This window comes from Pocillopora damicornis, chromosome 6 (assembly GCF_964200805.1).
Source record: "Pocillopora damicornis chromosome 6, jaPocDami1.2, whole genome shotgun sequence".
Taxonomy (NCBI): domain Eukaryota; kingdom Metazoa; phylum Cnidaria; class Anthozoa; order Scleractinia; family Pocilloporidae; genus Pocillopora; species Pocillopora damicornis.
The window spans coordinates 3,920,100-4,205,130 of NC_142675.1; the positions used below are offsets into that span (position 1 = coordinate 3,920,100).

General features: G+C 38.5%; 18 protein-coding genes, 3 long non-coding RNA genes, 1 other non-coding gene and 4 pseudogenes across 35 annotated transcripts in view; 9 read left to right on the forward strand and 17 right to left on the reverse strand.

Annotated features, from left to right (window-relative positions):
- Window positions 1-4,658: 4,658 nt before the first annotated feature.
- On the reverse strand, window positions 4,659-17,686 carry LOC149043502 (uncharacterized). Of its 3 annotated transcripts, XM_089210258.1 has the most exons (7): window positions 17,576-17,669; window positions 16,216-16,292; window positions 12,935-13,650; window positions 11,729-12,385; window positions 10,465-10,653; window positions 8,844-8,954; window positions 4,659-7,402 (listed from the first exon to the last, which is right to left on the reverse strand). In XM_089210258.1, the coding sequence occupies exons 3-7, from the start codon at window positions 13,635-13,637 to the stop codon at window positions 4,884-4,886; spliced, it is 4,179 nt and encodes a 1,392-aa protein (XP_089066384.1). In that variant the 5' UTR covers window positions 13,638-13,650; window positions 16,216-16,292; window positions 17,576-17,669; the 3' UTR covers window positions 4,659-4,883. The 3 variants fall into 3 exon arrangements, with proteins under 3 accessions (XP_089066384.1, XP_089066383.1, XP_089066385.1); XM_089210257.1 differs by lacking the exon at window positions 16,216-16,292 and having other exon boundaries at window positions 17,576-17,686; XM_089210259.1 differs by lacking the exons at window positions 8,844-8,954; window positions 16,216-16,292 and having other exon boundaries at window positions 17,576-17,686.
- Window positions 17,687-24,989: 7,303 nt separating this feature from the next.
- Window positions 24,990-36,455, reverse strand: LOC149043503 (uncharacterized; annotated as a pseudogene). The gene is made up of 6 exons (XR_016187885.1): window positions 36,333-36,455; window positions 31,609-32,327; window positions 30,671-31,327; window positions 29,602-29,790; window positions 28,281-28,304; window positions 24,990-27,581 (listed from the first exon to the last, which is right to left on the reverse strand). The product of XR_016187885.1 is annotated as an uncharacterized LOC149043503 (transcript).
- A 24,704-nt stretch (window positions 36,456-61,159) lies between these two features.
- LOC149043504 (uncharacterized) lies at window positions 61,160-72,683 on the reverse strand. Its single transcript, XM_089210263.1, has 5 exons — window positions 72,556-72,683; window positions 67,599-68,314; window positions 66,393-67,049; window positions 65,125-65,313; window positions 61,160-64,286 (listed from the first exon to the last, which is right to left on the reverse strand). The coding sequence occupies exons 2-5, from the start codon at window positions 68,299-68,301 to the stop codon at window positions 61,759-61,761; spliced, it is 4,077 nt and encodes a 1,358-aa protein (XP_089066389.1). The 5' UTR covers window positions 68,302-68,314; window positions 72,556-72,683; the 3' UTR covers window positions 61,160-61,758.
- Window positions 72,684-82,457: 9,774 nt separating this feature from the next.
- On the reverse strand, window positions 82,458-94,667 carry LOC149043505 (uncharacterized; annotated as a pseudogene). The gene is made up of 6 exons (XR_016187891.1): window positions 94,535-94,667; window positions 88,847-89,572; window positions 87,905-88,561; window positions 86,877-87,065; window positions 86,018-86,041; window positions 82,458-85,315 (listed from the first exon to the last, which is right to left on the reverse strand). The product of XR_016187891.1 is annotated as an uncharacterized LOC149043505 (transcript).
- LOC149043506 (uncharacterized) lies at window positions 89,569-93,233 on the forward strand. Its single transcript, XR_016187894.1, has 2 exons — window positions 89,569-92,720; window positions 92,798-93,233. It is a non-coding gene; the product is annotated as an uncharacterized LOC149043506 (long non-coding RNA).
- Window positions 94,668-102,449: 7,782 nt separating the features above from the next.
- On the reverse strand, window positions 102,450-108,283 carry LOC149043507 (angiotensin-converting enzyme-like). Its single transcript, XM_089210295.1, has 5 exons — window positions 107,189-108,283; window positions 105,823-106,046; window positions 104,905-105,148; window positions 103,627-103,749; window positions 102,450-102,897 (listed from the first exon to the last, which is right to left on the reverse strand). The coding sequence occupies exons 1-5, from the start codon at window positions 108,229-108,231 to the stop codon at window positions 102,645-102,647; spliced, it is 1,887 nt and encodes a 628-aa protein (XP_089066421.1). The 5' UTR covers window positions 108,232-108,283; the 3' UTR covers window positions 102,450-102,644.
- Window positions 108,230-110,201, reverse strand: LOC149043508 (uncharacterized). The gene is made up of 3 exons (XR_016187895.1): window positions 110,042-110,201; window positions 109,395-109,526; window positions 108,230-108,365 (listed from the first exon to the last, which is right to left on the reverse strand). It is a non-coding gene; the product is annotated as an uncharacterized LOC149043508 (long non-coding RNA).
- Window positions 110,202-112,227: 2,026 nt separating this feature from the next.
- On the reverse strand, window positions 112,228-120,688 carry LOC113671633 (angiotensin-converting enzyme). Its single transcript, XM_027187878.2, has 5 exons — window positions 117,876-120,688; window positions 114,964-115,187; window positions 113,624-113,867; window positions 112,771-112,893; window positions 112,228-112,697 (listed from the first exon to the last, which is right to left on the reverse strand). The coding sequence occupies exons 1-5, from the start codon at window positions 118,913-118,915 to the stop codon at window positions 112,352-112,354; spliced, it is 1,977 nt and encodes a 658-aa protein (XP_027043679.2). The 5' UTR covers window positions 118,916-120,688; the 3' UTR covers window positions 112,228-112,351.
- Window positions 120,689-121,339: 651 nt separating this feature from the next.
- LOC113671632 (cullin-4A) lies at window positions 121,340-139,058 on the reverse strand. Its single transcript, XM_089210294.1, has 23 exons — window positions 137,936-139,058; window positions 135,747-135,966; window positions 134,674-134,743; window positions 133,974-134,047; window positions 133,399-133,497; window positions 132,618-132,681; window positions 132,163-132,252; window positions 131,726-131,808; window positions 131,374-131,441; window positions 130,704-130,822; window positions 130,040-130,177; window positions 129,416-129,470; window positions 129,044-129,081; window positions 128,667-128,733; window positions 128,341-128,537; window positions 127,587-127,694; window positions 126,435-126,557; window positions 126,020-126,125; window positions 125,318-125,391; window positions 124,614-124,712; window positions 123,932-123,985; window positions 123,583-123,681; window positions 121,340-122,321 (listed from the first exon to the last, which is right to left on the reverse strand). Exons 1-23 carry the CDS (start codon window positions 138,294-138,296, stop codon window positions 122,226-122,228), a joined length of 2,502 nt encoding a protein of 833 aa, XP_089066420.1. The 5' UTR covers window positions 138,297-139,058; the 3' UTR covers window positions 121,340-122,225.
- A 566-nt stretch (window positions 139,059-139,624) lies between these two features.
- On the forward strand, window positions 139,625-144,034 carry LOC113671621 (uncharacterized). The gene is made up of 4 exons (XM_027187866.2): window positions 139,625-140,111; window positions 141,729-141,878; window positions 142,350-142,470; window positions 143,321-144,034. The coding sequence occupies exons 1-4, from the start codon at window positions 140,042-140,044 to the stop codon at window positions 143,685-143,687; spliced, it is 708 nt and encodes a 235-aa protein (XP_027043667.2). The 5' UTR covers window positions 139,625-140,041; the 3' UTR covers window positions 143,688-144,034.
- Window positions 144,035-144,690: 656 nt separating this feature from the next.
- On the forward strand, window positions 144,691-149,718 carry LOC113671635 (uncharacterized). Its single transcript, XM_027187882.2, has 4 exons — window positions 144,691-145,290; window positions 146,691-146,807; window positions 147,282-147,411; window positions 147,827-149,718. The coding sequence occupies exons 1-4, from the start codon at window positions 145,221-145,223 to the stop codon at window positions 148,017-148,019; spliced, it is 510 nt and encodes a 169-aa protein (XP_027043683.2). The 5' UTR covers window positions 144,691-145,220; the 3' UTR covers window positions 148,020-149,718.
- Window positions 148,210-155,047, reverse strand: LOC113671634 (1,25-dihydroxyvitamin D(3) 24-hydroxylase, mitochondrial). Of its 2 annotated transcripts, XM_089210297.1 has the most exons (9): window positions 154,385-155,047; window positions 152,208-152,398; window positions 151,575-151,868; window positions 151,103-151,200; window positions 150,820-150,986; window positions 150,595-150,673; window positions 149,919-150,075; window positions 149,478-149,521; window positions 148,210-149,264 (listed from the first exon to the last, which is right to left on the reverse strand). In XM_089210297.1, the coding sequence occupies exons 1-9, from the start codon at window positions 154,903-154,905 to the stop codon at window positions 149,154-149,156; spliced, it is 1,662 nt and encodes a 553-aa protein (XP_089066423.1). In that variant the 5' UTR covers window positions 154,906-155,047; the 3' UTR covers window positions 148,210-149,153. The 2 variants fall into 2 exon arrangements, with proteins under 2 accessions (XP_089066423.1, XP_089066422.1); XM_089210296.1 differs by having other exon boundaries at window positions 148,210-149,521.
- On the reverse strand, window positions 154,961-169,276 carry LOC149043509 (1,25-dihydroxyvitamin D(3) 24-hydroxylase, mitochondrial-like). 3 transcript variants are annotated; one of them, XM_089210301.1, is made up of 10 exons: window positions 169,096-169,276; window positions 168,453-168,655; window positions 159,773-159,963; window positions 158,807-159,100; window positions 158,335-158,432; window positions 158,039-158,205; window positions 157,806-157,884; window positions 157,166-157,322; window positions 156,755-156,798; window positions 155,596-156,539 (listed from the first exon to the last, which is right to left on the reverse strand). In XM_089210301.1, the coding sequence occupies exons 2-10, from the start codon at window positions 168,602-168,604 to the stop codon at window positions 156,429-156,431; spliced, it is 1,293 nt and encodes a 430-aa protein (XP_089066427.1). In that variant the 5' UTR covers window positions 168,605-168,655; window positions 169,096-169,276; the 3' UTR covers window positions 155,596-156,428. The 3 variants fall into 3 exon arrangements, with proteins under 3 accessions (XP_089066425.1, XP_089066427.1, XP_089066424.1); XM_089210299.1 differs by lacking the exons at window positions 155,596-156,539; window positions 169,096-169,276 and adding an exon at window positions 154,961-155,141 and having other exon boundaries at window positions 168,453-169,027; XM_089210298.1 differs by lacking the exon at window positions 169,096-169,276 and having other exon boundaries at window positions 168,453-169,027.
- Window positions 165,224-166,071, reverse strand: LOC149043510 (uncharacterized; annotated as a pseudogene).
- Window positions 166,199-168,323, reverse strand: LOC149043511 (uncharacterized; annotated as a pseudogene).
- Window positions 169,277-170,660: 1,384 nt separating the features above from the next.
- Window positions 170,661-181,449, reverse strand: LOC113671623 (1,25-dihydroxyvitamin D(3) 24-hydroxylase, mitochondrial). The gene is made up of 9 exons (XM_027187868.2): window positions 180,938-181,449; window positions 177,648-177,838; window positions 176,517-176,801; window positions 176,236-176,333; window positions 175,093-175,259; window positions 174,555-174,633; window positions 173,490-173,646; window positions 172,412-172,455; window positions 170,661-171,050 (listed from the first exon to the last, which is right to left on the reverse strand). The coding sequence occupies exons 1-9, from the start codon at window positions 181,384-181,386 to the stop codon at window positions 170,940-170,942; spliced, it is 1,581 nt and encodes a 526-aa protein (XP_027043669.2). The 5' UTR covers window positions 181,387-181,449; the 3' UTR covers window positions 170,661-170,939.
- Window positions 181,450-182,869: 1,420 nt separating this feature from the next.
- Window positions 182,870-197,086, reverse strand: LOC113671636 (scavenger receptor cysteine-rich domain-containing protein DMBT1). 2 transcript variants are annotated; one of them, XM_089210303.1, is made up of 12 exons: window positions 196,948-197,086; window positions 196,836-196,871; window positions 195,733-196,038; window positions 194,644-194,952; window positions 193,880-194,188; window positions 192,348-192,527; window positions 191,108-191,416; window positions 188,243-188,551; window positions 186,591-186,899; window positions 185,996-186,307; window positions 185,407-185,445; window positions 182,870-184,153 (listed from the first exon to the last, which is right to left on the reverse strand). In XM_089210303.1, the coding sequence occupies exons 1-12, from the start codon at window positions 196,979-196,981 to the stop codon at window positions 183,840-183,842; spliced, it is 2,766 nt and encodes a 921-aa protein (XP_089066429.1). In that variant the 5' UTR covers window positions 196,982-197,086; the 3' UTR covers window positions 182,870-183,839. The 2 variants fall into 2 exon arrangements, with proteins under 2 accessions (XP_089066429.1, XP_089066428.1); XM_089210302.1 differs by having other exon boundaries at window positions 192,222-192,527.
- Window positions 197,087-199,596: 2,510 nt separating this feature from the next.
- Window positions 199,597-210,656, reverse strand: LOC113671625 (uncharacterized). Of its 2 annotated transcripts, XM_089208727.1 has the most exons (3): window positions 209,661-210,656; window positions 200,490-201,611; window positions 199,597-199,990 (listed from the first exon to the last, which is right to left on the reverse strand). In XM_089208727.1, the coding sequence occupies exons 2-3, from the start codon at window positions 201,255-201,257 to the stop codon at window positions 199,733-199,735; spliced, it is 1,026 nt and encodes a 341-aa protein (XP_089064853.1). In that variant the 5' UTR covers window positions 201,258-201,611; window positions 209,661-210,656; the 3' UTR covers window positions 199,597-199,732. The 2 variants fall into 2 exon arrangements, with proteins under 2 accessions (XP_089064853.1, XP_089064852.1); XM_089208726.1 differs by lacking the exon at window positions 199,597-199,990 and having other exon boundaries at window positions 201,264-201,611; window positions 209,661-210,571.
- Window positions 205,129-206,734, forward strand: LOC149043512 (uncharacterized). 2 transcript variants are annotated; one of them, XR_016187594.1, is made up of 3 exons: window positions 205,158-205,440; window positions 205,736-205,808; window positions 206,482-206,734. It is a non-coding gene; the product is annotated as an uncharacterized LOC149043512 (long non-coding RNA). The 2 variants fall into 2 exon arrangements; XR_016187595.1 differs by lacking the exon at window positions 205,736-205,808 and having other exon boundaries at window positions 205,129-205,440.
- A 1,213-nt stretch (window positions 210,657-211,869) lies between the features above and the next one.
- Window positions 211,870-220,249, forward strand: LOC113671627 (uncharacterized). Its single transcript, XR_016187896.1, has 5 exons — window positions 211,870-211,950; window positions 212,719-212,826; window positions 215,859-216,700; window positions 217,339-218,439; window positions 219,847-220,249. It is a non-coding gene; the product is annotated as an uncharacterized LOC113671627 (transcript).
- A 945-nt stretch (window positions 220,250-221,194) lies between these two features.
- LOC113671624 (serine/threonine-protein kinase SIK3) lies at window positions 221,195-238,140 on the reverse strand. The gene is made up of 9 exons (XM_027187869.2): window positions 237,970-238,140; window positions 237,629-237,745; window positions 230,082-230,145; window positions 229,360-229,475; window positions 228,460-228,505; window positions 228,207-228,331; window positions 227,209-227,332; window positions 225,607-225,818; window positions 221,195-225,025 (listed from the first exon to the last, which is right to left on the reverse strand). The coding sequence occupies exons 1-9, from the start codon at window positions 238,102-238,104 to the stop codon at window positions 222,437-222,439; spliced, it is 3,528 nt and encodes a 1,175-aa protein (XP_027043670.2). The 5' UTR covers window positions 238,105-238,140; the 3' UTR covers window positions 221,195-222,436.
- Window positions 238,141-242,207: 4,067 nt separating this feature from the next.
- On the reverse strand, window positions 242,208-247,283 carry LOC113671637 (uncharacterized). Its single transcript, XM_027187884.2, has 5 exons — window positions 247,074-247,283; window positions 245,006-245,317; window positions 244,389-244,580; window positions 243,895-243,983; window positions 242,208-243,101 (listed from the first exon to the last, which is right to left on the reverse strand). The coding sequence occupies exons 1-5, from the start codon at window positions 247,194-247,196 to the stop codon at window positions 243,059-243,061; spliced, it is 759 nt and encodes a 252-aa protein (XP_027043685.2). The 5' UTR covers window positions 247,197-247,283; the 3' UTR covers window positions 242,208-243,058.
- Window positions 247,284-247,311: 28 nt separating this feature from the next.
- Window positions 247,312-251,253, forward strand: LOC113671628 (large ribosomal subunit protein mL41B-like). The gene is made up of 4 exons (XM_089210304.1): window positions 247,312-247,488; window positions 248,389-248,427; window positions 249,639-249,703; window positions 250,740-251,253. Exons 1-4 carry the CDS (start codon window positions 247,401-247,403, stop codon window positions 250,857-250,859), a joined length of 312 nt encoding a protein of 103 aa, XP_089066430.1. The 5' UTR covers window positions 247,312-247,400; the 3' UTR covers window positions 250,860-251,253.
- A 12,017-nt stretch (window positions 251,254-263,270) lies between these two features.
- LOC113671631 (serine/threonine-protein kinase SIK1) lies at window positions 263,271-277,554 on the forward strand. Of its 4 annotated transcripts, none has more exons than XM_027187875.2 (10): window positions 263,271-263,431; window positions 269,494-269,641; window positions 269,798-269,914; window positions 270,100-270,163; window positions 271,835-271,947; window positions 272,858-272,903; window positions 273,722-273,846; window positions 274,151-274,274; window positions 274,684-274,910; window positions 275,343-277,554. In XM_027187875.2, exons 1-10 carry the CDS (start codon window positions 263,379-263,381, stop codon window positions 276,669-276,671), a joined length of 2,346 nt encoding a protein of 781 aa, XP_027043676.2. In that variant the 5' UTR covers window positions 263,271-263,378; the 3' UTR covers window positions 276,672-277,554. The 4 variants fall into 4 exon arrangements, with proteins under 4 accessions (XP_027043676.2, XP_089066432.1, XP_027043677.2 ...); XM_089210306.1 differs by lacking the exon at window positions 263,271-263,431 and adding an exon at window positions 265,907-266,253; XM_027187876.2 differs by lacking the exon at window positions 263,271-263,431 and adding an exon at window positions 268,174-268,407.
- Window positions 277,555-281,122: 3,568 nt separating this feature from the next.
- LOC113671629 (uncharacterized) lies at window positions 281,123-283,281 on the forward strand. Its single transcript, XM_027187873.2, has one exon. The coding sequence runs from the start codon at window positions 281,519-281,521 to the stop codon at window positions 282,803-282,805; it is 1,287 nt and encodes a 428-aa protein (XP_027043674.2). The 5' UTR covers window positions 281,123-281,518; the 3' UTR covers window positions 282,806-283,281.
- A 1,520-nt stretch (window positions 283,282-284,801) lies between these two features.
- Window positions 284,802-285,031, forward strand: part of LOC149043513 (uncharacterized) — a 2,309-nt gene continuing 2,079 nt past the window's right edge. The window contains exon 1 of the mRNA XM_089208410.1: window positions 284,802-285,031. This exon is cut by the window's right edge and continues 2,079 nt beyond it. The gene's annotated coding sequence lies outside the window, so the exon portion shown is untranslated.

A 285,031-nucleotide genomic window follows, 5' to 3' on the forward strand; every position in this document is an offset into this window, starting at 1 on the left:
ACACAAACATGCTATTTTCATTACAGTGACATTAGTAGAAATCTATAAAAGAAACCGAGCAAAACACCGAATGCATACACGAGGTTCAGGCACAAGCAAGTATTTTCTTGCGACAGCTACATGTTTCGAACATTTTATGTGTGCGAAGATTTTATTTAGCTCACACTCACGTATTTACAACAACATTTATAGTTACCTGTAATTTGCTCTAAAATTATGCCAGTGGGATAGATTATAAATTAAAGAACAATATAAGCGACGGGCCAATTTCAGCCAAAAACACGTCGACAGAGTTGGTTTCTTTATAAACAGCGATTTGTTTACTTAGCACTCGAGAAAAATAAACCAAAAAACTTTACCTAAGACGGTGGTTTGTTCCCTTAACAATAAAGGTAGGGTAATTTTTAAGTTAAAATTGATAGATTTAAATAAATCAAAACAGAAGTAGAGACCAAACACTTCGAGTTTTGTCCCAATAGCGTGTGATTTGCAATAGGAATACAGCAAAGAAAATAGCCGAACTCCATGAAAATGCACGCTGTATATTTTGGTCTGGCGCGCTCGCTTTTCACGGGCGAAAAATAATGTTTTTACATGATAAACATGAAGAATTGCTCGTTGAAAAGAGCTCTTTTATTTTATGTACATTCGTATACCCCCGATATTATGGTCGTCTGAAATATGGCAAAATTCGGCGTACAAAAGGAATACAAAATATAATGTACTTTACGCGGGTGGTTACAAACGAAAGAAAGTTTAGTTGGAGAGGAAATATAGTTGGAGAGCTATTCCAAGGGATGAAAAAAATGAATCCAAGATAATTTTTCGTTGTCTAGTACGAGCGTTGTGAAAATGCACTGTAAGCCCGATATAAATTATGCAAATTAGGTACGTTTTGGCCGGTTTCGAATTTTCGTATTTTTTGCCAAAATAAAAACTCGCTGGGACTTTTGAATATCATTTTTGAAAACAATTCACCAAAAGGGTCTTTTGGAGCAAATAAAAAAAGTTGAATTTTTGCTTGTGTCGCCGGATTCTTGAAAATTACTGACTTCTCTTATTAAGTTCTAGGCTTCTTCATGTACTATAGTGTATACGTGCGCACAAACTGGTCTATTTCGCTGATTGAGATTGGTACACTGAAAGATGTCGGTCCTGAACAAATCACACAGAAATAAATCATGTTTAACTGTACACCAAACTGCTCATCGAGAGGGTCAAAATGCATTTACAATTGTTCTGTTCTATTTTAGAATCGATCAATTTTTTATGAGCTTTATATGAGTTCGGAGATGTCGGTTTACGTTATATTCGATGAAACACCCTCGAGTAACTGCCGTATTTTAAAGCAAAAATATTGATAAACGCCGCCCCCGAATAAATGCCAAATCATTACGCGACTCTTATTCGAATAATAGACTCAAAAAAGCAGACCGATGACTACTGAGGGCCTGCTTTCAAGGAGATGGGGAGCCCCAGATAGGTGAAGTAACCCGCCTAGCTGGGTAACCCGCCTGTCCATACAATCTATTATTTCATCTTGATCACGTTTACATGATAGGTGGGGCGACACGTCTAGGCGGGTTGCCCAGTCTACTGGGTAGGGTAACCCTGTCAGCAAGGGGGCAACATTGCCATGTAAACGTCTCAAGGTCGGTTAACCCGCCCACGCGGGGCGCCGTTCATGTTACAAAAGGACCAAATAAGGAAAACAACAGCGAAACACGAGTATGTTAAGACTTTGTACATTTCTTGGTCTTCCCATGCAGAACTAAAACGTTAAAACATCAATTTTTACATCCACTTAGCAATAAAACCTCGACAGCGATTTAGTCACGTTTTTACTTTTAACTCAACACTACATTCACACCTTATGCCAAAGTGAAGACGTTGTACTGTCAGAAACGGTTAGCGCATCGAGCTATTGGCCAAAATCTTAGAGGAAAATTAATTACGTTTTTTCTGCAACGTTTTTACGACACGTCCTAGTGACATCGTAAACTCCTTAATTGCAAGTGTGATAACAACCTCGAGAAACTTCATCCTGGCATCCCGGGGTTGTAAGATTGAATGTAATCGCTGGCTATTTTTAGCCCACGGTTAGGCGGGTCACCTCACCTACCTGGGGTCCCCACATTCATGTAAACAGGCCCAAGGGCAATGAAATACAGGTTGGTGGTTGATTACTATTAGCCTGGAACTTCTTTGACTGCGAAACTAAAGATAATATTGCTTACGTATTGCAGTCGGAAAAAAAATCGATCAAGTAATAGTGCCAGAAGGGTCCACCAAGTATATCCAGGCACCGGACGTTTCTTGGAACAAGCCGTTCAAGGCCACTTGCACTTAAAAGGAATGATTGGCTGGGTACCGTGGGAATTCACGAAGAAACAGCTGCTGAAATTTGAAATTATCCCCGAAAAGTACCATTTTGGAGTGAATTCTTGATTCTTGAGCAGAGCTACCCACAGAGGTAATAAAATAAACTCTCTCGAGCTGCATGTTGAACCTTCCCGTGGACGACATGATTCACTGCCCCAAGGAACGACAGCCTTGTGGCAGTGCACGATTATTGCCTCTATCGCGGTTGCAAGTTCTGAGTAAGCAAGGCACAAATCCCTTTGAATGTACCGGTTCTGATTTTGAGAGAGCACATTCGTCATTATATCTCTTGGATTCGGATCATGAAGAGGACAGAGACATTGAAATTGGGTGAACTATGTTCACTTTATTTCACATTAAGTATTGCAGTAGTATTAACACGCAGATTGTGAAATTGAGGACAAGCACTAGAACGTGTTTTTGTTTTTTACAATTAAAATGGTCAGTTACCATACTATTGTTTGCAAAAAGTAAATTGAATTTTAAATAAACGCCGCCCTCGAATAAACATCGCACTTGAATCACGAAAATTTTAATAAACGCCGGCGGCGGCTAATCGAATAAACATGATAAGTGAAAACAATTTATTAGCTCTATATTTAAGAGGGCTCCTTTGTAAGAAATTTTTATAAGAGTTGTTTACAGTCTGTTGGACCAAGTTCTATCCACCAATCTTTCGATGAAAGAATTTATAATTGGTGCCAATCCTGATCTTCCTGCAGCCAGCTAATTTCCCCAAGGTCTTGAAACAGGTAGGAAATCGACAATCATCCCTTCATATCTGAGGCTCTTCTGACTCGTCATTAAGTACTAGGCCTTTGCGGAAGTAGGCATCCGCCGGCACACATTACCATTTTAGAGTTATCCACAACAACTTTGTTTACCTCGCCCCTATTGTGTCCCCACCTCCCCCCTATTGTCAATTCCCCACCCCACAAACCTCCCGTTCAGGAAGCTTTCAGTGATCAAATTTCATTGAATGGCTCTGCAGCTCGCAACAGAAATAAAAAAACAATGCCTATGAATGTTTTTTGTCTCGGTTTTTAATGAAAGAGAGACGCTCGAAACTTTGAAGTAATGAAAATCAAAGGGCTCTTGGAGCCAGCTCATTCATGTTATGGCTTAGCTTTGAATTGATTTCTTGGACTTGCTGAATATAGGTGCAGATGAATTCGGTTTATGTGAACTTTCAAGACTTTTGGAATAAATTTTCTTTTATTTTTGGGCAGTTGTGTGATAAGAAAACTTGTGCATTCGTAGTGATGGGGATCGGAAAAAAGGTTTGTGTGGGCTGGAGGTGGGATGGGCAGAGGTCATTAGGCAGACTACGCCCTCAGTTGGCTGCAATATATCTCATAACGCTGACTGCCGCAATAATTATCTATTAAATATTCCTTGCCCGTTTCTTGATGTCTTTTGTTTTAAACGAAGCGGCCATTGCATTTGATTTTTAACAAAGCGGCCACAATCGTTCCTAATAGAATTTCAAGTCTTCATCTAATCTGATTTTCACATATTTATATTTGCGTAGTTGACAAATGGCCAGTCACGAGGGCAACGCTTGGCTTTTCCCTATAAAAATTCTCCGGTTTCTCGTGAAAACCAATGACAATATAAGACACTAAGGGGAAATCAGTATGTGTACACTTCTGAACGTTGAAAATATATCAAGTCGAAAGAAAAGTTCTGGTCTTGGTTCGCATTTTTGTCAGCAAAATGAACACATATCGGTTAAAAAGATGAATTTCTCGAATATTGCGCAGGTTAAATATTCAATAGTGGCATCCATTTACATCCACATCTACTTTTAGTAAGTTGGTAAATTCTGTAAAGACATCACGCCAACCAGCCATGATCGAAGAGATCCAAGCGTGACACTAAGAAAATTTTCACCAGACACTACCGGACACGGTCTTTAAATAACTAGACATCCGGCAGTCTGATATTTTTCCATATTTCTCTTTGGAAAATACCAGTTTCTATTGGAAGTATTTTGTCTTCATTTAGAATCCTCAAGCGCTTCTAAAAAGTGAAAAGATTTGAATATTATCCTTTTCGCCGACTCTTCATAGAGTACGAAGAGCTCCAAGCGTGTTCAGGGTGGCTCTTGAGAAAGACGATTTTAGAAGGTTTTTAGTGATCTTGGAATTCCGTGTTACAGGAAATTGGGTCGCGTCAAGGTTGAAAGGCGTTGCATCAAGGTTGAAAATGGGCCTTTAACTTGTAACTGCAGGATAAAAAGAGGCTCCGAAAACAACAGTGAAATAAACAAATTCTCCCAGAGTACCATTTTTTTTTTATTATGATAGATTAAGTATGCATCATTGCAAGAAGATTTCTTTTCCAGATTGCAGGAAAATGCGTTTCTGGGAGACTTATCTTTTAAAAAATTTCCCGGGGGAGCATGCCCCCGGACTCCCCTAGAGGTTCGGGCCTTCGGCCCTCAATTTTCAAGGGAACCTGCCTACTTTAAAGGCAGTGCCCTTTTACTTCAAAGTTGTTTAAGTTAGCGTCTTGTTCACTTTGATTGCCTCAGCAATACATGTAGCACCCGCAGCACTAATAACATTGAAAGACAAATCAAAATTGGTTAGCGTCTTGTTCACTTTGATTGCCTCAGCAATACATGTAGCACTTGCAGCACTAATACCATTACCTCGCAAATCCAAATTGGTTAGCGTCTTGTTCACTTTCATTGCCTCAGCAATACATGTAGCACCCGCATCACTAATAACATTGTTTTGCAAATCCAAATTGGTTAACGTCTTGTTCACTTTCATTGCCTCAGCAATACATGTAGCACCCGCATCCCTAATAACATTGTTTTGCAAATCCAAATTGGTTAGCGTCTTGTTCACTTTCATTGCCTCAGCAATACATGTAGCACCCGCATCCCTAATAACATTGTTTTGCAAATCCAAATTGGTTAGCGTCTTGTTCACTTTCATTGCCTCAGCAATACATGTAGCACCCGCATCCCTAATAACATTGTTCTGCAAATCCAAATTGGTTAGCGTCTTGTTCACTTTCATTGCCTCAGCAATACATGTAGCACCCGCATCACTAATAGCATTGTTTTGCAAATCCAAATTGGTTAGCGTCTTGTTCACTTTGATTGCCTCAGCAATACGTGTAGCACCCTCATCACTAATACCATTACCTCGCAAATCCAAATTGGTTAGCGTCTTGTTCACTTTGATTGCCTCAGCAATATATGTAGCACCCGCAGCACTAATATGACTCCTGCACAAATCCAAATTGGTTAGCGTCTTGTTCACTTTGATTGCCTCAGCAATACATGTAGCACCCGCAGCACGAATAAAATTGGAAGACAAATCCAAATTGGTTAGCGTCTTGTTCACTTTGATTGCCTCAGCAATACATGTAGCACCCGCATTACTAATAACATTGTTTTGCAAATTTAAATTGGTTAGCGTCTTGTTCACTTTGATTGCCTCAGCAATACATGTAGCACCCGCATCCCTAATAAGATTGTAAGACAAATCCAAATTGGTTAGCGTCTTGTTCACTTTGATTGCCTCAGCAATACATGTAGCACCCGCAGCACTAATACCATTACCTTTCAAATACAAATTGGTCAGATTCAAACCAGTTCCAAACGACTTCGATAAATGCGAGTGAAAATCACTTTTTTCTCTTTTGCATTCGTTGATGGCCTCCAATACAATTTTTGCACCACGGCCTTCATTTTTGTTGACTTCATTTGTTAAACTCTTTACAAGAGCCACAACCTGTTCATCGCATTTCATGGTCAAAATTCCACACGAAAACAAAAGTATTTGTTTAAGTTCAATGAAATACCTTGCGGAAACTAGTTCTTCAGGTTTCATTTCCTTGCTTTGAATCTGAGAACAAATGAAGAATGCTGCAAAGAATTCTTGAAAACTTTTATGTAAGAAGGCATAATGTAGTGTTTGTCTCAGTTTGCTGCCACCAGGCTGCACTGACAGAAATCCAAATTCAGTCAGGTCTTTTGCATGGTTTCTCAATTCACTTTCATTAAAATCCAGCTTATCGTCAAGTAAACCATTCAACGCTACCTTTCCAAGGTGATTCAATTGCGGTTTGTAATGGTTTGCCAATTCTTCGATCTTTTCTAGTGGTCCCTTCCTTTTTCTATATCTTCTCAAAACACATTCAACCATATCCAAGTACAGTTGAGCTCTGCTTTCGGGGAGTGTGCCCTCGAACTCTTCGCATAGAAGGCAAAGAAGTGCTGTGTTTAGAGGATTGGCCGCTATTTCTCTCAGGTTTTTATCTCGCGACATCCGTTGCGATAGCTTGGTGGCTAAATCCGTCCTTTCTTTAAAGTACTTGGTGACAAATCCTTTCACATGCTCTTCAGTAAATCCTTCGATCTGAAGCAGCACGTCACAACATTTTCTCACCTCTTTTCCAGCTTCGTGTCTTGCTGTTGCAACTATGTGGCATTTGGGGAGCACTCTTCCTTCAATTAATTCGGAAAACATCGACAATTTACTGGACGGTAACTCATCCAATCCATCCAATATCAATAAACTGCTGGACTGATTTTCACGAATAAAACGAAAGAATTGTTGTTTGACTTCTTCATCGATGTCTCGGGGCAGAAGCTGATCATCAATAGCTTCCCAAACGTTAGAATGGATATCTCGACATTTCAGAAACAATACCACTTTAAATGCTGTTGAGCCGCAGCCCTGAGGTTCTTGCTGTTTTGTGGCCCAGTCGTAGGCGTACTTTTTACAATAGGTGGTTTTTCCCATACCAGGTTCTCCTTCAATCAACACTGTTCTCGGCGCTGAACACTCTTCATACGGGTCTAGTATTGACGACATGTCAACAAATACGTTACTGATTTCTCCTCTCGTTTTCTTTCTTCTGACCACTTTGAGCCTTGTAAAAATCTTTCCAAGAAAAAACTGAAACTCTTCACACCATGGAAATGGTGAGAGCCATCCCTCGCGCGTCTTGTACAGCTGGCGAATTCCATTGATAAGCTCAGTCGGATCAAAAATACCTAGCAGTAGCAAAATAAGTAAGAAATCTAATGAATGCAGCATTAAAAATTGTGGTGCCTCTCTGGTATTCGGCACTGGATTTAAATAAGTGAATGAGTACGATACCGTAGCCAAAGAAATTACTTGGACGATGCAAAAAGCTTTTAGTGTATGATTCATGCTTACTGATTAAAAGCCATTTAGATTATGAATTCAGGTAAACCTACTCTGTTTGTTCGGCTTTAAGGGTGTCTGACAGTGAAACTCTGTCGTAAAATAAATTACTCGGGAGATAAATATTCATATCATTGGAGCCGTAGTCTGAGAAAGGCTTTTTCGGGATATACCGAGACTACGAACAAATAAATGGAAACCAAACAACGCCCTTGTGCCTTCTTTGTCACGCGGTTTCATCAAAAGTGCTGCAGAAAAGTGGGGGCTCGCCTGCGATGAAGTGGGAGGTTTTTCCTATAGTCTTTTCCTTAGGAACCTATTTTACTCAAGACGATCCTCATTCAACTATTTTCCCATGTAGAATTGAATACTCCACAATATGAGCGCAGGAAGGGTTTAGTTATTTTATTCAGAAATATGCGGATTACATCTAATGCTACTAGGTATTCGGCACTGAATTTAAATTAGCGAACGAGTACGACAACACCGCCAAAGAAATTACTTGGACGATGAAAAAGGTATCAATGTATGATTCATGTCAATTTACTGACCAAAAGCTTTTTGGCTTGTAAATGCAGTGGAACCTACTCTGTTAATTTCTAACATCGAGCCAAAGTTAATGCCAATGTTTTCGTTAAAACTGTACTTCGTTTTATTTCGTTCTCCACTCTAATCAAAATATAAAGTTATACAAAAAAAAAAAACAACAAAGAAAGCTCTTCCGCCCTCGTTTTCACGTCGTTTAATCATAGAAAAAGGAAAACGCTGGAACAAACCAGAGGTCCGGCTGCAATGCATTGTGAAGTTTCGTTCACAGTTTTTCGCTCGGGAAAATTAAAATAACCACATACGCCTTCTCCTGCCCCTTTTTACTAACACAGCCCTCATTCAGAAATTTTTTCCATGTAAAATAAATACTCTACAAAAAATTTGAGTGGAGGAAGGATTGCATTAGTCTGTTGAAGAATATGCAGGTAAAATCTAACGAATTAGGAAGTTAGATTCATTATGTCCATAACAAAAGTAAAACTAAAATCAAGCAATAACCCTTCTCGGCCAAATGTGTAAGAGTGCTGTCAGAAAGCTATCCAATCTGAGAGGTAACCTGAGATTCCGTGCCATTTCATTCATCCCACACATTACCTAGTATCTTCATTTAGGTTTAACCTTGTAGCCAAGGCGTGCTCTTACAACAATTCATTACCTGAAAAGTGTACTCAAGTTAACGGAACGGAATCTCTATTGATAGTTCAGTTTATCTGTGAGTAGCTATTTCTAGCAACCAACCTTCATCTGTGCTTTTCTCCACTGTGGTCGTCAGGCTACAAAGCGTCTCTTTAACCTCCTTCATTTCAATCTCTATCTTCTCAGTTGTGTCTCTGAGGTCACTTAGCGAATCTGCATTAGTAAGAAAGATAAGCGCAATTTCATAAGCACATTTACATCACAAATTCACATAAACGTGCAGATAAGCAATGATACCTATGTCAATATCTACTCGATTCTGAACAGATCAAACTCAATAAGACGCTTAGAAATCACAAAAGTGCACTCCAGCAGTTGTACACGAGTACCCACGAACAGACAAAGATACTGCCGATGAAAACACACTGTGGACATTTGGATTTAATTCTTAGTTTTTCACATGAGGTGAGCGACCTCATTTTTCGACCTTATGTGACCTCATGTAATGAATATACTAGACCTACGGTATTTCTGTGAACATAAGCCTTTGTTTTATCATCTAGACTTAATCCCCTATCGTTATTGAAGCTGCCAAAGAAATATTTATTTTTTGGTGAATATTTTTGTCCGACATACTTTTCCTATGTCGAAAAGTAGCATCAAAACAAAGACAGTTTTAACAATGACTGATATGACACAATCTACTGAGCTTCAAGCTTTTAAAAGACCAAAGGATGGTTATAAAGTTACTGTAAAAATTTCCTTGTGTATTTGTGTTGTTCTATCTTGAGACGAACTCAAAGTCCGGCAAAATTTACTTGATAGCGACTATGAAATGTACACGGTGCGCCTACTTGTCGCCACCGTTAATTGGCGTAAATCACTACAATTTGTAAAAAGTCTAACATAACACTCTTACCTTGTTTATTTATGATTTTATTAGCTGTTTCGATGATCACGTTAATCATGCTCTACCACGTTGCAGCCAGATTTGAGTTTCAGTTTATTTATCTTCTCTAACTTATTATATCAGTGCGTGACAAGCGTGACAGAGAAATTCAAAGGAAGAAAGGAGGGGAAACAAATTTGGGTGACTTGCCGCTGTTTGTTTGATGCATGCTGACATTAGCTCTTAAGAAATTTACCTACAATCTGATTTATTTGTCTCAATCTACTAACATGCCAGGTTCCATAAAGGGTTAAAAAAAAAACAACAACAACAACAAAAAACAGAACCATAAACATATGTGCTGGTATTTATCACCTCCCTTTCCATTCCAATAGTTTCACCATCAAAATACAGTCACACATGTAGTACTGGATTAATCAATTTTTTTAGTTTAAAACAATTATTGGCCCAGGAACATATATCAAATCACTTCAAATCACTTTGGCAGATGTCATTAGCCTCTGAATTTTCCATATTTTGGTGGTGTTACATAAACCAAGCTAACTATAGAAAACAGGCCAGTTCACGTGGCTCATGGAGTGAATTGTCATTCATCATTACATCACTCAATTTAACCACAAGTTTTTTCTCCCATCACCTTTAGCCACTTACTGGTATGTAAACTCAAAATAAGGGTAACTTAATTTCCTCTTTGTCAACTATTACTGATTAAATCATGTTGATTTATAATTCATACAAAAATATGCTGAGGGAACTTAGATCTAAGTCAGACCTATCCTTGTAAAAAGAGAAGATTGAGACAGGAAGCAATACCTGCATTAAAATGAGGCCAATCTTGGAATATGACTGGATCATTCAAAATGTTGGCCACAACAGAAGCTGCCATCACACAGGCAATTTCATTCCATTTCTTACTTGAAGAGTGTGTTTCATCTTCAAAGTCTTTGATGCCCTTGACTACCACCCATTCTGTCTTAAAATCACGGGCTGCTGCATACACTCCTAAAAAATGAAACAAACAAACAGTAATGTCTGTTAACTACATATTAAGCTTATTTTCTTCGCATCTTTAAAATACATGTAATTGTTCAATCAAAGCTCACAAAGAGTCACACTCTAGCTGCACTCTTGCTGTTATAAACATGCACATTGCAGAAAGACATTAGTTGGAACAGAAACCTAATTTTTTTCAACCAGTAATCAAAAAAAATTGTACACTGAGACTGTAAAACTATTCTTCAGGCTTCATCTTGTTTCACATAAAGTAACTTTCAATATTTTTCAAAAGACAAAGTTTTGTCAGTTAGAGTTAACCCTTTCACTCCTAAGATCTCTTTAATGATCCTCTTTAACACTTTAACTCCCAAGATCTGATTGTTAATTCTCCCTTCTAGCTGCTACACATTTCCTTGTAAATTGGTTACAAAAAAATTGGATGTTTTATAAAGGTAATTTTATCTTTTACCTGATGAGTTTCAGTATTCTCACTACCTGTTTGCTGGATAACGTATGGATATTATAGGGAGAAGTTACATGTTAATCACTTCTAAGAGTTAAAGGGTTAATGTATGTCATAAAATTCCTATGATGTTAGTTAGGAGAATTTAGTTTTGGATCAACCAATAATTCCCTAATTCACACTTTTTTCTTTTCCCATTACTTGTCTGCTTAATATCATATTGAAACTGTAAGGAGAAATTCTATCTTGGTCACTCATGGGAGTTTCAGGGTTAACAGGGACTGTGATACTATTCCTCAACTCTCAAACTATTGAACAACATACTTTCTACATTTTCCATGTGACAAATTTAAAATAATTCATGACACCCTAATGGAGCAAATTCAATCTAGTTATCCAGAAGAAGTCTCAGTCACCTTCAGCTGTGAAATAATCTTCTCACCCAGCCAAACATCAAATCACTTTAAATACAAGATACACAATTCCTGCAAATTTGGCATGTTATATGGTGTATGCTTGGACCAGCAGAGAAAATACCAAAGCAGTGTTTTTCAAAACATTTGCTACATGTGCAAAAGTGCTTGGCTCATCAATTATTTGTATTATTATGATTCTCACCTCCACCTTCCATTTCAACTGCAATTGCTTCAGGATGTTTCCTAATCATATCTCTGTTTGCCTCTGAGATACTCAGCACCACTCCATCACAGTGCACTTTGGCATTATATTCATCAGCATTTTGTAAAGGTGCCTTCCACCCATCAGCCACATGTTTGATCAGGTTACCAATATCTCTGCTGGGGGGAGTTTTGTATACAGCTGTTATCAGCTTTGCTGAAACAACCACATCTCCTAACTTGACCTTTTTGCTATTCAAACCACTGCAGGCACCAAAAGAAAAGATAGCCTTGGGTCTCAGTGCTGAGATGGCATCTTTTGAAACTGACAAAGAACCCTGAGGAACATCAGGACCTTTGGAGCACCTCATCAACGCAATTTTCATTTTCTTTCCTTGATCATCACCCATGCACCCAAAGTACACAGGGCCAGTACTGATGTGGTAACTCTTGAAGGGTTCCTTCAGGTAGGCAAAGCAGCTTAAGAACTCACAGTCCTCCACTGCTAATAAAAGAATATCAACAGGAAGTTCAACATTGCTCCAGGCAAAAGAAGTTTTTGGTAGATCACTCATCAATGGAAGTGTAACATTAAGCTCTGGTGGGCTTGCATTGCTATTCTGTGCTGATGTAGTTTCCCCTGACATCTTTACTGTCTCTGAAAAAGAAGAACGTAGTATTTCATTTTTTTTCCATTCATTTATTAGAAGTTATTAGCAGATCCAAAAGAAAATCAACAGACAATGAAGAAAAAGAAAAGAAAATTGGTAATGAATAATAATTAAGTCAATGCACCTGTGACCCTGCATAAAACATTTTAAGCCCACACTAACTGATTTCACAGTAGAAAATTACACAGGCATACTTGAAGGAAAAAAAAAACACCTCCAAGTGCTCCCCTTTTTTCTCTGAGTTTGCATGGTTGTGTCATTCACTGAGTTTCATCATCTTTTACTCAAATAACCAGGCTTTAAATCTATCATCTTCAGTACAGAATTATATCTCGACGATGAATTTTTTCGTAGACTTCATTCATAACATCAAGAAAAAAACACAAAACTTTACTTACTTATACAGTGTACCTATGAATTTCCACACAGAAATTTTGGAGGTAATTTCTTTTATTTCATGATCCACTATATCTAACATTAATCACACAAAAGAGACAAGTTAAAACTTAAAATCAACAAAAGTATATCACACAAACCTTCATTCCCTGAATTTTGTTCGTATATCTCAATGGAACTCTCCAGGTCATCTTCCCTCCTGGCCTTTTTTACCATTTCATCTTCATGTGATTTGTCTGTGATGCAGTCTTCATCCTTCAACCACTCTTTAAAAAGCTCCTGGTAGTCCTTCTCACTATCAGCATCCATACAATCAATTTCAAGATCATTGATAACATCACGATAGCGGGCCCCACCAATACACTCAAAGGTGTCTCTGATGTCATTCCAGTAGGAACTGAAAGTTGGATCATCAACTGAACCACTAGTAACATGGCTGTAAACTCTGTCTCTGAGGATCTTGATGCGAGTGATATCAGCTGCTGGAGAGGTGTCTGTTGCCAGAAGGTCATCCTGGCCAGAGGCAGGGAGAGTCAGACCCCAAATATTCCTTAGAAGAAATACCAGTAGGAAGGTGTCAAAGTCCCTTGAGCAAACTGAAGATTTGAAAGCAGGATACAGTTTGCGCCACTGGGAAGTACTCAGGACTCTCTTCTTTCGCAGCGTTTGCAATTTTGCATGATTTTTGGGATCACTCAGAACTGTGTGAAGATTTCCTGGTGGACATATTCTGTCAAAGATCTCCCCCAGCACACATGATCCAACATCAACAAGAAGGTGACAGAGCCGTGCATAATTGGAGGTCTCTTTGGTAGAAGGATGCAATGGGGTGGCAGAAGCCATGAAATCAAGTCCTCTGTAAAGAAATGCTTGTAATTAATACATGGAAGGCAAAATAACAGAGCACACACAAAAATCATTGCTTTGTTCTAACTTTGCAACACCATAATATTACAGCACTCCAAAAATAAGTTAAATATCCCACAACAGATTAATAAAATAAGTTTGACGCATCTTCCATTTTAACCCTTTAACCTCTAAGAGCTGTGATTGGCTTCTAATTTCTCCTTACAGTATCAACCTTGAATCAAATGTATGGGTCACAAGAATAAAGGAGATCATCAAAAATTTAAAAAGTTCCTGATTCTCATGTCACACTTTATCTATTTTCTCATATTCAATATACAAAATATTCCTTTGACTTGCAAATAGTAGATGCTAATCCAGGCAGGGTAATTTTTTTACCTGGGGTTACCATCAACAAAATAGGGTGCCTTCCACAAAAATCATCCTAATCATACTACTACTAGAGAAACTGAAAAAATACACTAAAGCTTATAGAGAAAAGATTATGGAAATAGAAATTTTTTTTACAGTTTTTGTTTTGGTAGGCACATGTAATCATTTAAACACAACATTGATGGCATTTGTTTTACTGAATTACCAGCCTCCACATTACCCCAGACCTCACAACAAACTTGACAGTATCACTCAGAAGATAACAGGCTGTGATTGGCTTCTAATTTCTCCTTACAGTATCACCCTTGAATCAAATGTATGGGTCACAAGAATAAAGGAGATCATCAAAAAGTTAAAAGTTTCTGAATTTCCCATGTCACACTTTATCTATTTTCTCATATTCAATATACAAAATATTACTTTAACTTACAGATGGCAGATGCTAATCCAGGTGGGCCAATTTTTTACTTAAGATTGCTGTTAACAAAATAGGGTGCCTTCCAGGCTAACAAGGTGTCTGAGACAATTTTGATATTCTTATTAGTTCCTGAGAAACCTATTGTGAAGTTGGACAATGGGAAATATTGCATGTGTCAATGTGGTCATGCTGCTGACCAATGAAACACAACATGAAAGCCCCTGGCAGGCCTCCTGACAAAGAGCTCCTTTAAAATTTTCAAGAAAGGTCATTTCATGAAAAGGAAACGTAAATTAAACATAATTCAAACATCACCAAGCAAGCTGAGGAAAATGAATTAACTTCAATTTCTTTGGCTTGAGCTCTCTCTACCAACTTTTAGTTGACTGTTCTAGGCTGTTTGATGAAGCCTCTTATTACTTAACATTTTGTGAAAGGTGCTAGAGATTCCTAGTGAATATGCAGTGCAAGATGTGATGTAAACAGTAATTGCAAATTAAGATCCTGGATGAAAGCCTGCAGAAAACATCAACACTCTGCTGGAGGCCTTTCCATTTATGACACCTTTTGTTCTACAGGACAGGTTTCCTAAAACATTCTTTCAGCCATATCTTGCCTCCTTTCTAAGATTTTTGTTTGGCAAATTAAGCTTTTAAGTGGTTAAAACTAGTTTCCCTAACTTAGGAGAAAAAATGAAATTTTGAACATTTTTAGCAGATTTTGTTGACAGTAAATAAGAAAATATTACATAAAAAAGATTAAAAGATACACAAGAAAAGAAAAAGGAAAATGAAAGACATTCATTGTAAAAGATAAAAAGTTGTTGAGTATCTAAGTGCACTAAAGATATTGTACAACGGCAAGTTTAATTTGTTTCAATTTTGCAGTTTTTGAATTTAACCATTATCTCATCAGGCTTGAAAGAAGAATTTTCAGTCCCTAGAATATTGAGACCAGCTCTTTTGTTTCTTTTTAGAAGGATTTCTTTGAAAAATTTTTCTATTCGTTAAGCATCTCATTCCAGATTTTGACACCTGGAGTATTTAATTCTAAAGAGTAGTGATGTTGATGAGTAAGTATAGATGTAATGATATTGTTTAATGTTCTCACAAAAATTTTCATGATGATAGATGGTGCTCTGTTGTTATCATTTGAACATCAAGCTTTAATTTACATACAGCTAGCTTCCCAATAGAGGAAGGCAATAGGTAGAATTTTTGCATTTATAAATAAGGAGAGAGCATGTTCTTTTCTATCAGGAAAGTAGATTAAACACAATACTTGCTCTTGAAGACAAATTTTGTTTACAGTATATTTTTTGGATGCATTGCCCAAAGCAGTGAGTTAATAGTTATATTAGGTAAAATTAAGGATTTATAGATATTTAGGAGGACAGATGATGGAACAAAGTATCCCAGCTTAGCAATCATTTGTATGGTATTTCTTATTTTTGCAATAACACAGTCAATGTAGTTTTTCCAAGAAAGATTTTCATCAATTATACACTTATAAAATAATAAATGTAGCTCTTATGCTCTAAACTGACTCTTCTATTTGTTTCACTATCAAATATACTTCTTTGATAAATTCTCCTTGTCTGTTCCATAGGAAATGTAAAGAGAACAGTGTGGAGAATAATGATGAATACTAATGTCTTAGGGTGCTAAAGGTTAAAAGTCAAATGGAGCAGGGGGAACCCACACAATTCCACAACACTCATACTACACATCCTCCCTTTGCTTCCTTCAAGACTGAGATTATCACCTGCATATTAGCCTTCAAATGGGATGCAGCAGGCATCACCATCCTTAGAGGAAATGGGAGCATACTTCCCCCGAAAACTATGAAAAAGAATATGAAGTTGCTATGGAATACATTAGTCTAAGCAAGCATTTCCACTGCTGGAAAGACTTTGAAGCAAGTCAGAGGGAACAAGGAGTAAATTATATTTAAAAGGATAATTAATTTCAAGTTATTTAACGAAAGCCGTGATTTGCTGTAAGAAACAATAGTTTCAGCTTGAGAACATAAAATTAAATTTGTTTTCATGAGACTCACACTCAATGTGAGACTTGAGAGCTTTGACTAGCGCTTTTAAGTGGGGCAGCTTATAAGCAGCAGTTTTCAATGTTTTTGGAGTAGAGGTACATGCATCAGTTGTTCCTTTTGCTCAAAATTAAGGAATGTATCATGTTAATCACAGCAAGCCAGCAGTAAACTAGAAAATTGATTTTCAACAACTACTTTGAAAACATATTTCTAGTTTGGAAGCACAAATGAATTCGGCCACAACGGTATTTTGATCGGTTTTCATCCCACGGGAACTGAAAAACTGTTCAATGTTTTGCTAGTATTAATTGAAGTAAAATAAAATTTTTACGGCATCAGGCATCCACGATCTGATGGGCCACCAGGCAAAGCTGATGCCCTTCAAAAAGTTGACTGTAATTTTCAGGATTTCAGTCAGAATATGTTTTTCATGACTTACGAGAGACGGAGGAGATACAGTATTATATATAACAATGAATGTAAAAACATTATGTGTTGGTCTCACCAAAAATAAGCGAATGGTTGGCGAATACGAAGATGTCTCGAAAAAACATGCAGAAGGTGCTAATCCACGAGTTAAAACCATTTGTCTTTTAAAACACATATTTTTCAGCTGGAAGTCGAGCGAATTCAGCCAGATTCGACAAAATGATAACAAATAAGTGAATTAACATCACAAACTACCGAATAAAGCGATGTCAATAATAACTATGAGCTCTAATTCGAAAAATACGGCCATCTATTTCACTAACAAGCAGAAGGTGCTGACAGGAGCACCTAAATCCACGAGTCAAAGCCATTCGTCTTTTAAAATACATATTTAATAGCTACCAGCCGAGCGAATCAAGCCAAATTCGACAAAATGATAACAAATAAGTGAATCATCATCAAAAACTACTGAATACAGTGACTTCAAGAGTAACTATGAGCTCCAATTCGAAAAATACGAGCATCTCTTCAACAAACAGGAAGTGCTGACCGAAGCACCAAGCTACGAGGGTTAAGACAAGACCCTCTATAGCAATAACATGAATCAAGTTGAAAAGTGTGTATATTGGTAAACAAATGACTTTACCTTGGCGAAAATCGTCCGCTAAGAAACGTCAAACAAGTCTTTCAAAATAGAGATCAACCGCATCCTACCCGCACCTAAACCATGTTAGAAACTCGGGCTTTTGCCTAATGCGAGAAGGATAACCGAGGAAGACTAGAAACGAGTTTCCGGGAGATTCAATTCTCTATATGGCGGACTATTCAATTTTCTAATAAACAGTCAAGCGACGTTGCCGAACAAGACACGTACCTTACTCCGATAATTACTGATTAAAAGCCGTAATTGTGACCAACTCGAAAGCTTATTAGCTACTTTGGTCACTGTACACGATTAAATATTCTTTCTTCTGGTTAATTTCTGTTTGAGGTTTTTCTATATCATTGTAAATCATGTTATGTTAAGTTATTTTTTCTGTAAACAGTGTGAAATAATAAACTTGAACGTAATTTGGAGTAAATTCTTTGGCGATACCATACCATGATAACTTGTGCTGATGTAGTGTGGAAAAAGCCACTCAGGTGTGGAATCTCGCCCAATTTCCGCCTCAGTTGATAACTGAACACTTCCGAAGTTATCAGCCGTTTTCATCAAATTTCCCTTGCTTTGACTCGAGGGCTCTTTTGTGAGGCTTCACAGGATGTCCCCAGAGCTATACCTGGAAGAAATTTTGGAAATTTGAATGAAACGAAGTTTGTTCTCCGCATGATTACCTGATTAGAACTCAAAACATTTATTCACCTCACTGATGAGCTGAACAAAGAATGACGAAAAAACGTAACATTTTCGGTTTGACGTAAACTTCGTGCCTAATCTATCTGTTTACTAAACACACCTCAAGGTTAACGATAGTGTCAGTAGTTAGTCCCTTCTGTTGATTTGAACCAAAATTTCTCTGTTTCTACAGATTGCCTGTTATCGCATCGAAATTGTTCTGATCCTTATGCTTATGTAGCATTTGACATTTTTGAGAATGGAAACCCTTCAGAAATAACCAGCGCAACATTGGACCTCTCATGAACTGTTGCTGGGTTGTATGGTGGACCTTACAGAGCAGCAATAGTAGCATTGTACAGTGTGATTGGGACGATTGCCTCAGCAAACAAACCAGATGAAAAGAGTATTATAGAAACACTAGATGATTCAGGCCTCTGAAATGATTGCACGCAGCTGTTTCTAGGCAAACTCTCACAACGATTTTAGAAACCGCTGCCATTCAAGTACGAGGAAAACCTTTCAAAATATTCTGATGTGGAAGACTTTGTGAGAGCTTTGTTGTTGTTCTGCCAGGTACATACTTGCTACTTGACGTTCTTAATGGCAGTAAACGGAAGATTCGAAGACCTTAGCGACAGAATCCTTGAGAAAAGAAAGGGTGCAGCGAAATATTGAAGATCAAATGCAACATGCTAAAGACGAGTTGGCTTTTCTGTCAGATAAGAAGTATCTAACATTCTGTGCACGGCTTCCATCATCCGGTGGCAAGTCAACAAAGATCTTGATCCAGAAACCCGAAAGCGATAGAGGTGAGGAGGACAGGCGCAGCTTAAACCTGTCTTCAATGTCTTCTAACAATGTCGTTAAGAATACAGCTATGACACTTTCAAAGCGGCGTGTCCGTCTTAATTTTGAGAAATACGATCGTCCTTCATATGGTGTGCAGTTTATCAAACGCACAAACTTGCCTTTGAAAAATCGTGTCATCAGAAGCAGGCAGTAACGAGGACAGTTTTTAATTGGAAAAAGATCTTTTAGCTTCTGAATCTCTCGAACAAAGTATCCCATTTTTTTCGTTCTCCACCTGCGGATTCACAATCCTTTACAATGACAGTTAGTTACGTTCAGATTAAGAACCAGGAGTCATGTGAGACTGATCGAAATCGCCGTGTCTAATCCTTGGTTTGGAGTTAACAAAATGTTTTCATATATATCCATTTCACTCCCACGATCTCAATATTAATTCTCCTCACTCTCTGTCATGCATTACCTATAGCGTAATTTTTGAGAATTTGGTGTTAAATCAAACAATATCCCCCAGTTGATTTTTCCTGATTCTCATCACCTGTCTGCTGAACAATGTAATGATATTGCAAGGAGAAATTACTTATTGGTCACTCCTGGGAGTGAAAGGGATATTCACAATTATTTATTCATCACTTTTCGGGTTTATTTGGAACCAACATAATAACCAGCTCCCTGTTGGCTTGTTAGCTCAGTTGGTAGAGCACTGCACCGGTATCGCAAAGGTCATGGGTTCAAATCCCGTACACGTCTGAATTTTTTTCAAGCCTTCTTTTCACTACTGCTCAAAACATTAGTGGAGGTGCACGTGAAATGATCAGTAATCTTAATGGATCGTTTGGCTCCCGAGATAATTTTTATGTCTGCCTACATTTATTAGTATACTGCTGCCAGTGTTTTTAGGTTATGAAATTAAATAATAAAAAAAACGGGGCCAGCAATCACTTCAGTTCATGATCAAAAGCGATATTGCATTTGGCTGATTTATAATTCTCTTTTCATAAGGTAGTGACGAGAGGTGGGTGGTCGGAGAGGGAAAGGGGGTGGGTGTGTCGCGTTCCCGATGTCGCAGACACGTGGTGTTGTGCACCGGAGTTCGCCAGTATAACCACAGTGTTGAACTTTAGATAAGCAGCAGCATCAAACTCTTTATTCACTTAAGCTGGCAGTCTTTGTACAGCACAGGTGGTAAAAACTATAGAACGGATACATGAAAGTTCGAGATAAGGAAAACCGAAAGACTACAAAACTAAAAATGATAAAAATGAGGAATATTACGAGCGTAACTTACATCGGATCTTGACTCCGGGGTAGAGAACTCCTAAACTTCGTTCAGCTCCGAAATGCTTTCGCTACAGTGACTCCTCGCAACTGAGTTACTTGCTTATAGAAGGCGAGTTTAGTTCTTACACTTTGACGTACCGGAAATAGAAATGAACAGGGCTTTATGTAGCTAGCTTTGAGCGGATATTCGCTAGTCACGGAACGGAAATCAAACAAAGCGCGCTAACAAATTAAATAGAATGTCATTGAAAGTTTCTTAGTGTCTTTGTGCTAAAAACGGAAGAGTTACATAAGTAAAAAAGATTAGAGTTCGTATCCGTAAACGTGACAGGGTGGGAGGAGAATAAAATGACAATGCTATTTCTTTTCATATAAGAAGTATGAATGGCACATCTAACAGAAGAACTTGACAGGTGGGAGGGGAGGCATGAAAGTAGTGGGGAGGGGGTTGGGGAGAGGAGAATCAAACAGAGAATGCTATTTCTTTTCATATAAGAAGTATGAATGGCACCTCTAACAGAAGAACTTGTCAGGTGGGAGGGGAGGCACAGTGTGCCATACTTTTGTTTGAATGATAAAACATTATCATTTCCTGGTATCTAGAAGCCAAACCTTATTTAGAAAATTGCCATCAAACTTACCCTCGTTTGATTTTCGTTCGGCCACCTTAACCTCGGACGTCATCAGTATAACTGCGGTGCACTGCAAATACCTTGCATTTGACGACTTGTTTTAGGTTTGCATAGAAACGAACGTGGTTTAGCCATAACTAAATCTGAGGTGTAATTCAAATCATCCAACTGTAAACCTTATAACAATTCCCTTTGGTTCGGATTTTGCGTTGATAGAATGAACTACTTGAGATCGAGGGTCGTCGACATGACATGATTTGCGCGCTCAATTGGACGCGCATATCATCTGTAGACAGTCTAGACATGCTGTGATACTTTATACGCTTCAAACAGACGCCCCTTTTTGTTTATTTTACTCAATAATTTACCTTTACACCTTAATATCAGTATGCCTATTCTCCATGCTGCTCTCTATACATTTTTCAAGGTGCTGATAAGGAGAATTTGTTAAACAATCAAGAGTTTCTAAAATGATGATCATTTCCTTTACTCTCATGACCTTAATGTTTGATTCAGAGGTGATATTGTAAGGAGAAATTTGATGCTAATCACTCCAAGGGGTAAAAGGGTTAAGGCTTCTTTTAGTTTTTGCGCGCTTTGAATAAATCTATTATTAATTTCTGTTTAATGTATTCTGCCATATTTTCATCTTGAATTTGGTTCCGACTGAAATAACGCATTCGGTTGAGATAGTTTTGTAGAACAGAAAACGAGGACAGTACGAGCTTCAGTAGAAAACTAAAAGTACTACACTGCATACAAGGATATAAAAAAGGAATCCACAAAAGCTTTAGATACCGCAACAAATGGTGTGCTGGTGATCGAAAGGAGTATTTCTGAGACGAAAACGGGGAGCAATACATCGGAGTTGTAGATTTCAGGTTTCATTTTTGATCAGTAACCGTGCGACTTAGAATCCCTTTAGGTTCCTTTGGTCACAAACTAATTCTCCAATTTATGATATAGGGGTTTGCTGTTAAGCTCTGTATCATATAATAGCCGTTTTTAGCACCTTTGACAGACCAAAAATCCCCACCCCCCACCTCAAGGGATCGAACTCTCATCTTAGAAGAGCAGTGTTACTCGTATACATTATCGTGTTGCATAGGAGCGCAGAATCCGAGGAAGGAGTTATCCGGAGGAAGTAGGATTTATTAGAATGGGTGGAGGAAATTATTGCCTTGTCTTGTAGTATTTCCATTAATTAAACCCTTATCGTGTCTAACTTCTAAAATGCTGTTGTGTAATTAAAGTGAAGGAAGTTGTGCTCTAACAAGAGAATATTTGAAAGACCTTCCGACAAGCAACAACTGGGGGCTTAGGATACATTTGCGCCAGGTTATTTTTGCCTGAAATAAGGTGCCAGTGTTTCATAAGAATCTTTTTGACATTCTGGTTAGCAGGGTTGAAAGTCCTAACGAACGGAAAAATCTTTTTAGATGATTTCGGTTTGTTTCTCAGAGCCGTGTTGCGTGATGAGAACTGGGCATCGGCAAACACCTTTTGGACGAGGTGCTGAGGGTAGCCTCGTTCTATAAGGCGAGATAAAAATTCTTTTTTCATTTGCTCGAACGATTCTCTGACCGAGTTTATTCTCAGTAAGCGTAGCGCCTCTCATTTTACAAAACCCTTCTTAACCGTTTAGCCCCTAAGAGTGACTAGTATCTAATTTCTCATTACAATATTACCCTTTAGTCACGTACTAAGGTCATGAGAATTATGGAAATGCTCAACAACCACAGAAGCTCTGGATCATTAAGCTAATTCTGGATCATTAAGCTAATTCTCCTTTGTCAGCACCTTAGGAAATGTATAGAGAACAGTGTGGAGAGTATGTATACTGATGTTAGGGTGTAAAGAGAACAGTGTGGAGAGTTTGTATACTGATGTTAGGGTGTAAAGGGAACAGTGTGGAGAGTTTGCATACTGATGTTAGGGTGTATAGAGAACAGTGTGGAGAGTATGCATACTGATGTTAGGGTGTAAAGAGAACAGTGTGGAGAGTTTGTATACTGATGTTAGGGTGTAAAGAGAACAGTGTGAAGAGTTTGCATACTGATGTTAGAGTGTAAAGAGAACAGTGTGGAGAGTTTGCATACTGATGTTAGAGTGTAAAGAGAACAGTGTGGAGAGTTTGCATACTGATGTTAGGGTGTATAGAGAACAGTGTGGAGAGTATGCATACTGATGTTGGGGTGTATAGAGAACAGCGTGGAGAGTATGCATACTGATGTTAGAGTGTAAAGAGAACAGTGTGGAGAGTTTGCATACTGATGTTAGAGTGTAAAGAGAACAGTGTGGAGAGTTTGCATACTGATGTTAGGGTGTATAGAGAACAGTGTGGAGAGTATGCATACTGATGTTAGGGTGTAAAGGGTTAACACTGAGAAGGTGGCGTGAAGATAACTGTGTGTATCTTGGAACGTTTCTGTCCGCATGTAATATGTTTAAACATCAACGATTTTGCTATCGGAAAATCTCGGTCCTTTAAACACTTCAGTATCGAGAAAAATAATTTTTTTTTGATGACTGTTCACTCATGAATCTAAAGGTGGCGCAGAAAGAGTTAGCAAAATCAATGAAGTTGTTGATTCGGTTTCGGGAATGGTCCGCGCATAAAAAATGTCATCAATGTATCTTTTCCAAAGAAATGGTTTCTGTGGGCTTGTAGCTAGTTTGTAGCTGTTTCTCAACAACAGCCATGAATATGACTGGAAAAGCTACCGTCATTTTTTTTCAGAAACCTATTGCGAGTGTTTGAAAATAGTTTTTGTGGTTGAATTTGAAAGAGTTTTCTTTATGAATCAGTCTTATAAGGTGTCTCAAAACTGTTGTTGGGATCGGAGGTTTTGACTGATAATGCTCTTCGTACAGTTTTGACCGACGACTTTAATTCCCTTTTCCTTCCTTTAAACCCTCCATACAAGAACAAAAAAGAATTTCTTTGTTTTTGCGCGCCGTGTCTCCATGTAGGCAATTGTGTTCCGCAGGTTGTTGAAACTCGCTTCCGTCTTAAGACGCTTAGGGGTTGGTTTTTAGAAAGGCATGTCGTGGTCGTTTGGTAACTCTTAGTACTTTTTGGAAGCTAGTTTTGACGAAAGCAAGACGTCGTTTAATTCTGCACTGGCTCGTTTAGTGCGTGCCTTCACAATGGAACGTTTGGAGGCTGACTGTTTTTCTGGGGAGATTTAATTGGCGAGATCAGCAGCGTTTGGCTGTCCCTTATTTTAGCGAATATGGCACTGACTTTTCTGTCTCCAATAGTGGCCATGAGGTTCTCAGAAGAACTGTTATTGCAAACTTACTCAGTATTAAGTTCACCGTTTTTGTAAAACGCCAAACATACCACCTCAATTAAAAAAAAAAGCATAAATTTTTCCGTTTAATCTGTTCCCATCACCATTTTGCGTCTTTATCGAGCGGCACTAACAGAGCGGACTCGAGATATTATTTTTTGAAACCAGAGATTAAATGTCCAATCTGGGAACTAATCTGAGCTTGGATACACCACGGCAACTTACTCCAAAAAGGTTAAAACATACATAAGCTGGGTTCTCAAGTGGGAAATTTAACCTCCTAATCTATCTCTCGATCCAGGTCTCTACATGTAATTCGTCTGGAACTTTACTTAACAAAGCTGAACAACTTAAACGAGGATGAAAAATTTTTTGCAATGATTGGTACAGTGTAATGGCGGACAGTTAAAACGAAAAATTGTTGCTTATTGAAAAAAAAAAAAAAAACAAGAAAACCATCTCTTTTTTGGCAGTACTTAGAAGGGTGTAATTTCACCAAAAATTATATCAGAATCGGGTGAACGGGAAGACATTTCCCTCTTTTTTCTTACCTCGAGAAACTTTAACTAAATGTTCTTGTCCGAAAGCTTCCTTAGATGCCCAGCAGCCTCTCGGAAGATTACCCTCCCACCCTCCCCCGACCCCAAGTCTTACTTGTCACCACTCGAGTGGTCTACACACACAAACCAAGTACAATAAACAATGTCGCTAGTAAAAAAAAAAAACCTTTATTACAAAATATTTGCGGTTCTATTTACATTAAGCGTTGTTTTTCACTCTGGTGATTAAAAATACTTCGTCTACCTGGTAAGTCTCTCTGACCCAAAATTAAGATTTGACTTGCAACTATTTATTTTGTTTAAATATAAAAATCTACTAAAAATTGATGAAACTATAAAAGATTTAGAGATCCTCAAAAGACAGGTTTAAAGCTGGTCGGTGACTCTGAGTTATAGCTTTAAGAATTGCACGACATTCGGAACTAAGAAACGAAGGCAGATTTAGTGTGGTTAACTTAAAGCTTGAATGCTTTAAAGTTCTACATAGACTGGCAACACTGGTATCAGTGAAAAAATTATTTCCCAGATTTAGTGTGGTTAGCTTACAGCTAGGATGCTGTAAAGCTTCAAATAGAATGGCAATACCGGTATCAGTAATGCGATTCTGCGTTATAGTTAGTGTGTTTAGCTTACAGCTTGGATGCTGTAAAGCTTCACATAGACGGACAACACCGATATCAGTCATAGCACTAATCCCCAGATTTAGTGAGGTTAGCTTACAGCTTGGATGCTGTAAAATTTCACATAGACTAGCAACACTGGTATCAGTGATAGAACCACCCCGCAGATTTAGTGTGGTTAGCTTACAGTTTGGATGCTCTAAAGCTTCACACGGACTGGCCACACTGGTATCAGTGATCCCAGTGGTCACTAGCCTTAATGTGGTTAACTTCCTTACTACTAATCTATTAATAACATCAACACATTCATCAGTCAAGTAAATGTAGACTAAGTTCAGTTCACACACAAGACAGTGTTCATTGTTCAGTGAATTACAGACTCGTTGTATTCCAGACAGTTAGCTGTGATTCGCTAAGTTCTAACTCCTCAACTGTGACGAACTTATCAGAACATTTGTGTTGTGCCTCTCCAGCTTCCTCTTTATTTAGTTCACTGATAATGTCCAACACAAATGATACTCCAATGCAGTTCACATCAGAAAAATTCTTAAAAGCCACGACGTCGTCTGAATTACAAAAGGCTTGCGGATTATTCCTGATGAATTTTTTGGCAAATTCTTTGTTTTGATACTCATTCAGACACGTCATTTTAAAATTGCGATGTATAAAGGGTGAATCTAATAATTTTTCCATCAGTTCCTCGTTTCCTTCATTTGACAACACACCAGCCATGAATTGGAAAACCATTTCAGAGCATTCTTCGTCTGGAACACAATTTTCCTTAACAAACCAACGAGCAGCCAAGAATTCTTGGACGGTTAGATGTGTGAAGCTAAAGTGCTTCGTGGTTGTAATCAGTGCAGTCCTAAAAGGCTGACCACAGTAAAGAAGACCGCTACCTTTAAGTTTGCTGACTTCTTCCGCTTCAAAATCGCCTTCCATCTCGCTTTCATCAAAAGTTGGCTTTCCTTCAACCAACAGTTTAGCCGCTAGCTCTGATAATTTCTCTAATGTGTTCTTGATGACAGGAGGGGGCTTGAAGTGCTCAGGAATTTCTTTCTGTCTGTATTCTAAATCGGCGCAGTGTTTAAGTTCAAAGATATCAACAAGTTTGGTGTAAATGTCGGTTGTTGAGACAGGAAGGTCATCAGGATTTTCTGATTCAGAAAGGGTATACTCCATCTCAAAGCACAACAGATAACAGAGCATAGGAATATGAGCAAAACTGACAAGGTTCTCATTGTTCGTGACATGTTTAAGTACAGCGTTCTTCATATTTTCGTTTTTCTTGAAGTATTTCTCAATGTACTCTTTCACTTGTTCTGACGAAAATCCCGCAATTTCCACGTATTTTTTAAAACGGATTCCTCCCATCTTGTTTGATTCATCAGGTCGCGAGGTAATCATGACGATAGCCTCTTTCAAGATTTTTCCTTTGATGAGTTTTGAACATAATGCGGCCACCGGCATTTCACGTCTAGCGTCATTGGGATGCTGTTTTTCTACGTTTCCAGTGATGTAGTCTTGCTTTGAATACTCATCATAGCCGTCGAGGATGATCATAACTTCCTTGGGATGCTGTACAATGAACTCAAATGTAGAGTAATCAATGTTACATTTGTCATCCAGTACCGAACAACAATTTAAGATTTCTCTTAAAGTCACACAGTTATTTTCAAGCAAATTCAATTAACGGAAAGTAAGCAAATACACAAATTTTAAATTGGGGATTTCAGTGTCTTCTCGTGCTTGAAATAATTTGTTGTTGGCCCAATCGCGAATCACTTTTTGGCAAAACAGGGATTTCCCAATCCCTGCTTTTCCAACGACAAGAATAGAATTAGCACACTCCTGATCATCAATCGTGCCAAGAAATATTTCACTGCAGTGCTTGACTGGAGTACTGCTGACTTTCCCGTAGTACTCAAGCACTTTTCTCCTTGAATTATATGTCTCGTCATTCTTGATCAGGGCTTTTCTTCCATGTTGTATGAGAAGATTCGTGAATATTTCGTCTGTTTCCGCGTTGGAAATCGTGCGAGATGCAAGCAGTTTGGGTTGGAACTCCGTTTGGTCTATGATGGAAGTCTTTAAAGCTGAAGTGTAGGCACTTACGGCTAAAATATAAAAAAGAAACATATTTAATTAATAATATGAACACGAGAATAGCAGTTTAAGTACTTTCACTCATACTCCACAGAGCTTAACTGTTTTGAGGGCAGGTCAATCAACACACAAGCGTTGAAGAAAAAGATTTTAGGCTATATTGGTATTACTCTTATTGATGAAAAAAGTATAACAAACTAAAGGCACATAAGTACCACACATAGTTCTAAACCTTAGAGGCTTAGTCTTGAATGTAAATTTCAAAGTTTAATGTCTGACAGAGAAACAATTCCAGGATTGGATATCAGAGCCCCAACTCATGGACCCTATAATGGTTAAAAATCGGTGGTGGTTTGGGGAGGAAGGCCCCCTTCTTCAAGAGGTCCTGGCCCCACCCCCATCGGATCCACTTGTCTGACACTCAAATTCATGAAACAACACGATTACATATTACCATTTAATACGAAGCATTTAACAATTGCTTTTCTAGATATAAGTCTCAGCCTATTGTGGTTTCAGAAAAAAAAAAACCAAAATTTCTGTGTTTTCTAAACAAAAATCGTGACCCTCTTCTCTCAAAAAATCCTGGATCCACATTTGATTACAATATCTGATTATGAGAGTTAAAATAGTGGCATATAAGTTCACTGTTTATCATTATCATTCACATGTCCACAATTATTACACTCATCAAAACATGTTGGACTTACCTTGAGAGGATAATTCATTGGCACCTAAATGAAATAATAAACAAAAAAATGAATGTTGTCTCTTTAAACAATTTACTAAAGAAATTTACTAACCATATGATTCATTCACTTCGAACTAATCATATGTCAGGTTCCATAAAGGGTTAAAAAGGAAAAAAAACAAAACCATAAACATGTTTGCTGGCATTTATCACTTCCCTATCCCTTCCAATAGTTTCACCATCAAAATAAAGTCACACATGTAGTACTGGATAAATATATTTTTTTCAGTTTAAAACAATTTGATTTGTTGCTTATTGGGACATAAATCAAATCACTTCAAATCACTTTGGCAGACGGCAGGGCATGAAATTGCGCCTAAATTTTTCACTTTGGCGACCAAATCCTGAAAGTTAGTCGCCAAATTGGCGACTAGAACGTTTCATCATAACCTTGCCAAGAGATATAGTGAATTAAAAAGATTTGCAAAGATAAATCCGTGGCAAACTTCCTCGTTAACTTTGTTTCCAAAGCGTAGCACATGCATCTCGATCGATAACTAGACGCCATCTTGGATTTAGATGAGCCTGAACGTTGTATATCATCCATCCTAGTGTCCACTTTGTAGCACATTAAAGATCTTTTCGCTAACTTAATTTTGGAGGTTCTTAATCTAGAACACTGACAGCGTAAAGAAAGATTTTGTTTGTCTTTGAAAATGGCGACCAACTTTTTTTGAATTAGCTACCACTTTGAAGAGTTTAGGAGCCAAGTGGCTATCAGAAAAAAAGGTTAATTTCACGCCCTGCAGACGTCATTAGCCTCTGAATTCTCCATATTTTGGTGGTGTTACATAAACCAAGCTAACTATAGAATACAGGCCAGTTCACCAGGCTTATGGAGTGAATTGTTATTCATCATTATATCACTCAATTAAACTACAAGTTTTTTTCTCCCACCACTCCCATGAGTGACCAAGACAGAATTTCTCCTTACTATATCTATACAATATCATGCAGACAAGTGATGAGAATAAAGAAAAATAATAATTATGGGATTACTAGTTGATCTGATACCACATTCTCCAAACTAACATAATGAGAATCATTTGGCAGACAGTAAGGAGAATTGTCAACAAGATCTTGGGAGTTAAAGGGTTAAGAGGCCTTGTTTAAGCTACTGGAATGTTAACTAAAAAAATGGGTGACTTAATTTCCTATTTGTGAACAATCACTAAATAAATCATGTTGATTTATTATCCATAAAAGAATATGCTGTGGGAACTTAGATCTAAGTCAGACCTATCCTTGTAAAAAGACAAGATTGAGACAGGAAGCAATACCTGCATTAAAGTGAGGCCAATCTTGGAATATGACTGGATCATTCAAAATGTTGGCCACGACAGATGCTGCCATCACACAGGAAATTTCTTTCCATTTCTTACTTGAAGACTGCGTTTCATCTGCAAAGTCTTTGATGCCCTTGACTACCACCCATTCTGTCTTAAAATCATGGGCTGCTGCATACACTCCTAAAAAACACAACAAAACAAAAAAACAGTCATGTCTGTTAACTATATATTAAGCTTATTTCCTTACCATCCTTAAAATATTTGTTCAATCAAAGCTCACAAAGATTCACATTCTAACTGTTTGTAAACATGAACATTGCAAAAAGACTTTAGTTAGTATAACTGAAAACTTTAACCCTTTAACTCCCTCTGATCTGATTGTTAATTCTCCCTTCTAGCTACTACACATTTCCTTGTAAATTGGTAATGAGATTTGATGTTTGATCAAGTTAATATCTTGTACCTGATGAGTTTGAGTATTCTCACCACCTGTTTGCTGGATAATGTATGGATATTATAGGGAGAAGTTACATGTTAATCACTTCTAGGAATTAATGGGTTGATGTGTGTCATACAATTCTTTTGTCTGCTGTTAGTTAGGAGAATTTGGTTTTGGATCAACCAATAATCCCCTTATTGACATTTTTTTCTTTACCCATTACTTGTCTGCTTGATAAAATATTGAGGAGAAATTCTGTCTTGGTCACTCATGGGAGTTTCAGGTTTAACAGAGACTGTGATACTATTCCTCAACTCTCAAACTATTTAACAAAATACTTTCTACAATTTTCATGCAACAAATTTTAAAAAAATTCATGACATCCTGATGGAGCACATTCAATTTAGTTATCCAGAAGAAGTCTTAGTCACCTTCACCTGCCAAACATCAAATCACTTTAAATACACAATATATAATTCCTGCAAACTGGGCATGTTATATGGTATAAGCTATTTCTTGTACCAGCAGAGACAATACCAAAGCAGTTTTTTTTAAATACTTAATTGCTACATGTGCAAAAATTCTTGGCTTATCAATTATTTGAATTATTATGATTCTCACCTCCACCTTCCATTTCAACTGCAATTGCTTCAGGATGTTGACCAATTATATCTTTCTTTCCTTCTGAGATACTCAGAACCACTCCATCACAGTGCACTTTGGCATCATATTCATCAGCATTTTGTAAAGGTGCCTTCCACCCATCAGCCACATGTTTGATCAGGTTACCAATATCTCTGCTGGGGGGAGTTTTGTGTGCAGCTGTTATCAGCTTTGCTGAAACAACCACATCTCCTAACTTGAACTTTTTGCTGTTCAAACCACTGCAGGCACCGACAGAAAAAATAGCCTTGGGTCTCAGTAGTAAGATGGCATCTTTTGAAACAGACAAGGAACCCCCAGGAACATCAGGACCTTTGGAGCACCTCATCAATGCAATTTTTGTCTTCTTTTCTTGATCATCACCCATGCACCCAAAGTACACATACCCAGTGCTGTAGTGATAACTCTTAAAGGGTTCCTTCAGGTAGGCAAAGCAGCTTAAGAACTCACAGTCCTCCACTGTTAATAAAAGAATATCAACAGGCAGTTCAACAGTTTTCCAAGGATTAATGATAGTTGGGAGATCACTTAACTTTAGAAGTTTGATACTGAGCTCTGGTGGGTTGCTATTGCCAGTCTGTGCTGATCCATTTTTCACTACCTTTATTATTGTCTCTGAAAAAGAAGATAGTAGTTTTTTTTAAACTATTTGCGTGTGACAATTAATCAGCTTACCTAAATGAAATCAGAAGATTATACAGATAAAGAAAAAAGAGCAAATTATGGTTACAGATGACATATCAAGGGAATATAGATTTACAACTTCATTTTGCATAATTGTTACTTTTAAAACAAAATCTGTGGGAAATTCATTTCATTAATGATCTAGTATGACTTACATTATTGACTCTAAAAAGTTAGTTTAAAACTCAGGTTAAACAAAAAATTACACACACCCCTCTCCCATGAATTTTGTTCAGAAATGTCAAAGGAATCCTCCATGTTCCCTCCTTTCCTGGCCTTTTTCACAATTTTGTCTTCATGCGATTTGACAGTGACGCAGTCATCATCTTTCAACCACTCTCTCAGAAGCTCTTGGTAGTATTCTTCAAGATCAGCATCCATACAATGGAGTGTAGGATCATCTATTACTTCCTCATAGCTGGTCCCTCCAATACGCAGAAAGATGTCTTTAATGCTGTTCCAGTACAAACTAAAAGTTGGATCATCAACTGAAGCATTAGCAGCATGACTGAAAACTCTGTCCCTGAAAAACTTGATGCGAGTGATGTCAGCTGCTGTAGAGGTGTCTGATCCTGGAGGAAGGTTATTCCAGCTGGAGGCAGGGAGAGTCAGACCCCAGATATTCCTCAGAAGAAATACCAGTAGGGAGGTGTCAAAGTCCCTTGAGCAAACTGAAGATTTGTAAGCAGGATACAGTTTGTGCCACTGGGAGTTACTCAGGACTCTTTTCTTTCGCAGTGTTTGCAATTTTGCATGATTTTTTGGATCAGTCAGAACTGTGTGAAGATTTCCTGGTGGAAATATCCTGTCAAAGATCTCCCTCAGCACACATGATCCAACATCAACAAGAAGACGACAGAGCCGTGCATAATTAGAGGTCTCTTTGGTAGAAGGATGCAATGGGGTGGCAGAAGCCATGAAATCAAGTCCTCTGTAAAGAAATGCTTGTTATTAATACATGGAAGGCAACATTACAGAGCACACACAAAAATCATTGCTTTGTTCTAACTTTACAACACCAGAATATTACAGCACTCCAAAATGAGTTAAATATCACGCAACAGATCAATAGAATAAGTTTGAGGCATCTTCCATTTTAACCCTTTAACCTCTAAGAGCTGTGATTGGCTTCTAATTTCTCCTTACAGTATCAACCTTGAATCAAATGTATGAGTCATAAGAATTAAGGAGATCATCAAAAATTTAAAAAGTTTCTGATTTTCACATCACACTTTATCTATTTTCTCATATTCAATATATATAGTACAAGATATTCCTTTGACTTGTAGATAGCAGATGCTAATCCAGGCAGGGCAATTGTTTTATTTACAAAATAATAGGGTTACTGTCAACGAAATCAGGTGCCTTCCAGAAAAATCATCCTAATCGTACTACTATTAAAGATCATGGCTAGTTTAATCAAAGATGAAGTCAAACGGTACACAGGAAACTTTCATGCGCTATATTACACATGTGATTAGATTGCACCAGAAACCTCAGAAAAAATACATCACAGTAAAGCTTATTAAGTAAAGATTATAGAAATAGCAAACCTTTTCACATTTTTTGTTTTGGTAGGCACATGTAAGCACTTAAACACAACATTGATGGTGCTTGCTTTACTGAATTCCCGGCCTCCACTTTACCCCAGACCTCAAAACAAACTGGACAGTATTACTCAGCAGATTACAGGCTGTGATTGGCTTCTAATTTCTCCTTACAGTATCACTCTTGAATCAAAAGTAATGGGTCACAAGAATTAAGGAGATCATCAAAATTTAAAAAGTTTCTGAATTTCTCATGTCACACTTTTATCTATTTTCTCATATTTATGACTCCTTTGACTTGCAGATAGCAGGTGCTGATCCAGGCAGGGCAATTTTTTAGTTAAGATTGCTGTTAACAAAATAGGGTGCCTTCCAGGCTAACAAGGTCCTAAGAGAATCTATTGTGAAGTTGGACAATAGTAAATATTACATGCGTCAATGCAGTCATGCTACTGACCAATGAAACACAACATGAAAGCCCCTGGCAGGCCTCCTGACAAAGAGCTCCTTTAAAATTTCCAAGAAAGGTCATTTCATGAAAAGGAAACGTAAATTAAACATAATTCAAACATCATCAAGCAAGCCGGGGCCATGGAAAATGAACAACTTAAATTTCTTTGGCTTGAGCTCTCTTTACCAACTTCTAGTTGACTGTTTTAGGCTGTTTGATGGAGCCTCTTATTACTCAACATTTTGTGAAATGTGCTAGAGATTCCCAGTGAATATGCAGTGCAAGATGTGATGTAAACAGTATATGCAAATTGAGATACTGGATGAAAGCCTGCAGAAAACATCAACACTCTGCTGGAGGCCTTTTTGTTTATGACACCTTTTGTTCTACAGGACAGGTTTCCTAAAAACATTCTTTCAGCCGTGTCTTGCCTCCTTTCTAAGATTTTTGTTTGGCAAATTAAGCTTATAAGTGGTTAAAACTAGTTTCTCTAACTAACTTAATAGAAAAATGAGATTTTGAACATTTCAAGCAGATTTTATTGACAGTAAATAAGAAAATATTTCATAAAAAAGATTAAAAGATACACAAGAAAAAAAAAAGGAAAATGAAAGACATTCATTGTAAAAGATACAAAGTTGTTGAGTATCTAAGTGCACTAAAGATATTGTACAACTGCAAGTTTAATTTATTTCAATCTTACAGTGTTTGAATTTAACCATTATCTCATCAGGCTCAATAGAAGAATTTTCAGTCCCTAGAAATTATTGAGACCACCATTTTTGTTTCCTTTTTGAAGGATTTCTTTGACAAATTTTTCTATTCATTTGGCATCTCATTCCAGATTTTGACACCTGGAGTATCTAATCCTAAAGAGTTGTGATGTTGATGAGTAAGTATAGGTGTAATTGTTTAATGTTCTCGTAAAAATTTTCATGATGTTAGATGGTGCTCTATTGTTATGAACATCAAGCTTTAATTTACATACAGCTTCCCAATAGAGGAAGGCAATAGGTAGAATTTTTGCATTTATAAATAAGGAGAGAGCATGTTCTTTTCTGTCAGGAAAGTAGATTAAACACAATACTTGCTCTTGGAGACAAATTTTGTTTACAGTATATTTTTTGGATGCATTGCCTCAAGCAGTGAGTTAATAGTTATATTAGGTAAAATTAAGGATTTAGAGATATTTAGGAGGACAGATGATGGAACAAAGTATCCCAGCTTAGCAATCATTTATATGGTCTTTCTTATTTAAGCAATAACACAGTCAATGTAGTTTTTCCAAGAAAGATTTTCATCGATTAAACACTTATAAAATAATAAATGTAGCTCATATTCTAAACTGACTTTTCTATTTGTTTCACTATCAAATATACTTCTTTGATAAATTCTCCTTGTCTGTTCCATAGGAAATGTAAAGAGAACAGTGTGGAGAATATGAATACCAATGTCTTAGGGTGTCAAGGGTTAAAAGTCAAATGGAGTAGGGGGACCCACACAATATCACAACACTCATACTACACATCCTCACTTTGCTACCTTCAAGACTGAGATTATCACCTGCATATTAGCCTTCAAATGGGATGCAGCAGGCATCACCATCCTTAGAGGAAATGGGGGCATACTACCCCCGAAAACTATGAAAAAGAATATGAAGTTGCTATGGAATACATTAGTCTAAGTGAGCATTTCCACTGCTGGAAAGACTTTGAAGCAAGTCAGAGGGAACAAGGAGTAAATTATATTTAAAAGGATAATTAATTTCAAGTTATTTAACGAAAGCCGTGATTTGCTGTAAGAAACAATAGTTTCAGCTTGAGAACATAAAATTAAATTTGTTTTCATGAGACTCACACTCAATGTGAAAGACTTGAGAGCTTTGACTAGCGCTTTTAAGTGGGGCAGTTTATAAGCAGCAGTTTTCAATGTTTTTGGAGTAGAGGTACATGCATCAGTTGTTCCTTTCGCTCAAAATTAAGGAATGTATCATGTTAATCACAGCAAGCCAGCAGTAAACTAGAAAATTGATTTTCAACAACTACTTTGAAAATATATTTCTAGTTTGGAAGCACAAATGAATTCGGCCACAACGGTATTTTGATCGATTTTCATCCCACGGGAACTGAAAAACTGTTCAATGTTTTTCTAGTATTAATTGAAGTAAAATAAAATTTTTACGGCATCAGGCATCCGCGATCTGATGGGCCACCAGGCAAAGCTGATGCCCTTCAAAAAGTTGACTGTAATTTTCAGGATTTCAGTCAGAATATGTTTTTCATGAGTTACGAGAGACGGAGGAGATACAGTATTATATATAATAATGAATGTAAAAACATTATGTGTTGGTCTCACCAAAAATAAGCGAATGGTTGGCGAATACGAAGATGTCTCAAAAAACATGCAGAAGGTGCTGATCGAAGCACTAATCCACGAGTTAAAACCATTTGTCTTTTAAAACACATATTTTTCAGCTGGAAGTCGAGCGAATTCAGCCAGATTCGACAAAATGATAACAAATAAGTGAATTAACATCACAAACTACCGAATAAAGCGATGTCAATAATAACTATGAGCTCTAATTCGAAAAATACGGCCATCTATTTCACTAACAAGCAGAAGGTGCTGACAGGAGCACCTAAATCCACGAGTCAAAGCCATTCGTCTTTTAAAATACATATTTAGTAGTTACCAGCCGAGCGAATCAAGCCAAATTCGACAAAATGATAACAAATAAGTGAATCATCATCAAAAACTACTGAATACAGTGACCTCAAGGGTAACTATGAGCTCCAATTCGAAAAAAAAACGAGCATCTCTTCAACAAACAGGAAGTGCTGACGGAAGCACTAAGCTACGAGGGTTAAGACAAGACCCTCTATAGCAATAACATGAATCAAGTTGAAAAGTATGTATATTGGTAAACAAATGACTTTACCTTGGCGAAAATCGTCCGCTAAGAAACGTCAAACAAGTCTTTCAAAATAGAGATCAACCACATCCTACCCGCACCTAAACTATGTTAGAAACTCCTGTACGAATAGTCTACGGGCTTTTGCCTAATGCGAGAAGGATAACCGAGGAAGACTAGAAACGAGTTTCCGGGAGATTCAATTTTCTGTATGGCGGACTATTCAATTTTCTAATAAACAGTCAAGCGACGTTGCCGAACAAGACACGTACCTTACTCCGATAATTACTGATTAAAAGCCGTAATTGTGACCAACTCGAAAGCTAATTAGCTACTTTGGTCACTGTACACGATTAAATATTCTTTCTTCTGGTTAATTTCTGTTTGAAGTTTTTCTATATCATTGTAAATCATGTTATGTTAAGTTATTTTTTCTGTAAACAGTGTGAAATAATAAACTTGAACGTAATTTGGAGTAAATCCTTTGGCGATACCATACCATGATAACTTGTGCTGATGTAGTGTGGAAAAAGCCACTCAGGTGTGGAATCTCGCCCAATTTCCGCCTCAGTTGATAACTGAACACTTCCGAAGTTATTAGCCGTTTTCATCAAATTTCCCTTGCTTTGACTCGAGGGCTCTTTTGTGAGGCTTCACAGGATGTCCCCAGAGCTATACCTGGAAGAAATTTTGGAAATTTGAATGAAACGAAGTTTGTTCTCCGCATGATTACCTGATTAGAACTCAAAACATTTATTCACCTCACTGATGAGCTGAACAAAGAATGGCGAAAAAACGTAACATTTTCGGTTTGACGTAAACTTCGTGCCTAATCTATCTGTTTACTAAACACACCTCAAGGTTAACGATAGTGTAAGTAGTTAGTCCCTTCTGTTGATTTGAACCAAAATTTCTCTGTTTCTACAGATTGCCTGTTATCGTATCGAAATTGTTCTGATCCTTATGTATTATAGTATTATAGAAACACTAGATGATTCAGACCTCTGAAATGATTGCACGCAGCTGTTTCTAGGCAAACTCTCACAACGATTTTATAAACCGCTGCCATTCAAGTACGAGGAAAACCTTTCAAAAGATTCTGATGTGGAAGACTTTGTGAGAGCTTTGTTGTTGTTCTGCCAGGCACATACTTGCTACTTGACGTTCTTAATGGCAGTAAACGGAAGATTCGAAGACCTTAGCGACAGAGTCCTTGAGAAAAGAAAGGGCACAGCGAAATATTGAAGATCAAATGCAACATGCTAAAGACGAGTTGGCTTTTCTGTCAGATAAGAAGTATCTAACATTCTGTGCACGGCTTCCATCATCCGGTGGCAAGTCAACAAATATCTTGATCCAGAAACCCGAAAGCGATAGAGGTGAGGAGGACAGGCGCAGCTTAAAACTGTTTCCAATGTCTTCTAACAATGTCGTTCAGAATACAGCTATGACACTTTCAAAGCGGCGTGTCCGTCTTAATTTTGAGAAATACGATTGTCCTTCATATGGTGTGCAGTTTATCAAGCGCACAAACTTGCCTTTGAAAATCGTGTCATCAGAAGCAGGCAGTAACGAGGACAGTTTTTAATTGGAAAAAGATATTTTAGCTTCTGAATCTCTCGAACAAAGTATCCCATTTTTTTCGTTCTCCACCTGCGGATTCACAATCCTTTACAATGACAGAGAGTTAAGTTCAGATTAAGAACCAGGAGTCATGTGAGACTGATCGAAATCGCCGTGTCTAATCCTTGCTTTGGAGTTAACAAAATGTTTTCGTATATATCCATTTCACTCCCACGATCTCAATATTAATTCTCCTCCCTCTCCGTCATACATTACCTATAGCGTTAGTTTTGAGAATTTGGTGTTAAATCAAACAATATCCCCTAGTTGATTTTTCCTGATTCTCATTACCTGTCTGCTTGACAATGTAATGATATTGCAAGGAGAAATTACTTATTGGTCACTCCTGGGAGTGAAAGGGATATTCACAATTATTTATTCATCACTTCTCGGGTTTATTTGGAACCAACATAACAACCAGCTCCCAGTTGGCTTGTCAGCTCAGTTGGTAGAACACTGCACCGGTATCGCAGAGGTCATGGGTTCAAATCCTGTACAGGCCTGAGTTTTTTTAAGCCTTATTTTCACTACTGCTCAAGTATTGTTCATTACTGCAAAGATCGCTTTCATATTCACTTCTTTATCCGCTGTTCACATGGATGATTTTCGTACATATTCACAGATATTCAAAAATTAACATTGAAGACAAAATGATTAACAATTCGCAAAGGGTTTAGATACCTACAACACAATGTGTGATGATGATCGAAAGGAAATCTTACGGGAGGAAAACGTGGAGCAATACACCGGAGCTGTAGATCTCTGACTTACTCGGATAGAAGTGCCGAGTCCTCCATCAAGATCTAATCACATTCCTACCTGGCGCTTTTTGATCCGGGAACTCAAATCTGATACAGATGTTGAAACGGACATGATCAACTCATGCGACTGATTTTAGAAATGAAGATAAAGTTTTCTCTTTTCAGTGATCAAAATGGCAGTTCGTTAAGCCTCAATAATGTTTTGATTTAAGAAATTTTTCCATCGGTGAAGGATTACTCCAGGCTAGAAATTAAGGGATGGCCATCTCACAATCTACAATGAATATCCATTATCATATCGACAGTTTACGAAGAACAATTACGAAAAATAACTCGCTAATTCATATGAACAATGAGGTTCTAAAGAAACTGTGGTGCTGCGTTAGTGGGGGAGTATAACAAAATAATTTTGGTTTAACAAACCGAGTTGATAACGTATATTGGCCACCTTAGAGTTTCGAAACAGACGTTCCAAGCGTTAGCCCTTTGTGAGGGCGAACGGAAGAATTGTGGGTTGTGTGTGTGTGTTTATATGCTGAAAAATGGAGCTACGCTATTGGTGGGAAAGTAGTGACGAGAAAACAAGAATAAATATGTTGAATGAAGAGCGTTCGTTGATACCGTTCGGATTAAGAGTGCCGATTTGAAAGCGAAATTTTTGTTCAAGAGTTTTGCAGCTTTCCGAACTGCATGGATGTAAGGAAACACTGCAGAGTGCCATGTGCTGCAAAGAATTACAAGAGAGATTAAAGTGTATGGAAACTGGTTTGCATGCGTCCTTGTCATTACTTTCTAAGTCGTGAAGTTGTTCTCGGATTAAATCACCTAGTCATCTTTCTGTTTCACCAATTTATCTCTTTTTGCAATGAGTGCACGTTCTACAATAGATAACATTAGTGGGGGTGCACGTGAAGTGACCAGTAATCTTAATGGATCGTTTGTCTCCCGAGCTAATTTTTGTGTCTGCCCACATTTATTAGTATACTGCTGCCAGTGTTTTTAGGTTTTCAAAGTAAATCATGAGAAACAGGGCCAGCAATCACTCCAGTTCACGATCAAAAGCGATATTGCATTTGGCCGATTTATAATTCTCTTTTCATAAGGTAGTGACGAGAGGTGGGTGGTCGGAGAGGGAAAGTGGGGAGGGGGTTGGCGGGACGGGAATCAAAAAGAGGATGCCTTTTTTTTGTATATAAGAAGTATGAACGGCACCTCTAACAGAAGAACTTGTCAGGTGGGAGGGGAGGCATGAAAGTAGTGGAGAGGGGGTTGGGGAGAGGAGAATCAAACAGAGAATGCTTTTTCTTTTTGCATAAGAAGTATGAATGGCACCTCTAACAGAAGAACTTATCAGGTGGGAGGGGAGGCACAGTGTGCTATACTTTTGTTTAAATGATAAAACATTATCATTTCCTGGTATCTAGAAGCCAAACCTTATTTAGAAAATTGCCATCAAACTTACCCTCGTTTGATTTTCGTTCGGCTACCTTAACCTCGGACGTCATCAGTATAACTGCGGTGCACTGCAAATACCTTGCATTTGACGACTTGTTTTAGGTTTGCATAGAAACGAACGTGGTTTAGCCATAACTAAATCTGAGGTGTAATTCAAATCATCCAACTGCAAACCTTATAACAATTCCCTTTAGTTCGGATTTTGCGTTGATAGAATGAACTACTTGAGATCGAGGTTCGTCGACATGACATGATTTACGCGCCCAGTTGCACACGCATATCATCTGTAGACAGTCTAGACATGCTGTGATACGCTTCAAACAGACGCCTATTTTTGTTTATTTTACTCAATAATTTAACCTTAACACCCTAATATCAGTATGCATATTCTCCCTGCTGCTCTCTATACATTTTTCAAGGTGCTGATAAGGAGAATTTGTTTAACAATCAAGAGTTTTTTAAATGATGATCACTTCCTTTATTCTCATGACCTTAGTGTTTGATTCATAGGTGATATTGTAAGGAGAAATTTGATGCTAATCACTCCAAGGTGTTAAAGGGTTAAGGTTTCTTTTCCAAAATCCCTACCCCCCACCCCAAGGGATCGAACTCTCATCTTAGAAGAGCAGTGTTACTCGTATACATTATCGTGTTGCATAGGAGCGCAGAATCCGAGGGAGGAGTTATCCGGAGGAAGTAGGATTTATTAGAATGGAAGGGATGAAATTATTGCCTCGTCTTGTAGTATTTTCACTAAACCCTTACCGTGTACAACTTCCAAAATGCTGTTGTGTAATTAAAGTGAAGGAAGTTGTGCTCTAACAACAGAATACTTTAAAGACCTTCAGACAAGCAACAATTGGGGGATCAGGATATATTTGCACCAGGTTATTGTAGCCTGAAATAAGGTGCCAGTGTTTCATAAGAATTTTTTTGACATTCTGGTTAGCAGGGTTGAAAGTCCTAACGAACGGGAAAATCTTTTTAGATGATTTCGGTTTGTTTCTCATAGCCGTGTTGCGTGATGAGAACTGGGCATCGGCAAACACCTTTTGGACGAGGTCCTGAGGGTAGCCTCGTTCTATAAGGCGAGATAAAAATTCTTTCTTCCTTAGCTCAAAAGATTCTTTAACCGAGTTTGTTCTCATTAAGCGTATTGCCTCTCATTTTACAAAACCCTTCTTAACCGTTTAACCCCTAAGAGTGACCAGCATCTAATTTCTCATTGCAATATTACCCCTTAATCACGCACTAAGGTCATGAGAATTACGGAAATGATCAACAACCACAGAAGCTCTGGATCATTAAACTAATTCTCCTTTGTCAGCACCTTAGGAAATGTATAGAGAACAGTGTGGAGAGTATGCATATTGATGTTAGGGTGTAAAGAGAACAGTGTGGAGAGTATGCATACTGATGTTAGGGTGTAAAGAGAACAGTGTGGAGAGTATGCATACTGATGTTAGGGTGTATAGAGAACAGTGTGGAGAGTATGCATACTGATGTTAGGGTGTATAGAGAACAGTGTGGAGAGTATGCATACTGATGTTAGGGTGTATAGAGAACAGTGTGGAGAGTATGTATACTGATGTTAGGGTGTATAGAGAACAGTGTGGAGAGTATACATACTGATGTTAGGGTGTATAGAGAACAGTGTGGAGAGTGTGCATACTGATGTTAGGGTGTATAGAGAACAGTGTGGAGAGTATGCATACTGATGTTAGGGTGTATAGAGAACAGTGTGGAGAGTTTGCATACTGATGTTAGGGTGTAAAGGGAACAGTGTGGAGAGTATGCATACTGATGTTAGGGTGTAGAGAGAACAGTGTGGAGAGTTTGCATACTGATGTTAGGGTGTAAAGGGAACAGTGTGGAGAGTATGCATACTGATGTTAGGGTTTAAAAGAGAACAGTGTGGAGAGTATGCATACTGATGTTAGGGTGTATAGAGAACAGTGTGGAGAGTATGCATACTGATGTTAGGGTGTATAGAGAACAGTGTGGAGAGTATGTATACTGATGTTAGGGTGTATAGAGAACAGTGTGGAGAGTATACATACTGATGTTAGGGTGTATAGAGAACAGTGTGGAGAGTGTGCATACTGATGTTAGGGTGTATAGAGAACAGTGTGGAGAGTATGCATACTGATGTTAGGGTGTATAGAGAACAGTGTGGAGAGTTTGCATACTGATGTTAGGGTGTAAAGGGAACAGTGGGGAGAGTATGCATACTGATGTTAGGGTGTAGAGAGAACAGTGTGGACAGTATGCATACTGATGTTAGGGTGTAAAGGGTTAACACTGAGAAGGTGGCGTGAAGATAACTGTGTGTATCTTGGAACGTTTCTGTCGGCTTGTATTATGTTTAAACATCAACGATTTTGCTATCGGTAAATCTCGGTCCTTTAAACACTTCAGTATCGAGAAAAACAATTTTTTTTTGAAGACTGTTCATTCGTGAATTTAAAGGTGGCGCGGAATGAGTAACCAAAATCAATAAAGTTGTTGATTTCGGTTTCGGGAATGGTCCGCGCATAAAAAATGTCATCAATGTATCTTTTCCAAAGAAATGGTTTCTGTGAGCTTGTAGCTAGTTTGCAGCTGTTTCTCAATAAGAACCATGATTATGACTGCAAAAGCTACCGTTATTTTTTTTCCCAAAGCTATTGCGAGTGTTTGAAAATAGTTTTTGTGGTTGAATGTGAAAGAGTTTTCTTTATGAATCAGTCATATAAGGTCTCTCAAAACTGCTGTTGGGATCGAAGGTTTGACTGATAATGCTCTTCGTACAGTTTTGACAGACGACTTTAATTCCTTCTTCCTTCCTTCAAACCCTCCATACAAGAACAAAAAAGAATTTCTTTGTTTTTGCGCGCTGTCTCCATGTAGGCAATTGTGTTCCGTAGGTTGTTAAAACTCGCTTCCGTCTTAGGACGCTTAGGAGTTGGTTTTTACAAAGGCATGTTGTGGTCGTTTGGTAACTCTTAGTACTTTTTGGAAGCTAGTTTTGACGAAGGAAAGTCGTCGTTTGATTCTGCACTGGCTCGTTTAGTGCGTGCTTTCGCAATGGGACGTTTGGATGCTGACTGTTTTTGTGGGGAGATTTAATTGGCGAGATCAGCAGCGTTTGGCTGTCTCTTATTTTAGCGAGTATAGCACTGACTTTTCTGTCTCCAATAGAGGCCATGAGGTTCTTAGAAGAACTGTTAAAGATAGCAAAACCGGTTTCGAAAAACGGACAGTGGCTTCCTCTGTCTGTTGCTTTGTAGGTGCTCGTGTGAATGTGAGCAAGCCAGTGAAGGGGGAGAGGGAGCCTTTTAACGGAGGCAAGTCTCGTAAAGGAATAGTATCAAAAGCTTTCTTACGTTATTGCAAACTTACTCAGTATTAAGTTCACCGTTTTTGTAAAACGCCAAACATACCACCTCAATTTAAAAAAAAAAACATAAATTTTTCCTTTTAATCTGTTCCAATCACCATTTTGCGTCTTTGTCGAGCGGCACTAACAGAGCTGACTCGAGATATTAATTTGTGAAACCAAAGATTAAATGTCCAATCTGTTAACTAATCTGAGTTCGGATACACCACGGCAACTTACTCCAAAAAGGTTAAAACCGGTGGTGCATGCTACATAAGCTGGGTTCTCAAGTGGGAAATTTAATCTCCTACTCTATCTCTCGATCCAGCTTTCTACATGTAATTCGTCTGGAACTTAACGTAACAAAGCTGAACAACTTAAACGAGGATGAAAATTTTTTGAAATGATCGGTACAGTGTAATGGCGGACAGTTAAAACGAAAAATTGTTGCTTATTGAAAAAAAAAACAACAAGAAAACCATCTCTTTTTTGGCAGTACTTAGAAGGGTGTAATTTCATCAAAAATTAAATCAGAATCGGGTGAACAGGAAGACATTTTCCTCTTTTTTTTTACCTCGAGAAACTTTAACTAAACGTTCTTGTCCGAAAGCTTCCTTAGACCCACAGTAGCCTCTCGGAAGATTACCCTCCCACCCTCCCCCGACCCCAAGTCTTACTTGTCACCACTCGAGTGATCTACAAACAGAAACCAAGTACAGTAAACAATGTCGCTAATAAAAAAAAACCTTTATTACAAAATATTTGCGGTTCTATTTACATTAAGCGTTGTTTTTCACTCTGGTGATTAAAAATACTTCGTCTACCTGGTAAGTCTCTTTGACCCAAAATCACAAGTCCAAGGTTAGCATATAGAATGAACGCAGACCTTTGGGGGACGGACTATTAGAAAAGTGTACCGCCCACAGATTTTAGAGCAAAAGAGGGACTGTGGGTAGTCTAGCGACGTTTATGTTCCTTATTGTAATCCAAAACGGTCAGTACAATAATGGAGAACAAATCACCTAAAACCCGACAACAAGACGCTCGAAAACAATTGTGTCCACATTTCCATGCTCACCAAAAGATACGCTTCGATATCTCGTATGCGTTTGTTTTAAATTGTTTTAGGTATTTTTTTTCTTAGCCAGGTCATTCTTCGGTATCAAACATTTTGACATAACGTAACATCTGTTAGATGTCTTAGATCATTTCTCCTTCTATTAATGGCCTACATCTGCTCAAACGGTTTTGCTTAGTTTTCCTCTGTTCCACGTAGACTACACTTTTTAATGAAAATTGTGCGCACTTCTGTCTCAATAGTACCAAAGGGGACGTCGATCTCGAGGAGAGAGATGGATTCTTGGGCTTTTCGATACATCGTTAGACCATATTTGCAGCATGTCAAAGGGCGAAATGCTGCTACACTATTGCTGATTATTCAAAGAAACGTGCGACCAGACTCTTTGGTTTATATAGATGAATGGGCGGCTTACAAACAAAACCAAAGGGCTTTGGGTTTCAATCAACAAACGGTGAATCAATCGCTCAACTTCGTAGATTGTCCATACCCAACACCTAACTTCTTTTAAATTGTGTTTATCAAACTTCAATGTACTTGGCCAAAATTCTGTAATAACAGCTATTAGTCACTATGTAGCCCTTTTTTCTTTTTTATGTAAACGCGGTGCTTGTGTTTTTTTTTTAGTTAAATTTTGAAGTAATTTTTGAGTAATTTTTGGTTTTTTTTTTAGAGGGAAGACGTGTCCCGCTACGCTTAGCCGGCTAATATCAAATCATAATGGATGGAATAAAGTTGTCACAACTGAAGTAATTTTTCTGTGTGTGGTCTTAAACCATACGTAACAACTTATTGGGGTGTTACTGTTTATCTATGCACTAAAAAAAAGACTTGAACACACAAGCTAAAAGAAAACCCTTTTGTAGAGAAGAAACACCGCGGGGATAGGGGTAGTAAGAAACGAGGTCTGGGACCAAACAACGATGCTCTCACGACTTGCAAAGCGATCGATTTCGCGTCTCACCCAGAGGTTATTCGACTGTTCGACAGTAGGTCAACTTTTCCCGCAAAATTTGACAGCGAACTCTAATAGTGTTTCAAGAACTGAATATTAGGGAGCTTATAAATAAGCAACCACGATGGCGATGCCGAGGATAAAGTCGATTAAAAATTGATTGATATTCTTCTAAAGAATCTCACTGGCTAGATGGATTCTGTATTTCTAAAGCTTAAGGGGTCCTTCCTTCCAGCTTATCATAATCTTTTACCATAAACCATTAATACCGCCTTAAAGAGCTATCCTTCTATGTTATTTCAATTAACGGTTAACTATTTAGCTTGAATGTAGGGCTCTTATAGCAGGTTTGACAAGAGAAGTAAAAGTATGGGCAACTTATCGGCACGAGAGAAAAAAAATAAAACAAATTGCTTGGGTTTGACCTTTGTGCGACTATTAACCGCTTTTTGCACGAACAGTAGCAGAGGCAAACATTTTAAGTTATCGACAATAATCGTGGAAATGCTATAGCATGTTTTGCTTCTAAAGAACCATTTACTGACTTTACTACTTTAATTGTACTTGCAATATCGTTCGAATGATTTACCGAAGAGGATCTGCTCTGACTAATTTAAATAAACAAACCATCGAAATACAGGGAACCGCGCTCCTTTAAGAATACGTTACGCGCAATACGCCACCTTGCTAATACTGGGTCAGAATGAGCCCTGGGATTGGCCGAGCCTATACCAGGTCGCTAAAGGGGCATGTTGTTTCGCGCGGCCTCGATCTTTGTAGTTGTTTTAGGAGATGCAGAGCCAAGAAAACTTCACAAATTCATTTAAATTTGTTCGTTTGAAAACCTTTTTTCTTTCCATGATGGGTCGAGGTGATCGTTAATATCAGTGTGGGAATGTGAAAATAACCGTAGATATCCCGAAGATTTCCAATTCGTGGGTTCGTGCAGAAGTCCGGGTTCCATTCCGTTTCACGCCGCCTGGATCCTTTTCGTTTTAAAGTCTCGGAAACTTTAACAAATGTTTAAAAAGGAATATATTTGCAACCTTCTTTCGCTGTATGATGCTACAATAACCGAAGATATCCTGTAAGTTACGTAAATTGAAGAAAATCTTTTATACATATTTCGCGGTAAGACATTTTGTTCATAACATCAGTTTTCATGACAGTTTTGATATTCAATCTCGCCTGTTTTTCTCTTCTTTGCCCGATTTTCATTGGAAATCAATTGATAGCTTTACTCCGATCGTTTTTTCCACAAATTAACATTTAAGATGTCAATACGCAGATTTGTCGGGATTATCAGATAATGGCGTGCTACCAAAGCAAGAGAATATAAACTCGTGAGAACACAAACTGTATAATATATTCTCTTAACCAAAAGCTATTTATAAAATGCAAGGAAAAATGACTATATTGACTATAAATGGCAAACTACGAAATTGAAATCATATCTAGAGAACAAAACTAAGAAAATATAGCCCAACAACAAGAGTCGTAAGAGAAACAGACGTTGTTTTGCAATAAACTGATTGAAATTATGACCAACTGTGATAAAATTGTGCATACAAAAACGAATGAAGCGAGCACGTTTTGGAACAAACGCGTGTCTCCAATTACAATTACAACAGATGAAAATAAAATGAGAAATGACAGTAAACAAAAGAGCGAATGTCCCTGATCCCTAACTACGGAAAAGCAAATTCAAAAGTAGGCTAAAAACAAAATAGAATGAAATTATTTGAAAGAGTGAAACATAATAATAACTAAGCGAATTTGCGGGATTTACGCGTTAGAAAACAAGCTTAGCGACTAAAAGCAATTCGGTAATCAACAAGGTCAAGCACATGTACTTAATGCAGCAAACAGAGTAAACAATCCTACCTTGCCAGGAGAAAGTTCTCTACCTCTTTAGCCTTCTCTCAAGCGAACAGTTCAGCACGGCAGCACAAATCCAACCAAACTACAACCGAACAGTGGACATTCGGGGGCTCCGGTTGTTACAGCGGATTTGGACCCCCCTGGTTCAAATCCGCTTGAGGATATGGACCTTTCCGAACTTTCCTTATTGGCATCGTTTGTACCATATCTGGTAACTAATTCCATCTGAAAGCTTTGTGTCGATGTTTTCTCCAATCACAACACAACATTCCCTAATAAAAGGTAAAGAAAAACAGTCATTTCGTTCCAATTCTGCCGCATTCATTATAGCGAGTCGCACAGTATACGCAAGAACTAAATTCAAACAAACTACTGCATTCGAACTATCGAAATTGTTACAATAATTCTTTGCTTCTTCTGATGCGAATCAACATTGATACGAAACGTCATAAAAATAGTGGAGACTATTGCGTCAAGTCACAAAAATAACTCAGTCTGATTTTCTAATTAAATAACATTAAACAGTTTCTGAACAAGAACGAAGTAACTACTCCTACTAGAAGTCGTTCGTAAAGCCTATGATAAGTAAAAACGTTTCTATTCTGAACTATTGGAACTCTCAGCTTATTTTCAAATGCAAATCAACATGAATATCTAGGTCTTAACAAAAGTGGAGACTATTACATTGAACTCAATCTCATTTTCTAATTTTAACGATTATTAACTGTTCAGGGATCCGAAATAATAACTTAACAATTACGAAGACATCTAGAGTCTGGCGGTCTTCAGACAATGCAGAGCCACCCGCCCTCCCGGGCAGTAAATCCCTCGCGCTTCATTTGCAACCATTCCTCGCACAACTCCGACTGTACCATATCGTCCGGGCATGGAACAATAGCAAAATAAATTGATGTTACAATTTTGTCTCTTATTAGAGTGGTCTAGTAAGAGGACGGGAACGTCAGTTGATAATTTCGCGCGCATCAAAAATACCGCAAAGAAACTGGTCGAGAACGTCGCCCCGTTGTGTCTCAGAAGTGAATTAGCAGTCGTTACAACGGACCGTCAAAGTTATATTTGTTCTTGAATATCCTAACCTCGGCTCTTTCAAGATCAACATCACCTTTGAATTTTCGGTTTCATTGACCACTTGAAGGACAACAAAATTATCCTCTTTGAGAGTTATGTAACAAGTGCAAACAGAGGATAGTTATAGATACTGCAAGTCAGTTGTTAATATGAATCCACATGGGCGATTAAGCTTTGAAATTATTCCATTCCAGTTAATTCTCGAGTCTACTAATTTACCTATCAAATTTTGAAGCCCACTGAATATTTTTTTCCATGATTTGTGTCGCCGTCATTTTGTTTCGTGCTATTAGATTTCAGCACTTCTCGTTTTTCTTCATAATTTTGAAAAGTATAATTTGGAATTGAAATTGTCGTCGTTTTTCCCCTTGTTTATTGAATATTCTTCTCCATCATGACAGTACATCTCTTTTGAGCACCACCTTCTTAGAGTTGCGATGCATTTTGAACGGAGTTGTCAGCAGTTAAGGCGAAACCATATAGAAACCAAACGATCCAACGATGGATTTGTTTACGATGAGTTCCTGTTTAACCATTAAAGAGTGAAATGAAGTCAAACTAGTCACCAACGAAACGGTTAGACTGACGAATAAGACTTCGTTCCTGTTTTTGTTGTTGTTGTTGTTTAATTTTATTATTATTATTATTATTTTATATATATATATATATTTTTTAAGGAATAAAGTCGTTTAAGACTGAATTAAATTAATACTGAGATTTAAAAGGCCGTGCCGAAATCAAACTGATTGTCATTTTCTTTTGCAGCGAGAGCATGATTTTCTTACCTCAGTTTTCACCAACGCTGATCAAGAATTTAAGACATAAAAAAGTGCAAACCCAAGCTATTCCCAAATTTTTATTTCTGGATTCAATTCGTCGAACATTATTTCATCACTATAAGGATGACAGTGACAACAAATAACACCGAATAATACAGAAAGTAAGCTTCGTGATATTTAATTTTGATAAACTTTATCACGAAACAAGTTTATTGATGAATTAATTCACGGTAAAATTAAGAGCATCCCATTCTTGGAGTTTTTATACAAGAAATGTATCAAAGAAAAGCTTAAAAGTGAACTGAGCCCTGAAATCTTGGATCCGGTGCTTGCTATCGATTGTGTTTATGCTGGATTTGGGAATCCAGCATAAACACAATCGATTGGGGAGAAAGGCAACGCCAACACTGGAAGTCGAAATATAGTCATGTGCAGATTATCCGCGCGCTTTCCCGTTCTGAAATGACGTTCCCGTCCTCTTGCTAAATCAGTCTATTGAATGTAGCGGTTTTCGACTGTCGCGGAAAAGGCTCGAAACGATCTTTCTCCAAACATTAAACTAAATGCTTGCGCATTTTCCCTTGGTCAAAAGAAACATCCTACATGTCATTTCCAGCAGCCAGTTTGCATGCATTGACGATACGCACGTTTTGAATTTAACAACATACTGTAGTACGAACTGGAACGTAAAGTTGTAGCTATTTCTACTAGAACGTTAAGGATGATGTTTTCACTCAGTTTTGTTTGGGGGTCCAAATTCGCAGAGGGGGTCCATATTCGTTAGCGGTTTAGGGCCGGGGAGGCCGTATCCGCTACCGGATCTGGACCGGGGGTCCAAATCTAAGAGGGGGTCCAAATACGCTAGGACACCGTGAAATCACATTCGAGCTTACACTTGCAGCTGTAAAGGCATTCCTAAGTGATATCATAAGCTTGATGAATCATATAAAAAAAATTCCTAAGAACAAAATGAAATAGTAAAAACTACGCGCCACTATACATGTAGTTACTCGGAGAAATTACATGTCTAGTGACTGTCACACGATCTTAACTAAAGCATTTCCCTGTCCCTTTAATGTAGATCAGAAACGACTGCTGAAAGTAAAACGGTTGGTCTGAATGCAGACCCTTGCCAAAGTATGAAATTCAAATAAAGTAACCTTTTAGTGCGCAACAATTCATACTTCATGGATCGACTTACCCTTCACACGATCTTCTCGACAACAGTGCTTCAAACGAAATAATTACGCCCAGGGCACGTAATGAGGCTAAGCAACCGTCTTGAAAAGAGAAAAAGGTAGCTAATGCATCAAATATATGTTCAACATACGCTTACCTCCAAAGGCTCGTGTTAAAATTTTCATATTTATACACATTTACGCGTGTGAAATACCGTACGTCAACAACCGATTACTGAAGTTTAAGTTAAAGATTGAATAACTTTACTTTTCTGTATGTACCTGCGCTTTCTTCGGGTCAAATCTTCACATGGAGAGTGATGTTAGTTTAAACTAATTCGTTTCCCTGTTTCCTGATCTTCCGACAAGAATGATGCGTTCGTCTTCTTATATTTTCAAAATTTTGAAGGGCCGGATATATTGTATATCTCAAGTCGTTCCCTTGCGTGGTTGTTAAAAAGACATTTCAAGTCACATGCGGGGTTACAAGTTTTCAGACCCAGAAAATAAAGTTGACCTTATTTTGTCGCGTGCCGATATCTTCGAGACGCCAAAAGATATCGATGATTTTACAAATTGCCCCAGTCATAGATCAAACCTCGGTGTTGGGTGGAGTCGTGGTTCCAGTAGCAGATGTAGGGTGCCAAAAGAAGTGTCCGGCCATGGTAAAGGTAGGGTTAAGTCGATTCCAAAAGCTGATAGGGGAATTGGCAAACTTGTACCACAGACAGAACTTATGAGGTTCTTTTACGGACAAAATATCGAACATGGATACATTAATGTTTTGTTCAATTACATTACTGTTATGCGTTATAATACAAGTCTTAAAATAAAATAACTCAATTTCATCCGGAATACATCGATTTTGGATGTCATACATCGATGTTGTGCAACATACATCGCTTTCCTCACTCATTCACACGTGACCTTATATAATTAAAAGATGTTCAATAAAACTAAAAGATGAGGAAGTGGAAATAGAAATGACCGGAAGTCAGATTAAACAAGAGGCCCCGGGAACTAACACTTTCAAAATGGCGGAAATAGAGACAAATGATCAGTGAAGTTTGAGAAGCACTATGCAAGGTGCACGGATTTGGCTGCCCAACATCGAAGGATTTTTTTTTCTTTGGGCAGGCTACTGGAAAGTGCAGAAGGGCAAAGGAACCATGCGTCCTATGACTCGACTGAATTTTTTAGTCGCCGTTTACGAGAAAACGAAAGGACTCTTGTCACTTTGACTCTAAGAATAGATGAAGCCTTCCCAAATGAAGTTGAGGTGATCTCTTGGCAAAGTTTCCACACAGCCCCATACTTCATTATGCATACAGTCCTTTGTTAGAAGAAAACAATAGCGCAAACAATAGATTACCCTTGGAACTATTCGCTTTGTTTTCAAGAAGCTGAATTTTTTTTTGCACTTTCCAGTAACCTACCCAAAGACGTAAAAAATCCTTCGATGTTGGGCAGCCAAATTCGCGCACCTTGCATAGTGCTTCTCAAACTTCACTGATCATCTGCCTCTATTTCAGCCATTTTGAAAGTGTTAGTTTCCGGGGCTTCTTGTTTAATCTGACTTCCGGTCATTTCTATTTCCGCTTCCTCGTCTATTAGTTTTATTGAACATCTTTTAGTTATATAAGGTCACGCATGAATGAGTCAGGAAAGCGATGTATGCTACACAACATCGATGTATGACATCCAAAATCGATGTATTCCGGATGAAATTGATTTATTTAATTTTACATTAATGTATCCATGTTCGATATTTTGTCCGTAAAAGAACCTCATACCTAAGCGGGTCACCCCACCTATCCTGTAAACGTGATCAAAATAAAGCAAGAAATTATAGGGACAGATGACTTACCCCACCTTGGCGGGTTACCTCACCAACCAACTGTATTTGCGTTGTGGAAATTGATTCAGGATACCTTTAGCTGGGGAATCTGAGATCTGCAGATATAATCTACTTCAAAAACATGCACTACATATTCATAAGTGCATTTCTCTATATGTTGCACGAGAATAATTTCTCGGCAGGGTTAGAAAGTGGTCTACTACGGTAATCCATGAATCAGTGTCTGAGATGGAATATGTTGCATTATTTCTCAGATTTCTTCGACAATCTTTTCAAATGGAATTCCAACCTGAAAATGTATCTAAACAGCTGGGCTACACAAACATGCTGTTTTCATTACAGTGACATTAGTAGAAATCTATAAAAGCAACCGAGCAAAACACCGAATGTATACACGAGGTTCAGGCACAAGCAAGTATTTTCTTGCGACAGCTACATGTTTCGAACATTTTATGTGTGCGAAGATTTTATTTAGCTCACACTCACGTATTTACAACAACATTTATAGTTACCTGTAATTTGCTCTAAAATTATGCCAGTGGGATAGATTATAAATTAAAGAACAATATAAGCGACGGGCCAATTCCAGCCAAAAACACGTCGACAGAGTTGGTGTCTTTATAAACAGCGATTTGTTTATTTAGCACTCGAGAAAAATAAACTCAAAAACTTTACCTAAAACGGTGGTTTGTTCCCTTAACAATAAAGGTAGGGTAATTTTTAAGTTAAAATTGATAGCTTTAAATGAATCAAAACAGAAGTAGAGACCAAACACTTCGAGTTTTGTCCCAATAGCGTGTGATTTGCAATAGGAATACAGCAAAGAAAATAGCCGAACTCCGTGAAAATGCACGCTGTATATTTTGGTCTGGCGCGCTCGCTTTTCACGGGCCAAAAATGATGTTTTTACATGATAAACATGAAGAATTGCTCGTTGAAAAGAGCTCTTTTATTTTATGTACATTCGTATACCCCCGATGTTATGGTCGTCTGAAATATGGCAAAATTCGGCGTACAAACGGAATACAAAATATAATGTACTTTACGCGGGTGGTTACAAACGAAAGAAAGTTTAGTTGGAGAGGAAATATAGTTGGAGAGCTATTCCAAGGGATGAAAAAAATAAATCCAAGATAATTTTTCGTTGACTAGTACAAGCGTTGTGAAAATGCACTGAAAGCCCGATATAAATTATGCAAATTAGGTACGTTTTGGCCTATTTCGAACTTTCGTATTTTTTGCCAAAATAAAAACTCGCTGGAACTTTTGAATATTATTTTTGAAAACAATTCACCGAAAGGGTCTTTTGGAGCAAATATAAAAAGTTGAATTTTTGCTTGTGTCTCCGGATTTTTGAAAATTACTGACTTCTCGTAAGTTCTAGGCTTCTTCATGTACTATAGTGTATACGTGCGCACAAACTGGTCTATTTTGCTGATTGAGATTGGTACACTGAAAGATGTCGGTCCTCAACAAATCACACAGAAATAAATCATGTTTAACTGTACACCAAACTGCTCATCGAGAGGGTCAAAATGCATTTACAACTGTCCTGTTCTATTTTAGAATCGATCAATTTTTTATGAGCATTATATGAGTTCGGAGATGTCGGTTTACGTTATACTCGATGAAACACCCTCGAGTAACTGCCGTATTTTAAAGCAAAAATATTGATAAACGCCGCCCCCGAATAAATGCCAAATCATTACGCGACTCTTATTCGAATAATAGACTCAAAAAAGCAGACCGATGACTACTGAGGGACTGTTTTCAAGGAGACGGGGAGCCCCAGATAGGTGAAGTAACCCGCCTAGCTGGGTAACCCGCCTGTCCATATAATCTATTATTTCATCTTGATCACGTTTACATGATAGGTGGGGCGACCCGTCTAGGCGGGTTGCCCAGTCTACTGGGTAGGGTAACCCTGTCAGCAAGGGGGCAACATTGCCATGTAAACGTCTCAAGGTCGGTTAACCCGCCCACGCATGTTACAAAAGGATCAAATAAGGAAAAAAACAGCGAAACACGAGTGTGTTAAGACTTTGTACATTTCTTGGTCTTCCCATGCAGAACTAAAACGTTAAAACATCCACTTAGCAATAAAACCTCGACAGCGATTTAGTCACGTTTTTACTTTTAACTCAACACTACATTCACACGTAATGCCAAAGTGAAGACGTTGTACTGTCAGAAACGGTTAACGCATCGAGCTAGTGGCCAAAATCTTAGAGGAAAATTAATTACGTTTTTTCTGCAACGTTTTTACGACACGTCCTAGTGACATCTTAAACTCCTTAATTGCAAGTGTGATAACAACCTCGAGAAACTTCATCCTGGCATCCCGGGGTTGTAAGATTGTATGTAAACGCTGGCTATTTTTAGCCCACGGTTAGGCGGGTCACCTCACCTACCTGGGGTCCCCCACATTCATGTAAACAGGCCCAAGGGCAATGAAATACAGGTTGGTGGTTGATTACTATTAGCCTGGAACTTCTTCGACTGCAAAACTGAAGATAGTATTGCTTACGTATTGCAGTCGGAAAAAAAAATCGATCAAGTAATAGTGCCAGAAGGGTCCACCAAGTATATCAAGGCACCGGAGTTTCTTGTAACAAGCCGTTCAAGGCCACTTGCACTTAAAAGGAATGATTGGCTGGGTACCGTGGGAATTCACGAAGAAACAGCTGCTGAAATTTGAAATTATCCCCGAAAAGTACCATTTTGGAGTGAATTCTTGATTCTTGAGCAGAGCTACCCACAGAGCTAATAAAAAAAACCCTCTCGAGCTGCATGTTGAACCTTCCCGTGGACGACATGATTCACTGCCCCAAGGAACGACAGCCTTCTGGCAGTGCACGATTATTGCTTCTATCGCAGTTGCAAGTTCTGAGTAAGCAAGGCACAAATCCCTTTGAATGTACCGGTTCTGATTTTGAGAGAGCACATCCGTCATTATATCTTTTGGATTCGGATCATGAAGAGGACAGAGACATTGAAATTGGGTGAACTATGTTCACTTTATTTCACATTAAGTATTGCAGTAGTATTAACACGCAGATTGTGAAATTGAGGACAAGCACTAGAACGTGGTTTTGTTTTTTACAATTAAAATGGTCAGTTACCATACTATTGTTTGCAAAAAGTAAATTGAATTTTAAATAAACGCCGCCCTCGAATAAACATCACACACTTTACACACTTTATTGATGCTCCCTAAGTGGGCTTTTCAGCTCAATAGAATTAAAAAAAATACAAATATATAAATTGATTGAGAATGTAAATACAATAATATTATAATTACAAAATATATATCAATAATATAATATATCAACTTAATAAAACATTTGCAAGATGACGTCTAAAATTCCTGGGGCACTTTAAGGACTTAATGTTATCATTTAAGGAGTTCCAGAGTTTGGCTCCTCTGAAAGCAAAGGAGCGCTGCCCTGTTGACAGGCGACATAAAGGTATATCCAAAGCACCAGATGATCGAGTTTGTCTATTATGGACTTGAGAACGTGATTTAAACATATCAGCAAGATAGTCTGGAACAAGCTTGTTAATACATTTGTGCATCATAGTAGCGTCATTTAGAATGAGTTTCTCTCTAATAGGAAGCCATTTCAACGATCGCAACCCATCCGAAATATGGTCATACTTTCTTAGTCCCAGAATAATTCGCCCAGAAAAGTTTTGGACTTTTTGTAACTTGTCAATATTGCTACTGCTGGTATTACTCCAGACAGTTGAACAATATTGGAGTTTACTAAAGACAAATGAATTTATTACTGACAGAAGTGTTTTCCTATCCAGGAGGTGCTTGATTCTGTTAATTTGGTACAATTTAAAAAGGCATTTAGAGGCAATCTCAGTGATATGTTGGTTATAACTGAGGTGTGTGTCGAGAAGAACACCCAAGTCCTTAACGACAGGCACAGGTGTTATTTCTTTGTCGAAAAGTGTTATACTGAATGATGACAGTTTCTTTAAAAGTTGTGGTAATCCAACAGCTAGAACCTCAGTTTTGTCCGGATTAATCAAAAGAGAGTTTTTACAGCACCACTGAGATATTCTCGTAAGATCTTCGTTTAAGGCGAGGATGGACGTGGGTAATTCGGCAGGTGAAAAGGACAAATACAATTTACAATCATCAACATAGGAGGCAGATAGACAACGTTTAGGAACAGAAAGGAGGTCGTTAACATAGATTGTAAACAAAACCGGACCTAAAATAGAGCCTTGCGGAACTCCGAACTCAAGTGGGAGTACTTTAGAAACTGCGTCACCGATTCGAACGCACTGTTGTCGGTTAGAAAGGTAACTCTGAAACCAATTCAACGCACCCTGGGAAAAATCGAGATTTTGTAGCTTGGATAACAAGATGTCGTGTCGAATACTATCAAATGCTTTAGACATATCTAATAAGACCATGATGGAAACTTTCTTGTTATCCATAGCCTGGAGCAACTGATCTGTAACGTACAACAGAGCGGTTTCTGTCGAGTGAAGCTTTCTATTTCCGCTCTGATGTGCTGCCAGTTTATTATTTCTAATTAGATGCTCCATAAGTTGTCCATGTACCAACCTTTCAGTGACTTTTGAGACTATTGGTAATAATGAGATGGGGCGATAGTTGTTAGGGACATCTGGATTACCGCATTGGAGAATAGGTGTAACCTCTGCTGTTTTCCATGCACGTGCAAATGTGTTGGTAACAAAGGAGTTATTCACAATGTGGGTAATTGTTGTTAGCGTACTGGGTAAACTGTCTTTAAGAATTCTAGAAGATATCTTGTCCATTCCAGGAGCTTTGTTAGATGGTAGGCTTCTAATCACCCTTTCTACCTGATTTTCCGTGACTTGATGGAGAACGAATAATTCGGGGCTAACGTCGGTGGATATGTGTAAAGGAGTCGGCACATCCAAATTTACATTAAGTCCATGATGTAAAGATAAGTCCCTGGCTTTTTGAGCAGTAATACTGCCGACGGAAGTGAAGAAATCATTTAATTCGTTAGCTAACCCAGTGGGATCCTCAGAAGCCATAAAACTATCTTGTTGTTTACGTGGTAGACACCGGTTAATGATTTTCCAAATTGAGTTAGAATTTCCATTGCTATCCAGGATCTGAGTCCTGACGTGAACTTTTTCGGCCACACGAATCTCCCTTTTCACTTCTTGACGAAAAAATCTGTATCCGTTCCAGTGGAAAGGGTCATTTGTTTTTCCCGCAAGTTTGCGGCATTGGTCGCGCGTTCTCATTAGTTGACGAATTTCTGGTGTTATAAAGGGGTTGGGTTTAGATCTAATTTTAACCCTCCTGACTGGAGCATGTTGACTCAGTCCTTCCAAGAACAGTTCATTGAATACATCAACTTGATCGTTGAAATCGTCAAATAGGCTTATTATGTGAAAAGGCGCATATGACAGATCACGTAGGAAATTGTCGGCGCTGTAATTAGTATAGCTTCTAATAGTGACGTAACAGGGCTTAATCCTTGGCTTTTTTAACTTCAGCGAGATGTAAACAAGATTGTGATCGCTATTAGTTGACATAAGGACGTTGTTTGAAGCAATTAGTTTCTCATTCGTGGTCATCACAACATCGATTAACGATTCCCCATTCTCCGTGGCTCTGGTTGGTTGATTGATTAATTGGGTGAGGTTAAAAGTAGAGCAAAAATCGTTTAAAGCACGGGATTCTGCGTTATCTTGAAGGAGGTTGCAATTGAGGTCACCCAATATAATGACATCAAGACCTGACAGGAGGGATTCGATAAGACTGTTGGCAAGATCATCTATAAAATTTAATGGAGTACTCGGTGGTCGATATACTGTGCAGATGACGAATGACTTATAACAGCGACTTTGCACTTTTAGCCACAATTGCTGAAAGTTATTATCAGAAACTGAGGATACATTCTCCAGTGATGAGACTTTGTAGTTTTTCTTAATGTAAACACATAGTCCGCCGCCAGGTTTGTGCGGGCCACGGTCTTGTCTATACAAAGTGTAGCCTGGAATATGAATGCTCTCGTTGTTGACTGAAGAATCCAGCCAAGTCTCTGATATCGTAAAGATGTAGAAATTATTTGAGACAACGGAATCCTTTAGCAGAGTGAAGTGTTCCCTGGACTTCAAGGAGCGGATATTTAAATGAGCAATCCTGATGTTTGACTTCGTGTTGCAAGGAAAGCTAATATTTGTGTTCGTCGATGTAGATGAAGAATTAGAAGTAGAGTTTGGTCCAGGATGTGGATGAATGTCGCCGCTAAGATTGTTTTCCAGGAGAGATGGGTTAAAAGACGCTGTTCCGTTAGCTGAGTACAGAAGCCGTCTTCGGAGAAACCACCTTCGCTTCATTCTTATGTACCATGATTTCAATCCAAAATGGCGGATTCGGCAAAAACTACTAGGATCGAGATAAGACATCGAAGAAGGTTCTGGGGCGCTTCCCGGTGTGTCAAATCAATGCCCAATTGAGGAAAACTGCCAATTAGAGTAGTGGCTTAGATTGTTCAAGCAGCTGAACAGTAAAAACACGAGGAAAGTGAACATAAGAACGGAGCTAAAAATTAGTTGACCGACCGCCATCGCTGACCGCCGACCGCTTCAACATCGCACTTGAATCACGAAAATTTTAATAAACGCCGCAGTGTTTAATCGAATAAACATGATAAACATGATTAACTCTCTATTTAGGAGAGCTCCTTTGTAAGAAATTTTTATAAGAGTTGTTTACAGTCTGTTGGACCAAGTTCTATCCAGCAATCTTTCGATGAAAGAATTTATAATTGGTGCCAATCCTGATCTTCCTGCAGCCAGCTAATTTCCCCAAGGTCTTGAAACAGGTAGGAAATCGACAATCATCCCTTCATATCTGGGGCTCTTCTGACTCGTCATTAAGTACTAGGCCTTTGCGGAAGTAAGCATCCGCCGGCACACATTACCATTTTAGAGTTATCCACAACAACTTTGTTTACCTCGCCCCTATTGTGTCCCCACCTTCCCCCTATTGTCAATTCCCCCCCCCCACCCCACAAACCTCCCGTTCAGGAAGCTTTCAGTGATCAAATTTCATTGAATGGCTCTGCAGCTCGCAACAGAAATAAAAAAACAATGCCTATGAATGTTTTTTGTCTTGGTTTTTTATGAAAGAGAGACGCTCGAAACTTTGAAGTAATGAAAATCAAAGGGCTCTTGAAGCCAGCTCATTCATGTTATGGCTTAGGTTTGAATTGATTTCTTGGACTTGCTGAATATAGGTGCAGATGAATTCGGTTTATGTGAACTTTCAAGACTTTTGGAATAAATTTTCTTTTATTTTTGGGCAGTTGTGTGATAAGAAAACTTGTGCATTCGTAGTGATGGGGATCGGAAAAAAGTTTGTGTGGGCTGCAGGTGGGATGGGCAGAGGTCATTAGGCAGACTACGCCCTCAGTTGGCTGCAATATATCTCATAACGCTGACTGCCGCAATAATTATCTATTAAATATTCCTTGCCCGTTTCTTGATGTCTTTTGTTTTAAACAAAGCGGCCATTGCATTTGATTTTTAACAAAGCGGCCACAATCGTTCCTAATAGAATTTCAAGTCTTCATCTAATCTGATTTTCACATATTAATATTTGCGTAGTCACCAAACCAACGAGAGATAAAACCACCAAAAAAGTTGACAAATGGCCAGTCACGAGGGCAACGCTTGGCTTTTCCCTATAAAAATTCTCCGGTTTCTCATGAAAACCAATGACAATACAAGACACTAAGGGGAAATCAGTATGTGTACACTTCTGAACGTTGAAAATATATCAAGTCGAAAGAAAAGTTCTGGTCTTGGTTCGCATTTTTGTCAGCAAAATGAACACATATCGGTTAAAAAGATGAATTTCTCGAATATTGCGCAGGTTAAATATTCAATAGTGGCATCCATTTACATCCACATCTACTTTTAGTAAGTTGGTAAATTCTGTAAAGCCATCACGCCAACCAACTCGCGCAGAAAATGAGAACACTAAACGAGGCTTGAAAAAAATTAAGAACGATTGTGATTAAGAGACAGGCAAGGAATATTCCACAATAGTGCAAATAATCGCGAAAGATGATCGCGGAAAAGCACTTGCGTGACGCTCGGTAAGTTGTAAGATGCCATGTTATCACGTATCAGACGAAAAAACAGTACAAATTCTCTGTCTGCATTTTGTACCCGGTCTGCGGTCCGTAGTCTGCATTTTGCACAGAGTACGAAGCCATCCAAGCGCTTGATACGGCTGGACACGGTCCTCAAATAACTCCATATTTCTCTTTGACATATACTAATTTTTCATGGGAAAATATTCTACCTTCATTTACAATCCTCAAGCGCTTCTAAAAAGTGAAAAAATGCCAACGTTGTCCGTTTCGCTGGCCTTGTACACAGAGTGCGAAGAGATCCAAGCGTGACACTAAGAAAATTTTTACCAGACACTACCGGACACGGTCTTTAAATAACTAGACGTCCGGCAGTCTGATATTTTTCCATATTTCTCTTTGGAAAATACCAGTTTCTATTGGAAGTATTTTGTCTTCATTTAGAATCCTCAAGCGCTTCTAAAAAGTGAAAAAATTTGAATATTGTCCTTTTCGCCGACTCTTCATAGAGTACGAAGAGCTCCAAGCGTGTTCAGGGTGGCTCTTGAGAAAGACGATTTTAGAAGGTTTTAAGTGACCTGGGAATTCCGTGTTACAGGAAATTGGGTCGCGTCAAGGTTGAAAGGCGTTGCATCAAGGTTGAAAATGGGCCTTTAACTTGTAACTGTAGGATAAAAAGAGGCTCCGAAAACAACAGTGAAATAAACAAATTCTCCCAGAGTACCATTCTTTTTTATTATGATAGATTAAGTATGCATCATTCAAACAAGATTTCTTTTCCAGATTGCAGGAAAATGCGTTTCTGGGAGACTTATCTTTTAAAAAATTTCCCGGGGGAGCATGCCCCCGGACCCCCCTAGAGGTTCGGGCCTTCGGCCCTCAATTTTCAAGGGAGCCTGCCTACTTTAAAGGCAGTGCCCTTTTACTTCAAAGTTGTTTAAGTTAGCGTCTTGTTCACAGCACTAATACGATTGCGAAAGAAACACAAATCTGCTACCGTCTTGTTCACTTTGATTGCCTCAGCAATACATGTAACACCCACATCACTAATACCACGTTCACACAAATACAAATTGGTTAGCGTCTTGTTCACTTTGATTGCCTCAGCAATACATGTAGCACCCGCAGCACTAACATCATTCCAAGACAAATCCAAATTGGTTAGCGTCTTGTTCACTTTGATTGCCTCAGCAATACATGTAGCACCCGCAGCACTAACATCATTCCAAGACAAATCCAAATTGGTTAGCGTCTTGTTCACTTTGATTGCCTCAGCAATACATGTAGCACCCGCATCACTAATACCATTACGTCACAAATCCCAATTGGTTAGCGTCTTGTTCACTTTGATTGCCTCAGCAATACATGTAGCACCCGCAGCACTAATATCATTGCGAAACAAATCCAAATTGGTTAGCGTCTTGTTCACTTTGATTGCCTCAGCAATACATGTAGCACCCGCATCACTAATACGATTCCCAGACAAATCCAAATTGGTTAGCGTCTCGTTCACTTTGATTGCCTCAGCAATACATGTAGCACCCGCAGCACTAATATCACTGAAAGACAAATCCAAATTGGTTAGCGTCTTGTTCACTTTGATTGCCTCAGCAATACATGTAGCACCCGCATCGCTAATACCACATTCAGACAAATACAAATTGGTTAGCGTCTTGTTCACTTTGATTGCCTCAGCAATACATGTAGCACCCGCATCACTAACACCATTACGTCGCAAATCCAAATTGGTTAGCGTCTTGTTCACTTTGATTGCCTCAGCAATACATGTAGCACCCGCAGCACTAATATCATTGCAAAACAAATCCAAATTGGTTAGCGTCTTGTTCACTTTGATTGCCTCAGCAATACATGTAGCACCCGCATCACTAATACCATTACGTCGCAAATCCAAATTGGTTAGCGTCTTGTTCACTTTGATTGCCTCAGCAATACATGTAGCACCCGCAGCACTAATACCATTACGTCGCAAATCCAAATTGGTTAGCGTCTTGTTCACTTTGATTGCCTCAGCAATAGATGTAGCACCCGCAGCACTAATATCATTGCAAAACAAATCCAAATTGGTTAGCGTCTTGTTCACTTTGATTGCCTCAGCAATACATGTAGCACCCGCATCACTAATACCACATTCAGACAAATACAAATTGGTTAGCGTCTTGTTCACTTTGATTGCCTCAGCAATACATGTAGCACCCGCATCACTAATACCATTGAGAGACAAATCCAAATTGGTTAGCGTCTTGTTCACTTTGATTGCCTCAGCAATACATGTAGCACCCGCATCACTAATACCATTGAAACGCAAATCCAAATTGGTTAGCGTCTTGTTCACTTTGATTGCCTCAGCAATACATGCAGCACCCGCATCACTAATACCATTGTAACGCAAATCCAAATTGGTCAGGTTTAATCCAGTTCCAAACGACTTCAATAAATGCGAGTGAAAATCACTTTTTTCTCTTTTGCATTCGTTGATAGCCTCCAATACAATTTTTGCGCCACGGCCTTCATTTTTGTTGACTTCATTTGTTAAACTCTTTACAAGAGCCACAACCTGTTCATCGCATTTCATGGCCAAAATTCCACATGAAAACAAAAGTATTTGTTTAAGTTCAACGAAATACCTTGAAACTAGTTCTTCAGGTTTCATCTCCTTGCTTTGAATCTGAGAACAAATGAAGAATGCTGCAAAGAATTCTTGAAAACTTTTATGTGAGAAGGCATAATGCAATGTTTGTCTCAGTTTGCTGCCACCAGGCTGCACTGACAGAAATCCAAATTCAGTGAGGTCTTTTGAATGGTTTCTCAATTCACTTTCATTAAAATCCAACTTATCGTCAAGTAAACCATTCAACGCTACCTTTCCAAGGTGATTCAATTGCGGTTTGTAATGGTTTGTCAAGTCTTCGATCTTTTCTAGTAGTCCCTTCCTTTTTCTATATCTTCTCAAAACACATTCAACCATATCCAAGTACAGTTGAGCTCTGCTTTCGGGGAGTGTGCCCTCAAACTCTTCGCATAAAAGGCAAAGAAGTGCTGTGTTTAGAGGATTGGCCGCTATTTCTCTCAGCTTTTTATCTCGCGACATCCGTTGCGAGAGCTTGGTGGCTAAATCCGTCCTTTCTTTAAAGTACTTGGTGACAAATCCTTTCACATGCTCTTCAGTAAATCCTTCTATCTGAAGCAGCACGTCACAACATTTTCTCACCTCTTTTCCAGCTTCGTGTCTTGCTGTTGCAACTATGTGGCATTTGGGGAGCACTCTTCCTTCAATTAATTTGGAAAACATCGACAATTTACTGGACGGTAACTCATCCAATCCATCCAACATCAATAAAATGCTGGACTGATTTTCACGAATAAAATGAAAGAATTGTTGTTTGACTTCTTCATCGATGTCTCGGGGCAGAAGCTGATCATCAATAGCTTCCCAAACGTCAGAATGGATATCTCGACATTTCAGTAACAATACCACTTTAAATGCTGTTGAGCCGCAGCCCTGAGGTTCTTGCTGTTTTGTGGCCCAGTCGTAGGCGTACTTTTTACAATAGGTGGTTTTTCCCATACCAGGTTCTCCTTCAATCAACACTGTTCTCGGCGCTGAACACTCTTCATACGGGTCTAGTATTGACGACATGTCAACAAATACGTCAGTGATTTCTCCTCTCGTTTTCTTTCTTCTGACCACTTTGAGCCTTGTAAAAATACTTCCAAGAAAAAACTGAAACTCTTCACACCATGGAAATGGTGAGAGCCATCCCTCGCGAGTCTTGTACAGTTGGCGAATTCCATTGATAAGCTCAGTCGAATCAAAAATACCTAGCAATAGCAAAATAAGTAAGAAATCTAATGATGATCACGTTAATCATGCTCTGCCACGTTCCAGCCAGATTTGAGTTTCAGTTTATTTATCTTCTCTAACTTATTATATCAGTGCGTGACAAGCGTGACAAGCGTGACAGAGAAATTCAAAGGACAAAAGGAGGGGAAACAAATTTGGGTGACTTGCCGCTGTTTGTTTGATGCATGCTGACATTAGCTCTTAAGAAATTTACCTACAATCTGATTTATTTGTCTCAATCTACTAACATGTCCGGTTCCATAAAGGGTTAAAAAAAAACAACAACAACAAAAAACAGAACCATAAACATATGTGCTGGTATTTATCACCTCCCTTTCCATTCCAATAGTTTCACCATAAAAATACAGTCACACATGTAGTACTGGATTAATCAATTTTTTTAGTTTAAAACAATTTGATTTGTTTCTTATAGGCCCAGGAACATATATCAAATCACTTCAAATCACTTTGGCAGATGTCATTAGCCTCTGAATTTTCCATATTTTGGTGGTGTTACATAAACCAAGAACTAGAACATAAACCAACCTATAGAAAACAGGCCAGTTCACCACGCTCATGGAGTGAATTGTCATTCATCATTACATCACTCAATTTAACCACAAGTTTTTTCTCCCATCACCTTTAGCCACTTACTGGTATGTAAACTCAAAATAAGGGTAACTTAATTTCCTCTTTGTCAACTATTACTGATTAAATCATGTTGATTTATAATTCATACAAAAATATGCTGAGGGAACTTAGATCTAAGTCAGACCTATCCTTGTAAAAAGAGAACATTGAGACAGGAAGCAATACCTGCATTAAAATGAGGCCAATCTTGGAATATGACTGGATCGTTCAAAATGTTGGCCACAACAGAAGCTGCCATCACACAGGCAATTTCATTCCATTTCTTACTTGAAGAGTGCGTTTCATCTCCAAAGTCTTTGATGCCCTTGACTACCACCCATTCTGTCTTAAAATCATGGGCTGCTGCATACACTCCTAAAAAACAAAACAAATAAACAGTAATGTCTGTTAACTATATATTCAGCTTATTTTCTTCGCATCTTTAAAATACATGTAATTGTTCAATCAAAGCTCACAAAGAGTCACACTCCAGCTGCACTCTTGCTGTTGTAAACATGCACATTGCAGAAAGACATTAGTTGGGACAGAAACCTAATTTTTTTCAACCAGTAATCAAAAAAAATTGTACGCTGAGACTGTAAAACTATTCTTCAGGCTTCATCTTGTTTCATATCAAGTAACTTTCAATATTTTTCAAAACTAAGACAAAGTTTTGTCAGTTAGAGTTAACCCTTTCACTCCTATGATCTCTTTAATGATCCTCTTTAACACTTTAACTCCCAAGATCTGATTGTTAATTCTCCCTTCTAGCTGCTACACATTTCCTTGTAAATTGGTTACAAAAAAATTGGATGTTTTATCAAGGTAATATTATCTTTTACCTGATGAGTTTCAGTATTCTCACTACCTGTTTGCTGGATAATGTATGGATATTATAGGGAGAAGTTACATGTTAATCACTTCTAAGAGTTAAAGGGTTAATGTATGTCATAAAATTCCTATGATGTTAGTTAGGAGAATTTAGTTTTGGATCAACCAATAATCCCCTAATTCACACTTTTTTCTTTTCCCATTACTTGTCTGCTTAATATCATATTGAAACTGTAAGGAGAAATTCTATCTTGGTCACTCATGGGAGTTTCAGGGTTAACAGGGACTGTGATACTATTCCTCAACTCTCAAACTATTTAACAACATACTTTCTACATTTTTCATGTGACAAATTTAAAATAATTCATGACATCCTAATGGAGCAAATTCAATCTGGTTATCCAGAAGAAGTCTCAGTCACCTTCACCTGTGAAATAATCTTCTCACCCAGCCAAACATCAAATCACTTTAAATACAAGATACACAATTCCTGCAAATTTGGCATGTTATATGGTGTATGCTTGGACCAGCAGAGACAATACCAGAGCAGTGTTTTTCAAAACATTTGCTACATGTGCAAAAGTGCTTGGCTCATCAATTATTTGTATTATTATGATTCTCACCTCCACCTTCCATTTCAACTGCAATTGCTTCAGGATGTTTCCTAATCATATCTCTGTTTGCCTCTGAGATACTCAGAACCACTCCATCACAGTGTACTTTGGGATTATATTCATCAGCATTTTTTAAAGGTGCCTTCCACCCATCAGCCACATGTTTGATCAGGTTACCAATATCTCTGCTGGGGGGAGTTTTGTATACAGCTGTTATCAGCTTTGCTGAAACAACCACATCTCCTAACTTGACCTTTTTGCTATTCAAACCACTGCAGGCACCAACAGAAAAGATAGCCTTGGGTCTCAGTACTGAGATGGCATCTTTTGAAACTGACAGAGAACCCTGAGGAACATCAGGACCTTTGGAGCACCTAATCAATGCAATTTTCATTTTGTTTCCTTGATCATCACCCATGCACCCAAAGTACACAGGGCCAGTACTGATGTGGTAACTCTTGAAGGGTTCCTTCAGGTAGGCAAAGCAGCTTAAGAACTCACAGTCCTCCACTGCTAATAAAAGAATATCAACAGGAAGTTCAACATTGCTCCAGGCAAAAGAAGTTTTTGGTAGATCACTCATCAATGGAAGTGTAACATTAAGCTCTGGTGGGCTTGCATTGCTATTCTGTGCTGATGTAGCTTCCCCTGACATCTTTACTGTCTCTGAAAAAGAAGAACGTAGTATTTCATTTTTTTTCCATTCATTTATTAGAAGTTATTAGCAGATCCAAAAGAAAATCAACAGACAATGAAGAAAAAGAAAAGAAAACTGGTAATGAATAATAATTAAGTCAATGCACCTGTGACCCTGCATAAAACATTTTAAGCCCACACTAACTGATTTCACAGTAGAAAATTACGCAGGCATACTTGAAGGAAAAAAAAAACACCTCCAAGTGCTCCCCTTTTTTCTCTGAGTTTGCATGGTTGTGTCATTCACTGAGTTTCATCATCTTTTACTAAAAAAACCAGGCTTTAAATCTATCATCTTCAGTACAGAATTATATCTCGACGATGAATTTTTTCGTAGACTTCATTCATAACATCACGAAAAAAACACAAAACTTTACTTACTTAAACAGTGTACCTATGAATTTCCACACAGAAATTTTGGAGGTAATTTCTTTTATTTCATGATCCACTATATCTAACATTAATCACACAAAAGAGACAAGTTAAAACTTAAAATCAACAAAAGTGTATCACACAAACCTTCATTCCCTGAATTTTGTTCGTATATCTCAATGGAACTCTCCAGGTCATCTTCCCTTCTGGCCTTTTTTACCATTTCATCTTCATGTGATTTGTCTATGATGCAGTCTTCATCCTTCAACCACTCTTTAAAAAGCTCCTGGTAGTCCTTCTCACTATCAGCATCCATACAATCAATTTCAAGATCATTGATAACATCACGATAGCGGGCCCCGCCAATACACTGAAAGGTGTCTCTGATGTCATTCCAGTAGGAACTGAAAGTTGGATCATCAACTGAACCATTAGTAACATGGCTGTAAACTCTGTCTCTGAGGATCTTGATGCGAGTGATATCAGCTGCTGGAGAGGTGTCTGTTGCCAGAAGGTCATCCTGGCCAGAGGCAGGGAAAGTCAGACCCCAAATATTCCTCAGAAGAAATACCAGTAGGAAGGTGTCAAAGTCCCTTGAGCAAACTGAAGATTTGAAAGCAGGATACAGTTTGCGCCACTGGGAAGTACTCAGGACTCTCTTCTTTCGCAGTGTTTGCAATTTTGCATGATTTTTGGGATCACTCAGAACTGTGTGAAGATTTCCTGGTGGACATATTCTGTCAAAGATCTCCCTCAGCACACATGATCCAACATCAACAAGAAGGTGACAGAGCCGTGCATAATTGGAGGTCTCTTTGGTAGAAGGATGCAATGGGGTGGCAGAAGCCATGAAATCAAGTCCTCTGTAAAGAAATGCTTGTAATTAATACATGGAAGGCAAAATAACAGAGCACACACAAAAATCATTGCTTTGTTCTAACTTTGCAACACCATAATATTACAACACTCCAAAAATGAGTTAAATATCGCACAACAGATCAATAAAATACGTTTGACGCATCTTCCATTTTAACCCTTTAACCTCTAAGAGCTGTGATTGGCTTCTAATTTCTCCTTACAGTATCAAACTTGAATCAAACGTATGGGTCACAAGAATAAAGGAGATCAGCAAAAATTTAAAAAGTTCCTGATTCTCACGTCACACTTTATCTATTTTCTCATATTCAATATACAAAATATTCCTTTGACTTGCAAATAGTAGATGCTAATCCAGGCAGGGTAATTTTTTTACCTGGGGTTACCATCAACAAAATAGGGTGCCTTCCACAAAAATCATCCTTATCATACTACTACTAGAGAAACTGAAAAAATACACTAAAGCTTATAGAGAAAAGATTATGGAAATAGAAATTTTTTTTACAGTTTTTGTTTTGGTAGGCACATGTAATCATTTAAACACAACATTGATGGCATTTGTTTTACTGAATTACCAGCCTCCACATTACCCCAGACCTCACAACAAACTTGACAGTATCACTCAGAAGATAACAGGCTGTGATTGGCTTCTAATTTCTCCTTACAGTATCACCCTTGAATCAAATGTATGGGTCACAAGAATAAAGGAGATCATCAAAAAGTTAAAAGTTTCTGAATTTCCCATGTCACACTTTATCTACTTTCTCATATTCAATATACAAAATATTACTTTAACTTACAGATGGCAGATGCTAATCCAGGTGGGGCAATGTTTTACTTAAGATTGCTGTTAACAAAATAGGGTGCCTTCCAGGCTAACAAGGTGTCTGAGACAATTTTGATATTCTTATTAGTTCCTGAGAAATCTATTGTGAAGTTGGACAATGGGAAATATTGCATGTGTCAATGTGGTCATGCTGCTGACCAATGAAACACAACATGAAAGCCCCTGGCAGGCCTCCTGACAAAGAGCTCCTTTAAAATTTTCAAGAAAGGTCATTTCATGAAAAACATAAATTAAACATAATTCAAACATCACCAAGCAAGCTGAGGAAAATGAATTAACTTCAATTTCTTTGGCTTGGGCTCTCTCTACCAACTTTTAGTTGACTGTTTTAGGCTGTTTGATGAAGCCTCTCAGTACTCAACATTTTGTGAAATGTGCTAGAGATTCCTAGTGAATATGCAGTGCAAGATGTGATGTAAACAATATATGTAAATTGAGATCCTGGATGAAAGCCTGCAGAAAACATCAACACTCTGCTGGAGGCCTTTACAATTATGACACCTTTTGTTCTTCAGGTCAGGTTTCCTGAAACATTCTTTCAGCCATATCTTGCCTCCTTTCTAAGATTTTTGTTTGGCAAATTAAGCTTTTAAGTGGTTAAAACTAGTTTCCTTAACTTAGGAGAAAAAATGAAATTTTGAACATTTTTAGCAGATTTTGTTGACAGTAAATACGAAAATATTACATAAAAAAGATCAAAAGATACACAAGAAAAGAAAAAGGAAAATGAAAGACATTCATTGTAAAAGATAAAAAGTTGTTGAGTATCTAAGTGCACTAAAGATATTGTACAACGGCAAGTTTAATTTGTTTCAATTTTGCAGTGTTTGAATTTAACCATTATCTCATCAGGCTTGAAAGAAGAATTTTCAGTCCCTAGAATATTGAGACCAGCTCTTTTGTTTCTTTTTAGAAGGATTTCTTTGAAAAATTTTTCTATTCGTTAAGCATCTCATTCCAGATTTTGACACCTGGAGTATTTAATTCTAAAGAGTAGTGATGTTGATGAGTAAGTATAGATGTAATGATATTGTTTAATGTTCTCACAAAAATTTTCATGATGATAGATGGTGCTCTGTTGTTATGAACATCAAGCTTTAATTTACATACAGCTAGCTTCCCAATAGAGGAAGGCAATAGGTAGAATTTTTGCATTTATAAATAAGGAGAGAGCATGTTCTTTTCTGTCAGGAAAGTAGATTAAACACAATACTTGCTCTTGGAGACAAATTTTGTTTACAGTATATTTTTTGGATGCATTGCCTCAAGCAGTGAGTTAATAGTTATATTGGGTAAAATTAAGGATTTATAGATATTTAGGAGGACAGATGATAGAACAAAGTATCTCAGCTTAGCAATCATTTGTATGGTCTTTCTTATTTTAGCAATAACACAGTCAACACAGTTTTTCTAAGAAAGGTTTTCATCGATTAAACACTTATAAAATAATAAATGTAGCTCTTATATTCTAAACTGACTCTTCTATTTGTTTCACTATCAAATATACTTCTTTGACAAATTCTCCTTGTCTGTTCCATAGGAAATGTAAAGAGAACAGTGTGGAGAATATGAATACCAATGTCTTAGGGTGTTAAGGGTTAAAAGTCAAATGGAGTAGGAGGAACCCACACAATTCCACAACACTCACACTACACAACCTCCCTTTGCTACCTTCAAGACTGAGATTATCACCTGCATATTAGCCTTCAAATGGGATGCAGCAGGCATCACCATCCTTAGAGGAAATGGGGGCATACTACTCCCCAAAAACTATGAAAAAGAATATGAAGTTGCTATGGAATACATTAGTCTAAGCAAGCATTTCCACTGCTGGAAAGACTTTGAAGCAAGTCAGAGGGAACAAGGAGTAAATTATATTTAAAAGGATAATTAATTTCAAGTTATTTAACGAAAGCCGTGATTTGCTGTAAGAAACAATAGTTTCAGCTTGAGAAATTTAAAACTAGAATCCGTAGAGTTGACCTGGTCAGCCCAGTGGAAGACAGTGGCAACTGCTGCAATCTTTGCAGCACATGATTTTTTTTTAATTATCTGCATGGTACAAGTATTTTTATGTTATCTGAACATTGTTAATATTTCTGAATATTTTTAAATTTTAATGCATAGTTTATCGGCTATATTGTTACTTATTATGATACTGTAAATAGTTTTTTCTATTAATTTAGTAATAGTAGGTGTCCCCAATTAGCTCTATGAGCTAAATACATCGACACGGTAATAAAGATTTTATTATTATTATTATTATTAACATAAAATTAAATTTGTTTTCATGAGACTCACACTCAATGTGAAAGACTTGAGAGCTTTGACTAGCGCTTTTAAGTGGGGCAGCTTATAAGCAGCAGTTTTCAATGTTTTTGGAGTAAAGGTACATGCATCAGTTGTTCCTTTCGCTCAAAATTAAGGAATGTATCATGTTAATCACAGCAAGCCAGCGGTAAACTAGAAAATTGATTTTCAACAACTACTTTGAAAACATATTTCTAGTTTGGAAGCACAAATGAATTCGGCCACAACGGTATTTTGATCGATTTTCATCCCACGGGAACTGAAAAACTGTTCAATGTTTTGCTAGTATTAATTGAAGTAAAATAAAATTTTTACGGCATCAGGCATCCGCGATCTGATGGGCCACCAGGCAAAGCTGATGCCCTTCAAAAAGTTGACTGTAATTTTCAGGATTTCAGTCAGAATATGTTTTTCATGAGTTACGAGAGACGGAGGAGATACAGTATTATATATAATAATGAATGTAAAAACATTATGTGTTGGTCTCACCAAAACTAAGCGAATGGTTGGCGAATACGAAGATGTCTCAAAAAAACATGCAGAAGGTGCTGATCGAAGCACAAATCCACGAGTTAAAACCATTTGTCTTTTAAGACACATATTTTTCAGCTGGAAGTCGAGCGAATTCAGCCAGATTCGACAAAATGATAACAAATAAGTGAATTAACATCACAAACTACCGAATAAAGCGATGTCAATAATAACTATGAGCTCTAATTCGAAAAATACGACCATCTATTTCACTAACAAGCAGAAGGTGCTGACAGGAGCACCTAAATCCACGAGTCAAAGCCATTCGTCTTTTAAAATACATATTTAATAGCTACCAGCCGAGCGAATCAAGCCAAATTCGACAAAATGATAACAAATAAGTGAATCATCATCAAAAACTACTGAATACAGTGACCTCAAGGGTAACTATGAGCTCCAATTCGAAAAATACGAGCATCTCTTCAACAAACAGGAAGTGCTGACGGAAGCACTAACCTACGAGGGTTAAGACAAGACCCTATATAGCAATAACATGAATCAAGTTGAAAAGTATGTATATTGGTAAACAAATGACTTTACCTTGGCGAAAATCGTCCGCTAAGAAACGTCAAACAAGTCTTTCAAAATAGAGATCAACCACATCCTACCCGCACCTAAACCATGTTAGAAACTCCTGTACGAATAGTCTACGGGCTTTTGCCTAATGCGAGAAGGATAACCGAGGAAGACTAGAAACGAGTTTCCGGGAGATTCAATTCTCTATATGGCGGACTATTCAATTTTCTAATAAACAGCCAAGCGACGTTGCCGAACAAGACACGTACCTTACTCCGATAATTACTGATTAAAAGCCGTAATTGTGACCAACTCGAAAGCTTATTAGCTACTTTGGTCACTGTACACGATTAAATATTCTTTCTTCTGGTTAATTTCTGTTTGAGGTTTTTCTATATCATTGTAAATCATGTTATGTTAAGTTATTTTTTCTGTAAACAGTGTGAAATAATAAACTTGAACGTAATTTGGAGTAAATTCTTTGGCGATACCATACCATGATAACTTGTGCTGATGTGGTGTGGAAAAAGCCACTCAGGTGTGGAATCTCGCCCAATTTCCGCCTCAGTTGATAACTGAACACTTCCGAAGTTATCAGCCGTTTTCATCAAATTTCCCTTGCTTTGACTCGAGGGCTCTTTTGTGAGGCTTCACAGGATGTCCCCAGAGCTATACCTGGAAGAAATTTTGGAAATTTGAATGAAACGAAGTTTGTTCTCCGCATGATTACCTGATTAGAACTCAAAACATTTATTCACCTCACTGATGAGCTGAACAAAGAATGACGAAAAAACGTAACATTTTCGGTTTGACGTAAACTTCGTGCCTAATCTATCTGTTTACTAAACACACCTCAAGGTTAACGATAGTGTCAGTAGTTAGTCCCTTCTGTTGATTTGAACCAAAATTTCTCTTTTTCTACAGATTGCCTGTTATCGCATCGAAATTGTTCTGATCCTTATGCTTATGTAGCATTTGACATTTTTGAGAATAGAAACCCTTCAGAAATAACCAGCGCAACATTGGACCTCTCATGAACTGTTGCTGGGTTGTATGGTGGACCTTACAGAGCAGCAATAGCAGCATTGTACAGTGTGATTGGGACGATTGCCTCAGCAAACAAACCAGATGAAAAGAGTATAATAGAAACACTAGATGATTCAGACCTCTGAAATGATTGCACGCAGCTGTTTCTAGGCAAACTCTCACAACGATTTTAGAAACCGCTGCCATTCAAGTACGAGGAAAACCTTTCAAAAGATTCTGATGTGGAAGACTTTGTGAGAGCTTTGTTGTTGTTCTGCCAGGCACATACTTGCTACTTGACGTTCTTAATGGCAGTAAACGAAAGATTCGAAGACCTTAGCGACAGAGTCCTTGAGAAAAGAAAGGGTACAGCGAAATATTGAAGATCAAATGCAACATGCTAAAGACGAGTTGGCTTTTCTGTCAGATAAGAAGTATCTAACATTCTGTGCACGGCTTCCATCATCCGGTGGCAAGTCAACAAAGATCTTGATCCAGAAACCCGAAAGCGATAGAGGTGAGGAGGACAGGCGCAGCCTAAAACTGTCTCCAATGTCTTCTAATAATGTCGTTCAGAATACAGCTATGACACTTTCAAAGCGGCGTGGCCGTCTTAATTTTGAGAAATACGATTGTCCTTTATATGGTGTGCAGTTTATCAAACGCACAAACTTGCCTTTGAAAATCGTGTCATCAGAAGCAGGCAGTAACGAGGACAGTTTTTAATTGGAAAAAGATCTTTTAGCTTCTGAATCTCTCGAACAAAGTATCCCATTTTTTTCGTTCTCCACTTGCGGATTCACAATCCTTTACAATGACAGAGAGTTACGTTCAGATTAAGAACCAGGAGTCATGTGAGACTGATCGAAATCGCCGTGTCTAATCCTTGCTTTGGAGTTAACAAAATGTTTTCATATATATCCATTTCACTCCCACGATCTCAATATTAATTCTCCTCCCTCTCTGTCATACATTACCTATAGCGTTAGTTTTGAGAATTTGGTGTTAAATCAAACAATATCCCCCAGTTGATTTTTCCTGATTCTCATTACCTGTCTGCTTTACAGTGTAATGATATTGCAAGGAGAAATTACTTATTGGTTACTCCTGGGAGTGAAAGGGATATTTACAGCTATTTATTCATCACTTCTCGGGTTTATTTGGAACCAACATAACAACCAGCTCCCAGTTGGCTTGTCAGCTCAGTTGGTAGAGCACTGCAACGGTATCGCAGAGGTCATGGGTTCAAATCCCGTACACGTCTGAATTTTCTTCAAGCCTTATTTTTACTACTGCTCAGGTAGTGTTCATTACTGCAAAGATCGCTTTCATATTCACTTCTTTATCCGCAGTTCACATGGATGATTTTCGTATATATTCACAGTTATTCAAAAATTAACATTGAAGACAAAAATGATTAACAATTCACAAAGGGTTTAGATACCTACAACACAATGTGTGATGATGATCGAAAGGAAATCATACGGGAGGAAAACGTGGAGAAATACACCGGAGCTGTAGATCTCCGACTTACTCGGATAGAAGTGCCGAGTCCTCCATCAAGATCTAATCACATTCCTACCTGGCGCTTTTGATCCGGGAATTCAAATCTGATACAGATGTTGAAACCGACATGATCAACTCAGGCGACTGATTTTAGAAGTGAAGATAAAATTTTCTTTTTTCAATGATCAAAATGGCAATTCATTAATATAAGCCTCGATAATGTCTTGATTTAATTTGTCCATCGCTGAAACATTACCTCAGGTTAGAAATCAAGAAATGGCCATCACACAATCCCTAATGAATATGCATTATCATATCAACGGTTTACGAAGAACAATTACGAAAAATAATTCGCTAATTCATATGAATAGGGGTTCTAAAGAAACTGTGGTGCTGCGTTTGTAGGGGAGTATAACAAAATAATTTTGGTTTAACAAACTGAGTTGATAAAGTATATTGGCCACCATCGAGTTTCGAAACTGACGTTTCAAGCGTTAGCCCTTTGTGAGGGCGAATGGAAGAATTGTGGGTTGTGTGTGTGTTTATATGCTGAAAAATGGAGCTACGCTATTGGTGGGAATGTAGCGACGAGAAAACAAGAATAAATAAGTTGAATGAAGAGCGTTCGTTGATACCGTTCGGATTAAGAGCGCCGATTTGAAAGGGAAATTTTGTTCAAGAGTTTTGCAGCTTCTAAACAGCATAGATGTAAGGAAACGCCGCAGATTGCCATGTGCTGCATAGAATGACAAGAGAGATTAAAGTGTATGGAAACTGGTTTGCATGCGTCCTTGTCATTACTTTCTAAGTCGCGAAGGTGTTCTCGGAGTAAGTCCCCTAGTCATCTTTCTGTTTCACCAATTTATCTCTTTTTGCAATAAGTGCACGTTCTACAATAGATAACATTAGCGGGGGTGCACGTGAAATGATCGGTAATCTTAATGGATCGTTTGGCTCCCGAGATAATTTTTGTGTCTGCCAACATTTATTAGTATACTGCTGCCAGTGTTTTTAGGTTTTCAAATTAAATCATAAGAAACAGGGCCAGCAATCACTTCAGTTCACGATCAAAAGCGATATTGCATTTGGCTGATTTATAATTCTCTTTTCACAAGGTAGTAACAAGAGGTGGGTGGTTGGAGAGGAAAAGGGGGGTGGGGTGGGAGGAGAATAAAATGACAATGCTATTTCTTTTCATATAAGAAGTATGAATGGCAAATCTAACAGAAGAACTTGACAGGTGGGAGGGGAGGCATGAAAGTAGTGGGGAGGGGGCTGGGGAGAGGAGAATCAAACAGAGAATGCTTTTTCTTTTTGTATGAGAAGTATGAATGGCATCTCTAACAGAAGAACTTGTCAGGTGGGAGGGGAGGCACAGTGTGCTGTACCCTTGTTTAAATGATAAAACATCATTTCCTGGTATTTAGACACCAAACCTTATTTAGAAAATTGCCATCAAACTTACCCTTGCTTGATTTCCGTTCGGCCACCTTAACCTCGGACGTCATCAGTATAACTGTGGTGTACTGTAAATACCTTGCATTTGACGACTTGTTTTGGGTTTGCATAGAAACGAACGTGGTTTAGCCATAACTAAATCTGAGGCGTAATTCAAATCATCCAATTATAAACCTTATAACAATTACCTTTCGTTCGGATTTTGCGTCGATAGAATGAACTAGTTGAGATCGAAGTTCGTCGACATCACATGATTTGCGCGCTCAATCGGACACGCATTTCATCAGTAGACAGTCCAGACATGCTGTGATACTTTATACGCTTCAAACAGACGACTCTTTTTGTATATTTTACTCAATAATTTACCTTTACACCCTAATATCAGTATGCATATTCTCCATGCTGTTCTCTATACATTTTTCAAGGTGCTGATAAGGAGAATTTGTTTAACAATCAAGAGTTTCTTAAATGATGATCATTTCCTTTACTCTCATGACCTCAATGTTAGATTCAGAGCTGATATTGTAAGGAAAAATTTGATGCTAATCACTCCAAGGGGTAAAAGGGTTAAGGCTTCATTTAGTTTTTGTGCGCTTTGAATAAATCTATTATTAATTTCTGTTTAATGTATTCGGCCATATTTTCATCTTGAATTTGGTTCCGACTGAAATAACGCATTCGGTTAAGATAGTTTTGTAGAACAGAAAACTAGGACAGTACGAGCTTCAGTAGAAAACTAAAAGTACTACACTGCATACAAGGATATAAAAAAGGAATCCAGAAAAGCTTTAGATACCGCAACAAAAAGTGTGCTGGTGATCGAAAGGAACATTTCTGTGACGAAAACGGGGAGCAATACATCGGAGTTGTAGATTTCAGTTTTCATTTTTGATCAGTAACCGTGCGACTTAGAATCACTTTAGGTTCCTTTTGCCACAAAATAATTCTGCAATTTATGATAAAGGGGTTTGCTGTTAAGTTCTGTATCATATAATAGCCGTTTTTAGCACCTTTGACACACCAAAAATCCCCACCCCCTACCTCAAGGGGTTGAACTCTCATCTTAGAAGAGCGGTGTTACTCGTATACATTATCATGTTGCATAGGAGCGCAGAATCCGAGGGAGGAGTTATCCGGAGGAAGTAGGATTTATTAGAATGGAAGGGATGAAATTCTTGCCTCGTCTTGTAGTATTTCCATTAATTAAATCCTTATCGTGTATAACTTCTAAAATGCTGTTGTGTAATTAAAGTGAAGGAAATTGTGCTCTAATAAGAGAATACTTTAAAGACCTGTCCTTCCGATAAGCAACAATTGGTGGATTAGGATATATTTGCACAGGTTATTGTAGCCTGAAGTAAGGTGCCAGTGTTTCATAAGAATCTTTTTGACATTCTGGTTAGCAGGGTTGAAAGTCCTAACGAACGGGAAAATCTTTTTAGATGATTTCGGTTTGTTTCTCATAGCCCTGTTGCGTGATGAGAACTGGGCATCGGCAACGACCTTTTAGACGAGGTCCTGAGGGTAGCCTCGTTCTATAAGGTGAGATAAAAATTCTCTCTTCGTTAGCCCAAAAAATTCTTCAACCGAGTTTGTTCTCAGTAAGCGTAGTGCCTCTCATTTTACAAAACCCTTCTTAACCGTTTAGCCCCTAAGAGTGACTAGTATCTAATTTCTCATTACAATATTACCCTTTAGTCACGCACTAAGGGCATGAGAATTATGGAAATGATCAACAACCATAGAAGCTCTTGATCATTAAGCTAATTCTCCTTTGTCAGCACCTTAGCAAATGTATAGAGAACAGTGTGGAGAGTTTGCATACTGATGTTAGGGTGTATAGAGAACAGTGTGGAGAGTATGCATACTGATGTTAGGGTGTATAGAGAACAGTGTGGAGAGTATGCATACTGATGGTAGGGTGTAAAGAGAACAGTTTGGAGAGTTTCCATACTGATGTTAGGGTGTATAGAGAACAGTGTGGAGAGTATACATACTGATGTTAGGGTGTATAGAGAACAGTGTGGAGAGTATGCATACTGATGTTAGGGTGTATAGAGAACAGTGTGGAGAGTATGCATACTGATGTTAGGGTGTAAAGAGAACAGTGTGGAGAGTATGCATACTGATGTTAGGGTGTAAAGAGAACAGTGTGGAGAGTTTGCATACTGATGTTAGGGTGTATAGAGAACAGTGTGGAGAGTATGCATACTGACGTTAGGGTGTAAAGAGAACAGTGTGGAGAGTATGCATACTGATGTTAGGGTGTATAGAGAACAGTGTGGAGAGTATACATACTGATGTTAGAGTGTATAGAGAACAGTGTGGAGAGTATGCATACTGATGTTAGGGTGTAAAGAGAACAGTGTGGAAAGCTTGCATACTGATGTTAGGGTGTAAAGAGAACAGTGTGGAGTATGCATACTGATGTTAGGGTGTAAAGAGAACAGTGTGGAGAGTATGCATACTGATGTTAGGGTGTATAGAGAACAGTGTGGAGAGTATACATACTGATGTTAGAGTGTATAGAGAACAGTGTGGAGAGTATGCATACTGATGTTAGGGTGTAAAGGGAACAGTGTGGAGAGTTTGCATACTGATGTTAGGGTGTAAAGGGAACAGTGTGGAGAGTTTGCATACTGATGTTAGGGTGTAAAGGGAACAGTGTGGAGAGTATGCATACTGATGTTAGGGTGTATAGAGAACAGTGTGGAGAGTATACATACTGATGTTAGAGTGTATAGAGAACAGTGTGGAGAGTATGCATACTGATGTTAGGGTGTAAAGGGAACAGTGTGGAGAGTTTGCATACTGATGTTAGGGTGTAAAGGGAACAGTGTGGAGAGTTTGCATACTGATGTTAGGGTGTAAAGGGAACAGTGTGGAGAGTATGCATACTGATGTTAGGGTGTATCGAGAACAGTGTGGAGAGTATGCATACTGATGTTAGGGTGTATAGAGAACAGTGTGGAGAGTATGCATACTGATGTTAGGGTGTATAGAGAACAGTGTGGAGAGTAAGCATACTGATGTTAGGGTGTATAGAGAACAGTGTGGAGAGTATGCATACTGATGTTAGGGTGTATAGAGAACAGTGTGGAGAGTATGCATACTGATGTTAGGGTGTATAGAGAACAGTGTGGAGAGTTTGCATACTGATGTTAGGGTGTATAGAGAACAGTGTGGAGAGTATGCATACTGATGTTAGGGTGTAAAGAGAACAGTGTCGAGAGTATGCATACTGATGTTAGGGTGTATAGAGAACAGTGTAGAGAGTATACATACTGATGTTAGAGTGTATAGAGAACAGTGTGAAGAGTATGCATACTGATGTTAGGGTGTAAAGAGAACAGTGTGGAGAGTTTGCATACTGATGTTAGGGTGTAAAGAGAACAGTGTGGAGAGTATGCATACTGATGTTAGGGTGTATAGAGAACAGTGTGGAGAGTATGCATACTGATGTTAGGGTGTAAAGAGAACAGTGTGGAGAGTATGCATACTGATGTTAGGGTGTATAGAGAACAGTGTGGAGAGTATACATACTGATGTTAGGGTGTATAGAGAACAGTGTGGAGAGTATGCATACTGATGTTAGGGTGTATAGAGAACAGTGTGGAGAGTATGCATACTGATGTTAGGGTGTATAGAGAACAGTGTGGAGAGTATGCATACTGATGTTAGAGTGTATAGAGAACAGTGTGGAGAGTATGCATACTGATGTTAGGGCGTAAAGAGAACAGTGTGGAGAGTATGCATACTGATGTTAGGGTGTAAAGAGATCAGTGTGGAGAGTATGCATACTGATGTTAGGGTGTAAAGAGATCAGTGTGGAGAGTATGCATACTGATGTTAGGGTGTAAAGAGAACAGTGTGGAGAGTATGCATACTGATGTTAGGGTGTAAAGAGATCAGTGTGGAGAGTATGCATACTGATGTTAGGGTGTAAAGAGATCAGTGTGGAGAGTATGCATACTGATGTTAGGGTGTAAAGAGAACAGTGTGGAGAGTATGCATACTGATGTTAGGGTGTAAAGAGATCAGTGTGGAGAGTATGCATACTGATGTTAGGGTGTAAAGAGAACAGTGTGGAGAGTATGCATACTGGTGTTAGGGTGTAAAGAGATCAGTGTGGAGAGTATGCATACTGATGTTAGGGTGTAACGAGAACAGTGTGGAGAGTTTGCATACTGATGTTAGGGTGTAAAGGGTTAACACTGAGAAGGTGGCGTGAAGATAACTGTGTGTATCTTGGAACGTTTCTGTCAGCATGTAATATGTTTAAATATCAACGATTTTGCTATCGGTAAATCTCGGTCCTTTAAACACTTCAGTATCGAGAAAAACAATTTTTTTTTTATGACTGTTCATTCATGAATCTAAAGGTGGCGCGGAATGATTTAGCAAACTGGATGAAGTTGTTGATTTCGGTTTCGGGAATGGTCCGCGCATAAACTGTCATCTGATCAATGTATCTTTTCCAAAGAAATTGTTTCTGTGGGCTTGTAGCTAGTTTGTAGCTGTTTCTCAACAAGAGCCATGAATATGACTGCAAAAGATACCATCATTTTTTCCCCAAAGCTATTGTGAGTGTTTGAAAATAGTTTTTGTGGTTGAATTTGAAAGAGTTTTCTTTATGAATCAGTCATGTAAGGTCTCTCAAAACTGTTGTTGGGATCGAAGGTTTGACTGATAATGCTCTTCGTACAGTTTTGACAGACGACTTTAATTCCTTCTTCCTTCCTTTAAACCCTCCATACAAGAACAAAAAAGAATTTCTTTGTTTTTGCGCGCCGTGTCTCCATGTATGCAATTGTGTTCCGCAGGTTGTTGAAACTCGCTTCCGTCTTAAGACGCTTAGGGGTTGGTTTTTACAAAGGCATGTCGTGGTCGTTTGGTAACTCTTAGAACTTTTTGGAAGCTAGTTTTGACGAAAGCAAGTCGTCGTTTGATTCTGCACTGGCTCGTTTAGTGCGTGCTTTCGCAATGGGACGTTTGGAGGCTGACTGTTTTTGTGGGGAGATTTAATTGGCGAGATCGGTGGTGTCTGGCTGTCTCTTATTTTAGTAAGTAAGTATGGCACTGACTTTACTGTCTCCAATAGTGGCCGTGGCGTTCTTAGAAGAACTGTTATAAATAGCAAAACTGGTTTCAGAAACGTAGAGTGGCTTCCTCTGTCTGTTGCTTTGTAGGTGCTCTTGTGAATGTGAGCAAGCCAATGAAGGGGGAGAGGGAGCCTTTAACGGAGGCAGGTCTCGTAAAGGAAGAGTATAAAAAGCTTTCTTACGTTATTGCAAACTTACTCAGTATTAAGTTCATTGTTTTTGTAAAACGCCAAACATACCACCTCAATTAAAAAAAAAAGACATAAATTTCTCCGTTTAATCTGTTCCCATCACCATTTTGCGTCTTTGTCGAGCGGCACTAACAGAGCTGTCTCGAGATATTAATTTGTGAAACTAGAGATTAAATTTCCAATCTGTGAACTAATCTGAGCTTGAATACACCATGGCAACTTACTCCAAAAAGGTTAAAACCGGTGGTGCATGCTACATGAGCTAGGTTCTCAAGTGGGAAATTTAACCTCCTACTCTATCTCTCGATCCAGGTCTCTACATGTAATTCGTCTGGAACTTAACTTAACAAAGCTGAACAACTTAAACGAGGATGAAAATTTTTTGCAAAGATTGGTACAGTGTAATGGCGGACAGTTAAAACGAAACATTGTTGCTTATTGAAAAAAAAACAACAACAAGAAAACCATCTCTTTTTTGGCAGTACTTAGAAGGGTGTAATTTCACCAAAAATTAAATCAGAATCGGGTGAACGGGAAGACATTTTCCTCTTTTTTCTCACCTCAAGAAACTTTAACTAAATGTTCTTGTCCGAAAGCTTCCTTAGATGCCCAATAGCAAACCAAGTACAGTAAACAATGTCGCCAGTAAAAAAAAACCTTTATTGCAAAATATTTGCGGTTCTATTTACATTAAGCGTTGTTTTTCACTCTGGTGATCAAAAATACTTCGTCTACCTGGTAAGTCTCTTTGACTCAAAATTAAGATTTGACTTGCAACTATTTATTTTGTTTAAATATAAAAATCTACTAAAAGTTGATGAAACTCTATAAGATTTAGAAGACCCTCAAAAGACAGGTTTAAAGCTGGTCGGTGTCTCTGAGTTACAGCTTTAAGACTAGCACGATATTCAGAACTAAGAAACGAAGGCAGATTTAGTCTGGTTAACTTAAAGCTTGGATGCTGTAAAGCTTCACATAAACTGGCAACACCAATATCAGTGATATCACTACCCCGCAGATTTAGTGTGGTTAGCTTACAGCTTGGATGCTGTAAAGCTTCACATAGACTGGCAACACTAGTATCAGTGATAGAACTACCCTGCAGATTTAGTGTGGTTAGCTTACAGCTTGGATGCTGTAAAGCTTCACATAGACTGGCAACACTGATATCAGTGATAGAACTACCCCACAGATTTAGTGTGGTTAGCTTACAGCTTGGATGCTGTAAAGCTTCACATAAACTGGCAACACTGGTATCAGTGATAGAACGACCCTGCAGATTTAGTGTGGTTAGGTTACAGCTTGGATGCTGTAAAGCTTCACATAGACTGGCACCACTGGTATCAGTGATAGAACTACCCCGCAGATTTAGTGTGGTTAGCTTACAGCTTGGATGCTGTAAAGCTTCACATAGACTGGCAACACCGGTATCGGTGATATAATTACAATCCAGATTTAGTGTGGTCAGCTTACAGCTTAGATGCTGTAAAGCTTCCCATAGACTGGCAAAACCGGTATCAGTAATGTTTTTCTCAATTAGAATTAGTGTGGTTAGCTTACAGCTTGGATGCTGTAAAGCTTCACACAGACTGGCCAGACCGGTATCAGTGATCTTAGTGATCACTAGACTTAATTTGGTTAACTTCCTGACTACTAATCTATTAATAACATCAACACATTCATCAGTCAAGTGAAAGTACAATAAGGTCAGTTCAGACACAAGACAGTGTTCATTGTTCAGTGAATTACAGAGTCGTTGTATTCCAGACAGTTTTAGCTGTGATCTGCTAAGTTCGAACTCCTTAACTGTGACGAACTTATCAGAACATTTGTGTTGTGCCTCTCCAGCTTCCTCTTTATTTAGTTCACTGATAATGTCCAACACAACTGATACTCCAATGCAGTCCACATCAGAAAAATCCTTCAAAGCCATGACGCCGTCTGAATTACAAAAGGCTTGCGGATTATTCCTGATGAATTTTTTGGCAAATTCTTTGCAAATTCTTTGCAAATTCTCATTCAGACACGTCATTTTAAGATTACGATGCATAAAGGGTGAATCTAATAATTTTTCCATCAGTTCCTCGTTTCCTTCATTTGACAACACACCAGCCATGAATTGGAAAACCATTTCAGAGCATTCTTCGTGTGGAACACAATTTTCCTTAACGAACCAACGAGCAGCCAAGAATTCTTGGACGGTTAGATGTGTGAAGCTAAAGTGCTTCGTGGTTGTAATCAGTGCAGTCCTAAAAGGCTGACCACAGTAAAGAAGACCGCTACCTTTAAGTTTGCTGACTTCTTCCGCTTCAAAATCGCCTTCCATCTCCCTTTCATCAAAAGTTGGCTTTCTTTCAACCAACAGTTTAGCCGCTAGCTTTGATAATTTATCTAAAGTGTTCTTGATGACAGGAGGGGCCTTGAATTGCTCAGGAATTTCTTTCTGTCTGTATTCTGACTCGGCGTAGTGCTTAAGTTCAAATATTTCAATAAGTTTGGTGTAAACGTCGGTTGTTGAGACAGGAAGGTCATCAGGATTTTCTGATTCGGTTAGGGTATACTCCATCTCAAAGCACAACAGATAACAGAGCATAGGAATATGAGCAAAACTCACAAGGTTCTCATTGTTCAAGACATGTTTAAGAACAGCGTTCTTCATATTTTCGTTTTTCTCGAAGTACTTCTCAACGTATTCTTTAACTTGATCCGACGAAAATCCTGCAATTTCCGCATATCGTTTAAAACGGCTTCCTCCCATCTCGTCCGATTCATCAGGACGCGAGGTAATCATGACGATAGCCCCTTTCAAGATTTTTCCATTGATGAGTTTTGAACACAATGCGGCCACCGGCATTTTACATCTAGCGTTATTGGGATGCCGTCCTTCCGAGTTTCCAGCGATGTTGGTTTTCTGAGAATACTCATCATAGCCGTCGAGAATTATCATTACTTCCCTGGGATGATTTATAATGTACTCAAATGTTGAGTCATCAATGTTACATTTGTCATCCAGTACTGAAGAACAATTTAAGATTTCTCTTAATGTCACATAGTTATTTTCAAGCAAATTCAATTGACGGAAAGTGAGCAAATACACAAACTTTAAATTAGGAAATTCGCTGCTATCTAGTGCTTGAAGTAATTTGTTGTTAGCCCAATCGCGAATCACCTTTTGGCAAAACAGGGATTTCCCAATCCCTGCTTTTCAAACGACAAGAAGAGAATTAGCACTTTCCTGATCATCAATTATGCCAAGAAATATTTCACTGCAGTGTTTGACGGGAGTGCCGCTGACTTTTCCGTAGTACTCAAGCACTTTTCTCCTTGAATAATATGTCTCATCATTCTTAATCAGGGCTTTTCTTCCATGTTGTATGAGAAGATTAGTGAATATTTCGTCTGTTTTCGCGTTGGAAATCGTGCGAGAGGCAAGCAGTTTGGGTTGGAACTCCGTTTGGCCTATGATGGAAGTCTTTAAAGCTGAAGTGTAGGCACTAACGGCTAAAATATAAAAATGTAACATACTTAATATATAACATGACCGCGAGGATAGCAGTTTATTGGTACTTTCACTCTTACTCCACAGGGTTTAACAGTTTTGAGGGCAGGTCAATCAACACACAAGCTTTGAAGAAAAACATCTTAGGCTACATTGGTCTTACTCTTATTGATGAAAAAAGTATAACAAACTAAAGGCACATAAGTACCACACATATTTCTAAACCTCAGAAGCTTAGTCTTGAATGTAAATTTCAAAGTCTAGTTTCTGACAGAGAAACAATTCCAGTATTGGACATCAGAGCCCCAACTCATGGACCCTATAATAGTTAAAAATCGGTGGTGGTTTGGGGAGGAAGGGCCCCCCCCCTCCAAGAGGTCTTGGCCCCACCCCCATCAGATCCACCTGTCTGACACCCAAATTCTTGAAACAACAGGATCACATATTACTATCCAATATGAAGCATTTAACAATTACTTTTCTACATATAATTAAGTCTTGGCCTATTGTGGTTTCAGAGTAAAAAAAAAAGTCTGTGTTTTCTAAACAAAAATTGACCCCCTTCTCTCGAAAAAAATCCTGGATCAACATTTGATTACAGTATCTGATTATGAGAGTTAAAATAGTGGCATATAAGTTCACTGTTTATCATTATCATTCACATGTTCACTATTATTACACTCATCAAAACATGTTGGACTTACCTTGAGAGGGTAATTCATTGGCACCTAAATGAAATAATAAACAAAAAATTAATGTTGTCTCTTTAAACCAATTTACTTAAGAAATTTACTTGAAATCTGAGTTATTCATCTCAAACTAATAACATGTCAGGTTCCATAAAAGGTTAAAAAAAACCATTAACATGTGTGCTGGCATTTATCACTTCCCCATCCATTCCAATAGTTTCAACATCAAAATGCAATCGCACATGCAGTATTGGATAAATCAATTTTTTTAGTTTAAAACAATTTGATTTGTCACTTATTGGCCCAAGAACATATACCAGATCACTTCAAATCACTTTGGCTGATGTCATTAGCCTCTGAATTCTCCATATTTTGGTGGTGTTACATAAACCAAGCTAACTATAGAATACAGGCCAGTCCACCTGGCTCATGGAGTGAATTGTTATTCATCATTATATCACTCAATTAAACTACAAGTTTTTTTCTCCCACCACTCCCATGAGTGACCAAGACAGAATTTCTCCTTACTATATCTATACAATATCATGCAGACAAGTGATGAGAATACAGAAAAATAATAATTATGGGATTACTAGTTGATCTGATACCACATTCTCCAAACTAACATAATGAGAATCATTTGGCAGACAGTAAGGAGAATTGTCAACAAGATCTTGGGAGTAAAAGGGTAAAGAGGCCTTGTTTAAGCTACTGGAATGTTAACTCAAAATATGGGTGACTTAATTTCCTATTTGTGAACAATCACTAAATAAATCATCTTGATTTATAATCCATAAAAGAATATGCTGAGGGAACTTAGATCTAAGTCAGACCTATCCTTGTAAAAAGACAAGATTGAGACAGGAAGCAATACCTGCATTAAAGTGAGGCCAATCTTGAAATATGACTGGATCATTCAAAATGTTGGCCACAACAGATGCTGCCATCACACAGGCAATTTGATTCCATTTCTTGCTTGAAGACTGCATTTCATCTGCGAAGTCTTTGATGCCCTTGACTACCAGCCATTCTGTCTTGAAATCATGGGCTGCTGTATACACTCCTGAATAAAAAAAAACATTCATGTCTGTTATCTATATATTAAGCTTATTTTCTCAGCATCCTTAAAAATAATAATTTTTCAGTCAAAGCTCACAAAGATTCACACTCTACCTGTTTGTCAACATGCACATACCAGAAAGACATAATAATTAGTACCAAAACCTAATTTTTTTCAATTAGTAATTTAAAAAATTGTACACTGAGACTGTAAAATTATTCTTCAGGCTTCAACTTGTTTCATAAGTAACTTTTAACATTTCTCAAAAGACAAACTGTTGTTAGTTAACCCTTTCACTCCTAAGATCTCTTTAAGAAATTCTCTTTAATGTAGTATTTCATACAATTCATATGATGTCAGTTGGGAAAATTTAGTTTTGGATCAACCAATAATCCCCTAATTGACATTTTCTCTTTTCCCATTACTTGTCAGCTTAATATCATATTGATATTGTAAGGAGAAATTCTGTCTTGGTCATTCATGGGAGTTTCAGGGTTAACAGGGACTGTGATACTATTCCTCAACTCTCAAACTATTGAACAAGATACTTTCTACATTTTTCATATGACAAATTGAAAATAATTCATGACATCCTAATGGAGCAAATTCAATCTACTTATCCAGAAGAAGTCTCAGTCACCTTCACCTGTGAAATAATCTTCTCACCCAGCCAAACATCAAATCACTTTAAATACAAGATACACAATTCCTGCAAATTTGGCATGTTATATGGTGTATGCTTGGACCAGCAGAGACAATACCAGAGCAGTGTTTTTCAAAACATTTGCTACATGTGCAAAAGTGCTTGGCTCATCAATTATTTGTATTATTATGATTCTCACCTCCACCTTCCGTTTCAACTGCAATTGCTTCAAGATGTTTCCTAATCATATCTCTGTTTGCCTCTGAGATACTCAGAACCACTCCATCACAGTGCACTTTGGCATTATATTCATCAGCATTTTGTAAAGGTGCCTTCCACCCATCAGCCACATGTTTGATCAGGTTACCAATATCTCTGCTGGGGGGAGTTTTGTGTGCAGCTGTTATCAGCTTTGCTGAAACAACCACATCTCCTAACTTGACCATTTTGCTGTTCAAACCACTGCAGGCACCAACAGAAAAAATAGCCTTGGGTCTCAGTAGTAAGATGGCATCTTTTGAAACAGACAAGGAACCCCCAGGAACATCAGGACCTTTGGAGCACCTCATCAAAGCAATTTTTGTCTTCTTTCCTTGATCATCACCCATGCACCCAAAGTACACAGGGCCAGTACTGATGTGGTAACTCTTAAAGGGTTCCTTCAGGTAGGCAAAGCAGCTTAAGAACTCACAGTCCTCCACTGTTAATAAAAGAATATCAACTGGCAGTTCAACAGTTTTCCAAGGATTAGTGCTTGTTGGAAGATCACTTAACTTTAAAAGTTTGATACTGAGCTCTGGTGGGCTGCTATTGCCAGTCTGTGCTGATCCACTTTTCACTACCTTTATTACTGTCTCTGAAAAAGAAGATAATAGTTCTTTTCAAATTATTTGCATGTGACAATTAATCAGCTTATTACCTAAATGAAATCAAAAGATAAGACAGATAAAGAAAAAAGAGCAAATTATGGATACAACTGACATATCAAGGAAATGAAGATTCACAACTTCAATTACACGTAATTGTGACTTTAAAAAAAAATCTGCAGGAAATTTATTTCATCTAAGGATCCAGTATGACTTACATTATTGACTCTACAAAGTTAGTTTAAAACTCAGGTTAAACAAAAAATTACACACACCCCTCTTCCATGAATTTTGTTCAGAAATGTCAAAGGAATCCTCCATGTTCCCTCCTTTCCTGACCTTTTTCACAATTTTGTCTTCATGCGATTTGACAGTGACACAGTCATCATCTTTCAACCACTCTCTCAGAAGCTCTTGGTAGTATTCTTCAAGATCAGCATCCATACAATGGAGTGTAGGATCATCTATGACTTCCTCAATATTATTAGCTGGTCCCTCCAATACGCAGAAAGATGTCTTTAATGCTGTTCCAGTACAAACTAAAAGTTGGATCATCAACTGAAGCATTAGCAGCATGACTGAAAACTCTGTCCCTGAAAAACTTGATGCGAGTGATGTCAGCTACTGTAGAGGTGTCTGATCCTGGAGGAAGGTTATTCCAGCTGGAGGCAGGGAGAGTCAGACCCCAGATATTCCTCAGAAGAAATACCAGTAGGGAGGTGTCAAAGTCCCTTGAGCAAACTGAAGATTTGTAAGCAGGATACAGTTTGTGCCACTGGGAGTTACTCAGGACTCTTTTCTTTCGCAGTGTTTGCAATTTTGCATGATTTTTTGGATCAGTCAGAACTGTGTGAAGATTTCCTGGTGGAAATATCCTGTCAAAGATCTCCCTCAGCACACATGATCCAACATCAACAAGAAGACGACAGAGCCGTGCATAATTAGAGGTCTCTTTGGTAGAAGGATGCAATGGGGTGGCAGAAGCCATGAAATCAAGTCCTCTGTAAAGAAATGCTTGTAATTAATACATGGAAGGCAACATTATAGAGCACACACAAAAATTATTACTTTATTCTAACTTTGCAACACCAGAATATTACAGCACTCAAACAATGAGTTAAATATCACGCAACAGATCAATAGAATAAGTTTGATGCATCTTCCATTTTAACCCTTTAACCTCCAAGAGCTGTGATTGGCTTCTAATTTCTCCTTACAGTATCAACCTTGAATCAAATGTATGAGTCACAAGAATAAAGGAGATCATCAAAAATTTAAAAAGTTTCTGATTCTCACCTCACACTTTATCTATTTTCTCATATTCAATATACAAAATATTCCTTCAACTTGCAGATAGCAGATGCAAATCCTGGCTGGTCAAATTTTTACTTAAGATTGCTGTCAACAAAATAGGCTGCCTTCTGGAAAAATCTTCCTACTTGTGCTACTACTAATTAAGGAAACTGTAATTAACAGAGATCTTCAGTAGATCATGGCTAGTTTAATCAAAGATGAAGTGAAAAGGTACAGGGAAAACTTACATGCACAATATTTGATATCTGTTTATTTGACGATAAAGATGTGATCAGATTACAACAGAAAAAAATACATCACAGTAAAGCTTATAAAGTACAGATTATGGAAATAACATTTTTCACAGTTTTTGTTTTGGTATGTGCATGTAAGCATTTAAATGCAACATTGATAGTGTTTGCTTCACTGAATTACCAGCCTCTGTGTTACCCCAGACCTTGAAAGAAACTGTACAGTATCACTCAGCAGATAATAGGCTAACAAAGTGTGTCGGGCAATTTTGAGATTCTTATTGTTTCCTGAGAAAATACATTGTGAAGTTGGACAATAGAAAATATTTCTGTTGTTTTCAAACTCCAATGAATTATGAGAGAAATATTTAGAATTTCTTTGAAACCTCATGTACTTTTGTGTAATAATTACCAATGGACATACAAGCCAATTTTCACAAAAGTCCAACAAATCTACATATCCTATTAATGTACAGGTAACTTGTATAATAACAAACTTCTAGTTTTTGGCCACCAAAGAAATTTACAGTTTCCCATCTCCTTTTAGAAAGCAAGTGTCAAATGAATGAACAATGAGACACAATGTGGAATCCTGTGGCAATTAAGCCTTAACTGACAAAGAACTCCAATGAAATTTGCTGGAAAGGTCATTTCATGAAACAGGAACATGAGTTAAACATAATCCAAAAGTCACCAAGCAAGCTCTAGAAAATGAACAACTTAACTTCAATTTCTTTGGCTTGAGCTCTCTCCCTCTTATTAGTGAACTCTTTAAGGCTCTCATAACTCAATGTTTTGCAAAATGGGCCAGAGATTCCCAGTGAATGTGCAGTGCAAGATGTAATGAAAACAACATATGCAAATTGGGATCCTGGATGAAAGCCTGCAGAAAACATCAACACTCTGTCTGAGGCATTTCCCATGATGACACCTTTCACTCTTCATACAGGCTTATACTAAAACATCCTTTCAGCTGTATCTCACCTTCTTTTTAAGATTTTTTTTGTAAATAAACCGTTTAAGCAGTTAAAACTAATTTCTCTAAAAAATAAAATCTTGAAAATTTTGAGCAGATTTTGTTGACAGTAAAATTAATATGACAATAATACATTTAAAAAAAACATTAAAAGATACACATGAAAAGAAAATGGAAAATGAAAGACATTCATTGTAAAAGATAAAAAGTCCTTGAGTATATCTAAATGCACTATAAAGATATTGTTTCAACTGCAAGTACAATTTGTTTCAATTTTGCAGTGTTTGAATTTATATAACACATTATCTCATCAGGCTTGAAATAAGAATCTTCAGTCTCTAGAATATTGAGAAAGCTTTCTTGTTTCTTTTTTGAAGGATTTCTTTGACAAAACTTTCTATTGATATTTAGCATCTCATTCCAGATTTTGAAACCTGAAGCACTTGTGACATTGATGAGCAGTGGTAGTAAATGGGTATAATTGTTTAATGTTCCCATAAAAAATTTTATGATGTTAGAAAGTGCACTAATAGGCTCTGTTGTTATCAATATTCAGCATTAATTTATATACAGCTTCATAATATTAGATGGTAATAGGTAGAATTTTTGCATTTATAAATAAAGGGATAGCATGTTCTTTTCTATCAGCAGAGCAAATTAAACACAATATGCACTTTTGGAGAACAACAAATTTGTTTACTTAATAATATACGTTTTAGATGTATTGCTCCAAGCAGCGAGTCTAATATAGATATATTAGGTAAAAATAAGGATTTACAGATATTAATGACAACAGAAGATGTAATAACGCATATCAACTTAGCAATCATTTGTGTGTTCCTACTCATTTTGGTGATAACACAGTCAACATGGTTTTTCCAAGAAAGATTTTCATCAATTAAAACACTGTCTACTTAAATAATTGTTGCATTTGTAGCTGTAATGTTCTAAACTGACTTTTCTATTTGTTTCACAATCAAATATACTTCTTTGACAAATTCTCCTTGTCTGTTCCATAGGAAATGTAAAGAGAACAGTGTGGAGAATATGAATACCAATGTCTTAGGGTGTTAAAGGTTATGGGGCAGGGGGAACCCACACAATTCCACAACACTCACACTACACAACCTCCCTTTGCTACCTTCAAGACTGAGATTATCACCTGCATATTAGCCTTCAAATGGAATGCAACAGGCATCACCATCCTTAGGGAGAATGGGGGCATACTCCCCCCCTCCCAAAATTGTGAAAACAAATATGAAGTTGCTATGGCAACATTAGTATAAGCAAACATTTCCACTGCTGGAAAGACTTTTAAGCAAGTTTGAAGGGAACAAGGAGTAAATTATACTTAAAAGGATAATAAATAAAACTCCCAAAAGTGATAAATGAGTAGCTCCTCCCTATAATATAAAACATGTCATGAGAATAGTCATACTTATCAGGTCAAAGTTGTTATCTCGATCTAACAAAAAATTCTTGTAACTTATTAGCAAAGAAATGTGTAGCAGCTGGAAGGGAGAATTGAAACTCAGATCTTGGGAGCTAAAGGGTTTACTAAAGCAGCAGTTTGCTATAAGAAACAATAGTTTCAGCTTGAGAACATAATATTAAAATTGTTTGCATGAGGTAGACACGACCACATCAGCTTTTGCTGAATTTTTTATCGTGTTTAAATAAATGCTGCTGTTGTTGTTGTTGTTGAGGTCTCACGCTCCATGTGAAAGACTTGACAACTTGGACTGGGGCTTTTAAGATGGGCGGCTTATAAGCAGCAGTTATCAGTATTTCTGGAGTAGAGGGACATGTATCAGTTGTTCCTTAGGCTCAAAATGAAGGAATGTATCAAATTAAATTCTCAACAAGCCAGGAGTAAACTAGAAAATTGACTTTGTACTATTTGAAAACACCTTTCCAATTTGGAGGCCCAAATGAATTAGGCCACTATTACAAATAAGCAATTGGTTGGCAAATACAGAGATGTCTTCAACAAACATGCAGAAGGTGCTGATCGAAGCACTACAGTACCGCTCGCGACTGCACGTCAACTGCGCAGACGAATTTCACACGCTCAGACGCAGGGTAGTCAGACACGTATATAGGATTTTTTTTACTTTATAATAATAACTTCATTTGCCTAAATAATAAGATAATAATAATAATAATATAAAAAAAGCAGAGATAATAATTAAAACAAATATACAGACAGATAAAAAATAAAAATAACATCGAAATGCAAAATGGCAAAAAGGGTCAAGCCAGAGAGGAACTAAATCCTCATTAACGACACGGTCGGAAAAAATGCACAACTCATGTGCCTTTGTAATTAAGTGCTACAAGTTTCCTTTATATTACATTACTATGTGAAACAAAGAACTTTCAGATTTGAAAACGCGGCGAGTGGAGAACGGAAAATTTACATAGAGAAAAAAGCCATCATGCTACACTCACGCATGTCGCGTCGCTTCGCGAATTTAGCAGTAGATTTGCTGGATTTGAGTTGTTGATGAATCAGTTGGGAAAGAGAATGTCTATTACTCATGGCATCGAAACACGTGTTTCATTGAGCAAGTAACGAAACAAATACTCCGTAATAAATGCTTCCCAATTAATTCATGGCAATCAACACTCCCCAAGATGTTTACGTCGCGGAATCAAAACAATTTGGTCTTTGCATGGTAAAAATTTCCGCACAGTTCCATACTACATTATGCATTCAGTTCTTGGATAGAGAGAACAATAACAACCACGTTACATTGCCAGTGGAAAAACAGATTTGTTTTGCAATAGTATGGGGCTGACGAATTCTTCGAAACTTCGAACCTGCCTCGATCACCTTCGATGAGGATCAGAAGGAAAATATACTGGTTACGATTGTGAATGATTTTCTGTTTTATTTATTGCAACACGCGCCCGCTTCAGTGTTTACGCATCGGAATGTAAACAGTTTGATTTCACATCGCTCGTGATGATTTGTTTGCTTGCAGAGCGCATCGGATTACTACGATGAAAGGTCAAGTTAAAAGACGAAAATTCATCTGAAATCGAAAACGCTTCAACAGACTACTGTTCATTATCATATTGTGCAAGCGCCTATCAATAATGTCAAGATCTTTCAAAACAGACTCTAAAATCTGACATCAACCCATGTCCACGAATTTCAAACATTTGTCTCTTAGGACGCATATTTCATACCTCGTAGCCGAGCGAATCCAGCCAAATTCCACAAAGTAATAACAAATAAGTGAATCAGTTAACATAAAAAACTACCGATAGTGATATCAAGAGTAATTATGAGCTCCAATTCGTAAGATACGAGCATCTCTTAAACAAACAGGAAGTGTTGACCGAAGCACTAAGCTACGAGGGTTAAGACATTAGTCCCTCTCTACTGAAACATGAATCAAGTGAAAAGTATGCATACGGTACACAAATGAGTTTACCTTGGCTAGAATCGTCCGCTAAGAAACGTCAAACAAGTCTTTCGAAATAGAGATCAACCGCATCCTACCTGCACCTGAGCCATGTTGGAAACTTTGGTACGAACGCTATTCGGGGTTTTGCCTAAACCTGTTTGAGATAAGAATAACCGAGGAAGACTAGACACGAGTTTCCGGGTGGTGCACTTCTCTTTATGGCGGACTATTCAATATTATTAGGGAACTACTTAAGCAAACCACGACGGCGACGGCACCGTGGACATGGGAAAACAAAAGATCTAATTGGCAGAACGATAGCTCAGTACGTGCGCTTTAAAACCCCTAATATCAACAGTCATGCAACGTTGCCGAACAAGACACGCACCTTCAGGGCGTGAAATTAATTTTTTTTTCCGATAACCACTTGGCTCCTAAATTCTTCAAAGTGGTAGCCAAGTGGAAAAAAGTTGGTCGCCATTTTCAAAGACAAACAAAACCTTTTTTTAAGCTGTCGGCGTTCTAGATAGACCCTCCAAAATTAAATTTGGGAAAAGATCTTTAACGTGCTACAAAGTGGACACTAGGATGGACGATATACAACGTTATAATAAAGTTCGGATATAACGCGCGCTGTCATTGGTTGAATTCTCATTCTATGAGAGTATAGAGCATAGAACTGAGCTAAAGCTGTCACGCCATCTGCCAAATTATTCTATGTTCGATCTTTTCCGGGACTTCTTTTTAGCTTTTTTCCGATAATTGAAAGTGAAATTTCGGAACAAGCGAGCCGGCAAGTAGCAACAGAACAACCAAACAAAGGTTTGTAATCATACCAGGCGCCGTAATTTACCTTATTAAAACGTGAGCAGATATGAAAATCCTTAAATCCTTAGACATTCCGAGTTTCAAAGATTTTCACGCTCAGTTAGATTGCAAGCTTAAGAGTACGGTAATAAAAATCAAACACAGCAAACACTCGAATAGTATATAATGTTCAGAGTTCAAAAACAAAATAGAACAAAACAGAAATGATGAAAAATATAACCAAACTGGCATAACTGTTAAAATTCATACTTATCATGACGGTGTCTGAGCAAATATGATCATGCTCAAGTCCATCGCGGCTCGCTTATCAGAGGGTCTGAATGGGGGGGTCAAAATGTCGGTTGTCGGTAAATCTCAGTTAATAATTAAAAATACACGTTAATTATTCACATTTATGCAATTTGCCCAGTTTTAAGACTTTAAACTCTAGACGAAGTGTAATACTTGTAATAATTCATTATTTGTTTTCACTTAAACCTCGTTAACGCTGTTTTTTAATTTAGCAACGTGCTCATCTACCCCGCTCTGTTGACAACCTCTGGATGTTCTTCAAAATCTGATTCCTCGTCATCCGAATCTGTCTCATACTCATCGATTTGTACTTCTCTGTGATCCTCAAACACCTCAGTAACATCCCCTTCGTCCACAAATTGTATGCCGACAACGCGTTGTGCATTTGCTGACGATACAGTGTTTTCTTCAGGATATCGAAGCCTCTCTTCAGACTCGTCGGTGTGGTGAACGGCGTAGACAGCTGGCGGCAAGGCCCCAACCTTATCTTTTGTGGTCTCACTCCTAACCGTCCGTTGGCGTACTGGTCTGTAACTCTCTAGCTACTCTTTGATCTGTCCTTCCATCCCTGGTGTTATGTCCTCACTTGGCAAAGGTGTCATCGTAGCTATAGCAGAAAGGGGCATGGCGGATTGAGGTACCGGATTGTAAGATTTGTCATGCGTGTAGTATTTTGCTGCCCATCTAAATGTGCGCTTCAGAGATTCCTTGCAAATTGTGCCAAAATCCTGGGCATATGTAAGTACTGTAAATGTCTCGTGTTTAAGGTGCGAAACAGCGTGCAAATTTTCCACTACTGTTGTGAGCAACGTTTCGAGCAGCAGATCATCTACAAATTGGGGTTTAATGTCCATCACGTTCTTGTATAGTTTTTCTATGCAAAGACACAGATACTTGCGTCTTCTGTGATACAGTTCCCTGTGGACCATTGGTTGCAGACATCTCGCTCAACTTGTTGTTTTCTGTGTTTTCAGCCATGATTTGGGCTTTAAAAATAGCTCTACGGTTTCTTTTACCAACGCTACAAGAAGACGGCGCGAACATTGGTTGTCTTGGTCTATTTTTAAAAATACATTTTAGCCCGGCAAATTCTTTATTTTAGCACGCAAAATGTGCCACAATGCCCATCAAAGTGATAATAATACAGTTTTTAGCCGGAATTTAAAAGAAACTATCTTTACATAGCGAACGCACCAAGTGAGCGTTTTTCGTTGTATAAACAAGGCAGTGTTTATAAACAAGGAATACCGCAGAATTTCCAAAGTAGCGAAATTTATGACTTTTGAAAATCAGGTAAACGAACTACAAGTGCTAATTCAGCCCTACCATCCTGAAACTTTTGAAGGTCTCTTTGTTGCCTTTCGTTTCTCTCGATGTCACCTCCTTCAGTCATGATCCTCTTTGCCAGATTTTCATCTTCTTTTGCTTCTTCTCGTGATTTCCGTTTCCTTCTCACTTTTGACTCGTCACCTTTCTTCTCAGTGTCGTTCATTGACTTCTGCTTGCTTTTATCAGATGTAGCCGATGCCTTCAGCAACACTACTGGCTTTCCGGTCCAGTTTGTGACCTCTTGGATAATGTGTACTAAAATATTAAATACCGTGTGTTTTAAGTTTTCTCTTTAGTAGGCTTTTGAGAAACTTACACAGTTCTTATCAGCAAATGCTCGTCAAGATGTATAAAACGTGCACATCGAGCGAAATCTCTCTTGCGTAGCTTCCCTCGAGGAGAGAATTGAATATTATTTGAACGTCTGGTTTTCAGAAACGAATAAATTTAAGGGCGTGTATAAATGAACGGGGTCTTTAATATGTTAAGCTACACTGTTGTTCATTCACCAATTACTCAGAAAGAAGCTTATAAACTGATTTACTCGCTACTTCTTTGTAGAGATTTTTCTTCTCAATTTTCGCATTCAAATGGACGGTGAAAAAGAAAAAAAAACATTCCGCTCCACAAAACAACAAACAAAAAACGGTGGAACTAGAGTTTAACCACGTTAATATTTGAGCTTAATATTTAACTACAGAACTAAAGTGATTCATCAAACTCCGCTGCACGCGTTCCACACTTACGTTGAGCTCACTGCTACTTTCATCCGATATTAAATTTGGAAGTTCAAGCTGCCATTGCCCTTCCGTCACAATTGCAAAATTTTCGCATTTGCCCGCAGGCGATTTCGCCAGGCGAAATAACTTAAACGAAAATCCGCCAATTCCATATTGATGTGCCTGCTCCTTTAGTCCTAAAAACTCCGCAAGATGTTTTTTTAGTTCAGATACTCCTCTATGAGCTTCTTTGTCTACTGGGACCCTGCTTCGATGACGTTCGATGGCGACTTCTTCACCTTTTCGAAAAAAACTCACGATGACTTTAGCAATCCCAGTCATGACCCGACCGCATGAACAAACAACGAGCAATAAAAAGACAACAGCAGGGCGTCTCGTCGGCTCGATTGTGATCTGCTGTTCTTGAAATGAGACAGCAGGGCGTCTTGTCAGCCCGATTACGAGCCGCTGTTCTAGAAATGAGCCCACGCTGCTCACCGAAAAGAAGGATCCCGTGGATTTAAAGTAATTTGAAGACAAGAAATTCTATAATTCGGCTAAATTTGGAATTAATATGGTTACGTCATAATTAATAGCAAATTAATAGCATTAAGCATTAATAGCATAAGGTTAATAGCATTGCAAACGACCACGCTCCGATAAAATCAAAGCGTGTGAAGGGGACAAAGACACCGTGGGTTACGAACAAACTCCTCGAAATTCGGAGTGATCGAGATTACCACTGGAAACAGGCTCAGAAGTGTAAGAACTCGCAGTATCACTGGCAAATGTACCGAAAATTGAGGAACTGTGCGAATAGCGAGGAAAAGAAGCTGAAATCGAAATATTATTGTCGGCCGATAGAAGATGCTAAAGGTGACAGCTCCAAGATGTGGAAAGCAATTAAAGAGACACTTCCCTTTAACCACAATGAAATTAATGCAGTTTTTGGTCATGGAAAATTGCAGACTGACCCCAAAGGCATTGCAGAAACTCTAAACAATCACTTTTCAAGCATCGGCAAGAGCCTTGCAAAGGCCTTTCGTGGATTAAAACCGACTCAGTACGATGCAGTTCCTACCTTATCGTTCTCTCTCAAGTATGTGACGTCAGCCTTTGTTGAAAAGCAGCTGCGCCTAATGAAAACTAATAAAGCGGTAGGACTAGACAGCATTAGTGCACGTTTACTCCGTGATGCAGCAAATGTACTTGCTTCACCTCTGCGGGATATCATAAACCTCTCTTTTGAGAAGGGTCAATTCCCATCATCTTGGAAATGTGCGAAAGTGACTGCTCTTTTCAAAGAAGGTGATAAGTCCGATAAAGATAACTATCGTCCCATTTCTGTCCTGCCCACGGTCAGTAAAGTAATTGAGAGAGCTGTTCATTCTCAACTTTACGGCTACCTTGACTCCAACAATCTGCTTGCTGTGAACCAGTTTGGCTTTAGACGTGCAAGATCTACCGCTTTAGCTCTAACGCAGTTTACCGATGAAGTGCTAAGTAATATGGATGGTGTAGTTTTTATTGATCTGAAGAAGGCCTTCGACACCGTTGACCATGTCATTTTACTCGGGAAGCTCAAATCTCTAGGATTATGCAGCAAGAATCTTGAGTGGTTCCATTCCTACCTATCCTCTCGTTACCAGAAGACTGTGATTGGTCAAGCCTCTTCTCCTGCGCGGAAGGTTTCCGTTGGTGTTCCTCAGGGGTCTATTCTCGGTCCATTACTATTTGCCATTTACATCAACGATCTACCCAAGATCCTTCGGAACACTACGGTCACCTTATTCGCTGATGACACTGCTATCTACTGCTCTTCTCAATCAGCCCGTGACCTACAGACCATGTTGAATCAGGATCTGGACAGGCTAGCTCAGTGGCTCTACGAGCATAAACTTACACTAAATATCTCGAAGTCTAAATTCATGCTCATTGGCGGTCCAAGGAAACTTAACACCTTAGAAGAATTCACATTAACAATCAAGGAGAAGGAGTTAGACAGAGTCAATTCGTTCAAGTATCTGGGCGTAATTATCAATGAGAATCTGTCTTGGACTGATCATGTGGATTACATTAAGACCAAAGTGTCTCAGAGGCTTGGCGTTTTACAGAGAATAAAACATCTTCTGCCAAGAAATACAAGGGAACTCTTTGTAAAAGCCATGGTGCTGCCAATCCTTGATTATGCTGATGTGACTTGGGGGGATAAATCCAACACCACTCTGATGAACAAGATCCAATTACTCCAGAATAAAGCAGCTAAATTAATTTTAGATATGCCAAAGCATTCATCAGCAACAGAAGCTCTTGATCTACTTGGTTGGGATACATTGGAAAAAAGGCGAAGATCTCATCGTCTATTTTTGGTTTTTAAGTCCTTGAATGGACTAATTGATTGGAATTTTAATTTTAATCATTTTAAAGACATGCATGATTATAACACTCGTTTTAATAACAACATTTGTAAACCACAATCAAAGCGTACATGGGGTCAGCATCGGTTTGTTTGTCATGCAGTAGATGACTGGAACGCTCTCCCAGACGGCATTAGGAACATTTCCGATTTTTCAGTTTTTAGACGTCTTGTTAAAAACATGTAGTCTCTTCTATTGATTATACCCTTTTATACTTTTCTTGATAACCATATTTATATTTTCTGTTATCCTTACGTTAGATTTATGCAGGGCCTCACTGAAAACCACACTTTGTGACGTGGGCTCCCTGTCAAAAGATCTTATTTATTATTATTATTATACGTCGGGTGAAGAAGGATTTTGTGAGCTAGAAATCATCAAAATGCTGTTTTTTCTGAATACAAACATCCCTATCACGTCTGACCATGTCGGTTGTCGGTTGTCGGTTGTCGGTTAGAATTTATTTGTCGCTAGTCGGTAATTTTTTCCCCGTTTCGTCGGTAGTCAGTAATTTTTTACGCCCTTGTCGCTAGTCGGTTAACCCCATTCACACCCTCCTTTTTATATCTATCATATCTGTAGCAACTAGAATTTGCATTTTTATTTATTGTCAAGTAACTGCAAAATGATTTTATAGCTTTTCTTTCAATTGAACCACTGTTGTGATGTTCTGTTTCGATTCAGTAAAGGTCGCGTTTTTGCTTGTGGTTGTGTAAGAATTACGTAACACCGGTGGTGTTTTATCTCTCGCCAATACAAGCTTTGTTTTCGCTAGATGATTCTTGTTGCTAGTTGATTTCAACTAAGTCAGTGTTTGCGTTAGTTTTTTTCTAGCGTCGTGTTACTTTTTATAAGAGTTCTAGCTACCGGACCTGGTTACGCCACACAATGTAAGTTCGTTTCTATTTTATGTAGCTGTGTCGTTATTCTTATTGTTATTATTTTTGTACTAGATATTTGTATTATTTATTTATTTTCAGTCGAATCACATTTACACATCTACACATCTTTACATCCAAATATTCGTCTATCTGGAAAACAGATTAAATATGCATTCAAGTCATGGCGTTAAACGTGTTGTATTTATCTACATTAGCTGTGGCACGGAATTCTAGTAAATCAGGTTATTTATTATTTTATTTTTTTTAGTGTAGGTAGAAGTAAAACGTTGCATAAGGTAACCTAGTGTTAGTTTGTATATTTATATTCAAATAAAAGATCCGAACTTATATCCGAATGCCGTCACGAAAACAAGTTTTATCTAAAGAACATCTGACGCCTCCACGCTGCAATAGACTTTTGTCAATATATTCACACCTACTGCCTCACTGTCCTTCACTAATACATCCACATCCATTGTAATTTTCGCTTTTTCTCACCTATTATATTACAACTACCCATTGTAACGAGCAGCTATCTTTTTTCTATATATATAAGAATGTTTTTCATTAAATCTGTCTGACGAGTGCGTAAGCACGAAACTCAGAGTTACAGGGAATCATGCGTATTTCATTTTAGTCATTTTAAACTGTATATTTATATTCATAATCTTTTAACTTCTGAAGGACGAATACCCGTAAGGAAATAAAGTTGACTTGTTTTCTCGGTCCGTATCGTAAGTTATGGAGCCTCGTATTTTCCTTTCGGATTTATGGCCCGCACACTTGATCCAGGAATCCTAGCGGAAAGAAACTCGATTTTTGACTTACATTACGAATGTATGTTATGGCTGATTCATGGAAGTTAACGTCTTCACTCTTACAAACTTTGCATTATTCAAGCCGCCGTGTGTATTTTGAGAAGCATCGGCCGACACATTCGAGTCGTGCTGCCGGGACACTGGCCGCCTTTCCGTTATTCCCTCAACTAGCACCAGAGTGTAAATTATAAATTTATGACAATTTCTTGACACTCGAGGTCAAGTTTGTCAAAAATTACGACACACTGATCTTGCGATTTTACTCGGAGATTATTAGCTTTGAAATTCAAACAACAAAAATATCAGAGAAAGAAGTAACTTAGTATTATCAACTGAATTCATAACGTTAATTAGCCGCAACGTAGAGAGTTTAGCTTTGAAACTCTATACAGTGGTCAGTTTACGTTGTCAACTTAGTTTATAACACTTCATTATCCTGTTATATTCTCTCACCGACGCAGCACCACAGTTTCTTTAGAAACTGACCCCCTTTATCAGATAACGAAATAGAATGAACCGGTTTTTTTGTGTTGTTGTTGTTTTTTTTAGCAGAGACCCACGCCTGTATTTCTTTGATTTACTTTGTGAAATATGACTTTAGGCAAGTTTAGTTGAATAAAAAGAAATTTATATACATATATAAAGATAAACAAGTCACATAATAGAAAACGTACATCTTTATTTTGCACTGTCAAAGAAACGTGAGACGATAATCGATAACCTAAAAAGAAAAACAATTAATCACAATTTCAATTGCTGATTTACCACGAAGGCAATTGCAACGAAAAAAAAGAAAAAAGGCTGATAATGAAAAGCAATGATCATGGCCCTAGGTCCAGGCCTTTTGAAGATCTCTAGCAAAAGAGCACAACTGTCACAATCAAAGAACCCATGACAGTGTTGAACAGTGTGGGAAGAACAGCTGATACTCCAGCGTCTACGTCCCATCCGGGTCCAGTGTACCCCAGCTCTTTCCTCTGTTCCACCATCCACTTGCGGAGAGGCTCAAAGTATTCCGATAGAGCGCCAACATCCAGTGTTTCACTTCCGGTTAGTTTTTTGAGAGCTTCCGGCCAAGGCTTGCTTTTTCCCATCTTCAGCATATCCCTATAGATTAAAGGAGAGAAACGTCATTCAATACAAAACGTTAATTGATTTCTCCATGTACGGGCTATGAAATTGAGATTTAAAATTATTAATAATATTAATAATAACAATAATAATAACAATAATAATAATAACAACAAAAACAATGACATATCAAAGCAATAATTTTTGGGGGATAAATAACATAGCAAGGCGGTTTATTTCCTTGAACTGATCCTGACTACACTTTTGAACAAAATGGGAATCAGAGTCTCCCGATATCCAATCATTGTCGAGTTTTGCTTTTTCTGGCCTCTTCTATGCTAATTTGAATTATTAAAAACGATTTAGAGCTTTAATAGGTGTAAAAAATAATCCAGTGAATAGTTTGTTGATAAATGAATGAAACGACGACGGTGACGCCGTAGAAAACGTCGGTTAAAAAAATGAACCTAGATTTTACCTACGAATCTCGTGATACTCTAGAGTCATTTAGTTTTTTCTCGCTGTCCAAGCTACCTCGGAACTGAATATGGAACACAGCGTTTAATTAGAAATAGAAATTAAAAAAATAAGCCGTCGTCGTTCACGTTCGCCGGACAAGGCAAAGTTTGGTCATAAGTAGAAAAATAAGTATCACATTCACAAGAGATAAAAATATTTTCATACTTCTCAGTACAACAGTGGTTCAGCAATAGCTGAAGGAACAAGCATATCAGCAAAAAGTACCACATCTTTGTCAATATTTACCCGATCTTCTTTCCCGCTTCTTTAGACTCGTAGATGGAGCAGGTATGCAAAGGTCCCGTATGTCCGGCTGCCTCACAGGCGGCCTTGTGGAACTGGAATTGTAGCACGTAGCTCATAAAGTACCTGAGCAATAAAAATAAAAAAAATTAAATTTGGTCAGTGACACATTCATCGGGGAAATATTCTACCCAACACAAGGTTTCTTGGACAAGCCGTCTTCCCGACGTTTAGCTAGAAAAACGAGGCACGATAACTTAACGCGGGAGATCAATATGAGACCCCACCCATGCCTCTCTCCTTTCCTCAGTCCGCTGCTTCTTCAGCACCATTTACTATCACGCTACATTTCACCAATTGAACGCCTGGAAAGGAAACAATTTATTCTCAGTCATCCCTGTTTCCCTTTAGTTCATCCATTCCTCGATGTCGTTTTTCTATTCTCACAAACTGTTATTTGTCCGATGAAAAACCATGCAGATTATGAATTCAAAATTTCCATCGCGCAACAAACAATGTACGACAAACAAGGCACCGCTGATGACATGTTTCGAGCTATGGAGAGCAACCCTTTTGAAAAACTTACCAACCTGAGGGGAAACGAGAATTCCTTCGGATTATCGAGAGTTCGAGTTATTAAAGGTTTGAGTTCCGCGGTGAAAATTACAACAAATAAATGACGCCAGGGGGTTCGAATAAGAAAAGCCGCCCTGAGAAGAGAGGCTTTAGCCCTTCGTTCCTCCCCTCACGTTTCGATGGGGCAATTTAAGGCAAAGGATCGTGCATGGCGAAATAATCAACTATTATTCACCGAAGTAAAGGTGAAAAGTGGTGGATATTTACGGCGCCGCCGTATTCACCTTCCAACGACAATCAGGTGAATAATTGTTTTAGCATACACCACACATATACAAAAAAATTAGTTTATTTTTTTCAATATATCGAAAAATGCTCAGAAATTTAACTCTTGAAGCGCGGTTTTTTTTCTCAGCAACTCGCAGGTGAATAGTAATTATTATTCACTTCCAAACTAACCAATAAGCAAGCGCGCGAAAAGCACAATTTACAGGTGTGGTTTATACTTAGATGTTATTTAACGTTTTTCAAACAACTGGCTTCGGAAAATATGCATGCAAAGATGTTTGCATTTGTTATAACAACTCGTCTGGTGGAGGTTGGCTTCCTAACCCCAACCCCCTTCCGGTCTCCCCTCCCTTCCCCCGCCAGTCGACTGTGAAAGGGATCAGAATAAACTTCTCTCCCACTGGCTACAATACCCACCTGATGTATGGTGTATTAGCTGGAATGTGATATTTGCATCCGGGATCAAAGTCATTTTCTGTCCTTTCCACAGCAGGTTCTATTCCCTGGTACTTAGTCCTCAGTTCCCACCACGCGGTATTGTAATTCTCCTCAGTGATCTTACCGCTGAAAACTTTCCATCTCCATTGGTCGATCAAGAATCCGAAAGGAAGGAAAGCCACCTTACGCAGGGCCATCTTCATCAAGGCGTTTATGTCGGATTCTGCAAAATGAGGTTAAAAGAAATAAAGCTTGTGCTTGAATTAATTTTTGTTCACAACTGTATATTTAGCCGGCAAGCTATATAGACAGCGTTCTTTCACCCGCAGGTAAGTATGAGGCCTAGAGCACTGCAAGTGGGCGTGGCCAATTGCGTGACACGTTGACGCAAGCAGCATTGTTTGTACACTTATTGACATCGGCAAATTGGCCAATCAGATTGCGACATCACTGCCAATTGTGATAAAATTCTTACTTATCACGTACTAGTGAGGAAGGCTCGAGTTATCAAAGGTAAAATTTGCATAAGTAGTGACCTGGCGGAAACAGAAATACTTGAAGCTAATAGAACTCGAAGTTATAGTTATCGAAGGTTCCAGTAACCGAAGTTTAAATTACAGTAATAGTATGAAAGACTCGAATTGAAATCGATTTCACGTGATGTTCTAGTAACCGAGGTTAAAATAACTGACATTTTCGGGAGAAAATGCTGAGTAAAACGATTTCGATTCGAGCTGGTGCTAAGATCGTAAAAGTACCTACTTGAACTACAGATGCTAAAACTGCTGTAATTGTATCACGAAAATTCATGATGAATCGTTTTTTATTCATGCGTGGTTCGTTAACGGCGAGAAATTGGAGTCGACTGTTTCTTTCAAACAAGGATTACCATCTTACCAGTATCATTGCTGACCTCCTTCAGCAAACCAATTTTCTGCAAGTGCTGTGGCGTATCAACCGACAAGGACATGGTGTCTCCAACTGCCTCATGGAAACCAGGGTTGGCTCCAGTGCGATAGACGTTAGGTTGGTCCCAGTACTGCAAGTAATACTGGATGTGCCCTAGCTCGTGGTGCGTGGTTACCAAGTAATTGTGTGTAACAGTAGTGCATTGCTTGACTCTATGAATGAAAGAAAACGCAACACATGTTGTGTTCACGACGCTTTAAGTCTTAGTGTTCGGGTCTAATTTAGTAATTTCGCGAAATCCACGAAATTAAGTTTTGGAAAAATTCTATCGGAAGGTAGTCCGTATAAGTTGTGACAGCCCCCACTTTCCTGAATTCCTACCGACTGTACATGTTTTCAGGCGAAAAAAGTTTATTTTAAGACTGAAAAGATGTCTTTAATGAGATGTCACGTTAATTTTTAGTAGCGCCCCGTTGCGTGACATTCAAAAGAAGTCTACTAAGGATGCAAAGGAGATCTCTCGGGCATTAGACTTCATTAAACTTCACGGATTGTATTCTATTCGTAAAAGATACGTTCTCCAAGTATTAATTCTTGCGGATGTGGTTTTCCTTTTATTGCATGACGAGCGTCAACACAAACATGTTACGTAACATCGGTGAAGGCCTTCCTTAAAAGATTAGCATTTTGAAAAAAGGTGACAAATTCAAACCCCTCTAGCAGTCTGCCTGGGGTAGCTGCGACGAACTGAATTGTCAAGCGAAAGAATACAGTCGAAATTTTAAACACTTAGTAGTCATATGATAAAATGCTGCGCTCTGTCCGCACACCTTGAGCTTGAGCCAAATATTTCCCGTCCGGCCCTACCACTCAGTAATTAAGCAAAAAAAGCAGTTTACTTACGACTGGAAATATCAGTTAAGTTAATTGACAAGAGATCAAAGGTTGTATAAATATGAGGTAGCACTAATGTTATTGTCGGACGAGTAGAATTAAACCAATAGCACAATTGTCTATTACAAGACATGGTGTTTATCTTTTGGCAAGTTGAAAAAAAAAGTTTCCTAATTGCATTTCATAATCGAAAAGAGTCCTGTGTCGCAGTTTTGCCTGTCGATCGTGACTAAAAATTTAGAAGAGAGGGCCTTCTTTTTAGGAAATTTTGTTCCACATTTTTTATTCCTCTGCCTCAAGAAGGCATTCACAGTTTGATGTTGCCACGAAAATTATGTAAACAGAATAAATACCGGCCTAAATAAACCGTTTCTTTTTTTTCGTTTTTATAAGGCTTCGAGGTGAGATCATGCTGTCTAAGATGAGTGCTTTTTCACCACGTTGAAAAATAATGTCTTACCTGACATCTTTATTGATGCCGAAATCCCACGCTGACGCGTGACAGATAACTTCACGGCCTTCGGGTTTGGTTATCATGGAGTTGTTGTAGAAAGAGCTGGGGAGCGGTTCAAGTCCAATCGACGTGAAGAAGGACTCCGCCAGTCTGAACATCTTATCAGCATTATAATTTTGCTTCTTCATATTCGCTGTCACATCTAAACTCGGCTTCCCTTTGTAGGGTTCAACCAGATCGTAGATATTCACCCATGACTGCGCCCACATGTTGCCAAGCAGATGTGCCGGAATGGGCCCATCTGTAGACATTTGCCGATATTTTTTGCTCAACTTGTAACGCACATAGGCGTGCAATTCTTGGTAGAGGGGCCTCAGTTTGTTCCAAAATCCCTCCACCATTCCTTCCAGGTCTTCAACTTCGTACCAAGACCGCCAATATTCACCAATGTCTTTCCAACCGTTTTCCGTAGCACCTTGGTTCTTCAGCCTCACAAATTCAGTGTATTTATTTCGGAGCTTCGGGCCAACTGCATCCCGCCAACCTTTCCAAGCGAACAGTAGCCGATCGTAATTACGCTCCGTAGACAAAATCTTGTAAAGGTCGGGGTTCAGAGAAAGTTTTTTTCCTTTGTCATCCACTTTTCCCGTGCTGTATATCTCTTCCATTTCCGACTCTAACTCTGTTAGCTTCCTCAGCGTTTCGGCATCCTTCGGAGTTGCGGTTGAAGTAATGAACTTGATCTGACGCGCGGTGTCTGCTGAGAGCTTTGAAGTATCGAAATTGGTCGCATTCTCACGCATTTGTTTGTAAAAAGCGGAGAATACCAAACTTATGTTCGTTTTCATCGCTTTGTTGTGGTCAGTCAGGTTTGTAGCGTAGTTCCATGATGCGACAGACGTTTTGTAATCCTCTTTGGGTACAATATCGTTGTAATTTTTGAGGAAGTCCTTCGCTGCCAGTTCCGCCGCCTGATCAACTTCACTGAAGGTTGGAAACGGCGCTAGCGCGACAAAAACAGCAAAGAAATGAAATATATGGAGTTTCATTGTGAGGACGGAATGCAAGCTTCGCCGCAAGCTTCGGTTCCAACAAAGAAGTGGGCGTTTTTCCGTTGTGTACTGTCCTTGGTTAGAGATGTCGCGCGCCGTACGAGCGCGTCAAATTACGTTTACCGCTGTCACTTTTGAGGAAAGAACAATGATTATATTAGTAACATACACAAGGAAAACAAACGTCATCGGAGCCGGTAGCTTGTTTACACTCCTCAAACCCTAAAAAAAGGGGAAGGGGGGTTGTGGGTTGCGAGGAGAACGGAGGGGGGCTGGGGTATGGTCGGAGATAGAGCTTTTATTCTTCCGCTTTGCACTTGTCCTCGCGCGTTTGCCGCACGCTCTTCGTCGCTAAACTACCAAAACAAAACAACAAAACCAAACCCTCGAAACAGTGTGTTTATATCATTTTTTTTATCGCCCAAAGCCTCTTGTGGCTTAGCCACCCGCCCTAATGAAACGGCTCTGGCGCTTGACACTTCATAGGCTCGATTTCTGCCGTGCTATCGAACCTGGTCTGCGATCCTCCCTCACATTTCTTGGTTCAGAGGAGGAGCGCACACTCATTTCCTGAACAATGGTTGTGAATAAAAAAACTCAAGGAACGTTCAAGCAAAATCTTCGCCAAAATTTGATTTCTTTCCTTTTCCTAAGCTTAACCAGTATAATTTTTTTTTTAGCAGATTCTCATATAATTCATCTAGTAAGACGATGAAACAGGGCAATAAAAAGGAAACAAAAAGAAAAGAAAAAACATGCTGCATAATGAAAGAAGTCTCACTTGGCAGTCGCCGGTCGAAGGTTCGAAGTTCCCTCTCCTCTATAAACACGGCCTCTTCAAGAAGTTTTTAAATATGATTAGAAAAAAAATTCTCCTTACCAGTGCCATATAAATACTGTAGAAAACAGTTTGGAGACTATACATGCTAATCAAGACCCCGACAGTAAAATATACTCTGTTTAGCGGTTCACGGCGGCTCGTTTAGGTGAGGTAAGCGAGTGCTATCTCAAAGCGACTGCGACTCTATAAACTGAATTATACGAATCACGGTTTCGATCTACTGAATATAAAGGCAAACTAAAGAACTTTCAGACTTGAACGCAAGTTGACCTCAATTTCTAATCCTCTCTCGAAATACAGAAATTATAAATTGCAATACCTTTAGAAAGAGAGTTCAGTGCTTCTGCAATAGATCTCTGAAGGGTCGTTGATCTGTCTCTCGCTTGAACCAAGATTCGAGGGAAAAATCTTTCAATATAGACCGATACAACGCCACCTCGGACTTCTTTTCCTTATAGTAGAGAAATCGAACCGTGTACAGTTTACAAAATACTCAGCTGAAGTGAAAAAGGTACCTGCAGCAGTTAAAAAATTTGTTACAAAACAAATAAGTTAACGAATCTTGCATTGACTAAATGAAGCAGGGGATTTCAGTTTCTAAGAAATTGAAATTACGAGTCATCCGTAACTCGGAAAGCCGACAGACCGACCATCGAGTTTTAGCCCATATTTCATTGATAAGTCCGCTCACGAAACGTTAAATTATTTTCCTTAAGTCCGATTTCGCTTCTCCCTCTGGACCAGTCTACGTTCCTCACTGAGACGAGACAGTTGATCACGCAAGGAGCAGAAAATGTCCTTGACATAGCGCGAAATTTCGTATAACTGTCGTTTTTAAATGGATTGAATCGAAATGATCTTCTCTTGCTATCTGGTTAGCTGGACACTCTGTTTACTTCGGGGCTGTTTGTTTACGATAAAATTTAAACATATCCTTATCTAGAAGATTTATAAGGGCTTTCTTACCTTGGCGTTGGGAATATGAGTGCAAATAACATATTTGCATAAGCCATTCAGTTAAAAAATATTGTAAGCAGTTGATAATTTCCTATTTCGATGGCGGTCGTATTTTGTAATTAGAGTGATTGTTATCGTTTCTTTCTAAGAGAAAATACAGCCCATTTAACTCCACAGTAATTATGGCATATTATCCTATCGCGAGTTCCACATGAAAGCAGATGTTCAGTTTCTACGGTGATTAAAACTTGCTGCGAAGTATTTCAATTATCTTGCGGTAAGATATATTTCTATTATGATAATCTGCAAGTAATTTGATCTGGTAAAAGTTAATCTCGTAAAGGAATTCCTGGAAATTCCTTCTTCATATACTTTGGATTCTTTCCAGGTTCGTTTTTATATCAATTTCATGTCTAGCTCACGATCAAAAAGATAAATCTTGATTTTTAGTTTGGCACGTTCAACGCCTCTTTCTGTGGGGTGTAAGCGGCTTGTACTTTTCGTCTTCCGCGCTGGGTTTGTGGTCGATTGACCTATATGGGCGGCGGGTAGTTCTTTTGGGGGCGGTGCCTTGAATTCTGTGTTTATTCTGTTGTTATGTAGCAGACTTTGGGGGCTGTTTTCGCTTAAGTTATCTTTTTGAGTATGGTTCTGATTTACGCAACGGTTTCTTTGTAATTTTTGTGCTGTCGGTCTTCATTTTGTTTTGGCCGATCTTGTCCGCAGGGGTGTGGAGTTTTGAGTAGAGAGTCGTTTTGGAATAAATCAACAAGCCGGGGGTACATGCTTGGTGTGCGGGAATTGTTTCGCGTAGCTCGGCATGATTCAGTGGCTAAGTGGGAGATCGTGACGTTGGTCGGGTGTTGACAGCTTGCTAACTGTCACCTTCATGTGCTGGAAACCGACGCTTTCCTGGAGAGTTGCGTTAGACCCTTAGCTAGCATGTTGTATTAAGAACTTAAGAAAGGAAATGTAGACGGAGAGTATTAAGGGAACAAGGAGTGTTAGAAATACCTCTAACGCGTTTCCCGAAATCCTTGACAGCTAGCAACTTGAGATATTGAGAGTTTGGAAATTCAAAAAATTAAAAATATCAAGAACTGAAACCTTTTTTTTAGTCAACGCCGCACATCTACGTTAGGGATTTAGATTTAAAGTGTAGCTTCGGCTCCATAGATTAAACGAAACTTTCCCAAAGGCGAAAAGTCTCGCGAGCGAGCTCTCGCGTACAAGCTTTCGCGTGGGAGCTGTCGCGTGTCTATTCGCTCGCTCTCCGAGCACCTGCCAGGCACGCCACCTGTTTTCAAACAACTTCCGATGTTTCGGTGGTAAGTTGTTTATAGGTCTGAAATAATTTTACGTAACACTGCACTAGAAGCGGTTCACGACTCCCATGTCTCCTATTTGCTCCGTAAAAGTTTTCCCTGTGATCAGTGGATCATACCCACCAGTTAAACTTATCATAGAAGTGATCCCTGAATTTAGAGCCATGTGTGTCACTTCCCTAATGGCCAAGTGTAATGTAGTTCATGCTGTCATGACCGCAACACCAACAAAAACAATTTTAAAGTGAGTTAACTTACATTTTCCTTCGATTTATACAAGAGGCTCCGAGTGTCAACAGTCTGTAAGGGTGCCAGACCTTCTTGGCTACCAGTTTTTTGGAATTACCGTTGTACTTTACTAGTTTTTTTACTCTTCTGTGGGGAGTATTTTCTTGACGCCTTCCTGGAGGGATTTCTAATTTAAGATTTGCCTCTCATCGGATGCGTGTGCAGGAAGTTGTCGCATCAATATAGCTTGTTCCCCTGAAAGTCGCCTCCGCTATTCTTTTCTTACGATGATGATGATCAGAGGTGTGGCAAGACAAAAGTGACGATGGTGCTTTCGAAAATATCACTTCAGTTAAATTGAGAGCAGAGAACATTAGATAATTGCAGAGGACTTACAAAATCCTCTGAGGACCGCTGCACGATCGAACCTTTTCGCAGGACTGATGTCAGAGACTGTAAATATATCTTGAAAAGCTAACCGGAAGTCAGAATGGGAGGTTGTTTTGAGAAACCGATTGGTCGGTTTTGCCGTGGTGATAGAATTGATATTGCACAGCAGTCGGTAGGAAAGAATATCCAACGGCTTAGGGCTTTGCAGTCATGTTTAAAATCGATTAACCAAAACACACACACCAAAAAGGTATGATTGAAACGAGTTGTTATTCTTGACAAAATTTAACGAGGAAAAATATCGTATCTGACCATTCAGGTGTAACTATATGCACATCTTATAAATTGTCTCGTCGGGTATAGGAAAAAATTTATACTATATATTAATTACGTTCAAACTGACGAAAAGTGAAGCGATAGTCATTATCAATGTGCCAGCGGAGTTCAAAGACCACGCATGCGCATGCGCATGCGGTTTTACTGTGGTTACCGGTCGAGTGTCCGTGTCTGGCAAAGTCGTTGGAACCACGCATGGGTCATCCTCAGGTCCCGGATTTTCAGGCCAACCAATGGCATACTTTCTGGTGCATCTTTGTTTTCTGAGCCACAAATACAAGGGCCAGAAGTACTCTTTCATGGGTCTCACATCCATAGTCCTCTTATCAGTGAGCCTTTCTAAGGCCTCGGGCCAGGGCCTGCTCTTTCCTAGTTGTAACATCTCGCTATGAGAAGAACAACGAAAACTTTTAGAGATAACATAAAAGTTTCTTTGTTCCTTTCAGCTCCAGTCCTTACCTGATCTTTTTGCCCGCTTCCTTAGACTGGTAAATGGAGCACTGGTGAAGAGGCCCCTCGACGCCTGCTAACTTACAGGCCGCTTTGTGGAATTGAAACTGCAACACGCTGCTGATGAAGTACCTGATGGAAAAATAGGCCAAAAAGCCTTCGACCTCAGTGGAACTTTGCGACAACACCCCCACCTTATGTATTTAATGAAAAGTCCGGCTGGGTTACCAGCCATTTCCGGGTTCTTTTTCAGGATAAGCGTGCGTTAGGTGGGACACACGCGAGGAAAACAAGCGAAATCGAACCTCTAGCGCGCCTCTTGCTTAGGTATCGGTTATTTTTTATCGCCAGGGGAGGGAGGGGGGAGAAGATGGACGGACAATCAAAGGGGGGGGGGGGAAGAGAGTCTAGAAAATAGACTGCCAGTGAGGGGAAATCATTTGATACTGCAAAATCTAAAGGGGATCAGGTAAATTTTAATGTGAAACAACAAAACTCCTCCGTCCCCCCCTCCCTTAATAAATAATGACTGGCCCCTTAGATACAAAGGAAAGGAAAGGCCTACTTCTCAAGCTAAAGTAAGTACTGAAAGTGAGAAGAACCCAAGCAACTCGCGCTCAAAAATAAAGCATTTTTCTTCGCCATTAAGTATAAGCTCACTCGAATCCCAAGTATTCCGAACAATTTTTGCTTTTCCTGAATGTTTGAGTTATGTAGTAGCAGTGCTACTCAGAGACATAAACATATATTAACACGACATGCAGACCTACTGAATGCCATAGCGAGAGGATTGAGCCCGCGAGACAATCCAAGGGTGTTGAACGTTACATTACGAGTCAGATAATGTAAAACGGTTACACACCGTATGTATGGCACGTCGTTTGGTACGTGATACTTAGCTCCAGGGTCAAAATCCTTTTCTGTTCTCTCAATAGGCGGTTTGATGCCCTGGTACCTAGTTCTCAGTTTCCACCATTCAGTGTTATATTCGCTCGGTCGGATTTTTCCCGCGAAAACTTTCCATCGCCATTGGTCGATTAAATATCCAAACGGCAAGAAAACAATACTGCTGAGTGCCGCCTTCATTAGATTGTTTATGTCAGCTTCTGCAAAAACATGTTAAAATAAATAAATAAATAAATGAAATCGCGCTCAAGGTAAATATTTCGTCTCTGTTCCCTTTACATGCCGGCTGAGCCCGCAATGGTGATGAACACTACATTAACACCATGACGACCATAAGTTTTCCTATTGCTTCCTCTGTCACGCAAAGGTGCTCTTTCGGCCTAAGTTGGAAAGAAGGCAATGCTGCGTGACAGATAGTGGTAACAGCACAGGTAGCCCAAGACGTTGCCATGCATTTGGATTTGAATGAGAAAACTGTTGCAAATAAAAGAGATATATTCCAGATTTAAATGAAAGGGAAAAAAATTGCTTAAGTCGTCGTTTCCTTGACTTCGATGTGGTTCTCGGTCAAATCAAAGCGTTTTCGGTGGTTTTTGCAGTTAAATTCCAAAGATTAGATTGTTAATTCTCCCCTCCAGCTGCTACACATTTCCTTGTAAATAAGATAAGAGAATTTGGTGTTATACCAAGATTACAAAGAGAAGTTACATGTTAATTAGTTCTGGGAGTTGAGGGATAAAAAAACAAGGCGTGGTAAGAGCCCATCACCCCGGGCTCCTGGGCTTGGATACTTAAAAAAAAAAACAAAAACAAAAACGAAAAGTAAAAGACAAAGTAACATCTGCACAGTTTCAAATGGACTCAAACAAAACATTCGAGACAAGGAAACGCACGACTGAAGTCCAATAAGTTTTTACACTTCTGTCTTTTCTTTTCCCGGTTAATACCGAAAATTTTTTCGGTTTCCGAATGCAACAAGTTTCTCTCATGCAAATCATTTCATGTCTACTGCTGCGTAATAGAAATGTGAGTCATTTCAACCCTTTAACTCCTAACAGTGACCAGCGACTAATTCCTCCTTACAACAACGCTACCCCTAAATCACACATTAAAGTCATAAGTCACCAGGTAAAGAAGCTCCTGATTGTCTAACAAATTCTCTTTGTTACCACCTTATGTAATGCTTAAAGAGAGGTATGGAGAATATGCATACTGATGTTAAGGTGCAAAAGGCAAAAGGTTAACTCGCGCGTCGAGCTCGGTACACCTGTGGTCCTAGTATTTCTTTCTTCTCACCTTCGTCATGAGAATATTCCTTTAACAATCCAATCTTAACAAGATGCTGTGGAGTAGAAACTGAGAGAGATATGGTATCACCAACAGCTTCGTGAAATCCTGGGTTTGCGCTGTCACGGAAGATGTAGGGTTGATCCCAGTACGACAAGAAATAGTAAATGTGACCCATCTCATGATGTGTCGTGACAAGCCAGCCTTGCGTTACCTCAGTGCATTGTTTTATTCTGAAAAAGATGACATGAGCAAATTGAGTAATAGGTGGGCAAAAAAACGAACTAAGAAACATGAGGCGAAAGATTGCAGCATGCAGAAGATCTTCTCCACATATATCTTGCGTAGCTATTAGATTTTGACGCGGGGTGCTCCTCGCACGGACGCACGCACGCACGCACGCACGCACGAACGCACAGACTCACAAGACTCTTCGTTTTCGCGAAGTCACAAAACCTAACAGCTGAGCCTCTAAGGTCTCCGTCTCAAACCTCGCATTTGCCCCTGCTTGCCTGACAAACGCAAAAGAGGAAAAAAAAAAAAAAAAAAGAAAAGAAGGAAAAGAAAGAGAGAAAAAAAGTTGACGCCGGTCGGTGGCATTCTAATCGCCTATCCAGGGCGTGAAATTAATTTTTTTTTCCGATAGCCACTTGGCTCCTAAATTCTTCAAAGTGGTAGCCAAGTGGAAAAAAGTTGGTCGCCATTTTCAAAGACAAACAAAACCTTTTTTTAAGCTGTCGGCGTTCTAGATAGACCCTCCAAAATTAAATTTGGGAAAAGATCTTTAACGTGCTACAAAGTGGACACTAGGATGGACGATATACAACGTTAAAGCTCACCTAAATCCAAGATGGCGTCTAGTTATCGATCGAGATGCATGTGTTGCGTTTTGGAAACAAACTTAGCGAGGAAGTTCGCCGCGGATTTATCTTTGCAAATCTTTTTAATTCACTATATCTCTTGGTAAGGTTATGATGAAACATTCTAGTCGCCAATTTGGCGACTAATTTCCAGGATTTGGTCGCCAAAGTGAAAAATTTTGTCGCATTGGCGCCTGTATTAGGCGCAATTTCACGCCCTGCTATCTAACAAAGTTTTGCACGAAAAGCGAGGTCACGAGTTTCAACTCGAGTTCCAAATAAACGAGACTGGCGGGTTTGCACACAAAACGAAAAGATCATTAAACCAGACAGAACAAAAGAAAGCTAAATCACGGCGATGACTATTACTCACTCTCAGGTCAGGGATCATGAAAGGTCTACGGAGAGAAGAATTTTCTGACAGGTTGCCAGATTTCCCTGCTTCCTAGCAGAGTTACAGAGCTTAAGGACTTACCCACTTTTCTCTGCCAAGGAAAAGTCATTTATTTGTAAGACTAATTCCTAGCGTGCCCCCAGTTTCCTGTCTAAGACCATTCTGGGAAGGCCCCTATTACTAATTTCACGTTTCTCATATCAATTTCAAACCAAAGAAGTACATAACATGATTACTATTGTTTACATCCATTTAGAGAACTTCGAACTTTTCAAGTGGTTAGGATCGAATTGCCCACGTGCTACGTGCGGACGATGGGTCATGTGAGCTGATCGACAGGGGGGGTAAGCCGTAAGATACCAGTTGGAAGGTAAGACGAGTAGACATTTAAAATTAGTTAGTGCTTCGACACGACTGTTTCTTCGCCCGTGGAAAACTATGAGGGGTTATTAGGCAACGCAAGTCGGCGAGAGGTCTGTAAGAGGCCTAGCATTGATAATGAATGCGCGCTAGTCTGCTATATCCCCGGCAAACTCTCCCCGACTCGTTTTCAAATCTTCCCGCGGGCGGAATTTCGAAAACGCGTGTCATGCTTCGCTAATAATAAAAGCCTGCCCGCACGTCAAAAATACTCTCGAAAAAGAAAACAAAATGATAGTGACAAACACCACAGATATGTTTGGAATGCCGCCTTTCCCAGATGGATAACGCGTCAACAATGAATACCGCTTACTTCAAAAGGCGAAAACAAACTACGGGAAATGTTTTTGAATCATAAATCGCGAATGATCTTAAAATAGCTCGAGTTATTTATGTAAGTATCAGATCAGCTTTACCATTTGAGAAAATTGATGAAATACTGGAACGAATTGATGCAACAAATGATCTTGCTTCATTAATCTGGAATCGCAGAACTACCTAGTGGTTATTATTTTCACTTAAAGAGGATGTTTGATTACATCCTTGCGTGAAATTTCCGTTCTCAGTCAGAGATTACCATCACTCCGCTGGTCGCTCGATTTGTGTCAAGATACAACAGATTCGTGATTATCTTATCTAAGTGAACAGCCTTTGGAACACACTTGCTTTGATTTTAATCGGAATGAAGCAAAGCTATCTAAATGACGGGAAGTTATTTCCTAATCTCGAGATTAATACATCCGCTACGGTGGGATTGTACGGGAAAGAGGTTGAAGGCTGCATGAGTTTTAAGGGCTTTGACCTTCTCTGACTAAAAAGGCGCGTACAAATATTTTGTCAACCATCGTGGAAATTCGCAAAAAATGCGCGCTGTTTGAAGTTTGGAAACCCTACTTATCTCGAATTTCGGTATTACAGGAAATCACACTTTTTAAAAGCTGTGAAATTTTTCCGGCTTTACTGCAAGTTTCGAGAAAGTTAATTACTTTCGTAAGAGAAGGTCTATCAGTTGAGAAAGTACAAAAAAAGAAGAGATTAGTTGATCATTAAAATTTCTTGGTTTGACGGTGGAAGTGGAATAAATTATATTACAAACTTTTATGAATGGGTCGTAATCGACGTCAAATTAAAGATGGTCTTGGGTTATATTTTTCTTAAAGGAAAAACTCGCTATTGCGTGACTGTCACGCAATCATAACCTTTACAAATCTAACTTCCTAACGTTTCACAATATAGTTTTGCCTTACCTTACATCCTTTTCTCCATCTTTGGTTTCCACATAAAAATCCCAGGCAGATGCATGACAAACAACATCGCGTCCTTCGGGTTTCTTGGTCATCGATCTTTGCACAAAATTATTTGGGAGTTTCTCCATTCCGAGCGACAAGAAAAATGATTCGGTGATCTCAAACATACGATCTACTGTAAAATTATCATCATTCATCTGCTTAGTAACATCAAGGCTTGATTTGTCCTTGATCGGTTCGACTAGCGGATAAATATTCGTCCAGGATTGTGCCCACATATTGCCCAACAAGTGAGCTGGGATGGCATCTTTCTCTTTTACTAGAGGGTATTGCTTCATAAGCTGAACCCTCACATACGCATGTAATTCTTTGTAAAACGGCTCAAGATCTTTCCAGAGGTTTTCTACGATCTCGGGCAAATTATCAACCTCGTAGAAGGATCGCCAATATTCGCCGTAGTCGCGAAAACCGTTGTCGCGGGCGCCTTGGTTTGACAAGTTCACGTATCGTTCATAAAGGGGACGAATTTTTGGGCCAACAACGTCACGCCATTCCTGCCACGCGAACTTCAAGCGATCGTGTCTCTGTGACGAAGCTATTATTTCTGTTAGATTCGGTGACAAAGACAAGTTTTTCCCTGTCTCTGCGTCGAAAACTTGAGATGAACTATAAATATTCTGCATTTCAATCTCAATGTTTGCGAGTTCTTCCCGCTGCTGTTTATCTTTCAGAGTCGCAGATGTGCGAAGCAACTTCAGTTGTCGTTGAAGTGTCTCTGGTAAACCCTCAAGATTGCTGAATCGCGACGCATTCTTCCGCGCTTTTTCGAGGAAAGTTTGAAAAGCCAAAGTCGCTACTTTCTTTTCGGATGCTGCTTCTTTTGACGAGACATCTGTTGAATACTTCCAATCTGCGATCTCCCTTTTACTTGCTTCTATGGGTGCGCGCTGGTTAAAATGCTTCAGAAAGTCTTCCACTTCGCTGTTGGCTTCAACAAGCGAGAGTTGCGTGAAAGCAACCAAACACAGAACTGAAAACATCGTAAGGAAAACAGGCAAGAGATCACAGACAAGGTGCCACCGCGATTGAATGACTCAACGCCGCTCTAAGTTACGATGTAAGCTGATTAATTTTTTCCCCTCAAGCGTCTGACTCTATGACGCCTACGTGTTGAGTGTAACAAGAAACCTTCAGATTTGACCTCACTATCCGTGATGATTGCCAAAATAACCTTGAAGGGCGATAATATTATTTTTTCAGGACACAAATGTATGACCCTACAGAATTAGAATTGACCATAGAAGCGACTGCAATCTCTGAGACAAAACCATTAAGCTAATCGGCAGACTTGAAATGATCTCAGATAATGTTTTACAGATATAGCTTAGTGAATTCGCGACATGCCGATAGGATTCCATCACAGTTGTAATGAGACACTCTTCCAATAACTAAAATAATTTTTCTTTTACAGGAACCCAAGGTTTTACATCAACGACAATGCCACACTTTTATTATGATTTGAAGACTTCGATGTGATCGTCAGTTCGGAAGAGGAGTGACTTTCTGGGTGGGGCCGGTCACTCTGGTCTGCCATCACGGATTAACAGGGAGTCTGCCGGATGAAGAAACAAATCTGCTTGGCTCCCACAAAGCTCGTCAAATCTCCCGAAAAATAAAAAAGATTGACAAACATGTTACAAGAAGGAATAGAAATCAAATAAATTTCATCTCATAGCCTTTTTTTTTCAGATTTATTACGCTTTTGCGAACTCTTTTTCGACTTCGCGCCCCTGGGAGGGACAGGTACGAAGATTTAAGGAGTGGGGAAAGTGGGAAAATAATGCAGAGAAAAAACTAGCCCAGAATTCCAAAGGTTGTGTTTGACTCGGCAGAACCATTCATTTATTCCGAAATTTAGTAAATTTTGATTACAGTTTTACCGAAATAATTATTTTAAAGAAGTTTTAGAAATGAAATCGAACTGCCACATAAGCGGACACTTTCTCCTCACCAGGTGAAGTACGCAGCCCCTATGACTCTTGTTGAGGGTATTAGCGTAAGAACTGGCAAAGAGAAATATTTGTCTAGCACTTATATGCAAATGTACACTTACTCTCGGATTGTTACCTAGTAATTTGGAGAATTTACGTATTTTCGTAGAGTCCTTGAAAAACTACAACATTTTTCTTTTTTTTTTTCTCGGTGAGGCCGCCAACAAATTAGACGCTTAGTAATTTACACGTTTGGCCGTCAAAAACGAGCTTTCACTCATTCACGCGATCCTTGTCAAACCGGAAATAATTACTCATTTCATCCTTCAAGTCGATTGTTTTCTTTAAATTGAAAAGTCTTGAGATGTCTGGGCGTTTACATGTCCTACACGCGAGGCTTGTCTTTAAGTAGATTACCCACCTCTGTGAAAACCAGCGTTGTAGAGCGGTTTCGCACGCGAGAGTTCAGACTGTTATGTCTCACACTACCTCACTCCAAGCGAGATTTGCCCCTGAAACTGTTTCACAGCCAGAGTTCGGTTTCTTACTCCACTGATATGAAAGACCAGACCCAAACAACATCAATGTCGTCTTTTCACGTGAACAGAGCCATCTCCATCGTTTAGCATAAAAAGCATGAAACTACGTAAACATCACCAAATTTGTCTGTGTGTGAGTAGACTTGTCTCATCTATCAAACGCTTGCAAGTCAGGCTGTCACAGGAAAACGAATCAAAATTTTTCCCCTATGACTGCCTAGGAAATCTTTTCAAGAAATAGTCGTTGATGTCAGTTCGGCTTGAAAACGTACTAATTAAAAAATCGAGAAAGATAAAAATGAGCACATGACTGACATGATGAATTTTCCATTTGCCAATCACGACTGTAAATTCAAGTTTTCTTGTCCTACGATCATTCTCTGGGGGACACATATTTGCGACAAAAAACACACACCCTTAGCAGCTCAACTTACGAGCAAGAAAAGGTTTTCAGATGCGCTGCTCCCCTGATACCTACAACAAGAGACTTCTTTATCTGCTTAGTAAACAATGTAAAGTACACGTTTAGTGGGCTTAGCTGTTATGTACTTATGAGCTCAACTGTAAATAAACACCGGCCAACTCCCTCTTCATTTATGTGATTTAGGTCGCTTGACGAAGTATTTAACTTTTCACTCTGCTTGGATCTAATTATTCAATACCCCTTTCACAAAACTTTAATTTTTTTAAAAATTTATTTATTATTTATTTATTTTTTTACTTCACTGCATCATACTGTAGAGGCGCTGGTCACGATAACCTGATTTGCATAAAAAGGCAGTCTGTAGCACCCACCTTTCCCCACACCCCGCTAATGACTCGACTTTTCTATCATTTGACTGTTATTGGGTTAGGGGAGGGGTAGATGCGTAGTTTCTCAGATACTGACACTGATACAGACGAAGAGGTTTCTAACAGACTCAACAAAGCTGTATATTGCTAAAACGTATTTTATTAACAGTTTATTTGAAACTCAGATCAGTTTGATCAAGCAAAAAAAAAAAGACGAAAAGGTCACAAAAGATACACTATTGCGACTAAAATACACAGGCCCCTATGACAAATTATCTCTTTTCCTCAGAACATTAAGACTCTATATACCTTTGTACAAAAGCGAAATCTTAACTGATACAGGGTAGACAGAACCATTCGTTACCAGTGCGTTCGCGTGACTCCAATGCTTCCGCTGTACAACAAAACATTTGAACACAGACTCGATGGCTGAGAGAGTTCTAGTACGGACTACATTGCGTGACTACGTTGCGTAACTTTCACTTCCAACACCTGAGCCATCCACGAAGCAGGCCAGTTTGCATGGTCACGCGTCAAGAAACTATACACAACCGATACGTTGCCATTTGCCCCGGGTTTTTATCCTACCGTGGCTATCTTGCATTCACTGGAGAAAACTGTATATTGCAGGAGTAATCGATTTGCTGGGAAGAAACTGTCAGTTGCGCGGAAGACGCACATGACAGGCGCATAACTCTTGCGGGAAACGCGCGTGGACGAGAAAGCTTTATACGCCTTACTCATACCGCTTGTACCGGGTGAAGAAGGCGGAAATTGCTTTCAGAGTTCACTGCATAGGAACAAAGTAATCGCATTGATATAACACCTCATCAGAACTTTGTACTGAAAGAATGCCACGCCAATTAAACAAGAAAAGGCTTGAAACTGCTACAGGCACAGGATTAAGTTTCCACGAAGCAAAGCGTGACTGCTCTGTAGTTAATTACAACAGTTTCTAATCCAGGAACAACCAGAGGTGCGACAGGTATCTGCAGAATTCTTGTGTAACGACAGGTAGTTTCGCTGTGTCACGCAACGTAGTGGTACTGGTTAGGAAACTCTTTATCTCTTTCCATGTAGTCACGTTCTATCAGACTTTCAATGCGTTTCTTAAGGTCTGTAGGCTATAAAAGAAGACAGTAAAGTAGTAAAAACCAGTCCAAAGGCCCCAAGTGTTCTGAGTGCTCAGAACACTTAGGGGTTGAATGAAAAACTGGGCTATGCCTGTTTATTACTGGGAAAACAAGTACTGTGTCGTTGGAACTAGGAATCACAAACAACCGGAATGAAACTGAGTTTGACAACAACAATAACAACAACAAAAGCAGACTGGGAAATGGGGCGTTGGTTTTCCCCCCCTCTCTCCCCCCGCACGACCTTTCTGAAGAAGGTACATTTATGTAGTGGTACAGTTGAGGATTTTAGCGGCGCTTCTAGAGCTGCTGTCGTACCCTTTGGAGGGCTTGGAAGGAAAGTGGCAGAAGAGAGAAGAAACCACAATTGTATCTGCCGCTCTAATCTTTTATTTCTGAATCATTTGCTCGAGTAGAATCACCCAAAAATTTGTTGTTTTGCAATGAGTGGCCAAAGTCTCGGAACGTACTATTACTTTTATAAAGTTTTCTGTAAAACCTTCTTATATCTCCTTTTCTCCCACTTTTTAATTTTGCCCAGTGTTTACAAAATGCTCACTAACTTCAAGCAACATCATTCGAGGAAAGGGTAGAATTCTAAGTAACTTATGAAAGAAGGTAAATGGCAAAATTTGTGTTACTATGTGGAGTGGAGAGCTGTCTACCACCTAAGGGAAGGCGTGCCAACGACTTAAGCTCCACACGAGTCGTATAGACCATAATAACTTTGTAATCTCGTTCTCTCAGTGAAGACCATGTAACGGTGACGAGAGACGGCTTCAAAAATTCGTCATATTCACGCTTGTATAAACTCTTGATTACCACAGAGAAATCCTATTAAACCTCTCGCGGATTATGCGTCGATCAATTCAAAGCTTCAACGTCTTTCCAAGTTTGTTCAAACTTCCGCCCTGCCTCCCCTCCCCCCTCGGGCCAAAATTGTGTTCAAATACCCCACCCTATTTTTTTTCGTCACCAGCAAAATCAGCAACCGTGCCTTTCTACACATTGACCAAGCTTTAAAACCAAGAACTATTTAATTGAGCAAAATGAAACACTTTGGTCATAATATATTCGGCATAACGCCACGTTTCAGGGTTGACACTAAAAAGCATATTGATCAAATTTTCGAGGATAATTTATCTCACCTTGCAATTTAGGGTGTTGTAGCCCCGCCCTTTTAATAAGGGGCATCCCTAGAGAAGGGCTCCGCTCGATTGTTAGAGTAACATGAGTAGCTGAAAAGCCTTACCTTCACAGGGAATTTCAGCTGGTTAAATAATTCTGTCACCAGGAGCGTGTGACTGAGGGTCTTGCGAGTTTTCATGATACGGACAATGGCTGCGTCAATCTACAACGGCAAAGAACAATCGTTTACTCAACCACTGAATCCTTTCATAGTGCAATTCTGAAGCATGAATGGGCTCAGACAGAGTGGTATATACCTCTATATACGGTAGCTAAACCGGAAGTGGACTATACAATGCGGGACCCACAAGAACTTCAATTGACACCAGGTTCAAGCCCTTCACCCATTATTATTCTTATTAATATTATCATTATAAAACAAGATTAATTAAGAAAAAGTATCTACAGGTCACCTGGTATTGTCGATCCTGGAACACTCGCTCTGTTGTGTTAATATTCTCCTCTTGCTAAAGAACCAAAAAGAAAAAAAATTCCTGTTAGAAAACACGGTACCTACCCTAATGAACCGAGTTCTGTAATTCATTTATGACAGTGTGACGCATCGGAATCAAAAGGACGAAAAGAGCCGCAATTGAAATTTTGGAACAGCGGTCTCATGGAGGCTGGTCTGCCCAGAAATCTTTTCAGTTCTCTTTTCTTCTCTCTGGTAATGAGATCAGAGAACAGGCACGAGCAAAATGAGGGCACGAACTGAGGACACGAACGAAACGAGAAACGCAAATGATACAACAAACGCGAACACAAGGGCATGAACTTAAGAAAAGGAACATAAGTGTGGACAGACCCATCTAAAAACAAGAGTTGGCACCGATTCGAGTGACAATTTTGGTCCTGCTCAATTTGTTTGTTGCGCAACAGAAGCTACTCTTTTCGGTAGGTGATTCTCTCTTCCCAACCAAAGTCTGTCGTAAAAGTAAACAGATACCACCAAAAAATAATCAAACGAGTAAATAAATATAACATGAGAGGGCGTCGCGCGAATTCAAGAAGCTTTCGTGGAGCGTGACATTGGTTTCTTTTCTCTCGCGCGAATGACTGAGCGGAAGAAGAGGCGCAGCTCTCGGCCTATCTTACCGTCTCTTTGAGTTGTATTTGATTAATTTTGATTCGGCAAAGTTTGTGCTTGAACTCGCTGTTGAAGAAGAACGTATCGCCATCGTCGACATCACGGCCCTTAAAAATAAAGAGAAACGAAGTAAGAACCACTAGCAAAATAAAGAAGAACGAATTCAAGATGTCACCAGGAAAGTTCGGAGTTTTCTTAACGCCCAGTGTGCAGGATAAACCCTTCCACCCCTTAAGAGTGACTTGCATCTAATTTCTCCTTTAAAATGTTGCAGAGTGTTCTTTTGTCATAACAACCAAGTCTCTTCACTCTTTAACCCCTAAGGGTGACTGGCATCTAATTTCTCCTTACAATATCACCCCTGAATCTAAGATCACAGTCACGAGAATAAAGGAAACGATCACCACCTAGACAAGCTCTTGATTGTTAAAAAAATTCTCCTTGTCAGCACCATAGGAAACGTATAGAGAGCGGTATGGAGAATATACATATTGATGTTAGAGTGAAAAGAGTAAAGAGGTAAACTCACAACCTTTCGTGATATTAGGAAAACTCGAGAAAAAACCTTGCAAACCACTGACTCAACGCGCGTGATTTACACAACTTGCAAGTTTTCTCCGCTTATCCCGAGTTATTACGCATCGCAATCCCAGCCTCCTTTGGACCCTTCAGCAAAACTTGCTCTAAAATTATGCTCTAAGTGCAAGTGTACCTTGGGTTTCTTGACTAGAACACGCGCTTTACCACAAGCAAGGGATTGTAGCGTCCGTCTTAGTTCACCTTCCTCTGTTAAAAAAAAGGCAAAAGAAGGGAAGAGGAGAGGGGTTAGTACAAGAGAACCCTGAAAGTATCCTGGCTTTCCCCTTATAGACGAAACTTTACAGGATCTCTCAAAAGACAAACAAGAAAGCCAATTCTCTTAAAACAAAGTTAGTGTAAATTTTTGTGAGCTTTTGCCTTATATGCTTGTACAACACCCAGAAAATCCTTCACTCTGATAAATCAACCATATCCTAAACTTCCTCTTCAAAACGCAGAGAGAGACGTGGGGGAATGGGTGTGAGGAGTTAGGCTTGTCGCCTACGGAGGATGATTTTACAAGCGCGTTACCAGGCTCTCGTTTGGGCTAAAATCAAAAACAGACAAAATAAGAAACGAACATGGAGGAAAGATGGTAAGCGAGTTGAAGGGGCAGAGCACATAAAGAAAATAACTGATTAAAAACTTTTCCCGCGAAGAACAAATCTATGATCTGCAGTTCCTTTAAAAATGAGAAATTTCAAACATGTATCAAGATAGAAAATCGGGATTGTAATGACAAACTGTCATCATAAATAATTCTAGGGAGGTAACGTATGGAAATTTCGTAACAGTTTCTGATTGTTTCTACAATTTTTCTGCATTGGGGTCTCACCTATTCCTGTGGCTTGCTTTATCTCGTCAAAGCCAAAAGTCTCTCCTGTGTTGAACATCAACAACACCAAAGTTTGAAACAACGACACCTGAAGTTCTTTCTTCTCCTGTTGGAAAGGAAACAACATTCATCTTAAGGCTGATAGAACTGTCCTCATAACGGTTAGAATAATGTATTCACCTATGTAAAGCGATGCAAACAAAATGTCCCTTCGCCCTCCAAACTCAAAAACCCGCATATCACGCATGCACGCACGAATCGAAAAGGGAGCTCGTCCTAAAATTCCGTGATCCATTCCTCTTCAAGGCAACATAGTCTAAGCCAAAATATAGGGAAAAAAAACTGAAAGAGCTCCTCTTTCAGAAGCCCTTGGAAGGGCGAGTTAGGGGGAAACCATTGGAATGAAATAACTCACATCTGCCGTAGGACCAAAGTCGGCCTTAACAACACAATGTCCTAACGTGTTCTGCCACTGAAGTTTTCTTCCGCCATGTTTTCCAATGTAGAACTTCTTAAACGCCTCTTGGTATTCAACCATCTGGAAGTCATCATCAAAAAGTTAATCAAGAGACTCTTAACGACCAATAATTTCAGTATCATCAAGTTCGATGTAAAATTATTATGCATCCTATCCACATCATAAGAAAGCGTTCATTACAAGATTATTCTCCTTAATGCAATGTAACGCGCTTTTGAATATGCACATCATTTGAATGTTTTTATCGTAATGTAAATTTATTGTTGGTATGGTACAAAAATACAAGTGTGTCTAATTTCCTACATTGACTCCCAAAGATAACTTTTCATCAATCCTTAAGAGTGAATGGCTTCTAAGTTCTACTTACATTATCCTCTTTGAATCAACAAGTTAAAGGTCATGAGATTGAAAAAATTGATCATCAATTTAAGAAGCTCCTGACTTTCAAACAAATTCTCCTTGTCAGTACCACAGCATGAGTAAAGAAAGAGGGTCTCAATGGGGTGACGGCTTTTACGGCTAACGGAGAACATCTTTCCATTAATTTCACCAGATTTTTTTTTGGAGGTTAACTATTTTTGCGACTAGCGGTTTAAAATTTGTCAATTTTTACGCTAAAGTTTTTGGCCGTTTTACGGTTAACGGTTAACCCTATTGATACCCTCTGTGAAGAGGGTATCAACAGACCTATGGAAGTCTTTTCTGCTAAACAGAGAATGGTTTTCGAGGTCTCTTGAGTTTGGACAGGGTATGACATTTCACAAAACGACTTTCTAAACAGGGTTTCTCACTGGCACGGAGACCTTGAATAGGAACAGTAGGAAGTCATTGGTTTTGGAGAACCGGATCTGAAAATCGCAAGGACGCTGTACTAAATAAATAAACAACCTGGTACCCCATTTTTCAGGTGAACATGTGGAACTGATAGATCATTTGTCTCTCATATTCTTTCAGAGTTTTGATTGATTTTTCACAGGACTTTACGTCATTAAATATTCTCTGGACTCATACTTGCGGATAACAAATGAACAACCGTGATGACCACTAAACATTGAAGGTGAAATCGTATACTATGAAAGGTGTTGTTACCTCTGATGGCAGATGCACCTCCATTGGAGTGTAGGTTGGCCAGTAACCCATGGTAAGAATGCTGACTACCATGTCTACACTACCTGGGAGATCCTGATGCTGCAGATACTGTGAACAATAAGCAATGTAGTCAATACGCATCTCACTAATTTAAAAGCGTCGAAGTGTACACAGTGACATACAGAATCACCGATTCATTACAGATGCTCCGTAACCGTTGAGGTATCTTCAGTTGCAGTTTCCAATTTTACAGATTTGAGCACAGAAAAAGAACTGATACGGAAAACCAACGTATCCTCCATGTCTGTAAATTGTTCACTTAGCCATTACTTAGTGAGAAACTTGGCCCAGATCTCCAATTGGAAGCTACACGGCGAGGGAATGGGGCTCAAACCCAAAGAGAGAAGAAGTACTACGACAGATTGGTGAAGGCGGCGACTCCATCGACGAACAAACCAACAAAAGCCTACCAAGTAATCGTTCCCTACATTAAGGAACTCACAGAGAGATTCCGAAATAAATAATACCGAATAACAGGAGGTCTGAGCCTACTTCAAACCTAACAATACAGTACAATGCATAAAACTCACAGTCAAACCAAAAGGGTTCATTACGCAAAGGTGTAGAGTGAAGCAATGTGAAGAACTTTTTCAAACCATGAATGTCACATTTCGGCCGACATGACAGAGAACGATCGGACGATTTGGTTTGGAAAATCACTCAATGTCGCTTTTGCTACTCTACTTTAATTCACCTGTTTAAAATGAACCAGCACATCCTTGGAAAGCTCCATGTCTTTGAACATGCCCTCAAGCTTGCTTGTAAATGCTGCACCACATTCTTGTTTCAGTTTAGACAGCATTGATTTTTCTGCATCCACCGACGCACTCTTGCCAACCAACAGTCTCTTTGCCAGGTCTTTCTTGTAAAATGCTTCAAACACATCTTTACCTGAGGACAACAACAACAACAAGGCTTCAAAACAATTGGTCCGCAACGCGTGCACATTCAGGGACACGATGATCGGTGGGTGTTATCACTTACTTATCAATCCCACATAATACTTTCGTAAGTACGTACCATGGATAAATCTGAAGAGCACCATTATTCTGTCTAAAAGTTTTTCAAGTTCCTCTTCAGTTGCTTCCTGTACAAACAGTTTCAGACAAAAATTAATTTTTCAGCCTCCATTTATGCACACCATCAACTCTAACACCCTAACGGCAGTGTGTTTATTCCCCATTCTGTCCTTTATATACTTCCTAAGGTTCTGACAAGGAGAATTCGTTTAACAATCAAGAACTCCTCTAGTTTGTGATCATTTCCTAAATTCTCGCGACCTTAATGTTTGATTCAGGGCTGATATTGTAAGGAGAAATTAGATGCTAGTTACTCTTAGGGGTCAAATAGTTAATAAATAAAAGCACATGTGCGTTTTACTCTTTGTTTTGATTTACCTTGTTTCCTGCTCTTAGCTTGGAATCAACAAATTTTGCTATAGAAGGAAAAGAAAGAAATAGGAAGTTACAGCACAATACCGCAATGTACACTGAAATAAACCCTCCACTCCATGCTACGTGCAACGTATCTTTGGTAACCCTGCGCTCCGTATTATTTGGCGAAAAGATCGGCCGCCATGTTGAAGTTTTACAAATTTCTACCCAAGAGGAGGAGGACATGGACACAAGGAGAGAAGGGGTGAGGGCACTACCGTGCCCTCCCTCTTTGCACAATCTCACAGTTGGCACTGTATGCTCCAAGCAGCCGGCCATAAAATAATCAGTTCCAAGACGGAAATAACTAATTGTACTGCTACGTGTTTCATTTACCTATTAGTTCTGCAGGTTTGTTCGGTCTCTTGTTAATAAATGCTTCAAACGCATCCTACAATAACAGACAAAAAAACATAGCCAAGTTACAACTCTTTAAATCAAACAGTAATTTCAAAGAAACGTAACAAAAAGCTATGCACAGCCTTCCAAACGATGACTGCGTAAGGAAAGGCAGGACATGTGGATATGCGGAATAGTTTGTGCAGTTCTTTGTCGAAAAGAAGGCGTCAATAGTTATACATGTAAAAACAAATAAAGAATACGGTTTGCTTTCTGATTACTGCACTGCACGAGAATTACATTGAATCATAATTATTTGTGTTATAAACACGCGTTCAAAGAATGAATAAATTGCCGCATCTGAATTCGTATTTTGTCCATGAGAGCACCGGATAAATTGATGACCATCATGTGAACTCAACTGCTTCCAACTTCAAAAAGCCCCTCAAAGGTGAAAAAACCCGTACGTTTATAGTTTCGGTTACCATAACAACACTGCTATAGTCACACGTGCAACATGCAAAATTCTACGTTCACAACACAAGGTGAAAATATCGAGTGTTGGAGAAAAAGGGAATCCTATTACATCACCAATTTCTTAAAAACGAAACATCGTTATACCTTCATTGCATTAACAAATTTCTCACTCTTCATAAAAGCGTCTTCTATGATGCTGTCAAGCTGCTCCTTGAAATCCAGCAAATCTTGTACCATACTTTTATCTTTTTCAGGATCAAGAACAATGCTAGTTCCTTGTTTCTGAAAAAAAAAAAAAAAAAAAAAAAAAAAAAAAACGGGAAAAGAATAAAGCAGTTTTTAATTGAGTGTGAAAAATCCAAACCCAAAGTGATCACGACGGTCAATCAGAGCAAAGGTTGACATCATCATTAACCAATGAAAATTCAAAGTAAAAACACGCGGCCTGCCAAAAGCGCGGGAAAACGCGGGTGATCAGGTCGTCATTGTTGATTTCAATTTTTAATCTGATTGGTTGAGAAAGTGGACGGAGTTTTTTGGAACAATCACAGAGAGAAGTACCGAAAAACAAAAGCAACCCTGAATTACATTTAACTTTCAATTGCACGTTGCTTTCTTTGAGTTATTTTGATAAGTGGGAGGCTGTTAGAGGTGATGCACCGGCAGCTCAAACTCTCGGCATGAAACGAACGTAAACAAGACCTCTGTTCACGAGAGTAACTCATATCAACCAAAGTAAATAGTGTCTTTATAAAGCGACAACACACGAGTTTAAAGGTAAAATGAAATTTCTGCGTCTCCACTTTACCTTGATGTATTCATTGAAAGCATTGCACAATTCATCTTGTCCTCTTTTCACTCTGCTAAACAACTGATATAGTAGGGCTAGATCACCGAGCCTGTAACTTGCCATCAAGCTGTCAAAACCTAAAAGAAAAACACACGCAAAAAAAACCTCATGATCAACAGATTTCCAAGGTGCTCTAAGTCTTATAATAGAGAACTTTTGAAACACGAGAAAGATCAGGCAGCCACACAAAATGTCGTATCAGTTAAATAAGCAAGACTTGTACATGTAAAAACTAACGTTATGTTGCATGACATCACACAAGTTTTGTTCGTAATGCAGAAGCATGTGTCAGAAGCATTGTGTAGATTGTCCAACTTACCACTAAAATACATACATATAACAGGGTTCATACTCTTTTTCTGAGACAGATTCAAGGACTTTTCCAGGATTCAGACTGATTTTATCCAGGGCTCAAAATTTCACTCTTTCCCAAGAATTCAAAATAAATCTTCCTTACCGTCCACTTACATTTCTCTTGCAGTAAAAATTCTGAAAACTTCATTTCTCGAGTTTTAAGCAGATTTCCAGGACTGGAAAGTCCTGGAAAATTGCAAAATAAAATTCCAGGACTTTCTAGGTTTTCCAGGACCCCTCCAAACCCTGATATAAGTGCATTAAATAAACTTACCTTTTTGGAGAATGCTGGTCAAATGTTGGCCTAACAACTGTTTTTCAATACAAGGAATAAGAGGTTTTCTAGAGAAATAAATAAAAAAGAAACAGTTGTATTAACAGTGTACTGAGACACTTTCAAGAAGTTTGAAAACATGTTTATCAAGCCTCTCACTACCATGCAAACTTTGAAGTTGAAGGTGAATCACAGAACTTCAACACCAAGCTTTCAACAGCTCAAGCTTCCACTCCCTTCCAAAATCATTCTCCAAGAGGTTCTTCTAACCCACCTTCCCTTCCCATTGTTAACTCTTCTAATTTCACAACCCCATTTCCTAATTCTGTCTCAAAGTAAGAGGAGTTATTACCTTGTAGACTGATCTAAGTAGTGAAGCAGTCTGTCATTTTCTTCTTTGAGTCTTCTGTCCACATGAGCAAGATACTTTGGTACCTGGTGATTTCAGTGAGAGGAAGGAGGACACATCAAACTAATAGTACAGTGCTTTTCATGTTTACAATTCCATGAAGCTGCTCCCAACACAGGCTGAAATATATCCTGCTATTTTCATAAACCTTTTTCTGTTACCAGTTAAAAAGCAACAAAAGTTGGTTTTGAACTGCAACATGTTTTAAGAGTACCAGAGCAAGGCAATGCAAGTGTCAATGTTGAAACTGGTTATAACTGTTTGACATCTGATTTATCTGGAGTAAAAATTTTCTTGCATGGAAAAAAAGGAGAAACTACAGCAAAGTAAAGCAAATGCAATTCCCATTATTGAATACTGTAGAAGGGATGATAACTTACATCTGTTTCTTGCATATATCTGTTTCCCTCCTCATGATAAAGAGCTTCTGTTGCCTTCAGGAACTTTGTTTCAAATGCATCCTCATACATCTAATCCGAGAGCACACAATCATTCTGTCAATAACTTAATAATCAACTGCACAAGCAGTGATGTGACATGTAATGAATAAAAGAAAATGCTACATTTTAAGGGTTAGAATTAAATTGAGCTTATTGCATTACATTGGTCCATCTCCTCCGCCCCCTCTGCCTGCAACATCTTGTCAGCTTTCCTGACAGTTCACCTTGACCCATTTATAATCCTGGGTGAAGAGAGGCACTGTGTCTTGCCCAAGAACACAAAACAATGACTCAGCTACATCCCAAACCCAAACCTTTCCACCAGGAGTCGAACAGGTTAAACATTCAGCTACCACTTCACCACCACAAACTACTCTGTGCATTCATGAATTTACCTGCAAGTCAGCTAACATTCTCAACAAGCTTTTAAGTAATGTTCTGTCAACTGCTTCACCATGTCTAGAAATATGAAAAGAACATACAATGTAACCATCACTTAAATGAACTAGAAAGTTTTTTTTTCAAATAAGCCATTTAAACCAAGGACAAGAGTGGAATTAAGAAACAAACACACACACACACACACAAAATAATAACTGACAATAATGTGGTTTTATTAACTATATTGATAATTTGAATTTGCCACTGTTAAGATATTCTAACGCTGATGATTTGAGTATAAGTCCTTTGTCAGAGTGCCAGGGGCTGATTCTCGAAACATCAGCCCTAGAATCTTCTTACACTGAGTGGCCAATTCACATTATCAAGTCAGTTGATAAAGCCAAATTATCTTGTTCATCACTAGCAATGCAGCAACACAGTTTCTTTCACTCATGTATGTAAGTAACCATACTTCAACAAGGAGCAGGTAAATAATGATGGACACTTCTTGAGCCAGGAGGTAATAGGGTACACATTCACCACTTTTACTTACACCTAAGGCAAATATCTGTTTTGCTTGTATCTAATATGTACATGTCAAAGCCTAAATCACCAAATGACCAAAAATTTCTTTACTTTTGACAATATACAAACACATAGCTTAAATCAAACTGATAAAAATCTTGCCATGCTGTCTCTGGAAGTAGCCAATCAGCATGCATAAAAACTGTTGTTTACTTGAGTGCATGATATATACTAAGAATCATACAATCATCTTGTTTATATAATTCTCACCTTTCATTTTCTATTAATTGCAGTAAACCATCCACCGTCCTCTCTTGTACTGTTTTGTTACTCATGATGTGTGTACGAAACAAATTCAGACTCATATCCCTACAAAACAATACAATATATTTTATACATCTATTAACCTGATTGCCTTGCTGCAGCTACATATTCTCCATACTTTCTCTATACATTTACAAAGGAGCTGACAAGGAAAATTTCTTTAACAACCAAGGGCTTCTTTAGTTGCTGGTCATTTCCTTTAATCTTGTAACCTTAATGTTTGATCCAGGGGTAGTATTGTAAGAAGAAATTAGATCTTTGCCAGTCTTAGGGGTCAAAGGGTGAAGAAACTTTGTTGCCGTCACAAAAGAACTCTCAGCCACTGATAAGTTTGTGTACTCTCGTCAACTGTCAGCTGGACAATGTATAGATGATACTTTTCTCTCCATGATCTCCAGGGGGTTATGGGAAAAAAGAGATAATTTTGGTGTCAATTCTGGAAAAATACTACCCTAGAGCTGTAATAATACAAGAGTAGCAAGAACAAACAAGTTCATTTTAAACAGTCAGATTTTTCTTACCACAGGGATAATATTGTTGAGTTTTGAAGAACATACGTCCTGTCCAGATACAGAAAAATGCTTCTAATCATAATCTGCAAGAGAGAGGAAAGAGGGAAAAAGATTTCTTCACTTCTTTGTTTTTCTGTGCATATTCTAGTATATTAACAGCTATACTGCCACACTTAAGTTTACATTCCTCTTCCATGTGTTTCAAAGGGAGCCAGAAACCTGCAAATTCATGAAAGGTGAAACCTGTACTTGAGCGAAGTGACCCCAAACCCACCCCCCCCCCCCCCGACCAGAGATAATACTGATTTCCATACAAGTGACTAGGAGTATAACTACTCCCCCCTGGATGGGATACTATTCCATTACAAGGTTACCCCCCTAAAATTTCATCAGGCTTCCCAGACAAATTGTCAGTACCCATTTATACTCCTAAGTGGAGAGGGGCCCAAGAACACAACACTTTAACCTCTTCCCCCCCCCCCTGTCTTGAACCCAGACCTCTGAACTCAGAGTTCAGCACACTGACTATTACACCACTGAAATTTCCACTAGTCTACATGTACATGTATGTCAAGCAAAATTTCCACATGTTTTCTCTGAAAGTAAAAAAATTTGAGTAAAGATTCAACTTCTTTTAACTGACTACTTTGCAGTTTTATGCCATCTACTTCAAAACTTATTGAAACCCCTGTCTTGTGTGTGAACATACCATGTCTCTGCAATGGTTTTCCCAACAGTGGTTTAGTTTTGACAGGTACAACTCACTATCCATTGAATCAGTAACTGACAGTTAAGGAGTTTGAAGAAGTATTTCCTTCTGACAGTTTTTATATCCTGTAACAGGCAAGTATTTGCCATACTTCTGACATGCATGATTTAGCTTGTAAGGGTTGGTTTGTGCTTGGTTTGTACAAGCTATGGGTTTCCTTCTCAATCAACCCTCCACACTTTCACAACAGCATGCATATTTGTCACACAGTTCTCTACACATTTCCTATGCTACTGACCACGAGAATTTGTTTAACAATCAAGGGCATCTTGAGTGGATGGTCATTTCCTACATTCTTATTACCTTAGTGTTTGATTAAGTTGTGATGTTTGGAGAAATTAGATGCTAGTCACTCTCTCCCTAACAGGTTAACTAGACACAGTTGGGATTAACATGGGACAGCTGCACTGTATTTTTTAGGCCAAAGAAGAGAAAAAACTATCTAATACTATAGCATGGACATTAACTTTACTAGAACAAGGGACCAACAAAAATTTTGAAACGTGCTTTAAGTCTTCTCTCAAGCACCTAGTCACCAGAAGTGAATGAGAACACTGAAATGCATTTTGCATGTGTACAAAAATGAAAAGTATATACACTCACAATCCCTGAGCTTGAAGCCCTTTTCACTGCCGAATGGATGTGTATCATTTTTGTGATGCTTTTCACTTACAAAGGATCAAAAAAACTTCCAGCAGACAAATTTGTTTTGATGTGAAAAATTTAAAGGAGGATTTGTGCTATGTCGTCCATGAATTAACTGAGCTCGAAATTCCACCGTTACATGAGCTTTTGTTTCTTGTCAGACAATATCTTAAAGCTTTTAAAAAAACACCTCCTTTCTGCAAAACAGTGCAATTTCCTTTGAAGTAAGCACAAATCAACCAGTCTGCCAAAAGTTAAATAGCTTGATCCCGCAGAAAAAACAAAAGTCAGTCCCAAAACCGATATGCTACCCTTTCACACAAAAGCCCTAAATTACATGTAAATAAAGGGCAACTCAAAAAGGATATCAAACAAACTGTTGAAGATTTGACCTCACATGCGACTCACACTCTGCCTTTAACAAGTCATACAATGTGGCAGCCATTTTGTGGGAGCACATGTTTTCAACAGCTTTATAAAGTTCCTCTGAGCTGTAAATGACAAATGTTTTCTTGTGAATTGCTTGAACAGCCTCCTTTAATTTCTGCCATGTTGCTTCCTTGAAGTTCTCGGGCAAATTTGGCTTGGCTAGAAGGACAAACACAAATAGATAGGTCATTGATCAAGTTGGGTTCTAAGAGATTCTGTGGACTAGCAGTTAGGAAACTGCTCCACTGGACTGAAATGTCTTGGTTTGTGACTGGCCTGCTTAATTTATTAAGTTCTTGGGCATGGCACCTCACTTTACTAAGCTTGTACCCATTTTCAGAAGTGATTTTCCAGGACTCAATTGAATCAAATCAATTTTTCAATGACTCCAAAGATTAACAATAACCCTTAAAATCTCACAAGTTACAAAATTCCTCTTACAATATCATGTTGTGTTTTCCTGCTGATTGAAATACAGATTTTAAACATAAATGTTTGTGCTTTTTTATCCTTAAGTGAGAGAAGAACTTACTTGTCTGAAAATAATTCAGCCTTTCTCATTTAATAATTCAATCTGAATGCTGATTTCAATAAATTTCAAATAACCAATCTATGAATTAATGATATTTACCAAAAACTAAATTTTCAGTAAAAACAAATTTGCAGTGAGGAGAAAAACTCATATTGATAACTAGCCAAGTATTAGATAACCCTTTAACTCCCAAGATCTGATATTTAATTCTCCCCTCTGGTGGCTAAATGTTACCTTGTAAATAAGTAACATGAATTTAGTGCTATATCATGATAACAACTTCTATCTGACTAGTTAACCCTTTCACTCCCGGATCAAATTTGTAATTCTCCTTACTGTCAACCATACAATTCTTATAATGTTAGTTCAGAGAATTTAGTATTGGATCAACTAATTATACCCAAATTGATATTTTTCTTCATTCTCATCACTTGCTTGGTTAATACAGTAATGATATTGTAAGGAGAAACTCTGTCTTGGTCACTCATGGGAGTTAAAGGGTTAAATATTCTCGTGACCTGTTAGCTGGATAATGTATGGATATTATTGGAAGAAGTTACGTGTTAATCACTTCTGGGAATTAAAGGGTTGACTGATAATCTTGTAACTAATGCAAAACAAGTCATTGTCTATTCCTGTAGCCTCTCAAATATAACTTAAGTCCTGTAGAATTGCCAGATTAAATGAAGTACACTAGGTAATTGTTGAGTTTTAAATTTCAAATAAAATAAAAATTTTTGACCTCTTGCTCTGGGTTTAGCCTTAAAACTATGTAGTAGAACTAGGTCTTTTGGGATTTCATGCTTAAAGTCATGTAACTGCTAATAATATTTAAATATTTGCCCAGAGAATGAAAGTGCATCTAGATGTTCCTGAAAATTACAATATTGGAGCTAGTGTTGGTGCCATTTAAAAAGTCTGGCATCTCTAAAGCAAAGTGAATTGTCACAGACCACAAAATTGCCATTCTTTTATCAAATACCACAGAAAAAACAACAACAATTGAGACAAAATTTGTTTGTGTTAAGCCTTAACATTGTTTGTTGTACACAAAATGTCTTTTAGGCACTATGTACATCTGTGAAAATTGTGCAAAAAGTTTAACAAGTACTTGGAGGATTTAGGAAGTTTCGTTAAAAACCAAAACTACCGTCATGTCGGTGATTAAGCAGTCAAACGTAAAAACAGGTTAAATATAAGTAACAATTGATGTACGTATAGTAGTAAGTTATAAACAGTGACGTTATACAGCGCTAAATCGATTGAACTTTTAAATTTAACATTTTGCTTTCCATTTGGAAGTGTCATTATGTACATAGAGCACGACAGAAGTAAACAGAGGCTTTTGATCACATAACTGAAATGAAAGTAATTCATACGCCAATGCTTTAGCTGAAGAATTACTGTTTTCTGTTCACAAAACGAAGCGGTTCGTGTAAGCCATGCAATTAGGCTTGTTATTTTAACGTTTAGACTGAATAAAGCGTACATTTTCATTAAGTATGCTCACGTATGTCTTTCTGGGATAAAATAGTTAAAAACTTAAGGTTTCAGCCCTTTGAGCATCAGAAAAAAGGAGAGAGAAATAAGACTAACCTTTGAAGTTCTTAATCACGAGCTTCTTGGCCTGGCCTGGCTTAGCAGAATTGTTTGCAAGAGGAGAGCGCTCGTGAAAGTGATTTCCGTAAGCAGAAAAATTCGCCTTTCTCTGCGGCTCAGCCATCGAGGAACCAGCGTTTTCGACGCCTCCCGGAACAAGAATTGTCTTTTGTTTCTTGTGAGGGTGAAAATTTAATTCACTCTGCAGAGGATCGGGGCTTGCCTTACACGTTCCGTTCTTGACAGTGTTGCTCAGTCGCCTCTTCTTCCTTGGTCCGCCGTTTTCCGCCACGTTTGTTTCTCTTTCGTGTGCGTTAGACCCCGTAGATAAGTCAGCATGCTTCGTTATTGGCAGCATTCATTCCTCTCTGGGCCTATCGAGGCCCCAAAGTTCAGAAAATGGGCAAATTACTAAACAATCTTGAACACACTGATTAGAAAATATCAAAGCTCATGCCTGTTATGCTGGAGGGAAGTCTGGGTACCGGTAGTTCGTCAAGCATTGTGGGAAAAACACGCATCGCGTGATAGCGCGTGGATGTCATGCACGTGCGTTTAGAGTTTCTTATTTTACAATAATCTAATCGATCTGTTTCCGACGTAACCTTTAGTTTTACATTGTGATTTGAATATTCATTCAGTGGAAATCTGTTTTTTTTCGTCTCGTCGAGCTACTTCCCTTTCATCCCCCCTTCGCTTCAGGGTAGAAACATAGATTTTTGGCTTAGAGAGCGACACACTTTCTAGCCTATTTCCGCCTAGGAATATCTTCTGTGAGGCACGTTTTCTTCAAAGTCCCCATTTTATACTTCTCCGGGCCCGGAGTACGAGCAAAAAAATATTTCATACGATGGTCGTACGTAATAAATATAAAAGCGATTTTCGCAATAATGAATATTACTTGAGCAGTGGTGAAAATGAGCCCCGAAAAAATTCAGGCCAGTACGGGATTTGAACCCACGACCTCTAAGATACGGCTGCAGTGTTCTACCAAATGAGCTAATAAGCCAATTGGGAACTGGTTATTATGTTGGTTCGTAATAAAACTGTGAAGTGATGAATTGATGACTGCGAATATATGAAAATCATACGTGTGAACTGTGGTTTAACAAATGAATATGAAAGCGATCTTACTTTCACTACTGCTTAAGTAGAATTCATTACTGTAAAAGATCGCTTTCATATTCATTTCATAAACCACGTTTCACACATATGATTTTTTTACATTCACAGCCATTGGTCGTAAGTAAATTGCACTTCAGTTTGGCGCATGATGCGGTCTGAGTATTCTTTGTACGATTTTAAGGAAAGGCCCAGGCTTGTTAGAGAGGAATTCGCCTCTTATCATAGCTATATGTATTTTATATAAGTTAAAAAATAATTCAATGAACAAATTTATTTAAGGGATCATTTATCGCCGTAGGGGTTATCGATCCAAAAATGCTGTACGCAGTCTGAGACCAAAAACTGAACAGAGACTGTTTAAGAGTCTTTAACCGATTTTACCCAAGTACCAATAAATTCCAATCTGAAGTACTCTTTGAAACCAAATTTTGTTTTTTATTGCCAAAATAGATGGTTAAATCGAAATCTCACGTAGAAAACACTCGAAATATATTTAAAAATACAAGCATTTCCGCGGTCGAATAGGGAAACAAGAGAGTGAGGTCATGCCTTAATAAAATTGCTGCTGTTTCACTTTCATTGGATAACTGCTGCATGCCTCTGGCAAAAATTTGTTCTCTTTGTTTTTTTTTTCTCTCCAACAGAGGCTATTTCTGACGGCTATGACGAAAGCAATCGTTTGGAAAATAATAGTCATTTAGAGTCTACTCAAACACGCGACATTCGTAAATTTAATTTCGAGCATCGAAACTCCGTAGGAACCACGTAATTATGATACTCAGAGGTCTTTAGTTTGCTGTAGAAAGGTATTCTCTTTCAATCCGGCCACAAACCAGCCTTTGTTTTCTGGCGTTTGTTTACGACTTATACCTGCAAATTAAGAGGCTTTTACAACTTTTGGCTCCGAATGGTGACATTTTGAAGGATTCTGCGGTTGAAAAAGGAAAAAGTTTCAAAAGGATTTGGTTTACAGCAAAGATGGCATTTGTTTCAACCAGAGTATGCTTTGTAGCTGTTTTCCAAATAATATTTCCTTTCCACGACGTAGGTGAGTGCGTCAAACTGCCGTTGCTGTAGTAAATTTATTTATCTTTTCAATTAGAGAGCTTTCAAGTAAGATCTCCCTTGTATATGCATCGAAGGAAGTTAACATTTTCGGGTTAGAGCATGGTTAGCAACACAAAATACTCCTAAATGGAATATTGCTGCTATATGTTTAATCAAGCGTGTGCTCTAGTCGGTGGTTTCTGTCCTTAAATGCATCACACGCCGTTTCTGAAGCTATTTAGGATATATGTAATGTATTTTGGCTACCTTGGAAACTGTTACTCACTGACAATCAGTTCGTCAAAATGTTATTCGCGCCTATCATTTGGCAAATTAGCGTTAGCAGACGTTAAATAATCTTTCAAAGGTTATTATTAATACAGCAGTAAGGTTTCGTTTCCCGCAACAAACTGTTTATACTTCCTCGCATTGAAAAATAAAAATTTCAGTTTATACGAAGAACAAGTAAACAAATATACCCATTTTGATTAATAATTTATTTTCAAGTGTCATCCATTTCGATTTTGTTCACGGCAATTGCATGTTTTGGTGGAATATTCATGATTACCAACACTCCAACTGGAAGAATTGAAGCGTAGCATGAATTGTGTTGTATTCAAGGGTTTTTTTCCCTCCAAATTTCGAAATTCTTGAACTCTAATCAATATCTCCCGAAATTAAGACAGTAATTTAGCAAGTGAATTTTAGAGAGCTTTGCGAAAGCAAACTGAATTGAGAACCCCGGTACAGATTCATTTCGTCTTTTTACTAAAAAGATCTAGAGGATTCCACTAAAGCTATCCTATGGCGTTTTACAATGATTTATCGAAAGCTTTCAATCTTTTGAATACTCAAAGTGCAATGAATTTAATAGGACTCTCAGAACACCTGTTGGGAACGAGACGATGAAGTCATTCTGAAACCTCTGTAGTTGTTCAAACACTACTGTTCCTAGCCAACCGGTAACCCACCAAAGGCTTCCTAGTCCTGGAATTAAGTGTATTTTAAAAATTACCTTACGATGCATTCATATGCTTCTCACAGTCCCTTCTGTCTGCTACATGGTCTTTGAAAACTATGCCTATCAGCAAATCTGCAGATGTTTTAATAGACCCTCAAGTAGGTCTTAAAAGTTATTTCAAATGATGAATAAATTAAAAAATTGCATGATATTGAGAAGCTGCTGAACTAAACTCAGTTTTTAAAGTCGATAATTTAAAAGGAAGAAGAAAATGTGGTGAATTAAATTTCACGTCTACCAGCGAATGGTTCTTTAAAGAGGCTGCTTAATCAATTTAAAGTGTCAAGGAAAGCAAAATTTGTTCACTCTCACAACTTTTGGGTATAGCTAGCCAATTAAAATAAAATTCGGATCAAATTTATGTGCTCTTGTTTTTACTCTCATGGCGCATGCGTCATTTATTACTGGTTCATCTTCAATTCTTAATTAAGCGTATTTGACTGATATAATCGAAGATAAGGTTAAAAATCTCAAACCTGCTGATTTCAATTCTTGTCGGTCAGATTTGACCAGATATATCATTTATGCAACGCTCAGTGCTCGATCAAGGAAGTGCACAATTTTCTGTTAACAGAGTGACTTTTTGTTATCCTACAGTTGGGCAGTCTGTGAGTAACTGGGGTCCCTGGGGCAAATGCTCTAAGTCCTGTGATGGTGAACAAACGAGGACTCGTACATGTACATCCTCATCTGATTGTGAACAAAGATTGGAAGATAGAAGAGAATGCAGCTCTTCATCTTGTTTTAGTAAGTGATTGTTGTAAAATTTCCTTTACTTACTTTTCTTACATAATTGTACTTAGTCTAAATCTTAAATGTGCAGCTTTTATAATTTTATGACTGAGGACGTGGCAAAATAAATAAATAAATAAGTAAACGAAGACGTGATGGGCAGTACAATTCTTAACCGCCCTCTGCAAAACAACAACTTGAAATTACCAAAATTTACGTGGTTTGATAACAAAGACCCGACGGCAAACTGTTTGAGTTTCCACTAAAAACTCAATGCTGCTCAGGTGTGGCTCCGTAAGAGATGATATAAAACATCCAGGCATGCACGAAATTCTAAATAAAAAAGAATGAATTCCATTTTTTTAACGACGTCTTCCTCGGCCTTACAGTCGTGACTGCTTAAGGTCCCTAATAATAAATGAGAAACGACTATCCTAAGAAGTCCTTTAGTAAAGCAGCACCTTACAGTTATTTCTCTTTATCTAGGTTTGGAAATGATTTTATCGTTGGCGTTGATTTGCGCCGCCATTGTTGCGGTAATCATTGTAATTTTTGTGATTCTCTTTAAAATCAAAATGGAAAAGTCCAGAATGAAAGATGAAGAAAGGTGAGTCGAAAGGGTCACTCATTTGCCTCACAACTATTACCCATGCGGTCGCCATTTTAGATAAAGTAGATTTTTGTTCACGCGAAGCATTTCTCCCTTTTCGAGATCAATAATAGAATGGTGAACAGGTTTAGTCTAGCTGGGAGACTGGAGCCGAAGCAGTCCATTCTATAAATTGATGGTCTAGCAACCTCCTGGTAGCAAGCCTCTTGATTAGTAGGAGGCTTGGTACACAAGCATCATGTGGAAGTGGGTTTGATAGCTCGTGATTGAAATCTCATTTCATCAAAAGAGAACAGTGAAAGAGGCTAAAGGTAATTCGGAGATGGCTTGTTGAAAGAGTTTACTTGAGAGAGGCATTGTTGGATTGCAAAACGTCTTTCAATAGTTGAAACCAGTAGTTTAGGCTTCCGAAAAAAAAAAACTGAATCAAGGCCTGATAACAAGACATAACCCCCAAACAGATAAGTAAGTTGCACCGAAACTCTCTTTATTTACGACCGTCTAACAACAAAAAGACACTTACCTTTGGGCTTCTCTTGTATCCGCATCCGACCGTTTGACTGTTAAAACCACTAAGCCGTGTAAGGTCTGGGTATGGGACTTTTTTTGAACAAGATAGCCTACGTGTAGCTGTACCCTCCCCCCCAAGGTGAAATGGAAGCGAGGTAACCTCGCCTTCGTTTTTACCTGGGGGGGGGGGGGGGAGGAGGTACGGCTACAGGTAAGCTATGAACAAAACTTTGTCTCGTGCCCAGATCCCGTGTAGCTAAATGTAGCAAAAGTTGCCTTAATTAGCTGCAGATTTTAAACGTTGAATTTGAATTATCCTTTCGTCCCATTTCTTCAGCAACATATCTAAAGCTATCGAAAGAATGTACGACAACTCAATTAGTACCCATAGTTCTACCATTCGTCACATGCCATCAGTCGAAAGCTTCCCCGAACCTCTCCCGGAACCCGAGGAGACTGGACTTGACGACTTCGTTTTCGACACTGAAAGCCTGAATGAGAGCATCAGAGAAGTTAGCTGCTCTTTTGGCGCAGACGAGGAGTTTCAGCCTAAAGAGCAGCCAAAGAATGAAAAAAGAATGTCTCTTAAGGTTGTGTCCGTAACAGAGACACAAATCATAGACAGAGACCAGGATCTTGTCTCTCAGGAACCTCAACCCGTTTATGCTGTAGTAGTTAAACCTCCAAATGATGTCAAGCTGTAGCAAGAGGAAATGATTTTTCATAACTATCGTTATTTTTTTTATCTGTCATGCAAAAGTTTAGTTTCAACACCAAAGCAGTATTGTCAGTGTAATACCTAATGGATTGTATGAGAAGTATATAATACCTTACGGGTTGCGTGACAGGCATGGTCTTTGGCCTTACAGTACAGAAGGATTTATAAATAGCTTGCGTGACTTTGTGACAAATACTTACACCTAGCGTTCGTGTGAATTTAGGAGTCTTATTTTCTAAATCGTTGTGATGACAAAGAATTCAGTACATTTCAATTCGAAAAAAAATAGCAAAAAGTAAGTCAAATAAAGGTTGGTTATTTTTAGAGTAAAAATTGCCCTTTGCATATTCAACGGAAAATTGGAAATCAGATCTGCTTCATTCAGGCAATACAGAAACCCCGGGAAAGCCATGTAGCCATTCAAGCGTCGTAGAGCCGGGGGTGGGATGGGGGTTGGATTGAAGTTTGGATGGCATTGTGTGGCAGAATACATAACACTTTGCCCCTGTTTCGAAAAAAATCTTCTCATTTTAATACCGTGAAATTATCGGAGATTCTTGTCTTTCATCCTCATCTGGCCACATGCACATATTCAGAAAGAATATATTTTCGAGAAGAATTTTCATCCCCTGAAATGAAGACTGTGATCGCTGATGCTTGTGCCGTATATCTTAGGAGCTTGTAGTCAAGAAAGATGTTATTTTGAAAATTAGAAATAGTGAAGTTGCACATCCTGTTTAAGATTCAAGAACTCGAAAACCATACCACATTTGCTGACACAAACTCAACCAAAAAAGGGCTGGAGTGCCCCTCAGGGCATGCAGGCCGCCAACCTGACTGTGAACATGTTTCTTTCATAAATTTCCTGTTTTGTACCGTGCCACAGTTTACAGACTTAAATGGAGGGTTCTGGTACGCCAATATTTTCTTTTTTCTAATTCTGATTGGCTGAGACAGTTTCCTTATGGCCTTGAGACTCGTCTTGCTCTTCAAAACGGGAAATGAGATTACGGAAGAAATCGCGAGACAAGCAACATTTTTAACAGTCGCATCATTGACACACATCATTTTCGCTCACAAATGAAAGAAAAGATTCGGCTTTTATCGCGAAAAGAAATTTCAAGGAAGTTGTATGGAATGATTTTGAGGGAATCATCTGTCATGTGACGTAATACTTGATGTATGCGGTAAAGGATGGATAATTATATTTTGCGCATTTATTTATTTGCATAATTAACTTCGCCTTTTATAATTCACCAGCATAAACACTAAATTAGCATAGCGCTTCATGTAATGATCGTTGGTCGAGATCCTAAGCGCTTTAGTCATTTTTTATCCATCTATCGAAAGGAAAACATAAAGGAAAGAAAGGATTTTCTTCCGAAATACTGGTCTGGAGAGAAGCAAAGCAGAATTGACTCGAGCCGCAGACAGTCACGAACGCTTGATGAGGGCGAATTGATTTGACAGTGCCAGAAGATTTCAACTGTTTTCATGATGTTTAATCTTCATCGTTAAGATGCTTGATTACAAAGAACTGCTCGTTTGCCTCGCACCCTGGTTTTCGCTCGCATTTTCATCCCATTCAGGTGAGTAAAGTGTCGTTTGATTTAACCGTGTTTTGATAGAATAATTCTTTATGAAGCTTTTACCTTCCGAGCAATACATCACGATCTTCCCAAAGTATGCGCCTGGTAGTGTTAGCGTGATCAAAATAGCTTAAAATGAGTTCCTGTTTGCCTCTAATCGTGCGGATTTTCTGTTTTTCTTTTGGATTCCTGTATTGATCGAATAAAATGGCAAAATTTGCTCGAAGGAAGTCGTGGAAAATTTCAGTTATCTCATGAACAAATAAACCGGAAATGAATGAAGACTGAAGAAAAACGCAAGAGTCAAAATGTAGACTAGGTTTATATTTGCCTTGGAATAAATATTTGCTTTTGTGGAGTTAAACCATTACTCTTATCTGATCTTGATGCCATCGTAGTACTTAGAGTTAAGTGGAGGAGATTTCAATAACATCTCGACGATATAATCGTGATGTGAATATCATGTGCATGATAAATCGACATTTGTTGGAACTCTCTCATCAAGACACAACAGGGCACGGTACCAAGAATACTGTATAAAATAATCAGTACACATCACAAAAATGGATTTTTCTTTTACAAGAACTTTCTAAAATAACTGAGACGACAGCTTATAAACTTGACAAGAGATCCTGTGACTTTTCGGTCACTGTTCCGTGACGTCAACAAGCCGGCACTTTCCTTCGACTCATTCAATTCGCAATTTATTGATTTCTTGATTAACTATCCTTGTTGTCAATATTCTCTGTGAAATCAAGTGAGATTGAGGCAATTTTATAAAATTCTTAAGGTTAGGAATTAAATTTCCCTCCGATGAAAACAATTATCTGTAATGTTTTTAAGCTGGCATAACTGTATTTGTAATATCCTGGGTTTACTCGGTCAAAACGCCGCTTTCAAATAAAGACCGTATCGCAGAGGGATGCAGAATTGTCAACAAACGCCGCTATCAAATAAAGCGCCGCTAGCAAATAAAACGTCGCAAACAGAAGCATAGTCTTCGATGAAAACCGCCCTTTCGATGCCGCACTCCATGAAACGCGGTGCCCACTCGAAGTTTGTAAGAAAAGGAGTATGATACAACGCGATTAACTCAACCATCCCTGTAGATATTGCAAGTTAGACAAATTGGATTCTATCTCTAAACAGCGAGGTTTTTATAGATAACTGAACGTTTTATCGTTTGTCTCATGATGTAATGATTTACCGTCATTGTTGTCAGAGAGGAAGCCGCTTTGGAGAGCCACAATGCCATTGCGTCTAATCGAGTAATTATAGCATTTTCCTGTTGAGAATCAACGAAGAGGCTCTTTTTACTCTTAAAGAAGCTTTAAGTACCTTCGCTTAGGTTTTCTTTTTACCATTCTTATTTTTTTATTTTCTTACACATTTTTTCATAGGTCACTGGAGCGCCTGCTCTCGGACATGCGAGGGAGGAATACGTGTAAGAAACAGAACTTGTGACTCCTGTAACACTACGCAAGAAATAGAGAGCTGTAACGCAATACCTTGTCACGGTTAGAACATAATTAAAGTGTTAATAGTGTCAGACCCAAAGCCCTTTCCTTGAGTTCTCTTTGTTTGTTTCCTTGTTTCTTGTCAGGATTCCCGAACATTGGTTATGTAATTTTTGGCAGACGTCCGTGCTTTCGGTCGGTCGTTCATTTGTTCGTAAGCTCGTTCGTTTGCTCGTTCATTCGTGCTTTCGGTCCCTCTCTGACTCGTTCGTTCGTTTGCTCGTTGGTCAGATCGTTTGTTCGTGCTTTCGGTCCCTCTCTGACTCGTTCGGTCGTTTGCTCGTTGGTCAGCTTGTTTGTTCGTGCTTCCGGTCCCTCTCTCATTCGTTCGTTTGTTCGCTCGTTAGTCAGCTCGTTCGTTCGGTACCTCTCTCACTCACTCTCACCCTTTTACGTTTAATATTGTTCATTCTGTCAGCAGTCGATCATAAAGTCACACAGTCTCTAACTCTGATAAATCCTTTTTTTTTTTAGCGGATTTGGAAACCCGGATTATCATCATCGTGGTGGTGACAGTTGCAGTCATCTCCATTTTGACAGCTGTCCTTTTCGTTATCTTCTTTGTCAAAGGAACACAAGCCAGCAAGCACGGGGCAAAAGAATAGTGAGTAAACTTAACACGAAAACAGATTGGTAATATAAGATAGTTGTTGCTTAAGCATTTGTCACTGACTGTATGGTTTCTCTTCACGCGCCACAATGGGTGCCATTTTGAATGATTCAATTGACCATCACTCAAAGTTTGCTTCTTCTAGTTTCTGAAAAAAAAAAGGTGGGGGGGGGGGGAGAGGGTAGCCGTTATGGAATGTGTGGAATTCAGCAAAATAAAGAGTGTGGTCATTTCCCCTCACAGTTGCTTCATTGCTGAAATCTGGACAGGGATTTACTGTTTTTCTGTAGGATTTGGAACACAGTCCGTATAAGTTTAGTATTTGTTGGTCACGTGGAAGGATTTTGGTCAATGAAAAAGGAGGAAGATATGTGGAATAATAATGTTGAGTATTTTACTTTTTTTTCAGTTCCCTAGATTCGAGCAAAAGGCTACGAGTAATGACTCTTGAGAAAACGAATAATATAACAAATGGCATGAGTGTCGATGATCGAGTGTTTCACCTCCAGCGCATGGCAGATAGCAGAGGTTCGCTACAGTCGAGTAGAATCACACTGAAAGATTTTGGAGAAACACAGCTTCAAACCAGCGCGCCTACTTAAGAAGTTTACCCATCACTCAGCACAATTTAAGAGAAAAACACCCTGTGTGTAGTATACAAGAACGACAAGGCTCATTTTAAAATGAAAGCCGTACGTAGAATTACAAGTTAGTAAAGCGATATGCAGAATAACTTTCAAAATCCCTTGATTTGGAGGGCACAGTTCTTAATAGCAGAAGTGAAACGGTTCATTGAGACACACAACTCGATTTAATAGCTTCTGATTAGAGAATTTTCAACGAGGTGTTGGAGGTAATCCCAGATATCATTGATTTTGCTTCACTTTACTCAATAACTTTGCATTAATCTTATACTTTACTTGCTTTAGAAACTTCAAAACTTAAATTTCGTGCCAATTTTTTACCAATCAATTCAAAGACTTAAACCTTTTGTTACTTGGTAACCGCGCTCGGAGTTCTCACGACGCCTAATCGTTAAATGCTTTATTAAGTTTAATTCGGTTTAACGGTCTGTTTCTCTTCTGAGCTCCTCTAAATCCCAATATGTCAACGTGATCAATTTTTCACAGAAGTTTGCATAAAGAATATAATTATTGTAAGAAACTATTCCAGGAAATAGGCTGAAATTAAACAAAATACTTTTAAGAAATTCCCTTACATCGAAGTCCCACATTAATTTTGCAGACTCGGTGTTTTAAAATGTCATCAAAAGAAAGGTTTTTAGAAATAGATTAAGGTGTCTTCAAAATTTCAAATAATAAGATTATAAAATCATTTCTGATAAAGGCTACCCGTACCATATTTTCTCTATTACGCTACGGCGTTCATCAGATTCAAAAGATTTCTATGGCAGCCTCCATTAAAAGGCGGTTTCTATTCTTGAACACCTTTTTATATAATATGGTATTAAGATATTGATTTCAATACAGTGTGAGTAGTTTAAGGAGGTACTATGGTATACAACCAATTAGAGTGATGGATTTAGTACCACGGGGTACAAATGAACCAATCATATGGCCAGATTGGCATCCAAGATAGCAATCTGATGCAATCCAGCTATCCGATTGGTTCATTTGAACGACGTGGTACATCATCCTATTCTATGATTGGCTATGCACCATAGTGTTCGATGCTATGACCATCCGCGACACTTGATGACTACACGTCCATAACAACTATTCCCGATCGATAAACTTGATCTTCAGGGGCCTGTCGGGAACAGCCAAAAAAGATAGCTTTGTCCCCATTGGCTCATCGTGGTATTCCATAGTGAATCGCTGGACCAACTGAAGTTGTCATTTAGAAAAACATTTGTCGAATTAATAACAATTCACTTAAGTATTTAATTAATGTATTAAGACAAGATATCGATAACTCGACCTTGTTCCTAAAGCGCTTACTCTTCCAAGGTGAGGTGACCGTAATACATTTATGTTTTTACATGCAATTATTATTTCATTTTTCCTCTCCTTCAAACTACTTTTCTTTACCACGCTTACCTTTGCCGTTAGAAGATATATTTCGGCTTCTGCAATGCGACGCCCTGGAAAGAAACAGAGAGGTAATTGTATGGAGAAAAACAACCGCGGAGGTACAGGTCTAAGTGGGTTAAACTCTCAAAGAAAACATGAAAGATTTCAGTGTGGGTTCTCTCAAATACATAGCCAAAATCAACGTTTTCACGTTTTTCTTTTGCTAGAGAACATGTTATAAAATTACAAATTAAAATTTTGAAATACACGAGCACACCCATCATTGTTCTACTCGTTAAGTCTTCTGTTAGGTCGCGCTCATACGGATGTCACCATTGTTTGCTCAAAGCTGAGGTTAATTTTACAAACTAAGCTTTATGCGTAGCTATAGGTGAGGGGTCAAAGTGATGTGTTGCCCAAGAAAAAATCTGCTGCATGTAAACCTTTTGTATACAGAAAAAACCTCACCTATGCACATACGACTCCCAACTCCAAATGGCAGACTGGCAAATGGGTGAATCTTTCCCAGATCCTCGTTTAACCAACGTTCTGGCCTGAACTCCAAAGGAAACTTAAACAATTCCTCAGAGCGCCCAGAAAGGTAATTGGAATAGCTTACAATGGTCTGAATGAAACACAAGGTCAAACACGATCATTTGACTAAGCTTAAGTACTTCTGGTGAAGGCATAATTATGATTCCAATTGTCGGATGAACCCAAGTGAACAAATGATCAAGTAAGTCTGATGCACGTAAAACGCTTCATTTTTTTTTGTTTCGATTGGTTGAAGAGTCAGTAACTTAATAGATTTCTTTTAGCACCATATGAGTGTTGAATGACTTTTAAAGACAACTCACTTAAGAACGTAGCCGAACCTGAATGGGTGTCCTTGGGGGTTTTTCCCATTTTATAATTGCCCCCACCCTTCTCTCCTACTAAGAGTCAAGAGTTGAACCACTAGCCTAAATATCCTGTTTCATCCTGAATGTTGAAAGAATGATCTTCTCTTGGACACTTTATGCTCTCTCCTCTACTGGGAGTCTTTGGCAAAGGGGAAAAGAAACTATGCTGAGGGGAACTGGAAGAAGGACGTGCAGCTTTTCCCATAGTCCTCGTCACTAATAACTTATCGTTAAGCACTTACTCCTGCTGAAACCATGTAACTGGATAAAACAAGATCCTGTGTCAGAACACGCGCCCAGCCTAGTGCAACGGGATGCAATCTAAGAGAACAATTTAAAGACTTAGTTCGCATCGTATGGGTTCAGTATAAACTGGGAATTGTACGAGGAGCCATTCACTATCTTTCTGTTTGCTTATTTTAAAAGTACCTCTCAAGATAAAAAAAAAAAAACAACATTACTTCTACCTCATACTCTCCTTGACACAAGCCTTAATGTACTCCAACTTTGCAAAGCTCTCAGGAGTAAAATCTCCATGGGTCCCAATCAGGGAGGTTACTTCTTCGTACACCTTTTCCTGCACCCTCGGATTTCGGGCCAGATCGTAAAGGACCCACAGCAGTCCATTTGTGGTCTTTGAAGATAAAGTGGATATATGTCATCAGGAAGGATGTTCTCTTTCCTACTATTTTTGACCGGTCGAACTAACGTTATAGTTTTCTATAAAGAGGCAATTGCTTTATGACTTACCGTTTCTACGCCCGCCCTAAACATGAAAATAGAATTGACGCTGATCTCCTTGGGCGTGAGGTCACCCTTCATGATGAGGTAGGCCAGCATAGGAACAGCTATAACAAAGTAAAGATTAGTGATAACTTTACCCTTCAGAATGGAATAAAATCTCTTCATTTACTACTGTAAGAGGTTATAAACTGCTTATAATCTCTTGCATAATGTCAGTTCACACAGGAGAGTCGTTTTCCTTGCCTCCGCCAACACAGCGGTGAAGCATTGTAATGACTGGGTGATGTGCTTCGAGGCAGTCAGAACCAGTTTGTCTCACACGAGTAACAAACACCAGCACAAGCCACTGAGCTATGGTGTTTAAGAAGCGTGCAACATTTTTTATAAAGCTCAAAATAGAACGATAAATTAACAGGACACCCGCACTTAAAGAAGCTCTATATCTGAAAAGTTTCGTATTTATGTTCGTATAAGTAACCTTGATTTTCAGGAAACTGTTCGCCTTCTTCTGCCATTTTGTTCAGTTCCATAACCTTTCTGTCAATAATCTCTTGGCTGGTGGAAAACGTGATGTCTTGAGTTGCGACGAAATTTTTGTAGGATGGTGTCTTAATAAACCTATAAAGAAGTCCTTCCCATCCGCTGTTCAGTTTTCCCAAGAGTGCAAATCCATCAAAGACAGCTTTGATCATTTTCAGCATTTTCTTAGTTTCTTTGCTTGGTGGGTCGTCAAAGAGTCCAACTCTGACGTCAAACGCCATCGTTCCTATAGCTTAAACAAGAACAGAATTGTCAGCGCGCACACGCCAAGTACGCCAAGATGGCTTAAAATGGAACCGTTTTTGTAACACTGAAATAAATGTTTTGCGTAAAAAACCCTCGGAGCAAGGAGGAGAACCAATAACAAACTCAACCCACATGTGAATCGAACAAAAGCTCCAGTGATGGGAAGCGAGCGCTCTCACCACCAGTCATATTGGATCAAAGTATTCTCTCCCTCCAGGGTACTCTTTAAAGTTTTCTACATTTACTAGGTTGAGTGATCAATGTAAGCAGAAAACATAGCTGTGCTAATGCAAATCAATTTGGACAAATCAAATTCAAGACTTACATTCAGTAGCGTACTTTGAAAGTTCCCCTTTAAGATCTGGAATCTCATCGCCAATTCCTCGCAGTGCAGCCATGTGTGTTATGGCATCCCTAGCGACTCCATTGAAATTGTCCAGATTTTCACGTATTCCTTTAGGACGCAGCATCTTGGGTGCTAAGGCTTTGCGCAGTCGACTCCACTTCTCGCCTTCTCTGAGAATAAGAAAAGATAACTGGAGGTGAATCATCAGGCCCCTTCTTCTTCAAAATACAAACATTGTGAAAGAGTTTAGATATTTCCCCTATGGAGTGTGGTGCTCGCATGTTTTGGGGCCATTTAGGATACGCCCTACTAATGTGAATGATAATTATGGCTGAGATGGTGACGACAGTGATTATAACAAAGGTGAGGATGGTGTTGAAGGTGATAAAAATTAAGATACAATGATGAATCAAGGAAGAAGAATGGGGGGGAGGGGGGGAAGGAATGATCTCCCATTTCTATCGTACCTATGGGTTTATTTCACTGCTCTAGCTTGTCTGAAACCAAAATTTATGGAAAAAAAAGATCGCATGATATATTTAATCTTTACTTCTCTAGCAATATCTTATTTAAGCGTAAACCTTATTCATGCCATAGAGTAAAAGTCAAAGCTTGGGACCTCTTTCCCCCTCCTTGGATTTATTTCCCCAAATTTTCCCAAAATTATGCTTGTTTTCGAAAATTAACGCAACTTTTACTTGAAGTATGCTCTTGAAAAACACCGATCTTGGATAATGGCCAAGAATATTTAAAGAATTGTTCCTCATCGACATAGGAAAATTAGGGTTCACAAGCAAAATAAGGAACATGTAGCTATGAAAATTATCATCAGGACAAAGAAAACGGACATTTTGATTGTATTGTTTGCCGATCTTCAGGCGAGTTTCCAAACTTATTTAAAAATTTCTGAAGACATGCAAGTTCTGTTAAATTATTGCGCCGAACTCCGCATAAATTATACTGTTTTCAAAATCGACGTTGACGAAGAAAATGTAGAAAATGTAGAACAGAAATGTTACATGAGCAAATAAAGATCTGACGGAGTATGTAGGAAATCACTCGAGCGTGAATATGGAAGCGATCTTGAAAGTGAGCCAGCAAATCGCCGTTTTTAAAAGGATGAAGAAGTTGCTTCCGTTAGTGCTGCGAGAAAAGCTTTACAGAGCATTTATTGCTCCACATTTTAATTACTGTGTCGAGTCTAAGCATTTTTGGAGCAATCGCTTAACAGAAAAACTCGAAAAACTGAACGAGCGGGCACTCCGCTTCGTTTATCAGGACAAAATCTCTACATACGAGACACTAGTTGTTAAAAATGGATATAGCACATTAGCAAATCAAAGACTTGCAAAAATGTTGAATACAGTGTTTGGAGTAATTGGGAATGGAAACGCACCTACAAGTATTTCCGAGTTATTGACGGCACGTAATTCTATAACTATAATTTACGTGGTGATGCTATTTTAAAATTACCTAAAGTAAATTCTATAAAGTACGAGATCAAGTCATGGAGGTAGCAGGCTGCCCGACTATGGGACACTATTCCTAATAATTTAAGAAATATCGATGGCTATCGCAGTTTTAAACGTAGACTCAAGGACTCGACCTGGCAAGTTTATAGTCCCCTATGTTTTTAGTATGTAAGTACTATAGTTCTATAATTTTATGTAGCTCCATATACTATATCATTTTAAGCACTTTTATAAAGTAGTGAGTTTCTAGAACTTATACGTAATTTAACCTAGTTTTTATAAGTTTAATAGTTCTATAATTTTATGCAGTTCCATAATACTACATCATTTTAAACACTTTTATATAGCTTCTAAACTAGCTTTACATAGCTAAGTGTCAGTCACGTTAATAAAGTATGTATGTATGTATGTTTTTATCCGCCGCAGTTCACATAAATGATCACTCGAGCAGATTCTTAGGCAGTCTACATTGAGTGAGAACATGTAAGTATTTTCGGTCTAATCTGAGCAAAATTTCAAATCAACGACTTTACGTTTCAACACAAAATATGTAAATTCGTGCACGAGTTAGATATGAAACGATTACACGATTGTGCAAACGTGAAATTACCGCATCACTGCACTTCATAAACAAAAATTGATCAATTCTATACTAAGAGTTATGCGGCTATTCTATTCACTTACAGGGTAGTCAAACCTTCTGGAAGGTTCTTGCTGATCATGTATTCCTTTTGAGCCCTGAAAATCATCTCAGGTCGCATCGGATGTATGCCATCCCCCCTGAACACAGCTTCGACATCGGTTGGGTTTTTGATGAAGATCACGGTTCGTCCCATGACAGTCCTCTTGTAAATCGGGCCGTACTTCTCAAAGTTTTCCTGGCGATTCTTCAAAAGACGATTGAAGTCGGAGCTCGTTTTAATGTAGTTCAGAATATCACCAAAATAAGGCAATCCTTTGGGACCTGGGAGATCCTCAAAGGATCGGACTCCGTCGGGAAGATTTTCCTTTGGGTCTTTCAATAGCTGCCTCAGTAAGTTGTGGAGCTTGCCGAAGGGATTCACGATCCAAATCACGACTGAAATCAGCAAGGCTGTTGTCATAAAGTAAAGAGTGTCGTCCATGGTAATGAAAATATCGCGAAATTGTAGATCTTGAGATGCTGACTCCGGGTACCGATAAGCAAGTGACACGAAAGGGCACATCGGTTTATTTTAGGTCGTGTTTTCAAAAATTGCGTGACGGGGCGAGTTGCTGAACGTCAACAACCAAAACATGCAGAGGGAATTTACATCACAAGTCACATAACTGGGTCAGTTTCTCATTGAGTCCGTGAGTCAGTCAATCTGTCATGCTGCGAGTCACCGAGTCTTACCGATGCCGCACAGTCACAAGATCCCTTTCACCTCGGTTCAACCACGATTAAAACATAATTTCTGACCTAAAACGAAGTGAAAGTGTAAGGATTTATCACCAAGTGTTTTAAGGCCGATATTGACTCTGTTAGACTCCTATGTCACTATTGACCTCAAAAGTGACATAGGATATGTCTCTTAGTTCATACAAGAGTGATAACAGTGAAATGAACTTTAGACTGGCACGTGAGCAAGGCGCGTGGTTGACATCGTATCATCGCACGAGCAGTCGTAAAGGAGTGAATTTTCCCAAGCTGGTTACGGTGAACAAGGTGTCACAACTTTTCTGAAGAAATTTTTCATCACGGCAACGCTATCTAACGCGTTACCACGAGGCATAAATACACGAATTATGAGTTCTATGACTATAGTAAACTTGTAAGAGAACCACAGTGGAACCTCTTTTAAGCGGCACCTTATTTTAGCGGTCACTCTGTACTAAGCGGTCAGTTGTCAAAATCACGAAATTCTTTCCACGTAATCAATATAATTTTCACCTTTATTAAGCGGTTATGGTCACTCTGTACTGAGTCCCAACGCCCTGTTTGTATTGTTTTCCAACTGTGATGAACGGTTACTTAAAGCGGAGGCATTCCAATAAAACCGAGAGGAAACTTTCAAGAGTTTTAAATCCACGTTCATCTCCCAAATCAAAGGCTAGAAGCATTTTTAAGCGCGTTTTTTTACACTATGTGGTAAATTATGGCATAAAATGGCGCTTTCCTTGTCTTTTATAAAACCCCTTTAATGTGGAACTTGTATTAAGTGGTTAATCTGTTTTTAGCAGTCACCTCGACATTTCCAGTGGTGGGTGACCACTTAACAAAAGTTCGACTTGTCACCAAAAGGAAAGGTTTTTAAAAATAGATTAAGGTGTTTTAAAAAGTCCAAATAATAAGATTATCAAATCATTTCTGATGAAGGCAACCGGTACCGTTTTTTTTTCCTTTACGCTACGGCGTTTATGATTTTTAAAGTATTTCTATGGCAGCCTTCATTAAAAGGCGGCTTCTATTCTAGAACACCTTTTATATAATATGGTATTTAGATATTGATTTCCATACAGTCTGAGTAGTTTAAGGAAGCACTATGGTGTACAACTAATTAATCAGAGAGGTGGATTAAGTACCATGGGGTACAAATGAACCAATCATATGGCCGAATTTGCATCCAGATGGCGATTTGATGTAAAGCAATCCAGCCATCTGATTAGTTCATTTGTACCACGTGGTACATCATCCTATTCTATGATGTGCCATAGTGTTTGGTGCTGTGACCATCCGCCACACTTGATGACTGCACGTCCATAACAACTATTCCCGATCGATAAACTTTATCCTCAGAGGCCTGTCGGGAACAGCCACAAAAGATAGCTTTGTCCCCATTGGCTCATCGTGGTATTCCATAATGAATCGCTGGACCAGCTAAAGTAGTCATTGGGAAGCACATTCGTTAAATTAATAACAATTCACTTAAGTATTTAGTTAGTGTATTAAGACAAGATATCGATAACTCGACCTCGTTCCCAAAGCGCTCGCCCTTCCAAAGTGGGGTCACCGTAATACAATTGTGTTTTTACATGCGATTATTTATTTTATTTTTTCTTCTCCTACAAACTACTTTTCTTTCCCACGCTTACCTTTGCTGTTAGAAGATATATTTCGGCTTCTGCAATACGACGCCCTGGAAAGAAACAGAGAGGTAATTGTATGGAAATAAACAACCGCGGAGGTACAGGTCAAAGTAGGGTTAAACTCTCAAAGGAAATACATAACCAAAATCAACGCTTTCACGTTTTTCTTTTGCTAGAGAACATATTATAAAATTATAAATTAAAGTTTTAAAATACACGAGCAGACCCATCATTGTTCTACTCGTTAAGTCTTCTGTTAGGTCGCGCTCACACGGATGTCACCATTGTTTGCTCAAAGCTGAGGTTAATTTTACAAACTAAGCTTTATGTGTAGCTATAAGTGAGGGGTCAAAGTGACGGGTTGCTCAAGAAATAATCTTCTGCATGTAGACCTTTTGTATACAGAAAAAACCTCACCTATGCACATACGACTCCCAACTCCAAATGGCAGACTGGCAAATGGGTGAATCTTTCCCAGATCCTCGTTTAACCAACGTTCTGGCCTGAACTCCAAAGGAAGCTTAAACAATTCCTCAGAGCGCCCAGAAAGGTAATTTGAATAGCTTACGATGGTCTGAATAGAATGCATGGTCAAACACGATCAGTTGATTAAGCTTAGTTACTTCCGGTATAGTCATCATTATGATTTCAATTGTCGGACGAACACAAGCGAACAAATTATACGAGTAAGTCATAAGTACGTAGAAGGCTTCATTTTTTTCTCGATTAGTTGAAGAGTCACCAACTGGATAGACATCTTTTAACACCATTGGAGTGTTGAATCACTTTCGAACACATAACTCACTAAGGAGCTTACCCGAGCCGGAAAGGGGTGTCCTGAGGATACTCCCCTCTTTGCGATTGCCCCCGCCCCCCTCTGCTACTAAGACTCAAGAGTTGAACCAGTAGCCTAAATATCCTGGCTCTTGGGAGTCTTTTAATATACATGCAGGGTTTTGGCAAAGGGGAAAAGAAACTATGCCGTGGGCGATTGGAAGAAGGACCTATAGCTCTTCCCATAGTCCTCGTCACTCATAACTTATCGTTAAGCACTTACCCCTGATGGAACCATGTAACTGGATAAAACAAGATCCTGTGTCAGAACACGCGTCCAGGCTGGTGTAACTGGATGCAGTCTGAGAGAACAATTTAGAGACTTAGTTCGCATCGTAGGGGTTCAGTTTGAACTGGGAATTGTACGAGGAGCCATTCATTATCTTTCTGTTCGCTTATTTTAAAATTAAAAGTACCTCTAAGATAAAAAAACAACAACAACAGCATTACTTCTACCTCATACTCTCTTTGACACAAGCCTTAATGTACTCCAACTTTGCAAAGCTTTCGGGAGTAAAATCTCCATGGGGCCCAATCAGGGAGGTCACTTCTTCGAACACCATTTCCTGCACCCTCGGATTTCGGGCCAGATCGTAAAGGAGCCACAGCAATCCATTTGTGGTCTTTGAAGAAAAAGTGGACATATGTCATTAGGACGGATCTTTTAACTTGGAAATAATTTTCCTACTTTATTTGACCGGTCGAATTGATGTTCTTGTTTTCTATAAAGAGGCAATTGCTTTATAACTTACCGATTCGACGCCCGCCCTAAACATGAAAATAGAATTGACGCTGATCTCCTTGGGCGTGAGGTCACCCTTCACGATGAGATACGCCAGCATAGAAACAGCTATAACAAAGTAAAGAGTACTAATAACTTTACCCTTCAGAAGGGAATCAAACCTCTTCATTAATGACTATTGCAAGAGGTCATTAACTGCTTATAATCTCTTGACTAGTGTCAGTTCTCACGGTAGAGTCGTTTTCCTTGCCTCCGCCAACACAGCGGTCAAGCGTGGAAATGACTGGGTGATGTGCTGTTAGGCAGTCAGAACCTGTTTGTCTCACACGAGTAACAAACAACAGCACAAGCCACTGAGCTACGGTGTTTAAGAAACATACAACATTTTGAAAAAAGCTCAAAATAGAATGGTAAATTAACAGGCCCGTACTTGAAGAAGCTTTATGACTGAAAGGTGTCGTTTTTATATTCGTATAAGTAACCTTGATTTTCAGGAAACTGTTTGCCTTCTTCTGCCATTTTGGTCAGTTCCATAACCTTTCTGTCAATTATCTCTTGGCTGGCGGAGAACGTGATGTCTTGAGTTTCGACGAATTTTCTGTAGGATGGTGGCTCCATAAATCTATGAAGAAGTTCTTCCCATCCGCTGTTCAGTTTTGCCAAGAGTGCAAATCCATCAGAGACCGCTTTGATCATTTTCAGCATTTTTTTAGTTTCTTTGCTTGGTGGGTCGTCAAAGAGTCCAACTCTAACGTCAAACGCCATCGTTCCTATAGCTTAAACAAGAACACACATGTGTTCACTCAAGCGCACACAGGTCGAGTACGCTAAGATGGCTGAAAATGGAATCGTTCACGTAACAACGAAATAAATGTTTTGCGTTACAAACGATGATGAGATCATAAAGGTGACCTCGCAAAGAAAGGCGTCAAGCAAAATTTTCTTGCAGTGGATTACGTACTTCTGGCTATTTATTTATTTTAAGGATTGGCGCATCTATCAAGTCAGAAACGGGGTGAGTGCTTCATGTGTGCGCGTGAGTACCCGATTAATAATGATAATGATTAATAATCACGTATAAAAACGATTAAGCAGTGGAAAATCCACGAGTTAGCTCGTCTTCAAATTGGTCGAATTGGAATTTAGAATGTTGGTTTTTGCCGAGGGAGGAAAACCAGAGGACCTAGAAAAAACCCTCGGAGCGAGGAGGAAATCCAATTACAAACCCAAGCTACATGTGACGCCAGGTCAAAGAATCGAACCCAGGCCCTTTAAGTGGAAAGCGAGCGCTCTCACCACCACGCCATTCATATTGGATCAAAGTATTCTCTCCCTTCAGGATATTCATTAAAGTTTTTTATATTTACTAGGTTGAGTGATTAGTGCAAGCAGAAAAAGTAGCTTCATTAATGCAAATAAATTTGGAATAAATCACATTTAAGACTTACATTCACAAGCATACTTTGAAAGTTCCCCTTCAAGATCTGGAATCTCATCGCCAATTCCTCGCAGTGCAGCCATGTGCGTTATGGCATCCCTAGCGACCCCATTGAAATTGTGTAGATTGTCACGTATTCCTTTAGGACGCAGCATCTTGGGTGCTAAGGCTTTGCGCAGTCGACTCCACTTCTCACCTTCTCTGAGAATTAGAAAAAGATAACTGGAGGTGAATCATCAGGTCTCTTATTCTTCAAAATACAAACATTGTGAAAGACTTTAGGCATTTCCTCTATGGAATATGGTGCTGGAATGTTTTGGGGCCATTCAGGAAACGCCTTACTGATGTGGATGATAATTATGGCTGAGATGGCGACGACGGTGATTATAACCGTGCATGAAGATGATGTTGAGGGTGATAATAATTAAGATGCAATGATGAATCAAGGAAGAAGAATCGGGAGGGGGGAAGGGGGGGGGGGTACTGATCTTCCTTTCCATCGGACCTGTGAGCTTTACCTCTAGCTTGTTTGAAACCAAAATTCATGTGAGCAAAGATCGCATGATATATTCAATCTTTACATCTCTTGCAATATCTTATCTAGGCGTAAGGTTTATTCACGCCATAGAGTCGAAGTCAAAGCTTGGAACCCCTCGCCTCCTCTCTCTTTCAAATTAACGACTTGACTTCCCGGTTGGGATGACCGGCCGAACGAGATGGCGCTTACCATTTGCAATTGCAATTGTCTTCGGCTGATGAGAGACTGGAAACTAGAAAATTTAGCAAACGGTAAGGAAATTTCCACTGTTCCGTTCAGAGCGGATAAAGAGGACTACCTCTGGAGGTAGTCTACAATTTCCGAATGGATTTTAAAACAGGTCTGCATGTAGTTGCTAATTCTCAAATGAATTATCAGTATACTGTTGTTGCAATGGTTATAATACCCATCCCTGTGTTGAGGTGCTGCGTGAAAGTAGGGAATGGAAGCTAATTAATACAAAAATTGAGGTAAAATTTGTGAATAAAAAAAAACATAGGTTTTCACATGGTTGTTAAGATACGTAAGTCAAATACTTTTAGTTGTACATAAAATTGACATTATAGGCAAAATATTAATTACTGATGTGACAATAACTTGTTCATGAAGTCTTAATATAGGTAAGGAAGAGAAAGTCTGCGTTTGAGCAAAGTGGCCCATCAGGCTGGCCCTTATGTCTGGTGTCCTTAGCATCAAGCTACGAGTAGTATTTTCCAGGAACATATCACAATGACCTTTACAACGGCTCAAATGTGGACCGTTCTATCTGGAGTCCAGCGCTTTAAACATAAGACCATCGCACCTCCCAACATGGTTAGGTTTTAATTACTTCAGCTTGTTGCAAAATGAAGTAACCGAGTCTTTGGCAGCGATATTTACTCACAAGTGTTGAATTCAGAATTTGCCAGCAGTCTTAAAATCCAGTGTAGTCCTAACAAGTTCGTGTGATCATTGTATAGAGATTGCTATATGTACAATGAAGTATCTTTCTTGGCTTGTCAACGTTAATATTTTAGCAGATGTGGTAAAATTGCATTGTAAATCCAGTACGAAGAAAAGCATATTGTTACAATGCCTCCTCTGATAAGATGGTTGTTAGGGGAATGATGATCAGAAGAAAGTGATGTTCATAATGATTGTGCTGCAAGAAAAGTACATCTACAGTGTGCATGTATCTAAGTTCTTGCATATGAAGTCAAATAAAGATTACAGAGTTAAATATATAAGTGGAGTGTTCCTCTTTCCATTCCTCATTGAGTTTCACTGCTTTGGTTTCTGAGTTCTTGTTTCAGACTTAACTCCCACAGAATTCCTGGAAGGCCATTACTTAATTCCATTTTTGCATTTTTTACTGTATGTAACAGCTATCATGCTACTTGTACATCATGTGTCTTTTCATGTCTAGTGAAGTGCCACTATTGTAAATGTAGAATTCCATACTGCTTTGATTGGATCTGTTTGGAACATGACAAAGATAATACAATTATTCAGTCATAGTTTCTTGTGATAAATTGACAAGCAATGTAATTATGTTAAGTGTCACCATACTGATGATTAAAGGGTTAATTTTATAATTTTCATAATGCAAATGCTAAGTTTCAGTAAGTTGTGGTTACATGATAAGGGTGGGTGTTCAAACGAGACTTTTTTAGGGGGAGGGTATAGTGAGTGGGGGTTGAAGATTTACTTGTGGATGATGCTTGTAGAAGGGAGTAGTTTGTGGATTTCCACTAACTTACAAAATTCGCTGCCTTAAAAATGCAATGTTGTTTATGTTTGAATGCAGTTACTGTTTAGAAAGAGGCCAACTAAATAGATGTATCTTAGAAACTTAATCAAACTCTGTGTCGGCATCTGTTTATTATTATTAATTAATAAAAGCGTTGTCTTGAAAAGAGGGACAACTCTCTGTATTATATTATTTTGATGGTTTGTTTCTTTTGTTCTCTATAAGTTCACATTGTACTGTAGATGAAACATGGTCTTTTGTTACTGAATAGCATGAAGTGAGGCCCAAACGGCTCTATGATCCGAGAAATATGTTTGTAAAACATATGTCTGTATATCTACATGTAGATGAGATATGTTTCTATATATCTGATCGAGTACTGTTTTGTGGTCAGTTGTATAACTTGGTATCCACTGTTTGTGATGCTTGCCCCTTACTAGTAGATTATGTAAAGGTCTCCTCTCTGTTTCAGTGAGCCCGTTGATATTGACGTCTTCACAATAATATTATCTTTTAAATTGCCGTTTCATATTTCAGAAATTGCTTGACAAAGCTTTCCTACAGGCACCTTTGGTGAGCGATATATTCCTAGTATTGTCCAATCCTCATGAATTGTAATCTTTATTACAGTAACTTCAATACTACGTATGTTGTGACAGTAGGAATACCGAGGTAGGTACGGGATTCTTCTATACACAGTTGTACCTCCATAAGGTGTTGATACATTATTGGAATTAGGATTATTATCACGGAAGAGAGCATAACCAGCAATGTCATGTAACTCATTATCATCTTGAGAACTAAACCTTATTTCTGCAAAAATGTTAACATGAACACTTGAATAATTTAAGTCCTTACGTATGTCTATGTGTCTGTGAAGAGACCTTGCATTGAGAAAACACAGTTTAAGAAGGGATGGTGCTATCTTATATAGAGGGGATATGCAAAGCTTGAGTTTTACAAATGTTTTTAATCTCTCTCCATTTCCCTCTCTCATCTGCCTTGACAGCAATCTTGCTTTCACACAAGTCAGTAATACGTAGTCCTTCAATAACTGTGACTCTACTGAGCCCTACATAATGTATGTGTAGAATAGTTTTTCTGGAACTAAAATCCACAACAATTTCTTTTCAATTTTTTTGCTGCTGCATGACGCAATGGAAACTGTTTTCTTACAACCTGTGCTGTTTTGTTTTTCTCTACTTCAAACTGTGTAGTCACAGGTTTCGTTAAGGTCCATGTCTGTTCATTTCTTTGAACATGCAGTTGTCTATCAGTTCATTCCATTTTCAAATTGCACCCATACAATACCAAATGATTTGTTTTGTTGATGTAACTGAACAAGTCTTGTTTAGAAGGACTGGGAACTAGTTCTGACCACGAGGTTAAAAACAACCCGCCCTTTTTTGTCGCACGAGTGTAACTTATTATGTCGTTAATTTACATGAGTTAAATTTTCGAAGAATTGTTGTTTCGAACCACGAACTCGTTCAGAAGAACAAGTTTAATAACATTTCTAGCACCATTTTTCATGCCATCTTCAGTTCGTATCTTCATTACAAGATCTGTTCTTTCACCTTCAGCAAGACAAACGGTTGAGGCTAACTGTTTCGTTTTTCTGGATCATTAATTAGGTATTTGCCGTATAATTTTCTTTCTTAGCTCTGGAGAGGTAGCTCCAATAACACTGTCCTGAACATTTATTCTGAATTTGTTTCCTGAAGCTGCATTATAGACTCTTTGATTAAATTCATCAACTCTTGCATTTTGTATAGATAGGTGACCTGCGTCAACTGGGCGGTTGATGTCTTCCTGCATAACTCTCTCTTTTAGTTTTGCAATGTGAGCGTTTGTGCGATTACCTTCGCGCAACCTATTAAGCAGTTCAGCTGTATCGTTGACGCATTATTTCAGCAAGTTCAAACATATTAAAGTGTTTACGCCATAAACTTGGAAAAAAAACTGTATAAACTAAATTTTTTAGGTCTTTGGAAATATATCCATCCATAACAGGTTCTAACTGGAATAAATAACCAGTAGCAATGATGCTAACACCACCAAAATCCTCTTTGGAGCCTTTTTATATCTTTAAGCCTATTATTTAGCTGTATTGCAAACATACTATTTCCTACCATTGAGATTTCATCAAGAAAAATCAATTTAACATCTCCAAATTGACTTCTCAGTAAGTCTACTTGAGTCAAGCGGTTTGTAGTTTCTCAGTGACTGATCGGCAGGAATAACCAGAGTGCTATTGTATAAACAGTGTTGCCCTTAATGGTATATGCAGCTTTACCAGTAGGAGCTAAAAGTGTAACTGTGATCTGATGAAAATCATCACCAGCTCGTGTTAAAAGACTTAAGTGCTACCTGATACAAAGCTTTTGTTCAATGCAATTTACGACCACCAGCACCAGTCCACCGAGGAAGCAATAAAAAGCTGTTTCTGAGGTTTTAATCCAATTTAAGATGTGATAAAAAAATTCTTTCTACTCTTTATTGTGTCTAGACCATTTGACATTTTTCTCGTTGGTAGGTGAAGGACCACGTAAACTGCCTCCTAGGCACTTATTTCCACAGCATGCAAAATTTGGTTACCGATGTCTCTTACTTGTTGCTTTATACTGGAATTTCCTGCTCTGGCTTCCTCATATGCTCTTCGTAAAAGCTGACTCATTCCTTTTTGTGCTTTTGAAATATATGACACAATTTACACAGCACAAACATAAACATCACACCTAAACTGGATATCCATATTTGCCCTCCAGGCACTCAGACAGGGACTATTATATTTGTTTATTCTTAGTTCATTTGGTTTCCTTTTTTAAAATATCGTAGGAGAAGTGAGACTTGATTGAATACCAAGATGGTAGTTTCATTTAGTGATGTTTAGATTAATCAGCAATTGTCAAAAGTGACGTCTTCACCTTCTTTCATGCCATACTATTTTTCCAAGTATCTTTGTTTTCTGACCTCAGTTTCAGATACATCATCACCAAGAGGATACAAAATGGTTTTTGACGTCATAGGTGGTTGTGGAAAATTAAACCTGCATCCTGCCTTTGACTTCTTACGACAAGTTTGGCAGTGCCTATGAATCTGTCTACTGACAAGAAGCTCTAATCCAAGATCATTTTTTGGTTTTTTATAAGTTATTATTTTATCGATAAATGATGTCACATCATGGCCGTCATCACATCGAAACACTGGCGCATCTTCAAGCCAAATTCACACGTGGATATGAGGAGAGCCCCTCTGTTAATGTTCGACTCTGTAAAACCAGTCTGTTATTTTCCCTAAGGGAGCAGCATCGCTCATTAAAAAATGCTTTAAAAACTGATTGAATTGATAGACAAAATACCGTGCAAAGTTACTGGATCACTCTGAATTAACCTGCACTTTTCTTCCCAGTTCATTTTTCCTAGTTCGTTATCTGAATATTCTTTATCGTCAACAAGCTTGCCAAGCATTCTAAGAAAACTACAAAATAAAGTAGTAGGTCCTAGATTTCTGATCATCGCAAAGATGTCTTTTTTTGGCCTTCTCAAAATAAGGAGGTGAGCCACGAAGTGCTCTTTAAAGTTTCTAGCCTTAATTAAAATGAACTAATCTTTCTAGTGTACATTTTTGCTTTACCTGACCAGCTGTAAGACATCTATTGTTCCCTTTACATTTTCGTAGTGCTATTTGAGATTTTCCTAGCAGAATCTTTATTTGTAATTTTTTAGTTTTAAAAAGGATATTCTCCAGACATCGCTGCTCGTCGATCTGATCTTCTTAATTCTGATTTGCAAACATCACTGTAATGAACATCAACTACTCTCTCTTTATTTTTGGGCCGCCTTTGACCTACAAACACTCCTGGATAGGCTATATCTTCAGAATATTTGTCTCTAAATATACTCAGAGGTACACTACCTTCCCCACATGCAATGTTGTGAATTTGATGCCGTTCATTGTTATCAAGAAAGTCAGTTGCAGTTAACAAAGTATCAGTTACTCCTGCAGGTATTTCTGCATCCTCTTCAGTCCAATCATCATAAACTTAACTTGTTTCTTCGTCTGCAGTCTTTTCAGCATTACATGTATAACTTATATGTTCATTACAGGTAGCTTGAGAATTATCTTCACTCTCAGTTACATTTCGCAAGTTTATATCACAGCTTGCCACTCTGTCTTCACTGAAGGATATTCCTTGTTCTTTATAAAGGTTACTGTTATCAGCCAGCCAGTTTGCTGCTTGTAAATTTTGATATGATCTTACATTTTAAGACAGTTCTGAACTTTTATATTGCAATTACCTTTTAAGTTGAACTTTTATTGTTCCAATCTCTTGAGGTAACCATGGTTAAATGTTAACAGTATTGTTAACATCTGCTAGTACATTGACAAAAATTCTTTTATTTTCAACTGATTTCCTCTTGGGGCTTGCATAAGCTTTTGAAAAGCTAATCTAGGTGCTAGAAGTCTGCATTCCAACTCATTTATATCAAAATAGTCTGGTTTCACTAGAAAAGACATACCATTCCTAGCTGCCCAGGGTGGTATTGCTTTTCTTCAGATGTTTGTCACAAGACTGACAGATCCATTGAATATCAATAAACATTTTTCTGCATCAAGGTTGAAAAGTCTTAGCTTTTCAGCAGCAAGAATACTGTGTCTATACCACAACTGGTCACAACAAGAACAAATGTGCAGTGGACCCCTAGAAACAGCAGCATGGAATTTTCAGTTTTCATAAGTACTGGTTAAATTGGTGAAAATACTTTTGCGATACTCTTGTTTCGATAGCAGTCTCTTTTCCCAACATTCAACAGATTCATTTGTAGTTTTTTCTTTCTGATACTGACGTTGGTTTGCCAGTCTCTTTTCTCTACATCCAACAGATTCATTTGCAGTTTTTTTTTTCTGATACTGAGATTGCTTTGTCAATCTCTTTTGCCTGCATTTAACAGATTAATTAGCATTTTTTTTCTTTTTGATACTTAGATTGACTTGCGAGCCTTTTTGTCTTGATTCTTGTTTCTTTCTCCTGTTCTCACGCTTTTGTGCCAGCCTCTTTTGCCTAGGTTCCTCACTTTCATTTTCCCTTCTTTTTTTCTCATATTCAAGTTGCCCAATCAACTTTTTCTTTATTTCTGCTGTTTCATCTGAACACTTTTCTGTTAACGAGTTGTTTTGGGTTATTTCAACACTCAAAGAGAACTGTTCATTCTCTTGGTTACTGTGAACATTTTCCAGTTCAGGTTGACAGTCAGTTATAAAGACACCTTTAATTTCCAAAGGAACAACCCGTTTCTAAGCAAGACATTTGCAAATATGATACAAGGATTTCAAGCAGAGTCATTCCCGATTGAACGTGACATACCATAAAAATCCTTTGCATAAGAGTAAAATTTTTAAAGCTTTGTTCAGAATGTTTGAACACTGCAACTGCATTGATGCCAACAGTTAAAAAACAACAATTAAAGTTTAGTCTAGAACTTGAAATACTTTTATCAGTGAGTTTTGAAGTCCATTTACTGACAAGTGACACTGCTACATATTGCTTACCAGCATGTTCACCAAAGAGTGCTTCATTTCCTTGACTGTACTCCGCAGGCACTGTACTTACTGGGTCAATGATATAAAATGTCGTAGGGCCTGGATTTTTCTCTACATTATTTGCCTGTGTTATAAGCAATGGAATTTAAACATTGAAGCGCATCATTTGTGTAAACCAAAACATCACTTGATTCGACATCTTGCAGTGTCTACCAACTTGCTTCAATGTCGGCAAACAAAACAAATTTAAATAAAACATCACGAGCATTACATTCCAAAAACGATCTTCGACGTCTTTGGTTTTCACGCAATTGTCACGAGAGCCGATCATTGACCGATCAGCTGATGGTCTTGGGAAAGGACTGTGAACTACGTTTAAAATTCAAGTACAGTGCAAGTAACAGTTTATTTCAGTTTGAGACACTTGTGTGACACTTGTGAGACAGTCTGAGCAATTTGAGACTCCGTCGTGCAACCCACACAAATCAAGTCAAGAAGGCTTTTATATCAGAGTACAATGACTCCTTGCAATAAAGCTGGCACAATCCACTTAATAGAAAAAGGGAAAACGTCGCAAAATTCAATCGACTTCTCCTCAACTTGTGGATTAATCACACCGCGAAAACAAGTCGAAATTCGCCAAATAAACATTAGCCGAGAAGAGTAGTGGCCGCCGCGAAAAAACACCCAACCTCATACCCAGGGTCCTCTCTCTTCCTTGCGGAACCAGAGACCACGTGACAGACTCATTGCTCTGTGTACATTATTTGTACACAAATAAATAAATAAATATGGCAGTCCCTGAAAAAGTGTAGAGAAGTCCCAGACAAAAATAAACAATTCTATTCTAAGTGTAATGCAGTCATTCTGTTCACTTACAGGGAAGCCAAACCTTCTGGAAGGTTCTTGCTGCTCATGTATTCCCTTTGAGCCCTGAAAATCATCTCAGGTCGCATCGGATTTTTCCCGTCGCCTCTGAACACAGCTTCGACATCGGTTGGGTTTTTTATGAAGATCTCGGTTCGTCCCATGACAGTCCTCTTGTAAATTGGGCCGTACTTGTCAAAGTTTTCCAGGTGATTCTTCAAAAGACGATTGAAGTCGGAGCTCGTTTTAATGTAGTTCAGAATATCACCAAAATAAGGCAATCCTTTCGGACCTGGGAGATCCTTAAAGGATCGGACTCCGTCGGGAAGATTTTCCTTTGGGTCTTTCAATAGCTGCCTCAGTAAATTGTGGAGCTTGCCGAAGGGATTCACAATCAAAATCACAACTAAAATCAGCAAAGCTGTAGTCATAAAGTAAAGGGTGTCGTCCATGGTAATAAAAAAATATCGCGAGATTGCAGACTCTAGGTACTGATAAGCAAGTGACACGAAAGGACTAGTCGGTTTATTTTAGGTCGTGTTGTCAAAAATTGCGTGACGTGACGAGTTGCTGAACCTCAAAAACCAAAACTCGAAAAGTGTAGGAAGTTTATCGCTTAAGTGTTCAAGGGCTGATATTGACATACACTACTGACCTCAAAAGTGAAATGAGATATGCCTCATAGTCCAGACACGAGTGATAACAGTTAAATGAACTTAAGATAAACACATGAGTGTGGCGCGTGGTTGACGTCGTATCATCTTACAAGCAGTCGTGTAAGAGTGAATCTTCCCAAGCTGGTTATGGTGAACAAGGATAAAAGCGTCACAACCTTTCTGAAGAAAATACACGAACTATGAATTCTATGACTATAGTAAACTTGTGAGAGAACTACTGTGGAACCTCTTTTCAGCGGCCACCCTGTATTACACGGTCAAAATCACGAAATTCTTTCCCCTTAATCAATATAATTTTCACCTCTATTAAGCGGTTATGGTCACCTTTTATTGAGTCCCAACGGCCTGTTTGTATTGTTTTCCACTTGTAATGAACGGTCACTTAAAGTCAAACCACTCAAATAAAACTGAGAACAAAGTTTTAAGTATATTAAACCCACGCTCATCTCCCAAAATAAAGGCTAGAAGCATTTTTAAGTGCGTTTTTTTTTTACATTAAGCGGTCGATTAAGGCATAAAATTGCGATTTTTTGTCTTTCATAAAACCCCCTTACTGTGGAACCTGTATTTAGCGGTTCACTTGTATTTAGCGGTCACCTTGACATTTCCCGTGACCACTTAACACAAGTTCGACTGTAACTTGTAAACAAAATTGCATGTGGTTTCAATAATCTGTCTAATCATAATCATTACAATTTTCTCAAATGTGATTGGTGCAGTAAGTGCTTTATTTTTCACAAATAACTTTATAAAGTTGTAATCTGACAGTTGGCTGTTGTCGGACAATTGAAGCAACCCAGTCCACTCAGCTAAATCCACCAATCACCGAATTCATCACAAAAACCATAGCAACAACCACTTATCCTGCGAAAAACTGGGGAATTTCCAAAATGGAGAAATTGTTAACCTGGGACATTGTCTCCACTGGAGATATTTGTAATAGATATATTTGGTTTTTTTTTCGGAAATTTTAAAGGTTGTGATTAATTGGTAACAGGACTTGTGTCGTCCAATTCTGTCTGTAATAATACTAGTGATTAAAAAAATCGGTCGAAACATTACAGATCGATGATATTAAGAGATCCTCGCAGCTAAGAACACTACTGAAACTAGTAGTTGTAAATAGGACCTGAAAAAAATTCAGGCCCGTACGGGATATGAACCCATGACCTCTGCGATACCGGTACAGATCGAATTGGACTCCACTCAGTACTACCACCATTCTATATTGTCATACCCAATGTTCTCGCGTAAGCTTGAGACTTACACGAATTTCCTCTCTCAGTTGCGCTGTAAAAAGCCTTCTGCGAGCCACAATCTGCAGCTTCTACCTAATCATCGTCATTAGAGATGATAAATAGCCAATCACACATCCAACATCCGCGAAAAGAATAATTATTTTTATGAAATCTCAGTAAATCCTGAACGTTTGGATATTTGGAGCCTTTTTTCGCCTCGCAATGCATTTTCTTATAAGATGACTTAGCCCGAAAATATGAGCTAACATTCGGAACTAATCAAAACACTAGAAATGCAATATTCGGAGTTAAAAATTTAATACGACCTCTTATTTTCCACATAGTCACTTTGCTTTGAAATATATTATTTCCATTGATTCTTTTTAGTCAATCAAGTACTCATTTCTGCGTAATTCAAATTTGGAAGTCGTCAATGCGAAGGGCTTGATTTAAAAAAAAAAAAATTGCACAGACTCTCGCTGAGTAAAACACATCTTATGGAGTTTATCCTGCCGATACCTTTTGATAAAAAATGTCAATTTTATTTATTCCCACCGTCAAGAACGAACATCCATATAAGCAAGTTACGCACGGTCAATAAATTTGATCTTCAGTGGTTTGTCAGGAACACACAACAGTCTCGACTTCATACCGACTGGCGCATCGTGATATTCCAGGACAAACCGCTGTACCAGCTGAAAATGATCACACATAAGCTTGAATAAGATCCTTCAAAATAATCGTGTCGAAGTCGGGGCGATGATAACAGAGGGAAATGGGGGGAGGGGGTTAGAAACCATGGTAATGCGTCGGTGGGGGGTGTTACAAGATAATTTGGTTCTATCAACTGGGTTGATAATATTGTTACGAAAAATTGTCTTAGTTAAGTCCTAGAACATTCTATAGAACAGTCTAGAACCCGAAGTCATCCAGACGTGACCTTCTGGTACAAGAACATTCTGGAACGTTCTATCTCTTACGTAATTATTGAAATTTGAAAACCGTGTTAATCTACTAAATTTAGTTCTTTAGAGAAGTTTCTAAATCCTTGTACTTTATATATATAAGAGCGACAGTTTCACCAAAAAATAGGGAAAGAGGATTGTGAAGAAGCTTACTGCTGTAAAGTTGATAAGTCAACTACGTGGAAATAAATCAGTTTGTTGCTGTTACCGACGAACCTGAGTTTTGTCTAAGAACAACCCTGCTCTACATCGACACTCGTAACAAATATTAATTGGCCACCGTATAGAGTTTTTAAAGATGACGTTTTGAGCGTTAGCCCTTCGTCAGAGCAAAGGGCTAACGAGGGCGAAGTGGTAACGCTCGGGATGTAAGCTAGAGAAGCTCTTTTACCATGGGCAATTTAGATTAGCAGCTCGGTTGATAAAACCAAATTTTCGAGGATAACCGAGTTGGACTCAAAATGTCGTTACCCAAAGCTGTTTATAAAAGTTGTCATGATCAATTCAAGAAAAACAGTCGGAAACGTGTCAGGTTTTGAATTTCGCAGCAATTCAGTCGGTGAATGAATAGGGTTGCCTTATTCAAATCCTGGCTATACCGATAGTTGTAAACTAAATTTAAGTCAAGCGCCTCTTTCAATCTTTGACTTGCAAGGTTTTCAGGTAAAAAATATAGGAACGCTTGGACGTGATTGTAAAACCAGAAAATGGGCAAGGCATGGGAAGGCCAAAAAATGAGGCAGGCAGGTTTAGTTGATATTGCTACAACGTGCTAATCATGCATGCAAACTGAAGTGATCAAACAAGTTTTCCTTGTAGGGAAAGATGTTTTTTCGTCCTGTCACGAGCGTGGGACAAAGAACAAAATTCTGACTCCCTGTGAGGAATCGAACCTCAGACCTTCGGATTCCGCGCTCCGACGCTCTACTTCTAAGCTGCAGAGACTCTATGGTAAACAAGGCCCATTACGAGGTTCATATATGGCACGCGTCCAGTATACTGCTTGGATCAGCAATGTGGTTTTTGTAAATAGAGTAAGAGAGATGAAAAAACATCTTTCTTTATCCTTCTTATTTTTTTAATAAGCTTACCTTTGTTGCCAAAAGATATATTTCAGCCTCAGCGATACGACGCCCTAGAAGAAAGATTATTCAAATATATCAGTCACAATACAAATGGTTTGAGCTTATCTTTTTCAGTGGCCTTGTTAAATTAAATTCCTTACGACAGTCTTAGCATAGAAAACTGATGATGTAAGGGGTAAGGTGAGATCACTTTTGCATTACGACAGTTCAAACCATCATCAACCAAGGTAAAAATTTGTGTTTTACTTTCATGCCTATGGTGATTCCCAATCAGCACCCTCATCTTCTCGTATCATTATCATTACCATCATCAATTTAAAAAAGTTACGTTGCAACTCTAAAATTCACTTTATTTTTCGCAGTTCAGTATTATCATTTAGTAAAGCCATTTAGTCGGTCGTAAGGCCTCGTGAAATTCTACGATGTTTCGTCTTCGATTTCCATCAAGGGGTAGAGTGATTTGACGCCGGAATTGGCAGGAAAATATGCTCTCATTGGTATCCATTATGAGCCGGTGTGGGCGTAGTGCTTGGCTTGGAGCAAGCCAGAGGCTGATGTGTGTGTTTTCTAAGGTAGAGACTTCACTAAGAGTTACATGAGAGTTGCTAATGAACGGTTTATCAAGCCACCTCTCAGCCTGGCCCACTTCCGGCAATCCTAAGTCCACATTGTGACAGACTGTTTCAAGGGAGCCCAGTTACAAATGAAGTCATGATCATGTTCGCTAGCGAAGGACGAACATCAATCATGGCAATGAAATTGACTACTAGGCTTTTGTTTGAGTTTAAAAAAGCCAACAAACCAACACTAAATTATAACACAAGATTTGTCATAAATGGACAACAGAACTCAAACTGAAAACAACCAAAGGTCCGAAGCGTTGAAAACGCGACAGATTTGGCCACCATTAGTTTCGCTTTCGCCTCTGATTGTTTGAGATGATGGCGTTAATTTGTAAGACCAATCACTCACCGAGGTGAAGCAAAAACAAAAGCAAAAGCAAACTCAATGCATGCTCAATTTTTTGGAGACTCGTTTAAAACAACACACTCTCCTTGTCATTCACAACTACTACACTTCTCACCAATACACATGCGTGGTCCAACTCCGAATGGCAATATGGCAAAAGGGTGAACTTTTCCCAGATCTTCGTTTAACCAACGTTCAGGTCTGAACTCCAAAGGAAACTTGAACAACTCCTCAGAGAGCCCAGAAAGATAGTTGGAATAAACCACGATTGCCTGAAAGAAAGAAGACAAAGTTTCCATTAAACTGCGTTAGCAGCGTAACAAAGGCTAAGGATCTGCTTCCCTGAGGAATCTTGATCCTAAACAAGGAAGATCTCATTTAGCAAAGGAAACACAGCAAAGTTAATGACTTTGAATATATGAAAATCATACATGTGAATTGCGGCTTCAAAAATAAATATGAAAGCGATCTTCGCGGTAATGCACGCTAGCAGTAGTGGAAATAAGGCCTGAGACATTGAGGCCTGCACGGGAAAACCACAGTTCACCTATATGATTTTCATATATTCTAAGTCATTGATTCATCACTACATGGGTTTATTAATGACCGACTCCCAGTCGGCTTGTTAGCTCAGCTGATAGAACAGTGCACCGGTTTTTCAGAGGTCATGGGTTCAAATAGTTAGTTTCTTAAAACATAGCCGTGAATTGGACTGTTTTCTGAAAAAAAAACCCTTTTCCCAACAGACTTGTCAAGAGCCATGTGCCTAACGTCAGTCTCATTCGGATAAAGAATGGCCCTGAGACAAAAAACGTGCAAGCTAAAAACTTAGTTTCGGCCGGAAGCTTCGCCGAAAGGATGTCCGCGGGCTTGGGGCGAGATTCCCAAATACTGTTGAACACCGTTTAAAAAATCGAGGTACATTCTTTGCAATTGTAGATGTAAAGTAGACAGCGGGAACGAAAACTTTTATATGATTTAAGTCATCTACGTTTCCAGATTTCTCTCTTGATAAATCTGCTTGTTCAAAAACTTGCCTGACAGTCTTTGGACGAATGGATCTGTCAAGAAAATATCTTCATGCCCTTTTCATCTCAACTGGCAAGTAATTGATGCAGAAAACTTGTTAATAAAAACTAGAGTGCAACCTTGTTCAAAAACATTGAACGATTTGACTTACACCTGTTGGGACATGGTAACCAGAAAGAACCACATCTTGGCTTAGACGGCGTGCCCAGTCGGGAGCAGGAGGGTGCATTCTATTGAAATATATAAAAAAAAAACCCTTGATGAGAAATGCACGTTGTATCGGGAAGAAACTCAGTGGCGGATCCAGCAGGGGGGTTCTGGGACGAGGTGGGGGGGAGGAAGGGAGGGGCTTGGCACCTCCTCCCCTTCAGACTTGTAGGATTTTTTTTTCAGTGATTCTCCGACACCAAACTTCTTTCAATGATAGGATCACATACTACTACTCAACTTTAAGTTTTTCACTGCACTTGCCTTGGAATATTTGCTAGTTTTTTTTTTAATCCAGAGTGAAAAAAATACATATATATTAAAAAATCTGCACTTACCGAATCAAAGCTTGGACCCCCTTCCCCCCCTTCCCCCTTCCCTCTATCAACATTGATCATGCAAACTGAACATGACATGACATACAGACTTCTCAATAAGCTGGTGCTCCTACAAAAAATTTGTGAACACAAACATCTTTCTACCTCAGACACTCCTTGACACAAGCCTTAATGTAAGTCAACTTGGCAAAACTCTCGGGCGTAAAATCTCCATGGGGCCCAATTAGCGAGGTCACTTCTTCATACACCTTCTCCTGCACCTTTGGATTACGGGCCAGATCGTAAAGGAGCCATTGTAGCCCAGTGGACGTCTGTGGAGAAAAGTCAAGGGAAAATTACTCAGGATTTTTCATGAAAATTGGATTTCTCTACTGCAGAGTTATCTTAAAAATCAACCGAAGGAATCTAATTATATTTCCTGAATCAAATTCGAGGTAATGAAAGTATATAGGAAGAAGAAAAAATCTCCTCGAGACTCTTCGTCGAGATCTCTACAAATAAGGAACACAAATTACATTCACTTCTGCTAGAAGGGAACATATCTAGTTACAGCCTTAGGAACCAAAGACTATATAAACTACCATGATGTAGGACTGAACGTTGCAAGAACAGTTTTATTCTAAGTCACGTTTTTAATAACTACATATTTAATTAATTGTATTCATATTTTTAATTATATATTATATTATAGGGTCTTTATAGTTTTCTTGTTGTATTCATATACCCTATATTTATATATATATTTGTAATTGTAAGCTTGACGAAATTCAGCCTATGGCTGCTATGTTTTTAGTCAATAAAACTATCTATCTATAAAACTATAAAACTATAAAACTGTAAAACAATCTATCTATCTATCTATCTATCTATAACGACAACTGAGTAATTGAAAGGTGAGGGAGCTAACCAAAAGTATACTGATTATAAAAATCTGCATTTTTTTGGTTTGTTGTTCTTTTTAGACCACCCTCATTCATCCTCGAAAATTACATGTGGTGAAATTGCAGATGCACGCGCTTTGATTGCTCGAAAATTATGTCACTGTTTTTTTGCCATATTCACCGTGTGCAAGATGATTTTAACACTGATAAACCGATTTTATAGATGGCCACTTCGCTTTTTTTGAAGAATAATTTAAAAGAAAATGCAGTTTCTGTGATAATACAAAGCATGATTTTAGAAAAGCAACTCCTCTCCTGAGGCTTTGATTATATTGTCGCTCGTTTTCAAGATTGTGGTCGTGATATTTGGTCTTTGCCCCACCTTAGTTAATATGTATCATCTCACCGTCTCTACTCCTGCTCTAAACATCCCAATAGATTGTGTGTTGATCTCCTGTGGTGTAAGTTCGCCTTTCATTATGAGGTAGGTCAGCAGAGGCACCGCTATAACACAAAGACGATATCGGTAACTAATACTTGCAAATGAATTCACCTGAATTGGCCGCTATGCCAATGCAGAGTGGTTTTGGTTAACCACGTCGATGGCATTCGGGGAAAATCGCCTAAGGCTTACTCTCCACCGGTCAGGTCACTACAGATTGGCATTTACTAACAAGTTTTACCAACCCTGATCCTGGCTGAGAGCTTCACCATCTTCGGCTGCTTTCTTCAGTTCCATAATTTTCTGGTCCACTATATGCTGACCAATGCCTATGGAGGTGTCTTGTGCTTCACAAAACTTCAAGTACGTGGGTGTCGTCATGAAGTTGAGGATAAAACTTTCCCATCCTTTGTTTAGTTTTCCCATAAGTGAAAAGGCGTCTGAGCTCGACTTAATCATTTTCACGGTTTCTTTGTTCGGTGGGTCATCGTACATTCCAACTCTTACATCGAATGCCAGTGTACCCACAGCTATATGTAAAATAGCAAAAACAGATATTTGCGCTGATTTATCATTTATAAAGCATGATGTGGGTATTTGGCCAAGGCGCCAAACTTCTGAGGGCCAACCTTTTAAGGAAAAAAATTTAAAGGGCCAAGAAGTTCCTGGACCAAAGGCCCAGCCATCACAGGCACTGCAATCAACTAAACTACAAAAAAAAAACCAAAATCAAACGTTGTATGATTTAATCCTCCATCTAGTGGTAAAAGGGAGCAAACACGATGGCTACCAACAGCATAAATTGGCCACCGTTAAGAATTTCAAAGCTGACGTTTCGAGCACTACCCCTTCGTCAGAGCAAATGACAAAGGGCTAGAACTCGAAACGTCACCTTTGACACTCTTGACGGTGGCCAATTTATGCTAGCAACTCAGTTGAGAATATTTCATTACCCTGTTATATTCTCCCGCTGACGCAGCACAACAGTTTCGTTGAAAACTCATTCCCTTTATTAATTACTTACAACTGTGGAGTAGTACCCAGGACTAACTCTAAACAAATTCTGCTCACGGTCAGCGTAGAATCCAAACCCCTGGCGGGACCTACAGATTGCGCATGTAACATGCTCAGCCTTTTGTTTTCCTGTCGCCCGATCAGTGGAGGAAGAAACACGTTTTAGACGTGCTGTAATTTGCTCCCTCGCCAAGGGTTTTGGTTTCTTCCATTGGTATTTATACCATTTCCCTAGGGTCCCTTGGAGATACCTACTGGGAGAGGCTCTACCTACAGAGCAACTTGCATCAGTGATACACCTCATTCACTGGGGTCACAGCCTTAATGGATCTATTCACACTTTCGTGAAACAGCTTACGTACATTCCGTCGCCCACTTTCCAAGTTCCTCCTCGAGATTTGGAATTACTTCATCTGCACCCCGCACTGAAAGCATATGTTCTATAGCATCTCTTGTCACTCCATTAAAGTTTTCCAGGTTGTCTCGGATATCTTTCGGTCGAAGCATTTTCGACGCTAAAGCCTTTCGTACTCGGTTCCATTCCTCACCGTCCCTGTAGGAAAACACGAGACCAAATATTATCTTGTCAAATTTGATAAAGAGGAGTATAAAATTGGATTATTTAGATCAATATCAGTATCTAGGCAACTGCCCACCTACCCCTCCCCTAACCCAACATTAACCTTAACTTGTTGTCAATTGACTGTTGTTGAGTTAGGGGAGGGGTGGGTGGGCAGTTGCCCAGATACTGATATTGATCCTATTATTATTTGGATCTTGCCAGGGCATCCAAAACTGTCCGCCAATCAAGAAATTTTCGATAAGAAGCTTGGGCATCAGAAAATCGGGAAGGTCGTTCAAGAATAGTTTGAAAATTAGTTAAACAGTTAAAGACTTTGTCAAATTTTAACCACAATCAAGGGTTGTTTCCTTTAACCATTTCACTCCCAAGATCTGATTTTTAATTCTCTCTTACAGTCCTTAAAATATGGTTACTTTTTACAACAAAATGAACCAAACATCAGTAAAGACCACATGTGAGCTTTCTGTGAATGAGTTTTCTCTATCACTCTCAATATCTATGTTTTCCTCACTGAATCTCATGCCTCTCTTGTGATTTTAGCTGTGAGAATTTAGTATAAAATCAAGTGATATTCCCTAGATTGTTCTTTCCATTTCTTCTCATTATCTCTGTTTGATAATGAACAGGTCTTGTATGGAGAAACTACTGATTGGTTGGTAATAAGATAACAGCTTAATATGTGATTATCATAGTCTGTCAACTGTGGGATTTTAAGCCACTAACCTAGTCTGTATGTACTTTAAACAGATAGTGGTATAATGTCTCACAGCATATAGACTACAATATTCACATGCTATGTTATTATACACATATTCACCTTATTGGTTAAATACTGGTGGGTTAAACATTACAATATTAACACATTTCATGATAAAAACAAAAAAATGTATATTAGTTTGTCCCTGTGGATACTGATTATTAGCATATACCACACAAGTAGACTATAGTGTTTCCTGAGTGCCAATTGGCTAGTTTGGAAGTGAAAAGCAAGTATTATTAACCCCTGGAGCAGCCAGGGGTGAATAATCAAGATTTCAATTTCCAACCAGTTTTTGGTATATTGAGAGAATTAAACTAATTTTGAGGTATCTGTGTGGTATATAATTAAAAAATTACTCACCTCAGTGCTAGTGAAGGTGGTGGATATTTATCTCTACTTTGGTGAACAATTATTAACCAATGTGATTAAAAATGTGGTTGCATTACTAATTGATCAAGATGTAGTCCTTTTTCATTTTGATTCACCTCAAGCATAAGTTACAAATTTCATTTATGCTACCACTTAGGTCAACACTTGAGGTAAATTGTTCCTTAATTCACTATTATTTTCCCAAGAGCTCAAGTATATCATACATGAAATTGTCATGATATCTTGTGTAAAACTCATTCTTAATTACCACATGATCAAGATCTCTTTGTCTCTTAGATTGTTACACTCTATAGTATCTATAACCTACTAATTACCATTACACAATACCTTACACTCCCAAAGACTTTTAAAAGCTCTCTTTCTTAACCCTGTGACCCTAAGAGTGACTAGCATCTAATTCAGGGATTTCAAAACAAGCTGGTGACTGCTGGAGTTCATGTTCATCTTGACATCATGTTGCCAGTTACTCTAGTCAAAATAATTACCTTTTGGCCTTAAATAAACTTTTCACAGTCCCCCACTTTTGCCAAGTTTGACTCCTACTTCAAAGCAGTTTAAAACCCTTGCTAATTTCTACTCACAAAGTCATCCCTAAATCACACAATAAGGTCACAAGAATAAAAGAAATGATCACCAACTAAAGAGGCTCTTGATTATAGAGCAAATTCTCCTTGTCAACACCTTAGCAAATGTGTATATAATAGTATGGGGAATATACATACTGACATTATGGTGTAAAAGCTTAAGACTCTAACTTATAAGAATGACTAGCCTCTAATTTCTCCTTACAATATCACTCTTGACTAAACTGTAAACATCATGAGAATAAGGAAAATGATCACCAACTGAAGCTCCTTATTGTCATTACTGATATAGAAAATGCAGAGAGAACAGTGTGGAAAATATGACTATTTATGTTAAAGTTTAAAAAGTTAACAGTTCCTCAAACTTCTTTGCAGTGTCAGTGTCAAATCCTACCAACACATTGTCGCCTTTTCAGTATTTTGTGCTTGAGATTTTCATTTTGGTTCTGTTAGAAAACAACTTTGAGATGAAAGGGCTAAACTCCCACCACACTGCCAAACTTGATCTTCTGTCAAGTTTTGTTTGGCTGAGGCAGTGAATTATCTTATTCTCTCCTTAATGTTTCAATGGCAACAAAGGACTTTGAAGTGAGGAGAGAGGGGGACATTTCTCGCTCATCTAGTGAACTATGCCAAGTGCATACCCTGACTCAAATTTTTCTGAAATGCTGTCACCTGAGTAGTTCAAGTAAATATCCTTTCCTTGCAGTGTAATGTAATGTTTTAGCCACTATATTTTTGTTACTTTATTTCTCTGTTGCAATTTCCTGATGCAGCTAGAATTCAAATCATATTTAACTTATTACAGAAACATCCAAATAAGCAAAATTCTTGTTCCCTTGGATTGCTTTTGATTCTCTTCCTCTTCCTCATTTTTTTTTAAGCTGAAATACATCTCACTGTTATGAAATTTGTAGAAAATAAAAAAAGAGAGCTTACTCTATTTGATGAAAAAAAAAAAATGGTTGAGTTCTCATAAAGACTGTCTGTTTCCATTCCTAACATGTTATCACATCAATACAAAATTTAATCCACCTCACTTAAGTCTAGCGGAAAAATCCAGCAAGCTGGAGTCGTTCAGATGAAATAACTCATCCCACATTTAATTTTGCCTTATATGATCCTGATGAAACAATTTGAAAAGACTACGAGACTGAATATATAAGGAAGCTTATTTTATGCTGCGTTAGTAATATCATCGACACTTATACGTTGGTGTACAGAGTCCCCAAATTTTTCCTGGGGGGGGGGGGGGAAGGAGGCTGCCCCCACAACCCCCCCAATTTTGCCACCTATATTTTTCATCGGTTGATTCACAAATTTCTCAATACTTACAATCCAAAAAGGACTTTAGGGAGTTTTCTGCTTTTCCTGTACTTATTAATCGCCGTGCTTACAGCTGAGGGAGGTCGCATGGGATGTTTTCCATCTGCTTTGATGACGACTTCGATATCCTTTGGGTCTTTGACATAAACCACTGATGTTCCCATAAAATTCCTCTTAAAAACAGGACCGTACTTATCAAACGAGTCCTTCAGCTCCGCTATAATTTCTTTGAACTCAGATTTTCGTAGAAAGTTCAGCATATCGCCTAAGATAGGCCATCCCTTTGGGCCAGGCATATTGTTGAACGAGCGAACCCCATCCTGAAGATCAGTTCGCATGCCACCGTCTCTTCTTAAGGAATAATTCAAGAACTTGTGAAGTTTATGAAAAGGATTAAGAAGCCAGACAATGACCGACACCAAAAGTGCAGAAAACGCTAGGTACAGAGAGCCTTCCATTTCGCCAAGATAAGAAAATTTCACCACAGTGTGCAAGATGGTGACCTGCTCAATCGTCCGAGGGGTGCTAGGGAAATTGGGGCGAGGAGGTCACTGACAATACGAAATCACGCAACGCTCTTTAGAGAACGTTGCGTGACATCCAGAGAAAACTTCGCAAGGGAGATCTCTCTTTACGGACACCAATCTTTTGCGAGGAGTTCCCTATGCCCCGGAAAAATTTCTGACTTATTTCATCCATATATGAAGGACTCTAATAATATAGAACTCTGTGATGCGGACAAGGAACGGACCACAAAACTTCTTTACATTATTTAATCTGGACTCACGCTGAGATCTTTTGGGCAGACTGCTAGTGGTAGGTGCTTAAGTCTATTACTAAGTCGATCATGGAGGGCATTGCCACTCAACAGTAGGAATTCTCAGTCATTGACAAGTTTTACCTAAAACTTACTTTATTCAAGAACTACTCCTTGAGTGCGCTTTGGATATGACGATGGATAGTTTTTCTCAATAAACGCGAGTGTAAGAACTGTTTTTTCGAGAGCGCCTCAACATATTGATAAATTCTCCCAACTCTTCATGCGCGCGCATGGTATCCTTGAATGAATCGGTCGATTCGATCAGTGGATGACCATCCACCGCCCAAAAAGGGCCTAAAGCAATCAGTCGTACAGTTTTAAGTATGCACTTATTAGGCTGAATTTATTGATAGAATGTTTTCATCTGCTAGTCAGCCCAACAAGATTAAAATGTATTAGCGCATTGTGCGTCCGAAAAACGGAAAAAAAATCCTTAACAAAGACCTCTGTCGATTTTCTTAACCATTACGTTACCTTTATGAACTTTATGATATCCCCAAGATATGGCTTTCTGAATCTCTGAACTTCATGCACTCACTTGTTTTCATTGTGTTCTAATATAAGTTTTTTTGCTCCCATTTCGGAGGCCCAGTGACTTACTCTGAGTTAAGATAAAGTTAAGATTAAATGGTTAAGAATATATGAAAGTCATATATTTGAACTGCGGATAAAGAAGTGAATGAAAGTGATCCTCGCAGTAATTTGCACTACTTAGGCAGTAGTACAGGCCGTACAGGCCTGAATTTTTTTCAGGCCTTATTTCACTACTGCCTAAGTAGTGCAAATTACTGAGAGGATCACTTTCATTCAAAGTTAAGATTATCGGATTTCCTGTCACTAAAGCGGATCAACACTTACAAGATCGGATTGTTTATATCTCATTAAACCAGACTCATTTCCTGTCACAAAGAACGTAGTACGTGAAATCTGTCTCGCTCCTAACATGTACCTTGGTAGCTTTGTTGTCAAATTGCGTGGAAGTAGCTTCTGGGAGGCGCGGGTTTGAATCTTGTCGAAGCCTGGGATCAGGCTTCTTGTCAGCAATTTCTTTATGTTTTTTTCTACATGTATTTAAATTACACTTAAGTATAAATATGTTGATCGTGCATACAATGAATGTAAAAAAAATGGCCTTTTTATTTCCAAATCTAAGATATTCCTTAGAGGCTTTAATATTACTGCAAAAAAAAATTGCGTTATTCGCAGCTTAAATTTAATTGAAGACTACAAGCTTATTTCCCTAATCCAAATCCTTTCTTTTTTTTCACCCAGGACATTATCTCAATGACTCAGCTGCAGTGCTATTACTGTACAAACTTGTAACCATGCAAACGAAGCAGTTTTTGTAAAGGCCACTCCGATTTTCCTTCAAAATCCTCGACCATTGGCCTAAAAAATCTCTTACTACCTGATCAATCAATCAGATGCAAATCCAAAACCGATCGCAAATTCTTCGCTCGTGTTTTCCAGCGCTGGAGGTAATTTAAGTTTCCCTTGGTTCTCTGTTTCAGCAAAGACTTTCTCCATTTTATTATCTAATAATGTATTTATACCTTCCTTATTGGTCTACTCTGATACACAAAATAACCAAAAAAATTTCTCTTTACTTCTAAGAAATATAAGGGTGTTTGTTATTTCTCAAGGGTTGCTAAGGTAAAGGTTCTGATACTTGGTTAAGGATTTGCTATACGGACCGATTCCACGGAAACGGTGGTGTAGTTTTAGTCGGCAAATTAGAAATAAACAAGTTTAGCCCGAGTGCCATGTAATTAATTATTAAAAACACCTCACTTCCTCAGGCCGTACTGGGGAATATTGGCCCTGGGTCGTTTATGTGCGGACCTCGCTGCCATCGGTCCGTATCAAAACGACCTTGAGCCAATATTCCCGGCCGTCACGCTCGGTTAGTAAGCAGCTAGTGTCATATACGCGCAACTATCAGATGTCTTCAGTGACTTCAACTAAGCATTTTGGGATGTAAGATTGGTGTTCTTTCCCGGAAACACCTGCAAAAGGAAGAAGGCGAACAAGAGTTAACGGACGCAGAAATTTAATTGAAGCTGGTTAACAGAACGCGAAAGTGAGACGCCATCAACGCCTCGTAATTTCATCTCTGTTATCAGCAAAACTGGCAAAATTCATTGTAAAGTTAAACGAAAAGGCACTCACATTTCTTACTTTTTCGTATGTGTTTTCTTGTTGTTCAGTCGGTTGTGCGTACTCTGGAGAACGAATTGCAGTACCAGCATGTGGAGATCTTTGCCGACGTGCTTCAGCATTTCTCCTCTCAGCGCGTACTTTTTGCCTCTGTTGCCATTTCAGGAAGCCAATTACCACGATTAACACGAGAACAAAAAGGGACAAAGTGGCAATGACAAAAGGCTGTGAATTTCTTTCACCTGAAACTAAGGAGTTATATGTGAGGCATTGGATACTGTCCAATGGCAATATAATAAGTAGCAACCGTTAGTTATACATTAACTGTGCCTCTATCATGGACGCTGGTTTTGTTATCGACTACATCACTGTTAGCTCGCCTTGGACCTTATAACTCGCCTTTGTTTTTACCCACCCTTTCCAACCCGCGGGCTGCATCAGTGGGGACCACCACGGTCTTGCCTTCCACTTGATGATTTTGATTTATAGCAGAGCTCGCAGAGCGTAGCCCCATAATTATACAAAATAGTAGTAACCCATCAAGCCGAAAAAATTTGGACTTACGACCGTACGATCGACCGTACAAGATGCTACTTTTAACATGCGTGGTCAATTGTACCGCGGGCACACCAACACCACGGCTTTGTCCAGTAGTCTAGTGGTCAGTGCACTGAGCTCCGAGTCGGACGACCCGGGTTCTAGTCCTGGCCGGAGCAAGGCGTTGTGCCCTTAAGACGTGCGGGAAAAAAAAATGCGAGCTCCGCTTTTAGGCTCAGCTAAATTTATATATTACATATACACTTATATATATACACTTGTGGTTGTCATTTTCTTTGTGCCTAAGATTATACAGCCATTTTCATCCATCCCATTTGAATGGTCGTTGTTCAATTGAAAGTTCACAAAGACATGCTTCTCTAGGTAACCATTTGAGACAAAAAATTCCTTTTGTGTCACTTCTAACGATTCGAGTAGATCGCCAAGAAATTGAAAAAAATAGGAGTGAAGCTGTGGCCCAATAATCAAGTGGCCTGGTAGTTTAGCAAGGTACAAAAATAGCGGCTTCCGAATTCGGATAAAGATGATACTTTTTTTAAGCGCCAATCTCCTTCAATGAATTTGAAGTGCCCAGTATGAGTGACAATAGTCCTGTTTTTTCCTAAGTGTGTCGCTGTCTGAGAAAGTGTTCCAAGGCATGGAAACACGGGTTAACCGCTTTTGCTAAAACTCACTATATATGTTGTCCTTGGTAAGATGTTCCAAGATCCAAACTAGTTTCGCTTTCTGCCATTTGATACCAGTGTTTGGAATATCTTTTGGAATATCTCACCAAGGATACCAAGTTGACCTATGTTCCCAACTTCTAAATATTTCTTAGACAATAACATCTGAAAATTCGAAAACATGAAGAACGTAACAAATATTGCTTGTCCTTTAGATAAAGAAGAGTTGCTACAACATGTTTGCCGGTACTTTTTCGCAATAGGAATACAGTACATACCTTTAGGTTTAGGAGAAGTAGGAGGCGAATAGTGAGGACCTTTGGAATTAAAAAAACGCACAAATGTTAAAACCTATGTGAAGTTAAGTTCATATTACACCGTTGTCATTCTATTTTTCAAAATGAAAGTAAGCCAGGCATTAGGAAAACCCGCAAGGAAGAAATAATTATCAAAAAATGGAAAAGTTGAAATATATACGTAAATGGAAGCTACTTAACAATGAAGGTAGTTTTGTCACGTCCATTACGAATTACCACGCTCGCCCATAATCCTGGGATATCCAGTTTCAAATCGACGCAGACTTAGCTTATTTTGTCTAATCTACGAGCACTGGAATACTTGGTATTTTACCTTTTCTTCTAGTACAAAAAGTGTTTTAAACACTGGAGCTGGCAACTTAAACAGACACATTGTGTGAATGTGAGCTGAATCGAGATTTTCGAACGAGATTTTGGAGATGTTCGCCAGATTCCATTGTGAGACACCTCCATCCGCTCTTGCAACTTTGTGATTTATCTACCAATAACCAATCGAACTGTGAAATGACGAATGAATCCATTTAAACAGCATCGAGACTGCTGGTATTACCTGGAACACAAACTACATTTGCATCCTGAGAGTGAGAGCAGTCATGTGTTCCCCACTGGTTATGATCACACTCTGCTAGTGAACTCTCGTTTCCCACACAGTTTACATTGTCCAACCATATTTGCCCAGATCCTGTACCGTATACATAGGGAATCGGAGTTTGTACAGCTTCCACGAATCCAAGTTGGCTGCAAACTACGTTGGCATCCTTTATGTCCCAGTCGTCATTACAAACTGTTCCCCAGGTGCCATTGTGAAACACCTCCACCCGCCCTTGCAACTTTGCGATTTGTCTACCAACAACCAATCGAACTGTGAAATGACGAATGAATGCAGTCAAATGTTAGAAAGAAGCCTTACTTAACAAACCTCTGCAGAATTTCTTACAGAGGGCAACTGCATACAAGCATGAAAAAACCATCGAGCCTTGAACCTAACCTTAACTTTCCCGTCAATAATTAAGAATTTATTAACTGGGCCTCAGTTTTAAAGCTAGCTTGAATCTATGTATCCTTATTAGGTAGTCTTCTCGAAGTTAAAGGAAATACTAGGAGAAGCCCACAGAATTCTATAGTACAAGGCATTTTGTAATTACCTGGAATACATATAACACCTGCATCTTTGCTATGGTCACAGTTGTGTTTTCCCAATCCGAGATGATTACAATCTATTAGTCGCCGTTCATGTCCAACACAGTTTACCTCATCCATCCATATATTTCCAATTCCTTCACCAAAACCTGCAGACCTGACCGCCGCGGAAGCTCCAGCCTCGAATCCTAGTTGGCGACAAACCACGTTGGCTTCTTTAAGTGTCCAATGGGCATCACACACTGTTCCCCAGGAATCTCGATGAAACACTTCAACCCGCCCTTCATATAGGTTTGCTCCACCAGTTAATCGAACTGTCACGAAAGAAGGTAATTGACTATCATTGATCAGTTTGTGACTTCAGTTGCTATAGGGAAATGATGGTTAGAGAAGAAAGGTCAAGTCTATACTCGAGACAAGTGGACCACCCTAGGAGTATAATCACTCCTTCTCAGATGGGATATCAATCCATCGCAACAATATTACGCCACAATATTTCATCAGGCTTCCCTGACAATTTACCAGTACCCATTTAAACTCTTGGGAGGAGAGAGGCATGGGGAGAGTAAAGTGTTTTGCCTAAGAACTAAACACATAGACCCTGGTATATAAGGGTTTTATGCGCTAGATTTAGGACGAACGACTGAAACAACTCAATGCTCTTTCAGTTATCAGAAAAGGAAAAGAAAGTTAACAATATTGCAATGTTAATTAAGAATTTGTTCATGCTTAGCGTGCGTATATCGAGTTATGGATGCACATAGGAGGTTTGGAGAGCACGATAAATTCCTAAGAGTAGCTCGAGGCGCAGCTGACAGCAACTCTAGCTTTTTGAGTGCTTTCCAAACTTCCCAAGTGCATCCTTAACTCGATATACGCACAGCTAAAAGCATGAGCAAATTCTTTTATAACAGAGCGACAACAAGGATCTTCGCCAAGAAGCCTTTTATTGTGATAGAGTGCAAAATTCTCACAACGCTCAAAAAAGTAAACAGTCTTCCCTATTGGCTGGTCAAAAACACGCCACATTTTATACTTTGGTTTGCGCGAGAACATTTGATCCAGTTAACCGATAACTGTGAATGAAAAGCTCAAAGTTTAAGGGGAAAAGGTTTTAGATTTAGATTTTTTGCGGCCTTGATTGTTTTGGTTTTGGTAAATTTCCAATTAACAACTGTGTACTTTATTCCCCAGGTTGAACAAATTTAAAAACAACAATAAAATACGGAAATTTTACCTTTAAATGTTGTTAATGACCAGTTGGTGACTTTTTTTGTTCCTAGTGAATGTCTTTCGGCCAAAATTTGCTGCAGCTGGTCTTCCGACAAATTTGCGAAACATGCAACTTGCGAGTTTTTTCGGCTTTATTTTTGGTGCTTGTTGGATCAAGACCTAAAAGGTCAATGCCGATAGAAAAATTGGGCAGTTCTTCGCTGGTTTCTTCCATATTTCAAAAAGAAGGAAAACTGCACGGCAGCTTAACGGGACGGAAACTCTAAAGCCAGGTGAAAAAAATGCTCCCGTCATCTTATTTACGCACGGGCGTTAAGATTTTGTTCGTAGCGGCTCAATAGGACTTACAAAGGGCCAGCACGCGCGCAATGTTATAACATTTTATAAACAATGAATTACATTGTAAAGGGTATTTTCCAGTTACCTGGGATACATAAAACGCCTGCATTTTCACCATGGTTACAAACATATTGTCCCCAACCAACATGATTGCATAGTTTTAATCTTCTTTCATTTCCATGACAATCAACGTTATCCATCAATATTTTTCTACTTCCTGGACCAAAACCTGCAGAAGTGGTCGCGGAAAGAGCTCCACCCGCGAAACCCAACTGTCGGCAAACCACGTTGGCTTCCTTAATTGTCCAATGTTCATCACATACAGTTCCCCAGGAACTACGGTGAAATACTTCGACTCTCCCTTCAGATGGGTTACTTCCACCAACTAATCGCACTGTGACACGATAAAGGTATTTAGACTATAGTTAGTACGTTCGCAAATTTATTTTCTATAGAAGAATGGTAGTGCCAAGGGGTTATCGTCTTGTAATATCAATAGACTTGTGAAAGAAACTGCGAGAAATTATGGTTAAAAGAAGGAAAAATTTCCTTTACGACGTGGATAATTGCAATATTCTCCTCGCTCAGACGAAGGGAAATGCTGAGGGGGAAATCCTGTATCCCTGTTGTGACTGACCGATTGAGAATTTTCATGGATGGGTCGGTTGATTTGATTAGTGGATAAACGTTTAAAAATCAAACGAGCTCCACAGTTTGACTAATTGGGGCTAAGTTTTAGGCTTGCCTAAGCCTATGAAATCATTATTACAAAGAGACGATAAAACAATGCTGTCTTTTTGTTACGAAATGTTCTTTAAGAGTGTGTCCACAAGAGGACCGGGAAGGCGTGACACATTCCATCCCACCCATTTCTTTCAAACTTTCACAGTTTATGAGGGTTACTAAGTTATTCAAGAATCCTAAGGGCATTAGTGCCTCCACATTAAATCCCTGGAGTAAAAGGCTAAAATTAGATCGAAAAATGCACTTCAAACGAATCTCTCTCACACTTACAGAATGTAAGAGATTTTAATCTTACTGTGTCCGATGGTTGTTTGAAGCTCAAGAAAAGAATTCCTTAAGTTAGGGTAATTTGATAAAACTTCTGTCAATTTAGAGCACTTAATCGTTAACTGTGTCACACAACTCTTCCGAAAAAGAAAACATTAGGGTTTTTATTGCAAATATCTCCGATGGGCAACATTGTATGCCGAAAAATATACCATTACAGGAAAGACCTAACTTAACACTACGTTTTTGTGAAAAAATTTTTTTGGCCTCTATAAAAGATTTGTGATCACGTCGCTCTGAAGTACGTGACCTCTTACGTTAATGTATACAATTTTTGGTTATGAATTGATGGTTATTCACTCATTTTCAATTTGAAAATGGGACCGCCGACGCTAGTTTTTATGGTTCTAATGTCTAAAAATAACAGATATATAGCTTTTAAGCTGAGGAGTCACTTACCATAGAAATTCTGTAACGTTGACACAAGCTATTGGAAAAAAATGATTCCTAAATGTGTTTATATATCGTACATAAACATTACCGAATTGACTGTAACCTTAGCCAAAAGTCCATCTTTGCAGTGGATTAAGCTTTGAAGAAGGAGAAGAAGTCTTCCAGACGAGATTTCAAATAAGGAAGAGAATTAGAAACCTATTACCGGTACACAAGGAATTTTAAATATACCTGTTAGATGATCTTCTGGAATCATTGGCTTCCGCACGAGTAAAAGTGGCGTTTATGCAGTAAATAATGGACTGATAATGAAAAATGGACCGATTAAGACCCTTTCTTTTTAAAAATAACACTTTCAAAAACCTCTCACCACCTTATTCTACAGAAATCGGAATCTTGATAGATCTTTTACATCTTAGAAGCCAACGTCATCCGTCAGAACTCAGCTTTTATTTTCCTCTTTTTGTTTTGTTTTTTATTGAAGTAAGGTTAAAAGTAAAAGGAACATCTGTCCCATAATGTACCTAAAACTGGATGGAGTCTTCTCCAAAGTTTCCCACAGGGGAAAAAATATATATAGCGCCCTTGGTAAAATTATAATGAGTAAAATTAAGTGTTTCATTTTTGTAAATTACATATGGCAAACGTTGCTGTCAGCTGCTGACGTCCATTACTCAACTCGGTAATGTTTAGTGTTTGATATATAAATACATATATGATGCATAAATACATTTACCAATCATTTTTTTCCAATAGGTTATGTCAGCGTTACAGAATTTCTATAATGAGTGACTCCTTGGCTTGGCAGCTATAAATCTGTTGTTTTTAGACATCAGTACCGCAAAAACTAGAGTCCACGATCCCATTCTCATATTGAAAATAAGTGAATAAACATCAGTTTATGACATAAATTAACGTCAGAGGTGACGTACTTCAGAGGGACGTGATCACAAATCTTTCACAGAGGCCAAAAAATTTTTTTACCCACAAACCTAGTGTTAAGATAGCTCTTTCCTGTAAGGGTATGTTTGTTGCCCATTGGAGATATTTGCAATTAAAAACTCTAACTTTTTCCTTATTTGGAAGGAATTGACAGATGCTATATTAAATTACCCCAACTTTAAGGAATTGTTTCCTTGCGTCCAAAAAACCAGTGGACATAATGAGATTATTCATTCTATACGTACGGGAAAGATTCGTTGGAAGAGCATTTTTCGATCTAATTTTAGCCTTTTACCCCAGGGAATTGATGTGGGGGCTCGAATGCCCCAAGAATAAGCCGGGAGCCCGAACTACTATGGATTCTTGAATAAATATAACTTAGTGACCCTCATGAACTGTGAAAGTTTGAAAGAAATGGGTGAAATGGCATGTGTCACGCCTGCCCGGTCCTCTCGTGGAAACACTAGTAAGATAAAAAGGAAGAACTAGGGAAAACCAGTAGCAACACTAAGAAAAATTTTCAGCATGGGCATTTTTTGTTTACCTGGTATGATACATATTGCACCTGCGTCCTTATTATGACCACAATTATGTTTTCCCCATCCCTGATGTTTACACTCTGTCAATTTTCTTTCATTTCCAACACAATTCACGTCATCCATCCATATATTTCCAGTTCCTTCACCAAAACGTGCAGACGCGACTGCTTTCAAAGCACCCTCGAAATTAAGTTGGCGGCAAACCACGTTAGCATCCTCAATTGTCCATTGGTCATCACACACTGTTCCCCAGGAGCCATTGTGAAACATTTCAACCCTCCCTTCAAATGGGTTACTTCCACCAATTAGTCGAACTGTCAGACGGGAAGGATAAGATACCATCATGAGTTAATTTGTGATTTTAGTTTCTATAAGGAGGTGATGAGGCGGAAGGAATATTGTTTTGCGTTACTGAGCGACGAGAGAGGTAAACGGTGAGATATTGGGGCTGGCTGAGGAAGAACTTGCCACAAGGCGTTAAATAATCTTGGATAGGTTGGTTGATGTGGATGACCATCACAGCAATTGAACCAGCTGTTAATCCCTCAAATGTATAAACTGTCAACTAATTATCGCATTAGTCGATGCATGAATTAGACTCATAGCTTTCTTCCCGCTAATTTTTAGAAAAATAACCGAACAACTGAAACCTCGTCGTCGATTTACCAGGAAAAGCTGATCCACACAGCCAAAGATTAAAAGCATCAAATTAAACGTATTAAACGATGAAGACTTCAAATTAGACCTTAGTTTGCTGTATTAATACAAAGTTTCCTAAGGTTTGGAGAATGCTACAGTGAGGCCAAGTTAATGTAATTTCCGGGTCCTTTGTAATGGAATAGGATAAGCTTTTCTTTCTCAGTTGACATAATCTTCGTGATTGTAGACAAAATCAGTCCACGATGTAAAGAGTAATGTAAACCTGGTCAAAATAGCCCCGAATTTAGAGTCAGAAGAATGCCAATAAAAGATTACTAACTGAGCTGTAAGGCTTCCCTTCAATCTGGGCAATCGTCAATACGTAATATTAGTGTAAAAAACAAAATAATTAAAGACAGAAAAAGTCAGCAAAATGGCAACTTAAAAACAAACTTTTAGTATGCAGCATATTTTTATTACCTTGCATACAAATTACTCCTGCGTCTTTGAAATGGCTACAGTCGTGTATTTCCCACCCAGGATAAGAGCAATCTGATAATCTTCTTTCATTTCCAAAACATTCAACCTGATCCATCCATATCTTACCACTTCCTTCCCCAAAAACTCCACCCTCGACCGCTGAAGAGGCTCCATCCAGCCCTAGTTGGCGACAAACCACGTTGGCTTCCCTAAGTGTCCAACGGTTATCACAAACAGTTCCCCAGGAACCGTTATGAAACACTTCAACCCGCCCTTCAAATGGGTTGCCCCCACCAGCTAATCGAACTGTCACATGAAAAAAAAATCGATTATGATTAGTCTGCTCGTAATTATTTACTATTATGATAAACGACCTCATCATCCCGGGTACAGACATGTGGAAATATGTCGATGACTCCACTATTTCTGAAACAGTCATGAAGTCTGAGGTCAGCAAAGTCCAACAAGCGGTTGACGAACTCGCGACGCAAGCTTCTGCTGACAAGTTCCAATTAAATGAAACCAAGTGCAAGGAACTGCGCATAACATTCAGTCACTCTAGAAAGAACTTTGATCCAATTAAGGTTAATGATCAGGACTTAGAGTGTGTAGAGCAAGCAAAGATCTTAGGTTTGCATATATCTTGCGATCTTACGTGGAATAATCACGTATCCGAAGTTGTAAAGAAAGTAAACAAGCGCCTGTATTTTTTGCGTCAGCTTAAGCGTGCACAAGTCAAGTCGGAGGAACTTTTGCTCTTCTATTTGACTTGTATTAGGCCTGTCACTGAATATGCATGCCCTGTTTATCATCATAGCCTCCCGCAATACCTTTCAGTAGATCTTGAGAGATGTCAAAGGCGAGCTTTACGTATTATCTATCCAGATTGTTCGTACAATGAGGCGCTTCTTTTGACTGGTCTAGTTCCCTTACACAACCGCCGCGAGTTCTTATGTGATAAGCTTTTTAATTCCATCCTGTCTAATCCCTCGCACAAGCTCTATAGCTTACTACCTCCCAAGAATGAGTGCGAAGTCAATTTAAGGAGTCAGCACTCTTTTACTACACGGCGCCTCCACACCATTCGTACTCGAAATAGTTTTATCCATCACTATGTCCATAAAGCAATGATGTAATATTGTTTTCCTCTTAATTATATATTTTTGTCTTTTTAATTAGTTCTTCTTAGCCATGTATTTTTTGTAGTATATATTTTATTGTAAATCAAACGTAATTCAGCCTGTGGCTGCAAGGTTCTTGATAATAAACTATCTATCTTCTTCTTCTTCTTCTATCTATCTTCTAATTTTAGTTTCTAAAAGGGAGTGGTAACTCAGAGGATACCGATAGACAAGCAATGGAAACTGAGAGAAATTGTGGTTTGATTGAGAAGGAATATGCTTTGAAAACACGAACAAATTAGGACAAGGAAATATTAGATCGAACAGTCACAAAAGAAAGGTAATTTTGACAACAATTTCTATCGGGAGGTGATGGGTAGAGAAAAAGGGTTAAGTCTATACTCGAGAAAAGTGGATCACCCATGCCAGCCAGAGTTTATCCCGGCTTCATTAACAAGAAGCAACTAGGAGTATTACCACTCATGCCTAGATGCGATACTAATCAATCGCAACGATATTAAGGTTTTTTGCAGTTACCTGGGATACATAAAACGCCTGCATCATCAACATGGTCACAGTTATGTTGTCCCCAACCAGCATGATAGCACAGTTTTAATCTTCTTTCATTTCCATCACAATCAACGTTATCCATCAATATTTTTCCACGTCCTTGACCAAAACCTGCAGAAGTGATCGCGGACAAAGCTCCACCCGCGAAACCCAACTGTCGGCAAACCACGTTGGCTTCCTTAATTGTCCAATAGTCATCACATACAGTTCCCCAGGAACTACGGTGAAATACTTCGACCCTCCCTTCAGATGGGTTACTTCCACCAGCTAATCGAACTGTCACATGATAAAAGTAATTAGACTATAGTTAGTACGTTCGCTAGTTTAGTTTCTATAGAAGAATGGTGGTGCGAAGGGTTTTTTCGCGATATTCTCCTCGCTCAGACGAAGAGAAGTGCTGAGGGGGATATGCTGCATCCCTATTGTGACTGACCGAGGATAAATTTGCTTTGACGTCGAGAAGAATTTTTCATCGATGGGTTGGTTGATTTGATCAGTGGATAACCATCCAAAAATTGAAAAAAGCTCCACAGTTTGACTAAGTGGGACTCAGTTTTTAGGCTTGCCTTAGTCTAATTCTAATCATTATCTTAGTCTAATCGTTATTACCAAAAGAAGATAAAACGATGCAGTCTTTTATTGCGAAATGTTCTTTCTGATAAAAAGGAAGAACCAGGGAGGGCCAGTGGCAATAGTGAGAAAATTTTTCAGCATGGGCATTTCCTGTTTACCTGGTATGATGCATATTGCACCTGCGTCCTTACTATGGCCACAATTGTGTTTTCCCCATCCCTGATGTTTACATTCTGTCAATATTCTTTCATTTCCAACACAATTCACGTCACCCATCCATATATTTCCAGTTCCTTCACCAAAATGAGCAGACGTGACTGCTTTCAAAGCACCCTCGAAATCAAGTTGGCGACAAACCACGTTAGCATCCTCAATTGTCCACTGGTCATCACACACTGTTCCCCAGGAGCCATTGTGAAACACTTCAACCCTCCCTTCAAATGGGTTACTTCCACCAGTTAGTCGAACTGTCAAATGGAAAGGATAAGATACTACCAGAGTTAATTTGTGATTTTAGTTTCTATGTGGAGGTAATGAGGCGGAAGGAATATTGTTTTGCGTTACTGAGCGACAAGAGAAGCAAACGGCAAGATATTGTGACTGGCTATGGAAGAACTTGCCGTGACAAGGCGATAAATAATCTTGGATAGGTTGGTCGATGTCGATGATCCTCACACCAACTGTTAATCCCTCAAATGTATAAACTGTTAACTAATTATTGCATGAGTCGATGCATGAATTAAATTAATAACTCTCTCCCCGCTAATTTTGAGAAAAACAACCGAACAAAACCTCGTCGATTTGCCAGCAAAAGCTGATCCACACAACCAAAGAGTAAAAGCATCAATCATATTTGGTTCAGTGACAACTTCAAATTAGACCTTAGTTTGCTGTCTTAATACAAAGTTTCCTAAGGTTTGGAGAATGCTACAGCAGGCCTGGTAAATGTAATTTCCAAATGTTTTCCCATGAACTAGGACGATCTATTTTGTGATTGTAGGAAAAATCAGTTCACGACGTGAAGAATAATGCAAACATGGTTAAAATAGCACTGGATTTAGCGTCAAAAGAATGCCAATGAAAGATTACTAAATGGGGCTGTAAGGCTTCTCTTCAATCCAGGAAATCATGGATACGTAATATAATTGTAAAAGAAACGAAACAAAACAAAACAATTAAAGACAGAAAAAGTCACCAAAATGGCAACACGAAAACAAACTTTTAGTATAAAGCATATTTTTTATTACCTTGCATACAAATTACTCCTGCATCTTCATAATGCATACAACTGTGTATTTCCCACCCAGGAAAATAACAATCTGATAATCTTCTTTCATTTCCAAAACATTTAACCCGAGCCATCCATATCTTTCCACTTCCTTCCCCAAAACGTCCACCCTCGACCGCTGAAGAGGCTCCATCCAGCCCTAGTTGGCGACAAACCACGTTGGCTTCCTTAAGTGTCCAATCGTCATCACAAACTGTTCCCCAGGAACCATTATGCCACACTTCAACCCGCCCTTCAAATGGGTTGTCCCCATAAACTAATCGAACTGTCACATGAAAAAAAGTAATTCCATGGTAATAAGTCTGTTCGTAATTTTAGTTTCTACAAGGGAGAGGTACCTCAGAGGATACCGATAGACAATTAAATGAAATTGAAAGAAATTGTGGCTTCAATAAGGAAGAGTATGCTTTGAAGACACGAATGAATTGGGGAGTTTTTCCTTGCTTAGTCGAAGGGAAATGCTGCCTAAGAAATTATGTATACCTAGAGAGGTTTAACGATTGTTATACTAATTTTGCTTGAAATATAATTATTTTTAGAGGAAAAAATATTACTTTTTCACATAATTGCAGCTAAACTGTAGTAACCAAATGCGAGGTCTGCGGTTTTTTAAATAGTGTTGGTTTCGGAGTAGCCCTAAAAATTGTTTGGCCTCTACGCTTTCCTTGGAGGTATGTTTTGAAAATGGATCACCTTGAAACCCCTCGCTCTAACGAAGGGCTAACGCTCAAAATGTGAGATTTAGAAAAGAAATTTGCCAGCTTACATCATCAATTCAGTTGATAAAACCAAATCAACTTTAAAACCTAGCCTGTTAGTTCATATAACGTGGCACTGTACCACATCTAACTTGAACAGGGAAAGTACATGCATGTATCATCGCATTGAGAGAAACGACCGTCAAACCAATAAGTTAGTGAAAAAAGATCTTAAGCTCTTTTGCTGATAGTAATAACAGTACATACTATCAATAAATGTATCTTGACAAGTCCTAAGATAATTACTCCCATAATAAAGCAGAAGATCAAGATAAATTTATCTCAATGAGTTAAAGCAGCTTACCAACGTTTCCAGTCACAAAATTTTGTATCAGGCAACCTATAAAATAGAGCAGCTGATATAAGTGTGGAAAATTAATTGATAGCTTAGTTACAGTTCAAAATAAGCGTATCACCTGTCAGTAAAAATGAAAAGAAGACAGAGGACATCTTGTCCACAAGTTCACCTGCCAAAAGTGACGGCACACGAAATAGAATATACTCTTGAAATGATCTGTTTTAAATCTTCCTCGAAGTTTCACTTTTTTACCCCACATCCCATGTTTTCATTTTCTATGATCCTGAGCGGAAGCTTCTCTTTTTAGTCTCTGCAGGGTTATTTCACTTTAAATATTGTTCCGGCCTCAGTCTATTCTTAACTATGATGCATTCAAGTCAACAACCCATCTCTGTTTCAATATTCTGCCAATGTTTCCGGCTTTGAGAAGTCTTTCATGAATAATTGAAGCTACCCCTACCTAACTATAATCAAAATAATTTCATTTACGCAAACAACTATCAAATGAAAGGAGACCTGTTTAAGTTGGCGAAACTTCCAAATGAAACGGCCAAAGGCCGATTTCCTTCCTCTGTTCATTACAAAATAGCGAGATGCCCCAGATATTTTCGTTAGTAACGACAAAAAAAAGAAAGAAACTTTCAGTTTTTCAGTTGAATGGTGCAATGCATGGTGGCAAGCTGATTGCCATCATTACCGTAAATACCGCAAATCGCATACTTTCATCACTTCCTGAACTCTTTAACAATATGGTGTATCCAAACACTTTGTTCGCAGTTGTGGAGGCAATTACAAGTTTAGGATGGAGAACGTCGTTCACGCTTTAACAAATACATAGAAAACTGAAAACACTCCCTGTATCACGCTCCAAATTTCGAAACTCTACATTTGTTTACGTTTCCAAAACGCTTTTAAAACATTTCTTGGCTGCTTTATTGCCCGATATGAAATGTTCACTATTACATGACAGCGACTTTTACTTCAGTTGGACGATCAAGAGGCATGATATTTTCTATAAAATTCTGGTTCTTCGGTGACAAATCGCTGGCAAGTGTGTTTTAACACTTTTAAAAAAGTTCCAGTGCCCTAGCGGATTTGTACCCCCCGGTCCAAATCCGCTAACAGATATCGACCGGGGGATCCAAATTTCAACTCATGACTGAGTGAAAACATTATCCTCAACGTTCTAGTAGAAATAGATAACACTTTACGTCCCAGTGCGTACTAAAGTATGTTTTTAATCCGAAACATGCGTATCGCCAATGCATACGAACCGGCAGCTGGAAATGACCCGTCGGATGTTTCTTTTGACCAAAGGAAAATGCGCAAGTACTTAGTTTAATGTTTGGAGAAAGGTCGTTTTGGAATCTTTTCCGCGATAGCCGAACACCGCTAGATTCAATAAGAAACAAACTTGTAACACCAATTTTTTTCTTTATGGTTCAATGTCTGAGTGTTTGGACGACATGGTACAGTGCGAGTTGTGCGAGGAATGGTTACACATAAGCTGCGAGGGATTTAAGACTGCCCCGGAGGGAGCGAGTAGCTCTGCATTGTCTGCAGACCGCCAGACTCTAGACGTCTTCGTAATTGTTAAAGTGTTACTTCGGATCCCTCAACAGTTAATAATCGTTACAATTAGAAAACAAAATTGAGTTCGATGTAATATTCTCCATTTTTGTGAAGACGTAGACATTAATGTTGATTTACATCTGAAAATAAGCTGATAGTTCCAATAGTTCAGAATGGAAACATTTTTACTTTTCATAGGCTTTACTTGTATTAGGAGTAGTTACTTCGTTCTTGTTCAGAAACTGTTTAATGTTATTTAATTAGAAAATCAGGCTGAGTTATTTTTGTGACTAGACGCAATAGTCTCCACTATTGTTATGACGTTTCGTATCAATGTTGATAATGGTGATTCGCAGCAGAAGAAGAAAAGATTTATTGTAACAATTTCAATAGTTCGAATGCAGTAATTTTTTTGCATCTAATTCTTGCTTTTACTGTACGACTCGCTATAATAAAAGCGGCAGAATTGGAACGAAATGACTGTTTTTCTTTACCCTTATTGAGGAATGTTGTGTTGTGATTGAAAAGAACATCGACAAAAAGCTTGCAATTAGAATTTGTTACCAAATTTGATACAAATGATGCTTAAAAGGAAAGTTTGGTAGGGGTCCAAATATGCGAACGGGGATCCAAATCCGCCGTGACACCGGCTGCCGCCAGCAGCCGGCTGTTATTTTGAACCCGACCTTTCAGTCGAAAAATTTAGGTCCTTCGAATTCTAGCAAATATACTTCACCTCAATTGCGTGACACTGCGTGACATGAGTTGGGTGTTGAGAAGAATTTTATGAGCATGCGTAGCGCATTTGTGGATTCCAGACTGAAGCAAGTGCAGAGCCATATACGTTCAAAACCTTGTAAAATTTAGTAGACTCCATAAGAAAACAAGATCACAAGCTTTATGCATATCAAGCTTTCATATTCTTCATTACCTCACTTTTGTGTTGGCTTGAAGTAAAAAAACTTCGGAATTCTGAACAAGAGACAGTTAAGATCATGATCTGATCACAAACCTGATAAATTTGCAAGGAGACTCTGGCTCGCTCTTGCAATGTTAGCAATGCATGGTGGTTCCATAATTTAGAGATGAAAAAACATAGGCTTAGAACAACTTGTTCCTTAATTAAATACGGGAAAGAAAATTTTTTCCTTAATGGGTGAATTGCCTTGCATAAACCACGGAACACAAAGAAGACTTGATCATGACGCTTTATTGGCGATATTTTGTTCAATCTATAATCAACAGGTTGGAGTTTATTTCTGCATGCTTTGAGAACAGTGAATCATCTAGCTACTATTTTTTCTCTTCGCATTTTTCATCATCATCTTGGTCTACTTGGTTTGAAAAGACCAAACGTCTCCCTTGTAAATAGTTTTCTCGTCCAATTCAGCATCTACTCGCCAGTAATAGGTAGACCTGGAAGAAAGATTTTCCTTCAAGTAATACACGTTGCCATCAGCAGTGACCTTCTCCTTGTACTCGGCGGAGTTCCGTGATGCATCGGCAACGTTCGACTTGTCCGTTCCAAAGTATACATGGTGAGTTGAGGCACCAAATGCGTTTAACGACATTACAGCATCTCTGACAGACTTTAAAAAAAAATTGATAGGTTAAAGAAGTATGCATGACTTCATAGAGTCTCCACGAAATAGAATAACAGAGACAGGGAGACGTGTATTAAATGTAGTTATCTAACAATAATAGAATCAGTACCTCAACGAGTTTTGTAAAGGTTTCCTCGGCTTTAGGAAATTAAAAAGATGTGATTTTTCCATCTTCAAATTTAGTCTGCATTTCGCAATGTTGACCGGATTAAACAATTATCTCTCCTTCTTTTAAGTCTTACCCATTTTGGTTTTGAAGTAAATGGCAAACGATTTTTTCATTCATTCTATTTTACGACGTGCTCTATGAAGTTGGAAATGAATACAATCTCCGATTCCCAACTCCCAACAAAATTCCTAGTTTCTGTGGTTTGTTTAAAAAAAAACAAAGAATGTTTTTCTCAAGGAAACGAAAGAAATATTTGTCGCTGTAATTATTGACTCGGTGTCTCATTTTCGCATAACTGTCTTTTTAATTTCATACCTTCACCGATTTGCTGCCATCAGGAGGCACAGGAGTGCTGGTCTTATAGAGCTGCCGTCCAGGAATCCAATAGAATCTACCATTTGGATCATAACGGTAGGGTCCAACGTCATCTTTAATGTATTTGGAGTCTTTACGAGGCCGAAAGTCCATGTTATCCGCGTCTTCAACCTGTTCCCTCACGTTACTTACAATGTTGAAAGCAACACGGCTTCCTGCAAGAGGATATATGCCACGGGGCTTCTTACGTTTGCCACCATTTGCCACATCTGCTGCGTTGCGCAAAACCTCCGTTTGTTTATTGATCTCAACTGGATTCGAACGAACGAACTTCAAAACACATAAAGAGCAACCTGCGCCTTGTTGGTCACCGCTTTTATCATTTCGTTTGTCGAAGGCGAGGTTGTTTAGCACTGTGTGGGATTCGCCTTTGATCATGATCCCGCCGCTCCTCCAAACAACGTTTTCCTTCATTGTACCGCCGCGTCCCACGCGCGGCGGCTGCCCATCGAAACGGAGACCATACTTAGGACTCGAGTGAACCCAGTTGTTTCTGCACAGGGCGTTCGTCTGTGCACCAATTTGGAACTGAATCCCGGATCCGTCGTGTTGTAGAATTCCCCAGCATTGATGGTGAATATGGTTGAGCTTGATCACTGGATTTCGTCCTGATGGACGGAAGCCAGCGCTGGCACCATTAAAACGCAACGTGTTCCTAACGAACTGATCATTTATGCCGTTGGATACAACAGTTCCCAGTCCTCCCATCTTAGTTCGCACGAGGGCAACTGACCAATCATTGTACTCGAATAGATTATTCTGTAGCAGCGATCCATCACCACTGTACTGGAGGGCAAGACCATCGGTTCCCTAAAAGGTACTGTTAATCAACTGGAAGTTGTTCCCACGGCTTGGTTCAATTATAGTCCAGCTGGGTGGAGAGGTGGAACCAAGCATGCGCATAGAGTACGATGGGAATTTGAAGTTGATTGAGTGAAACGAAAGACCTCGTATGATGTCTCGTTTGTGTGTTGGACGAGCTTCGATTGTGGTGCCAAAGAATGAGAGCTGTTTGAAGTGGAGATACTGGCAGTTTGAAATGGTGAAAGCGTACGTTTGTACCTATATTGAAAATATAAGTAAGTAGAAAATATTTTATCTGAGCTTAATGATTCTTATTCTTTAACTGATATGGAAAAACAGAACTTCTGAGCTTGCACACCCCAAAGTTTATTCATTCTTTTAGTGAAGAGCAAATCTTAATATTCTAGCATATCAAACTCACGGGGTACAAATAGTCTTAACATGAATATAGTGACCACGCCCACTTCAACGCCCCACTTAAATCGAGTGTAATTTTCGAACATTTTACCATCGTGCGGATTCTCTACGGAAAAAGCACTCAATGTACCTCTGAAATATTAAACTATAATATTGTGGCTTTCTATTTCGCTAATTTTCTAACTTGAAGGTAAAGCTTTTCCCTCGTCATTTTAACCTTTTCTCCGAGCGGTTGCGTGAAATTAACAAGGCGTTTTTGTTCAAATGGCGTTTCAAAACAGCTGTATCTTCCTCCTTTTGATTTTTTCCTATTTGGTGAGCGTGAAAGCAGTAGGAGAGGGATAGGGAAACTCAGAAAGCACTTCGGGTATTAATCTGCCATTGTTTACTTACGAGATAAACAAGTAAGATTTGTGAAGTTCATCGCAGTATGAAGTCTAACTAAATGCCTTTTTTAAGCTTGTTCGCTGGATTTTTCGTAAACTTCCCTGATTAATTTTTCGTTTCAGCTTACTAATCTATACTATTTCAAAGCAAAGAAGTTTTCAGAGAAAACCATGAGTCGGTCGTTTCAATGATTGTAAACAAAGTGTTTGAGCAATCAGGTATACGAGGTATAATAATCAATAGCCATATATCAGAAGTCTTCAGAAAGAAAATATTCTGTTTTCAGAAAGCTGTCAAGAAAGCTAGTAATCGTGGCAATTAAATGCACTTCTTAGTAATTTGGAAACGGGCCCTCGGTATCCATTTAAGGTGTATTACAACGAGGTTGATGTACATCAGCTTAAAGATGAGAACAGCCAGTTGAGGGGAGAAAAAATAAAATTGGAAGAATCGTTGGTACAGGAGAAGGTAAAGCGATTGCGAGTGGATAAAAAAGCCCGAGAAGCTCTCGAGAAAGCTGAGAAGAAAGGGGCCTTCTACAATAAAAAGTTTATTCAGTTGGCTAAAAAAGTGATTACAAATGGGAAAAAAGATAGAGGCCCAGCTAAGAAGAAGTTTAATGACTATTCTAAGCACCATCAAAAGAGAATTAAAAACCAACTGAAGGAGGAGTGCCAAACTACACTCTCCTTTCTTGGGCTCTACAATTTTGTTGCAACCAAAATTGAAGTCCTCAAGACTGAGACTAATAAATATGAAACTTTCAATCTTGTTGGAGAGGGAGAGCTGCCATTTACAGAGTCTGACCCAAAGGCCCTTAATAATGATGACATTGATAACATAAATATGTGGCTTTACCTCAAAGATAAATTCATGATTTCAAATGAGGCCTGGCATGAAATTGCCATTAAGGCTAATGATCTCCCAAATATATATTCCATCAAGAAGCGAATTAATGAGCTAAACAGTGAATGGAACTTGAAACCAACACCAGGAGATGCTGAAGGTGTTCAGTTAGGATTTGCAGAAAGCTTGCAAAAGCACATTGTTAGGCTTCAGAAGAATGGAGAAATCAATAATGGAGAAACTATTAAGTTCAAGCTTAGTGGTGATGGTACAAATATTGGAAAGGGGCTTACAGTTGTCAACTTCACTTTCACTATTCTCCATGAAAAGGATGTGGCAATGGGTGAGAAGGGAAATTATATACTTGCTGTTATAAAAACTACAGAGACATATGATAATCTGAGAGACAGCCTAGTAGACCTTGGAATGGAAATGTCAAACTTAAAGGAGATAAGTGCAAATAATTGCACCTATAAAAATTGAATACTTTTTACGTGGATATTTGAAATTTTTAGCACTGTTATGTGGTTTAGGCAGGGCAAATGAGGATTATGCTTGTGTGTGGTGCAAGTGTCCCAGGGAGCAACGGTGGGACACAAGCAAAACATGGTCAATTAATAGCAAGCAAGTTAAAATAGCAAGGTTTTCCACTGGAAGGAAATTAAACTGTAAGGCACAACCATTATTTGATTTTATACCTATGGACCTTGTCATCATAGATACATTACATTTTTTTCTGAGGATTTCAGATGTTTTGATTAACTTGTTCATAAGAGAGCTGAGAAGAAGTGATGCTATTGAGAAAAAAAAACCTCTGATGGATTCCCAAGAGATAAATGTAAACACATGGCATGTTATGAAGAATTTATCAAAAGTATGGGAATCACTTTTAATTTTAGAATCAACAAAGAGAGCAAAAAGCTGGAATATAGAGATCTTACCGAACCAGAAAAGTTGAAACTCTTTAAGAATATAAACATTCCGACCTATGCTTGTCCCTCTTTGCAGTCAAAACAAAGACATACAAGTGATCTGGGCTAAATTTATGGACATAATTGGTGATTTGAGGCTAGATTTTACATCTGAAGAGGTTATTCTTGAACTGCAAAGAAATATCAAATCATGGTTTGAGCACTTTCTCAAAGTTTACCAAGCAAAAGATGTCACTCCCTACATGCATGCACTATGTTATAATGTTCCTGAGTTCCTGTCACTTTATCAGAACATAGCATATTACACACAACAAGGCTTGGAAAAATACAATAATAGAGCTTCTAAAGATTTCTTCAGATCCACAATTCACAAAGGGGTTGATGCCCTCAAACAACTGTTTCTGAAGAAAAACAGGATTCAGTTCCTGGAGGCAGCAGGTTATGAAAGGGTTTAAGAACACCTACAATGATGAGCTTGTATTCAATGATTGGACTTCTTTGTCCCAACCAATACTTAATAGTTCCTGGAATTACATAGGCAAAATCTTCACCTACATTTAAAATTCTTTCATCCCACTTCAGCCCCAGATATGAATCAAGCACCCTATTTGACTCCAATTGGTAGACCATCTTCCCTCTTTGAAGAACGCCGGGCAAAACGCTCCCAAGACCTTCCATGAAAACATCTTGGTCAACATTAAGGCCTATGTTTATATCAGGGTCCTCTCACTGTCCAGACCAAAGCTTTTTCTTTATTTCACGAGCAAGTTGGCCATGGAACGATTCTTTTCTATCCTCTAGATAATTTTCTGAGGGAATGAACAGCTTTTCGCTGCGAACAAACGGAAAATATCCAGATCCTCTATTGGCCCTGAAGGGTGTCCATTCATCGAAGCATGTGCTATACGGCGAACGTAATGAATTTTCAACCTCTTTTGTTGATTTTTTCAACCTCCCTGATCTCAATATCATACAGTTTGTATCTTTCTATGGTGGATTCGCCTTTCTAACGGGGGTTTATGTTAAGTATTTGTTGCAAAATCACTTTGCTTATTTTATTTCCCTATTTAACCTGTCCGCCATTTTGAAAATTCGCAACGGAGAGCATGTGCATGGTCGCGTACACCTGGAACCGAGAAAAACAAATGTTCATCGCGCTGGGGAAAGAGTTTGATATGGTAGCAGAGGGGCATTTTGTTGCGCATGCGCCAAGAAAATTTGTTCGGCGCGTTCGGCGCCATTTTGATATTTCAGCGCGCTTTTGCGGGTTTTCAACTGAGCGATCGACACCTTTCTGTGATATTTTTTGGAGAGGGATGGAAGAGTATGACAAGTTTACTACCATTTCTAACTCTGTGGATACTTGTGGAGTTTGCTGGCTCTTCGGATGAGGATATTTTAATGATCAAAGTGCGAACAAAACGCGAAAAAAAGTCGAAAACTTGAAGTTTGAGATTTGATTTGCTGACGATCAAGATGTGCACATGAGACTACAAACCTTGAAGGTTAGTCTTAAGATGTTGATGTCTTACTTCTATAAATCACGAAGTGATGTGTGAAGGCGATCGTGAGATATTCGTTACGATAATAGAAGGTAGTTTACAATTTGATCTTATTTTACTTCAACTTTGAAATAAAATTACGTTAAGTTCGAGGTGGCCCCCAAGCTTCAAATCACTTCAAATAACATCTTATCTTCTTTCTCTTTGTTGTCCCATTGGACACAAGGCTTAAAAAAATGTTCCAGCTTCAGGATTGAGTTGCTCTTTCTATAACCTTCGGCGAATTCCTTTTTGGGAGGTTGAGGTGGATTTTCAAAGTCATGGCTCACAACTGTCTTTGGCCATTTTGCTCTCCAAGTCTGTTGTACTTGGTACGTAGGCATGCGTCTTAACAACGTTTATAGTCTCGCCTCGATCATCTGCGGTTTTATCTAATTTTTTTGCTGTGTTTTGGTGAGAATTTTTCTGATTGCCCTTTTGGGCTTGAAGGGCTTACTAGAGGATAAACTTCGGTAGAACTTGTTTTATCACATGGCCCCCAAATCTCTCACCACTGTCAGTTCATTGTTTATTTATTTAGCCTTCGGTCTAACCAGTTCATTTACCTCAAAAAAATCCGTGGGCTTTGTCTCATGAGTTTAAACTGGTGCCGTTTTCTTCATGTTCATGTGTTATTCGAAACGGATGGCGTCAGCTTCATTCTGTCTTGTTTATTTCAGTAGAATACTTCTGCCATACGAAATGAATTTTGAGTCGAAGTGTACTATAAAACTCGCAGATTAAAATTATCTAACTTTCTCTGGTTCTTAAAACATGAGGTGAGCGATACAATAAATGAATAATTACTGAAGGGGCTGGAACTCTCTTTCTTTAGAATGTGAACTACAGTATTTCTGTCATATTTAAAAACGAATTTCGGGTTAAAATGTCTTCAAACCAGTTTGACTTGTATTTCTCTTTGCCAGATAAGTCTTGATCCTTCAATTTTTATTTCTTAATTGAGACTGATGATTGGAATTAACTATTGTGTTCTCTGCTGTTTAGGGAGATGTGAAGTGACCCCACTACATATGGTCAGTACTATTGACAGAAAGGATAGGTGTGACATTTGCTGTGGCAAGCTGACATTCAAGAGAATGTCATTAGTACCCGAAGCTTACTACTGGTATAAATTATCAATCTTTTGTTCTCTCCACACAACTTGCCTCAACTAGCTTATGCTATATGCAACTTGTGTCTATACCTTTTTTTGCAACTATAAAATTACCAATAAAGTTTTTTGAAAGTTTTGTCCAAATTTCATGGGAAAACAATATGAGGAGTGATCAGGTGAAATATTGTCCTGTTCCATAACAGTGTTTTAGCTTCCAGGCAGAGCTAAAAATTTCTTAAGCGACTGATTTATGATTTTCTGCCTTAAAATTAGCACAGCCAAACCCCTGGCTTGAAAACTATTAATTTCTGCAAATAGGCATCCAAGCTGATGCCCATTACTGCAGAATATGCAATATCAAAGTCCCCTTTTGACTTAGGTCTCATTTCTCTAAAATCTGATAGATGTAAAGCATCAATTTTCATAAAGAGATCAACAAACCTCTTCACATTAGTTTAATCTGACCTCACTAAGTCTTATTCCTGAAAAGAAAAGGCTTTTTTTTTTTTTTTTTACCCTCACTGTTAAATATCAGCCTTACTGGTTCTTTGTTGTTTAGCATGTGTAAGAGTCTTTTCAGACCATCAAATTGTCACACAACTCTTGTAATTTAATAGGTTGGAGAATAAGGTTGCAAAGAGTGTATATGATTTTTTTGTGCAGTTGGAATGATAAATGATAGTGATTTTCACTGGGTAATAATTGATTTAACTATTCATCTTACAACTGGAAGCCCAAAGTAGTACTTGTTTTCTTTAACAATTTCCCCACATCATCGATCATATCTGATGATATTTCCGAGACTAATGATTGAAAAGACTTTATCTTACTCTGATAAAATCCATAATTATTCCTCCATTTCTAACCAGATGGAGCTACCATATCTCTAGCATTAGCATTGTCTTACTTTTCTTTACTCGACATTGACCTTTTTTATTTTGGTAATCGGCCCTGCCGGTTGTGATTCATGTCAAAAAAAAACTTTTGAAACAAAACATAAACCTCTGTAAACTTTACATTTTTGCCAAAATTGGAGGTACACTGCACTAGCAGTACAGTTGAAGCTCTAAAAAACGCTTACAGAAAGGCGAGTACTTCAAATGATCACCGATAACTTGAGATAGCAATGACACGATAAAAGTATACTATCCAATTCTTTTGTGCGCTTCGACAGGTTAGTTGCATCCTTCAAAAATAATATCTACATCGATCGCCCAGACAATCACAAGCCAAGAGTCGGACAATCTTTTGCATTTTTTAAATAACTTCCTTCCACACATCACACAATAATTTCAAGACTTTACCGCTTCCATCCAAGTTACAGAAGAAAAAATAAGAAGAAAGATTGTCTCAAATACTCAAACCATTGTTATTTCCGACGTATTTTACTGCTTCTTTTCTAACGCGATTCTCGAGCGGGAAACCGACGCAGGCGCATAGCAGCGGTCTCTCGTATCAAACTAAAATTTACAGAACATGCGCAACAAAATGCCCCTCTGCTTGATATGGTATTATGTTGCACGACGTTAAAATGCTGGTGCGCCGAGAACGCTGTCATGAATGTTAATAAAAAAGATTCTGATCTGCTTCTTTATTTTTTTCTCAAAGGACACGGTAACGAATCCTGCAATCTGATTAGTTCTTAGCGCGGTCCACATTTTCCTATCTCTGGCCACGGGTAACAGTAATTCTGTCGTGAGTCGCCGAGTACATCCCTACCTTCGTTGCCATTTTTCATAACTATATCACGTTTTTCCGGCTGGGCAGTATTTTTAAGCAAAGACGTCGGTCACTACCTCAAACTGATAAATAACTTATTAATCCTCTCTTTTCTCTCTCTCAATTCACCTTGTTGACAGAAGGTGAGGATTCGTGTCTTGACTACCACTTGACGGCACTCAACACCTCGGGCACAGTTTTTCCCAATACGGACCTCCCAGCTGGCGAATAACATATTTATTCCCCGAACATTCCATGCATTAGAAAAACACGTTTTTGAGAGTGTTGGTTCATTATAGGTGGGGGACCAGATACGGAATTTTATTGGCGTCTTTTTTTATTTTTCTTTGTGTTTCAGACTTTTTCTAAGTGTGTCTATTTGAATGATTTCATTGTGCTTCCCTTCCCCCCCCCCCCCCCCGCCTCTTTTTTTCTATAGGAACCCAAAGCATTTCGGGGGTAAAAAGTGTTCAAGTAAGTATTTGCTTGTTCGATCGCGTGGTGGGATCCAGATACGAGAATAAAGTATCTGTATTTCCTTGCACGTTCTGGCATGACTCCTTATATGTTTCTTCCAACACCGCTTTCTTATCTTACTTCGTTTATATGGATATAATTTCTTCGAAAAGGAAGGTTTAATACTCAATTCTATGATAACATTTTCTCACACCAGGCTAGAATCAAGGAAGGCTGGTCTTTCTATATTGACACTTTTTTACATACACAAGCTAAGAATCTGTGTAACAGGGTGATTTGGTATTATCAACTGAGTTAATGACGCAGATTTGCCACCGTAAAGAGTTTTAAAGCTGGCGTTTCGAGCGAATGGCGAAGGACTAACTCTCGGAACGTCAGCTTTGAAACTCTTTACGGTGGCCAATTTACGTTATCAACTCAGTTGATAATATTAAATTACCCTGTTTTACTTTCCCACCGACACGGCAACGCAGTTTCTTTTGAAACTTACGCTCTTTATTCAAGAATCAGTGCAGCTTACAGCGCCTATTCGATTGAACGCCGCCCTCGAAAAAACACCGCAACAAATCTGAAGATTAGGGCGTTTTGTCTGGATCATAAAAAGAAATATCAATTCAGATAAGTAATATTCCTTATATACCCTTGTTATAAACATTACAAGCCAGAGAACTATGATCCTGTCTCGAATAGAAGCCAAGTCTGCGACGCTAACAAGTTTATCAAACGTAGGGCGATTAATCTAGTAATTATGCACGGATATTATGTGCGCAAAACACATGATTGATAGCGAATATTTGTCGTTTAAATGATTGCTCAAAAAAGAGCAAAAACTCTTGGTAAATGAAGAAATTCTATCATTTATTCTGTACCATACCTTTCCACGAATCCTCCCTTCAGGACTTTTTGCATCCATTGTCTTCGCATAAACAGTTTCTGTCGTTGTTTTGTCGTAAAACCATTCGCCAGCATTGTCAAGAAACTCCAGCTTATCCTCCAGAAAGTACTGATTATGACCAGGTTTGAACTTTATGGCGCCAAAATTATCTTTATAAGTAAAAAAATTCTGTCCCGATCTATGGCTTTGGACTATGGCAGAAAAAGTGTTAAAGCTTCCGACATTGAGGATAGCCACTGCCCCAGTCACGTCAATACCGCTTCCGGCCAAATTCTTTTCACCACTATCTACCATTTTGCCCCTCGTAGATCTGGAGGAGGATTTTGCCCAGTACTTGTTTAAGAAAACAGTTTTGTCCGACCACAGAGCATTTGGCCAACGAGCGTTGGTCATCATTTCGCCGTCAACGAAAAGCTGCCAGATATCTCGCTCAATTTTGGCACTGTAAATTCCATCTTTGCCACGTTTCCAGCTAGATTTTCCTCGAGGTATAACTGGAATGGTGCCATCGATGACTGGAATTTCTTCTCCATAACCGCGTATAATAATAGGCTGGGATAGAGTTCCTTTTTTGCCTGATATCTGGAACTGCGGTTCGTGGTAACGTCCCTGGCGAATATGGCATTCATCACCAGGTCTATTTAGCGTTTTGATGCACTTGGTAATGGTTGCAAACGCTTGTTTGATAAGTTCGCCCGTGTTGAAATCATTTCCTTTTTCCCTATCGACAAAGTAAACCGTACCACTCGCGATAAGTGGAAAAGCAATGAAAAAAACCGACAGTAAAATAATTCCTTTCATTTGAACAAAAAGAAGTCGGCTGTGCTAAAAAGAAATACGGTCACAGTTTAACTGATGTCGTTTGCTGTACAGATTCAAATTAAACTGAACTCTGCAGCAAAGAAGGTCTACATACGCAGCGAAGCAAACCTTTGTGTGAGAACAAGCCCTTGCGAAATCACAATCACTTCAAATAAATAAAATGAAATGGGTGTTAATTAGGTCTGAAAGAGTATTTACTCAAGTCAGTTTTTTTCAATTTCACGATAAGCCAGAGGCGGTTTTTTTCCCCTAAAGCTGAAAAAATATCATTGAATTCTTGTTAGCACATAATTTAAACACATTCATTTGAAAATTTAAATAATGGCATCTGAGAATAACGAAGTATTTAAGCAAGACAAGTTTGTCTGTTACCTTGGTGTCAAAATGGTAAAATTTGAAAGCTAAGCCTCGATACTGTTTACAAAACCAACAATACATAAAAGGAAGTCTAAAAGACTTTGAATGAATGAGCGAGACTCTATTAAAACTAAAACTGGTTTGATTCTTTCAAGATAAAGCAGCTATTGTGAGAAAAGCGTTAAGATCCACCAGAGGCTTCGTTTTGTTTGTATACTGACTATCGGTGATAAAGGTCTTTTGAATTTGACTAAAATGGATATGTGAAGCAGAATACAGTCGACTCCTTCTCGAAGGTCACTCACTTAGGCGACCAAAATGTTTTTCAACAGAGCGCTTTTCGATAGAAAGTCCTAAAACAAAAATCAAAGTAATAATAAACGGTCAATCATAAGAGAGGAAATATCAATTTCAATATCAAGCGGAATTTTGATGTTTGAGCAGAGTCTTTGGCAGAATTTGCGATATTTACGAGCTGTACTGGCAGGCAGAATTTACCATTTTGTTCAATCAGACGGTAACAAGACCCCCCCCCTTCCAGGGGTACCCATGTCCTGTCAAAGCAAAAACAAAAAACCCCGCTGGGTCTGAATGAAAGAGACAACGGGTCATATCAATCATTTTACCAAAAGCGCTATGACATATCAGTCTATATGGGATTTTTCTATCCAAAAATAACTTTGTCAATAACTTTTAAGACTCAAAGAAAAGATAATTATCGTCCCGCTGGTGTTCCAAAATCTACCGTGCACTGTTTAAAAACCCCCTGTTTTTTTCTGGCAAAAAAAAAAAAATTCAACGAACAAGACAGGTCTTAGTGAATTTAACTTAAAACTATTTTTTGCATACTGCTCTTCACAAAACTCGTCCCTACAGGTAGGACTGTAAAAACACTACAAGTCCTCTTCTCCAGAACTCATACTCATGTAAAGTGGTTACGCTATTGTAGTTTAAATTTATTTCCTTCTATGGCAGGGAACACAAGACCTTGGACATAATGAAATATTAATTTTTACGGTGTAAGACTTTATATGCAATATAGAGCAGGTCTACAGACAGTCGAATTTCTTCTAAGGAAAGTTCAGGGACGGTAAGTATTCGGACAAAACATGATTGTGTTTATTTTTCAATGGTCAAAACTCTCCATTGTTTCACTTTCCAAGGTCTCATAGTTGGATTGCAGCTTTTTTCTAATTTTTTTTCTTTGATAGATTTTTTAGTAAATTAGGTGATAAGACAGTTGTTTTATTTTAGATGAACGCCCATTTAAGTGACCTCCAATTTAGAAGACTAGGACATGACAAAGTTAACAAAACCAAGAGCGAACATAGCTGTTTATTAATAAACAATAATGACAATAGCGAAAATTTCAAGAAACCAATTTTACTAATTTCTCAAAAAGAGAGACACAATCAAAGGTGAAAGAGCACGAAGTAGACTGCATCAAACAACGAATGATAAATGTAATGATTACTTGGTTAAAATAGAGTAAACTACCCTCAGGGAATTGATACTAAGATTGACCCTGAGAGTTTTCGAGCAGAATATAAGAATCGGGTTTTTCGTGAGGCCGAGTTAAGCCCCGGTGGGATACGTTCTATTTGCCATCGAGAGCTGTAGTACCAAAGCTATCTTGAACAAGGCGAAATTTTGGGCTTGAAAATTTTTCGTGAATTTAATCTCATTTATCCCTTTCAAATTACCATGACAGTTTAGATTTAGTAATAACACAAAAGTGGCTTACATTGATGAAATATTTTACCAAAAATTCTAAAATGAATTAAAACTGAATGCGTCGGGCCTGCACAAATGTTAGAAAATATATTTAATACTGATATTCACATTTCTTTGCTTACAGGGAGAAGAAAAAAGTTTTCAAAGATCCTATCGCTTAAACGAAAATATTTTTGGAGTGGTCAACTTCATTCCCTTGCGAGACCTAAGGTGTTAGCTCTTCGAACAACAGGTAACAGGTTACAGCCCAAATTTGAGTTGACTCATTTTTAATTTAATAGTGGAATATGTCGGCTATTTTCCCGCCCTAAAGCTCTTCAAAAGGAACAAACTCACAGTTTGAGCGTTTTGGTAAAAATCGGAATTATTCAAGGTCGTAATTAAAATGATGATTTCTGGGTTTTATTCTCTGTGACCTTAACTAGTGAAGCGATTTTGTTAATTGTGTGCCTGCGATCTTCTTACTGTGACTAAACATTGTCCATAGCTACAGTTCGTTAAGGTGTAAAAATGAGCTATTTACAGCGAAAAAATATACCAGACACTAGGTAATTATGAGTCAGTCGATTATTTATCTTGATGGTGACTTGGTGTCGAAAACGTTTGGTTTTATACTTTTTAAATATATTTTTGCCTTGTAAATAGCTCTCAATAAACATGGCTTCAATCAACTTTCTTTGGCTCGAACGAGTCTCAGTTTTAAGCATTTTTACAATTCTAAAGCATCCGTGTTTTGCCGCAATAACTTTCATGGTCTTAAAGCAAATTTAAGTCAAAAATTTAGACGACAAGCGTAAGCTTAAATCGAGATCGCACGCAGGACTGTTTTATGCTGTCATATCGTTAGCTTACGCACTCGATATTGTAGTTGAGCAAAAACTCTAAGCAATCTTCATGACCTAAACTTTCTTTTATGTCCCAAAGACACCAAAACCGAAACACATTTTAAGGCTGTTTTGTTAAACACAGTTTGAAATTTCTTTTATTATTTAAGCTGCTTGGCCTCGTGATGTTTGTCGACTTCAAATTTAGTACAAGTTAGTGTTTAAGTGAATTATATGGAAAGTTTTAGTTTTTAGTTTTCAGTTCTCTGTTTCTGATTGTCATTCAGTTAACCCTGGTTTAACTAAATATTTTTTTGGCGTAGATGGGTATTAGACAGAAAAAAAAACTTCAGAAAATTTGAAAACATTTCGGTAAAAGCGTAATTTGTATGCTGTAGCTGCTTTTTTTACGGGGAAGGCCTAAGTCTCATTTATGTGAATGGGTACCATGCGAAACCATACTGATTTTTATTTTAAGAAAATGACTGAAAATAGTTAAGAATACGTGAAGACAATTCTTCAAAATTAATGAACGTTCATTTTTAAAAGCCTGGTCCTTGTTCTGTAATTTTTTTAAAAAATTAAAGTCTTTGAGGAGGTGTCTGCTTTGTAACAGAACCATACTTATCCGCAGTTCAAATACGACTTTCATATATTCACAGCCGTTCAGAACCATACTCATTCATAGTCGTTTTCAGGAAAATAGAAAATGTATATGGAAAGAATAAGGAATACATGAAAAAACATTCTACATAAAAATTATCAAGGTTCATTTTAAAAGCCTTATCCTAGTCGAGCATTTTTAAAGAAAACTCAAGTCTTTGAAGAGTTTTCTGCTTGGTAACAGGGTAATATTCATCTCTAGCTTTTATCGCGCCAGCGAAGTCAATTCAACCACCGACCTAACAGAAACGCAGCTGTATACATATGGAGTTTGTTCAGCATTTTAGCAAGATACACCTGATTTTTTCTTGCTTTTGTATTTTTTAAAATATATTTTCAAATAATAAAGTTGAATAATGAAAATCAAAGTAAGGCTCACATTGAGAACACCCAACATGTTAATACAGTTGGTTGACAACTGCTTATGAGTTGAAAGGTGCCAGCTTAAAAATAAAGAAGACGAAGGCTTTGTGAAGCAAATCTCACAAAACTAAATAAATATTTCTTCTATCAGTCTTACACGAGACTTATTCCTAAGTCATCTTTGTAAATTTAGGCCATAATTCGGCTTTTTAACCAGAAGGTAAGGTAGTTCTAACTTAAAAAACCACAGATATTTAGATGTACGACAAAAAATGTTTGAATGCATGGATCTACACCAGTTTATTATTTTTTTTCACAAAGTTGTGGTATGCGAATGGTTACTCATGAATGGTGTAAAACGATAAAATTTAAAATATTTGACATAGTCAGTTAAGTCAAGAATCAATTTCCCCTAAAACTAAAAAACGCCTGGTGCTTTGAGTTTGACCGCGTTACTCACATCACGCCTGCTATGTACCAATACTGACTGGTTACCTTTAAAAGTATCGAGTAATTTTGATCAAATAGAACGATTTTCAGGCCATTGCGACGTGTTATATCTTTGAACTTACCAAAAATGAACCATTTGCCGTGCGGTGCCAGCGCTTCAGAACGGCTAAGCCAGTCATTTAACAGCTGAGAGCAATTTGTGCAATTTCAAGAAAGCACCTAAAAGTCATCTTTTTAGCTAGGCTCGCCAACAAGGATTTTCTTTGCACTGATTTTGATATAAATGTATTTTTTTTCTCTTCCTGTTGCTCATATCAACTTAAAATATCTTTTTAAAAAGTTCTTCGATTTCAAATGTTTAAGAAAGCAACAAACCTGTCTTTTCTGTCAGCGGCTCGTCTTAAGATTTTCTCTAGTGTTATTTAAACAAAGATCTTTTAAAAGCTCTTCGGTTTTAATCTTTACATAAATACACTATATCATATTGGATGTATTTTGCGCTGTGTAAGTATTGGTAATAACATGATTTGGAGTGCAATTTGGTGTTTAGTAAGCTCGAGCAAATTTTTCAAAGACAATGAAATTGCACGAACCCGTTGGGCGAGTGCAAATTTTAGTCTTTGAAATATTTACAAGTGCTTATTTACACCAAATTACACGAGAAATCATTTTGTTACTTATCAAAGATTTACATGAAAAAAGCGTCACAGAGAGTCGAGACAAAATTTTGATGGCGCACCCGCGCTATTTGTAACTTACACTCGTGTTACAAAAAATATGTACTCGATTTCAGCCATTCAGTCGCGTGTACTTTTTTTTATATATATTGTTAACAATGTTATTATTAGTATCTCACTCAGATTATTGGTTTTGGACTGGAAAAAAATATTGCTAAAAATTCAAGAAAACTACATCACGCTGTATTGATGAAAGTAACTCAGTATAATCATGAATTTCTTCGTAGGCACCACCTTTCATTTAAATAAAATGGAAGTTTTTATGCTCATTGCAATCTACGCTGTATTACCCATGTGTGTAAGCAGCACCATTTATTACGTGGACGCTGGAACTAAAGGCAGTGACTCGAATACCGGACAAACCACCGACAAACCATTCAAAACCATTCGCACGTGCATCAATGCACTGAGCTCCGCAGGAGACGAGTGTCACATCCGTGCGGGGCGCTATCACGAGCCACAATTCCCTATAGCTAATAAAAAGGGCAGCTTGTCCCAACCTATAATCATACGGGGGTATGGAACTGAGAATCCTGTCATCGACGGAACAATTCCATTGAAGCCACGTGGAAGTTCGTCGTGGGTGCGAGGAAGCGATGGAATCTATAGCGCCCAAATCAGTCAGGAAATCTGGCAGCTTTTCGTTGGCGAAGAAATGATGACGAACGCACGCTGGCCAAACGCCTTGTGGTCGGACAAGACTGTATTTAAAAATAGCCATTGGGCAAAGTCTGCTTCGAGCTCAACCCGCGGAACAATGGTTGATAATGGTGTTAAAGACTTGGCTGAAAGTAGATTAAACGTAACAGGAGCAATGGCAGTTCTGAATATCGGAAGTTTCAATACTTTTACTGCTAAGGTCGAAAGTCACGTGCCTGGAAGAAGTTCCTTTACATATAAAGACACTTTTGGAAGTATAAAGTTCAAGCCGGCCAGTAACCAGTACTTTTTAGAGGACAAGCTCGAGTTCCTTGACAATGATGGCGAGTGGTTTTTTAATCAAAGCACGAAAACTGTCTATGTGAAGACCCCGGATGGAGCGACCCCCGCGGGGAGAATTCGTGGAAAGGTAAATTATTGATCTAATACTTAATCAAGCATGACTTGCCTATATAACTTTAAAAAGTAACTGGGGAGTTTCTTTCCAGCCTTGGCTGTATGACTTCTTATTACAATGGAAAAAAAAGCATTACTTTTTTTTTAACATAAGTGGCGAATTGCACCTTGAATTATTGTGAGTCTCGCAAAATTGTCCTCTCGATCTCGAAATCTAGTCAGCTGTCTGTGACAAGTCGCCGTGTTTTGTATTCTTGTGAGTTTCTTAAAGATTAGGAATTGTTTTAGAGTTGAAGAAACCGGTGCAGATCCACGAATTTTTGGTCGAAAGTCCGATTTTCTAGTCTTAAAACACATAACTTTTTCCAATTATAATAATAATTATCAAAATTCATTTCAGTGTCAAACGTATTTAGCTGTACGGGTAAAAGCTAAATGAGGAAACTAGAGTCTAAATGAGCCAGTTGGTGTTTCTAGACAATTGTTTTAAAGTCAACTAAGATACGAAGAAATTCTCCTATTTTGACTGACGAAAGGGTTATATACTTCGACGAACTGAATATCTCTGGTATTATTTTTGCATTTCCAACAGGATAAATATGTATCATACGCGAGTACGTAGAAGTCGTCATTCTGTTTTCTTCGTTCCAGGTGCAGACCTATGCTTTCACTATTTCAAACTGCGAATATCTGCAATTCAAACAACTGACGTTTTTTGGCACCACTTTCAAAACGCTCCCAACGAGCAGACGGAGAGTTATTGGGAACCTAACGTTTGACTCGATCAATTTCAACTTCCCTTCATATTCCAAGCGCATGCTCGGTGTTACTGATCCTCCACTCTAGACATTCATCCGAGCATCTCGAAGGCGCAGCTTCGAGTTGATAAACAGCACTTTCTATGGGACTGATGGACTCGCTCTTGAGTACTATGGTGATGGAGTGCTGCTAAAGAATAATTTATTCGAGTACAATGATTGGTCTGTTACCCTCAAACAAACCCAGAATGGTGGATTCGGAACAGTGATATCACGGGGACCCAACGATAACTTTACTCGTAACACTTTGCGTTATAATGGCGCTGCGCATGGATATCGTCCGAATGGACCCAACCCCTTGGTGGAGCTCAATCACATTCACCACCAGTGCTGGGGAAATCTGCAGCACGATGGAGCGGGTATCCAGTTCCAGATCCCTTCGCAAACCAACGCTACTTGTCAGAAGAATTGGGTGCACACGAGTCCAAAACCTGGACTGCGTTTTGATGCAGTGAAACCACCTCGAGTTGGCACAAATGGTACCATGAAAGAGAATGTCATTTGGAAATGCGGTGGTATCATCGTTAAGGGTAACTATCATCATGTACTGAACAACCTTCTCTTCCACAAAGGAACTGGGGCGAGCCCTGCTCCAGGCTGCACCTTGTGTGTTCGAAAGTACTTCCCTTCAACGCCTTTGGTTGAGATGAACCAGAAAACTGTGATCCGGCAGAATGCGGCAGATGTTGCAAACGGTGGCAGGAGTTCATGGCCTCTACCGGGTATTGTGACAAAGAACGTGATAGGACCTGTACGACCGGAAGTCATGGACGCAGATAATTTAGACTTCCGGCCCCGTGTAACCTCCAAATACAACGCGGATAGCGTCGGACCCTACAGGTATGATCCCAGAAACAGATTTTATTGGATTCCGGGGCGACAGCTCTACAAGGCTGATACCCCTGTGCCCCCGAATGGAAGTACCACTGTCAAGGTAGGATCAAAACTTCTCCCGAAATATTTGCATTAGGGCAAGTTTTGTACTTGGAAAATGATTGCAAACCTTTTTCCAAACTGTATCTTTAATTGGTGTTCAATTCTTTCGTTACCCTTTCCATCAATCAGATGCAAAATTTAAGCCGATAATGGCCTAGATATCTGGTGTTCTCTGAGTTTTCAAAATTTTCCTTTTCATTGATTTTTAGTTGTGAACACTGCACGTTTAGTTTTACAACAATCGAAAAAACACCTAAATATAAGAAACTGTCAAAAATCGAGTAAGACACAAGAATAAAAGGATGTAAAAGAGAACGAATAAAAAAAGAGCGTCATCCTTTTCTATGCGGCAAATGATGGAATCAGCTTAGCGTTAAGTTTTAAAAGTCTCTGACCTAGTAAGTCGGTGAAAAAGTTGCTGAAAAGCGTTAGCCCTTAATTAATCAGAGCGAATAGCGAACGGCCAAGAATCGAAACCTCAGCTTAAGAATTCTTTACAGTGGCCAATTTACATTATCAAGTCAGTTGTTAAAACTAAATAATTCTTGTAATACCTCAGCACCACACTTTTCCTAGAAACTTATTCCTTTCATCGAAAAAAAATATGAAACGAGTCGACCGATAGACATATTGATGGACTGTTGGCGTAAACTAGCTCAAACATCATGCGCAAACGGTAGGCACCAAGAGTCTGATTAAGAAATTTTATTTCGGGCGGCTGCCACTCTTTTCTTAATACTTTTAAAGAGACCTCTTTTACCTGTAAGTACACGCTCTTAAACATCCTACGGGTTGGCGTGCGTAGGCTTACGGACAACTGGCCTTGGCAGATTAAACGTATTTTTAAAACTAAAACCCGAACGAGTCGTCCTGTTGGGGACTCTAAACAAGGTCATTTATAAATAGAGAGGGCGATGACCGTCCAAGAGTTACATCTAATTATAACGGTCAAGGACAAATCACTCAAAAGCAAAACTGTACGTGTGGTCTTTCGTCACATGACAAAACAAGGCTCTCAAGACACGCACATGGACTTCAAGGTAATCTTACAAGCCTGAACAATTCCCAAACGCTGAGCCAGAACACTCCTAATTTTAGCAGTTCATTGTGAACAATCACAAAACAAGGCCAGGGATAAAATTACTCAAAAACCAATAAAATTTATGGCCAAAATTGCACAATCAATCTCAAGTAATCGAAACAGGCTTGTCACATTCGACTGATGAATCTGTTCAGTGATAACTTCGATTCTACTCTGGTTGTTAGATCTTCACTCAATATATCACCGATAAAAGTAATTTTCAGGACTAGTCCTATTCACGCAGCCACATCAAACAATCGTCTACTACTCCAGGACTCAAACCACAAATTGCTAAGCGTAATTCCTTCTTTTCTTCCCTCTCAGTTCGGCAGAGATGCAGTGATGTGGCTTAACGCATACAAAGCCTCCATCCATCATGTGTACTTTGGTACAGACAGGGCCAACGTCACCAGTGCAACACCGGCTTCAGCTGAGCACAAGGAGAGAATCATTGATAATGGTAACGTGCATTACCTTAATGAAAGTCTTTTAAAAGGATCTACATACTATTGGCGGGTTGATGCCGTGATTACTGCCGCGACTACTCATAAGGGAGACGTATGGACTTTTCAAACCGAGTGAGAACAGATCAGAACACTGGTGGAAAGGATGACCTCATCGTGATTCTCACCCAGACGCTGTGTAATTCAGTATATATTTAATCGTTTTTATTTGTGATTAAATTTAAGGTGGATATGAAAGTATTAAACAGGACTTCAAAAGGTGATTTTTCTTGAGGCCTTCGTGTTCATGATTTGGAAGAAAGGCTCGAGTAAGGGATTATAAATTTCTACAGAAACTTTTGTAGTGGAAAGAAGCGAGTCGCTGGGTAATGCAAGAACGACAAATAGTTCGCTAGGGCCGAATGATCCCCAAGAGTGACTAGCATCTAATTTCTCCCCCATAATATCACCCTTAACTCCAACAAAAAGGTCACGAGAATAACAGAAATGATCACGAACGATAAAGCTCCTGATTGTTAAAGAAATTCTCCTTGTCAACACACTAGGATACGTGTAGAGCACAGCCTGGAAAATGCGCATACGAATGTTAACTCTTAAGAGTGACCAGCTTCTAAATTCTCCTCACAATATCACCCCTGAATTAAACATTAAGGTCACGAGAATCAAGGAAATGATCTATAGCTGAAAAAGCTCCTGATCGTTGAATAAATTCTCCTTGTCTGGAATTGTACGGAGAACAGTGCGGAGAAAATACATACTGATGGGTCAAGAGATCACGTTCGGTCCATGCACCTAAACAGCCAAAATGGCAGTCCTCGACAAACCTTATCAGAGGCACTTTGATACTCTTTTATTGTACAAAGATTCTGTGGTTGAGCAATACCAATCTTTTACCTTCGTGATATTTCTCGGGAGGAAAATATATTACATTATTTTACTTGGCTAGGCAAGGAATTCATTACTATACAATTATTTATACACTGCCGAGATTTACCACGCTTCAACTTTAATCGCTAAAAACAAGCCATTTCTGCGGATGAAAAGAGCCTAACCTAAATGTAATACTTCCCGAGACGCTACGAAAAGTGCCGAATATTTCCGAACCATTTCCGGAATGTTCTCGACCCTTACTTCTGTCTTTAGACAGGGGCTACTATTGCTGAATTTGGCTGGGGCTTGTGGTGCGATTAAAATCAAAGTGCAAACGATTTTAGGCAAAATTTATTTCATTCCTAGGAATTATATACACAGACTGAACGCCAACTAATGCAGGTGAAACCGCTAAGGTAAGAAATTCAGAACAAAGACAACTTGTTTTTATAATCAATATTGTATCAAGTGAAGGTATTTACGTGTAGTCAAATCAGCACAAGTTGGAACAAGGGATCCAGTGCAAAGGCGCAATGAACCAGATTAAAAAAAAACCTTTTCTACATACACACAAAAAAAAACATTGTGAGCCTCTTCTCTATATGAAATTTCATGCAGTTTGCAGTTCTCGCGAACGGTAGAGGCCAGAGTTTACAGAGACATTCGGATGAAATGAGGAACAAGATAAGGTAAAGAGCAAGGGTATTCGCTTTCTTTAAAGGTTATTGGGCACTTCAAAGGTAACATTCAAAGAAAATCCAGACATTTCGACCACATCACACCGATCTCAACCAAATAAACCTGTCTCACTTCTTTTCAACTCTCCCCAGTCCTCGGGTATTTGGTTCGCGCTGGCCTGTGCTTTAACCAAATTCTGCAATACTGTTAGGCCGTGGCAGACAGAAGAGGACGATTTAGGGAAAGATAAGGGAATGAAAATAGGAGAATTTTTCAGGGGTCAAGGTCCTTTGTTTTTGCGCCATCGTTCTCTGCCGCTGAAAATCTAGTCAACTAATTTTCCTTTCTACCAAATTTATGTTTCTTTGTTCAATAATTTAGAGCATTTGCTGTAAATTTAAGAAAATTCCCCATAGATTCTCTTGACCTGTTTACTGGAAAACGGAGTGAAAATACAAGGAGCCTGTTAACCATTTCTGGGATTAAAAGTTAAGAATCGGTATTTAACGATAATTTTAAAGGAATTTTTTTCCGAATGAAAATTTCGGCTCAACAATAACAGAGGCAGATGAATCGCTTAATTTGCAAGCACAAAAAACACTGCTCGTATATCATGTTTAGACTTTCACGAATAGAAGGGAAAAAAAAAACTTTCCTACAACGAAAACAAGAGAACAATTTTTACTTTTGAGCTATGTAAGTCAATTATCTACTCCTAATTTAGGGTATAACTTCTTTTTCAGGAAAGAAATAAATTCACAATAAAAGCACTTTACCTCAAAGTCACGCGAGTGAAAGATGAGTGTTTTGCGCTACACTCCATCTACATCAACTTTCACGCAATCTTTGTTTTAAAGAAAACTAATTATCAATTCAATTCACGCAATACGCTTTCAGTCACGTCACAGGTTCATTCCCGCAAGAACCTCGTTGCAAAGTTTCTTGTAATGCCACTGGTTGCCACTGACTCGTCGCAAGCGCAATCCGTTAAGATTCTCCCGGAGGGGGCAGACTTCAATTTCAGCGCACACACCCCCCTGCTGAAGGGTGAATGTCTGCTCCGACTGTTCGTAAGCAATCTTGCCAGACCGCTGATCCAGCGATCTTCTTATTTCACTAAGAATATCAGGTATACACTTGCTAGAAGTCATATTAACAGAAAATGCCATACGCAAAGTGTTCGTTTGCGTCAAGTCGGGCGAACCGTCTCCTTTGCTAAGCGAATTAAGTAAAGAGTCTTGATGAATTGTTCCGTTGGGAGAAAAAGTTCTATATAGAAGACCGTCTCTAATTCCTAGTCCCTCTTCCAAATTAATATTGTTGTTTAACATGTCCCTTGCTTGGTTTTGCGATAAAACATTATTAGCGGTCGCTCTTCTGAGCAAGTCCATAGAATTCCAGGCGTCTTGCGCAGAAGGCACCGTATGATGTCGACGGTGATGCATTGGCGACCGCTGCCCGACGTTTCCCGCGAGCAACGCTGCCGCAGGATTTGTCCCGATAGTCCCGAGAAGTGTTGCAGGGCTTAGGGGCATTGTGCCACCGCCGAGTCCCCATCTACTAGCCCTTGCTAACTCTTCAAGATCATTCTCATTTATAACCGGATTTCCCAACATAGCAGCTGGAATACTGGGGGGAATTGGTGGAATAGTTCCTGTATCCGATACTGTCTCCGCCAAGCTTCCGTTTGACGCAGTCCTTGTGGTAGAAGTGGCAATGCTAGGTATGGGATACCGCTGATTGAGGGGCACTGCTGATATAAGAGGAGACGGCGGCGGCGAAGGAACTGGAGACGATAATGCGACGCCATCGGATAGAAACGAGGTCGTGTTTGCTTGTGTTGACATAACATTCTGCGAGAGAAAGTTCGATGTCTCAGTAGAGGATGCAGGCGACGAGTCCTCGATAAGAAGACTGTTTCTTGGCGAGTTCGAGGCAAGATTTTGTGCAAGAGTGGAAAGCGCGGAAGGATCCGAACCTATTCCTCCTGAAGTGGAGTGGATAATTCCTGCGGAGTCAAAAGGTGACTGGGTGCAGTGTTCAATGTTCAAGCGTTGCATCTCCTTGTGAAGAAGATCTTGGTGCTCCATCGACGACTGAGCTGGAATTTCCTCCAAATCTTCGACCGAACTCTGGAGTAATACTTCTACTCTTTGCCCATCGAAGTCCAACTCCTGACTCGTATGAGCAGGTGCGTACTGCTGCTGGAACTGAGCGAGTGTGGCGGCTAAAGAGTCAGCACTGTCCGACGCCCTCCTACTGTAAAACTGCTGCTGCAGATGAAGCTCGTGTTGTTCCTGTTGTCTACGCTGCTGTTCTGCTTCAGCAACTCGGCCATACTGCTGCTGGAGTTGTAGGCACTCCTCTTGCAGCTCACGAAGGCTGTTTCGTTTGGACCCGCTGCCGCTGATGCGCTCCATATGCTGCTTGTAGGCTAGCACCGAAGCAGATCCATCTGAAGCTCGTCTTGATCCGTTGTATCGAATCCCGGAGGGTGTAGTTATGAAGGGTCCCTCCCGTCCTGGACGGTCCCTTGCGGGAGGAAACACGGTCCGTCTGGTTTTTAACGGCACTTGTAATAATCGCAGTTGAAGCATGTCATCTGGCATTTCATTTGGTGAGGTGTGACGTTGCCGTGCCCCTCGACATGCCATGTACCGTGCAATGGCATCTTGATCTGGTTCCTGATCTGAGCCGCTGTCGTTTGCCCCTTCGCTTATTTGAGGGCTCGATGGCCCGGGCGAAACCGAGAATGGTGACTGACACACAAGTGGATTATGGCTGTTTAACGGCGAACCGCTTAGTGAGCCCGTGTGACCCTGATTATCGTCTCCTATTCCAGCCATGGCACGAAGAGCATTAAATTGCGCTATTCCGGCGGCTAGGCTCGTTGGTCCATCGGAGGCCCTTCTTCCCAAGGGCGGTCTAAGCTGGAACACACTGGGCACCTGCAGAATTTGCTCCTTGTATGCCAAAGACAGGTCCAGCGTGGGCGAATACGGTGGCAAACCTGGGTTCAATCCTAAAGCACCCTGGAATGCATCCTCAGTGGCCTGACTTAGAGGACTCAAGGGCTGTTGCACGAATTTCTGAGTGAGCATCTCTCGTAGCTCCGGCTCCATCAATGGATCCACAGCGGTCAGAGTGTGCCGCCGCTTCTCCAGATAAGTCTTCAAGCTTGGAGGGATCTCATCCGGCATCTTATCGTCTTCTTCGTCACCCTCCTGCGTGAGGTCCCACTGGTCCTGGAGGGGTTTCACTCGCCTCGTGGGCGAGTCAGGAGTCACTTGAACGGTAGGAACATTCATTGACGGCTTCTCAGCTCCAGCTAACTCGTCTTCAGTCTCCATCATTTCTGAATCACTTGAGTTGCCAGGTATGGCAGTTATGTTGGCGCAAGGATCGTGTGACGAGCTGGCAGATCTTTTGAGCTTTTCCAGAAGTGTGAAATAAATACCGGAGAACTGGTCGTAATCCTTCTTGAAAAGTGACTGCAACGGAAACATAGAAAATGATCTAAGATACAACAGTTATCGACTAGAGTCAAGTCGAGTTTGTCAGTTGATAACCAGCTCAAGTATCTAGAAAAACTTTCTGACGGAAAATTTAACTTCAGCCCTTGGAAATGTGATTGAGAAATTCCCTTGTCGTATAATCGAAACCAACCAATTTCGTTCTCGTTTCCCCCTAACAAGTCGCTTTGTTCAAAACTGGCGTGTGAGTTTCTGAACAAGAATATAAGCTTCGACTTATCAACATTAACACTAGCTAGTATACCTGACTTGAAGATAAAACTTGTAAGACACATTTCGAACTAAGGCAAATTCTACCCCAAGAAATTTTCATTCCTATATTGTTGGGAATTAAGCGCAGACCGGAAGAGGAATCTGCCTTCTCCTGGCGCGCTTTGACATCAACAAATCAATCAAAAAGCCCTCCTTGCTTCATCATCATCCATCAACACGACCGCGGAAATTTCGTCATTATGAAACTTGAAAAGTTTAACAATAACTACAAATAAAGCTCTGAGAAGGCAGTAAAACTTAAGAAAGTAAAGAAATAAAATTAGCACCTGGATAGTCTTTTCCCGATCAATTCCTCTGCTTTGCATTATTGTCAAGACTTCTTCAGTCAGCTCCGAGTCAGGTATCGTGTCTGTTGCTAGAGCGCTAGCTTTGTCTTCCTCAGTCATCTCGTTCAGCCATTTGTGGTTAATAATCTGCACCATTGTGTACCTCTTGGCCACATCACGAACCAACATGTGACGAATGAGGTGCTCACATTCTAAATAAAGACAAAATTGGTACAGTAAGTCGTTTGGTTGGTTACGTAACTGCCGGTTTCTATGGTAAGAAGCGACTAGGAGTCTAGTCCACCAGGGCAGGATGCGAGTCCAACGCAGATTACCCCTGAGGGATTTTGCCAAGTTTTTCAGCCTATGTAAGACGCGAAAGCCGGGTTCGACTCAAAGTGAAATTCCTCGACTTTTTTCCTGACTTTTCCCTGACATGTGGGAGCCATGTTATAGGAGGAGAGGGGAAGGGACTTAAAAGCTGTAAAACGCACCCATGTCCACCCGGTCCCCTTCCACCTAGGCTGGCATAGAAAGAGGGCCACGCAACAGGCTGCGTGAGGTCCTCGTTCCGCGAGAGGAAATTGCCTGCCTCCAGCGCTCTACCAGACTGTGTCCGTCTGAACTGATTTCATTTTAATGTTGCAAAATCCTTTCAATCCGTCAATCTATCACTTAGGAATTGACCCGCAATAGGAAAGGGCATATCGATCTCATCTGTTCGCGTGATTTAAGCGAGGCAATGAAGTGTGAATACAGACGAAACAACTTGTTGTTTGTCTGATGGCTAAATTTGATCATTCGCCAAGAGAAGGCAAGCATGTCGAAGATAAAAACCTACGTGAAGGTTTTTGCATCAGCAAACCTACAGCCTACATTTCACAAGATCTTCCTTCCCAGTAAACGTGAATCTTCTCCGTCAATGTTTCATCTCAGTTAATTAATCCCCCTTCTGCGTTTTTCTATCTTTAGTTGTTATTTTCGACAACGTGGTTCTATTTATATATAAATAAATATTCTATAGATAAAACTTGAAGCGTGACCATTCAGGTAGGCTAATTAGAAGTAACTTCATGTCGCACTGTTTGTTATGCCGACCAAAGTAGTTATTTCAGTGCAAGGTCCGCTACATTAAAAAGTTTATTTGAATTGAAATCTTTCGACTCGATTGAACCCAGAGATATAACAAAATATCTAACTAAAATTGTTTTCTTGCTCCTCATTTTAAGTAACGGTACCTCGAGGGAAAAAACTCTGTCCGTAAGTTAAAGTTCGGACCTTGAACTCCGTTAGTAAGAGATGTCTATGTATGTACTTTCATGTAGTTCTCTTGTGTATGCTTTAAAAGATTACTTTAACTTTCAATCTCTGTAAGTGAAGTGTTGCTGTGTACCATTCAGATAAAATTTACTGATCAGTACTTCCATATGGTACTGTTTATTTTGAGAATCAAACCCTCGTGACCATTCAAATCCCATCTGCAGACCATGTCTAAGTCTTATTTTAACTCAGTATTCAGCAAATTCACCTCATCTATAATATCATGCTAATAATAATATCATTCATTCGAATCAAAGTCAATGTTTTAGGTGAATTACTGACCTCTAGACATGAAGAAGGGAATTCTGAATCTGCCATCCAACACACGGGACCTCAAACTTTGCAGTGTACTGCCATCGAATGGCAAAGCCCCACACACTAGCACGTAGAGGACTACACCCAAACTCTGAAAAGTTCAAACAATCAATTAACAGAAAGCCCAGCGTAATCACCGCAGCCAATCAGAGGGAAGGAATAACTAAATTTGTATTATCCATTGAGTTGATAACGAAAACTGGACTCCGTTAAGAGTTTCAAAGCTGACGTTTCGAGCGTTGGACCTTCGCCATTCCATTCTCTCTGACGAAGGGCTAACGCTCCACACCTCAGCTTTGACTGCAAGTGAACTCTTCATGGTGGCCAATTTACGTTATCAACTCAGTTGATAATCCCAAATCACTTTGTTCTACTCTCCCACCGACGCCGGCAGCACCACAGTTTTTTCTTTTTTAACTTACCACCCATTTATTCAGGAGAGATGAGCCAATGAGATTTCAAAGAAACTACGTTTGCCCCGAAAGCCCGGCGGATGACCATTGCGCGTTTGATTTCAGTTTTGGATCTGATTGGACGAGAGAATAGCACGAGTTTTCTGGACCAATCACAGGGAAAAGCAAAGTAAAACTAGTGCAATTCATGGTTTCATTCGACAGCCTACTGAAAACTACTTTATATCCAAATGAAACCCGAAATCACATTTACAAATCTTCCCAAGCAAATTCACGTGTTAAGGAGGGCTTGCTCTCCTAATACATTACCGACGCAAAACTTTTCGACAACATCTATGAGAGCAAAAGTTTCCCTTCAGTTAACCTCTCTAAATATTCCGTGGAAAGTTGCTGTGGTCAAGTCATCTTATTAGAATAGTTCGTGGTGACAGGTATTTCTAAACGTTCCTTTTTGTTCCCTGTGTCCAAAACAGTCCTAAAGGCAATTCTTTCTCAACCAGCCCGGAATGTGTATCCGTGGCCGCACAGCTTGATATGTCATGTCTTACTCACCCAAATGTCTACTTCCGGTCCACAGTAAGCTTTCCCTTCAAAGAGCTCCGGAGCAGCATACGGAGGACTTCCGCACCACGTTTTCAGATGCTTTCCTTCTTGAAATAAGTTACTGAATCCAAAATCTACGAACAGGAAGAGAAGTGTTGTTTAAAGTTCCGAGGGAAAAAAAAAACAAAACAAATATCCTATTACATGTACCACATACACCTGTACACCAAAAAAAATTCATTCTCCTGGAAAATATGCCTACCTGCAATTTTAATATTAAAATTCTCATCCAATAGAAGATTCTCTGCCTGAAAAGGTAAAAAAAAAAAAATCAGTTCTTCAAATGCACTTCACCCTCTACACTTTTACTCATTAAACACAACCTCGTTACTGTTCTTTTACATTTCCTGCGATCCTGACAGAGAGAATTTTGTTTAATAATCAAGAGCATCTTTGGTTGGAAATCATTTCCTTCTCACGACATTCACGTTTGATTCAGTCGTGATATTGTAAGGAAAATTTGGGTGTTTGTCACTTACAGGCGTGAAAGGGCCTAAAAGTGACCAGCATCCAATTTCTCCTGGTATTACCTTCCCTGAGTCACATATCAAGGTCATGAGAATAAAGGAAATGATCACTAACTTAAGACGGTTTTGATTAGTAAACAAATTCTCCTTATCAGCACATTAAGAAATGTATAAAGAACATTATGGAGAATATGCATACTGATGTTAGTGTGTAGGTTGGGTGAAGGTTTAGGATCCACCTACAAGGCGGTTTACATATGTAAAGAGGCTGGTGCTTAAAGAGCGAGGCTTCCAACTTACAAAGTAACTCTTATCAGTCCTGTTTGTCTACTCCCCCCACGTCAAATTCGACATGGTAGTCATCAACCACCATGTTGAATTTGAACATGTCAAAAAATAAGTGATAGTCAATGATAGTTGATGATAGCTGCTGATAAGGCATGATAGTTCGTGTTAAAACACGCCTAATAGTTGAAACTATCATCAACTATCATGATCATTTGAACATGGCTTTACATATAAAATGATTACAGGAGCTACATTTCATTTGTGACCAATGTTTCACATGTATGTCCCATATATCAAGGCATTGCCTAAGCTGAGGTGTCTCGAACAAAAAATTCCAAAGTCCTTACTTTTAAGTCTCGGTGTACAACACACTGCTTATGGCAACTGTCAACAGCTGATGCAATTTGCAGAAATTTTTTCCTTGCCTCCTTTTCAGACATTCTACCATGTGCAACTAGATAATCTAAAGCAAAACAAATGGAGAAATAAAAATTATTAGCAAAACACATATGTACCAAGAAAGCGCATACATTTATGTCAGGTTACTGAAAACCTCAATAATTAGCAAATATTCACCAAAGTGGAGATAACTAGCGATGGATATTTACTAAGCCACAAAGCAGTGAGGTAAATATCCACCACTTTCCACAACACTAAGTTAAATATAAATTTTAGCATATGCCACCACACAAACACCAAAAGTAGAGTTTGTTTTTTTCAAAATACCAAAAAGGGGTCTGAAATCAAACTCTTGTCTTGAACCTTTTATGGTTTCCCTTGACAGAATGATTTATTCAGAATCAACCAACAACCAATACAACCAAATTTCAACAGCAGTTTTTGTTTGCATGAACCCTTTAACTCTCATGATCTGACTGTTAATTCTCCCCTCTAGCTGCTACACATTTCCTTGTAGATTAGCAATAAGAATTTGTTGGTAGATCAAGATAACAGCTTCCACCTGATTGCTGGATAATTTATGGATGTTAAAGGAAGAAGTTACATGTTAATCGCTTCTGGGGGTTGAGACAAGCTTGTGAGGACTCAGCCGATGAAGATGAATGCTCACCAAATATTTCTCCTTTGCTTGCATGTTCTGTGACTAAATACATCATCCTGTCTGATTCCATCACCTGTTTGCAAGACAACCAAAAAATAACATTATGTCTGTACCTTAGTTGCTTTTCGACAGGATGTTTTCAACTTGAAGTTAACATGTGAAGATAAAGTCTTCATGGCTAATTGAGCTTGCTCAAAACATAATTTTAAGTTTGCCATGCGCAATCTGTTTTTAATCTCCTCCATCCCTCACAATTTATGTTTCCTTTTTATTAAATTCTACATCCTCTTCATTTGTCCACCTTTACAAAGTATCATTTTAAAGTTTTCAAACAAAGCTGCATGTTAATTTGCAACTACATGTACCACCATACACCAAAAATGGTTGCTCCTTTACAAAAGACTGTGTTAATTGCCCCAGAAAGAGCTCTTACATTGAAAAGAGGAGGATAATGATACCAGTACTTCACTGGCACATGTACTTAAATCCTAGCAACAGAAGATGTGTAACTGATTGAGAAGCATTTACAGATCACATGGGCAGTGAAAGTGCTGATTATTATAATAACTATTGATCAGAGGTTTTGCGGCTTCCAGTGAGAAATGCAACAGAAACCTTTTTTCAAGCACTCCTTTTGTTTCACCTTTCAAGATTAATGTTTTTTTGCATATGAAAGAAGAGCATTACATTCACAAATTTACATGTGTGAGTGATTTTTATTTATACTGTATAAATTTATGCTAAATTACACATGCATTTTGATCCATCCTACTTAAGATCTTATAGAGGACGGACACAGATGACATCACCATGAAGAGAATTTCACCTTTCCTTTGCACAAAAACAAATAAGATTCCATTTTGCCCTACATCTGTTAAGTGACAGATCACAGGAGACATCAACCAATATGGTAAAATCATCCATATAACCCTGGGCTACAATTTTGATGTCATCTATTTCTGAACAGACATGCAGCAACAAGGATTCTACATGATAACTAAACAATTAATTCCAAAACACAACAAAACAAAAACTAGAAATCTAAGACATTTACCATGTAACTAAATGGAACAATGTAACCAAGAGCAAACTGGAAGAAAGATAGACGCATGATGTAAGGCAATTTTTGCACATGTTGCACATGACAGGTGTCGCAAAACAATTAGTCTTACAATAGCTATGGCTACATCATAAATAATTTTTTTCACAGCTGCCAGGCATGTTCAGACACCAAACAAATTTATCCTCAATCATTTCTCCTCGCCGACAAGTCAAAATATCAAAAAAATGTACTTCACTCCTTTACGCCCCAATGTTAGTAAGCATATTCTCCACACTGCTCTTTATACCTTTTTTAAGCGGCATACAAAGAGAAATTGTTGAATCCAGTTCCTGCTCCAGTTTACGATCATTCACTTATTTCTTGTTACCTTAATGTTTGACTCAAGGGTGATATTGTAACGAGAAATAAAATGCTAGTCACTTTTAGAGGTTTAAGGGTCAAGTAATAACCAGTTAGTCAAATATATACCCTTAAGCCTTGTATGCTCGAACACTTGTCGCCGTAGAGTTCAAAAGTTTTGATTGCTAAAAGTGCCAGCTGCATTTGTTATTTGCATATTCAAAAGATTCTCTTTTAATTTTTTTTTGTACATAAACCACTTTCCATTGTGTTTTTTTAATACAACCACTCAGGAATTGAAACTCTACAGCTGTAAGTGTCTTTTCATAACAATTGTTGCTTAACATAATATTCATTGTTGTCTCTTTAGTATGTTTACAGAAGTCACTGTTTTTCTTTTGTTTTCTCAAACTGCGAACCTGCCTTAGCATTCACAAAGCTACAGAACACAACCTTCTCATCTGCATTCTCCAAATTTACGACTACAAGCAGCTGCAAGATTTTATGACTTCACTGTTTCTAATGTAATGTTTGAAAGCTGTTTACATGATTGGTCAAAATGACTGTCAAACCAGAAATTTGTTTGCACAAATTGTCATCTTAACCAGATATTGCATGTTGACCCACAGTTACTTTGAGCCCTAATTATACCAAAAAATTTCCAGAGAGAAAAAAAAACAACTACCAAACAAACCTATTCCAAACAGTCTCAAACCCTTCGAATGAATTTCATTTTTTCAAACTGATAAGAAACCCCCTTTGCTTTTTTGCTGAAGTTTTAGTCGTATTTGAACTGCAGAGAGCTCATGCCAAAAACTACATGCAAAGTTGGCATTAGTTAATTAAAAACAAAAAATATAGTTTATAAAGTATGTTAGAAACTCTGTGGCATGTTATATGATTGTTTTACACATACAGCTGTACAGTACCATAAAACCTTTGAAAAGAGAAATTTTTGACACAATGTTACAAGTCAATACTAGTCTTGAAGGGCACAACTACTTTAAAATCTATCAAAGGGATGTGTTTCTAAAGAAACTGTCATAGTGGTGCTGTGTCAGCTGAGGGATATTACAAGATACAAGTAATTTGGTTTTACCAACTAAGTTAATGTAAATTGGCCACCATTATGAATTTCTAAAGCTGACCTTTCAAGAGTTAGCCCTGCATCATTTGCTCTGATGAAGTGCTAATGCTCTTTATGGTGGCCAATTTACATTATCACCTCAGTTGATAAACCAAATTGATTTAAAATCTCCAAGCAATAGAAACAAGAATCAGATGCATGCTGATAGTCTTCTGATTTCCACTGCGTTTTTGTTTTCTTAGCCATTGTTATTTTGACTCTACTCAACAGTGTATCAGACATAATACAAAAGTTTACATAGCAATATTCCAATGGTTGTGGCTATGCTTCCTTTGCAATAAAAATGAAGACTAAAACTCCAACTGAAGAAATTCATATTGGTAGATTAATAATTTTTTAAAGACTAGGAGGACCACCCTTTTGTAGGTACTGTAGCAATCAAAAATCAACATCCAAATGTGGTTTCAAAAAGGGCTTCAAGGTTCTTGATTTCCATTGTCAACAACTTGAATTCCAAAAAAAAAATTCACTTTGTCCCATATGAAGCTGGCACAACATCTAACTTTTCAAGCAAGTTCCCTGTTGCTTACATGGTAGAACTAAAGATCTTTTCTATAACTTTCCTAAAACACAAATTCTTATTTCAGCTTGTTTTTACAGCTGTTTGTTCATAACCAATAGTGTTTTTATTCACACAAAGTGCATCTCTTTATCTTGCAAAAATAAGTTTGCAATTTCAAACTTTTGTTTTGAAACATGCTTGGTTTTGAAAAAATAAACTCAGTGAATTATGAGTTTTTAACCAAACACAACTTAATTAATCATAAGTAAAATAAAACTACATATTAAATGGAATGCCCAACAGACTCTGTTTTCCATGGTCTCCAAATAATTGGCAAACAAATTTGCCCAACCATTAAAAACCAAAAGACAATGTGCTTCTGTCTGTAGACGAAATATGCAGAAACCTCTTTGTTGCACTCTGATGAACCAAACCGCAATTCACAATGCATTTGTGTACCACAGGAAATGCCAATCCACAGAAAGCAGGAAGGATAAAAATAAGTAAACAATGTATAACCTTGTGAGACAATTTACACATTGAATTTTTAAAAAAAAAAGTTGTCCCCTGGGTACATGAACCGGAAAGAAGGGATACCACCATGGCAGACAAACTTCATTTACATAATCAGTGATATAACCTTATTAGTCTTTATTTGTGATAAATCTTATTTTTACGACAATAATCCTCTTCTCCCAGGAAAACTTGGTTACTTTTCATCATTTACCATATGGATTCAATTGTGGTTCCATGAGAGCAGAACGTCATCAGAGCTGTTAAAGAAAGCTGGTATCTCACTTAAACCCCTGTGCAGTGTCATTTCTTAAGCCATGCAGTCACTTTTACCACATTTTATCATTGGCAACGATGAAAAAATTGTCCCTTCACTGAAATACCATGGAAAGAAAATTGCATTCCCATTATTTCCCAGTTTCTGAGAAGAATTGAATGGATCATTTACTAACAGCAGGTTTAGTTGTTTGGATCAATTCCATGTTCAGAATTTGCTCAAAAGTTTATATGAATGTAACATTTTAAGAGAAAAAATTTCCTGTCTTGTAGGTAATCAGATGAAAAATATGGGATCCATGACAACATGGAAGCATACTACTGTTGAACTCATCGACAAGCCCTGATTATGCAATTGCGTGTTTTTAAGCTGTTGAATCTAATTCTTCATGGAAGAATACCTTTTAGGTGACAATAACATTTTTACAATTGTATAAATCTACATGCCCAAAAAAAAAAAGATGATTCCAGTTGTAACCCTGTGGTTAGACAAAATGCTTTGAATATTGATATAATGCACATTACTGTAAAGTTCACTGAGATGCGACCACAATGTCTCTCGAAATGGCCTATCGTGCTGATTTGCAAAGACAGTAGTGACTAGGCTTTATAAGATTTATTGCACCGCAACCCAAGCAACACAGGAGCATATGCGCAGTACTTGAAATACATGTAATTTGAGATTGTTTTCAAAGCATAAATTTTGCAACAGTTCTTAACCCACTGACAACAAATAACCAACATACAGCCAATTACGACCACAGGAAGAAATAAAACGATAACCAAAGAACATGTGCGTGTACAATGTTTTTGTCAACCTAGATCCTCGACAAGGAACTGAACCATTTAAACCAGTTTGCAATAAAAGTTATTTAATGTACTTAATCTGTTCATGGCATAAAGCCATACTGATATCAACCGCACACTCTTAAACATATATCACAACTAAACACTTTAATCACAGTTTGCACAAGGATCTTTAAAAATTCACACCAAACATCTCAAGCTCCATCAGTTACAATCTGGTTTATCTCCTTCACTTTTAGCCATTTCTCTGCTGTGTCTCATGAATGTATAGTTTTTGTTTAGCGGTTTCACACAGTCAAAAAAAGGGAAAAGACATATCAGGGAATATTCTGCGAGTAAAACTGGACATCATTCAGGATCTAACATGCAACAGTAACAAACAAAAATATCAATTTCAAACTACTCTATGGCTGGACAACTTTGGGGTGTCAATATCACAATATTACACAAATTGCTCCCAATCAACAAGAATAATCTACCACTGAAAAATGTAACACAACATAAGACTAAACAAGAATCTGCTTCCCTCTGTCGATTGAAAAACTTTGCTCTCTTTGTATTCGGAATCACGCAGTATGTATTTACTATGGGCTTTCTCTTTGTGTTGCTCACATGCTTGGAAATCTGAAAATAATAAATTTCTTTCAAGGCCACAAAAATTTGCCCCTTATAAAAACTTCAAATAGTGTTCAACAGCAAAATTTATTTAGACTGCAAAAAAAAAATCCTACTAAATTTGCCTACACAAATGATACAGTTCTAGACAACTGCCTCGTAGTCAAAAATTGTATCTTTCACCTCTTGCAAATGAGAACAGATAAATGACCCTAGTAAGACCATGATTGTATTAGACAAAACCAGGGAAATAACCAAGATTAAACGATACTGACTGCTCGACAGAGAAATCTTAATTAAGGAGAACTAACTTAATTATGCACACTACTTAATTACAACTAGCTTGTACCAGAGTGATTCAGTAAGGGAAAAAAGACCAGTATGAAGAGCATGCAAGTCTGACAGTCAATATCTTTTTCATTTCCAGTGTAAAAAAAAAACTTTAATTTTTTTAATTTTTCAGTTGTATCATAATGCATTTTTTTAAACAGAGAAAAAAGTTGAGTCATATTTTTGGCAAGTTTGCCAGGTATGACCCAAAGTCTTCACTAAAAATCCTCATAATTCAGTCTTGAATATTGGGATTAGGAACCTCTAAGTTAAAAATTATATAAAAAAAATTATAACTTTGAAAATAGGATCTCTATTTAAAGCATTAATGCCAAAAGAATTTGTATCCAATTCATTCAAAATATTTACTGTGTCATTTTATGCTGTCAACAGCTATGGTGATCGCTCTATTGTTCGATCTCCAGCGAATATTATCCCTGGCTACATAAACTTCTCAAAAGCACTTCAAACGGCCTGCCTAGAGACTTTGATGGAAGATAAAACACCTTTGAAGTCGACGTTTTATCTCTTCGTAGAGATAAATCGAAATTTCGTACAGGGTATTGGTGAAATATGAGAAGAAATTCACGTTGGTCAAGTAATACTCAAGAAATTCATAGTGTAAGAAAGCGTACAATTATACATTGTATGGTGTCGATGGTTCGATTAACGATTGCAAGGTGCCTCAGCTGGGAGCTAAATGTTGATAACCTTTCCGCGAAATAAAACTATAGCCCATTCTTTCCAAGCGCTTAGGTGACTCAGGAAACGTGTACAATGAAAGCACAACTAGGTTTTTCATGCAAATCAAAACCATTTGGTGAATCTTAGGGGATTAGATACCGTCCTGGTGCACTGGAACAAGCGATGTTAACACGTTTTGTGGATTCATCCATGTGTGTCGAACTCACGTCTGACAAATTGTTTCGATCGAAACAGATGGTTCCTCTGTATAAAGTAGTTGCAAGCACAGACAAAAAGCAATTGCAATGCTAGTGGTCCACAAGACAGGAAAGAAATGGAATATTTATAAGGCTAAATTACTTGCAGTTTAATAATCCGAAGACAGTAAAATTCAACCGTTATGACTCAAACAAACTCGTTTCACCATGAAAAGGTTCACACCTTTCATAAAATGAAAGCATTAGCTCTGGAAAACTTCACAACAATTCTCCAATTTACAGCTGGGTTTAATCCACGCAACGACACCATTTCAAACAACCGCGGTTCTCAATTTGTAAACAAAAACATCGACGGTGAGAATTTGTATATTTACACTCCAGGCGAAAGAGAATATTTTGCAGTGAAAGTGCGCAAATTTCGCTTTAAAATTTGCAAATTAAGATTGGGCCCAATATGTGATCATTTTCCACAGTATATAAAGCGAAAATTAACCGAAGATTGCTTGAATTTGGAGGAGGCCATTTTATGAAACCAGCAACGATTACAGTGCAAAATTTCAAGTGAAATTCGTTTAAGTAATGCACGTGAATCTGAGGAAAGCAAAGAAGAACAATTTTTCCGGCTGAGTTTCACCTCCACGCTGATTAAGACAGAGCTGAACCCGTTCCGATATCAGCCAAAGCAGAACGTGACACGAGCACTTAAGGAGTGAGGCCTATACTCTGCTTTTCTCGTCTTGCCGACAAGCAATCTGTTGTAAATGTACAGGTATTGTGAGCTGCAACACGCTGTCTGTCACGAATAGAAGAAACAAGAATTGCAGCCATTCTTTTCTTGAAAAAGCCTTGTGAACGATTTTCAAATCAAACCGACTCCGAAATAAATTTTTCCACAGAAGCACATTAAAATTGCTGTTGCGGAGACAAGCACCGGAGATGAAAAGATTCGAAAAAGATGGTATCCATCTGGGAACAGACATGACAAGTAAAACCGACCAAAGGGCATAATAAACCACAAGTGTATAGAAGAAAATACTTTTACAAATAACACTCATTACTCACCTCGTAAAGTTTAATAATGTGAGGATGATCCAGCATCTTCATTACATGAACTTCGCGAAAAATTTTCTTTAAATTTTCTTGATCCAATTGACTTTTGTCGATGATTTTAATAGCAACCTAGTCGAAGAAGATGCCAACGAAAAATAATTCAACAACTTCGCAATGAAATAATACATAATATAACAAACTACATAACTGTTTCGGTCAACCGTTTGGATACGAAGTTCGGTTTATGGCTGTTTAAAACTTGGAAGTGACAGTAAAGAGTCGTTGCGTTTCTATCGGTGCGCTTCTTTGAGAGAAGTCACGAATGAAGTCGAGGATTTCGCTAAACGCCGTACCTTTCCCTTTGTGATGCAGTGAGTAGCAAGCTTGACCACTGCAAAATTTCCCTTTCCGATGGTCTTTTCGATATTGTAGTAACCAATTCGTACAACACTTCCATGGCGATTATGCCCTCGCGATTTATCCGCCATTTTCGCATGATTACATGTTCTCAACAAGCCAACTGCGCATGCTAAAAAATCACGCGCGAAATACGCGCGTGGAAAACTTGACCGGAAATTGAAAAATACGCGTTGATTTTCCATTGTGAATGACGTCTGTGACTTTTTCCAATAAAGTAGCGATTTGCAGCTGCCTCGAAACTGCTAGAAAACAGTCATTTCCTAGTTTCCTTATGTCATCCGTTATTTAGCTTGGGTAAAACAATTCGCCGGTGTTGTCTTAAATTTATTTCGTAGGGTGTACGTTGCGCTTGTATATTATTTCGCTTCATTTTCTTTTATTTTTTAAAGAACTGCCGCATTTTAATGAAAGCGAGAGCAGCTGAATTGTACAGCTTGCCGGAGGTGGAAATGAAGTAGCATTTACGTCATGGATCGCTTAAAAGAAACCGAACATAGCAGCAACTTAAACTGTCAAAAAAACCGAGAGAGAAATTAAAACGTCCATGTCACTCAAAGCCGAAATTGAAATGCTAAACTGTCATCGGCGTTTCATTATCTAGTCTTCCTTTAAGAAACTTTACAAAACTCTCTCTTGATAGTTTTTGTTATGCTCGCCTGCTGCGCTTATCTTTAGTGGCAAGGATGTGTGCTAATGCCATGTTTTTTTTTTTCTGATGCAAATGATTTGATATCTTTTGCAATGTGACGAATATCGAAAACAAAGCTTTGAACACTGGACGACAAGATAGTGGATCGTGAGTTTGCGTGAGCGTGAGCGTTAAAAAGTACGTTAATTCGCTCACGTTCAGAGCAAATAACCCACAAAAAGAAACCTGACGAGGCTTAAATTCTTAGCGGTATTCTTTAAATTTGCAAGAGAAACTGAACGTGACTTTGAAAGCATCTCTATGTGATCGTTTCCAAGCCAGAGCGGATATGGTTTTCTGGAAACTTCCGTGACGAAAACAAAGTATAGTTTTACAAACACACTAAGCTTCGTAGCCCGGATGGGCGCGAAGTCTCTTCGTTCTTCTTCTGAGCAGCACTTTAAAGTAATGATGTAGCTTTGAAAAATTTGCAAAAAAAAATGTCTTGTAATGAGTTTCCTAATTTTTGGCAGGCTGTGTTGTCTCTCAATTAAATTAACGACGTCGCCTCTAGACTATGTGTTTATTCTGAATGTGGCCTTTAATTAAGCAACCTTTGAACTCCCTAGGAGGGGGAGGGGGAGGGGAGGGGGAGGGGGAGGGGAGGGGGCCCGGGTGCGAAAGTGTTCGATTGTCAAAACTGGAAGGGGAGCCACAGATGAACAAAGTTAAAAAATAAAAATTAAAAATTAAAAAGGATTCAAATTCTGCAAACAGTGTGCAATGCACATTTTAAATACAACACAGCTCGCATTACAAATGAACTGGCGGTTGGATTTTGCTCAAATTTACGGGCGTTTGTTGACGAGCACGTCATCACCCTTTCCCGGAACATTCGGCTCTCACCGAAGGGGGGCCATCTCTTTTCCCCCAATGAAATGCCATAAAAAAAGATTTGATGTTAAAAATAATTTTAATTTAAAAAAGCCTTATATCGTGCTTTACAACCACAAGCAGACATATATATATAGTAAGAATTCCCTCAGTTAAATTCCTTTTCGGTGTAGTTTTTTCTTATTTAATCCCTTTTTGTCTTTTTCTTCGGGAAAAAAAGGGAACTGATTGAAATCTTTGGAGACAGAGAATGGCTGAAATAATTAAATTTCTAAAGAAAGTGTGGTGCAGCGTCGGTGTGACTAGATAATTTGGTTTCATCCACTCACATGTGACTGAGTTAATGATGTAAATTGGCCATCGTAAAGAGTTTCTGGAGCTGAGGTTTCGAGCGTTTGCCCTTCTTCAGAACGAAAGAAATGATATGATGAATTTAGCTTGGTAAGTAAATTGTTAGAGAGTTCCATGATGTTATTCAGTTCATACGCTACTTGGAAGGAGAAAGAATTACCGACTCCCATTTCAGGTCTAATTTCTAGGCAATTTTACATTAAACAGAAATTTGGTCTGACTGAGAGGCTGCCGTACGCATTTGGTTACGTACAGAAATGCACCATCATTATTTTTGCTGATGTTTTTGTTGCTATTTTTGTTGTCGTCTATCACTCTTCCCGTTGGAAAACGTCAAATAAAACTGTCACGTTACGTTGATGTGAAAAAAATGTGAGGATGTGGTAGAATTTTCCAGTTTCCCTGGTAAGTAAAGTATTCCTCTTCTTCTCTTTCCGTTATGACCCCGCCTCTTTCTGTATAGAAAATACCTGAGGAGGATCTTTAAAACATAAGAGAAAAAGAATCGGCAGTAAGTGAAATGAAATAAAGAAGGGTTCTAAATACTAAGCCATGTTAATTAGATCTTTCTTGAAGGACTCAAGACTTAGCTTCTCAGCCAGATCTTCCGGAAGAAGTTCCACTCCCTGACAGTTCGTGGTAAGGATTATAGTGTTGTGGTTATCTGTTTAAGTGGGAAGTACTTGGTAGGATCGTGAATTGATGTGTCGGTGTTTCTGATGCATGTCCGAATGCAGGTTATCAACTCATCAGTACTAGAAAATAGCAAATTTCATGAATTATTGTTTCCTTGACCCTATGTTCAATACAAAATCTAAAATGCTATTTTTCCAAGGGCAAGAATTTACAAGGAAAAACTCGTCATACTATCACACCCACCCCGAAAACGAAATTGTACATGTCAAGTCTTGAGCTACTTGTTGACGTTATTTAATTCGGCCTTAACGAAAAGTTCTGCCGGAAGGCTTTGCCCACACTAGGAAAACATGTCCTCTCTTGTCCAAATTTTATCGAATGTGTCCATAGGGAAGAGATCTGTGAAAGTTATATTGAGGAATGTGGACGGGACTACTGGATTTGCCATTGCCACGCTATAGCTTTAACTTCATTTAGTGTCGGGTGAACCAGATGAAAGATGTGATACGATTCACGCTAAAACTAATTAATTGAGGGTCCAACTTCCCCTATCGTACCGGAAGTTTGCCCCAGGCATGCACGTGATCAAAATTGATATATTATATTACTCGTGGGCAGTACAACTCTTACAACCTAGGCGCGAACCATGTAAACGGTGACTCAACAAAATCGATGCGAAAGTTTGTAACTATGAAGATTGAATATTCCGAATGTTGGTTGAGGACCTAGCTAAGAAAACCAGAGGTATTCTCTGTTTACATTTCATGCTCAAGTTTTTTTGGCCCTGACCACGAGTACAAAATAAATCAAATGACGGTTAAAAATTCTTATCGATTTATTTATCCACACTGACAAGATAATGAAGTTTTTGTAAGGGCTGCGTCTTCAAACTGTAACTTCCACAACTTTGTTGCCATTTTTTATTTATGCCAGCTTTCCTCACCAGCGACTAGCGGGTTTCTGAAACTATTCCGTTATACCTCCGAAGGCCGATCTTGTAAGCGAACTTGAAGCAAGTACGTCTGAGGCAAGTAGAGATTGGTATATGTACCGCTTGGTACTCAAGTCTCTTGACATATCAGAACTGATATTGCGCGTGAAATTTTAAAAGAACTTAATTTTAATAAATACATTTTTGATCCGGCACCGATCAATTAAGAATGATCAATCAGTATCTGAACAAAAGCCATAAAATTTACACGATTTCATCCAACTGAAATTGATCGACGACCTAAGCGCATGAAGAGATTTGGAAAGAGGCACTCAACGGTGTAAACGTTTTCATCGGGATTAAGAAATAAGCCCGCATGGCTGCAAGAAACACCGCTTACGATTTAGCACACTATATCGAATTCTAAGAGGCGCACAAGTTGTATTTTATATGGTTAAATGTTTTTGCTGAGAAGCAGCAGGACTTGATAACTAATAGTCTCGGTAGAGAAGACATTACAAACAGCAAAGCCAAGAAGCCGCGCAGGAGATTCAAGTGGTTTTATATTGTTTTCAACCGGTAAGCATTTCAAAGAAAATTCCGGATGAAAGAAGAAAACCTTTCCAATCGCTCTTTCACTTCCGCAGAAAAATTCGGTTCGATTCATTCACAACTTATGCAAGATTTGATTTTGTTTTCTTCATCATGAAGAAAAAAAATCTTAGTCATAGTAAAGGAAGTAAAACAAATTTTATTTTTCATTAAAAACTAAAGTCTCAATCTAATTTAAAAGAGTACACAACAAAAATCAACTTTAAATTACGCAGTCGATAGCTTTCGACTTCCTCATTCAATTGTCCTCGATATTTTGAAAGTTTGTAAGGGCATAATATTTATCTTCCTACATCCACCAACACAACGGATCTGTCTTTTGAAATGTAAAATCATCATAACTTAAATATGTAAAAAGGTTTCATTGAGGGTTCTCACGGATATACGGTGCACACATTGTTCTCCGCGGGTCTAAGGCACGGAAGCCATTTGTGTTTTGAAATCGCGATAACCGAATATTCACGATTGCTTTCACACTTTGCACTTAGTTACACTTTAAAATCAAATCTTAGCTCGTAATAATGTTGTCTAAAGGTGGTTATCTTGGTTTTTCTTCCGCTTTTCGATTGAGAGTCGCAAAACTAGAATCGAAGTAATCACAAGTGCAAACCGGAACAAACATAACCAAGACAAGGACAGGATGCAAAACTACCCGCAGCGGAGGAAAACATGAGTGGTCATGTGGTGATTGCATGGTTTCAGTCGTCGTTGTGGTTGTTGTTGTTATCATGCTTGCTTCCTCCATCCTTCAGAGGTTTCAATAACTTCTCGCCATGAGCGCCGAGGAATGTGTGATCTATTCTGCTCACTGCTGCCCTTCTTACTCGCCACGCCGGTAATGGCTCTATCTGGGAGACCGTGGACCGTTGAATCTTTTCGAGAAAAGTGGAGGCTACAGTTTTCGCCGCGAAAGTAGATAACTAACTGCAGCTATCCCATCATGTGAAGCTCTTCTATTCTCAAAGCATCATCAGTTCATACTGGGCTGGTTCTTCTCTTGTAGCAATCTTTTCCTGGTGATACGCAAGATAATAATTTTTAGAGGAAAAAACGACGTTTCGCAATTGAATTGTCGCTAGAATGACTCACTAGCGAGTTCTCTGTAACTTAAAGTGGTGGAACATCGGGGCGCACCGAAATACGACGTTCTGGATTCCATTCCTCGTTGACTTTGTTGTAGCTTGCAAGCAGGCTCTCATAATAAACGCAGCAAGACGCGTGTTTCTCTGCCCGTAAGAAGATGTGAGGCGAGTCGGGGGAAGTTAGCCGGAGGGCTGGCACTAATCATTATCAATACAAGGCCCGAGGCAGACCTCCCCTCCGCTCACGTTGCTGAAAGCCTCGTACTTTCGCTGTAGGCGAGGAAACACTTGTGTCGAAGCTTGAATTATGAGGGCCTTCGTTCAAGCTAGCTTTGTCCCACTCATAAAATAAAGAAATAAAAGCTTCCTCTTTCCCTAATTTGTTTATAAAAACAAAAATTAAACTATGGAATATTTTAATTACTTTATGCCAATTTGGTGAATGATGACTGGAAATATATGAAAATCATATATGTGCACTGCGGTATAAGAAACGAATATAAGCGATCCTCGCAGTTATGAACACTACTGAACTAGTAGTTGAAATAATGACCAGCTCCCAGTTGGCTTGTTAGCTCAGGTGGTAGAGCGCTGCACCGGTATCGCAGTGGTCATGGGTTCAAATCCCGTATGGATATCCTTTCCACTCAAAAAACAGCCCTACATTTAAAACAAATTAAAGTTTCTCTGGAGGATCACACAAATACAACCAAGCAAATCTTACAGAAAATCGTTGGCTGCCTGCAGTTCTTCAATCTTCTGTTCTGTCTGAGCCATCCATTGTTGGTACTTTTCACCCCAAGAAGTCTTTATCTACACGCAAAACAAATGCAATATTCCTCAGTGTTGGTCAGATGAAGAAATTTTGATGCCCGAAACGCGGGTACCAAGACACGATTTGCTTCAGTTTGCATGTAATTGGCTGAGAGACCAGCGCAAGTTTTTAAACCAATTTAATAATAAAAAAAAGGAAACATTATTGTTAACATTATTATTAGGCAATGAAAACTCAAAGTAAAACTAAGCAAACTGCCTAAAGCGCGGGAAAACGCGGGCGATCAAGTCGTGATTGGTTTTCGTTTTTCACCTGATTGATTGAGAAAGTGGCGCGAGTTTTCTGGACCAATTACAGAGCGAAGTAAGGAAAGCCAATGCAATCTCGGTTTACTTAGTTTCAACATTCAATTGAAAACTGCTCTGTGCCAAAATGATAGGTACCTCTAACATGAGCTTTTCCTCTTTCGAACACCATTCTGCTTCTTTCCTGCTTAGTTCTTCCAACAAATTATCAACCTGCAGTTGAAGTCCTGTTTCCCTGGTACGCAACAATCTATTTTCTTCCTTAAGTTCCTCATTTTCCTGTTTGAGTTTTTCGAGTTCAGCTGCCATGTTTGAGTCTGACTGTCTGGCCTGTTAATAAAATGTACGCGTATTTCAAACGACGAATAACCTTGTTCTTGGTTCAATTGCTCAGTTGATTATAGAGATTCATTCTGATTGGTTGAGGATTGAGTCATTTCTCGCTATAATCCACTCACGCGAGAGGATTAAAGCAAGGATATTTCAAAATGGCTACCTTGCGTATTGTTAATTTTACTAAGGAGGAGATGAGCGCAATAGCATATAATGTAGGTAACTCCGAAGAGTACAAAGGATGCTACTACGTTAGGCGTAACACTTTTCAAAAGAAAGATGTAAAGTTCTTGCTGATCAAATTAAAAAAGCTTGATAAATTCTAGTGGAAACTGGCGGCTTATCTCGATATGAGGAAATCAGGAAAATCTGCAAGAATCGCAAATATTGTTCAGAATGATTCTAAATGTAAACACCCATACCTGCTTCTCTACTTCTTTTCTCAGTTCCTCGAGCTCAGCTTTGTGAAGTTCTTTCAAAGAGGCGATATTTTTCTGTAATATTCTGACATCCTCCTCTTGGAGCTTATTTTGAGGTACTGCACATGTGTCAGATGAAGTTGCCCTCTCCTTATGGTAATCAGCGAGACCTGGTGATCCTGTAGAAGCATTTATGGAAGAGGCTTTTGGCGTTCCCGTAGTTACATATTCTTTGTCCTTCTTAATGATGGTAGTGTTTTTTGCTTTGCGTAGTTCATCTAGGCGCTTCTTAAGATCTGAAACTTGCTGCTCAAGCTGAAATGGTGTAAATACATACAAAGCTGGTTGAGCACTAAATAAAAATATGTATTTAGTCATAGGAACAAGTGGGTAATAAATACAGATATTTTTTCATATTGTTTAGTCAAGTAATATGCTAGAAGTTACATTCCTAAGAGTCTAAATTTCAAACTTTTTTTAAGGGGAGCATGCCACCAGATCCCCCTTCAGAGAGAAGGTGGCCTGGCAACTCCATTCTAGGCACAGTCACATATTACAGCTGCTTATGGAAAAATGTTATTTTAAAAATCCCTGTGACTCTGTTATCTTTTTATCTGAATTGTATATTAATCCTCTTCTTTCTCAAAAATGCAAAATACTGTGCTAAGAACATGGAACTCATACTGAGTAAAACAATCTGCCACTGGATTGACCTCCCAGAATCTTTAGCTAGGAAAGAGATCTCTCACATTTGGGGTTCAAGTAAAGATGCAGTTTTATTAAGCATGTTTTTTAATCAGAGGCCATATGATTTATATTACTGATATTGAAATATTTAAATTATCATGCAATACACTAACTTTAAAAAAATTGATAAATCATGTTATTATTTCATATGAATGAGATTTCATAGTCCAGGACATGCCTGTTTGGTTGTCACATGGATTAAATGAGAGAGACCACCACTTTAACCCTTTCACTGTCAAGATCTCCTCAGTAATTCTCCTTACCGTGTGCAATAAAATTCTTATATAGTTCTCATTACTTGTCTGGTTAATATTGCATTGATTTCCCAAGGAGAAATTTTGTCTTGATCATTCATGGGGGTTAAATAAAGGGCAAAGAGAAACCCCATAAAATTAAAGATTCTTGTTGAGGGCAAAATGTACTTTCCCTTTGGTAATGAGCTCCAGTTGTGATAATTTCAAATGGATAGTATGGTTGCAGTAACATCTTGTTAATTCTTTAAACTTTACAGCCACCTTCAGATCTTTAACCCTTTAACTCCCATGAGTGACCAAGACAGAATTTCTCCATACAATATCAATGCAATTTTAACCAGATAAGTGATGAGAAAAAAGAAAAATATCAATTTGGGTATAATTAGTTGATTCAATACTAAATTCTCTAAACTAACATTATAAGGATTGTATGGTTGACAGTAAGGAGAACGACAAATTTGATCTGGGAGTTAAAGGGTTAAAAAGACTGAGGATTCTTCTCTTGCTGAATTCAAGGCAAGCATGAACAAACCTGGTACTTGATGCCAACGCTGTACAAGAGATAAACTTTGAACTCCAAAAAAAGATGATCATCAAGGGAATTCTCTTTGTTGTTTGTTGTTGAGTGCTATCTTGATGTTACACTACTTTCTTTTGATTTTTCTACATGGGAATGTGTGACATTTAAGTGACAGAGTTGTTGGATTACTTTGCCCTTTAGGAGTTCATGTCCTTTTCATATTAGGTAACTAAGGGTTTAATAAAATAAGTGATTTGTTATATGATGGACCATGGGCCATTTAAGCCTCTTATTTCAACTTACTGTTGTAAAGAGAAACACGAAAATGATGAAATAAATTGTTGTGTATTGTAAAGAAGTCGGTAAAAATTCATCGCGAGTTTTACCGAGTTCTTTTTACAAACTGCTTACATTAACCTTCTTCGTAAGTAATTTAGCACTTAAGAAATTTCGCGACCGATATGTTTTTTAAATGTGTAAAACCTAACTTTACTGAGCTTGCTGCTTGAAAGATCACTGTTCAAAGCCAAAGTGTTTACGACAAGCTCACCTCCTTGATTCTAGCCTGAGAAAAATGATCCCCAACGACTCCTTCGCTTGATTTGCGAGCAGGGCTTGACACTGAAATCTTTTTGTTCCTAGCAGTAGAGGAAGATTTCTTCTGTGTTGACATATTCTCTAAAACTTGCTACGAGATATCATCATTAGACATGTCAGACTGTCACGCTGTCTTCTCCGTCATGTTGTGCTAAGTGAGAGGAGTCTGGGACAAAAAGTTTTCAACAGGCGTGGATACTTAGCAGTCGCCATTTTGAAATCTAAGGCTAAAAGTTCTTGATATAATTATTTGCAATTTGAGTGCGAACGAAGAAGATCAATGCCATTAAATATACTTCGAGGACTCTTCAGAGGCGCAACGCGTCGTGTTATGACAGGAAAGATGGGAAACAAGAATTTTTACAAAGGTACTTTACCTCACTACTGAACCGAGAGCCTGTTATCGCTGTTTTGATAATCAATCATTATAACATTATAATTTGCAAGACCAACTGCAATATCTCATAATTTATGAGATGTATAAGTTGCTGTTGGTCATGCAAACTAAAGTATTTTACTACGTAAATTGTAGTTAACGCAAAAGAGGTTTTAAGGTAATTTTAGTCTATCAACTTAGTTGATAGAAAGGAACATGCAATCGCCTTATTTCTAACTGCAAAAATTCTATCTTCTCACATGATGAAGCTGCATGTAAATTAATGCTCGATGTTCATAATGTTAGTGCACCTTCTAATATCATGAAACTTTTTGCAAGAACTTCAAACATCCGTACATATATACTATATATGGAGCCTGATGAGACAATGCTAAAATTCAAATACAGCAAAATTGAACCAAATTGAACCAGTTCTACAATATTTATTGTACACTTTAAAATTCTAGAACTTTTTCTCCTTTACAATGAACATCTGTAATTTTCCTTTTTTTCTTTTCTTGTTTATCTTTTTGTCTTTTTATGTTATACTTCTTCATTTCTGTTTTATTTCCAGTGTAATTAAATTAAGTTTGTCAAGAAAAAAAATTTGACTTGCCTCGATAAGCATTTGCTATTTGTGGATCAAAGGAATATCTTGTACATATCTAAGAAAATAAAAATAAAAGTGTGTGAAAAGCTTAGGGGCAGCTGTTGTAAAATCTAGAACCATGCAATGGTGATACCTGCAGCTTTTTTGATTTGTATAGATCAGAAGCATGTATGTACAATACTTCACTGTAGTTTGTAATGGTTAGCATCATGGCAATACTTGAATTCCTCTATTCTACAATGTTAAAACAATTGAAGTTGAAGACTCTATCATTTTTTGCAGGGCGAGGAGTCAGAAACCCTGGATTTCACACAAGAAGAGGTAACTTAACCCCACTGCTTGCATTTAGTGTGTGTATCGTTTTCTGGGCCTCTGAGGGAGATGTGGTGGCCTTAGTGCACCAGACTCAGATTGAGAGGGCTGAGTCATTGCGTTGTATTCTTGGACAAAGCACTTTACTTTCACAGTGCCTATCTCTACCCAAGAATTTAAAAGGGTACCTGATAATTAAAAAAAAAAAAAAGAGAGCAGGAAAAAATTTATTTGAACATATGAAACTAATGAGCCAATCAAAGGCCCACAAAAATATACATGCAGATGGTCAGGAAGCCAGATGAAATGCTGTGGAGGGGGAAGGGGGGGGGGGGAATCATGCAATGGACTGGTATCCCATCCAGGGAGGGAGGGAAGTAATAATCCTTGTCACCTCATGCTATGGAAAGCGTAGCCTGCAGTGCAGGCATCTTATTAGGGCAAGTTAACAACAAGAAGCATGTGGTGGTTTATTCAACCAGCCATGTTTGAGTTGGAGTTAGAGTTGACAACGGAGGAAGAGGGCTGGGAAAGGCAAAAATATAATAATTTATTCACTCCCCAACCCCTCCCCATTCCTTATTTTTTACTATTGCCTACCCCCTTGGTATAAATTTTTTTCCCTCACCTTCTGCTGCCATTAAAATTAAAGATGGAAGCCATAATTCTTTGCTAAGAAAATACTACACACTCGCTTGCCAAAATTTTGCCTGCTCTGCAGGCTGTGGAAACTAGGATAAGTTCTGGCACCATTGGCCACGATGAGTACAGACTTTCTTTTTGAATGATAAAAATGCAAAGGGCTGTTAGATTAGGGTAATTTAGTTTAATCAACTCAATTGATAACATAAATTGGCCACCATAAAGAGTTTCAAAGCTGATGTTTTGCATGGAGTGTTAGCCCTTTGTTGGAGCAAATGATGAAGGGCTATCACTCAGAACATCAGCTTTGACACTCTTTATGGTGGCCAATTCACGTTATCAACTCAGTTGATAATACTAAATTACCCTGTTATACTCTCTCACTGACAGAGGAACACAGTTTCTTAAGAAACTCACCCCTTTTATGCATTTGCTGATAGATAATTTTGACAGATCATAATTAAGAACCAATTGAAATGGATAGGTAATTTAGCTCATTGTATAATCTGTTTCATAATGATTCAATAATGATAATTAATGTCTATTAAATTTTTTTTTTTTTTTTTTTTTTGGTGCAGCTGGTTACATTATAGCTCAAAGAAAAGTGCCACAGTTTATTATTCCAGACCTGACAGGCTTTGAGGTAACAAAGTTAACCTAACCCTCACACTCCCATGAGTGACCAAGACAGAATTTCTCCTTACAATATCAATACAATATCAAGCAGACAAGTGATGAGAATAAAGAAAAAATTTCAATTAGGGGGAGTATTTGTCGATCCAATACCAAATTCTCCCAACTAACATAGTAAGAATTATATGGCAAACTGTAAGGAGAATTACTAGTGTGATCATGGGAGTAAAAAGGTGCAATAAATTTTTTAATCTTGGACCAGGATATTGTTGAATATTTTGTATACCAATTTTATCCTTTTTTGAACAAACAGTTAGCCAGCAGGGCTCACTAAGTTTTGCACTATCACAAACTCCTAAGTGAATCTGTAGCAAAAGTGTACAGTAATGAAAAATTGCACAAATATTTTGTGAAAAATTAAGAGTTCATATTCTTTCTTCACTTAAACCGCTTTTAAGGATATTTATGCAGTCAACTACTACTGAAAACATCCCAGCATACATAGCAACATAATTATAACAAAACCTGCCTAGAGTGCATTTTTGCAAACAACCTTCCAAAGTTTGCTGCTAAATTTCAGTCAGTGTCCACGACTGAAGTTATGGCGTCCAGATAATATTATGCACCCAAATCTTTCAACTTGTTTCCTTAAGGGAAAACGTGTCACTTTTCTTACGAATCAGACTTATTTGGACCTTAATGAAGATCGTCATAAAAGAACACGTTTTACCGTAAGGATTTAAAGTCATTTGAAGATCAGGGGGCAAACTTGTTTTATCTGTTGGGCGGAACCTGTCTTGATGGAGGCGAAGTGGTCGAGGGCGAACGTGCTATGGGGCGACACCTCCATAAACCAGCGATTGTTTCATATTGGCGCGCTAGGCGCGCGAGAGCTCTTGTAGAAATGCCACTCTCTCTCTTGCGCGCGTGTTTCTTTTGATCTCGCGAGCTCCTGCCTCAAAAACTACAGCGCTAAGGCGGCCGGGAAAAAAAAAAAAAAAAAACAGTACAGTTTTAACAGACTTGCGTATTTTCTTCCTCACCAGTTAAAACCATACGTTTCGATGAAGGCGCCGAAAACTACATCACCGGAGTTAACAGCTGAAGATCTTTTGAAAAATATCAAGGAGAACATTCACCTAATTAAGTACAGAGAAATTCCGTGAATAAATATTACGAGTTGTCCCTCCTTTTTGTGAAGTTCGTCGCGTGAGTCAAAAAGTAAAAAAAAAAATTGCGAAAAAGGAAATTGATGCTAGGGTGCCGCGCGGAACTCTGGGAGCCTCCCCTAATTCCCTGCGCGAAGCGACGGACTTCGCCGGAAAGAAAGGACTGCTAGCAGCCCACTGTGAATGCCAACAGACTTGTACTTTTTCTCACATTTTTACTGTCCACGATCAAGAATATAAGATGTGCTAAGAATTTAGGAGGTGAAGAAGATTCAAGCCAAATGCAGTGGAAGTGATGGATATTTTGTATAAACTTTTCGTAAGAAACTTGGGAAGATTTACTCTTAAATCCCAGACCTTATAATAATAAACACAGATAAAGTTTTGGAAATTTGGCAGTCACGTTACTCATGTAGTATTTTTTCGAGGGTTGGAAACTGTTCCGAAAATATAGATAGATTCTGAATAAAGAAGGAAAACCCGCCTTTTCGTTCAACTTCTAAGCAATTTTAGTACAGTCAACAATCTGTCAAACTCTTAATACGAAACGAAAGATTTTCCCGTGAGAACAAATTAGGACTATAAAGGATTGGAACGAGACATCGTCAAGACAAACACAACGGTTAAACACAGGGCACGAGCTGGGTGATCAATTTCGGCTGCCGATGGAATATTCCGCTTGAATGACATTTCTGTCTTCTTCATTCAAGGTTGAAAAGTCGTCAATACGATCACATGCTCTGGAGTTTCCCTGGAAAACCATACCAGATTTACAATGGTGATTGTGAAAATAAAACTAATTTTCAGACGACGATGGCTCGAGAACCACACCCTTTAGGGTGACACTTTCTTATAAGCTTACGTGCGTGCTCGCTACACGGGAATTATAGATACATGGTTGTAAACGAGTGAAAAAAAAAAAAAAGGAAAAAATACATACTTCAGTTGAAGAGTAGTTGGCCAGAATATTCTCTTCTTGAAACAATCCCTGCGATTTATTGGGAACCTCCACTCTTGAAGTTAATATCTCATCAACCCAAAATGCCTTGCGCACCTAACAAGACGGCGGACGTAATAAAAAATATTAGCGCGCGAGTTTTGGTTTCTATGGAAACCAAAGTTTTCAGAACACTGCTGAACTTAATGCTATGAACAGTTGTGCTCTATCTTACTTTGTTGAAGATGTGTCACTTCGCAGTTTCCGCTCGGCTTCGTATGGTTTGCCTACAATTCCTAAATTCGTCACCTCAACACACCTTATCCATAGCTGCAGCATACCATTTCTATAGCTGCAGCATACCTTTTCCATAGCTGCTGCATACTTTTCCATTGCTGCTGCATACCTTTTTCATAGCTGCGGCATACCTTTTCCATAGCTGTTGCATACCTTTTCCATAGCTGCTGCATACATTTTCCATAGCTGTTGCATACTTTTCCATTGCTGCTGCATACCTTTTTCATAGCTGCGGCATACCTTTTCCATAGCTGTTGCATACCTTTTCCATAGCTGCTGCATACCTTTTCCATAGCTGCGGCATACCTTTTCCAGAGCTGCTGCATACTTTTTCCACAGTTGCGCCGTTACTTGTGAATACACTTTGAGCAACTATTCGGAAAACACCGTCAATACCATCCGTTTGTATCGCTTTTTAAAAGACATATCTTTAAATTGATTCATTTTAACTAGTAAGCCAGCGACTTATTTTTGTATTTTATTAATTGTATCTAGGTTATCCTACAGAATGGAGGCTGGGCATTGTAAGAGTTTCATTTATTTACTTTTCTTAAAATTTTAAATTGGTAGACACAGACTTACGAAATGCGTCCTTAGAACTCGTTATTATTATTATTGTTATTATTACCATTATTACTATTACTATTTATTGTTGTTATTATCATTATGAAGGTGGTCTTTACATGCTATTTAACTCTCTTATGTATTCATCTACAGTAAATATTTTCTCATTGAATGTGTCTCTATGGTAACCAAAGTTTTAAGAATATGACGCAGGCTTATGGTCCATTTCTTTATTTTGCTGTCCATGTCGATTTCAGATTTGGCGTAACCAAAGGAAAGCTTTTTTTTCGTTTCAATAGCGTTCAAGGTTGATATTTTAATTGCCTCAATTCACCGATGGTATGCGTTTGAAGACGATAACCGAAGAGGATTTCGATTACAGTGCAATAAATGAAAAAATCCCATTACGGTAAGTGCAAAATATAACGGGAATCTCTGTCTTTTTTTTTTTTTTTTTTAGAGGAACAGTTTATGTTGAATTTAGCGCCTGAACTCACTTCAATAATGATTCATTTATCTATGGATAACTTGTCGCTAAATGTCGCTCTTGCGAAGAAAGATTCCGCGACAGTTAATTGTGCTGTTTTTCTTTTTGTGATGAAAATAACAAAAGAGGAACGGAGGTAATTAACATTTGCCGTTCGATCTGCACTGTGCCTTCGCTCTTTGAAAATATTCGCAAAACAATACCTTCATTTTACCGAACGTTGCTATTTGAGCTCTCCTTGTAACAGTCGACAGTTTTGCGGGGGTTCAACTGAGCGCTTTGGTATTTTTTTTCTTTTTCAGGAACAAATTTTTGAGATTTGAGATTGGTGAACAATCTGCGAACTACTTCTTGCGAAGTTCTGTTTAGGTAGTGAAACGTTAATTTGCCGGAATGTCAGCGAATATATTTCGACTTTAATTACTAATACTAGATGAGTTATAACACTTTATGATTGTGAGAAACATTTAACAGAATTCTAAAAAGCTTTGCTTCTCTTGGACTGAAAAAAAATTACCACTATGTCAGTATTTTGGCGTCTTCTACATTTTTTGTCCCATCAGTCATGTTTTTCATTTCCTTACCTATCTATTCATTTTCCACTTTCCAAATATACTTATTTTTCAAGGAAATTGCGTTTATCTAGTATGGAGAGGTGAGATGTAATTCCTAGTGCGAGGTCACATGTTCTCTGCCACAACTTTTGATTGGTTCGTCGCGATTCTAACAAAGCTTAAACATTAGGCAGTTAGGTTATATAACATACATAGGTCAATATTGATAAATGACGTCACTATCGTCGCTTTTAGACGTCATGTATGTTCATTGTTCATGTATACGTTACAAACATATATTAGGCTGCATGGAAAAGTTATCTCTATTTTGCTAGCACTCATGTCAAACGCCACTGGCGTTACGCAAGGGTTGATTCGTATTCCCTGCACATTGCGCAGGCGGTTTCCTACCATTTTTCGGCGGCTTAAATCGATATGCTTAGAGAGGAGCGAGGGGAACTGGGTCTAGTGCATGAAATTGAGGCAGGTAAAACTTCCTTATTCCTATATGCAATAAGATTGTCATCGAAAGATAAAAAACTCGTGCATTGAAGGCATCCGAGGTCAGCCGACTTCTACTGAAGTTTAACAGAGGAATTTCAAGGTCTTCTGAATCCTGAGCGGCTCCTAAGAGACTCAATTATGAAAGTTTGAGACGACATCTGTTTATTTAACGAGCGCAGCGACATAAAATTAATTCAATCGGCAATATATTTTACATGCGGTCAGTTATATTTCCGTTTTATTTGAGAAAAGGGAAAGGGCATTGTCACTGTTGACAATTTTCCGCCTGGCTTGTACGTATACTTGTCAAATACAATTTTAAATTGGAGTGAGATTCTATAGCACAAACAATAATACAAAAAAGCCGACAAGGAGGAAAAAAGTCCAAGAAGCCATGTATTTGCTTAGAAACGGGGTTCAAATTGTGTTTTCCATGTGATCAAAAGGAGGTTTCTTCTTAAAAGCTTTCAAGCAGGTGAAAGCGGTTCACTCTTAATTATGTTTCTGTAAACATGAAAAATGACGTTCTGCTTCTCTAAACGATCAAAGGCGTTTAACATTTTCGCAGTATTTGAAGCCCGGTAATGCAATTCGACCGTTTATTTCGGCTTGCAACGACTTGCAAATAGCACAAAATGTGCAGAACACAAATTTAAACATATTCCTAAGAGAATGACCACTGATGAACAGTGTATTGCGATTCTGATCTCTTGAATACCCTTCTTTTTCCTCTTTTTTTTTTTTTTCCATCTTCAACCGCTTTTAAAAAGAAAGCTAATGGTCCATGCATACCGTTGACGTTGAAAATTAGGATTGGCGGCCCATAAGTTTGTTTAAAACTTTAGTTAGCTCCGGTTAACCTGAAGTTTGTGATGTGGGAATTTTAATTCTTCTGCTTTCATGTGAGGAACGAATGCCTGGCTGCAGAAATAATAATCTGAATTGAACTCTGGTATCCATTCCGTGCTTCAAGAGGATGTCAAAACAATGGGTTATGTGCAACCTTTTATTTCTGTACCATAATTGCCGGACGGCTAACGTCATATACAATCGTTTCTCTGCCTTACGTGGGTGGCAAACATTTATGCAATAATTTTCAGCCAAAACACATCGTATAATTATTCTGTACAACTGGATAACATTCGCGTTTGCTGAATTACGAGTAACTTTTGGTTGTGCCGGTTCAAACAAGCTAATTCGTTAAAGGCAAGAAAAAGAAGGTTTTCTTGTTTTCTTATGTAGCAGTGTAGCAGACTAAGGAACGATCGCATTATGCAAGGGTTAAGCGATTTTGGAGATCTCTATCGTACTCAACGGTAAGTGAGCGAGCTTTTTTTCCTGTCTGTAAATCTGCAGGATTTCATAATGGGTTTCTTCTTTTTCCGACTTACTGGTAACGCTTGATTGAAGTGACTCGAAAAATATACCACCATTTATTGTTTGAATTATTAGAAGCTATGTATGCAAGATGTTTTAGTCGCAACAAAACTGGTGACAAAAGTGTCACATGAAAATTAAATGAATAAAATGAATGTTTCTAGATCGACTCAATTTTAGAATGAAGATTTGAGCTAGTGACATTAACGGGCTTTATCTAATAAAAGTAAGCCAAAATGACGCACATTCATGTTGTAGAAAGATCTGCCGGGGAGTTCCAGAGATAATTGTAATCTAGAGGTAAAATTGATTGCACATTTCATTTCTGATAAATGAATCGTTTCGTTGAATATTCATGCAAAATTTCCGGTTTTTTTTTTTTACGTTTTTGATTAAATGGCTTTCAGTCTGGTTTACAGTACTTGTTGTTTGTTCCTAGCTCTTAGCTAGCCACCACGTTTAACTATAAAGTTGGTTTCCGACGGCAAATAAGACATGAAGTCCTGAAATTCGGGTGTAATTGAAAACTCGATGAGTGCCGGAGAAAATTACAGTATTTTATCTCTCTGAGATGTTTTAAAAACAAGCAATTTTAACGTCCCTTTATGATAAGCGGTTCAAATTTTAAGTTAAAGTTTATTTGAAAATTTTATACTGAGAGGTAAATAACATTTTATCGATCGAGAAGTACAAAACATCAAAATTATTTTGTAAAAATGTAATAAAGCGGATATTCGCATCCGATATGTGAGGATCATGCGTTAAATGAGTTGTTTACCATTCGACTGGGCAGCAAATATCGATGATGGCTTTCAAGTGCAATATAATTTGATTTTTATCTTTTTTTTGAAAGAATTATACAAGCTAGCTGACCGTTTGTCTCGGCGTCACGAGTTATGGGTTCGTTAGAACTGTTTGAAATGAAAAAAAATACATTTAAACACATTTGCACATATTTTTCGCTTTCTTCTAAATTAAAAAAATGATATCGTAATGAAAGTTTCCATTTATGTTGGCGATGGTCACTAAAATAGTTTTGATTAGGAAAACTTCACGCTTATAGGAGTATTGTTAAAACGCCGATCATGATGTTATTTCAGGCCCTAGACTGCATCTGCATGGTCGAAGTTGAAAATTGACGAGTGAAAGAATTAATTTTTTTCTCTCTATTTTAACAGCAATAGTAAAAAACAATTATTGAGAAAAACTCTTACTCGGTTCCTGGGAAGTAAACATTTTAGTAAACAAATGTATGCCTGGTTAGCTCATGTCGTAGAGCGCCAGACCGCTGTGCAGGAGGTCGTGGGTTGAAGCACCGTACCGTACCAACACTCAAGGTCTTAGTCCACTTAGTGGAATCGAATGTGCTGCTTTTGCTACGCATCTGCAAATTTTAACCGTTTTAGTCGTCTCGAATAGGGACGATAAACAGAAGGCCTCGACTCCTCCGTATTGTCTAGCAGTTAAAGAACCCACGCACTTCTCGGAAAGGGTAGGGAAGGTAGCTCCTGGTTTTGTGATCTTGAGTCAAAAAAGTGTAAATTGTCCTAAGAGTTAAGACCTCGAAATCCATCTCCTGTTAGCACTGTTTAGGCCAAAGACGGCACACTCCTTCCCGCTGGACACAGGGTGAAAAACAATGCATGATTATGCATGATGTTGATACTGAGCCAAGTGGCTCTAGATCTATCAGTATGCTACAAATGAGCTGAAGCAATAACGAAAAATTAAATCCAGCCGTGTTAAAGTAAAGACTCTAACAATACAAAAATTCATCTGCCAAGTCTTGTATGCAAAGTTCAACTAGTCTCAGATAAACCTGTTGACCATATTGCGATCAAAATAGATCACACATCTCATTGTTGTATGCGAACGCATGCTTAAGTATAGACGTGTATTGCATTTTGCCTTGAGATGCTTTCTGTAGTGACAGCATTTTGTTTAGCTTACTTACAAGCTCTAATTCCGGCTTGAATTCAGTAGCGCGTGAGAAGTTGGATCATAGGAGATGAACAGTACTTTTGTGACGTTCTGCAAAACTTGAGTCATTTCAAAAAAACCTGCATGAACCTCAGACCAATTTACACACATTCGCTCTGGCGAAACTGAACGTCTGCTTTTAAACTCTCTACGGGGGCCAAATTACGTTATCAACTCAGTTGATAACTCTTAATTACCCAATTTGATGAAAGCTATCGAGCGAAAGCTGCAAAAAAAAAAGAAAAGAAAAGAACCTCATTATTGTTTTAGGATTACCGATTGCTCTTCCGCATCGAACTCTATTGTTTTAGCAGCTGAATGAAAGCTATGGAACTTAGGGCCTGTCAACCCTCTCCAACCTAACATCAGTGTCCATATTCTCCAAACTGTTCTTTACACATTTCCTAAGGGGGTTAACAAGGAGAATTTGTTTAACAATCAAGGGCTTCCCTAGTTGGTGATCATTGTCTTTATTCTCGTGACTTAAATGCGTGATTCAGGGGTGATGCAATACGGAGAAATTAGATGCTAATCACCCCTAATGGGTTAAAGGTTTAATAACTCTTTGTATGTTACCATTCAAATGAAAGACACAGAGCTAGCTGATAAATCTTGCAGGATGATATTGTACTCGCGCTTGGTAACTCTGCATTTGCGGTAGTGCTTTCGTTTTCCAGTTGATCTTTGCTGATAAAACTCTATAACCATGACAGCTCTGAGCAGCACTTTCATACTAAAAAAAGCCTTTTTTATGCTCTTCTCAACAGCATTTTTAGCCTTTATTTTTGAGTATGAAGCCTGGACAATAAAAACATTCAAATCCATGCATGTTGATGAGCAGAAAGTTTACTTTAAGTTACGTTGATCATTTGAATCAATATTTTACTAATTATTCCAGTAAAATTTTACTCCAATTCTATTGGAGGAGAACAATCTCGTAAATAAGTCACAATAAGTTTTTGTGGAAAAAGAGTAGACCTTCTCAAGAATTTTGCTTGAATTTCTCTTTCGTATCATTAATTTCTATAAAAACAGGGTTGGGAATGAAAGAACAATACCTAGGGATAGGAAATTCTCCGAAATTATAAATTTTATGCAATTCCTAGCAAAAAATGTGAATTTCTGAGTGGAATACTACCTTAACTTGTAGGAACTTTTCCTCAAGAAATCTTGAATTAGTTCCACAAATTCAGTTGTCACTTTTCAATATTTTTTAGAGCCAATCATTCCAGTGATTCATTTAGTGTAGAACTCTTTGTATCCAGAATAATGATTTGTTATTGCCGTGGCAACTCTGTAAACACTGTATAAGCACTTGAATCTCAAGGGTCAAGGCTCTCAACGATCTCTTAACGATTCTCACTGGTCCCTGGCTACTCCGACCACAAACATATATTATATAATACTCTGTCGGTGGTGTAAGAGGAATTTGTAGAATTTGAACCAATTATGAAAAGGAAGAACTTTGCGTTGTAGAATTTTAAAGCAGTCGCCGTGAGTTGCACCCCTTTAGAGACAAAAATGGACTTTTTTCTTCGCATTGGGCCAGACAACTGTCATTTTTGGTCGCTTTTTTTTCTTTTAAAGAAAAATGAACATAATTTGGAGTTGGAACAGGAAACGCCAAGTTTCATCGAGAACGGTTTAGATCAAGGACGGCCCAATATACCTCGGTTTCAATACAAACAACAGGTCGGAAGAACTGCAACTATATAACAAATTGCACAGCTAATATTCGCATTTTGAAACTAGACAAACTAAAAGGCCCGCGTATGCAATCACGCACGACTTTGTGGTCTTGTTTCAGTCCTCACTATGGCAATTTCAAAACAAATAGATTTGGGAAATGTGAGGCACGCGCGATACTGACTTAGACAAACGATAGCAATCTGTTAATTATGAGGAAAAGTGGTCTACTATTGTACGGCATTTCCGAAACCAAGTGGCCCCAATAGAAACGCAGAACACAGAGACCATCGAGTCGGTGGTTTTGTCTTCCATTCAGATCCATCAAACGTGAGTGAAAAGGAAATTTAGATATTCTGACACAGAGCCAGATTAGCTTGAGAAAAGAAAAGTAACAGGAATAGTTGGTTAACGTTTCTTTGCCTCTCAGTCCCTTATCCGTTATATTCCACTTGCTATCGCTACGGAGGGGAAAGCACTCGTGAACCAAGAGCATTCTGTTGACCCCCGGAAATAGGTCTTTCGCCTCCACTAGTTAAGAATGCAGAGTGGGAGTCGTGCGTTAAGGAATCCACAAACACACCAAGTTATATCTCTTAGAGTAAGTCAATAAGAAAGTTATTTCATAAACATCAATTCTAGTGTTAATACTACAATGATGATCGAGCAATATCATTTTTTAGATTTCGAACGTCTTGTGAAATTAAACTTGTGAACTGTAAAAGCAGTAAAACGCAAAAAATACTGATTTTTTGAAAATATTATTTTCGTTTGACTATAATTTTTGCTTGTCGCGGACTTGCGTGGTCAAACAAAATTACGATCCAATCAAAAGGCCGTGAGAACAAAATATACTCCGTCTGGTAATTATGGAAGTTAAAAAGGAACTAAATATCGCAAACTTTATTTTGAATTTCAATTAATCTTGACTTTGAAGGACTTTAAATTTGGTACTGCCAACATTACAGCGAGCCAGCCAAAACGCTAAGTAATACAGAACCATGCGATTCAATCTCGCGCTGTCATATACTGCCAGACTGCAATTTTGACACTTGATAATTCAGGCACAAATTTGATTTGATATGTCTCTGTTATTTTGTGACTTTTATTGCTGATGATTTTGACTTCGGTGTCACCTCTTTAATCTCTCTGAGGCGATGATATACACTCGTCAATTTTGGTTTAAATTTGACTTTCGATATTTCTGTGAATTTGACTTTCTTTGCAAATAATACACTCGTTAATTTAGGCACAATTATGGCTTGAGATGTTCTTTTGTACTTGTAACTTTTTTCGCTGGTAATTTTGAGAGGATGATTTTAACTTCGATGATAATTTCAAGTTTTAAACTCTTTCTTAAGGCCTATTTACACGGCACGACTTTGTCGCATGCGACAAGCTTACGACAGGCCTACGACATGACTTAAGAGTCGTAAGCGAGTTGTAGGTTTGATTTACACGAAACAATTCGTGTCGTAAGCCTGTCGTAAGCTTGTCGCATGCGACAAAGTCGTACCGTGTAAATAGGCCCTTAGACGATGATATACAGCCATCAATTTAGGCACAAATGTGACTTAAGCTTTTTCCGTGACTTAGTGACTTCGACTTCTATTGTTAGTAATTCACTGTTTGGCATTAGACGAAATTGAGTTTGGTCTAAATTTTTTTAGTCTCTGTTTTAGACGATGTTATACAGTCCTTAATTTATAAACGAATTTGAGGAGAAAACATTGCTATGCCTTTGGGACTTCGACTTTTATTGCTAGTAATTTTGACATTAGACGAATAACTTGAATTCGACGACAACTGTCAGAACCACATTGTCTCACACGAGTTGAAAACAACCAAGAAAGCCAGTAGGTCACGGTGTTCTAAAGGAAAATACGTATAATTACTTTTTGGGCAAAACAGAATCGGGTAAATCAGCAGGTTACCCGTACTTGACTAAACTTTGTGTTCGAAAGGTCTTAAGTTTTCCTCAGACTCTTCTCCTTTTGTTTCCCTCTACAGATTTCTGAAAACGTTTCAATCTTCCTTTGTTTTTTTTCCTTGTGAGACAGCGGTTGTTACTTATGTTTTCGTTTTTGAATTTTTCGTGGATTAATTAGAAGGCGGGCGGCCAAAATTGATCTCCTCTCGTACGCGCGATGATGAAGACCACTGCCAATCTCTGGCATCTGTCAAAATGTATTCCCAAGGGTATAGAGAGAGGGAGAAAACGAGTGGTCAAGTGAGATGAGAGCGCTCCTGTTGCTCAAACACGCATCGAAATGACATCGTTCATGACTCGAACTAAGTTTTTTCGTTACAGTGTCTAGCTGAGAAATCATTTGGCCCTTGCAATCCACGGTTAGTTTTGACGCGGTAAAGATAATAGCGTGTACAAGTTTGCCTACAAATTTTCCTTTTAGCAAAAAAGATTCATAGCCATTGGATACCTGAGTATCCTACGTGGAGATTTGTATAAACACACGTCAATTCTTACGAACTCAAGAAGGTTTCGATTCCAGAACTATCATAAGTTTCAAATCAGCTTGTACAAATACATTCCTGTTTCGTTACTTAGTTCAGTTGAAAAGTTAAACAAATAATCAGATAGGAAAAAAAGCAAGGATAGATTTTAAAAGACGCCACGGGCTTTTTAAGCTGAGCCGCGTGAATGTGCAAGACCTGTTTATAAAAAATAATAGCAAACCTTTTGCGTGGCAGTTATGACGAGTTTATGACGCGATTTGCTTTTATCAAAATCCTGTAGGATATTTAAGCTCCTGGAGGCTATCCTAATTTTAAATCCAGTGCTTATTCACGTCAGCCCTGCATGTAGCTTCAGTTAAGCTTGTAAATTAGACCACACTGCAAGATTAAAATGTTGTGCTTCATGATAGCAAAAGTTCGATTTTTGAAGCAAAAAAAATTTTTTTTTTTGACGGTGACTTTTACGTTTTCGTGCTTGAAAAGTATAAACTTTTCCCGATCAGTGAATGATAGACAGCTGGATTAGGTTTACACTTCCCTAACAAATAAGTGTTTTTCCCGAGAATCCAAAGTTCCTTTACGTAAAATGTTTCAAATAATTGTCTCCTTTTCCGGTAATGAAAACCGGCTCCTTCAAAACTGAAGTGTTTTTCCGGCCTTGTTCGATTTGCAAGAATCTGCGTACAGAAAGTCCGATTATAAATTGTCAACAGCCATCTTAACAAAAGATGATTGATACTAAAATTAAGTCAAAACTACAAGAAAGATAAGAACTGGAACCCTCACTATATCGAGGGAAATTTTTCTTTGGAGTTGTGTAATTTAAAACCATTCTATTTAAAACCATTCAAATGTTATTAGTGGGTTCCTGCGCTGCAGATTTGAATTTCAGTGCAACGAACTCACTTACCAGTCATAACAAGATTACTTTCTCTGGTAAACATTGATGACAATAACTCGTTCATTCGCTTTGGTTGGGCTCAGTATATCGGGGAGATTAGACGAAACACAAGCTTTTTCATAAGCCAAATTCAAAGAAAAAGGGGAAAAAAGCCATCGGAAATAGAAAGATAAAGCCGGATGATTTCTAACGTGAACGCTAAAAATTTCATTTTCTTTGTCATTTAATTTAGACTTCTCCTAAAATTACCACGGGAGATTTATGGGAAGTTGTCCGCGATGAAAAAGGAAAAAAAAAAAAACAAACATATACAATCAGAAATATATTAAGACGAAGAGAAAATTACTTCAGTTTACATCGTTTTAACCATCAAACAGTTTATTTTGGCGCTTGCTGGCTACTTTCATTTACACATTATTCTACAAACTCTAAGTAACAAATGAGAGTTTTCTCTATGTATCTTTGCTATTAAATTTGTAAACTTATAGCATAATATCATTTTGAAAATTACTTTGGCACAAATCAACATCTTGCGCAAGTTTTTTGCAACGTCGGCGAATTTTACAGCGGAAAGTATGATTTGACTCTCTCTTTAACTTGACGTACTCACCAATCCATGACGTCACTCTTTGTACCGAATGACGTAAACCGTAATGACAGTATTCCTTTCTTGATGAACATTCATCAACCTTGCATAATGTTATAGACGGCTTTGAAAGCAAAAACGAAATTCGGTTTCGCGTTTGAAGCAAGAATGGTTGTAGCCGACACATTTCAATTCATGGATATAGGTCCATCTGCATGCCTGTAAGTAAACGATGTTTTTTTTTTGTTGTTTTTTGTTAGCTTTAGGAAAATACAGTTTCCTCTTCGCTATTGCATATTGCGGAAATTTTAGTTACCTTACAAAACGAATCGACGAATTTGAAACATACTACATGTAGTTTCAAAACCAAGGTAAAAAAACAGTTTCCGAAAACTTCGGTATTCCACGGCATGTAAGCTCTGTTAGAAGCGAGATATTAGGTCTAGAATTTTGTTTGAATTTATCTTGTCGATGAATCATGATCTCCTACCTCGCTAAATCGATGGTTTGTACAGTAGGTTTCGAGGTTACATTCCCTACCCTCTCTACAGTTTGATCAAGAGCATCTAAACTATCGAAAGAAAACGAGGAACGTAAATCGTGTGCTCTCGCTTCTGCTAAATTATGAAAGAAAATTTAACTGTATGCAAATGTTTATATAAGAACTATCGGGCTGGGAAAACCATTCTATTCTATATTGTTGTGAATTCTGAGGAAAGATATGCATCATTCTGTAAATTTGCAAACTTTTTCAAGAAAATTTCCGCACTAAAATGATGAAACGACAATTTTTTTTTTCACTTTGGCCATGTAATAAATCAGGGATTTGCATTAGACGTATTGGGAAAACTATTTCCGTGATTGTTATAGCGACAGTAATCCTTTCCCGAGTAATCGTAAATCATTTCTCTGGAAATCAGTAAGTGAATTCGCAGCGAACTGCTTAAATGCATAACGTTTGAATTTCATTTTTACAGTCTGGAAAAATCTTAAATGAAAGCGCACAATATTTAACTGTATATTAGGAAAGTAAACATGGAAGCAAAGAAATTTATTCAAAATACATTAAAATTTCAAAACCCTCGCGCGCTTTTCGATTCTACGGTGCTGTTGCAACACCTTTGTCATCACCTGTTTTCGATCAATGGAAATGCGTTTGTTTCAGTCTCTACAGCAACGTTGCAAGGAATAAAATCCTCTGTGTGTCAATGGCCCACGTACGAAACTTGTACAGAACTGCGAACGCTCTTTGAGAGCCAATAAGAACTCAAATCGGGTAGGAGAGCCTTACGTCAGATGGCTTACTTTTTCACGGTGTTACGCAGTTCAGATACCGTAATCAGCTCCAATAGACGAAAAGAAAAAGCCGGGGAAACGTCATACTTTCTAACGCAAAGCATTGAGTTACATTTCAGTACATGAGGTTTACCACGGAACAAGAAAATTTACCATTATTTAAAAAAGAATCGATACTAGGTTGTGTTTATCAGTATTTTACCGACTCAGCGAGGGATCTTGATGCTATCGGGGAATTTGCCTCTTTCAGGGAAAGGCAGAAATTATCGTAGCGTTTCTTTCTTTGAAAATCGCTCGATAAAGTAACCGCGAAAAACTAGATTTGCAAGTTTTCGAAATTCAAAACTGTAAATACTCTTCATCGTATATTTATGAATTAACGATGAACCTGATAAAAAATAAAAACCGGCTAGAAGGATTATAATAACTTTGCCTTAGGTGAAATGAGTCTATCGATGTTTATGTATGAAGTTTTTACACCAAAGTTTTTGCCCTTGTCAGCACAAGTTCGAGGAATGATATGACAATTCTTCTATAATAGACATTGCCTAATTTCGGAAACTTAAATTGTTTCCTAGAAAAATCATGTCTCGTTTAAGATTTTTGGGAAGTTGTGACCAAGCGGAAGGCATCAGTCAATTCAGCATAATCAGTACAACTTCCTTTTCTTTCCTATCTCCTATTCAATAATTTAAATGATAGTAGGTACTTTCTGTCGTTGAAATAAGCTTCCGCTATGTGTCCGATTGCACTATTTAAGTTATAGTTGCGAATAAAATGATAAATTTATTCGAATAGAGGTTACCGTAGCCTGCGTGACTAAAATACGTCACGAATGCTTCAATTGTCGTAAAATTAAGCCGACTCGTGATCGTTTGTGTTCGTTTATTATTCGGGAAGTTTCGCCGAGTCATCGTATTGCTTTCGTTCCACTCTCCTAGAGTACGATGACGCGTGTGAGATTGTGAACGTGTGTGACTCGGTCCGTGGTTACTGATGCGAAAAAAAAGAAAAACATCCGCTGCGGGCGCCAGTAATTTCGAATCGTTCTCCGCGAACGCAAGTGTCGAAATAGCAATTTAAAATCAACGGATCGTGTCTTACAAGAGAATTACGCAATCATAACTCTTTTAGACGTATACTAAGACAAAAAGCAGTGCAATTTACCAGTCTAAGGCGTAAAACAGCTGGACTGAAATTATTTAATGGATCACGGAGGTGCTTGTTTTCATAATATATCATGTGTTCATGAAGAAATAACGGACTCTTAATGGCTACTACACCCATCCTGTTTATCAAACGACAATATTAAATGGGAAACTCCATTTTTGAAAAATAATCTCTCAGGAATATTGATCACTATGCCAAATTTAAGAAAGCATAAATTAAGCGCCTCTAGTACAATAAAATTTGCTTTTGATCGAAAAAAAGTGAAAACCCCAGTTCCAAAACCACAAAAAATTGAGATCTGATCTCTTGCGGAAGTTGAATGTTTAAACGCTCGCCCGTCCATTTCCGATGCCTGTTCCCAAATCACAGAATCCCATGTGTCGACTTCTCGTGTGATCGAAGATTTTTAAAATGAGACAATGCTCCTTTGTGGATCTATCAGGGAAAAAGATTAACAACGTCGCATTTTAGACTAGGGCTGTACTGTACCAGCTGTATTATTATGGCCGGTATGAATTGCTAATTCTATCCAATTCACGGCGCGACATTGTTGGTCAGAGTTCACAGGCTTCTAAAGGTTGGTCAGTGTTCATGTATAGTCAGACCTTATTTAAGAATTAAAACTGATTTTTTTTAGGGCATGTTTAGTAATCAGCTTGAAGAACTTCTCTAGCTCTGTGCCATCGAAGGTCGATAACTCAACATCACTGCTAAAGGGATGTTATTTTTAGAAGTCGAATGAAGTCCGACATCAAGAAGGCATGCCGGAGCTTCGCCTGATTATAACGTTTCTTACTAACACTTTGTCTGGCATTGCGGCATAATTTGCAGGCATGTTTTGCGACATATTTTGCCGTGCTTGTTCAGACCGTTTTGCTGTCATCTTTTCCCGTTTTTATCTGCTAAATACCATCCAAATCGATAAAAATACAGTTAATGTTCATGGGTATAAATAATATCTTCTATCCTCTTCTTAGAGTGAATTCAACCCTCGCTTAGCAGCGAATCGGGCCTAAAAATTTTCTATGCCCGCAAACATAAATTCTATTCAGCTTTAATGAAACAAAATTCTCAGAAATCATTGCAACTATTATTATTTTTCTCTTTTGGATGAGAAATATTTACCATTAGAGTGACTGTATTTTAGCTGAGTATTTTAAACATCAGTAGTATTTTGAAATCGTGTAGAAACTGTACAAGTTCGTTTGGGCATAAAAGAGGCGAAAGAGGGATATGCGCAAACTTAGTCCGGGAAACGAGTGGGCCTAGAAAAGAAGATGAAATCGTCGAAAACGGTTGTATTTGAAAGATATCGCAACAAAAGCGGTGACATATCGTTTTTTGACAAACTTTAAGGTCAATTGGATTCATGTTCATAAACGTGTTATGAATATTTACAGCAAATCATGCCTGGGTGGAGTCGATTGCACCTGACTAAAATTGCGTGGTTGTCAGTTAAGTACCTCACGTTGTGAATTGGGATTAATTCCGCCTTTAAAATGCATTTAGATAAAAAATATAGCATGACACAAACTTAGAGTTATGCGAATTGATCCCGGTGATATCATGCATAACAGCCTTGAAGGAACGAAACCAAACACGTATTCTAACTAATTATGCTGTGCCGTTAAATCAGGAGACAACGAAACAAGAGTTACTAACGAGATTTTGCGAAAGTTATGTAGAAGTAGCCACTGGCTGTTATTCAAGGTTCGCAGCGCACGATCATAAATGCAACGCGTGATTTGAATGAGTGCGCTGTCACCCGTGTTGAAATGGATTGACCTTCCTTTCAAGCTGGGTCACTAAAAATAGCTAACGTTAGTTTATAAATAACGCACACCAAAATCGCTGTGTCGCAAGAAATAAGTGGCGCGAATCAAAGCAAAGGTTAATTTATGATAACATGAATAAAGCCCACGAAAATCGTTGTTTCGTTAGAAATGAGTGATGCGAGCATTAAGAAAAGTGATGCGGACGTAGTTTATCAAAATCTGTGTATAGCTAACTGTGCATGTGAAATTAATTTTCCTGTTGGCATTAGTTTGTGCTGAAATGTTACGCATAGCGTGAAACGTCAGCGCAGGTGAATCGCTTTATTAGTAAATCAAATGCAACTTTTTAAACGTTTGGTGATCGAAATAATTAATCTTAGAGATTAAAAAGCCCATTCGAAAAACATTTCGAACTAGAGAATTTCATAAATAAAATCACTTTTTCATTTTTAGTTTTTCCACTCTATCCTCACAGCTGAGAGTGATGTGTAGTATTTGCCCTTTACTATCCAAGTTTCCAACAATTTCGATGATTACTCACCAACAATTTTTTTTTTCAACCAAAAAATTAATAATAAATTCTTCCACGTCCAAAACCAATTTTGCATTTCAGAACGTACGGATTGTACGATTGTTGTCGAGACAGAGAATTTAATTTCAATTTTAGATTTTTTTTCTTTTTTTCTTTTGAAAATTGCATCACGTCCCCTTTCGTACGAGGTAAGCAACAACGCACGCGCGTAGGGGAGCTTCTACAATACGCCAGAATATTCGTGGTGACGTCACACTACTTGCGGATGTGACTGCCCGGGTTTAGCTTTTATAAATGCAAAACATTGGAGCGGCTTTGACCTTGCAGTGGAAGATCTGCCAGTGTGTCAGGCCAATACGCTTTTCTTTTTATTACATTGAGCTTAACGCAAAACTTCCAAGATTGGGCTGAGAGAAAATTTCAGGTGAGCCTTAAAGTTACGATAGATTTTGTCGAATCACTCCGGGTTGCGTCGCAAACGTTAGAAGCCGTAAACAGCACAAGTCAATCGATGTTCGAATTTTGCCTTCTTTGCAGAAAAGATACTGCGTGAGATTCACTAGGTTCTCTTAAATTTGCACATTATCGAAAAGTGGCTTTTCTTTCCCGCTCGTCTCAACTATAGTGACCCGTGGATTGTTCCTTACGACGGTAAACCGGTTATCGTTACAAAACAGACTCAATCGTCTGGCAAGTTGCCATTGGAAAGCAAAACAAGCTTCGAGCTTCAGACTTATCGGCAAGCTGTGGTTTTAAAACTCTTCAGGTTAATTTCTTTAGCTGTTAAGTTTTCCTGTTTGGGAAAAATGTCTGCCTCCTGCATATTTTCCGTCTTGAATATCGAACGTACTTAGCTGTCAGCTTTCCTACTCTCTAGCTGGCTGCTTTCTGAGCTCATTTCATGTCAAACGACCTGTCTTTGATCTCAAATTTTCCACTTTACTATATCCTGTTGTAATTTTTAGAAAGAGAGGAAATGTCAGATTCACCCTTAAAATTTCCTAGATCGTGGAAGTAAACACAAATACTCCTCAGTTTTGAAAGGAAATGTCGCAGATTGTTTTCATAGAACCTCGACTATCCACTATTTGAATAGCATGTTGTCTCTCAGACACGTTGATGTGAGATCGATTGTGACATTTCCGTACACCAAACCGCCTTTGTTTCGATGGTTTTCTAAGGAAAAGTAGAAGGGCTGTCCATTAGGATTGTAATTAAACCGAATTGTGCGGTCAGTCTCACTGAAAAACGGACAAGATCAAACTTCGAATGGCGCTTTTGTTGATGCATAAGAACTTTGACGTCATTCTTTCTTTGCGCTCGATGACCCGTCTTATTGCCATGGCAACCTTACGCGTTCATCGCATCAATTACGTCTGATGACGTTATTGCTACGTCTTGCATGTGAAAAGCATGCACCGACTGGACTGGCCAAAATGTCTTTGTCAAATGAATAACGCATTTCCTTGTGAATTTTGTCGCTCAAAGGCTTTTCATTTCGCCTCTGCAGGCGCATCTCTTCGGATGCAGGGCCTAAAATGGCGACGGATCGGACTAAAAGAGCCATTAAAGTTGGATTTTACGACATAGAGAATACCATCGGCAAAGGCAACTTCGCGGTGGTGAAGTTAGCGAGGCATCGCGTAACAAAAAGCCAGGTAAGGGAATCAAAGCTGTTTTAATTCGCGTTGTAAAAGCTGATCGACAATATATATTTATTGCTCATGTTCGATCTAGCGTGCGCGCGAATGGCGAATTCATGTCATTTTGCTTTCTCAAATTAGCAGAAAAAAATTCCACTTTCTCTCGTCTAGGTCGCCATTAAGATCATCGACAAGACTCAACTGGATGAAACCAACTTAAAGAAGGTGTACAGAGAGATAGAAATAATGAAACTTCTCAATCATCCACACATCGTCAAACTATATCAGGTAAGCCAATTGAAGGTGAATCGTTGTAGCGACCTATTTAACAGGGCTTGAATACATTCAGAGCTTTCGTTTTTGCATTGTTTAGGTCTCATTTATGATAAATTCACCACGTTCATGTAATGTTATTATCAGAAGTCAGTGTGCAAAATACAATCTACTGTTTGTTGCTTTTACCTTCTCTTAAGGTCATGGAAACGAAGAGCATGTTGTATTTAGTGACAGAATACGCCAGCAATGGAGAAATGTTTAGTAAGTAATAGTTGTACTAGCCGTGTCTTTAAAGACCTCTTTATGTTAATTTAGAATGGCTTGTGATTTGCAATTCTGACATGAGCGTTGATTACAGCCGTTTTTTTCTTCCTCTTCTTTTGGTTATTTATCATTTATGCTAAGTTTTCATCAGTTCAGAAGTAAATTCGAGCAATGTGAACATTCTCCGAACATTGAGATGTTTAAATTCCTGCGAAAGTCGCGGTTTGCCTTCTGCGGATTTGATCAATATACAAGTATATTCAGCAACTCTGGTATGCGTGACGTTTTAAATTATAGTGTACCATGAAACTTTATCCAATTTGACATTCGATAAATTCACGCTGCCTTGCCTTAGTTAGCCTGAACGATATTTCCCTTGTCGGGTTTTTTTTTATCTACGATGGCGCTTGTTTAGTGCAGTGATGCGAGAAGATACAAGTGAGTCCGTCTATAACAAAACAACCATTGATTACTCGGGCAAAAGGTCTTTTCATTGAGAAAATCCTTATAATCTCCGACGTTCTGGGCATTTCGGACGTGTTATTCAAATGCGAGAAGTAGGGTCTTCGTAACATAAATTGATACAATGATGTATGTTGTACGTCGCGAAGATGGGCTACTCAAGTGAGTTTAATGTCTCCAAGTTGTTATTTCGAATCGAGATGTATTTCAATAGCATGACCCTCTGATGTATTGAACTTTTTCATCGATAAAGTTCATGAGATTAGATTGGAACTAATAGATAATCGGTTTCGTTTTCGCAAGAATATTATAAAAACGACTCGAACATGGGAAAGGTTTTGTGCTCAGTCTTAAGATCATTTGAAAGAAATACCTGTATGACTTAGCAAGGTTTTACTGACATTTACGTGATTAAAAGATTAAAATGTTGTTTTTAAGCTCATAAAAAAACTACCAGTGATATCCCAGCTGGATATCAGTAATTGTTCGTGTATGTCTGCCAAATAAACCAATCCAGGTGTGCTGTTCCTTTCATATTATAAAACTGTTAATCGAAATTTTTGGATTTATCTCAACGAGAGGTCTTTCACTTAGAGAAACAAACATGTAATCAACTGGAAACAGAAAATTGTTTTAATGACATTTTCAACCGGCAGAATCAAATGTTATGTATAAATTGGGATGTACATTGCATCTACAGTGCAATAATTTGCAGAAACAGGGCAAATTAACCACTTATATATGAAAAAAAGAGAAATGTTGTTTCAGAAGATGTTGAATTTGGTAGTTAGCTTTGAAACACAGAGACAGTATTATGGCATTCTTTGTTCTTTCCTCTCTCACTCTGTTTGAACTACCTTTCCTTGTCACAGTTGATGAGGAGCTCCATGGAAAATGTTGACTAATTACATTACATGTGAATAGAATTTACATGTATATGTCAGAGCAAGAAAAATGAATGGCTATTATCATGCTAGATGTTTGTGCCTCACACTAACTGTATTATTCAACTGCCCTGGGTAACAATTTCGCTGGCTCTTACTCTTGAAAACTAAAAGTTGCATCACTTTCGAAAACAATACCCTGCATTGTTATAGAAGCCGGATGCTGCTTTCCAATTTTGTTTGTTTTGAAAAATGGTTTCAGACAGTCTTAATTAACACCTTGGGTAGGGCAAGTAATGAACCTGGATATTTTCTTTTATAGATTACCTGTCCAATGGTGCTCTTCCTGAAAAAGAAGCACGTAGGAAGTTTGCACAGATTTTGAGTGCTGTTGAGTACTGTCACAAGAGACATGTTGTTCATCGAGACTTAAAGGTGAGTTTTTTTTTATTTTAGAAATTAAAGCATTACAATAATGATAATGAACATTTTTTAACTTTCTGATTTTTATATTTACTAGTTATTTGCAAAAACAGTGATGTCATAGGCAGTGTTTTTCAGAACTGCTAGCAGCTGGCATTATCAGCGGTTACTCCTTTCTTAAGCCCAACAAATAGTCTGTTTTGATATGGAATAAATTTTAACCTTTGCCAGCTACTTTGTTCATGGCTGACCATCAAGAAATCTCTGGAGAAAACTGATTTTGTGTTGCATCCAAGTTATGTCAGTCTGTTCTGTTCAACAGTGCAGCTTTTGTTCTATTGTGTTAAGGAAAAAACTGCCTTTTGAATTTGAAATGCAATCTGGTTTTATCTGAGTTGCTTATTTGAATATTTATTCTGTACCCCTCATCAGAAACACATCTGTCATCTTTATACAATCTTAGATTTCTTTTCCACAAACAGACACTTTGAACTCTAAGGCAAAACTTATCCACTCATGAAAAATTACTTTTGAACTCTAAGAAACCCTTGATTGGAGAGGCCAGGCTTTAAGAACCATATCATTTATATGCAATTAGAATTTACCCAAATACATTTAAGTTGCTCTCAATTCTTCGATGTAATGCGGAACAAAACTGTGCCACAGAATGCTGTTTCTTATACAAAAAAGAGTGAAACCACTTTATTTTACTGTAGTACCACAATTTTGAATTTCTTGTTTGTTTAAAAACGTGTTTTATGATGTATTTTTTTACATGTAAATGTTTACAAACCATAATATACAAGAACTTTATGTTTTGGGTGTTGTCCATAGTTTGAATTTTGCAGTTTATGCGTGTTTTAGTACTTATAGGTACACTATAATAAAAATATTAAATGTTTACTTTTTATTTTTACTACAGGCTGAGAATCTCCTTCTCGACCAAAGCTTCAACATAAAAATAGCAGGTAAGAGAGGGGAGTTTGTTGCTGTTATGGGAAAAGCTTGTATTTAAGTCAAGTTTTGTGTTTTGTATTTTTACGGTTGTTGCTCAAGGAGCCTTCAATCATGGCTGAGTGAAATATAATTGAATGCGTTGCTTCTTGGCCTGTGACCAAAGATTTTTAAATTGCTAACAATCCTTATTTCCTGACATTTGTCATGCTTTGCAAATAGACTTGGCGGAAATATACCGGTACTGCTTGAACTCTGGTCATAACATCTCTATACACATCACTTCCTGGAGTTCACGCAATGTTGGGATATTGTTTTTAATATACACACTGTTTTTTATCTTAACTGTTGACAATCCCTATTTCCTGACATTTGTCATACTTTGCAAACAGACTTGGCAGAAATATACCGGTACCGCATAAACTCTGGTCTTGACATCTCTATGCACGTCACTTCCTGGAGTTCACACAATGTTGGGATATTATTTTTATCAATTTCCATTCACTCGCGCAAAAATAGCAACTGCCCTAGTCTATTAAAGTAGGTCAATGATTTTCCAGTTAAAATTTCTGTTCCAAATTTGCACTGCACAATCCATAGTAACAGAAAAATCTTGACCTAAATGCATACATACATTCAAATTTTAGTCCAAAAAGGAGAATGACCTGATTCTTCATAGGTAGTAATTTGATTTGATGCTATGGATAAGGTAGTCTTAAATTCATCGAATAAGCCATTTTGTAAGGTTTTTTTATGAAATTGCAGTTAATGAGGTCATAAAATTGTGCTAATGTGTTAAGAAATTGTAGCTAATTGTGGTTTCTTTTGACAGACTTTGGTTTTGGTAACTACTACACACCTGGAAGTCCACTGAACACATGGTGCGGCAGCCCTCCTTATGCTGCTCCAGAAGTTTTTGAAGGGAAACTCTACCATGGGCCTCAGTTGGACATTTGGGTAGGTTTTACATGACATATTTTCTGCAGACCTGAAGTAAACTTCTCTTTTTTTCTTTTTATCCAGTGTCTTTTGTGAGTTCAACCACTTATTTTCATATACTTTAGTTTTATTAACTGTATTGGTAATGTAAATCGGCCCAGGAAGAAAATCTGACGTTTCGATCCTTAGCTCTCTTTACGGAGGCCAATTAACATTATTAAATCAGTCGATAAAACCACACTATCTTGTTATACTCTTCTCTCGACCTAGCAACATACTTTCTTTAGAAACTTACCTCCTTTTTTCATTTGTTACTTTTCAGAGTTTGGGAGTTGTTTTGTATGTACTTATTTGCCGTGCTTTACCATTTGATGGTGGAACTTTGCCAGCTCTGAGAGACAGAGTACTTGAAGGAAGGTTTCGCATTCCATTCTTCATGTCCACTGGTATGAGACTGTAATTGAATAAAGTTTCGTTTTCATTTTCGATAAATTCCCAAACGCGGAAAGATAAGAGAGAGATAAGGTTATTCACGTAATACAATACAACTGCGGATTGCGCTAACTAAGGAATGACAAAAGAAAAGAAAAGAAAAGGTTAAGGAATTTCACATACCTCATTCGTTTCGTAAAGAGGATTTAATACGGAAAAAAAAACAAAAAACCGGTAACTATGAGCCCGTCGCCATTTTGAAAACTAGTAGAGTTTAGTTTGAGCCCCTGGTCTTTTTGTCAGCAGTAAACTCGTTCACTGACGGGTATACTTCGATTGTCACGAAGATTTTCGTGCATTTTCGTTGGAAGTCATTTGTTTTCGCATCTCTGAACTTAAATTGTACCTGTATTTCTTCCACAGAATGTGAGCACTTGATCCGTCACATGCTCGTCAAAGATCCCAACCAAAGATATACAGTCGAACAGATTAAAAAACACAAATGGATGCAAGCCGACCCTGCTGTGAAAACCATTTTAGCTGACAATGACGAGGTTAATTTTGAAGGAGAGAAGATACTGGACGAGTACAATGAACAAGCGCTTGAGCTTATGCAGGGGCTCGGCATCGACATAGAAAGAACGAAAAAGGTAAGCAGAAAATTAAAAACATCTGGCGTTATAAGTTCTCTTTTAACATTGACTTTCCTACTGCCCGCGTGCCACAATTCATCAGAGGAAAATAATTTCGGTATTTCTCTGAACGATATTTTCACACTAAATTTTTTAAACGATATTAGTATCTGGGCAACTGCACCAATAATATCTGTTAAGCAAATTCTCCTTGTTAGCAATTCAAAAAACGTATAAAGAACAGTATGGAGATTATCAATTCTGATGTTAGGATGTAAAGGGTTAAGACTTTAGGAATTACTTGAGTCAATATCTTGCAGTTGCCAGTACTTTTCTCAGCTTAGAATTCGTAGTACACCTGAACGAGGAGACCAAGTGTAGCAGTATTCGTGTTGTTTGTCAAGTGCTCTGTACATGTAGGCTTAATGCGTCTGTTTTCTTTGTTACCAGGCTCTGGCTGAAAACGCATATGACCACCATACAGCTATTTATTACTTATTGGTGGATCGATTACGTCAACACAGAGCCAGTTACCCTCTGCAAACCCAGTTAGAGACCAGACTCCGTCGGCCAAGTGGGATTGCGGAGGCTGCTGTTGTAAGGGGGAGTAAGAACAATGTTGTGGTAGTGCCAACTCGCGCCGCTCAACGGACCGTCCCGGCGCAACCTGCGAGACCTTATATTCCTCTGCAATACGCGATTAATGAACTTCACGAGCGCATTCCAACGCCACCTGAAATAAGGCGGGAAATCGCTACGGAGTGTGTCAAGGAACTCTCACCGCTTCGCGAACCTGGACTCAAAGCGCGCTCGATTTCACCGCGGCAAATGATAGGACCTTCATTATCGCTAGACAATAGTGTTAACAGAGAAATGGACTCAGATATTGAATCTGCGGTTATAGAAAAAATGGAAAGCGAAGACGTCGATGACAAAAGCCTTAAACCCAGGCGACATACGGTTCATACAATGCCGAAACAACCACTGATAGTTCCGCCGTGCCACCCTCTCCTTGCCCGCGGTGCTTCGGAAGAAGTGCTTGAGGAAGGTATTATCCCAACGTTTCAAATGAAACCAGCTATTGTCGTCTCGCATTGCGGGCCTGGTAATACTTCTACGTCGTCCGCCTCACCGTTTGTTTCACATCGAGGCTCAGGACTGCATTTGCACGATCCCAGGTCGAATTTCCACGTGCCGCTCGGGAGGCGTGCGTCGGATGGGAATGCTGTGGCAATTGCTTTTCAACAAAACTTAAGGATAACGTCAACACAAAACCGAATTAAAAAACTGCAACTAGAGCATCAAAGACTTCAAGAACAATACCAAAAATCACTATCGCCCTCCGAGCTTACAGATCAGCAGGCAGTTCACGCCGAGTACAAACAAAATTATGATCAAATGCGTGAGGAATTACAAAAACATTACGAGGAACTTATGGCAAACAACGAACAAGACAGAACTGATGGAAGAATGGAGCCTGTCGCCGAACAGAAAACTAGTTTTAAACAGGAAAAACAGGCCCCGTATTTTCAGCCTTTGCATCATCAACTTCAACAGCTGCATATCGATGCGAGACACAATCCATTACGGCGCACACCCTCGTATAAACAAAATCCTCACAAACAGGTCTTTCGAACATCCTCGTATAAACGCGCGCAAATATGTGGCATGTTGCCCCCGTTAGAGAATGGATCGCCGACGGAGTCTCTTGAGAACACAGAACCACTTGTCCAAGCTGATACTCAGAATGTGGGAAGATATTCTATAATCTCGCTTTAAAAAGAAAACTGATTTTTTTTTGGCGCTTTCGAATACGTGCATTGCAGATTTTAATTCATCTTTTAAGCAAAAAAACCTAAGGTATAACTGTTCTCTTGATAAGAAACAAACATTGCATTCTTATTCCTATTCGAAAACAATTCAATAAGTTCTCTTTAGAATTCTGTGAAACGATTAATGTGTCTGTTTTGCAAAAATCGTGCTGTCATGTTGACGGCCATTACATTTTCCCTTCAAAATATCCAACGCTTGTTCTCATTCGCCCAATCTTCACTCGAACTCTATAAAAAATCTGCAGCATGTATTCGAACTCGTCCAAACAACTAAAGGTCTCTAATAATGAACCAAGAAAGGAAAAAATTGATCAATAAGGGAGAGGATTAAAAAGGTTTGCGATTGAAGAAGCTCAACTCAAAATCTTGGCCAAGTTTTTGCTAGATGCTTGTTTTCAAAGTCGTTACATCGAGTTTTAATAGGAACTGAAAAAGTGTTTCGCTTTGTTTTCAACATCTTTTGAGGTCTTGTTCATGTTAGCAACAGTTAAATTAAAACCAGACTGTACTTGGCTACTGCCACTATAAAATCACCCTATAATAAATCTAACTACTAAATTTATATATATTCTTTATAAATATATTTCTAAAAAAAGTAAGAGTGTAGGTTTTTTATGGTCCTTTTCAAAGAGAGAGTAGATTTCTAAGATATATCAGAGCTCTTGTACATAGCCAGAGAAAAATACAGAAGAGAGGAAACGAAACGAGAGAAGTGTAAATAAGTTCGTTTTCACGCCTCGTGGCTTTGATCTTGTGAACGCGTATACAAGCTGTAAAGGTACCTTGCGTTTTTTCCAAAAAACAAAAATTAAAGCAGAAAAGAAAATATATATACTTTATGTGCGGACTTTTTTTTAAATATAATCACCTTACATTATTATTCCATCCCTAGGGTTACGAAAAAAAATCAAACAAAGAGTGCTTCGACAAAGGACTAGCGCCTGTTCGCGCAAGTTTTGGTGGCCAATTGACATTGTTAACTCAATTGATATAACTAAATCATCTTGTATAATACCCCTCCGATTCAGCGCCACAATTTCTTAAGAAATTTTCTAACAAAGGGCAAGGGTGTCTGCTCAAAAGAGAAAATGTACGATAGGGTCAAAACTAGCGTTGAGGACGGAATCTGGTTTGTATCATAGACCGAATTCGGCACGATTTTAATTTTTTGTGGGATTATACTGCATCGATCGCCCAAGCCTGCTAGTTGCTAGTAATGTCTCTTTCTAACATCTCCCTAAACTGCGGGCAGGGGAAGCCGTGGCGCAGGCCAATAGATATGAGCGCAGCTATACACCGATCATGCAGCGTTTGTTCAGGGAAGCTGGGTGCGTGCGTCTTTTTTGCCAGAGTTCCTGCAGTTCGCTGATTAGCACTGACCAGGGAGAAGTGACAAGTACTACATGACGCTGCTACAGCAAATTATGCCGCAAATAGTGTTTTTAACACTTTAGCTCCCAAGAGTGACCAAGAAAGAATTCCTCCTTACAATATTAGTACTATTTCAACCAGATAAGTGATGAGAATAAAGAAAATTATCAATTTGGGGATAATTCTTTGATCCAATATTAAATTCTCTAAAACTAACATTATAAGAATTGCATGATGGACAGTAAGGAGAATTACAGATTTCATCTGAAAGTTAAAAGTTCAAGTATGAACGAATCAAAATGCACGCAAAGATTAAAGGCTAGAAAACCATCTAGACGGCCGATTGATCTATAGATGATGCCGAAATCTCAGAAGAGCTTAGCATATCTAGAATTCATCGAAACTATTACAGTCTATCAATCTTAATTTATCAACCGAGTGTGAGAGCCGTACTAAAGAATATTGGTTCGATTTTGTGGTAGTTTCTTTGGCCAATATCCCTCAGCAGGGCTCGAATAAGCCATGTCCTAACAAGATGATTATATAAGGGGGTAAGTTTCTAAAGAAACTGTGGTGCCGCGTCGGTGGGAGAGTATAACAGGGTGATTAAGTATTATCTAATCAATTGATTACGTAAAACATTCACTCTGACGACGGGCTAACGCTCGAAACGTCAGCTTTGAAACTCTTTACGGTGGTCAATTTACGTAATCAACTCAGTTGATAATACTAAATTACCTTGTTTATTTTTAATTTGCCGGCTTTCGCGAACAACATAAACGGCTTTATGGCCATTTCCTCGGAAACGTTCCAACCAAAGAAGAATTGATCAGAACGCTCGGATTTCCCTCAAGAGTACCTTGCCATGAAATAATATTACGTAACTACGCAGTGCACGCATGACAGCAGTTTGTTTGTTTTTACTTTTTGCCTCATTTTTGTTTTTGTTGTTCCTTTTTTGTAATATTTGTGGTTTGGTTGTTCGTTTTTGTTTTCTTTCATTTGTTTTGTCTGTGGTCTGCCTGTCGTTGTTAATTTGTTTTACGCACAACACGCGCTGGGCTCAGTCTTTAATAAGCTGCGGTATTGACGCTATATAGTAAAATTGAAATCTAATTTACTTCAACCAAGTTCAAAATTTCACTGCGGCGAGACTTTAAATATAGCATTTTATAAGGACCAAAGTAATTCAGTGTAATTGCTCAGTTGACTGTTAATATACTGGTCAAGAATTACATCACAATTTCTATTATTTCGCAACGCCAGGAGACAACGATCAGATAAATTATGCTGGTAAATTTGAGCATTGTTCTCCTGAGCGTCATCCCTGAAAACTTGGCTTTATGCCGAAAATTATGCTCACAACCTTTTCATTATGCTTAATTTGATAATTTTAAATAATAGCTTTTAAGAACCCTCAAACTTCCTCTCCCAATTCTACCATCTACAGATAAAACTTGCTGGGAATCGAATAAAAGGTTGAAGACCAAAGCTCAAAACACAACATTTTAATCGATCGAATTCCAAAAGTGCAAGCAAGTAAAGCAGACTCTCTGAAGATATTACTCAAGCTACAGAATTTGTCTCTCGTTCTACTGTAATATCATGGAAATTACGCCGACAATACATCCTGCTCGATGCTCTGTCTATAACATTATATCCAAAATTATGCCTTCATAATTTATCTGACTCTACAGGTGATCACAATATTGATAAACTATTATTTTAGAAATGGATTCCGTGTGATCTTTTGCTATTTTTGAAGAAGGAAATAAAACAAACAGTCACCGAAGAAAAGGTTCCAAAGCAAGTATGAACTAAGTGAATAACATCGAACCATACTTCAACTTCCTCCTAAGAATCATTCGACATTATCTAATTGTATTATGTGTACATAACGCGTGAATCAAGTACAAATATCCCATGTTAAAATAACCGAGTATATTTTCGCGTAGGTTATTGTTTCATATACATAGTATGTTTATTTAGAAAAATAGTTATTTTGTGCTGAGAAAAACCTGTTTGATAAGAAGTACATATGACATAAAGCAGTTTCATCATAACAACTTAAGAGACGTTTTTAGGGTTTTCATTTCGTTGTTTGTATTTTTACGAGCCCGCAAAGTGGTGAAAATACGTCATAACTCTTAAAAAATACTCAGCGATATTACTCACCAGCACGTTTAATAAGATAAATACATTCACTTTCCTTCCGGTGGACATTCGTGTAACAATTGTTAATATCTGTAATAATAGGTTGAAATTATATTATTGCTATTTCTTGGAGTTGAGGGGTTTACCACAACAGTTTAGTATCTGAAAATGAAAATATCAAGATAATAACAATCTAACTAAGAATAAAATAATCTTTGTTTGTATGATGATTTTGTCGATACATAGATCTTTTTATTTCTTCCTTTAGGCCCTAACATCAGTCTGCATACTCTTCATGCTGTTCTTAATTCATTTCCAATATACGATGTCGGCAAAGAGAATCTGTTGAACAATCAAAAGCATCTCTCGAATTGGTGATCATTTCCTTATTCTTGTGACCTCAAAGCCTGGTTTGGAAGTGACGCAGTGAGGAGAAATTAGATCCTGGTCACTCTAGTGAAAGGATTAGGCAAAACCTCAAAAACAATCTTTTTTGTCCATAGTTCCTTGGGGTTATCTCATGTTGTCTTTAAACCTTTGCCATATCCTTCCAATTTCGAGTGAAATACCTAGCTTCAATAGCTTCAATTGATTATTTTTCAAATCTTAAAAGCGTTTGCCAGAGCTCTAAAAGTAAACCGAAATGATGTTTCAAGACAACGTTTATAAGTCAGATAAATTGACGGCCAAATGTCTAAACAAAATTAATCCCCTTTCACATTGCCGCAGGAAATAATTATTAAATGCATTTTTTGTAATCAGAACAGTCTTTTGGGTATCTGACGTCAAACACTCATTATCTTTCACCTCCCCTGAGAAATTTGTGTTTTTAAGAGTTGTGGGAAATCAACACGCTGTCCTGAAAGGAACGGTTGCAGTTGTTTGTGACTACCACAAAGATGTCACATTATCCTTGCTTGTTTTTCAGTCAAAATCTGCACATTACAGTTCACTTCAGTCTTCAAAAGTGTTGGAAAATTGCCAAGAGGGAAGTACTTTGTAATTTCCTTTACGTAAAAGGCGCCACTTTGTGGTTTCAACCAAAGCTGGAGGCTATTGGTTATTTGTGTGCAAAAGCAGTCAGTTGTGTCATAAGATATTGAACTTCAGCTTTGTAAAGGTATCTTTTTATATCAACAAAGAAGTATACATCTCGGTCTAATTTGATTTAACATATAATTCACAATATTTTGCCGATATCTGATTGGAGAAAACAACCTTATTTCATGAGGGTCAAGAAGACAGGAAGCCAGTGTTTACAGGTGAAAGATGATAACGTCCAAGAGAAGAACCCTAAAGAAAATGGGAGCTTTTTGCTTCCTCGCTCTATTCACAGCTTCCGCGTTGCTGACGACAAGCAACGAAAACAAGCCTGGCGATTTCGATCTGTACTTTGAGAGCTCCCCTGGAAAGCAGATAGAACTGACGATGGCAGAAATAGAGGACATCAACAACAGAAATTACATGACTGAAAGTGTTTTAAAAACAGCAGAAGCAAAAGAATCTGAAAGCAAAAGTACAAAAGAAGATTCACTCGTTAATATTGGACAACAAATAAACCTTTCAACAGGAATAGTAGAGAAAGAGACCAACAGAATTGGCAACAATTCAGAAACCACAGAAGCAACAGAAAGACTACTTTCTCCTCAATTCGTATATCTTACACAGACTGAGAAATGTCTTCGATCAAATCTTTCTCACAGCCTGGAATTGTACAACCGTTCGAAATGTCGCTGTGATGTTCTTGTGCTAAGTTATAGAGAAGAATGTAACGAACCAAGACCGCGTCACTTCACCTACTTGTTTGACAACAGAACCACTTGGGGTACCGGCCGAAACAAGCTTTTCTTCCACGCCACAAAGAGAAACATAAATTACATCTATTACATTTTTCTTGACGACGACATTTCATTGAGGTTCAATCGCCAAGCTACACCTGCAATGAAAAAACTCAGTCCAATCCAAGTTTTCCAAAACTGGCTTCTTGATTACGCGCCTGCTGTCGGATTAGTCGATTATGAGGGCCGCAACGAAGGGAAACTCGTGCACTTAAGGAAAAGAAATGTTTGTGGAAGGCTTCAGGCCAAAAACAGAACGGTGGCCAATCCAACAATCTTTTTCGATCCTCTCTTTAATGCTATCCATGCTAAAGCAGTCGGCCACATATATCCGCTGGATACACGATATGAAAAGAAAAACTGGTGGCTAACTGACAAGTATTTAGCTTCAGCTGTGGAGATGAAATTTCGCGGACAAGCACTACTGTACTTTCCACTCACAGTGGAAAATGGCCTCCATCGGCCTTATCCGAGATCTTTTTTTGGAACAATCATAACTTGGAAAAAATTTATCAAACGCATTCAAAAACAAGCACCTGATCACTACAAAAACCATCGTTTATTTAAGAATTTTAGAAAAAATCCTATACTTTATGTGAGGAGATCGTGGACCTACTGCATGAAAATAACTCGCCACCAAGAAATCATTCCATATGCACACTTGGAAAAACAACAGCCTGCTAAGGGTAGTCGCATACGTAGGAAAAGGTTCTATTAGGCGGAAAAAATAAAAAATGACCACATTATCTAAATTTAATATTAATTACAGGGTCAGTATATTTCACGACGTTATATACAAACCTGCTTGCGTCATTAGTGATTTGAAAGAAATTAAGTTCACAAAGCCATTGCTTTATCAAGAATATATTTCCTTTGGGGATTATACCAAACGGAAAAACCCATCTGAACGATAAAAGGAAACAATCATAAGAGTCTGTGAAAAAGACAATAAAATAGCAACTACTAAAACCTAATTGACTGAAGGATGTTCACTAAGGTCAGATGAGTTATGCCGGCTTAATTTGGGCTTAATGCTATTTTCAGAGCATCGAGCATGATGCCGGCGTAATGACTAGACTTCTTAAAAATTCCCTTAATGTTGCAGTACAACAAGAGCCTGAGAAACGTCAACAGTGATCTTTCTTACTAGCACTTCAAGAATTTGATCCAATAAAATGTTGTATTTTGAACTTTAGTATGCCTATTTATTCTTGGCAAGTTTTACCTGCTAGCAGCGAGGGGAAGGGTAGGTTGAGAGGGTTTTAAAAGATGTTAGTTTGAATTATTGCATTGATTTCGGTGATGAAAAAAATAAGCATAATTTTCGGCATGAATCCAAGCATAGTGCTCAAGTTTTCGAGCATAATTTATCTGACACTACTGGTGGTACACGGCCATGGTCGCTGCCAATGCTGGATGTAAATGTTTTTCATCAGGCTCGCTTAAGCTGCGTAATACATAAAGTGCGCCAGAGTGAAAAATCAGCAAATTTTAATCATGATAGCTGCTGCGATTACTTAGCACAGTGAACACAGTAGTCAGGCTAAAGGTATGCGCAAATGGCTTTATGTTGGTCAGCCGCGCGCCAATTTCCCGCGCAAAATTTTGAATTGGTAACACATAAGACAAACCGCTGTCATACAAATTTATTAGAATGAGTTGAACTTTTCATAGAAATTTGACATATATAAAGGAAACAAAGTTGAGGAAAAGGGAAACTTGAGACTTCAATTACTTAATTTAATTACGGGATTCCTGTTGATCTGCCATTTTATTTTTCACTTTATTAAAAGAATTACATCCTCTTAAAACACCGTGACTTTCCAGCTTTATCAAACGTTATTTACCTGAATCCACTATGCCTGGCCACTTCGTAAGACACCTTCAGAAGTGTGTAAATTTCCCACGAACTACTGCAAACGAATCATGGACAACGTGATCAAATAATGAGCTGTTGTGTTTGTATTGAAAACGTCCATTTTGTTTCTTGGACTCACCACGTGACCTAATTCAAAAGCCAGTCATGTTCAGTTACCATCTTGTTAACATTGAGGATGACGAGGAAATATTTGTGGATTAAGACATTTAACATTTATAGCCAAAAGTTACATTGTTTTTCACCGCTAGCTGGTCTAACAGTTCTGATTGACAATATTACGTTACAAATTAATTTTTAAACTACCGATTCCATTGAAGTATTTGAAGTACGTAAAAATGCGCAAAAGACCGTGTGCAAAGAATGGCGGGATTCAGGCGTTTCCCTGACAACCACAGCCACAGGTAAGCATTGTTATTGTTTCCTACGACAGTCCTTAATTCGCTGCATCACCCATATCCAATGTCATGTGCAGGAAAAAGGGAAGCTCAGCTGGAGAGCATCCACTTAAGTTATGAAATTAGACGAACTTGATCTTTTCGCTAATAATAGCAAACTAAGGAAATTCAAGAAGGATCCACAATCATTCACCAGAAAATCACAGATTTATTGAATGAATGTAACCCGTACCGTGAAAATGTATTATTTGCATATTTTGCGAAAGAAGATCAGAAAAAAAATTTTATATGGCTATGAAGTTTCAAATTTGGAATCAATATCAGTATCTGGGCAATTGCCCACCTACCCCTCCCCTAAACGAACAACAGTCTATTGATAACAACTTAGGATTAATGTTGAGTTAGTGGAGGGGTAGGTGGGCAGTTGCCCAGATACTGATGTTGATCCCAAATTTGTTGAGGTGAAAGACATTTTGGCATAAAATAAAAGCTTAAAGCCATCCTCTAACCTCTTTAGCAGAGAAAAATCCATTCTTTATCTTTATCCAAGATAGATAGTTCAAACTGAAATTTTCTGTTTTCATTAACAATGTTTATGAAGCTTCCAACTTAGATTTATTAATATTTTGTGGAGATCCATGATTTAAATTTGGAAAACATAAAAGAAAAA

Coding starts and splice junctions, on each gene's coding strand:
- LOC149043502 (XM_089210257.1), bottom strand. CDS start 13,637: ATGGCTTCTGCCACCCCATTGCATCCTTCTACCAAAGAGACCTCCAAT. Junction 10,654..11,728: donor AGTTGAAATGGAAGGTGGAG/GTGAGAATCATA, acceptor TTCATTTTTTAG/GAGTGTATGCAGCAGCCCGT. Junction 7,403..8,843: donor GGAGAAAAGCACAGATGAAG/GTTGGTTGCTAG, acceptor TGCTACTGCTAG/GTATTTTTGATCCGACTGAG.
- LOC149043504 (XM_089210263.1), bottom strand. CDS start 68,301: ATGGCTTCTGCCACCCCATTGCATCCTTCTACCAAAGAGACCTCCAAT. Junction 67,050..67,598: donor ACAAAATTCAGGGAATGAAG/GTTTGTGTGATA, acceptor CTTCTTTTTCAG/AGACAGTAAAGATGTCAGGG. Junction 64,287..65,124: donor TTGGCCTCATTTTAATGCAG/GTATTGCTTCCT, acceptor TGCTATTGCTAG/GTATTTTTGATTCGACTGAG.
- LOC149043507 (XM_089210295.1), bottom strand. CDS start 108,231: ATGAAACTCCATATATTTCATTTCTTTGCTGTTTTTGTCGCGCTAGCG. Junction 106,047..107,188: donor GGCATCAATAAAGATGTCAG/GTAAGACATTAT, acceptor TTTCATTCATAG/AGTCAAGCAATGCACTACTG. Junction 105,149..105,822: donor GGAGGTCAGCAATGATACTG/GTAAGATGGTAA, acceptor CTCATTTTGCAG/AATCCGACATAAACGCCTTG.
- LOC113671633 (XM_027187878.2), bottom strand. CDS start 118,915: ATGTTTTCAGTTCTGTGTTTGGTTGCTTTCACGCAACTCTCGCTTGTT. Junction 115,188..117,875: donor GATGGAGAAAAGGATGTAAG/GTAAGGCAAAAC, acceptor CATCTTTTTCAG/AATAAAACAATGCACTGAGG. Junction 112,698..112,770: donor GAAGCGGGCAAAAAGATCAG/GTAAGGACTGGA, acceptor TTCTTCTCATAG/CGAGATGTTACAACTAGGAA.
- LOC113671632 (XM_089210294.1), bottom strand. CDS start 138,296: ATGCTGCCAATAACGAAGCATGCTGACTTATCTACGGGGTCTAACGCA. Junction 123,986..124,613: donor AAATACAACTCAAAGAGACG/GTAAGATAGGCC, acceptor TTGGTTCTTTAG/CAAGAGGAGAATATTAACAC. Junction 123,682..123,931: donor TCCAGGATCGACAATACCAG/GTGACCTGTAGA, acceptor TTGCCGTTGTAG/ATTGACGCAGCCATTGTCCG.
- LOC113671621 (XM_027187866.2), top strand. CDS start 140,042: ATGGCATTTGTTTCAACCAGAGTATGCTTTGTAGCTGTTTTCCAAATA. Junction 140,112..141,728: donor ATTTCCTTTCCACGACGTAG/GTGAGTGCGTCA, acceptor GTTATCCTACAG/TTGGGCAGTCTGTGAGTAAC. Junction 142,471..143,320: donor AGAATGAAAGATGAAGAAAG/GTGAGTCGAAAG, acceptor CCATTTCTTCAG/CAACATATCTAAAGCTATCG.
- LOC113671635 (XM_027187882.2), top strand. CDS start 145,221: ATGCTTGATTACAAAGAACTGCTCGTTTGCCTCGCACCCTGGTTTTCG. Junction 145,291..146,690: donor CGCATTTTCATCCCATTCAG/GTGAGTAAAGTG, acceptor ATTTTTTCATAG/GTCACTGGAGCGCCTGCTCT. Junction 147,412..147,826: donor AAGCACGGGGCAAAAGAATA/GTGAGTAAACTT, acceptor CTTTTTTTTCAG/TTCCCTAGATTCGAGCAAAA.
- LOC113671634 (XM_089210296.1), bottom strand. CDS start 154,905: ATGTGCCCTTTCGTGTCACTTGCTTATCGGTACCCGGAGTCAGCATCT. Junction 151,869..152,207: donor TTCAAAGTACGCTACTGAAT/GTAAGTCTTGAA, acceptor TTCTTGTTTAAG/CTATAGGAACGATGGCGTTT. Junction 150,076..150,594: donor GTTACATGGTTTCAGCAGGA/GTAAGTGCTTAA, acceptor TGTTTCATTCAG/ACCATTGTAAGCTATTCCAA.
- LOC149043509 (XM_089210298.1), bottom strand. CDS start 168,892: ATGGACGACACCCTTTACTTTATGACTACAGCTTTGCTGATTTTAGTT. Junction 159,964..168,452: donor CCAGAAGGTTTGGCTTCCCT/GTAAGTGAACAG, acceptor TCTAATTCTCAG/AGAAGGTGAGAAGTGGAGTC. Junction 159,101..159,772: donor TTCAAAGTATGCTTGTGAAT/GTAAGTCTTAAA, acceptor TTCTTGTTTAAG/CTATAGGAACGATGGCGTTT.
- LOC113671623 (XM_027187868.2), bottom strand. CDS start 181,386: ATGGAAGGCTCTCTGTACCTAGCGTTTTCTGCACTTTTGGTGTCGGTC. Junction 175,260..176,235: donor TTAGAGCAGGAGTAGAGACG/GTGAGATGATAC, acceptor TTTTCTCCACAG/ACGTCCACTGGGCTACAATG. Junction 173,647..174,554: donor GTTACCATGTCCCAACAGGT/GTAAGTCAAATC, acceptor TCTTTCTTTCAG/GCAATCGTGGTTTATTCCAA.
- LOC113671636 (XM_089210302.1), bottom strand. CDS start 196,981: ATGTCCTCTGTCTTCTTTTCATTTTTACTGACAG. Junction 196,872..196,947: donor CTTTTCATTTTTACTGACAG/GTGATACGCTTA, acceptor TCTATTTTATAG/GTTGCCTGATACAAAATTTT. Junction 185,446..185,995: donor AAATGTAGTTTGTGTTCCAG/GTAATACCAGCA, acceptor TTAATTCCAAAG/GTCCTCACTATTCGCCTCCT.
- LOC113671625 (XM_089208726.1), bottom strand. CDS start 210,482: ATGAAAGGAATTATTTTACTGTCGGTTTTTTTCATTGCTTTTCCACTT. Junction 201,612..209,660: donor AAGGGAGGATTCGTGGAAAG/GTATGGTACAGA, acceptor TTTTCAATATAG/GTACAAACGTACGCTTTCAC.
- LOC113671624 (XM_027187869.2), bottom strand. CDS start 238,104: ATGGCGGATAAATCGCGAGGGCATAATCGCCATGGAAGTGTTGTACGA. Junction 228,332..228,459: donor TTTTAATATTAAAATTGCAG/GTAGGCATATTT, acceptor TCCTGTTCGTAG/ATTTTGGATTCAGTAACTTA. Junction 225,026..225,606: donor ATCGGGAAAAGACTATCCAG/GTGCTAATTTTA, acceptor TTTCCGTTGCAG/TCACTTTTCAAGAAGGATTA.
- LOC113671637 (XM_027187884.2), bottom strand. CDS start 247,196: ATGTCAACACAGAAGAAATCTTCCTCTACTGCTAGGAACAAAAAGATT. Junction 244,581..245,005: donor GAAAAGAAGTAGAGAAGCAG/GTATGGGTGTTT, acceptor TTTTATTAACAG/GCCAGACAGTCAGACTCAAA. Junction 243,102..243,894: donor CAGGCAGCCAACGATTTTCT/GTAAGATTTGCT, acceptor GCGTATCACCAG/GAAAAGATTGCTACAAGAGA.
- LOC113671628 (XM_089210304.1), top strand. CDS start 247,401: ATGCCATTAAATATACTTCGAGGACTCTTCAGAGGCGCAACGCGTCGT. Junction 248,428..249,638: donor TGGATTTCACACAAGAAGAG/GTAACTTAACCC, acceptor TTTTTGGTGCAG/CTGGTTACATTATAGCTCAA. Junction 249,704..250,739: donor CAGACCTGACAGGCTTTGAG/GTAACAAAGTTA, acceptor CTTCCTCACCAG/TTAAAACCATACGTTTCGAT.
- LOC113671631 (XM_027187875.2), top strand. CDS start 263,379: ATGGTTGTAGCCGACACATTTCAATTCATGGATATAGGTCCATCTGCA. Junction 263,432..269,493: donor ATAGGTCCATCTGCATGCCT/GTAAGTAAACGA, acceptor TCGCCTCTGCAG/GCGCATCTCTTCGGATGCAG. Junction 271,948..272,857: donor TTGTTCATCGAGACTTAAAG/GTGAGTTTTTTT, acceptor TTTTTACTACAG/GCTGAGAATCTCCTTCTCGA.
- LOC113671629 (XM_027187873.2), top strand. CDS start 281,519: ATGATAACGTCCAAGAGAAGAACCCTAAAGAAAATGGGAGCTTTTTGC.